At 43.8% G+C, this 288,358-nt stretch overlaps 2 protein-coding genes across 4 annotated transcripts; both read left to right on the top strand.

The window, feature by feature from the left end:
- Positions 1–71,548: 71,548 nt before the first annotated feature.
- On the top strand, positions 71,549–216,628 carry LOC137382900 (seizure 6-like protein). The gene is made up of 17 exons (XM_068055478.1): positions 71,549–71,594; positions 73,139–73,939; positions 76,154–76,287; positions 111,278–111,470; positions 120,093–120,278; positions 123,569–123,737; positions 134,810–134,976; positions 138,257–138,451; positions 140,749–140,887; positions 166,042–166,238; positions 172,807–173,001; positions 177,684–177,875; positions 201,847–202,041; positions 206,028–206,060; positions 213,165–213,279; positions 214,974–215,076; positions 216,599–216,628. The coding sequence occupies exons 1-17, from the start codon at positions 71,549–71,551 to the stop codon at positions 216,626–216,628; spliced, it is 3,090 nt and encodes a 1,029-aa protein (XP_067911579.1).
- Positions 216,629–241,612: 24,984 nt separating this feature from the next.
- Positions 241,613–287,977, top strand: asphd2 (aspartate beta-hydroxylase domain containing 2). Of its 3 annotated transcripts, none has more exons than XM_068054721.1 (4): positions 241,613–241,916; positions 251,547–252,679; positions 276,333–276,446; positions 277,107–287,977. In XM_068054721.1, exons 2-4 carry the CDS (start codon positions 251,794–251,796, stop codon positions 277,214–277,216), a joined length of 1,110 nt encoding a protein of 369 aa, XP_067910822.1. In that variant the 5' UTR covers positions 241,613–241,916; positions 251,547–251,793; the 3' UTR covers positions 277,217–287,977. The 3 variants fall into 3 exon arrangements, with proteins under 3 accessions (XP_067910822.1, XP_067910824.1, XP_067910823.1); XM_068054723.1 differs by having other exon boundaries at positions 241,907–241,991; XM_068054722.1 differs by lacking the exon at positions 241,613–241,916 and adding an exon at positions 248,019–248,103.
- The last annotated feature ends 381 nt before the right edge of the window (positions 287,978–288,358 follow it).

Below are 288,358 nucleotides of genomic sequence, written 5' to 3'. Positions count from 1 at the left end.
TTCATTTTACTAATAATCATTGATATCATTATACAAAATAATCGCACATTTATAGCTCTTGCAAGAAATTATGCTCCTTGTGACATCCAAACTTGAGGATTAGAAATTGAATTTTAAAAAAAACAAAAATTGTTTTACTTGACAAAAAGAAATAACAGGATTCATAATCTGCGATATGAGCATTGAGCTTCTGAAATACAATTCTTTGTAAAAGTATTATCATTATTAACATTGTTTATTTGTAATTCATCCCAGAGACTGATGACAGTGATTTTTATCTTTCTGTCAGGTCATTGACAGTGGGCTCCTTGTTACTATATATAAGACCATACAATCTCAGTTGGATATACTTTTCTAAAGGGAATCATTTGAGGTTGATGAGCAATAGTTCACCAGAGTGTATGTCACTGCTAATGGCTCTTATAAAACAGGCAGCCATTTGTCTTAATCTTTCAATAGCCCCATTTCAATATTGCTCATGCTCTGACTTTGCTGGAGCTATTCATCCCCTTTTGTTTTTAATGTTATTTTTGGTTGCTATTCTTATTTGAGTTTCTGTCTGATTAATATTCCCTCACTGGACTTCAGCTCACGGCCGATTTTCATGTAAAGGTCTGCTCGATGGATTACTCCTCAGCTTCTACAAGCAACTTTGCCACTTTTTGCCATGTCCACGGGATAGGATAGGGGTGGCAGGAGGTGGAGTCATGGCCTGAGCTAGGATGTGTAGCAATTCAATGAAAACCTTTGTCATTTTAAAAACTCATTCCTGCATTTGATAAGGCACACATGTAAGCAGAAACATAATATTCCAGCAATCAGACATTTCGTTTAAAACTAATGTGGAAAAATCTAACCACTCTCGAGTCCACAGGATTAAAGCAAATAAAGACTTTATTTCAAGCATATGCAAGGGAGAAGCTTCTGGTAACCTAAATAAATTCTCAATGATACAGCGTTTACAGCACACATTTATAGGATACAATAGTCATTACTCATTGATCATACTACCCCCGATGCATACCAGGTTTACGACTTGATCAATGAACTGGATCGTATGGCCTCAACAAATATTTCCCACTATTTCAGCCTCCCAACCTTGATACTGCTAGTTCCCATGGTTTATTGTTGCTTATTGAGTCTCTAATTTCCCCTTATCTCTTAGTGAAGCAAGGACAGCATGTTTACACAGGTTGTCTGAGGCAGTTAAGTACTGAGTTATACAATCCCAGAATATTGGTCAAATATCTCATCTGGCCAAAGGGTCCCTCACAACTACAGTGTTTCTTCTATGAACTTTAATGCATTCTAATGCTGAATCTACTAATGTTGACCCTTTGGCTCCACTTCAAACAAAAAATCTAGATTGTCCAATTTAAAACCAGGCAGCTGGTAATCCTAGTTATAAATATCACCCCATGCCTACCCAAGGAGAGTGCCTCCTGCCATGATGCCAGCGGACCTGTGTCATCACTATGCCTGAATGGATTCACTCCGAAGACACAGTGCCCATCTGCCTTTCCATATGTCTGCAGAACATTGTGCCTACAATTGAGTGAAGAAAACAGCCCTATCCAGACTACATGGACAAGGTTTAGTGGTAATTGGAAAAGTAAACATGAGGCAACTTTTAATGCTATGCCAGTAGAACTGTAAACAATGTATTCATTGAAAAAGATTAGTCACCAAGCTGTAGCGAGAACACAAGGTTGAGTGAATGGCACCCCTGTTAATGACACATTTGCATTTGAGTTTCTAATTAAGTTTATAGTGATTTTGACAATTTGATAGCATGCAAAGAAACCATTTGGCCCATCACATCAGTACTTACTCTCTGAAAGGGCTATCTACTTAATCCCACCCCATTGCCCTTTTCCCATAGCTTTTTAAATTTTCAAATATCTATCCACTTCCCTTGATAAAGGCTCTTGTTATCTTTGGTTCCACTGCTGTTTCTCGTAAAGTATTCCATGTCCTGATAACCCTACAATAATTAAATACACTAGAGAGATCCTTAAGTCATTCCATTGCAGGATCAAATTGTTTCTAGATGATTCTAGAGTTGTGATACCAATACTCCATCAGAAAGTTTATTCCACATGTTATAAATCTTCTTTGGATCTCCTGATATCTGTCCTAAAGTATGTTTCTTCAGTTCAACCAGTATCCCTTTGTCCTACTCCTGCTGTTTAATTGTGAATAATATTCCAGATAAATTTTTCTGTAACCTGAAGAAACTTCCATACCTCCTTAAGATTAACCTGATACAGACACCTGACACTGGGGATTAGCTTGTGCATCTTCTCTGCAATGGCCCCAGTGCTTGAATATCTGTCTTGTTTCCTGTCAACCAAAACTGGTTACAGTATTCATGTTCCGCTCTGACAAAAGAAAGACTTGCATTTGTGTAGCCCCTTTTATGATCACAGAAGGTGCCAAAGTGCCTTACAGCCAATGAAGTACTTTTGAAGTGTAGCCACTGTTGTAATGGAGGAAAGACACCAACCAGTTTGCACACAGTCAGCTCCCATAAGCAACAATGTGATAATGGCCAGATAATCTGTATTTGTGGTGCTGACTGAGGAATAAATATTGGCCACCACACCAAGGTAACTCCCCTACTCTTGTTTGAAATAGAGCTATGGGATCTTTTACATCCACTTGACAGGGCAGTTAAGGAAGGATGTAATTGCATTGGAAGCAGTTCAGAGAAGGTTCACTAGACTAATACCTGGAATGGATGGGTTGTCTTATGAGGAAAGGTTGGACAGGCTAGGCTTGTATCCGCTGGAGTTTAGAAGAGTAAGAGGAGACTTGATTGAAACACATAAGATCCTGAGGGGTCGTGACAAGGTGGATGTGGAAAGGATTTTTCCTCTTGTGGGAGAATCTAGAACTAGGGGTCACTGTTTAAAAATAAGGGGTCACCCATTTAAGACAGAGATGAGGAGAATTTTTTCTTTCTGAGGGTCGTGAGTCTTTGGAACTCTCTTCCTCAAAAGACAGTGGAAGCAGAGTCTTTGAATATTTTTAAGGCCGAGGTAGATAGATTCTTGATAAGCAAGGGGGTAGGTGGGAATGTGGAGTTGAGGTTACAATCGGATCAGCCTTGTTGCCCAAGGGGCCAAATGGCCTACTCCTGCTCCTAATTCATATGTATGCCTCAGTTTAACGTCTCATTTGAAAGATGGCACTGCTGACAGTGCAGCATCCCCTCAGTACTGCACTGAGGTGTCAGTATATTTTTTATGCTCAAGTCCTGGAGTCTGAGCAGAACCCAATATTATCAATATTTGTTGGGGGTCCACCACATAGAAAATGTTGAAGATTGCTTTCCTACAGAGATTAAATAAATTGGGTAGAGTCCATTGAAGGTGCACTCCAGACAATCTGGAGAAGGAATTGGCTTAATAGTTAAGTCATCTTTTCTGGTCCGATAGTATTTTCGTAATCTCATTGCTGGAACTGGTGCTTTCATTAGTCTGCTATTTTCTACTGCCATGCATTTTCTGGAAGCTACTGATATGGATTGAATTTATATGTACAGAGGTGCAGGAGATATATTTATACACTATTATGTAGGGCTTTGGTGAGGCCACATCTGAAGTACTGTGTACAGTTTTGTTCTCCTTACCTAAGGAAGGATATACTTGCTTTGGAGGTGGTTTAACCAAAGTTCACTAGATTGACCCCTGGGATGAGAGGGTTGGCCGAATGAAGAAAGATTGAGTAGAATGGACCTGTATTCTCTTTAGTTGAGAGGAATGAGAGGTGATCTCTTGAAACACCCCTACAATTCTTGCAGGGCTTGACAGGGCCGATGCTGAGAGGCTGTTTCCCCTGGATGGAGAGTCTAGAACTAGGGGGCATAGTCTCAGGATAAGGGGTTGGCCATTTAGGACTGAGATGAGGAGAACTTTCTTCACTCAGAGGATTGTAAATCTTTAGATTTCTTTACCAGAGTGCTGTGGATGCTCAGTCAATAAGTATATTCAAGAATGAGATTGGTAGATTTCTGGACGCTAAGGTAAACAATGGAAAGTGAGGTGGATGTAGAGGATCAAAAGGTCATGATTTTACTGGATGTTGGAGCAGGCTTGATGGACTGTTTGACCTAGTTCCACTCCTATTCCTTATTTTCTTACGTCCTTATTTTTACTTGACCATTCACAAACCATCCTATTTACACTTCCTCCTCTCTGCAGCCTCACTATCAAAATCACAGCCTCCCATTCTAACTCAATTAGGGTAATATTAACCTCCAAAAAATGGGAGGGCTGGAGTCAGCTGGGAGGATAAAATGTTAAAAATCTAAAATAGGAATGGAATTCAGCTTGTAACTGCAAACTTCAGGTTGTAACAGAGGCAGGACGGTGGGTGTGGGTGACCAACCCACTCTCTGCTGAAACCTTTTAGGGAGGCTGTGAGCCTCCATTTTTACAAGCTTTCTATATTTAACCCTGGGTTTCCCAGGGCTCAGGAAACACAGAGAAGGGCTGGATTCATAAGATGCCTTTACAGCACTGCTTGTGGGCCAAGAAGAGTGGGAGAGTTGCCTCCAGACATAACAAGCTAAGCTATAAACCCCCGCACCCATCTTCACAATCTCCCCCAATTCCCTCCCCACCTCAATCTCCAAATCTTTCCCCAAACCCCCCCCCCCCACCTTGCCATCTCTCCCCACCCATTCTCCACCACCCCCCCCCCCCAGAAACCCAAGCCCCACACAATCACCAGACCCTGCGATCTTCCACAGACCTCCAACCATGCTTACCCACCAACCTCCCTGGCTGCGATCTCTAATCCAATGACTACTTTTTTGATCCTGAGCTGCTGTCTTCTCTGGAGCCTTCCTCACCTGGCAGGCAGCTAAGCCTGTCAATAAGGCTCACATCCAGAAGGGGAGATTATATAAAACATCTTACAATGCTTACATAAGCTATAATAACGTTTCCACCTCCTGCAACCCACCCCAGTAAATATTACAACCAATCTTTCCCAACATCTCAAAACTGTGCAACTCCTTACCTCATTCACTTACTCTTTCTTCCTACAATGCTTATAAAACCAAATTAGTGCCACCTAATCACGGCTTCCTGATTTAACCTTGCCTTGTATTCTTCCCTTTTCCGTGTTCGTGCTGCCCTGCATTACAAACCGTGGCTCTTCCCTGGGATTTGTCAATTTATACAATGCAGCAAACTACAGATAACTGGCTAGATATTTTTCAAACCCTTGATAATTGAACACCCAATGAGTAATCACAACATAATGGAGCAGTGCCAAGAGTCATGTACAGAGATTCCAGCACCTGCTCTGCTGCCATTGAAAAACATACTGTTAAATAGAAATTGTTCCCCACCATAGATAAAAGCTACTACTTCAAAAAAAACACACACACAACAAATTTAAAATTCCCCTTTCTTGTCACTGCAAGGTTGAATAAGACAGTTTTAGTAACAAGGGAACCAGATGAGGATAGATTTCTCCCAGGAGGATAATAACTGCAGATCGTCTGAGCACAGGGTGGTGACAGGTTCAGGAGTGTCTAACGGTTCAGCTGTCTCCTAAACCAAATTCAGAGTGTCAATCTGTACTGCTTGGTTCCATGAACTAAGAAGGGAATTTTTTTTAAATGCAGTCTCCAAAAAAATTTATGGCTCTGGCTTTTAGGAATTCTGCTGAGGATGAAAATGACATCACAGTAACAGTATAAATGGTGACAAGGTGACGATGGAGTCACAACACAAAGATGTGTCACACGTCGGGAGAATATCATCCCTGACTTGAGCTGACTGATGATTTTCAGCAAAGACGTTGAAGAAGCTGAATTAGACTTGCCCGAGATCTGGGCTGGCTTTGCCTACACAGGCAGAAAAATGCCCCAAATCATTGCAGGACCACACAAATAATAAAGAGGCCAACTAAGTCTGTATTCCACAGATATGTTTTTAAAAATATATAATTAAACCATGACGGTGGATGCAAAAGATTCCATGACATTATTTCGAAGACGAGCAAGAGAGTTCTCTCCACTGTTCTGGCCAGGATTTATCCCTCAACCAGCATCGATAAAAACTGATTATCTGGTCACTATTTCATTGCTGTTTGTGGGAGCTTGTAAATTGGCTGCCACATTTCATCCATTATAACTGTGACTACTACAGTCGCTGTAAAAATACTATAGGACGCCCCAAAGCTGTGAAAATCGCCACATAAATGCAAGTTACTTCTTATCTTTTCTTGTTGTAAAATTGCCCGAAATCAAGGCAGTGCTACAATTTAAGGAGATCTCCGGATAGGTTGAATTGTCAGATGGGCTGAATGGCTTTGCTCATCAGTAATTATTTTCTGGCCTTGTAATTCTTCATCAGATTCTGTGAGAAGGGACTAATTCCACATTGTGCCTTTCAAGACAGCCGTTTTTTTAAATTGAGAAACTTAGGTGGAGGCCCAAAGCCTAAAATCCAAGGCCCAAAGGCCATAGAACAAGACAGCACCAAGGTTGAAAAGTAAGTTCCAAAACTGAAGAAAGTCTGAGAATGGTTCTCTTTATTCAACTCAAACACAAGAGCTAATAAATTATCCAGGTTCATTATTTTTCAAATATTATTCTTAAGGTTTCAGTTGAGAAAGCAATTGCCCTTTTCCTGCTTTTATTTACTTCTGTGAAATAATAATTTTATTAACTAGAGTGTGTAGTACTGGAAATTCCAAAGTGGCAAATAATTACTTTAGTATTACACTCAATATACAGCATTGCTACAGAAAATGTCCATTGCTTTCTGAAGTTAGAAGTGCATTCTTTGAGAATTTCTGATCTGAGCTACAAGGATCCTGCATGAAATGAGTTCATGTGCCGTTTTCATCCAGTTCCAGGTGGATCTGAGCCAACAGATCAAAAGTGCCCTTTATATTTGCACATTTTGGCCTCATTAAATTAAATGAGGTTACAGAATGGTTGGTGCATTGAATAGGATTGGACGCACTTGGTGCTGTAGGGATTTCTCTCTGAGGTTTGATACATCGGGAGAAGGCTTCTGCTGTTTGCGCATGGTAATCAGGCTCCTTCCACACGTGTTTAGAATTTTCCCCATCAATAGCAAACAGTAGAAAACTTTCCCCATTGTTTGCACATTTTGGATGAAATTTTATTCCATATTCGATTACACTATACCTGACTTGGAAAGCCTTGATGCTTACATTGTCAGTGTTGCTCAGTTGATTGCATTCTCACCTCTGTCTTAGATGTTTGTAGGATCAAGCCCCACTCCAGAGCTGGAGTATATAATCCAGACTGACGTGTAAGTGCAGTACTGAGAAAATGCTAGATTGTGGAAGGTGCCATCTTTTGAATCAGACATTAAACATGAGGCCATGTCTGTCTGTCCAGGTGACTATTAAGAATCCCACTGCACTATGTGAAGAAGAGCAGGGATTTCTCTCAATGCCCTGACCAACATTCCTCCCTCAATCAACATGACCAAAATCAGATTAATTGGACAATCGTCTCATTTGTTGTTTATTGGACCTTGCTGCATGAAAATTGACTGCCAGTTCTACCCACAACAGGGGTGGCATTTCAGAAGTTATTCTCTAGACGTGATGGGCCTGTGCTCTCTTTAGCTTAGAAAAATGAGAGGTGATCTCATTGAAATATGAAAAATTCTGAAAAGGATCGATTGGGCAGAAGGCTGTTTCCTCTGGCTGGAGAATCTGGAATTAGGGGGATAAGGGGTCAATCATTTAGGACTGAGAGGAGGAGAAATTTCTTCATTCGAAGGGTTGTGAATCTTGGGAATTCTCTACCCTGGAGAGCTGTGAATGCTCAGTTGTCGAGTATATTCAAGACAGGGATAGATAGATTTTTGGACTCTCGGAGCATCAGGGGATATGGGAATCATGGGGGAAGATGGAGTTGAGACCAAAGATCAGCCATGATCTCATTGAATAATGATGCCAGCTTGAGGTGCCATATGACCTCCTCCCATTTCTTAAGTTCGTATGTGAAACATTTTGAGACCTAATAAGGGTGCAATATAAATTCATGCCATTCTTGGTTAAAATGGAAAGTATTCCTTTCTCCAACAGTGACGTTGCTGAAAGCAAAAAGAGCTCCCTTTTCATGAAAAGTACGTTGAGCAGGTTTTCCATTTGGAGGGTGGAATTGTATGTCATTTTCATCAAGTGAAGATGCTTTTTAACGTGACTTCATAGACTCATACAGCACAGAATGAGGGCATTCGGCCCATTGTGGCTGTGCCAGCATTGCGTCATTCCATCATGCATTTCGAAACAAGTAGTACCATGGTTTGTGAAAAATCAAGATATGACAGTGCAAGAGTGAGGACTTTTATTATAACTAAACGAAAAGAAATCCCCATTAACCAAATAGTAATTTCTAAGAAGCTGATACCCCAGATTACCAAGAATGGTATTTTATTTACTTATTAAAATACTTGAAAACCTCACACCACACAGTCCTTTTTGATGGCGAAATCCTTTGTGGTTAAAAGTCCCAAACTCCTCCCAGTAGCAATGGGATGGATCTCCCGGACCTTTTCAAAAATCAGTGTCCTCTTTGCTCGCTTCACCAAGCACTTCTGACCAGGACATCTGTGAATAAGACGATTCCTGATGATCCAGTGGTTTTCTACTTCTCTGCAAATTTCAACTTTCAAAACAGGTTCAAGCCTTTGCAGCTTTTTGCTGTATCAGTCTTCCAAGAGCGGGTGTTTCCTCTCTCTCGCGAGGCTGTAACCACTGGTTGTCATCCTTACCGCCTGCTTTCAGGCTGCAACCATTGGGTTCCCTTCTTACAGCTTGTCTGCCTTCAGAAAATCTGTTAAATTTATCTGGACTCAGAAGTCAATAGCTTATTTTCCTGTTCCAATATGCAGAGCCACCTGGGCCCTTCATTGTTCCCAGGTGTTAACAGCTGCTTGGTACGTGTGTATCTTAAGTGGCACCAACTCCTTGTTTTACGAATTGAAAGTTTGGGAGGGTGAAACTCATTCTTTTTCAGGTGTTACCCCTGCAGTCTTTCTTTTTCAAAAAAAAGTCTTTGATCTGTCTTGTCCTTTAGTAGTGTGGATGTGAGGTCACCTGAGCTTCTGGACTCCATCTCAAACTTTTAAAAATCAGTTTTTAAAAACATGATCATGTTACAAAGTCCAGTGTTCCTATAACAACTGTCAGTCTTGTATTGCACCATAGCAGAGTCACCAATGAATCCTCGGTGTGAGATTTTTTTAGTCACAGCTTAGCTACGTACCCGAGTTAACACCTTCTGTCAAAATTATTCATAGAAGTGGCAAGTTGTGTCTGTCACAGGCCACAGGGGACCCCTCGTCAACACTTTAATCTGTGCCTGTGTCCAATTACACAGTAGCTGCAAGTCACCAGGACAACTGGTGCAAAAGTGGCACTAATGACAGTTAAAATGTTTGTGTAGCTGTTACGCCTTCTTGTTGTTTTCTGGTTCCCAGATGTTGGAAATAATCACACTTTAAACTTGGTAAGGCTTGAGCTTTTTATTTATTTGTTCAGCCACCATGCTGTCTGTTGTAGGGCTGGTGAGACTGGTTTTATGTTACATATACCATGACTCTCCAGTGCAGTCGTGAATGTGACCCCACTGGAACACTTACACATAACAACTGGTTCCTTGCTAATTAGTTCCTAGCACTTTACAGATAGTATAACAATTTATAACATCCCTCTTTCTTTAAAACGTAATGCCCCATATCAATATAACTGTCAATATCACAAAAGAAGATTATCAACCGACTTTTGGAATTAATCTGAACCCCTTTTTAGAGTCTTTTATAGCGTGTATTCTTTTTCTAAAAAATATTATTCATGGTATCGCTTGGGTGGTAAGATGTTGTGCCTCCATCGTGTAGATTTGGCATTTGTTGCTCTCAGTGGTGAGTTGCCACGCTGTACAGGCGATGTTGTGTCACTTGATGGTGATGTTGTTAATGTTGTCTCACTGGATAGTGATGTTTCCAGTGTTGTTGATGGTCTTTTCTGTTGTTCCAGCTCAGGTGTAGGTCGAATATGGATTCTATTCCTTCTCATTTGGTTACCGGTTTCAGTCTCAATGATTTATGACCTTGGAGTCTCAGCTTCACCAACAACTTTTGCTGGGCTCCAGGTTTCCATGATTGGATCCTGTACATGTACAGTTTGTCCTTTCAACAGCTCAGGTAGAGAATTAGTATATTTGTTGAAGTATTGCTCTCCTCTTACCTGTGCTTCAGTGAGTTGTTGTCTCACTTCCTCCTGGTCACTTGAAGGATGTATTTTGCTTGGCAGAGTTGTTTTATATTTTCTTCCATTTAACAGCTCTGCAGGTGATTTCATGTCAGCCTTGAGAGGTGTGGATCGGAGTGACAATAAGGCCAGGTTTTGAGTAGTAGTCTGTGACTATGAGATACCATTCTTGATTATGTCTGAATAAATCAACTCCTACAGTATGCCATGGTCTGAGTGGTAATTCAGTAGCTATCATCTCCTCTTTTTGCTGTGGGTTTCTGTACTTCTGGCATGCATTGTATGTAGACGCCATATTTTCGATATCTTTGTCTATGCCTATCCAATACACAGCTGATCAGACTCTGAGCTTACACTTCTCCATTCCCATGTGGCCTTCATGTATCTTTTAGAGAAGTTCTTCCTGCATTGTTTTGGGTATGATTATTCTGGATCCGGCCAGCAGAACACCATCTTCTAGTGAGATGTCATCTCTGATAGACCAGTACTGCCATATTGCTGGCTGTGTGTGCTGTATCTTATCAGGCCATCCCTGGATTACTTGCTGAGATAGCATCTGTAACTCCTCATCTTTGCTAGTCTCATTTCTAATTTGACTAAGTTTTGGTGGTGTTACATTCAATAGGAGATGAATCTTTATACCTAGATCTTCTATCTCATGTTTCTCTTGTGGTGACAACTGAGACAGGGTATCTGCCAGCACCATTTCTCTTCCTGGCTTATATTTCAGAGTGAAATTGTATCTCTGAAACCTCAGGAGTAACCTCTGCAGTCTTGTTGGTGCTTTACATAGATTTTTCTTGTAGACCTGCTCTAGTGGACGATGATCACTCTCCACTATCAACTTTCTCCCATAGAGATATGTGGAACTTCGCAGATCCATACATGACTGCTAAAAGCTCTCTTTAAATGTTGGCATATCTTGTCTAAGCTGATGTTAGAGCTTTGGATGTAAATGCTATTGGCTTTCCCTCTTGTACCAGGGCTGCTCCCAGTCCTTTTGTGGAAGCATCTACTTGCAGAGTGACAGGTTTCTTTCTGTTGTAGGACTCCTTGCATACTACCTTTTTGAGTTTATTGAAACTCCTGTCATGTGACTCTGACCACTGGTACTCTACAACATCTTTCATCAGCTCCCGCAGGTTTGCTGTGTGTTCCGACATATGCAGAATAAAGGAGCTCATGTATTGTATCAAACCAAGGAAACTTCTCAACTCTCTCTTATCTCTTGGGGCTTCCATCCCAGAGATGGCTGAGATTCTTTCAGGACTCAGCTTGACTCCACCAGGTGTGTACACCATTCCGAAGAACTGGCATTCTGTCACTTTCATAATGCATTTGTCTGCATTTTAGCTTAATCCCAGCTTTCCTGGTTCTCTCCATGGCTTCATGTAGATGGTTGTCATGATCTTTTCCATCTACACCATTTATCTGGATATCATCAGCTATGCCGACTGCTCCTTTGCATCCCCTGCATGTCTCGTCTACTTTCTGTTGGAAAATCCGGGCTCACTTTGAGGCCAAAGGGTAGATGCAGGAATTTGTACCGTCCAAAGGGTGTGTTGAATGTTGTCAACAGTGAAGATTCTGCGACTAGCTTCATATTCCAGGAGTCATTGCTGGCATCAAGCTTACTGAAAACTTTTGGCCCTGCCAGTGCTGTTGTGATTTCTTCCAATGTTGGAATAGGGTAGTGATCCCTCTTTATTGCTTGGTTTCAGATCTTTGGGATTTGGCTTCTCTTTCACCACGATGGAATTTACCCAATCTGTAGGCTCTGTGACTCTTGCAATCACCTTCTTTTCTTCCATTTCTTGGAACTCTCTTTCAAGCTTTGCTTTTAGTTCTACTGGTACTTTACGTGGGGGATGAATCATTGGTTTCATCACTACTCAAAATCTTCAAAGCATCCAACTATCTCATCGAAACACTCTGGGTACATTTGTACTAGATCTTCTTTGCTTCTGATTGGAGGGCGCTTTTCAATGTGTGTACTATCTTCAACCCTCAGTGTCACCTCCTTCACCTCATGGTTTACTGAGATAATCTGCGGCTCTTCGCAACTGCTCAACCCCAGGATAGCAGGACCATCTGTTTCAGTGATGAAGAACATAAAGTTAATATCTTTTCCTTTGTGTGGCTCTCTGATTTGGGTTCTTCCTAGTTGTGGAATCTCAGTTCCCCCGTATGCTGTTAGCATGACGTTGTTTGGTATCAGAGCACTTTTCCTTGGATAGTTATTTTCCTCCAAATTTTCAGGAAAGATCCCCCGGTATAGTCTGAGCGGGTGATGTTACTCTGCGCTCCAGTATCAATCTTCACCTTCAGATTTATCATTGTGGGCTTATTTCTCACCCTCTTCCTGATCTGAATGGTTGTGTTAATTTCTTTTCTCTGGGATGTCACATCCAGACATTTCATGCAATTCTATGGTTCTTATGTCTGTCATGTTCTCAAACCCATCGTCATCTTCCACTGTATGGATGTTTTGGTTTCTTTCACTATTCCTTCGCCCTGTTACTCTCGCTCTGATGACTCCTCTGCAGATTGATCCATATGTGGGACATTTTTTTCTATCTGTCAATTCGTGTGGTCGTCCGCAGCTCCTGCACGTCTTTCTCTCTGTCTGTTGTACATTCTTTCATTGTTGTTTCAATGCATCAATCCAGCTGCCTTTCTCTTGGCTTAACTGAAAGCTAGTCGTTTGGGTAGTCAGTGTCTTCCTCTATCTGCTCGTGGCTTCATGTGCTCTGGCAGTGTCTGCAGCCTGCAATATTGTGAGCTTGTCCTGTCCAATTAAAGCTTTCTGTACTTCAGGATGTGCAGAACCCCAAATGTACTGATCTATCAGCCGTTCATCTGTGTCCTTAAATTTACATTTTCTGGCTGTATTTTTAAATCATTACAAAACTGTCAATCGGCTCACCTACTTTCTGTCTGAGGCCTTGAAATTCATATCAGTATATCCAATGATTTGATTTTGGCTGGAGATGGATGCTGAATCTTTCAAAAATTTTGTCTGGGTTTCTGCTGCCCTCTTCACTTAGCTCCCAGCTGTTAAATAAATGTAATCCTTTATCTCCAGCCCACAGAAGGATATAGCTGACCCTCTCCTCTTCACTAGTTCCTTTTAGGAAACTACTGAATGTCAATCTGCACTTTTGTTTAAACTTCCCAAATACTTCTATGACATCATTAGCTTCCCAAATCATTATGGGCTGTAGCTGTGCATTCATTCCTGTCCCAGCTGACATTTCGTTTTTCGTTTTCACACGAGTCACTCAGTTTTTCTTTCTCTCTCTCTGGCACTAATTTGGGTCAATTTTCCCAATCTAGTTCTTTTAAAATGTTCTAGATTTACTCACAGACACACACATACCCGAGTTAACACCTTCTGTTAAAATTATTCATAGAAGTGGCAAGTTGTGTCTGTCACAGGCCACAGGGGATCCCTCATCAACACTTTAATCTGTGCCTGTGTCCAATTACTCAGTAGCTGCAAGTCACCAGGACAACTGGTGCAAAGGTGGCACTAATGACAGTTAAAACAGTCGTGCAGTTGTTACGCCTTCTTGTTGTTTTCTGGTTCCCAGATTTTGGAAATAATCACACTTTAAACTTGGAAAGGCTTGAACTTTTTGTTTATTTGTTCAGCCACCATGCTGCCTGCTGTAGGACTGGTGAGACTGGTTTTGTGTTACATATACCATGACTCTCCAGTGCAGCCGTGAATGTGGCCCCACTGGAGCACTTACACATAACAACTAGTTCCTAGCTAATTAGTTCCTAGCACTTTACAGATAGTATAACAATATATAACAGCAGTGCTTAGTGCTCTGTTCACACTTCCATTGCAGCTGCTGCCATTTTGGAAAGGTGTCTGTCGCTGAGCCTGTTTCAGGTGGCAGGCCCCTTTTAAGATACAAGTTGTTACAGGACACCACAAGTGCCACTTTAAAATAGAACCAATGGTGGGACCATGCGCCATGAATTCTCTGATCAGTTCCACACGCGACAGAAGCAAAGGGGACCAGCATAAGTATGGTTGAAATTATTTTTGAAGAGGCCAGGAGCGGAAAGGAGTATTCAAATAACAATCTGGGCAACTGCTGCTCTGTTATGAGATATGGAACTCAGGCAGATAACTGAGATTGAGGGGAGATCAGCCATGATCTAATTGAATGGCAGTACAGGTTCAAGGGGCTGAATGGCCGACTCCTGTTCCTACATAGAGATTTAAAATGCTTAGCGACCCAGATATTTCACAAACCCTAGCTGTCGAAGAAGTAATACAATTTGATTTGAAACATTTGATGCTGGTGGAAGGACAGGAGAGGCCTTGGGGGGGTTGGCAGAAAGATAATTGACAGTGTTTAGAAGGAAATGTTTATAACCTTGGGAAAAGTATCAGTGATACAGGGAAGGAAGATTGAACTGAACGAAATGTGTCAGGAAATGCTGCGTTTAGAACCAAGCTGATTTTATAGTTTGTTAATGGAGCCATTTTCGAAACACCCATTTACTTTTAATGAAATAGACAGTTTCTGTATGACCTGTCAAAAATATCCCTGAAGACAGCACTCTACTCCATGCCATGTAAAAACACCTTTATGAATTATACAGGAGTTTATAATACCTGTGTGTGAGAAATCAGCCTCTTTTACCCATCTTAGATGCTCAGTAACTGATTGCCAGGTTTTCAGTCACCAAAGAAAGCTTGTCCTGCTTGTGGATCAGATCCTTCGCCCTGTTAGGTTTACACTGCACCCAGTTTGCAGCATAAAACTGGTGGAACTGAGGCTGCAAAAGTGCAATGAGCTATATAGTACCAGAGGCAAACTATCTGGCTTAACGTGAATCACATTCTAAGAACTGTCAGTAGCTAATGCATATTTCAGCTTAAATGAGGCAGCATACATGGCTGCAGAGGAAGGGAGAACTACCTTCCAAGATGCTTTTGCTTTCTGCCCTGGCAGAATATCATGGATCAAAACAACAGCTTGCATTTATATAGCATCTTTACATCCCAAGGCGCTTCGCAAGAGCATTATCAAACAAAATTTGACATCGAGCCACATAAAGAGATACTAGAACAAGGGACCAAAAGCTTGCTCCAAGAGGTACGTTTTCAGGAGCTTCTTAAAGGAGGAGAGAGAAAGAGAGACCGAGAGGTTTAAGGAGGTAATTGCAGAGCTTGGGGTTTAATACCACTGTGGGTGTACCTACCACACAAAGATGGCAGCGGCTTGGTGGTGGGGGGGGGGGGGGGGGGGCACGGTTCACCACCATCTTCTTTAGGGCAATCAGGGATGCGCAATAAACGCAGGCCTTGCCAGCAATGCTCACATACCACGATCAAATAAAAAAAAGGGAGCTGAAGGCAGATGTTGGGGCAAATGAATTCACAAATGTAAAAAACATTACCGGAATTTTGCACTGGGGGGGAGGCCCCGCCCACCAGCCAAAAAGTCAGTGTAGTGTAGGGGCACAGAGTGTTAGACAGTACTAGAGATACTAGAGAAGTGAGTACTTCCGTATTAGATGAGAGTGGACTGAGAAGGATTACAAGGAATGCAGAGACAGGATTATATTGCATGCGTGTAAACCCACATAAGGCCTGAAGATTGCTCCAGAGAAGGCCCACCCTAGACCCCGACACCATGAGGGTCTGGCCCAATCTTCAAGGAGGTGGAGTGCCTGCTTAAGAGTGCTCCCCACAGCCCGCAAGGAGGGGGACCTCAGCCGCCTGTCTAGCCGCTGGTAAGATACAAGCGGCGGCAGAAGGAGACCTTTAAGTGGCAGCTAATTGGTTACTTAAGGGCCTTGATTGGCCTGGGGTGGGTGGGCTGCTTCTTGCCACCCCTGCCCCTTGTAAAATTGCAGCGGGTGTGGGATGGCATCGCGAATGGCAGCCCCCACCGCCCACTCAATCTTACGACCTCCCTCCGCCTCCCCCAACCACCAGCCTACTCCTGTGAGGAGTGGGTGGGGCATACAATTCTAGCCAATGGCTTTAAAAAGGCAGCCATTTTCTCTGCCTGACTGCAGGATGAGTTTTAAAATCCCACCTATACAGATCGATGGTGTGGTATCTGAATTTCTGGCCGATACAAATATCTTCCACCGCACCTACCCCCACCATACCTCCTGCCCCACACACCCCACCCCCTTCCTCCCAAACAATGAGGAAGGTCCAAAGCCCAAATCATAATTGCGATCAGGAAGCATTTACAAATCCGATTATTTCAATAGTTGCGCTGATGTTTCTCGGTTGTTGAGTTAGTTTTCTGAATTTCAACTCACAGTGTAAACAGAAGTTACAGCATTGACACTTCTGGGTGTTTCAGAGGTTCATCGTGGAAGCAGGCTATGAATGGCCATTTACATAAGAACATAAGAACTAGGAGCAGGAGTAGGCAATTCATCCCTTCGAGCCTGCTCCGCCATTCAATATGACCTTGGCTAATCTCATCTCGGCCTCAACTCCACTTTCCTGCCCGTTCTCCATAACCCTTCAACCCATTTCTAATTAAAAACCTGTCTATCTCCTCCTTAAATTTACCCAATGTCCCAGCATCCACCGCACTCTGGGGTAGTGAATTCCACAGACTCACGGCCCTTTGAGAGACGTAATTTCCCCTCATCTCTGTTTTCAATCTGCTACCCCTTATCCTAAAGCTATGACCTCTCGTTCTAGATTGCCCCACAAGAGGAAACATCCTCGTTACATCTACTCAATATGTGACAGATGCTCTTGGAGATAAAGTTTTTTTCTGATGCTACTCCATAGCCAACAGTATTCTGAGACTTGGGGCTACTGCAATGAAAGTTTAATGACAACGCTTGAGAGGGAAACATCTGTATTCATACTTGGAAACCAATATCTGGTTAGAAAGAAAACGTATATCTTACCCTGTGGTCTGATCTTCAGCTCAGTGTACTGTGATTCACGTTCTTCTTCAAATTGTATGATGGGATCTTGAACATCTGGCTGAGCAGTCAGACTGGAACTCAGTTGGTCTCATCTTCTGATCATCACCTCCAACACTGTAGCACTCTCTTAGTGCAGCGGAGAAGGGTCAGCAGAGGTTCTGGATTCAAGTACTGGAGTGGGCGTTGAACCCAAAATCTTCTGACTTGGAGATGAGAGTGCTGCCAACTGAGTGAAGCTCACTCCGTGCTTCTCTCTGTGGTTGAATAGCCTGATGGAAAATGAGGAGCAATTTTAACCCCATGAGCCCAGACAGAACAGTGTGGGGGTTAAGGCAGTGATGTTGTGCATCCCACCTTCCCGCCTCCGATCCTCCCCACTTTGTCCCCACTCCAATCCCAGGTACCCTCCCCAAGTTAAAATCTGGGCTAAGCTCAAGAATAATCACTGTTCAGAGCTCTGGGGTGGGCAGCACCCAAGAATCAGCATCCAACAAGTTTAGTTGCCTTGCAAAAGGGGAAGAGGAAGGGGTTCAAAATAGGGAAGGTAACACAAAAAGAAATATCATTGCAGTCAAGGCTGATGGTGGGGGTAGTGTTGAAGTACAGGGGGACAAGGATGAGAGCTGGAGTCTGGGGCACTGCAATCGATTGATGTATGGAAAGCAACCATGGGGAAACCTGCAGGAAAAAGCCGAGAACATGAATTAAAGAGGAGAAATGTTATTAAATTTTAATCCATTTTATTCCAGCTACATACCAAAAAAATTGCACTGATATTTTATGAACTGATGGTTTGCTGTAGCTGTCAAAAATATTTTGGATCCTCCATTCACCATCAAATTAAACATTTTCTACAGTTACTTAGCCTTCCCTCCCCCACCACCACCCCCTCCCCATTTTTGGAGCAATTCTGCACTGTGATCTAATCTCCAGACAAGAGCAAAGGTGGCCATCTTGCTTTCGGTCCCTTGTCAATACCACTTGGTAGCATTTTTTTTTAATTTGACAAAGCTAGCTAAATCTCAAAGCTCAAAGCATGTTGCACTACCAACAGTAAACAGAATGAGCAGAAAGATGAAGTGGTCTGTTAATGGCAGAACTTGGGTTTCGAAAACCTATAGATTATAGGTGATAGGATGATGGTGGAGGTGGGGGGATGCAGGGGAGAGGGACAGGGTAAAGGTTTCCATAGTCTTGAGATCCAGAGAGAGATAGAATAGGAAACAAAGTGATGATTGGATTTGAACACCACCAGAGGAAGGAAGAGTGGGTTGGTACATAGCCTTTCTAACCCTACCTCCGAACCACATTGTACAATAAAATTCTGAGAAGACAGATCATTCAAAAAAAACTTGCATTTATATAGTGCCTTTCATGACCTCTGGACGTCCCAAAGCACTTTGCAACCAATTAAGCACTTTTGCAGTGTAATCACTGTGGTAATGTAGGAAACATGGTAACCAGTTTGTGTACAGCAGGTTCACTCAAACAGTAATGAAATGATAAGCAGCTAATCTGCTCTTTAGCAATGTTGGTTAAGGGATAAATGCTGGCCAGGACACTGGAGAGAACTCCCCTGCTCTTCTTCAAAATAGCACCATGGGATCTTTTACATCCACTTGAGAGGTTTAACATCTTACCTGAAAGATGGCACATCCAACAGTGCAGCATTCCCTCAGTACTGCATGGTTCCCCCATTTTCTGCGTACATGTGAAAACTCTTTGCCTTTCCTACATTACATTTAATTTAGGTTTGTAGTTTGCTGATTATTACATACAATACCAAATTCTGTAATGTCCCAAAATGAACTTATTATAAAATATAATGATTCTACTCCAATAACATAGGAACATAGAGATGCTTTCATTTTCCTTTTTTTTTCATCTGCTCTAAAAGCTGCCAGAAACATTTCAAATATTGATTTTGCTTTTTTAATTTTCTTCAAGATTTCCAGTCATCTGAAGATGAGATGAAGATTGCAGCTTTTCCATTTCACTCTTTTATTTCACTGTACAATATCTTTTAATCTGAAATTTAGTAATTCTTTTCTTTTCCTTTCTGCCTCCGTCAGACATTTCAACACCAAGTAATCTTCTTCGTTGAACTTATTTTAGGGTTCTTAGCAATGCAAGTTTGCATGAAAAGGGAATAGCTGTAATACCTGTGAAGAGATTTGGGACATTTCACTACATTAATAATGCTATATAAATGCAAGTTGATGTTATTAATGTTTAAAACATTATATACAGCATCTTTCAGAAGTTCAACCTTCAACAAGTTCTGTCTTCTGACTCCTGATTTGAACAACCTGCCTCAAATTATTTGCTTAATTATGAGCTACTCATTATTAAGGACTGTTTCCAACTTAGAAACTCAAACTGATATGAAGCATTGCCACTACAGTAAGGGAACACTGAAAAGTGCCCCTACTACCATCTTACTACATTAAAAGTGCTACACGAATGCAAGTTGTTGTACTATAACATTACAACTGCTAAGGCTATCCTGCATATACATGGTCATTAACTAGCTGCCTGGTTAGCCTGTCTGAACCTCAAACATTTACTACCAGCTCTAATCTCCCCACATACAAACTGCCAGCACTATAGTACAATCATACATCTGTGCCTGCACCTAGATTTAGCTTTCAACCATGAGGAAATTAGAACTGGCTACTATTCTGCTGACAATTGTTTTTTTTTACAATTTCAATTTTTATTGATTTCACTATAAATATTTAATAGAGAGATTCAAGTGCTCAACAACTGCACTGTATTATCTGTATGTTTCTCTTTCTCATCCAAAGGATGGCACCACTGACAGTGCTGCACTCCCTCAGTACTGCACTCATGTGCCAGCCTAGACTATATACCCAACTGCCCTGAGTGGAACCTGAACCCACAACCTTCTGACCCAGAGGGGAAAATGCTACCACTGAGCCAAGGCTGGCACTTAACAGCGTTTAAAAAAATCCTCTACCTGAAAATTCTTCCTGAACACTTTCTAATTTTTAAAATATGTGTCCGGTGTTACTTGAACCCTTTAGTGTAGTGAATAATTTTCCCAGATCAATATAGTCACAACCTGTCATCATCGTAAATGGATTCAGGAGGAAATTAGATATGTCGCAGCAGAGAAATTAGGTTAAGGATTGGGTCAGAAAGTGGCTAGGTGAGGCTCATTTATCAAAAAAGAGTGGGCTTGTTGAACGTAAGGGTCTTTTCTTGTGGCTTAAAATTATTTTCTTCTTTAGTTGATAATTAAAATAATCAATTTTGCAGATGTTATCTGACAGAAATTAATACAAATATGAAAAGACACTGTGGAGAATGAGCGCTGCAAGGGTTGTCCTACGCAGTTACTGTGAGCAGAGAAATCTAGGTCATGGAAATGCAAGGCAGCGCTTTAGAACTCTGTATAGTTACAGTCTGCCTCGTGTTACTTCACTTTACTAAATATCTGCTGTGTTGTTTAAAAATCACCACAGAGTGCATATTGTGACTGAGTCATGGTACACAGAGGGTCACATAGCATTTACAGATATTAATGTCCTTTTCCTGTGCTATATGGTTTCAGTTCCCAATCCACCCATCTCTACAACTAGAGTTATCATGGTCTACATTCAGGATTCAGCATTCAGTAACTCATTGCTAGCTTAAAGCACTGGGAGTGATTTTCACATACAACACACGCAGGTGGGCAGGAGGTGCAGTGCCCATCCAATGGCACCAGAAAGAGCACCAAACCATATTCATGGCCAGCTGTGATCTGAATTTGACCTGTGAGCTGCCAGCACTCAACTAGAGTTAACAGGCAGTTCAGGGGAGAGTGGGGAGTGGGGATGGATGGAGGGGATGGGTGGTATGCGGCGTGGTGGAGGAGTGGGAAATCCGGCTATTTCTCTGCAAAGTCAAGCTGGAGGTCAAACCTTAAAGGGGAAGGCAATTCTACAGAGAGGAGCCCCTGAGCAATTGGCAGCAAGTGGAAAGATTTTAGGGGAGCATTTATGCTGTGAATATTGATACCTGACAATTGTTTCGGGGTCCTGCAACCAGCAGAGGAGTCTGATTGAAATATTTTAATAAGGGGCCTGCCTGTTTCGGGTGGGTGCGCTGAACGTCCATTTTAAGGCCCACTCAGAAATTGAGTCGTCCTGACCTCGGGTGGTCAGTGAGCAATAGGTTTTTAAAACAAAACTTCACCTGCCTGTCAAACCATTTTTCAACTTGAGTGGGGCAGTAGACAGATACAAATTGCTTGCAGACTGACTCATTCTAGAGTGGATCTAACCTTAGCTTTAATTGTAACACTGATACATCATTTCCTAATACCAAGAGAAATTCTAATACTCCCACCACTATCAAAACATACAATGAGCTGCGTAGACAATTTGGGCAGCTCGGTGTCACTGCACAAGGACACGAATGGTATAAATATTGGCAGATGGTTGTGGACCTAAGTGGAGGAAGACGTACTCAGGGCTGCTCCAGTTACTGCGTGTGAACAAGAGGAGGGAGGACTTACTGTTGTGGATTGAATTAGTAACATGATGGCAATTTGTTGACTTGCTGTTTACTCTGCGACATTAACCCTTCTGAGTTGCGTGCGTTAATGGGTGGTTAGTGGAGCAAGAGTTGGGGAGAGTAGGTGCATGGGAAGAGGGCCCAAACACTAGGGTCACTTTGCAGTCCTGGAGACAGCTGGTGCTGCTGTGTTGGTTTGTAGCCACAATTCAAATTGATCATGGAGGAAGACTGGGGGTAATTTTAACCCAGCCTGCCTATCAGGAAGCTGACAGGATCAGATGCAATGCTGCTTTTACACCCTGCCTGACTTTACTCTCCATTGAAGCCAACAGAGAGCAACAATAGATGAGATGTAAAACCAATGTTTCACCTGATCCAGTGGGTTTCCTGTGGTTCGCTGGACAAGGGCTCCAAGCAATAAAAGCTAGACCTAAATACAGAATTTTACAAGGAAGGCTGTTAAAGTGATTTCAGACTTTAGAATAACTTGTGATTAGTAATGAGGCAGAAATGGATTAATAAATTGTTATTAAGTATGCGTGTGTGTTTATTTTTAAGTTTAGTTGAAAGTGCAAGACCAACAGTGAAGACACTGTTTAAGAAGAGAGGAAAGCTAAAGATAAGTCAGGAAGTAAAGGTTAAGTGGTGGCCTTTAGATTGTAGAAGACAGGTCCTGCTTTGTGAGGTCAGGAGTTTCACACTGAGGCCCTAGGAAATATGAGTTGGGATAAGAGATGTGCAATGAGGCTAGGCAAGAAAATTCAATGTACTTTCTAGAATTAATAAAATGGAGTGAGGGACAAGAAAGGGTGTGATAGGAAAGGAGAGAGAAAGAAGTTCCACAGTGTTCAGTTTCTAGGAAAGAATGGGCAGCATTTTACCGGCCCCTGGGTGGCGGGCTGGGAAGTGTGGGGTGGCGGGGGGGGTGGGGGAGGGGCGAGGGGCGGGGGGTGCGGGTCCAGTAAAATAACACAGTGCTGTATTGGGACAGCTTCTCGATGCAGTCCCACTGCTGGGGCATTCTCCCAGTGATGGAATCGAATTTCGAGCGGTTGCCCACTCTAAGGAGGCAGGCTGCCAATTTGTATGCTTAAAGACCCTATTAAGAGCCATTCTACAGAGCCGCCAGCATTTTGCACCGCTGTGTGGGGAGGCTGCCGGTTTAATGGCGTCGGCACCCTCGTGGTGGGGGTAGGGGTGGGGAGCCAGAAGCTCCGTGGCCTAAAGAGGCAGCTCTGAAACTCAGAAACCCCCTTTTCTTTTCTTTTTTTTATTATTGCCTGTCAGAAGCTCGAGGTCTCGTGCCTGCCTTAGCAGCGACTCCCTCTCCTGGTCGAATTTCTGAGTTTCAGAGCTGCCAGCCCTGTGATTGGGCCGGCAGTATCAAGAGCCTGCCTACCATCCTTATTCGATAGCCAATTAGGAGGCAACCTGCGGTAAAATCGCTGAGCTGGGCCGGCTGCTGCCACGTGCGGGCTCAGGACTCGCTTTTCACCCTGATGTCGGGGTCCCGATGCCAGCAGTAAAATTCAGCCCAATGAGTTAGTTTAGGAGATGGTATTGATTTGAACAGTCCTGCTGGAAACACTTGCTAACGGGATCTATCTGCTGTGGTTTGCAATTACTTCCAAAAGTCCCGCACTGTCACAGCATACAGCGTAAGGCGTCTTGCAGATCTGTTTGGCAGGTGCTGATTCTGCAAATACCTAGAACATCAAGGGACTTGCTGAAATAATTTATTGTACTTCAGATCAGATTAGTTCATTTACTTTTCACCTCGTAGGGATTCCTACCAGACTGTTGCTAGCTGGCGTCTCACCAGAGTGAGCCGCTGTGAGGGAATGGATTCTGATTCTAATTTAAAATCTGATTGTTACAGAGCGCTGTTATGTGTTTCTTCAGAGATTATGCTTGCATTACAAACAGCTGTTGTGTCCAGATTTCTACAATCCTCATCATTAGTTACGATTAGCTTTCTTGACAACCGCTCCTCGATAGAGGGGGGGTGCGGTGAGATGGATAGACCGTGTATGAAAGATATGAAGAAATAAACAACTCAACATCTGAATATAGAACCCTAGAAAAAGTCACAACTGATCTGTACATCCTGATATAACCAAATCCTTAAAGTTTGCAAAACTATTCCATTTCTGCCCTGTAGATTCTACACTGAGACAATCTTCCAATACAAAGTTGGTTACAAAGCAAGTATTGGTATTTTTCACTCTACCCTAAGGTGTACAAAAATGTTGGATTTGAGAAGTTGATGCAGTGAGTGCTTTTTAAGAGACCATGTGTGGGAACAGAATTTTCGAGAACAGAATAATATGGGGACATTTAAGGTGAAATAATTAATCAATCATGTACTACTAATAAACTAACTTCAGAGCTGCAGGGAGGGGCAGCTTATCAGAAATGACTTCATAGCTTCAGGGCTGCACAGACAGCTTATCAGTAGAAATAGACAAATAAGCTAAAAACTAACAGGACAGCTGCAGCCTGCGGAAGAGTAGCCTATTGTACAACAATCAGCCCAACGTTCCAAGGAGATAGGGGAATAAGAAACTGCTTGAGGAGAGGGTGACAAGGCAGTACCCCAGTCAGGCCCTGACACCAAGAAACTGCAAAGTTTGTAAACCAATTGCGAACAAAAAAGGGGGTGTCACTGATGTGTATGAAGAACTATAAGGAAAAGCTTGTTTTCCCTGCTCAGGCAGGAGAGGGCAGGAGAGAGAAGGAGAGGAGAGAAGAGCCCAGGTGTTGTTGTTGTTTGCTTTGCTGATGATGTAACCAAAGAAGTACTGCAATAAAGTTTCTTAAAGCTACAGTCGGACTCCGTCTCTCTTTGTGTAACTAATGGGATCCAACACCATACATAGGGAAAGTCATGCATTTATATATGTCTGTGTGTCCAAACATAACTGTGATGACAAACTCTTCGCTCTTGCTGTGTTTAAGTCGAAACTCATTTCATTACTTCCTAGCCTATTTCTCAAGCCTCAAAAGGTTTGGAGCTCTTTACCCTCCCTTGGTCTTCCATACTTCCTGCAATCTACAGGTTTTAAAGCATAAAGCTGGCATCACATAGCCACAACTTGAACTGATGGAAATATATTGCTGTTCCTTCATTATTGCTGAGTCAAAGTCCTGAAACTCCAGACCTAACAGCGCTATACTACTAGGACTGCAGCGGTACAAGAGGGCGGCTCACCACCACCTTCTCAAGAGATGGGCAATAAATGCTGGCCTTGCCAACAATGCCCACATCCCATGAGTGAATAAATAAAAGGCTCATACTTTCGTTTCTTTTTCAACCCTACACTGTGGATTTTGGCCCTTCATTGAGCTCTCTTAATCAAAAGTGCTGACAAACAATCGCATTCCACGGCACCTTCAACCAGAATATCAGCTCTGTCTCCTTAAGGTACTTCAGAACCAGATAGTAAATTAAATCCAAAGTTGCTACATAGTTAATTTTAACTCTCCCCACCCCAAGCTGGATGAAACTCGAGTGCTGTGGCAGCCAAGGTCTGAAGCAGGTGATGCTTGCGTGACGCCCTGAATGTTTTTGACAACGTCAGGACCTGATTTTAGTTGTCCCGAGAAAAGAAACTCAACTCTGACCGATAATGGATGAAATAGCTACAACCGCACTTTTTATTTCTATTGAAAGCCAAGAAAAAAAAAACTTCTACCGTAAGCTGTTGAGACAAGGGCTGCAAATGTTGAGGCTGCAAGTGCCAACATTTTAAAGCAGTGACATAGCAGAAGACATGATGCAGCAGTGCTGAAGGCTAAAAGCTCATTTATCATGAGCTTACACTGCTGTGTCAAAACAGATTCATTTGCTTCTTTTCCCCTTACATACGTGCAAATTTTGTGCATGTCAGCATTTCCTAAATTACAATAATATGAACACTTCAAAAGTACTTCTTTGGCTGTAGAGTGCTTTGGGACATCCTGAGGTCATGAAAAGTGCTATATAAATGCAGGTCATTGCATCATGGCTGGATACAGAGTAAAACTCAACTGTGGCCTTGTGACACTATGCTACTTCCTTGCATTAACCACTTGCGTTGACAATGTTTAAGTAAAGATGGTTGGCTTACTCTTGCTCATTATCTGACACTTTGTCAGCTGAAGCCTGGATGTTGTCCAGGTCCTGTTGTAGGTTGACCTGGGCTGCTTCATTGACAGAAGTGTTGTGAATAGAGGTCAACACTGGAATAGTCAGTGAACAGCCCTACCCCTGAACACAGGGAAGGAATGTCCATGATGAAGCAGCTGAAGGTCTTTGGGCAAAATGTTACCCTGAGGAACTCGTGAAATTATGTCATGACCTCTGACAACCACAACCATCTTCCTTTGTGTTGGGGGAGAGGGGGAGTTCCTTTTGACACCTCGCCCCCCCCCCCCCACCCATTGACCTCAGTTTTGATAGGGTTTCTTTGTGTCACAATCAGTCAAATGCTACCTTAATGTTGAGGGCAGCCAAACTCATCTCTCCTTTTGCATTCAGCTCGTGCACCATGTTTTACTCAATGCCATGATGAGGTTTGGAGCCTTGAACTTCTGGTCAAACATTAACTGAACATCAGTGAGCAGGTAATTGTTGAGTAGGTATTGCTTGATGGTACTATTGATGACTCCTTCCATCACTTTACTGATGATTGGAAGGAGGTTGACAGGGTGGTAAATGACCAGATTACATTTCTCATTGTTTTTATGGATAGAACAGACCCAGACAATCTTTCACATTGTTGTCTTGATGCCAGTGTTATAGCTGTATTGGAACAAATTAGCTAAGTGAGTGTTAGCTGCACATGTCTTCAGGACTACAGCCATTATGTTGTTAGGGCCAACAGGCCTTTCTGTGTGCAACTGTGGAATAATGACAATTTAGGGGTTGCTTTATGCTGTGAGCCCATTGAATTGAGACAGTCCTATTCATGTGTCTTATGATAATCATAGTTGGAATCTGTTGATAATTTGGCATAGAAAAGGTTTTGGAGATGTTTTGGAGTGACCAGCAGTGGTCCATTAAGCCACTCAATGGCAGGATACATGGGCCCACCCTCTGCCCATGTATCCCTTAAAATTGCAATTAGGATCCCGACAACATCCAATTTGACAAGCAAGAGGCCTACGACTTGGGCCACCTAAGGGAAGGGCCCACTTAAAATGGTGGCAGCCAGAAAATTGGCATTAACTTGGCTGTAAGTCCACCAACCTCACTTTAAAGGCATTGCTGCCCCGTTAACTGCCAGTTAAAATTGGCCCAATACTGTTTATTTCATAAGAACATAAGAAATGGGAGCAGGAGTAGACCATACAGCCCCTCAAGCCTGCTCCGCCATTCAGTATGATCATGGCTGATCTTCTGCGTCAATTCTACTTTTTCATCCACTCATATCCATTGATACCCTAAGAGATAAAAATCTGTCTATTTCAAATACATGGCAGATGCAGTATAATGTGGATAAATGTGAGGTTATCCACTTTGGCGGCAAAAACAGAAAGGCCGATTATTATCTGAACGGCGATAGATTGGGAAAGGGGGAGGTGCAGCGAGACCTGGGTGTCCTTGTGGACCAATCGCTGAAAGTAAGCATGCAGGTGCAGCAGGCAGTTAAGAAGACAAATGGTATGTTGGCCTTCATAGCGAGAGGATTCGAGTACAGGAGCAAGGATGTCTTGCTGCAATTAAACAAGGCCTTGGTCAGACCACATCTGGAGCATTGTGTGCAGTTTTGGTCTCCTTATCTGAGGAAGGGTGTTTTTGCTATGGAGGGAGTGCAGCGAAGGTTCACCAGACTGATCCCTCGGATGGCAGGACTGACGTATGAAGAGAGATTGGGTCGATTAGGCTTGTATTCGCTAGAGTTTAGAAGAATGAGAGGAGATCTCATAGAAACTTACAAAATTCTAACAGGACTGGACAGACTAGATGCAGGAAGGATGTTCCTGATGGCGGGGGAGTCCAGGACCAGGGGTCACAGTCTAAGGATAGGGGGTAAGCCATTTAGGACTGAGATGAGGAGGGATTTCTTCACCCAAAGAGTGCTGAGCCTGTGGAATTCTCTACCACAGAAAGCAGTTGAGGCCAAGTCATTAAATATATTCAAGAAAGAGTTAGATATAGCTCTTAGGGCTAAAGGAATCAAGGGATATGGGGAGAAAGCGGGAACAGGGTATGGAGTTTGGATGATCAGCCATGATCGTATTGAATGGTGGTGCAGGCTCGAAGGGCGGAATGGCCTACTCCTGCTCCTATTTTTCTATATTTCTAAATATACTAAATGATGGAATATCCACAACCTTCTAGGGTAGACAATTCCAAAGATTCACAACCCTCTGAGTGAAGAAATTTCTCCTCATCTCAGTACTAACTGATTGACCCCTTGTCCTGAGACTGTGTCACCGCGTTCTAGATTCTCCAGCCAGGGGCAACAACCTCTCAGTGTTTACCCTGTCTGTTTGGGATAAAAATGCCGTATCATGTGACCTGTACCATGAGGCACTCACTGCAGGGCAGTTCAAAAAAGGCACAGTACAAACAAGACTGTTGCCCTGTGAGCTCATAATATGGTGTCAGAGTGCAGCTGAGACTGAGTGTTGAAGAGCTGTATAGAAGCACAGCTACTAAAAGAGGAACACAGGAATGTTCAGAGCTGCTGAAAGATGCTAAAAGCCACAGGAAGCCACAGAAAATGTACAAAGAAGCAGACCACAGCCAAAAGCACTTGGTAAGACACAATGGCTGCAAATCTTCCTCCCCAGCCCCAGTCGAAATGAAGGGTGATAAGAAGCAGAACTGGCAGTTTTTCCACTCGCAATGGCAAAATTATGAAATTGCGACTGATTTAATTAACAAACCAGAGCAGCCATGAGTTGCTACACTTTTATCACTGTTGGGGAGAGACTGTTACAAAATGTATATGATGCTAAACTTCGCCAAAGAACAAAAAAAACAAACAGCAGAAATTTTGAAAGCCTTGAAGGCGCGCTTTGATCCCAAAGTGAACGTAACTTATGAACGGTATGTGTTCAATATTAGGGCCCAAGGTGAAAAGGAGTCCATTGATCAATATGTGACTGCATTAACACAGCTCACAGAATTCTGTGAATTTGCGCAACTAAAAGATGATCTAATTAAAGACAGGATTGTATTAGGCATACCAAATCCCACAGTGACAGCATGGCTACTGAGAGAGGACAAACTTACGTTCAAGAAAGCAATCGACATGTGCAGAAGTGCTAAGGTTGTAAATCAGCAGCTAGAGCATATTCATGGCAGAACAGACCAGGCCTTGCAATATGCTGATAGACATTCCAAACCAAAGGGCAGTAAGATCATGGACAAAGGGCAGGAATCTAATACTACAGAAGACATCACAAACAGGAAAGAAGGCATGTCCAGCATGGGGAAGGCAGTGTTTTCACTGCAAGACGCCAAATCATTTTGCACACCAGTGTTTGGCTAGAAGGAAGCACAACAAGCAGGTACAGATGGCCACTGGAGAGATATCAGCCGAAGATTCTGACAAATCACTAACACCATACAACAGGTTGGTTCAGGCAGGTCGATAGGTGATAAATGATTTGTCACTGTTGAAATGATGACTGCGGAAGGAGAATATCAAGTCAACATTAAGTATCAGATAGACACCGGTGCATCATGCAACATCATGACCTTCACAGAAGTGTGTGAAGTGGCTCAACATGGCGATCCAAAAATGAAGCCCTCTGAGTGAAGCGAGAGAGGAAATAGCTGGGGCCTTAACAGATATCTTTGCAGCATCCTTAAACACGGGTGAGGTCCCGGAGGACTGGAGAATTGCTAATGTTGTCCCCTTGTTTAAGAAGGGTAGCAGGGATAATCCAGGTAATTATAGACCGGTGAGCCTGACGTCAGTGGTAGGGAAGCTGCTGGAGAAGATACTGAGGGATAGGATCTATTCCCATTTGGAAGAAAATGGGCTTATCAGTGATAGGCAACATGGTTTTGTGCAGGGAAGGTCATGTCTTACCAACTTAATAGAATTCTTTGAGGAAGTGACAAAGTTGATTGATGAGGGAAGGGCTGTCGATGTCATATACATGGACTTCAGTAAGGCGTTTGATAAGGTTCCCCATGGCAGGCTGATGGAGATAGTGAAGGCGCATGGGGTCCAAGGTGTACTAGCTAGATGGATAAAGAACTGGCTGGGCAACAGGAAACAGAGAGTAGCAGTAGAAGGGAGTTTCTCAAAATGGAGACGTGTGACCAGTGGTGTTCCACAGGGATCCGTGCTGGGACCACTGTTGTTTGTGATATACATTAATGATTTGGAGGAAAGTATAGGTGGACTGATTAGCAAGTTTGCAGACGACACTAAGATTGGTGGAGTAGCAGATAGTGAAGGGGACTGTCAGAGAATACAGCAGAATATAGATAGATTGGAGAGTTGGGCAGAGAAATGGCAGATGGAGTTCAATCACGGCAAATGCGAGGTGATGCATTTTGGAAGATCCAATTCAAGAGTGCAGTAAATGGAAAAGTCCTGGGGAAAATTGATGTCCAGAGAGATTTGGGTGTTCAGGTCCACTGTTCCCTGAAGGTGGCAACGCAAGTAAATAGAGTGGTCAAGAAGGCATACGGCATGCTTTCCTTCATCGGACGGGGTATTGAGTACAAGAGTTGGCAGGTCATGTTACAGTTGTATAGGACTTTGGTTCGGCCACATTTGGAATACTGCGTGCAGTTCTGGTCGCCACATTACCAAAAGGATGTGGATGCTTTGGAGAGGGTGCAGAGGAGGTTCACCAGGATGTTGCCTGGTATGGAGGGCGCTAGCTATGAAGAGAGGTTGAGTAGATTAGGATTATTTTCATTAGAAAGACGGAGGTTGAGGGGGGACCTGATTGAGGTGTACAAAATCATGAGAGGTATAGACAGGGTGGATAGCAAGAGGCTTTTTCCCAGAGTGGGGGATTCAATTACTAGAGGACGCGAGTTCAAAGTGAAAGGGGAAAAGTTTAGGGGGGATATGCGTGGAAAGTTCTTTACGCAGAGGGTGGTGGGTGCCTGGAACGCGTTGCCAGCGGAGGTGGTAGATGCGGGCACGATGGCGTCTTTTAAGATGTATCTAGACAGATACATGAATGGGCAGGAAGAAAAGAGATACAGACCCTTAGAAAATAGGCGACATGTTTAGATAGAGAATCTCGATCGGTGCAGGCTTGGAGGGCCGAAGGGCCTGTTCCTGTGCTGTAATTTTCTTTGTTCTTTGTTCTTTGTTCTTTGAAAGTATGGTTGGGGCTATATGATGGCACCACACTAGTGCCAAGAGGACAAGTTACTCTGAGAGCCCAATGCAATGACAAGAATGAAGATCTGGAGTTCCAGATCAGAGATGGTAAGCAAAAGCCACTTATCTCAGTCAAAGCAAATCTGAAGCTTGGACTGGTAACCCTCAGTGTGCAAAAAGAGATTTACATCATGTCAGAGCACACTAAAACATTGACCATGGAACAGATTCCAGAGGAATACAACGATGTATTTACAGGTTTAGGATGTCTTTCTGGAGAATATCACCTTGAAGTAGATGAGAAGGTAAGACCAATGCAGCATCTGCCGAGGAAAGTTCCAGCTGCTCTCAAGGCCAGCCTGAAAGACAAGATAGAAGAGCTGGAAAAGAAGGGAGTAATCAAGAAAGTGACAACTCCCACAGAATGGATTGGCAGCATGGCAGCAGTGAAACACCCTGGAAAGCTGAGAGTATGCATCAATCCAAAAGACCTAAATAAAGCTCTGAAGAGACCACACTACCCCATGTCAACCATCGAAGGAATTTGGCCACAATTTGCAAAGGTAAAAATCTTCACTACCCTAGATGTGAAGGATGGTTACTGGCAAGTGAAGCTGGATGAAAGCAGCAGCTTTCTAACTACGATCTGGACACTGTTCGGGAGATACAGATGGTTACACAAGCATTTGGCATTTCCACGGCTCCAGAGGAGTATCAGCGCAGACAGCATGAGATGGTTAGTGATCTTCCTGGAGTGGAAGCTATAGTGGATGATCGGCTAGTTTATGGATGCGGAGACACAATGAAAGAAGCTATTTCTGACCACACTCAAAATCTAGTGGGACTGCTAGACAGAGCTCGCCAGATGAACCTGATGTTGAAGAAGAAAATATAGCAATTAAAGATGCCCGAAGTCAAATACATGCCAAGGACATGCAGAGGTGTGGGGCACAGAACAAGAAGCAGCATTCACTAAAATCAAGCAACAAGTGATGGCAATGCCAGTGCTGAAATACTATGAGGTAAAAGATGAAGTTACCCTGCAGTGTAATGTCAGCGAGACAGGACTTGGAGCAACACTAATGCAGCAAGAACAACCGGTTGCATTTGCATCCAGGGTGTTAACACAAACGGAACGATGCTACACTCAGATCGAGAAAGAGTGCCTGCCCATTGTCTATGCCTGTGAACATTTCTATCAATACCTACTTGGAAGAGAAAAAGTGACAGTCGAGTCCGATCACAAGCCACTTCAAAGCATTTTCCTCAAGTCGCTACTCTCTGCTCCAAAGCATCTGCAAAGACTGTTACTCCGGTTACAGAGATATTGACATACAGACAAGGGAAACAGAGATACGTCACTGACATGTTGTCGACCGCAGCACTCCCTATGAAGAAAGTAGAGGATGCTACAACAGAGTGTGAAATCTTCCAGATCCAATGTGAAGCTGCAGCTCAACGTGCTCTGGAAGTCATCAACCCAGCAGAGACATTGAATCTGATAGACAAGCGCCTTCCTCAAATCAAACGAACTACCCAACAAGATGCAACTCTCCAAGTGTTGCAAAAAGAAATGATGAAAGAATGGCCTGAAAGCATCAAGGACACTCCTGTGGTCACAAGAGCATATTGGGCATACAGAGATTAATTGACAGCCCAAGATGGCATCATGTATAAAGGAAATAGTGTCATTATCCCGAAGGAATTGAGAAGAGAGATGTTAAAGCACATCCGTGCAAGCCACCAAGGAATTGAGTTGAGTTTGAGGAAGGCAAGAGAAGTGCTCTCCTGGCCAAACATGAGCAATGAAATCAAGAACCACATCAGCCAGTGCAGTGTGTGTAACAAGTACCAAGCTAAGCAAGCTAAAGAGCCGCTGATGACACATGACATCTGTTATGCAGGCCCCCACCTGCCAAGAATGAGGCATATTAATTTTGCCACATGGACATTAAATTGCAAATTGTTGCTGGGAAGAAGAGAAGGCCTGTTACAAGGGTTTGCCAGGTCCCTGGCTAGAAAGACATTTTTGCATATTAACCAACAGTGTTGGAAGAGAGGAGCTATCCCCTGCTCCAATACAATACGTAACTAACCTGCTGGCCAACTTGGGGAATTTTAAATTGCAGGGACAGTGTTTGAACTGGGAGAAAGCTGAATGCTCCTGGACTGAAGCAGACCTCCTCTCTCCTGTCTGCTCCCATCTCTTTCTCACGGAACTCTAAAAACTGATTGAAGACACATGAACTCCAAGAGAGAAAAGTTTCCTACAGCAAACAAGGTTTAAGAAGAATACTGGGCCCCAACGAAAAGCAAAATCTCCCTTCCATCAAGGACTCTACAGTGAGCTTGAAGAACCATAACAACAACACTTCAGATATTGCCTCAAACCTTTCCACTTTATTTTTCTTCTGCTCTTTTCTGTCTTTATTTGCATGTGTGTATCGCATATGCATGCTTGTGTGGATGCGTCTTGTATCCGTAGGCATTAACTGAATTAGAGTTTAAGTTTAATAAAAATTTCACCTTTCTTCTTTAAACCTAAGAAAGCCTGTTTGTGCTTGATTCTTTGCCTTATAATTAGAAAGCGGTGAACAAAATTCACCAAGGGGAAGCTAAAAACACAATGTGTTTAAAAATAAAACCCTGTTACAGTAAGACCAGGTGAAGGCTGAATGGGAAGCCGAGACCTCTTTTTCACCTGTTTGTAACAACATCCCAGACAGACTATGAATGAAGTTGAGAGCAGACCTCTTCACTCTCGCAGAAATGGATTATTTAGTTACTATAGACTACTATTCTGATTACTAGGAGGTAGAGCAGCTGACCTCAACAACTACCGGTGAGATTGTAGAATGCCTGAAAGCACATTATGGTATTCCAGACATTGTGATGACCAGCAATGGCCCTCAGTTCATAAGTGAAGAATTCAGCTGCTTCATAAAGGATTGGGGAATTCAACGCCATACAAATCATCTCCACACTATTCCCAATCAAATGGAAAGGCTGAGTCAGCAGTGAAAATCACCAAAGGAACCATAAAGAAATCGAGCAAATCTAGTACAGATGTATACAAGGCAATCCTCAAATAGTTACACCTACCGAACGCATAGAAAGCAGTCCAGTGCAAAGACTAATGGCACGCCACACCCAAACTACTCTTCCAATAGCAAAAAAGCTACTGAAGCCAGAAGTAGTAACTGATGTGAGTGGCAAAATCAAGGTGAAACGGCAGAAAGCCAAATTGCAATTTGACAAAACTGCCAAACCGTTGCTAGAATTGAGCGTTGGAGAGCCAGTCAGGGTGCAAAACCTTCAGTGCTCACAACAAGAGTCAGCCCAAGTGGCAACTTGGGACCTGCGTAGAGCAGTTGTCACCTCGATCATACACAATGAAAGCGAACGACCAGATACACCGTCGCAACCACAGACACATACGCACAACTGGAGAAGCTGTTCCTTCACTGCAGGCGGCCAATCAGGAAGATGTGATCTCACCATCTGCACAGACCACAGTTCAACCATCATTCCCAGACATCCAGAGCACCCCAACAACGGAAATGGAACAACAACAGTTACCGCGGTAACAACAAGTGACACGGGAACAACACTCCCCGAAGAAGGAAAATCACCCATGTGAACAGCCAACTACAAAGCGCATGCACACCATTAAGAGACTGGCATGATTTAAAGACTATATGTGTAATGCATATGCAGAGACTGTTGAGGATAACGAACTGCTAACGCATGAGAACAGTTGTGTGCATAGTGGGTAACTTGGGCAACTCACAGTGCAAATGATGATGCATGCAATTTTTTTTTTGTTTTTTGTATGAAAGGAGGATGTTTGGCATAGAAATGCAATACTGTATTAATGTGCCTCCTGGCTTGCCATAGTCATGTGACCTCTACCATGAGGCACTCACTGCAGGCATCCATTAGAGGGCAGTTCAAAAAAGACACAGTACAAGCAAGACTATTGTCCTGTGAGCTCATAACACTGTCAAGTGTTTCAATGCTGCATGAGCTAAAGTGGCTGGCTGGAATCTCCCTGAACTCTCTTAACAGTTTAAAACTTCTGAACAATGGTATTGTTCTAATCTCAGTGAGTATGCTGGCCGGTGGTAAGATGGCAAACATTGACTTCAGCATGGTTATGACAATTCACTGAACACTCATCCCTCCAGTCTTGATATAGGATCATTTCTTCCCTAAGTGCTAAGCAACAGGGCATTAACACAACTTCCTGTCATTAATGGCCAGAGATGTATTGGAGCCAACCACAAATAATCCAACTCAGCACCCTTTATTTTGGAAAGAATCATTACATTCGCCAAAATTTGGTCCCTTATACTGGATCTAGTCACATTTATCCCACTAGCCACTTCCCTCCATCTCATTGGAGACCTAACTAAATCTTGTTGACTAATTCTTAATCAACTAATCTCATTCTGTAATATTTGTCTTTATATTAATTATCTCCTTCACTATTCAAATACAATTAGCTACAGAGCAAAGGGACTTGTTCTGTGAGTTACAACTCAGTCACAAGATTGGTAGCACAAAAAGAGAGTACACCACCCTTGGACTACAATATTTCAGATGATTCTGAGTTGTCATCCTTACTGGAGAATACACCACCATCTCCGTTACAACTAAGGTTGCCAACACTTCAGGATTGTCCTGGAGTCTCCCGGAATTAAGAAGATTAATCTCTAAGACATGACTATGAGCAAACTAGGAGAAAAAAAGTTATAGCGGCGTTAAACAAAATTGTGTGTGTTTCATTTTCGTTAAATACTTTCATTGGTTAGTTGTAAAAATATTGGAGATATTGAGGGTTAGGGAAAGGCTATTTCACGAAGATTAATCCAATTGGATAACAAACAGTTTGTTTCCTTTTCAATTGGCCATTGGGAAAGCATCATGCCCATACATGGACCATTGGTGGGACACTTTGAAGTGCTAGGTCAGGGGTCGGCAATCTTTTTTTACCTGAAGAGCCTGTTTTTAAAAAAATTGCCGAAAATAAAAACTATTGGGAGCCGCAAGATGAAAATTTAACGTTTCTAAACCAAATACTTGGCAAATTGCCAAGCTTCACTGCATATATAATATAGTATATGTGTTGAAATTATGTATCAATAGAAAAAAATTGCAATTAAAATAGACCTTACTCTGAATTATCACTTTTCTTTGACTTTTTTAAATATAATTTGGTCAGTAAAGTCATCTTTAAAACAAACTTCAACTAAGATGTGTAGAATTAAGCCAATTTTTTTGGCTATTGATTCTTATGATAAAAAAGCTTCTACTAGCACATTCTGAATAATTTATTATCTCAGCTGCATTAGAAATAATAATGATCACAATCATAATCCCTGTTCCTCAAACCAAATACATTATCTACAACCATGGTGTAGCTATACCATTCAAACAGGTTTATTTAGAGCTTTTCATTAAAATCCTTTGAAACCGTAAAGTGCAACATAATGATTAACCTTTTATCCCCACAATAAAAACACAACTCTTACTTATTTGACTCAATTTTTTTTTAGGCTTTTTTCATGTTAATGCAATCCAACTGGAAAAGGTTGGGAGCCACAAATGAGATGTTGAAGAGCCACGGGTTGCAGACCCCTGTGCAAGGTCATGTGATGAAACCTTCAAGAATGCAACCCTAGGTACAACTGGGGAGGAATGGCTTCTCTTTGGCATGTTTGCTTGTGTTTTGAGTTCATTAAAAATAATCAACTAAGGTCGTGATTTTAACTCCGGGTGAGTTTTGGGTTCCTCAGGGAAACAATCTTGCCTCAACCATCTTCAGCTACTTCATTGCTGACCTTCCCTCCATCATAAGGCCAGGAGTGAGGCTTTTGCAGGGAATTCCACAGTGTTCAGCTCACAAATATTCCAATACTGCCAGGCCACAGCAGGATCTGGACAACCTTCAAGCTTGGGCTAACAAGTAGCAGTTAACAATCTCACCATGCAAATGCCACATAATGACCTTCTTGAACAAGAGAGATTCCAACCACCTTCTCCACCTTGACCAATACTACCATCTCCGACTCCCGCATCATCAACATTTGGATGTTACCATTGACCAGAAACTTAACTGGTCCAGTTATATCAACACCATGACTACAAGAGCAGGAGAATCATAGAATTATACAGCACAGAAGGAGACCATTCAGCTCATCATGCCTGTGACATCTCTTAGAAAGAGCTATCAGTTAGCCCCACTCCCCTGCCCTTTCCCCAAAGCCCTGCCAATTTTCCCCAATTATCCAATTATCTATCCAGTTCCCTTTTGAAAGTTAATATCGAATTTGCTTCCTCCGCACTTCCAGATCATAACAACTTGCTGCATAAAAAGTTTTCCTTATTTCACATCTGGTTCTTATACCAATTACCTTAAATTCATGATGTCTGGTTACTGACTCTTCTGCCACTAGAAACACCTTCTTCTTATTTAACTCTATTAAATCTCCCCTTAACCTTCTCTGCTTTAAGGAGAAGCACCTTGTGGTGACAAGAGCTCACTTGGTGATCCCTCAAAGCCTCAGCACCATCTACAAGCCTTACATCAGGAATGTGGTGGAATAGGCAACATTATATTCTTGTCATAAATTCACCTGAGGGAGTGACTATCCTAAGCAGTAGTGAAGGCAGCAAACATAAACACCGCCAGCAATTCTTTCTTATGGCCGGCAGACGTGAACTCCATACCCCACCAACCCATCCGCTGAAAACAGGCTGCATTCGACGCCACTGAAAGCTCCAGCAAGGCAGCTGACTAAAATATACAAAATAGGAAATAACTGAGAAAAGATGACAGTGATTAAACAAAATTTGTTTTCTCTTATTTTAATTGTATATCAATCTACGTTTGCACAGCCTCATTGTTAACCAGAATGAAGGGCAGACACCCACACATAGGGTAAAGTAATTGGCATTTGCTTTGCTCAATCCTAAGAGCTAGAGTTGTCATGGTAATCAATAGTATTGAAAAACCGTGATGTTGCATACTATTGATCACGTTGACCTTCAAGGTGATCTCAAACATGGTACAAATGAGGTCAGACAGCAAGAAATTCTCAATAAAGAGTACAGGGACAGTATGCCTCAATTTTTCTTCTCTCCTTTAATCAAGACATAACCCTTGGAATTGCAAGCGTTTGCTTTGTTGAAGCATGAAAGAATATATGTCACGATTCTGCAGGATGTTTGTAACTCCTGAAGGACTCCTTCCTTTTAGTCTTTATTTTACCTTTTAACTCTCTTCCCTCCTCTCCTGAAAGTGCTGAGTTTACTTGAACACAGCCTGCAGTAGGATGTTAAATTTGGCCTCAGCACCCACTAGCCAAAGGGTTGGAGGGGGTGATGAGGTGAGGGGAGGGTAACAAATAGCAGAGTTCCTGACCATGATCACCAACCAATGGCACTATCTTCCCCTATCTTGTTGGGAAGTGCATATCTATGGACACTGTATGAGGGCGGGATGAGGCTCTGCTGTGACGTTTCCCATAGTTGAATAGTTTGTCAACACCACACTCGAGGATTTTATTTGATAAAGGCACTGGAGGGCAGTTGGTACTTCTTGGAGCAATACCAGAGTAGAACCTATAGAAAAGGAAGGCAGAAAATTGGGGGCAGGGGAATATTTAGTGTGTAGAAACATTCCATGACCAAATTTCAGTGAATAAATTACCTCAATAATTCAGATATTGAGGTTTGGATTTGCAAATGTTGTTTCAAAATACATCAGGCTTCTGGCAATAAGCTATTGTTCTGGAGTTGAATGCAGCTTGATATATTCAATGAATGGATACTGAAGGAATTCTTTTGTTACAGACTATTGAAACCAGCTTGAAAGGCTCATGAATTAACAATAATGCATCATAATAAATTGACAACAAGCTTAAAAGTACACCTCCTTTCCATATCTGTAAAATAGCATCATCCAAACATGAACACAGGGGTTGAATACTGAAATCAGTTTTTTTTTTATTCATTCATGGGATGTGGGCGTCGCTGGCCAGGCCAGCATTTATTGCCCATCCCTAATTGCCCTTGGGAAGGTGGTGGTGAGCTGCCTTCTTGAACCGCTGCAGTCCATGTGGGGTAGGTACACCCACAGTGCTATTAGGAAGGGAGTTCCAGGATTTGGGCCCAGCGACAGTGAAGGAACAGCGATATAGTTCCAAGTCAGGATGGTGTGTGACTTGGAGGGGAACTTGCAGGTGGTGGTGTTCCCATGTATGTGCTGCCCTTGTCCTTCTAGTTGGTAGAGGTCGTGGGTTTGGAAAGTGCTGTCTAAGGAGCCTTGGTACATTGCTGCAGTGCATCTTGTAGATGGTACACACTGCTGCCACTGTGCGTCGGTGGTGGAGGGAGTGAATGTTTGTAGATGGGTTGCTAATCAAGCGGGCTGCTTTGTCCTGGATGGTGTCAAGCTTCTTGAGTGTTATTGGAGCTGCACTCATCCAGGCAAGTGGAGAGAATTCCATCATACTCCTGACTTGTGCCAGGAGTACTTGTGCCAGAAATAACTGCAGTTATTTATATTCACTGCAGGTCAAGAGCAGAAATGGTGTATTTTGTGAAGGCTTTCCTGGCACCGTCAAGCATGTTGATGTCTTGCAATTGTCCACCGTAACATGATGAGCTACCTGTAGTTTCCTGCAGTCTTTCTCAGATGGTGCTTTACAGTTTGCAAAGTCAAGCATGTTTCGTTATGTGAAATGTAAATTCAGGCAAGATTGCACCTTGCTCACGCAAGAGTTTCATAATCGTTTGTATTAAACATTTGAAAGGAGTGATCTCCCAGCTGGTGTTTTCTTTGGCCAAGGTATACTCCTGGAGGCGTTAGACCATGCCAAGGCATTTGTTCAACAGGCACTGGTGTTTCTGTGGTGCTTCACTATACGGAGCTGAGACAGTGTGTGTTTGTAAGCTATTCGACCATGGAAAGCTCAGTCCTGTTCTAGACATCATTCACATGCACATGCACACACAGATTTACGCACACACACACACACACACACACACAGGTAACAGACACAGACACAAACACAGGCATACACGCACACACACACATACAAATGCAGACAAAAACATGTGCACTCACACATGCTTTTTGCAGCAGGGGTCACTAGATAGTGATCAGGAGAGTAAGCTCTTGCTGATTTTTTTTTTGCTGACGGATATTGAAGCCAAATCCAACAAACGTCAGATATACCATAACTTACTGGTGTCACTTCACATCAGCACAGTGCCATATTCAGCTGTGCATTTGTCCTCAGAGCCACTAGAGTGAGTTCAAACACTATGTTGAAGTATCTGACCTCAGCTTGGGCAGCAGTCGGGGTTTTCCAATAGCTACCCTGCTAAGAAAGGGGAACAAACCAGGATATCTGCTCCTGCTGGTTATCCAGTGACCTCTGCTGGAAGTTCTGGATGTCAGGCGAAGACAGGAAAGAGGCTCAGCTGTGAAGCTCTCCATGATGACACAGCCAACACTTGCTGGCTGGACTCACACAGGAAGAATGATGAGGTGTTGGTAAACTACTGGCCCATGTGGAACTGTATCCAAACAAGGATCAATGGATCTTCCCCAGCTTTCTTTGCTGCACCGTTGGTGGTCGTGCCTTCAGCTGCCAAGGCCCTAAGCTCTGAAAGTCCCTCCCTAAACCTCTCTGCCTCTATCTCTCCTTCTTTAAGAAGCCTCTTAAAACCTACCTCTCATCTAGTTTATAGTCACCTTTCCTAATATCACCTTATGTGTCAGATTTTGTTGAGAATCACTCCTGTTAAATGCCTTAAGATGTTTCACTATGTTAAATGCACAATACAAAGGTAAGTTGTTGGTTTGGGGGCGGGGGGGATTAAAAAATGGAAAAGAAAAAGGAATTGCATCCTGCTTTTACCTTTAAAAAGGTATTAAAAATGGAAGGTGAAGACTTACATCTCCATCAGTTTACGTGATTATTTTGAAAATTCCAGCGTTAACAGCTGTGGAATTAAAATCCCTTTGGCTTTGGACAGTGATTAATGATATTTTTAACCAATTAGTCATGGATTAAGTTGAAGGTCGCTTGTACAATGAGGTTTCAAACTGATTAGCCTAAATGATGATAAAACGGTGGTGAGAGATGCTGTTATAATCAGAGCTGCTCTGTGCTTTTTGGTGATGGAGATCAGGGCAAGATTCGTACTTGTACTGGAAGCAGAAGTTCAAAACCTGAAGAGTTCTGACTTGATGCTGAGTCTAATCAACGTTTCACTCAATCTTTCAGTCTGTATATTGTGGGCTGGATGTTATGCAGGCAGTGGGGTTCCTGGCGCTGGACCAGAAAGGCCCACCTTGGCTATTTTGGGGACCTCTGGCTGCATTGAACTGCCTGGCACCGGTATTTCCGTCCCTTTAAGAACAGGCATCCCGCCTCCAAGAGCTCCCAGCCAATCAAAGGGCCAGGAGCTCAGTAGTTCCGCTAGTGCCACCAGAAATGGTGGCCACTGCTGGAACTGCAGGAGGCCCCGGACCCAGGAGCAGCCTTGGGGCCCGGAGTGCAGGTAAGTGGAATGGGTTTGACGGGCCCAGTCAGGCAACAGATTGCCCAAGCAGGAGGGCCCCCACTTGCCCACAGGCAGTGGGAAGAGACCCTTAAAAGTGGCCATTAATTGGCTGCTTAACGCCGACAATTGGCCTCTGGGTGGGAATCTTGTCCTCCGTCTTGACAAAATTAAATGGCATCGGGAAAGCAACAGGTACCCCCACCTTCCCTCGCTATTTTATGGGCACCCCCATTTCCCTGCCTGTCCCTAGAAAGCTGATAAAATTCAGCATTATATCTTTCAGTCTATATATTATATCTCTCTTTCAGTCTCTATACTATCTATACTATATCTATTTTTCAACCTATATATTGTATCTTTCAGTCTATTTATTACACTAAACAATACTTTACACCTATCAAATGGGATTTAGAATGTGGTCAAAATTGGCGGATCTTGTCCTCAGACAATTGTAAGAATGTAAGAATGTGTAGGACTGAAAACAGGCCCCTGAGGTTCCAAAAGAATTTTAGAGCCTGGGGAATGTTTTCCTATATGTTTTAGCTGCAATAAAGTTGTAAACTGCCCTTTATAAATTAATTTAAGATTTTTCTACAACTGGCAGACGCAGCCAACCTCTCCTCCATGCTTTCATTCTGCCTCATGATTCTTCCCTTTATTATCTCCTTCTACTTCCTCGTCTTCTTGCATTCCATCTTGTACAACTTTATCTGCTTGCATTTGCTCATTTTGATTTCCCTTTTTCTACTTGAATTGTGCTGCTTTTGATTTATACTTTTATTTACTTCATTAATTTCCTTTTCTTTATTCCTTCTCGGGATGTGACCAGCATTTATCCCTAGTTGCCTTTGACAAGACGTTGGTGAGCCATCTCCATAAACCGCTGCAGTCTGTGCGGTGAAGGTACACCCATGGTGATCTTGACTCAGTGACGATGAAGGAATGGGAGATATGTGTCCCAAGTCAGGATGGTGCATGACTTGGAGGGGAACTTGGAGGTGATGGCATTCTGACACACCTTCTAGCCTCGTCCTTCCATGTGATAGATGTCACAGGTTCGGGAAGTGCTGCCGAAGAAGCTATGGCAAGTTCACTTGTGTAGGTTGGTTCAGGCTCATCTTTGATCTTCACCTTTGTTGAATAGCTTGTTCATGACAGGGCTCACATTTGAAGAATAACCAACTCTGGGGAGGAAAGGGTAATTTGCCCATAGCAAGAGTAAGTACCTTCCGAAGAAGTAAGATTGGCAGGGAAATAATCTATATTTCAGATGCCCCAAGTTCTCTTATGAAAATACTTAATATGCTAAACAAATGATTCCAACATCGGCAACCTGACAAGAAAGAGGATTCAATCTGTTTCGCTGTGTGACGAATGCCTGTGATTTAAGCTAGTTGCTTTATCTCAAATAAGAAATGGTGTGAATTTTGCGCTTGCCTTTGGTGAAGTTATAGAGTAACTGGAAGGATGCCAGGTTGCAGCTGCCAGACTTTTCTTCTGCCTCCTGTAAAATGCTTTATGACTACTAATTAGCAGGGACACATCGTAAAGAAATGAATCTTTGTTCCAACATCAATAAATAAATAACATAGAGCTCAAATCTAGGGGCCATAAATATAAGACAGTCACTAGTAAATCCGATGGGGAATGCAGGAGAAACTTCTTTACCCAGAGAGTAAGGAGAATGTGGAACCCGTTACCACATTGCAGTGGTTAAGGAAAATAGCATAGATGCATTTGAAGAGAACTTGGTAAGTACATGAGGGAGAATGGAATAGAAGGATATGTTGATAGGGTTAGCTGCAGTAAATAGACCGCAAGGGGCCTTGAGAGATGCATAAGCATCACCACAGACCAGTAAGGCTGAATGGTCTGTTTCAGTGCTGTAAATTATGTGTAATAAATAGATGCTAATGCGTTTTTCACTTTCATGCTGATCCAAGTGATTACAAATTAAGCCATTGTAATTTCCCTAATGAGCTTTGGGTGTCCAGGCCTGTGCTGCATCCAGCTCAAGGTCTTCTGTCTGCTGGATGTGTGGGCTCAGTGCGAAATGACCCCCACATTGGCCTTTCTGAAGACAGAGAGAGGAAGCACTCACTGCACCACCATCACGATATAAACTAAGAATAGAGACAATAATGAGAGGATGTATGTCTGAGTGATTCAGTGAGAGAAAGGAAGACAAACTGAAAGATGAAGAGAGAAAGAAACTGAGAAATCTGAGCTGATTATAGGAGGAAAGATGGCATTTTTTATTTTTCCCTGAAAAATACAACAGGAGATCAACAAATTTATATAAAGACTTTGGGCTTGTTTATATGATTTAACATACACTCCATGATGAATTTCATCATTACTGATAAAACTTCACTCCTATTCCATTGAGGAGCAGACCCGGAATCACATTGAGTTGGTTCAGTGAGCTATCTAATGGCACTCAAACAAGAGTGCAAAGTTGTACCTAGGTTTATTAAGGGTATCGCTCAAGTTAACCTGGAATATTACTTTAAAGTAAACTGCAAGACTCGGACAAGGGGACACAAGATCAAACCAGAAAGGGAAAGTTTTTCAAGTTAGGTGCCATTCATCTTCACACAAAAGAGAGCTCAACATGTGGAATTAACTTTCAGAGTAAGTAGTAGGGGCAAAAAAGCTGGAATCATTTAAGTTCCAATGGTGGTAGGGGGTGCGATGGAGGGAGAGTGTTAGTGTCTCTCTAGGTGGATGAATCAAGATGGGTCAAATGGCCCTCCTCATCCATAATTCTCTTGTGAATTGTACATTTTATTTTGCGAAGCATTTGCAATATTGATTCCTTCCAGTAGATGTGAAGATCACCTGGTTTCAATGCAGGATTAGAATGAGAATGGGTGGAAAACCAGAGTGGGAAATAATAGTTTAGAGGTCTAGTCTTCAGATTGGAGGACCTCCTGGGCAGACTGCTCCTTGGCTTGGCCAAGGTAGCCATCAACAGGTCCAGGCAGCAGGTGCTCCAGGGGATCATTTGGCCTACTGCCTGCTGTTCTTCCGCGGCTACATCCATTTTTGGGTGCCCCGGAGAGGGAGCACATGGAGTCTGCTGGTACGCTCGAGGCCTTCCATGACTGCTGGGCTCCAAGGTTTCATGATTGGATCCTGTACGTGTACAGTTTGCCCCTTCAACAGCTCAGGTAGAGAATTAGCATACTTGTTGAAGTGCTGCTCTCCTCTTACCTGTGCGGCAGTGAGTTGTTGTCTGACTTCCACCTGGTCACTTGAAGGATGTATTTTGATTGGCAGTGTTGTCTTATATTTTCTTCCATTCAACAGCTCTGCCAGTGATTTCATGTCAGCCTTGAGAGGTATGGATCGGAGTGACAATAAGGCCAGGTTTGGGTCTTCCTTCATCTCTTGGCATTTCGTAAGGATTCTTTTGACCCTCTGCATGTGCCTTTCTATAAATCCGTGTCCCCATGGGTAGTGTGGTGATGAGGTGATGGTGTTGAACCCATACTGTTCAGCGAATTCCTTAAATTCTCTGGATGTAAATTGGGTGCCATTGTCACATATTAACCTTTCAGGAATCCCTTGCTCAGTGAACAGAACTCGTACTGCTGAGAGGATTATTGTGGCTCTCAAGTCTTTCACCTTCCAGATAAAAGGGAATTTTGAGTAGTAGTCTGTAACGATGAGATACCATTCTTGATTATGTGTGAATAAATCGACTCCTACAGTATGCCATGATCTGGATGGTACTTTGGTCACTATCATCTCCTCTTTTTGCTGTGTGTTTCTGTACTTCTGACATACATTGCATGTAGACACCATATTTTCGATATCTTTGTCTATGCCGATCCAGTACACAGCTGATCTGGCTCTGATCTTACACTTCCCCATTCCCAGATGGCCTTCATGTATCTTTTGGAGAAGTTCTTTCTGCATCGTTTTGGGTCTGATTATTCTGGATCCGGTTAGCAGAACACCATCTTCTAGTGCGATGTCATCTCTGATAGACCAATACTGCCATATTGCTGGCTGTGTGTGCTGTATCTTATCAGGCCATCACTGGATCACTTGCTGAGAGAGCATCTGTAACTCGTCATCTTTGCTAGTCTCATCTCTAATTTGACTAAGTTTTGGTGGTGTTACATTCAATAGGAGATGAATCTTTATACCTAGATCTTCTATCTCGTGATTCTCCTGTGGTGACAACCGAGATAGGGTATCTGCCAGCACCATTTCTCGTCCAGACTTATATTTCAGTGTGAAAGCGTAACTCTGAAGCCTCAAGAGTAACCTCTGCAGTGTTGCTGTTGCTTTACATAGATTTTTCTTGTAGATCTGCTCCAGTGGACAATGATCACTCTGCACTATCAACTTTCTCCCATAGAGATATGTGGAACTTCGCAGATCCATACATGACTGCCAAAAGCTCTCTTTCTATGTTGGCATATCTTGTCTCAGCTGATGTTAGAGCTTTGGATGTAAATGCTATTGGCTTTCCCTCTTGTACCAGGGCTGCTCCCAGTCCTTTTGTGGAAGCATCTACTTGCAGAGTGACAGGTTTCTTTCTGTTGTAGTACAACAGACTTGTCTCCTTGCATACTACCTTTTTGAGTTTATTAAAACTCCTGTCATGTGACTCTGACCACTGGTACTCTACAACTTCTTTCATCAGCGCCCGCAGGTTTGCTGTGTGTTCCGACATGTGCGGAATAAAGGAGCTCATGCATTGTATCAAACCAAGGAAACGTCTCAACTCTCTCTTATCTCTTGGGGCTTCCATCCCCGAGATGGCTGAGATTCTTTCAGGACTCAGCTTGACGGTCAGGTGTGTACACCATTCCGAAGAACTGGCATTCTGTCACTTTCATAATGCATTTGTCTGCGTTTAGCTTAATCCCAGCTTTCCTGATTCTCTCCATGGCTTCATGTAGATGGTTGTCGTGATCTTTTCCATCTACACTATTTATCTGGATATCATCTACTATGCCGACTGCTCCTTTGCATCCCCTGCATGTCTCATCTACTTTCTGTTGAAACATCCTGACTCACTTTGAGGCCAAAAGGTAGACGTAGGAATTTGTACCGTCCAAAGGATGTATTGAATATTGTCAACAGTGAAGATTCTGCGACTAGCTTCATATTCCAGGAGTCATTTCTGGCATCAAGCTTGCTGAAAACCTTTGGCCCTGCCAGTGCTGGTGTGATTTCTTCCAGTATGGGAATAGGGTAGTGATCCCTCTTTATTGCTTCGTTAAGATCTTGACAAATACTTAGCCATCTATTTGGCTTCTTTCTCACCACGATAGAATTTACCCAATCTGTAGGCTCTGCGACTCTCGCAAACACCTTCTTTTCTTCCTTTTCTTGGAGCTTTCTTTCAAGCTTTCCTTTTAGTTCTACTGGTACTTTACATGGGGGATGAATCACTGGTTTCATCGCTGGGTCAATAGTGATGTAATACTCAAAATCTTCAAAGCATCCAACTATCTCATCAAAACATTCTGGGTACATTTGTACTAGATCTTCTTTGCTTCTGATCGAAGGGTCCTTTTAAATGGATGTACTATCTTCAACCTTTAGTGTCGCCTCCTTCACCTCATGGTTTACTGAGATAATCTGCAGCTCTTCACAATTGCTCAACCCCAGGATAGCTGGACCATCTGTTTCAGTGATGAAGAACATAAAGTTAACATCTTTTCCTTTGTGTGGCCCTCTGATTTAGGTTGTTCCTAGTTGTCGAATCTCAGTTCCCCCGTATGCTGTTAGCATGACGTTGTTTGGTTTCAGAGCACTTTTCCTTGGCTAGTCATTTTCCTCCAAATTTTCAGGAAAGATCCCTTGGTATAGTCTGAGCGGGTGATGTTACTCTGCGCTCCAGTATCAATCTTCACCCTCAGATTTATCATTATGGGCTTATTTCTCACCCTCTTCCTGATCTGAATGGTTATGTGAATTCCTTTTCTCTGGGATGTCACATCCAGACATTTCGTGTAATTGTATGGTTCTTATGTCTGTCATGTTCTCAAACCCATCGTCATCTTCCACTGTATGGTTGTTTTGGCTTCTTTCACTATTCCTTCGCCCTGTTACTCTGGCTCTGGTGACTCGTCTACCACCTTCTTGCCTTGTTCTGCACATCTTTTCCCAGTGATTGGTCTTTCTGCAAGCTCTACAGATTGATCCATATGCAGGACATTTCCTATTATCTGTCAATTCATGTGGTCGTCCACAGCTCCTGCACATCTTTCTCTGTCTGGTGTACATTCTTTCATTGTGTTTCACTGCACCAACCCTGATGCTTTCTCTTGGCTTAACTGAAGGCTAGCCCTTTGGATAGTCAGTGTCTTCATCTGTCTGCTCGTGGCTTCATGTGTTCTGGCAGTGTCTACAGCCTGCAATATTGTGAGCTTGCCCTTTTTGACTGGAGCTTTCTGTACTTCAGGATGTGCAGAACCCCAAATGTACTGATCTATCAGCCTTTCATCTGTGTTCTTAAATTTACAGTTTCTGCCAGCATTTTTCAATCTTATTACAAAATTGTCAATGGCTCACCTAGTTCCTGTCTGAAGCCTTGAAATTCGGTATATCCGATGATTTGATTTTGGCTGGAGATGGGTGCTGAATCGTTCAAAAATATTGTCTGGGTTTCTGCTGTCCTCTTCACTTAGCTCCCAGCTGTTAAATAAATGTAATCCTTTATCTCCAGCCCACAGAATGACATAGCTGACCCTCGCCTCTTCACTAGTGCCTTTTAGGAAACTACTGAATGTCAATCTGCACTTTTGTTTAAACTTCTCAAATACTTCTATGACATCATTAGCTTCCCAATTCATTATGGGCTGTAGCTGTGCATTCATTCCTGTTCCGGCTGACATTTCATTTTTCGTTTTCACACGAGTCACTCAGTTTTTCTTTCTCTCTCTCTGGCACTAATTTGGGTCAATTTTCCCAATCTAGTTCTTTTAAAATGTTCTAGATTTACTCACTGCCACCATGTTATGTCTTCTTGTTGTTTCCTGGTTCCCAGATGTTATAAATAATCACACTTTAGACTTGGAATGGCTGGTGCTCTTCGTGTTTAACACAGCTCACCATGCTGCCTGGTAGGGACTGGTTACGTATCACATGACTCTCCAGTGCAGCCGTGAATGTGGCCTCACTGGAACACTTACACATAACAACTAGTTCCTAGCACTTTACAAATAGTGTAACAATAGATAACACTAAGTTTCCGTGAAAGGCTTTGGTTTTTCTTACAGTCTTTTAGCTGTTTCCCTTTCAAAAGTGTCATCCTGTTCCTTTTCATTGACTCAACCATTGAATGAAAAGAGGGAGAAGTCAAGTTAATGATATGAAGGAAAGCCACGTATTTTCTGATCGTCACTTGTCAGATCAGCCTTTGGTGATCCTGTCCTGGAATAGTGCTGTCCCTGGCATTCTCATTTTCCTCTTGTGTGCAGGAGGCAATACCCTAGAAATGTGTGTATTATTAGTAGACAAAAGCTTCACGCTTTTCTGTGGTACTCCATTCTTATTTTAGTGGAGGCACTAATCCATTTAAAACGAATGAGTTAATACCTGTGTTAAAATAGTTGATAAAGGAATGTCATACCAACATGTTAAGCATTCATCCACTAATATCATCAATGCTAATTTTTAACATTCAAGCTATGTACTCGTCAGCAAGGGCACTATGTGCGAATGAAAGAGCCTGATGTCCAATTAAACTGAGGTGGTGGCAGAAATGATGTGCTCAAGAGGCTGCTACCAGTGCCGACGTCCATTATTACAGATGTTGCACAGCATATTATTCACTAGCGAGTCATTACCAAGTAAGAAATCGTGCCATCCGACTCCATAACACAAAAAAATGTAATTTTGATCTAGTCAATATTTAGTGACCAGGGCTCCTATGTTGGTTCTTTAATGGAAAATCTGAGAAATGCTTGTCTTTCTTACAACTAATGACCTGCTAACAAAATTACAGGAAGATAGGCATTTGATAAAGTACCACATATCTGGCTGTTAACAAAATTGAAGCCCATGGGAAAAAAGAGGCAGTAACCGCATAGATAAAAAATTGATTAAGGGATAGAAAACAGAGAGTTGTGGGTGAATGGCTGTTTTTTGGACCGGAGAGAGGTACATAGAGGAGTTCCTCAAGGTTCAGTACTAGGGCCACTGCTATTTTTGATATACATTAATGACTTGGACTTGCGGGTACAGAGCACAATTTCAAAATTTGCAGATGACACAAAACTTGGAAGTGTAGTAAACAGTGAGGAAGACTTCAAGAGGACATTGAGAGGTCGATGGAATGAGGAGACATATGACAGATGAAATTCAATGCAAGAAAGTGTGAAGTGATACAATTTGGTAGGAAGAATGAGGTGAGGAAAAGGAGAGTGCAAGAAGTTGAGTATGCATGCCTAAATCATTAAAGGTGGCAGGACAGGTCAACAAAGCAGTTAGTAAAGCATATGGGATCCTGGGGTTTATAAATAAAGACAATGAGCACAAAAGCCAGGAAATTGTGCTAAACTTATATGAAACACTTGTTCGGACCCAGCTGGAGTAGTGCATCCAATTCTGGACCGCACATTTTAGGAAAGACGTGAAGGCTTTAAAGAGGGTACAGAGAGATTTGCTAGAATGGTCACAGGCAATGTTCCCTCTAAACTCAGCTGGTGGCAGCAACCCGGAGGTTCCCACACAGGCTGTGTACAAATCAGCCCCTTTAAATCACCGCACATGCACGGCCACATAAAAAAACTTAAAGTGGCCGCACACTTTAACAAACTGTTTCCAATGACCGAAGGGTTGATGATGACAGGGCACTGATTTAAGGCGATTCCAAAAGATCCAGAGGCGACATGAGGAAAAATATTTTTACACAAGTGTTTGGAATTTGGAGTTAGAATTTGGAATGCACTGCCTGATAGGGTGAAAGATACAGATTCCATAGTAGCCGTCAAAAGGGAACTGGACAAATACTTGAAGGAGAAGAAATTGCAGGGATATGGGGAAAGAGCCTGGGAGTGGGGTTAGCTAGATAGCTCTTTGAAAGAGCTAGTGAAGATTCAATGGACCAAATGGTCTCCTTCTGTACTATTCTATGATTCTTTGATTGTGTATGGCTTTGAAATGAGCAGTATGACAATGCAACATGCAAACAATCACAGTGTACCTGTATTATAACCTTTGAACATTTCTCAAGCAAATATTGATTCACTTATTGAAGTTCACTTATTCAGGTGTGGAGTATCCAATTTTGGTGATAAGAACTTGCATTTGTAAAGTGCCTTTTATGATCTCAGGTCATCCCAAAGTGTTTTACAGCCAATGAAATGTAGTGTAGTCACTGTTGTCATGTAGAAACACAACAACTAATTTGCAAACAGCAAGGCAATAATGGCCAGATCATCTGTTTTCGTAATGTTGGTTCAGGAATAAACATTGGCCAGGACACTGGGGAGAACTCTGCTGTTCTTCTTATAATAATGCAATGGGATCTTATATGCCCATCTGAAAGGACAGTTTCAATATCTCATCTGAAAGACAGCACCTTTAACAGTGCAACATTCCCTTATCACTACACTGGAGTGTCCATCTGGATTTTGTGCTCAGGTTTCATGGAGTGTCTCAAATGGAAGAATGCTACTCACTGAGCCATGGCTGATATCTAAAATGATTGAACGACAAGTGAACACTCCAGATTTATTGTCAAGGACCTGCATGTATTGGTACTCTCAGAAATGCAGGCACAGGAGTTTATTTTTGATGAAGGTTGGGAGGTAGAGAGTCACAAACAAACAAAGAAGGTGCAAATCTGCTGATACACCACCAACTGATAGATCTCTGCCTCAATATCTTGGGAGACTTGGCTGGAGGTCCGGCAAAAGTTGCCAGGAAGAACAAAAAAGGTCAGTGTGAATATTATGATGTAGTAATGCCACAGAATGTATGTGGATATGAAGCAAAGCAATCATTAAAGATATATGTGGAAATCACTGAGCTGACTTGAATAAATGCAAACAAACTAAATGAATGATGCAAATAAATAAAAGTACGGTTTGGTAAATAAGCAAAAAAGTAGCAAAGTTATGCAAAATTACATTCTGGTTGACTTGACAGTAAAGAGAATGTCCTGTAGGAAGGGTTAAATCCTCACAGAAAGATCAGGAGTAGCAACCCCTGTCACTTTACCCATCCTTTATCCAGAGGTACTGAGGCTTTTTGTGGCACTCCTAGTTCTGAGATCAGCCAACTCAGTCTAGATCTGGGGGAAAAGCATTCCTGATTTTCACAACTCAGCTAACATGCTACCCTAAACATCTCTAAGCCATCAGAGAAGCCCTTCAAAATTGCTTAGTCTGCAAACCTCTGCCTTGCAGGCCATAAAATCATTTTTTTTTTTACTGCTCTGCCAAGCTTGTCAACTCACATTCATTTCTCACCTGTCAGAATGATCTTGTATCTTCCATTTTAAATTACATCCCCCTACTAATATATCTCCATGATGATACATTGCCCACTTGTGTCAGGAGTCATTTTTAATTTGTAAAACCCCAGATTGCTGTTTATCACACATAGCTGGTATGATTTTCACAGTCCCACGGTATGATTTACACAAGGGTAATCCAACACAATTTGACACCAATCCATACGTGGAAGTATTAGGACAAAACACTTGGTCAAAGAGGTAGGTTTTAAGGAGTGATTTATAGAAGAACAGAGAGGTAGAGAGGTGGAGAGGCTTATGGAGGGTATTCCTGAGTTTAGATAATGTTATAGTCCTGGCAATGATCATGACAGTGTAAGCTTTCACAACCCCATGTCTTTACATTGACTTTGCATTCTGGTCCATTGCTCTGGATGGTGAATTGGTAACTGTACATACAATTCCCTCGTGTTTGTCATCCCATTTGTTACCTGATCAATCTTTGCATCTGCAAAGGACAATCCTTCAAAAATTGGCCTGTGGTCAATGTCAACACTAACAGCACGGCTATACACAAACTGACAATCAAATATTATGATAACAGACCTTTGTAGGTCTGTGCATATCCCATCTCTGCATTTGTCAACTAGTTGCAATGATAATATGGAAATTAGGCTTCTATGAAGTAAATAGGACCCCAATTGTTATTTTAGCTCAGAACTGGCCAGAGGCTGCACTGCATATTGCATTTTGCTTTGGCTCGGTGTATCTGGTGTGCTTCAGAAGGCCATGCCTCAGAGGCACAAATTCAGTATTATACAACTGCAAGCCACAAATGGCAGCTGAACGGACAAAACCCATAACCCATGTGAGTCAGCAGCCCAATGCTTCAAACTGTAGACTTGTGGAAAAGTTGTTTCCTCTCGTGGGTGAGTCCAGAACTAGGGAGCACTGTTTTAAAATTAGGGGTCACCTTTTAAGATAGAGATGAGGAGAAATTTCTTCTCTCAGAGGGTTGTACGACTTTGGAAGTCTCTGCCTCAGAAGATGGTGGAGGCGGGATCATTGAATATTTTTAAGGTAGAGGTAGATTGATTCACTTGCCTAACAAGAATCTAAGGTTACCAGGAGTAGATGGGAGTGTGGAATTCGAGACAGAAACAGATCAGCCATGATCTTATTGAATGGTGGAGCAGGCTCAATGGGCCGAATGGCCTACTCCTGCTCTTAATTTGTATGATCGTATGTATGATCATGATGCTTTTGCAGCAGCACAACACTGATCTTACTCACAATGCAACAGCAGAAATTTTTATCGGTCTTTTAGAAGTTTCAAAGCTGGTTCTTGTCCAAACAATCTCCCAAGATTTTCCTCTCCCCATCTATGTGACCTCCTCCAGCCCTACAACCTTCTAAGATCACTGCGCTCCTCTAACTATGATGTCAGCTATGCCTCAGTGGGTAGCACTTTTTCCACTGAGTCTGAAGGTTGTGTGTTCAAGTCTCACTCCAGAGAATTTAGAGTAAAATTTATGCTGGCACGCCAGTGCTACACTGTCAGATGAGATGTTAAACTGAGTCCTGGTCTGCCTCTCAGGTGGTTGTAAAAGATCCCATGCGGCATTTTGAAGAAGAGCAGGGAAATTCTCTCTGGTGTTCTGACCAACATTCACTAAAACAGATTATTACATTGCTTGTCATTACATTGCTGTTTGTGGGAGCTTTCTGTGCACAAATTGGCTGCCGAATTTCCTACATTACAATTGCAATTACACTTCAACACTACTTAGGTGGCTGTAACGCACTTTGGGACATACTGAAGACATGAAAGATGCTACATAAATGCAAGTCCTTTTTCTTTTCTTTAATGCTAGCCTGTTGCTCATTTCTGATTTTCATTGCTCTGCCATAGGCAGCTGCGCTTTCAGATGGCCCAGGCCCTAATCCAATGAAGTACTGTTGTAATGTAGGAAACACAGCAGCCAATCTTCACACATCAAGCTCCCACAAACAGCAAAGTGAAAATGAAGAGGTAATCTGTTTTTGTGATGTTGATTTAGGGATAAATATTGGCCAAGGCACCAGGGATAGCTCCGCTGTTCTTTTTCAAAATAACACCATGGGATCATTTACATCCATCCATCCATAGCTCCCCTGCTCTTCTTCACAACAGTCCATCTGAGAGAGCAGATGGAGCCTTAGTTTAACATCTCACCTGAAAGACAGCACCTCTAACAATGCAGCACTCCTTCAGTATGCACTGGAGTGTCAGCTTTGATTTTTCTGCCCAAGTCTTGGAGTTGGACTCAAACCCACAATCATCTGATTGAGAAGCAAGAAGCAACCATCTGAGCCCCAGCTGACACCCAAAGCTGGTTGGAATCACGACAGCTTTACCCAGTTGGCCAGTTGCAGTGGGCAACCTATTCAGGTTGAAATGCCATTGGGGTCCCAAGTACATCGCAGTGCCCTGATTTGCATTTATTAATGAGGCTCAGGGAGGGAAATTGTGCTGTCGCATTTTTGTTGCTCCCTTGCTTCGGTTCTGCTGAGCGGGAAATGTTACCATGCCTCCAAATTGACTTTTTTGAGACAGATAGGAACTACCTAGTTCTCAAGGGGGTTCATTTTTTCTTATGGATTAAGCTCCTCTACTAAATATTCTCTGCAGTTTAGATGAACCATATGTTCATATCCAATCCCAGTTGGATGTACTCTGTTTATCATCCCCCCGAGCTGTACAGAATGAATGCAATAACAGGGGGAAATATGCAATTACAGGAACTATGCAGTACATGCCAGGGGTGTTGCAGATCTCCTATTTTTAGCAATCCAATAGGCGCTGCATAGAGATGATTTAGGTAGACTCTCACCCTCTCCCAAACACAATTTTTCAACAGGGACCATAATAAAATAATAAACTCACATTTAGGAAATGTTTTTATGTATCAACTGTGGTTGAGTTGGTAGCACACGTACTTCTTGATGCATAAGGCTCTGGGTTCAAGTGTCACTCCAGCACTTAAGCACAAAAATCAAGGCTGACACCTCAGTACTGAGGAAGTGCTGTGCTGTTGGAGGTGCCATCTTTCAGGCCCCATCTGCGTGCTTGGATGGATGAAAAGGATCCCATGGTGTTATTTTGAAAAAGAACAGCAGAGTTATCTTCTATATCCTGGTCAATATTTATCCCTTAATCAAGATCATAAAAACAGATTATCTAGTCATTATCACATTGCTGTTTGTGGGAGCTTGCTGTGTGTAAATTGGCTGCCACGTTTCCTACATTACAACAGTGACTACACTTCAAAGGTACTTCATTGACTATGATGTGCTTTGAGACATCTGGTGGTTGTGAAAAGTACTATATAAGTGCAAGTCCTTCTTTATTCTTTTCTTTCTCAGCATGTTCAAAGCACTTTACAGCCATTGAGTACTTTTTGAAATGTACTCACACAATATAATGTGGGAAAATCTAATGATAGAATTTTACTTTAAGTTTGAAAATTATGTCGTTCAATCCAAAACTAGGAAAGAAAGGAAACTATGAAGGTTTGACAGGCAAGTTGGCTGTAGTGGATTGGGAAACTACATGTAAAAGTATGACGGTAGACAGGCAACAGCATTTAAAGAATTAATATATGGTTTACAACAAATTTGCATTCCAACCATGGCTAGCAAGAGAAGTTAAAGGTTGTATTAGATCAAAGGAAGAGGCTTATAAAGTTGTCAAAAAGGAAGTAAGCCTACGGATTGGAAGCATTTTAGAATTCAGCAAAGGAGGACTAAGAAACTGATAAAGAAAAATAGAATATGAAAGTAAACTAGCAAGAAGCAAAAACACAGACTGTAAAAGCTTCTATTTGTATGCAAAAAGGAAAAGATTAGCAAAGACAAATGTGGGCCCAATACAGGCAAAGACAGGGGAATTTATAATCGGAAATGGCAAACTAAACAAATACTTTGTGTCTGTCTTCACGCAAGGAAGATACAAAAAACCTCCCAGAAATACTAAAGAACCAAACGACTAGCGAAAATGAGGAACTGAAAGAAATTAGTATTAATAAAAAAAGTAGTACTGGAGAAATTAATGGGATTGAAAGTTAATAAATCCACTGGTCTTGATGATCTAAATCCCAGAATGGTGAAGGAGATAGCTGTAGCGATAATGGATGCATTGCTGATCATCTTCCAAAATTCTATAGATTTTGGAGTAGTTCCTGAAGATTGGAAGGTAGCAAATGTAACCACATTATGTAAGAAAGAAGGGAGAGAGAAAACAGGGAACTACAAATCTGTTAACCTGACATCAGTCATAGGGAAAATGCTAGAATCTATTATAAAGGATGTGATAACTGGACACTTCGAAAATAATGGTAGGATTGGACAGAGTCAACAGGGATTTATGAAAGGGAAATCATGTTTGACAAACCTGTTGGAGTTTTTTGAGGATGTAACAAGCAGAATATATAAGGGGGAACCAGTGGATGTGGTGTATTTGGATTTTCAGAAGGCTTTCGATAAAGTCCCACACAGGAAGTTAATGAGCAAAATTAAAGCACATGGGATTGGGGGAAATATACTGGCATGGACTGAGAATTGGTTAATGAACAGAAAGCAGACAGTAGGAATCAATGGGTCATTCTTGCGTTGGCAGGCTGTGACTAGTGGGATTCCACAAGGATCAGTGCTTGGGCCCCAGTGCTCACGATCTATATCAATGATTTGGATGTGGAGACCAAATGTAATATTTCCAAGTTTGCTGATGACACAAAACTAGGTGGGAATGTGAGTTGTGAGGAGGATACAAAGAGGCTTCAAGGGGATTTAGACAGGCTAAGTAAGTGGGCAAGAACATGACAAATGGAATATAATGTGGAAAAATGTGAAGGTATCCACTTTGGTAGAAAAAACAGAAATGCAGAGTGTTTCTTAAATGGTGAGAGATTGGGAAGTGTTGATGTCCAAAGGGACCTGGGTGTCCTTGTTCATAAGTCACTGAAAGCTAACATGCAGGTACAGCAAGCAATTAGAAAGCCAAATGGTATGTTGGCCTTTATTGCAAGAGGATTTGAGTACAGGAGTAAAGAAGTCTTGCTGCAATTGCCTTGGTGAGACCTTACTCTCAGAGGATCATGAATCTCTGGAACTCTCTTCCTCAAAAGCCGGTGGAAGCAGAGTCTTTGAATATTTTTAAGGCAGAGGTAGATAGATTCTTGATAAGCAAGGGGTGTAAGGTTATTGGGTGTAAGCAGGAATGTGGAGTTGAGGTTACAATCAGATCAGCCATGATCTTGTTGAATGGCGGAGCAGGCTCGAGGGGCCAAGTGGCTTGCTTCTGCTCCTATTTCCTTTGTTACTATGTTCCTATAAGCAGCAACCAAATAGTACACAGCAAGGTCCCACAAATAGAAATGTAATAATGATCAGATCATCTGATTTAGTGATGTTCGTTGAGAGATAAATATTTACCAGGACACTAGGGCTAAATCCCACTGATCTTCAAATAATGCCATGTGATCTTTTCGATTCATCCCAGCAGGCAGACAGTATCTTGGTTTAATATCTCATCCAAGCACTGGCACTTTCAACAGCAGACTACTCCCTTGGTACTACACTGAGATGCCAAACTGAATTACTCTAGAGTGGGATTTGAATCCACAGCCTTCTAATTCAGACGTGAGCGGTCTACCACTGAGCTAAGACTGACATTAACAAAGGGGTATTTGTCATAATGAGAAGTTTATAAGGGCTTACTCCCTGTTCAAAGCCAAACAGAGTTATTCAACGCTCAAGAAAAACTGTTAGTTACGTTATGACACATGCACCTTTGTGCTTTTTCAAAGAGAGAAGATTACATGAAGACAATCAAGTGTATGCAGAACAGTAATTAGAGAAACTCTGGGGCAACATGTCGAGAGGAGGCTAGAGCTTTAAAAAGAATAATTATTGTGTGTTATGTGTGACATTGAAGCACTTGTCTTCTTTATTGTGTTTCTTCTTACCTTTCATTCTGTAAACAAATCTGACAGCAGTCTGAATAAATCACCAAAATGTATGGAAATTTGGTAAAATGTCAGATAAAAGGTAGGGAGCAAAGAATTATTGAGCCTCATTCCAGCATTGGAGACATTTCAGAAAACTACCTCTAATGAAAGATATTTGCTGGCCAATTTGAACATACTTAAGACTGCACATGTGGGCGCTTAACAGAGTAAGCTCGCCAACAGTATAATTATTGAGTTTACAGCTGTTCAAACTTTATTTCATTGTTACCTTCAATGAATAGAGCTTATTAACAAACATGGCCAGAACCTCAATTGATGCAACCTTCTAAGGGGCAAAGACTTAGCCTTACCAGATGCCATATAGTGTTAAATGTCTGTGCAGTAGTACCTACCCGCAAGGAAACAGAACACTGTATCTGCTAAGTGGATAACTCCGGAAATGCCACCTGTCCAATTTTGGACCAAATTTTTCAAAGGCTTGTCCTGAAATATCTAAAGAGAAGCTGAACTGCAAAGTAAAAGTCAATTTCAAATGTATGTGACGTATCTCATGATGAAAGCATTGCTAATTCTTAAGGTTTCTGAAGAATTGTCTTCATTACCAATGCCAATCTCAAGTGTCAAACGAACCCAATTCCAAAGAAATTCAGTTTTGAACTTGACAAAAGATGACTACCCCAGAGAGCATGGCTGCTTAATGTGGGGACTGAATAACCACCCCCCCCCCCCACCCCCGCCCCATCCAGCAGTTACACTGCAATTAATGGTTGTGGGAGCAGGCAGGCACCTTTGCTGCACCATAAGAGGCATTTAAATTAAAGGACCTCCTCTTACTAACCCTCAAATGTTGGTGGGGTTAGAGGTGTTACGACTAAGGTGTTGCGGGACATTTTGCTAGTGCTGTTGGGGAGGATTTAAACTAGTTTGGCAGGGGGATGGGGACCTGAGGGTAGACTCAGTTGGGACAAAATCAGAAATGAAAATGGAAGGCAGAAAATTAATGGATGAGTCTGGAAGACAGAGGAAACAAAGGTTAGAAAATAAAGAGTTTGGTAGTGCTCACGGGTATCTATTTCAATGCAAGGAGTATAGCAAATAAAGCAGATGAGTGAGGACACAGATAGACATGTGGCAGTATGATATCATAGCTATTACAGAAACATGGCTTAAGGAGGGACAGGAATGGCAGCTCAATGTTCCTGATTACAGGGTTTTCACTCGCGATAGGGAGGGGGATAAGAAAGGAGGGGGAGTGGCAATTTTGGTCAAAGGAACTATTACAGCTGTGAGGAGGGATGATATGTTGGAAGGTTCATCAAATGAGGCCATATGGATTGAGTAAAAGGCCTGCTCGGGCCTGGAAAAGAAAACCCGACCCCAACCCGACAGAACCACATCAGACCCGAGCCCAACCAGGCCCGAGTCCTTCCATTTTTTCCCGCGCCCGACCCAACCTGACCATAGCGCACTCACTGTACTTACCACTTTTGGATGGATGGAATGGAAGGAAGCTGCAGCATGAGTGCGATGATATCATAGAGACGCTCACTCACTCACTGCACAGACTCAGCATCTGTGGAGTCCGGATGCATGTTTCCCTCCTTGACGTCCCAGACTCCCAGCTCAGGCAGGCTTTTCAAATTATGACGCTTACTTATTCAACTTCCCTTTTCCTCCCAGCAGAGCAACGGGCAGTATTGTGTGTGTCCGACCCGGACCCAGCCCGACTCGGACCCGGCCTGACCCGAGCCCAACACATATTGTCAGGTCCCGTTGGGTTCGGGTCAGGTAGCAAGCCTTTAAATCACACTGCTGGGAGTGTACTATGGACCCCCAAACAGTCAGAGAGAGATAGAAGAGCAGATATGTAAGCAAATCTTTGAGAAGTGCAAGAACAATAGGGCAGTAATAGGAGGGGATTTTAAGTACCCCAATATTAACTGGGATAGTTTTCATGTGAAAAGAATTGAGGGAGCAGAATTCTTGAGGTGCATTCAGGAGAACTTTTTTGGCCAGTATGTAGCAAGTCTAACAAGAGAGGGCGTAGTTTTAGACTTAGTTTTAGGAAATGAAGCTGGCCAGGTGGAAGGAGTGGCAGTGGGAGAGCATTTTGGTAGTAGTGATCATAATTCAGTCAGTTTTAACATAATTATGGAAAAGGACAGAGATAGAACAGGAGTTAGAGTTCTCAATTGGGGCAAGGCCAATTTTACTAAACTGAGGAGTGATTTAGCGAAAGTGGACTGGAAACAGCTACTTGACGTTAAATAAAAAGCAAAATACTGCGGATGCTGGAAATCTGAAATAAAAACAGGAAATGCCGGAAATGCTCAGCAGGTCTGGCAGCATTAGTGGAGAGAGAAGCAGAGTTAATGTTTCAGGTCAGTGACCCTTCTTCAGAACCTGACATTAAATCTGTGTCAGAGCAGTAGGTGGCATTCAAAGGAGAGATTCAAGGGGTTCAGAGTAAACATGTTCCCACAAAAAAAGGGTTAGACGGCCAAATCTAGAGCCCCATGGATGCCAAGGAGCTTACAGGGTAAGATAAAGCAGAAAAGGAAAGCTTATGTCTGACACAGAGAACTTAATACTGCAGAAAGCCAAGAGGAGTATAGAAAGTGGAGGGGTGAAATCAAAAAGGAAATTAGGAAAGCAAAGCGAGGGCATGAAAGAATATTGGCAAGCAAAATCAAGGTGAACACTGAAATGTTTTATCAATACATTAAGAGTAAGAGGATAACTAAGGAGAGAGTAGGATCCATAAAAGACCAAAAAGGTAACCTATGTGTAGGGGCGGAAGATGTTGGTATTGTTCTTAATGAATACTTGCGTCTTTCTTCACAAAAGAGGGGGACAATGCAGATATTATAGTTAAGGAAGAGGGGTGTGAAGTATTGGATGTGATAAACATAGGGAGAGAAGAAGTATTAATGGGATTAGCAGCCTTGAAAGTTGATAGATCACCAGGGACGGATGAAATGTACCCCAGGCTGTTAAAAGAAGCAAGAGAGGAAATAGCAGAAGGTCTGACCATCATTTTCCAGTCCTCACTGGATACAGGTGTGGTGCCGGAGGATTGGAGAACTGCTAATGTTGTACCTCTGTTTAAAAAGGGAGCGAGGGATAGACCAAATAATTACAGGCCAGTCAGTCTAACCTCAGTAGTGGGCAAATTATTGGAATCTATTCTGAGAGACAGAATAATCTGTCACTTAGAAGAGCACAGATTAATCAAGGATAGTCAGCATGGATTTGTTAAGGGAAGATCTTATCTGACCAACTTGATCGAATTTTTTGAAGAAGTAACAAGGAAGATAGATGAGGTTAGAGCAGTTGATGTGGTCTACATGGATTTTAGCAAGGCTTTTAACAAGGTCCCACATGGCAGACTGGTTAAAAAAATAAAATCCCATGGGATCCAGGGAAATGCAGCAAAGTGGATACAAAATTGGCTCAATGACAGGAAAAAAAGGGTAATTGTTGACAGGTGTTTTAGCGATTGGGGGACTGTTTCCAGTGGCGTTCCGCAGGGCTCTGTACTGGATCCCCTGCTTTTTGTGGTATTTCTTTTTTTCTTTTTTCTTTCTTTTCTTTTGGGCCTCCTTATCTCGAGAGACAATGGATACGCGCCTGGAGGTGGTCAGTGGTTTGTGAAGCAGCGCCTGGAGTGGCTATAAAGGCCAATTCTGGAGTGACAGGCTCTTCCACAGGTGCTGCAGAGAAATTTGTTTGTTGGGGCTGTTGCACAGTTGGCTCTCCCCTTGCGCCTCTGTCTTTTTTCCTGCCAACTACTAAGTCTCTTCGACTCGCCACAATTTAGCCCTGTCTTTATGGCTGCCCGCCAGCTCTGGCGAATGCTGGCATATATTTGTGGTATATATTAACGATTTGGACATAAATGTAGGGAGCATGATCAAGAAGTTTGCAGACAACACAAATATTGGCCGTGTGGTAGATAGCGAGGAGGATTGCTGTAGGCTGGAGGAAAATATTGATGGTCTGGTCAGATGGGCAGAAAAGTGGCAAATGGAATTCAACTTGGAGAAGTGTGAGATGATGCATTTGGGGAGGTCAAACAAGGCAAAGGAATACATGATTAATGGAAAAATACTGAGAAGTGTAGAGGGAGTGAATGTCCACAGATCCCTGAAGGTAGCAGGTCGATAAGGTGGTTAAGAAGGCATATGGAATCCTTTCCTTTATTAGCCGAGATATAGAATATAAGATCAGGGAGGTTATGCTGGAACTGTATAATTCATTGGTTAGGCCACAACTTGAATACTGTGTGCAGTTCCGGTCACCTCATTACAGAAAGGATGTAATTGCACAAGAAAGGGTATAGAGGAGATTTACGAGGATGTTGCCAGGAAAAACGTAGCTATGAGGAAAGATTGGATAGGTTGGGGTTGTTCTCCTTGGGACAAAGAAGGCTGAGGAGAGATCTGAATGAAATGTACAACATTTTGAGGGGCATGGATAGAGTGCTGGAAGATGGGATTAGAATGGGTGGATTGTTTTTCAGCCAGCACAGACACAATGGGCCAAGTGGCCTCTTTCTGTGCCTTAAACTTTCTATGACTCTATGATTCTAACACCATAATATGTCCCCCACCTCCTACCACGATCACCCATTCATGGACCGAGAAAGTTCCAGGAATGATCTCCGATTGGCACTTAATTAGCTGATCCCAACTTGGACATTAGGAGGGATACTACACTATATTGCAGGACCCCTGATCCAGATAGGGAAAAAAACAGCCAGTGTTCCCATTCCTGATCATTGTCCAGGAGTCCCTGCTTGTGGTGCTTGTGTGTAGACACTTGGTGAGGATGGAATTGGCCTTGGCTTTGATCTCCTTCAGAGTTGGATAACCTGTCAGCGCTCACTGTTGAGACTGAAATATATGGGTATGATAGCATAGTGGTTATGTTACTCGACTCATATTTCAAGGCCAGGACTAATGATCAGGGCACATGAGCTCCAATCACAATGTTTCAGCTAGGGAATTTAAATTCAATTAATTAAATACAATCTGGCATTAAAAAGCTAGTCCCAGTAATGGTAACTATGAAACTACCAGATTGTCGTAAAAATCCAACTGGTTTATTAATGCCCTTTAGGGAAGGAAATCTGCTACCCTTACCTGGTCTGGCCTACATGTGATTCCAGACCCACAGCAATGTAGTTGTCCATTAACTGCCCTCTGAAATGGTCCAGCAAGCAACTCAGTTGTATTCGATGAGGTGGCTCACCATTGCCTCCTCCTCAAGGGCAGTTAGGGATGGGCAATAAATGCTGGCCTTGCCAACAATGCCCACATCCTTTGCATGAATAAAAACAAGAATTCAAGGCGCTGGAAGCAGCAAGGGCTCCGACTGAGCCAAACATTGGTGGTCCTGAAACAACAGTTATGCTGTCTGGGCAGTTCAGGAGGAGTCCTTAAGTACAGTACAGAGTGAATCTCACTGAGCAAAAAGTGTGCTCCAATGAGAAAGTTGATCCTTTCAGGAGTAGGAGAGGACATTAAAGAGGAAAGAAATTAGTTGCCAGTCCATCTGTCTTCTCAGATGCCCAGAGGGGAGCTAGTAACTGTAAGCCTTTTTTGTTTCCAAGTCTTGGCGTAGTGAAACCATAATGTTCATTTTGATTGGAATGTTTATCATACATCATGCCAAATACCCATCACCCTCTGTTACTGTCACTGATGGGGAGCATTGCTTACATCAGTATCACTCACATGGAACAGAACATTATGATGGATGGCTCGAGTGGTTTATTTGTTTTATCATATGATGTTACTGATGCATGGTACATAAATAAGATTATGCTTCAACTTGGCTTTTTATCACCACGGATACCTAAAAAACACACAATTGGCTGTAAAATACTTGGAAAAGAAATAGTCTTCTCCCCTTACAGATCCTGTCTGGAGGTGACAGAAAAATGTTGCTTTCATTTCCCTGGTTGGGGAGTGAATAACTCACCATGAGTGCCTTTATGTTGGCAGTCAGATTCCAGTTGCTAAGGTTTTTGTTTTCTTTCTGGTCCACTGTCTTGGTCTGGCCTTTGCAGGTATGTTCCCCAAGCCATGAGGGCAGTAGTGGTTCAGCTCCTGGATCTCTGCCAAATACAGCTCTAAAGATGGTACCAGGAGTTAGATGGGAAAGTGCACCCTCTGTTTCAAAACTAGAATGTACAAAAGTAATAGCAAAGAAAATAATGATGTCAAAATATTCATTTATTCCCTGTTCAATTTTTTTCACCTCACCTCATGAAGTTGCTGACTCAATACTAGGATATTGTCCCACAAGTGCCAATTGCCCACTGCTATTTTGCTCAAGAAAGCATTCTTCATGTGTAAGCACGGTAATTGGGTGTCAGAGTATCTCAGCTATGCCTTTCCTGTCTTTTGGTGACTGCACACATGCACATTCCAATAGGAGTCACCGGATACCGACAGGAAGCAGCAGCTGCCTGATTTTATTTCCATCTCCTCCCTAGTATCAGGGCACTGAAGGCAGTTAACATAAGAGATAGGAGCAGGAGTAGACCATACAGCCCCTCGTGCCTGCTCCACCATTTAATAAGACCATGGCTGATTTGCTACCTCAGGTAATCTAATTCTTAAGGAACTTGACAGGGTAGATACTGAGGAAATGTTTCCCTTGTCTGAGAAATCTAGAACATGGGGTCTTAGAATAAGGGGTCAGCCATATAGGACTGAGAAGAGAAATTTCTTGACTCAAAGTGTTGTGAATCTTTGGAATTCTCTACCTTAGAGAGCTGTGGACACTCGGTAGTTGAGTATATTCAAGATAGAGGGTTATAGATGTTGTGTGTTCCTTGAACCTCAATGTTAGTATTGATTTCATACAAAGACTGACCACTCCAGATGGAATCAGTAACGCAATATTGTGGGCTCTTCATTGAGCACTGAGAGAGCAGCCAGCACATCGAGATGATTACTGTACAAGTATTTCTTCAAGACTGCTAAACACTCAGAATCATGTGGGGTGTTACATCACAGCTCTTACATGACTAACGTGACCTTGTAGCCACACCTCTTAAAGGTGTACACACACAACAATAGATTTTGGGGTACTAAGGACTAAGGGAAGTTGAAGATCAACCATGATCCTATTGAATGGTGGAGCAGGCTCAAAGGGCCAAACGGCCTACTCCAGTTTCTATTTCTTATGTGCTTATTTTCTAAAGGCACTTTTGATAGTTAGATGTCCCTTTTAACTGTAGTTGGCTGTAATTGACAGTTGCTGTTAATGTGGTGTGAAAGGAATAATGCCAACTTCATAATTAATTGAGAACACTTTCAGAATTAAAAAGGACTGATACAGGAGAAACAAGCTGCATTTAAACAAAGTAAGAGCAAAGAAACATGTGATGGGCATTGAGGCAACTGTCAAAAATCATTTAAATTGAACAGGGAGGACAGGCAAATAAATATATCCCCGGCATGTCTGTTCATAGTGGGGAAATCAGTATGGACACAAATACCCAGAAAGACATGCATGAGTTGGAGATTGAAGATAGGCAGATATCGGGAGACATGAAAATAGGTAAATCCGATCTCAGGATGTGAGGCATTGATTGCAAGGCTGGGATTTATTGCCCATCTCTGTTGCCCCTGAGAAAGGTGGTGGCGGGCCTTCTGTTTTGTAGCAATTTTGTACAACTGAGCTGCTTTATCGGCCACTTCAGACAGCAGTTAACAGTCAACCCAAGCTGGTGTGGGGTTGGAGTCACTTATAGGCCAACTGAGTAAGGCCCAAAAGTTTCTTTCCCCAAAGAAAATTCACGAACCAGTTGATATAACTTCATGGTCACTATTTCAGATAGCAGCTTTTTGATGTCCAGGTTTTTTAAACTGAATGCAAATTCCCAATTTTCTTGGCATTAGCTGGTTCAGAGGTGAAAATAGTTAAATATGGGAGAAGCCTTAGAGTTGGGTGCTAACACCAGTGCGTCAGTGACCTGGCTTCATAAAGTCAATGCAAAGTGCTCAAATTTGCAGATGACACCAAGCTAGGAAGGGCAATGTAACTGAAGGAGGTCGCTCAGAAATTACTGAATATTCTGGGCAAAAATAACAAGGGCCAGATCAGGGCTTGAACAGAACTCAAATGAGTGTAGCATAGGAGTGAAATGGCTTCCTCTTTCGGAAAGGTTTTGTGTGTTCAGTCAGTTTTCTCACAGGAGATCAGCACAGGTTGTTCGACAAATTCTGTTCATTTACTATCACAACATCGTGGGTTCAGACATGGCAAAAAGCTGAGGCTTGACAGAATGAACATGCTCTCTCATTCACCCTATTTGCTGTGCATGTTCTACTGAACCCTGACCACAGAGATAAATCAGTGGATATAGTGCTAGAGCAAGCAAAGACTGTTGTTGTGACAAATGTGTGTGGGTAGAGAATGGAGAACACCAGAGATGTGTATGTGATTCCATTTATGCAACAACTTTAATTAAATAAGGATACATCTCTTTATGTCTTTGAAATGGAGGTATATTTTTTCTACCCAGGTTTTCACACAATCTAACTCGAAATGTATATACATCTGCTCATAGCATCTGGGAATAGTTCTGCATTGGAAAAAGCTAGAGTTAAAATTTGACTGCACCATAATGGTGATGCAAATGGCATAATGATTTTGATAAAATTGCATTCTGAGGAATTTAACTCGTGTTAACCAGTGTATATCTGTTAATAATATAAGAGCAATACGTGTCCATGTATTTCCTGCCAGTCACACTTAATTATAGGCAAATTTCTTGATTAGCACAAATGCAAAGAGTTACATTTTCATGAAGTATTAAGAAGTGGCAACTAGAAAATTTACATAGAAAACTGACATTTATAGCACTAAAACCCCATACAAAATGAACTAAAACTACATTAAATCCTTGTCAGACATCATACACTTACCTGCAGATGATTCCAAATCCCGGGAAAGCATCTTCCTCCATGTGGCCAACTGTTAGGCCAGCAACCTCATCTTCAATTTGCAGCCATATCCAGCTTTTCCCTGGCTGCTGGAGTGTTTTCCTGCTTGGCCTAAGCCCCAGTTACTCCCCATCCCAGCCCTGAGTCTTTCCCTGGCCTGGACTCAGATCCTAATGTATGTTTTCCCCATAGTTAACTATACTTGCCTCTGAACCAGCTATTGATAAGTAAGTAGTGACAAATCTTCTGCATTAACATAAATAAAGGCAACAAGAAATAACTACTAGAGCATGAAGTGTCAAAAATGCAGGCACTATAAAACAAGTTATTAACAGTAGCACAAAAGAGCCAGCAGGGCACAGATAGAAACTGTAACAAAGACACCAGGAGGTATTCACAGTATATTGTTAATTTTCTGCACTTAAAGGAATACCTCAACTTTAGCGGCATAACATTACATGACACCATGCACTCTTCCAAATTGACTCTAAGAATCTGCCACAGATCTTTTCCAAGTCACTGATCCTGAAAGTGGAGAAGGTATTCCATTCTGAACCATGTGGGATGAAAGTCTCCTCCGTCTGTGAGCTCTCAGGGTCCCATGTGAAATGAGCTTAACTGCTCTCAGTCCCGTTCTAAGTGGATGGGAGCCTACTGCACAAAATTGGCCTTAACTGGCGTCAAGATGGTAATTTCACTCAGAAAATGGCATGTTTCGAGTAAAAGCAATGACATCACATTGGTGCCATAAAGGATCGTCCTCTGAGAACCCATGAAATAAAACAGAATAAGAAATCAGCCATGCTTATCAGTAAACATGAATATTCATGTCGTGTTAATTAATTATAATTCTTTACAAGACTCAGAAGCATACAAGTTTGCAACACAGAAGCAGGCTCTTTGCTGAAGGATTCAAAAATCAATCTCACTGCCCGCGGGCCTCCCTATAACCCCATATTTTCCTCTGTTTCTAATGTTTATCTTTTCCTCCCTTAACCGCTGGAGTAGTCTCTGCCTCAATGATGCCCTGTGGTAATGAACTACTTCATTGGCTGTAAAGCGTTTTGGGATGTCCTGATGTTGTGAAAAGTCCTTTTTTTTCCAAAGCATTCCATGGGGCAGGATGTTGCTGATCCCCGGGTGGCAGGAATGGAGGCGGTGGGAGGAGGAGGATGGGGGTGGGGGGAGTTGGTAAAATAGCAGGGAGCCGCGTTGGGTCAGCTCCCCAATGCAGTCCCGCCGCCAGGGAGGTATCTCAGCAGTGGGCTGTGAGGTGGATCAGCTGCCCGCTGCAAGGAGGTGGGCAGACAATTTGCATAATTAAAGGCCCTATTAAGGGCTATTTTAAGGGCCTGCCAGCAATTTGCGGTAAAATCGCTGAACCACTCCCACTTCCTGCAAGTGTGGGCTCGGGACCCACTTCTCAGCCAACGTCGGGGTCCCAAAGTCTGCAGTTCTTACAACTCTCAGCATAAAAACTTTCTCCTAACATTTCTCTTCACTCTCTTAGTAACAGTTTTGAATTGATGACCCCTTTTCCCTGAATCACTAAGAAGAGTAGTCTTTCCCTAATCACCTTATCAAAACACTTCATAATTTTCAAAGCATTTGAGTAACTCTCCTTTTAGTCCATTGGAATTTGTTCCTGTATCTCAAGTCTCATTTCAAAATAATAATTTTTGGTTCTCTGGTATCACCCAAATGCATCTACACTGTAAACTCTCAGTATTCCTTCACTGATCAATGCTAAATGAATACCAAATCATTTCACCACATAAGTGTTTTCCTAACTAATAAGACAGTGCAGCGTTAAAGTGTAAAACATCGTATTTCCAATAATAGTAATATGAGTAAAAGCATTTTTAACAAGATATATTACGGCTCAAGATGATGCTCTTGGGAGAATGATTATGGCAGTAATTCAGTGACATATCACAAAGCTCTATCTAATGTATATATACTATTGCTAATGCTGTATTTTAAGACCGAGAAGATACATTAGCTCCTCAATCCGTAATCTGTACGTCTGCTTCTTGGTAATTTACAGCTCATGGATCCAAATGGAATACATGCTTAAGTCAAAATGACTTCTGTGTCAGATTATGGAGATGCCTGATATTGCAGTGAGCTGTCCTGCTATGGGGAGCACCCAGGCTGTGCATTCTGTCTGCCGATGCAAGATCTTGTTTGCCCATAGTCTGATCAGCAATGCCATTTCAATGTTGGAACCTTTATTGTCTCCCACCTTACACCCTCTGTAAACTTGTGCTCATCCAAATCTCAGTTGCCTGTATCCTAACTCACACCAAGACCTGTTCACATATTAATGCTGTGCTAGCTGGCCTAAAATTGCTCGGGGTCAGGCAATGTCACGATTTTAAGAAGTTTTATTTTTATTTTGCACATCTTCTATGGCCTCGCCATCCTCCCTGTTTCTGTAACCTCCTGCAGCCCTACAATCCTCCAAGATGTCCGTCATCCTCTAATTCTGGCCTCTTGCCTACCCCCAATTTGCATCACTCCACCATTGGAGGCTGTGCTTCCAGTTGCCTAGGCCCTAAGCTCAGGAATTCCCTCTGTAAACCTCTCTGCCTCTCTCTCCCCTTTTAAGAGGCTGTTTAAAACTTGCCTCTTTGACCAAGCTTTTGATCATCTATCCTAATGCCTCCTTATATGGCTCGTTGCCAAATTTTGTTTAACAATGCTCCTGTGAAATGCCTTGGGACGTTTTACTACATTAAAGATGCTATATAAATACAAGTTGTTGTTGTTTGCACACTTTACTACATCTCAATTGAAACCCCAAACAAGCTTATCCATCAGTCATGAGTGTGGATGCATGTGTGTGTGATTGTGTGCAAACACGCATGCCTACAATATATGCAAGAATTTATTGGCAGGCAAGAGTGGGGTCGTGATATGTGGTAAGGAGCCTAAAGTCCAGGACGTCATAAGTCCAGGACAGGTTCCCAGTTTATGACAACCAGTTACAAAAAAGTGAAGGTAAGGCTTATAGTTCATGAAATTACAGCATATTAAAATAGAGGGACAAGTTTAGTTGCATTGAAATATTTTGGCAGGACAAAGCCTTTTATCAATTAATAACTTGATCAGCTGCGACAAGTTTGCCTTTCCTTCTCCCAGGCACCCTTCCCCGATCCCCTCCCCTCCCGCCCCATGCCCTCCTCATATTAGAAGGGCGGCACAGTGGCGCAGTGGTTAGCACTGCAGCCTCACAGCTGCAGGGACCCGGGTTCGATTCTGGGTACTGCCTGTGTGGAGTTTGCAAGTTCTCCCTGTGTCTGCGTGGGTTTTCTCCGGGTGCTCCGGTTTCCTCCCACAAGCCAAAAGACTTGCAGGTTGGTAGGTAAGTTGGCCATTATAAATAGTCACTAGTATAGGTAGGTGGTAGGGAAATATAGGGACAGGTGGGGATGTTTGGTAGGAATATGGGGTTAGTGTAGGATTAGTATAAATGGGTGGTTGATGGTCGGCACAGACTCCGTGGGCCGAAGGGCCTGTTTCAGTGCTGTATCTCTAATCTAATCTAATCTAAGGATATCCTGCTGTGCAAAATCAGTTCTGATCCCTGGCAGATTGAGATTTAGACACAAATAAAAGAAAAATCAAAGCCAGGCCTGCAAATTAATCTCAGCCCTTGACCTGTACTCTCACTGGGAGAGTGAAGATTTAACAGCAAATGATTTGCGTGCAAGTGAATTATACACTGAGCGAAAGATAAATTGGGTAAAACTCAACCAGTGTCAGTTTTCATACTGAAAGGCTTATTAGATTCTTAGTTGATTGTTTCATTTCAAAGACAAGATAGGAGGCTGTTACAGCTCCAATGATTGGGTAGAGTTTGAATTGCACTTTCAAATAAAGGTCCTTTTGTTGAACGGGAATCCTTTTCTTATTTCATTTTCGATTTCTTCATTTTTTATGCTTCCCTCCTAGTGTCTCCTTGTGCATCATATCAGTCTGTGTGGATGTCTGGGGTTGATTTCAATCTGTAACAACAACAATTTATATTTATATAGTGCCTTTAATGGAATGAAATATCTCAAGGAGCTTCACAGCTGCATTATAAAACAAAGTATGACACCCAGCCACAAAAGGAGATAGTAGGTCAGATGATAAAAAGCTTAGTCAAAGACGTAGGTTTTAAGAGTATCTTAAAGGAGGAAAGTGAGGTGGAGAGGCGGAGGGGTGCAAGGAGGGAATTCCAGAGCTTAGGGCCTAGGCAGCTGAAGGCATGACCACCACTGGTGGAGCGATTAAAATCAGGGATGCACAAGAGGCCAGAATTAAAGGAGCACAGATATCTTAGAGGATTGTGGTGGGGGAGGAAATTACAGAGATAGGGAGGGATGAGGCCATGGAGGAAATTGAAAACAAGAATGGGAATTTTAAAATCTAGACGTTGCTTGATTGGGAGCCAATGTAGGTCAGTGTGCTCAGAGGTAATAGGGGAATGGGACTTGGTGCCCGTTAAAACATGGGCAGCAGAGTTTTGGCTTCCAGTTTCCGGAGGGTAGAATGTGGGAGACCAACCAGGAGTGTGTTGGAATAGTCAAGTCTAGAGGTAACAAAGGCATGAATGAGGGTTTCAGCAGCAGATGAGTTGACTTGGGCGAAGTCAAGCGTTATTACGGAGGTAGAAATCGGTGATCTTAGTGATGGCACAAGTGTGAGGTCAGAAGCTCATCTTGGGGTCAAATGTTTCAGCAAGGTTGCAAACGGATTGGCTTAATCTCAGACTGTTTCCAGGGAGAAGGATGGAGTCGGTAGCTGTAGTGGGTTTTGGGCAGCCATGGCCTAAAACACACTTGCTGGCTTATGTTTGAGGCCTGGGGTATATTCATCAGTTGGGAAGGGTCAAAACCAACACCTCTGTGTCCACTCACTAGTGCTTGCTAAGATGAGCGATGATCACTTTCAACAATGCCAGTTCAGATCAGGATAACGTTTTATCAAATACAATGAGGCACTACAGCAATTTCTTAAAATGCCACACCTATTAAAGGCAACGATTGCCAAATGCTAGTTTATAAAAGTTCTAAACAGTGCAGCAATCAGTTGTGGAATATTACTGAAGTCTTCCGTGGTGTTGTTACTGAATCAGAGTGACTGTTCCACGCAGCCTGTTATCATCAATTTCTTGAATAAGGTTGAATGAAAAAAAGAAAGATTTGCATTTATGTAGCACCTGTCACAATCACTGGATGTCCCAAAGCATTTTGCAGCCAATGAAGTACTTTTGAAGTGCAGTTACTGTTGTAATGGAGGAAACACAGCAGCCAATTTGCACACTGCAAGGTCGCACAAACAGCAATGCAATAATGACCAGGCAATCTATTTTAGTCATGCTGATTGAGGGATAAGCATTTGCCATGATATCAGGTATAACTCCCCTGATCTTCTTCAAAATAGTGCCATGGGATCTTTTACATCCGCTCGAGGGAGCAGACAGGGACTTGGTTTACCATCTTATCAGAACAAATGTCAGCCTTGACTATTGCAGTCAAGTCTCTGGAGTTGGACTTGAACCCACAACCTTCTGACACAGCGTTGAGAGTGTGACCAACTGAGCCGCAGCTAATTGAACATTACTGTAAGGATCAAAATATTAATACTGAAATGGTGTTTGGGTCTATCTATCAGGGCTGTCATGGTCCTGCATTGGGGGATTAAACCGACAACCCTGGGATAAATCCAGTGACTGTGTATAGACTGACTAAAGCAGCATCAGTACGATATTGTATATTCTTACCACTATTGCTTCCTTTCATTATCGTCTTGCTCATACAACCCTTCTTTCATGTCAGGGATAATACTGCACTGCCTTTGAAGGTAGGGTAACCAACCCTCCAGGATTGCACTGGTGTGTCCAGGAATTTAAAATGTGAACAAACCCAGGAGAGCATTAAAAAAGTTATTAGCTTTTTTTCAATTATATCAGTTATAAAAATATTGGAGGTGAGCTAAAGGCTGTTTTACTGGATGGGGTGTGACAGGTGAGAGGTCATGCAATGAAACCTCCAGGAAAACATCCAACCAGAGTTGGTAACACTAGTTAAAAATTGTCTGCTTCATTCTGAATGTAATTCTGTTTCTTTTCTGCTTTAGATGTTGGTCTTCGAGGAGGCCTCGTCACCACAACCGAATCCCAACTGCTGGAGAATGGTCAAGTGGCTCAGGATATCGATGCCAGTGACAGAGAGCAAGAGTCCACTAAACTTCAGAGCACCATCCACACTCAGCTCAACTTTTTCAACGCGGTCATGCAGAAGAAGGACCTCCTCCTGCACCAGGAGGCTGTGCTACTGCCCTCCTCCGTTCCCGTCAGATTAACCATGCAGCCTCTCCCGCAAAGGCGCCAGCTTCCTTCTCCGAGACAGGTAGACTCGCTTCGCAAACGCCTGAGCGCCAAAGGAGTCCCGACAGAAATAGTCGACACGACCCTGGAGACCACAGCCACACCATCATCAAGGGCCCTCACTTCATACTCAACCCCTCGCTCTTCTTCTGCAGTCCCTGAGATGATGACAGATAGGCCAGAAGTTCCGGAAGGTCTGCCGGGCATCAAATTGGAAGCTCATCGCACTGGACTGGCAGCACCGACGGAATCACTGAGCCCCAGTTATTACGGAACAACACAGCAGCCGTCGGTTCAGCTTGGTCCCTACATCACAGATTCACCTGATCTTGTTCAACCTAGTCTGGAGGCAACCCATAGCTCCAGCAAGGACATCTCACCGGATGCTACAGTCATCCCTCCCACTGATCAGCAGACCCCAGCAATGGGAACAGAACATTCTGAGAAAGATTCTGAAATGGGCGGAATGGAAACTGCAACGCACGAAAGCAGAGACACAACCACCACAACCATCGTAACAACTACTGTAATCACCACTTTACAGACAGCAGGTATTATCAGCAGCAAGTTACATTTAGGTAGTGCCTTTAACATAGTAAAACTGCCCCCAAGTTGATTCACAGGAACAATTGTCAAAACAAAATTTGACACTGAGCTACATAAAGAGATATTGGAAAAGGTGACCAAAAGCTTGGTCAAAGTTGTCAGTTTCAAGGAACAACTTAACGGAGGAGAGGTAAAGAGACAGATAGGTTTAGGAGGGAATTCCAAAGCTTGGGGCCCAGGCATAAGAAGGCATGGCCAATGGTGCAGTGAAGGAATATCCACGGTCCTCTAGTGCGATGGTATGGATGCGGAGGCAAAGTGCATTGGAATGATGCTCTAAAAAGAAGAGCCTTTCCTCCTCTGAGATCTGGGTTTGACTGCAGCCCTGCAAAATAGAATGGAAGTCTCCCTTCTCACCTTGGAGAGGGGTGGGCGTGCTGATTTGTGCAAAAGATCCAGGCTTTGATCCAGCCCAGAGAAATGAAACAAAGGTACAATTTCTCTGATGAGGTTTGGGTGTCACCTCCCTTAGGATAGGGTCTTGAATTTAGTTCCTTTGATTCTTTTCAAGTGAAAAGGAGGGACCAAGAGATGTGGACACCCCAGGCCAAGCTGCACCCACTTAATGAGGCCAGCAGCAGAACCATATCAAATTGGTTGGCTGACCTGACCTGATTAGTAAAGTATAATGAGCTGTGAGTGCCAGTCACAGTCCTAGAGGTAGCTCACTGGTCACAGTAAGGTCTAAGGTAAGTCCAGGAGTGTGGGAGGCAGTTGGGAGGCAGGGGTGCAAGCAATGGTCAGCAGTGACCCATAGATTAAATGTGAAGGATGGAGGAGCACTCCATATGAAACCCTGAGGTGGTTTTTTCATTCGGGCCTGTTTTCAGGCTCTGACTGGGCAGAGGGTGACCAAACCTTGAGGCCCGAGGAGAGCCAGGAATTGGTCCTCAGGCCTCATTGACATATTCAATGTGTGTGCCTCCACAGACAGCTTGCCACCACCCATCTCCACCCCCACCCCCTCCCCTCCCCCACCAACCGCTGAAATAAATCAAGTTCAAACTAATTGTCTCATCAGCAGCATCACTCATGTAAGGAAGAAGATCTTGCATTTGTATTGAACCTATCACAACCTCAAGATGTTCCAAAGCACTTTACAGCCGATGACATACTTTTGAAGTGTAGTCACTGTTGTAATGTAAGAAATGCGGCAGCCAATTTGCGCACAGCAAGCTCCCACAAACAGCAATGTGATAAATGACCAGATAATCTGTTTTTAGTGATGTTTGTTGACAAATAAATACTGGCCAGGCCGCCAGGAAGAACACTCCAGCTCTTCTTCAAGATAGTTCCATGGGATCGTTTACATCCACCTGAGAGGGCAGACAGGGCCCCAGTTTAATGTCTTAGCCAACAGATGGACCTTAAACAGCACAGCACTCCCTCAGTACTGCACTTGGTTATCAGTCTAAATGTTTTGCTCAAGACTCAGGAGTGGGACTTGAACCCACAATGTTCTAGTTGAGAGGTAAGAATGCTACCCACTGAACCATGATTGACGCCTAAGCTAAGCTCTAAAGAGGGTTGGTGTAGGCATTGGACAGTGGTGGAGGTGGTGGGGGTGATCACATGTTGGGCTCCAGAGTCTGATGCTGTCAATTGGCATGGGTAAATGAAATGGGTTTGGACAGTTGAAGCCAACCTCAGTCAAAATGACACCCAATTTTACCTCTACAGACTGATGGATTGAAATGAAGTAGAGAGTAATTGGGGTTATTTGCTACTGCAATAGGCTAAGGCTATACAGTGCCAGCAACCTCTGTGCTTGAAACAAAAGATATCAATCACCATAATATTTCACACTTGATATCCAGTTAGGAACAGGAGAATACATTGGACTGTATTGAGTTTGGATAATTAGATAATGCAATGCTGGGTGCTCCGGTTTCCTCCCACATGCCAAAGACTTGCAGGTTGATAGGTAAATTGGCCATTATAAATTGCCCGTAGTATAGGTATATAGGTAGGTGGCAGGGAAATATAGGGACAGGTGGGGATGTGATAGGAATATGGAATTAGTGTAGGATTAGTATAAATGGGTGGTTGATGGTCGGCACAGACTCGGTGGGCCGAAGGGCCTGTTTCAGTGCTGTATCTCTAAATAAATAAATAAGGTGATTTGGAATGTATTTGTTAAAGTAACCTTCTGTTTCCAGTTCCGTGCAGTGTAAGTTTCTCAGACTCAGAAGGGTACATAGACTCCACAGACTTCCTTCCATTATCTGCATACGGCTCTCTACAATGCACCTTCAATGTGACTGTCTTCAATGGATATGGAGTAGAGCTCCAGGTAAGACTTCCAGTTTCATCTCGTTACACTGCCTACATACCAGATTCATGAAAACAATTGTAGTGTTATTGTGCTGTATGAGTGTGTCTGCAAAACGGTTTGATTGTTTGGAGCGTTGGTAAGGTTTGGATTTTCATTCTTTGTACTGGATAGGAGAAATTGATGTCATTAACCTCGGTTATGTGGCAACAGAGAAAGATGTTACCTGGTAAATGTACTGCCATGTATTGAACTGAGCTGTACAGATCGGGCAGCCTCAATCTTCCGTTTGTGCTGAGTTAAAGCCTTTCATGACCTCAGGATGTCACAAAGCGCTTTACAGTCAATAAATTACTTTTGAAGTAAAGTCACTGTTGTGAAGTAGGAGACACAGCAACCAATTTGTGCACAAAAAAAAAACGACAAACAACAATGATATAAATGACTGGATCAACTATTTTTCTTAGTGCCATTGACCAGAACTCCCCTGCTCTTCTTCAAAATAATGGGATCTTTTACATCTTCTTGAGAGGGGCAGATTGTGCCTCAGTTTGCTGTTGCATCCTAAAGACGGCACCTCTGATAGTGCAGCACTCCCTCAGTACTGGGTTGAGGTGTCAGCCTGGATTATGTGCTCAAATCTCTGGAGTGGGATGTGAACCCCACGACCTTCTGACTCAGACCATGGGATCAGGAACAAAATCTGAAGATAGCGCATGGGCCGGCTGCCCCAGGTTTTCCTGCCTCTGAGCAATCTTTCCAGAAGCATGGACACAGCGGTAGAGACTACCCGCCCAGCAATAGTGGGTAGCCAATTTGGAACTCTTTAGGGACTAATGGGGGTCAAGGTGCCCCCACTGTCAGATTCTTCCTGACCATGGATGGGCCTTCCACTGAGGCCAAAGCCAAGTAGGCACCTTAAGGTGGCCTCCTGGTGGCAGGCTGGGATGCCATCAACGCCTCCTCTAAATCCCCCCATCCCAGTGTCACAGAGCCACTGCCATGGCCACAGCATTTCCCCCTTCACAACGATGGCCTCACAGCTGTGGCTATTCTTCATTTTTAAATTTTCATATGCCTTCAGAGTGCACCTCCATTTTGAGGTGCCCTCGCTGTCCTCTACCTGCTTCAGCTGCGCCCTCCCGGTTGGGTTGCAGGCCGTCCACAGCTTCAGAGCCTCTGATTGGGCCGTCCACCTCAGGAACCTGTCCACCATCCTTAATTGGATGGTGAACGTTGAAGTGGCCTCTTAACTGAGCACCACCTATAAGATTGCAATGCAATGTGGCCAGCCGACACTATTAGGGTTGGGACCTGCCTTTTGTCCCGATGGCAGAAATATTTCAGAGGTGGTAAGATTCCCCCTAATGATTCCCGCTGAGCCAAGTGGCAGCTGAGGTACAACCTCTGGCCTTTCAACACCCCTAGCTAGGAATGGGAAAATAAGCCTGTGTTTGATTGCTATCCATTGACTCCTGCTGCAAAATGAGTGTTTATGGATGATGTACCTATGTACCTGTCAACAGTCAAGTCATTGCCTGAGCTCATGCAAGAGAAATGATTCCTTGGGAGCGCATTGGCGGCTTGGACCCAGATCCCAACACAAGTCACTGACGTTAGAAGAAGGAGAAAAAAGATGGAGATATATTGGGATGAAAGTGGGGAAGTACACATCATGGAGAATGGAAAATTATTTCATTGCCAGGTGACTCCAGCTATGTCACTGTGAGGCATGCTGTCTTTTGATAGGGAAAGGGACCAAATTCCTTCATAATAAAGAATGTGGCAGGGTAGAGCACCCATGCAATGGCAGCAGATCAGTATTGTTACTTATTCTTGGCAGGAGGCAGAATGATGCAAAAGCTACGGATTGATTATACACTGAGGTGGCTTGCACCCACTCGACAATGCTGAATTGATGTCAATGGACCAACTCATTGCAATACGAAGCAGTGACACACCCATTAGTATTGGCAAACTCCAACCTCCTCATTACCTGCTGGACACCTGAGATTTTTTTCAACAGCAAGGACAAAGAATCAAATAAAAGCAAAATACTGCGGATGCTGGAAATCTGAAATAAAAACAAGAAATGCTGGAACCACTCAGCAGGTCTGGCAGCATCTGTGAAAAGAGAAGCAGAGTTAATGTTTCGGGTCAGTGACCCTTCTTCGGAACTGACAAATATTAGAAAAGTCACAGGTTATAAGCAAGTGAGGTGAGGGTGGGGCAAGAGATAACAAAGGAGGTCCAGATTGAACCAGGCCACATAGCTGACCAAAAGGTCACGGAGCAAAGGCAAACAATATGTTAATGGTGTGTTGAAAGACAAAGCATTAGTACAGATTAGGTGTTAATACACTGAATATTGAACAGCAGCAAGTGCAAATCTGAAAAAAAAACAGTGGGTAAGCAAACTGAACAAACAAAGATGAAATGAAATAAATGCAAAAAAAAGATTGTAAAAAATGTAAAAAAGAATGTAAAAAAAAAAGAAGAAAAAATAACTAAAAATGAAAGTAAAATGGGGGGCTGTCATGCTCTGAAATTATTGAACTCAATGTTCAGTCCGGCAGGCTGTAGTGTGCCTAATCGGTAAATGAGATGCTGCTCCTCGAGCTTTCGTTGATGTTCACTGGAACACTGCAGCAATCCCAGGACAGAGATGTGAGCATGAGAGCAGGGGGGAGTGTTGAAATGGCAAGCAACCGGAAGCTCAGGATCCTGCTTGCGGACTGAGCGGAGATGTTCCGCAAAGCGGTCACCCAGTCTGCGTTTGGTCTCCCCAATGTAGAGGAGACCACACTGTGAGCAGCGAATACAGTATACTACATTGAAAGAAGTACAAGTAAATCGCTGCTTCACCTGAAAGGAGTGTTTGGGGCCTGGGATAGTGAGGAGAGAGGAGGTAAATGGGCAGGTATTACACCTCCTGCGATTGCAGGGGAAGGTGCCATGGGACGGGGATGAGGTGGTGGGGGTAATGGAGCAGTGGACCAGGGTGTCGCGGAGGGAACGATCCCTTCGGAATGCTGACAGGGGAAGGGAGGGGAAGATGCGACTGGTAGTGGCATCACGCTGGAGGTGGCGGAAATGGCGGAGGATGATCCTTTGGAGATGGAGGCTGATGGGGTGAAAAGTGAGGACAAGGGGAACCCTGTCACGGTTCTGGGAGGGAGGGGAAGGGGTGAGGGTAGGGGTGCGGGGAATGGGCCGGACATGGTTGAGGGCCCTGTCAACCACAGTGGGGGGAAATCCTCGGTTGAGGAAAAAGGTCATATCAGAATCACCGTCATGGAAGATAGCATCATCAGAGCAGATGCGTCGAAGACGGAGAAACTGGAGAATGGAATGGAGTCCTTACAGGAGGCAGGGTGTGAAGAAGTGTAGTCGAGGTAGCTGTGGGAGTCGGTGGGCTTATAATGGATATTAGTAGACAACCTATCCCCAGAGATGGAGACAGAGAAGTCGAGAAAGGGAAGGGAAGTGTCAGAGATGGACCATGTAAAGGTGAGAGAAGGGTGGAAATTGGTAGCAAAGTTGATAAAGTTTTCCAGTTCAGGGTGGGAGCAGGAAACGGCACCGATACAGTCATCAATGTACCGGAAAAAGAGTTGGGGGAGGGGGCCTGAGTAGGACTGGAACAAAGAATGCTCGACATATCCCACAAAAAGACAGGCATAACTAGGACCCATGCGGGTACCCATAGCGACACCTTTTACTTGAAGGAAGTGCGTGGAGTTGAAGGAGAAGTTGTTCAATGTGAGAACAAGTTCAGCCAGGCGGAGGAGGGTGGTGGTGGATGGGGACTGGTTGGGCCTCTGACAAAGAATCAAAGCCAGGCCACTGTCTTTCAGCCAGACAGTTACAGACTGGCAGGGCACAGTAGGTGCATGATAAGTGCTCATCTGTTTGGTGGAGAGAATGATGTGTCACATGATGCAGCAGGAACCTCAAACCAGAAAGACAAACAAAAATGAAACATTGGGACATTTTCAGGTGCCACCCCTATCAGTGTCCAAGAATGTGTACTGAACCATTATCATCATGTCATGTGATTGAACAAAGAAGGCAGTGGTAAAATATCGATGATGATGAACTTCTTGGGATATGTCATGTCTCATGATAGGAGAAGCTGTTAATTTAAAAAAAAACATTCTGTTTCTGTTATGCTGGGGAATTGTCAGGCCAGGGTATCATTTATAAGAAACTTCACAGCAGATTGCCTGGGGCCGAGAGGGGTTGTGGCACAGAATGGTGTGTATGCCACCTGCTTCGCTCTTTTATATCCCTCATTCCAAAGCTATAGTTGCCAACCCTCCAGGATAGTCCTGGAGTCTTCAGGAATTAGCAATTAATCTCCAGAACACTGCTGCAAGCAACCCATAAGAAAAATCATAGGGGCATTAAAAATTATTGTATTTTGTTTTCATTTTCTTTATTGGTCTGGATTTTGTGGTTGTAATGATGGCAAAACTCTGTGAAACTGACATGCATATTTAAATACAGAAATCCAGAAGCTCCTGTCAGTGATTCCCTGCTCCTCACAGGGTACTTTGTTGCAGTCTGTGCAGATGGAACTCAATTAGAAGTCACAAAATTGATGTTAAATTCCACTTTTACGCTATTATTCTCACTGTAAAACCCCTTGTAAAAGTTATGCCCTGTTGCATGAGGTGTAACTAGGCTTTTAATATTATATTAAGTCAGAATTACTGCTGAACAACCTCCCTAGCCCTGAAAAACTAATTTTATATTTGTGGAATATCTCCATTCCGTGATAAAGAAATGCCATAGATATTTTTTTTCACATTTGTTTATGATATTTTATATTCTACCTTAATCCCATGTCTATCTTCCAATCGTTCTTTTGCTTTCTGTAAAATTATAAAAGGTGAATGATAAACCTTGTTTGGTCATTCCTGGTTTGCTGTCTGTGAGAATTCTTCAAGTTGTTTGACTGATAGTCAAGAATAGTCTAATCGAGTAAGAAAGAACCTTTACACTTGGCATGGGGGGGCAATGCATGGCAGACATGGAGCTGTTGGGCAACCAGTGGTGGGAGTGTGGGGCGGGGCATTTGGATGTGGGAGATGATGTGATAAAACCTCTAGGGAATTGTCCAAAAAGAGTGGGCAATACTATGCAGAGTCCTAATTATAACATCATCCATAAACCTTTCTTGGGCAAATGGAATGAATCCTTGCACAACCAAGCATTCAGTCAGTAGAGTTTGAGCAAAAATGCAAAGGGGGAAGAAAAGAAAAATCATATCATTTTCATCCAAGACAAATTGTAAATATTGTCCAGATTTGTTTCCTATGTAGATTCTAATGGGATTTTCCAATAAGGAGCTGTAATATGCACTTTCATTATTAAGTAGCGGTGATTACATTAGAGACATGCTAATGAATATTTTTCAGCTGCCTCAGCAGAAATGTCACTGCTGTGGGTGGATGTTAATAGAAAGATTTCAACTGATAAATCTGTAGCATCTGTCATTTTGCTGACACTTACATTTCTGCAGCACTTCTGTCCCTTGCACTGAGCTTTTTCCTTGCCAAGCTCCTGGGTTAATTGTGACCCAATCATTATCTGCTGAAGTACAGTGCAATGCTACATGGCATAAAGGCAAATGAGTAAAATTTAAACTTGCTCGATGGTGCTCAGTTCATTTTCAGCTTTTAAGTATTTTCAATGAAAACACAAAGACTTTTAGTGTCTTGCAAATGATTCAAAAGCCAATATTTGGCTGCTCAACGCCTTTAACAATTGATACCAATTGTGCCAGCATTACAGAGACATGTGATAGTGATTTTGGGGTGGAAAATGGCTATTCTGATGAAGTGTATACATCCAAGTAATTAATTTCCCTGTTCTCTTTACAGCTGCCAACTCACTTGCTGCGTATTACCAGCATTTTCGGTTTTTATTTCAGATTTCCAGCATTTGCAATCTTATTATTTGGTATTAGAGAAGCAAACTGTGAAAGTTGGGGCTAATGTTGGGGAGGAAAGTGTAAATAAAATGAAAAGAAAATATTTGCATATGTACAACAGTTTGTCGTAATAACAGAATAACTCAAAGCATTTCACACAATTACATTTTTCTGGGCTCTGGGCAAAGATACTGGGGCGGATTTTACAGCCCCCACTACGTCGGGTATCATGGTGGGGGGGCAGGGGGCTGCGGACAATGCCTCCGCTCGAGGCCCACCATGGGAAGGCCCGGCCCGATACTGCCAGCAGCGGCCAGGCCTCGTGGCAGCACCCCCTCTCCTCACCCCCACTGCTCAGTGACGGGAGAATTTACATCTTTAAAGAAATGCAAATTAAAGAATTAATGACTTACCTGCTCCTGTTGTCCGTTCCACTCCAATATTGTTGCTGGTGGCCATCCGGAGATCCAAGGTGTAACACTGGTGGGGAGGGGGGGTGGGGGGTGCAGGTAAGTATTTCAGTGTGGGAGTGGGGGAGCGGAGTCAAACTAATATGATTGGTGTAGGGGATGGTGGGGGGGTTTGTGAAATTGGGGGGGGAAGGTCAGGGTCACAAGGTAAGTATTTTTTGGGGGGAGAGGTCAAGGAATGAATTGTTTGGTTATGGGGGGGATGTGGAAGAGGGGCTAGAAACATTTATTTAATTTTTTTAGGTACATTTTAATGCAATATCTCCTTAAAAAATTTACATTGTAATGTAGGGCTTGAAGCCGTTTAAAAATGGTGTTGGCACCGGATGCCATTGCCAGGGACAGACTGCCCGCCCTCTCCACATCATCGGGGGGGGTGCAGTCCACCCCGGCCATTTAAATGAGTCGCTGCGCTGAATATCGTGGCGGCTCCGTGACAAGCAGTCTACTCGGGCGGACTGCCATTTATCTCGCCGGCGAGCTTATAAATTCCAGCCTGCCGTTTCCATTACTGTTGCTGCCTTTTACATCCAATAGGCTTAGCAAAGATACAGCAGAGGGAACTTATTGTGGACATTATTGATATGATGAGGACTAAATTGGTTAGGGAGGTGGTTATGGACAGTATTGGTTTGACAGGGACAGTATTGATGAAGGGGATAGTTGTGGGCAGTATTCCTGTAATGGGGCCAGTGTTAGTGTGATGAGGGTGGTATTGATTAGTGGGAAGTGAAGGTACTATTAGGGAGCTGGAGAAGGAAACAGCAGACATATTAAGGGAAAAAAACATCAACCGAGGGCAAGATGTGTGAGGGAATGAGTCAGAATATGCTGCAGTCTGATTTTTAACCAGCTGTTATCCACTTGTTAACAGGAGCTAAGAATGTAAGAACTGTCGAGCACAGGAAAAGGGAATTCTGCTAATCAAAACTCATCTGTCTCGATCTCTCATTCCCTCAGCCTAGCATATACCTGCATTTTGAATATCCACTCACGTCTTTGTCTTGGCTACCTTGCCTTGGACATTTTTTAAATGACTAAATAATTCTTGTTACTATCAATGCTAAATATACTTTTAAATAGTTTAAATTTATATAATTTGGTTTTACTGGTCTGACCTAATGAAGTCATATTCTGGTTTCATCTTATTTGTACCAATTAATACTTTATATACTTGAATGAAATCCACCCTTTAGCTGTCTTCTCGCATCCTCCATTGTAGCTTACCCCTTCCCTTGGGCAGGATATTTCTAATGCTACAAAAGGAAAATATTGTGGATGCTGGAAATCTGAGCTAAAATATAGAGTATAGTAGCATAGTGGTTATGTGATTAGACTAGTAACCCTGAGGCCTGGGCTAATGATCAGGAGTTCAAATCCAACCATGGTAGCTGGGGAACATAACATTCAGTTAATTAAATAAATAGATCTGGCTTTAAAAAGTTAGTATCAGTAATGATGACCATGAAACTGCAAGATGGTTATTAAAAACCCATATGGTTCAACTAATGTCCTTTAGCGAAGGAAATCTGCTGTCCTTACCTGGTCTGGCCTACATATGACTCCAGATCCACAGCAATGTGGTTGACTCTGAAGTGCCCTCTGAAATGGCTGAGTAAGTCACTCAATTATATCAAACTGCTAATTAACAGCACTGGGGGTGTACCAGCACCAAATGGACTGCAGAGGTAAAAGAAAGCAACAGGCTGCCACCTTCTAAAAGGCAGTTAGGGATTGGCAACAAATGCTGACCTTGCCAGTCATGCCCACCTCCCATGAATGAATTGAGAAAAAAAACAGAAAATACTGAAATCCTCAGCAGGTCAGGCAGTAACTGGAGAGAGAAACAGTTAATGTTTCAGGTCAATGACCTTTCCCTGCAGACGTTGCCTGACTTGCTGAGCATTTTCAGCATGTTTGGTTTTAATTTATTCTATTGCTATTCTCAGTGTCCTCTGTTACGAGCTCACAGGACACCAGTCTGGTGTGGTAATGAAACTGACTGTAATGGCTGCCTGCAGTCGGAGTGCCTCATGGTAGAGGTCACATGACTACAGCAAGCCAGGAGGCATATTGATACAGTATTGCATTTCTATCCCAAACATCCTCTCCAGTAGTGTAGGTCCTTTTTGAAACATGGGCTGGGAATTCTCAGAGCTGAAGCCCTAACTTCATCATAAGTGCTCTGGTAGCCCACTTCCATTAAAATTAAAGTAGCAGAGTTTGAGCCGTTCCAAGGAAATTTACAGCCATGGTGACCAGAACTGAGCATGGCAGTTCAGCTGTACTCTGACCATAGAACCATATAAGCTCACAGCAAATAAGAAGAAATAATTAAGAACACTCTGCCCATTGTGACTGTGTCAGCTCTTTGCCAGAGCAATCTGAAACCTACGTCACTCCTCTGTTCCCACAGCCCTGTCTTCCAATGCCTTGAACATCAGTGTAACAACATTTCATTTGACCCAGCATTCATATTCCCCTTTGTGTGAGAGTACTTCCTGATTTCACTCCTGAATGGCCTAATTCTAATTTTAGGATTGTGCCCCTTTTTTCTGGAATTCCCCCACCAGAGGAAATTGTTTCTCTGCACCTTCCTATCGAATCCCTTTATCATTTTAAACACCTCAATTAGACTACCCCTCAACCCACCAAAAACTCAAGGAATTACAAGCCAGCTTTATGCAACTAGTTCTCACATCTTAACCCTTTAAGCCCCGCTATCTTTCTAGTGAAATTGCACTGTATCCAGTCCAAGAGCAATATATTCTTTCTGGTGCCCAAAAATGAAGGCATTACAGTACTCCAAATGGTATCTGAAAACGGCTCTGTACAACTGAAGCATAACTTCCTCCCCCATTATGTTCCAGTCCAGTTATATAGCACAGTTCACCCATGTACTTTGAAGTTGACTGTCCAGGGAGATGTTCGATCATGCTCATAATTCATGGTGGTCTCAATCTCAGACGTGACTAAGTGCAAGAATAAGCAAAGGCTTGGTAGCTACTGGTTGGGGTGCGGGTATCAGAAGTGGAGTCCACTCAGGCCATTCTTGCTAACTCCTTGTGGTTGGCAGGAGTGTGGCATTGTCAGCGGCAGAGGGGAGGAAAAATATCTTTACAGCTAGAATGGTGGTGAGGTTACCAATTGGAGCTACAATTAAAAAATCCTATTATTCTCCTCCAAGTCAGCTAACAATGTACCTTCCAGTCAATCCTTTTTGAAGGATCAGTGAGTTCCAGAGGAAACAATGGGGTTGAATTTCCACTCAGATTCTCCCATTTGTCTGCCATTACCCCACGGCAGATCCATGGAACTCTCAGGGAAAAATCGTAAACACCGTTTATGCCATTTCCACAGATCCTCCACTGAAGTTATGGCAGATAATTTTGAGGCTGCCTCACCGCACACAAATTCAATTCTCAAATTCTTGGAACAGTTTTCATTGGATCGAAGGCTGTGGTCAGGGGTTGGTATTGAGATTCAAGGCTGTAGCTGGAAGGAACTGTTTCCACTGGCAGAATGGTCAGTTAACCAGAGAACACAGATTTAAGATAATTGCCAAAAGAACCACAAGTGAGATGAGAAGAATTTTTAATACAGTCAGGTGTTATAATCTGAAATGCACTGCCTGAAAGTGTGGTGAAAGCATATTCAATAACAACTGTTAAAAGGATAGATACGTGAAGGGAAAAAATTTGTAGGGCTATGGGGAAAGTGCACGTGAGCGGGATTAGTTGGATAGTTCCATCAAAAAACGGGTACAAGCATGATGGGCTGACTGGGCTCCTTCTGTGCCTCAGAAATAGAATATTGGCAGCCCCATTCCAAAGGCAGGTATTAACATTTTCTTTTAATGCAGAAATGTCGGCTTGGGCTCCTGAGAGGGCAAAAAGGAGATTATAAAACCAGGCTCACTCCCCGCCCCCTGCTGACTTAACTAATCTCAACCAGGATAGCTGTAGGGCACTGATAATTTAAAAAAATACTGGAAACAAACAAGCAGAGCTGTCAGCGCCTGAAAAGAGGATAAAGGAGAGGTTTAACATTTTGAGTGTCAACATCTCGGCAGAACTCAATTGGCCTCAGTGATCCTGAGTTATGGACAGAAAAATCAGCCCAAGTCAGTCCTCCATGTGGCTTCATAGAATTATAGAATGACAAAGTTCAGGAGGAGGCCATTCAGCCCATTGCATCTGCGCTGGCTGCTTGAAGGAGCTCTCCAATTAGTCCCACCTCCCTGCTCTTTCCCCATTGCCCTGCCAATCTTTTATTTTTTCACATATTTATCCAATTCTTTTTAAATAGTTAATATTGAATCTGTTTCTGCTGGAGAGGCATGTGTTTGGACGTCAGCTGAAGGCAGGATCAGCATGACACTGTGATGATTCCCATGTGGAATGGCCACTCACCTGTGGGCTCCCATATGAAGAATGGCCACTTGCCCAGGAAGAAGGTAGCTGCCAGCACCGGTGCAATTGTACTCTGGAATACGTCAGTGGCTTCAGGAGAGAAAGGGAGAAAATTATGTGTGGGGGCTGGTTAAATAATTCAGCATCAATTCTCCAAGGATAATAGAACTGAACACTGCAGAGGCGTGGTGAAGAATCCTCTCCTTTTGTAGATAAACCTTGAGTGATCTTATAAATAGCAGCCTTTTATTCTGTGAGTGTAACTATTCAGTGAGAATGTAGTCCTGGTTTATTGAATTATAGGGGAAATACTCATGAGTTAAAGCAAAGAGCTTCTCTGGGGCAAAGAATTCAGTCGCCGAAGATGCTATAATTTACTTGCCTGTAAACATTCAATTGATACAAAGAGTAAAAACACTTTCTGTTGCCCAGTGTTCCCATCTATTCATCTTGACAAGTACGTAAAAAAAGGAAATAAATACGCACGACACCGCACAACAAAAAAAGGACATTTGCCTTGGATCCCTGTAGTGGTGACATTTTGAATTTGACACTTAATGTGGCCTGACACCACAGTCTGTCAACTTGCTCTTGTAAAGCTTCCAACTTTCAAAAGATGGTTATCAGACAGTAAAGCCAGTAACATCAGGGAGATTTAGCAGCCCAACGGGGAGGTTTAGCAGTTCATCAGAGGACAATAGCCAAGATGATCCATCAGAGGCAGCCAAATCACAGATATGCATTCAACAACTAGCAACTGTATTTTCAAATATGTTGCAATGTTAACAATAGTCACTGTTATTAAAAGTGTTAGTATTATTATTAAGAATATTAATAATCTTATTATTACCAAGGCTTATGACTGGATTAGTTACATTTTTAGAGTGTCTTTACAATAATTAAATTAAAGACCATCATTATCAAAGATGTATCGCTACAGATGCTGCCTGACCTGCTGCGTATTTCCAGCATTTTCTGTGTTTTATATTATTACCAATGATAATTGTTATTTCCTGGAAAAACAAGCTATATTCACCTACCCCCATGAATAATTGCGAGGGCTTTTTCTAGCTCTGTTTGTGTGGTGCCACGCAATGCACACCCGCTTGACTCTTGGAATCTCTACTTTTGTTCTTCTATTTTCAACTATCTAGCATGCTTCTGTCTCCCGTCTGTCTCATTTCTTTATCTTTCCTTCCCTCCCTCCCTCTCTCTCTCTCTCTCTCTCTCTCTCTATTTGTCTTACAATTTTCTTTCATTGTCCCTGGCCTTTTGCCCATTGAATGGATGGCTCCATTCTGGCTGAATCACCCAGAGTTTGACTTTTGGTTCTGTAATCCACTTGATTTTCTTTTGAATTCTTGGCCCGAGGTGTCTTTTTTTTTATAGTTTCATTTTAATTTGAATTTCTCTACCTGCCTGATTAATTTCAGCCTTTGCTACAGCCCATTTTACTTCTTGTGGTGATATGTCCACCCCAGACTTGAACCAATGCTTGTTTGAAAATTCTCCATTTTTTTTGTCCATTATCTTATGTGCCAGTTTGTTCTTTCAAATTTACCTGGGCTTGCTCCTTTTTTAAAACTCATTAAATTGTTCTTTTTTCAACCAAGTACCTTTATCTCCGAGTGATCGGTCTTGTTTTCAGTTTTATATTAGACCGAATTTAGTTGTCACTATTTTCTAACTTTTTCCCAACCTCTACCACATCACCTTGCTCCACTTAATTCCTAGAACTGGACCCACTACTGTCTCCTTCATTGAGTCATAAAATCATTATGTCACAGGAAGAAGCCATTCAGCCCATCGAGTCCATGCCAGTTCTCTGTAAAGCAATCCACTCAGTCCCATACCCCTGTTCTATTCCTTTGGCCCTGCAAGTTTAGTTCCCTCAAGTGCCCATCCAATTTCCCTTTGAAATCACTGATCATCTCCGCTCCCTCTACCCTCATAGGCAACGAGTTCCAGGTCATTACCACTCGCTACGTAAAAATGTTCTTCTTCACATCCCCCCCCGTACCTCTTTCCTAAAAGCTCATATCATTTTTCCCCTAGTCCTTTATCACCTTCCTTTGAAGACTTCAAGCACTTTGGAGTATAAGGTCCTCTCAGATGAATTGACCTCTTTGGAAAAGGGAATCGGGTGGAGTATAAAAACTAATGTGCTATTGCTCACCTTGTGGTACTGCCCAAGGTGAATTTATATCCTGGACACATTAGATTATGTTTAACTCAGCCTAAATTTGGGTAATTAAAGTCACCCATTATTATCCCCCATTTCTGCTTTTTTTCTTTTATTGTGCACAATTGACCATGGAACTCCTATAAACTGCTGAGCAAGTGGTGGACAGATACCTGATGAAAGCAGGTATTGTGGGATATGATATCACCAAGACACTTGGGCTGGCCAGATGGACCACAGGGGTCTTTTCCAGACTGTACGTTTCTATGTTCCTTTCATTGAATAGTCTGCCTGCCAGTGTCTAGCCTCCCATATTAAGAATGACCACTTTGGTGAGCTACGAGAGATCTCAGGAATTCACGGGACTGTAACCCAGCAAGAGTCGGCACCCTCAGGAAAGAAGAAAAGAAAAAAATGTGTATAGCACCTTTCATGACATCAGGACATCCCAAAGTGCTTTAAAGCCAGATAAAAAATTTTTGAAATGCAGCCACTGTTGTAATGTTCGAAATGTGGCAGCCACTGCTGCACACAACAAGATCCCACAAACAGCAATGCAGTAAATTACCAGATAATCTGTTTTATTGATGTTGGTTGAGGAATAAAATTGCCCAAGACACAGCGAAGAGCTCCTCTTGAAAATAGTGCAGTGGGGTCTTTTGTATCCGCCTGAGAGGGCAGTTGGAGCCTTGGTTTAATGTCTCAACTGAATGACAGCATCTCTGACAGTGCAACACTCCCACGGTGCTGGGCTGTAGAGTCAATTTGGAGAAAAAATTGGAAGGAAAGTAGAAAGCAAAACAGAAAACATAGACAGTTCAGCATTAAAGTTAGAAATAGCCCTGGTATCAGTGTAAGATGGTTTGACAATACTAAATCATTACATTCTTCATCTTGATCCCTGCTGTTCTCTTTCCTGGGAGCCCATTTACTTAAGAATTTAAATGTATGTGTTCTCCTAAAGCACTGGTTGAGTGAGCTGTCACTTTAACTGTTCAGTTTTAAACAGTCTGGAATTAGTTTTCATAAATCAAGATTATCTTGTCAACTTTCATCTACATCTCCATTAATGAAAGTGCTCTTCACTCTCTTCTGTGAAAAACAAATTTGTGATGTCCCTCGGATTTTTTATTTCTTCCTTTCATTTCCCTCTCCCAGGTTAAAAGGGAAAGCTTTTGCATTGCTGTGTGGTCCTCTATATGAGAAACTTGTACATCTGTTGGCAGTTCTTAATCACGTCTAGCTCAATGGTTCACAATTGCTGACGAGAGGTAGGGTATGGAAGACATTTTGTGTGCAATACCCAGTCAGGTGTCATCATACGCTATTCCACATATGTTTATCCTACCTTGAGCCAACCACTTGGTAGGTGCAGGTACAAGATGATTTTACAATGTATCACAAAGTAGTGCATAGAATTATATAGGCTATACAGCACAGAACCAGGCCATTCGGTCCAACTAGTCCATGCTGGTGTTTATACTCCACTAGAGCCTCCTCCTCTCCTTCCTCATCTAATTCTGTTCACAACACAGAAATATTTTCTCCTCTCCCCTCAGTGGCTCCTCCTCCTCCTCTTTGGTGGGCCATTTGGATTGGGAACTCAATAGGAGGGCTTGAACCTGCAATATTGAACTGTGTGGGCCTAGCCTGCCATCCAAATCCTGTTCGGCTGACAGCAGTGGTGGGAGCCATTGGGTAGCTGGCAGATGTGAGTCCTAACTGGTTCTTCTTGCTAATCGAGAGGCTGTTAAGCTTCAGAACTGGACAGTTGCACTTTTCAGTGGTGTGTCGCTGCTGCTCTTTCTTGGAACTCTGAAACATCTGAAAAACAGGCAACAAGGACATCTAAATAAATTTTTAAAATCCTCGCTCTGCATTTGGACAGGAAAGTACCTGCATTCTGCACAGTTCCGACCTTTTGGTTTTGGGATGGTTTGTTGCTTAAAGAGATGGATGCTGTATGAATATATGATACTACTCTGCGCATCGTGTCACAGTGATGAATGGCAAGCAATCAACTACCATCTGTGGTTGGCGTCATAGCAACAGAGGCAGATGTGTGTATTTTATTTTTGTTAAAGGAGAAAAGATCAGCCAAGGATCTCATAGGGATGAGGAGACTACACAGTCAGAGATGTCATAAATTTTGATATTTATGCTATTTCTTTTACTAAGTACAAATATATTTTTTTTTATACCACCTGCAACTAGTCTCTATTAATTAAGAAAAGAGGTTTGTTCTGAATGGTTTGAATTACTGCAGTTTCAGCCCATGTCCATTACTCAAATGGCACAACTATTTATTAACATAATCAGTTAATTCTCTTTGAAGGCAATAATTTCTCTACAGCAATGTGAACCCGTGAAATAGCTAACAAATTTGTGGTTCTGGAGCTTTGTACTTCTATGAACTTGGTTAGTTTTCTTATTTATTGATGGGGAGTGTACATCACCAGCAAGGCCAATCTTTATTGCCCTTGAGAAGATGGTGGTGAGCCACTTTCTTGAACCGCTACAGTCCACTTGGTGAAAGTTGCATAGTGGTTTTTGATACAACTGAGTGGACTGCAAGGTCATTTCAGAGTAAAGGCCTGCTACCTGACCCGAACCCGACGGGACCTGATGACATGTGTCGGGTTCGGGTCGAGTCGGGTCACTCCTCCAGGTCCGGCTTTCGGGCGTGGGTCGGGTCAGGCCGGGCCAGGTGCAGGTCGGGCCAGGTCAGGTCCAGGTCGGGCCGGGTCTGGGTCAGACACACAAAGGAAGTCTTGCATTTTACTCTGCTGGAGTGGAGAGAGTAAAAGTTGAAAAACCTACCTGAGCTGGAATCCGGGATGTCAAGGAGGGAAACTCTAAGTCTGTGCAGTGAGCGCGTGAACGTCTCAATGACGTCATCACTCTCATGCTGCAGCTTCCTTAATCCAGAAGTGGTACAGTGAGTGAGTGCACTATGGAATCAAGGTAGGTAACCATTTCGGTGGTCGGGCCAGGCTCGGATCAGGTCGGGTTCAGGTCAGGTCGGGCGCAGGAAAAAGTGGAAGGACTTTGGCACTCTGGCTCAGGTTGGGCTGAGGTCCGATGTGGTTCTGTCAGGTTTTTATTTCCTGACCTGAGCAGGCCTTTATTTCAGATGGCAGTTAAGATGCAACCACAACCCAGCTGTTTCACTACTAGCTTTGTATTCCAGATTTATTTATTTAATTAACTGAATGTAAATTCCCCAGCTGCCATGGTCAGATTTGAACTCTTGGGCGAAACTCTAAGGGACCTGTGGTGACAGGAAAGGGAGGGGTTGGGGCAGACAAAATGACCTGGGGAGGCATTGGGCGGAGTACCCAATGTTGTCCTGCCCCAATGCCATTTTGTCCACAGCAGTAACCATGGTGAACAGGAGGACCACTGGGCAGTCAATTGAGCCACTTAGTGGCCACTTAAGGGCTGCCTCCTGCCTCCGCTGGCATTTAGCCAAGGTTGGAGGTGCCCGCCAACACATGGAGGCACTGCCAGGTAAAACCTGGCGGCTTTCTAGCAAGCTCAGGGGGTGCCGGGGGTCCTCCTGATCGGGCACCCTGTGGCCCACAGAAGGCCCCACTAGCGACAATGGCCCCCTCGCTGAAAGACACCCACCCTGTCCTCAGTAATGACCCCCCTGCCTCACTAGGGCCTGGCTCCTTGGCCTCGGTGAGCACAACCCCACTCACCTGTCTTTTGGGGCCTTCTCCATCTTCGCTACTCCGAGCCTCCTGCAGTAGCAGCAGTGGCCATCTCTATAGGTCAGTTAGCTTAACATCTGTCATTGGGAAAATGCTAGAATCCATTATTAAGGAAGTTGTAGCAGGACGTTTAGAAAATCACAATACAGTCAACATGGATTTATGAAAGGGAAATCGTATTTAACAAATTTATCGGAGTTCTTTGAAGATGTAACAAGCAGGGTGGATATAGGGGAACCAGTAGATGTAGTGTATTTGGATTGCCAAAATGCATTCAATTAAAGGTTACAACACAAGATAACAGCTCATGATTTTGGGGGTAATATATTAGCATGGATAGAGGATTGGCTAACTAACGGGAAACAAAGAATTGGAGTAAATGGGGCATTTTCAGGTTGGCAAACTAACTAGTGGAGTGCCACAGGGATCAATGCTAGGGCCTCAACAATTTTTAAAATCTATATTAATGACTTGGATAAAGGGACGGAGTGTATTGTAGCCAAATTTGCTGGCAATACAAAGATAGGTACGGAAGCAAGTTGTGAATGTCTGCAATGAGATCTAGATAACAGTTGGGACTGTTTTTCTTGGAGAAGGGAAGGCTGAGGGTTGATTTGATGGAGGTATTCAAAATCATGAAAGGTCTGGACAGAGTAGATTGGGAGAAACTGTTCCCACTCTTGAAAGGATCGAGAACGAGAGGGCACAGATTGAAAGTAATGGAAAAAAGAAGCAAAAGCGACATGAGGAAAAACTTTTTCACGCAGAGAGTGGTTAAGATCTGGAATGTACTGTCTGAGAGTGTGATGGAGGCAGGTTCAATTGAAGAATTCAGAAGGGAATTAGACAGTTATATGAAAAGGAAGAATGCGCAGGGTTACGGGGAGAAGGCGGAGGAATGGAACTGAGTGAATTGCTCTTTCGGAGAGCCGGTGCAGACACGATGGGCTGAATGGCCTCCTTCTGCTCTGTAACAATTCTGTGATTCTGTGAAGTGAATGGGCAAAAATTTGGCAGATGGAACATAATGTGGGAAAATGTGAGGTTGTCCACTTTGGCAGGAAGAATAAAAAAGTAGAATATTATTTATATGGAGAGAGACTGCAGAATACTGTGGTACAGAGGGATCTGGGTGTCCTGGTACATGAAACACAAAAAGTTAACATATGCAGGTACAGCAAGTAATTAGGAAGGCAAATGGAATGTTGGCATTTATTACAAAGGGAATGGAGCATAAAATTAGAGAAGTCTTGCTACCACTGTACAAGGGGTTGGTGAGACCACACCTAGAGTAATGCGTACAGTTTTGGTCTCCTTACTTAAGGAGGGATATACTTGCATTGGAAGAAGTACAGAAAAGGTTCACTAGGCTGATTCCTGGGGTGAAGGGGTTGCCTTATGAGGAAAGATTGAGCAGGTTGGGCTTAAACTTATTGGAGTTTAGAAGAATGAGAGGTGATCTTATAGAAACATTTAAGATTCTGAGGGGGCTTGAAAGAGTAGATGCTGAGAGGATGTTTCCCCTCGGGGGAAACTAGATCTAGCGGACACAGTTTCATAATAAGGGGTTTCCCTTTTAAGACAGAGATGAGGAGGAATTTCTTCTCTCAGAGGGTTGTTGATCTTGGGAATTCTTTACCCCAGAGAGCAGTGGAGGCTGGGTTATTGAGTATATTCAAGGTTGAGGTAGACAGATTTTTGATCTACAAGGGAGTCAAGAGGGGGCAAGCAGGAAAGTGGAGTTAAGGTTACAATCAGATCAGCGAAGGTCTTATTGAATGGGGGAGCAGGCTCAAGGGGCCGAATGGCCTACTCCTGCTCCTATTGCTTATGTTCTTATGTTCCCAGTGGCATTGCTAGGACTGCTGAGTTGCTGGCCCTCTGATTGGCCAGCAGCTCTTGGGGCGGGATCTTGTCCCTTAAAGGCGACAGCGTCCCCGACGGTGGGCAGTTAATTGCCTGCCCGTCATTGCATTCGGCCGGGGATCCAATAAAATGCTGAGGCAGGGTCACCCCTCGCCTTCTGTCCTGTCACCAGGACCCTGCCACCGAAATAAAACGCAGCCCCATGGCTCTGGATCGTGAATCCAGGCCTCTGGATTACTTGACAGTAACATAGCCACTGTACTACCGTACCCAGTAAACATTGATCATTTGATGTTAGATAGGAAGGTGAACAGGCTGAACGATACCAGTTACAGAGATGGTGGGTGAAATTGGTGAGGGGCAGTGTTGAAAAACAAGCAGTATTGCAGTGGTTGCCCAATATTCTCAATAACTCTACAGAACGGTGTATCAGCCATATAGGAAAACGGTCGGCAAGCGTGACGTTGCTTGTTTTGCATCCCCGCCCCTGTTCAATTTCACCCCTATGATGTTCGAGTGGTGCAAGTGCTGCCTGGGGCACCCCAGGGATTGGGATTGGGACCATTATTGAAAGGAAAATTGTGAGAGGTGCCTAACGGGGCATCGTCCACTTTACACTATCACCAAAAGAATATAATCGCACCGATCTGCTCAAACTGTTACATGCTGTATCAATATTTCAATTAGGCATCTGGTTAGATCCAGACTGAAATTGCAGTCAATGTGTCAGATAGAGTTTGGAAGTTGCCAGCTGCTGCTGAATTATGCCGTACATAAAATTGCCTTCAAGTGTAATCAATCTAATTTATTTTTTCTTTATATCTTTCAATTCATTATTGGGGACCCTAAAAGCCATAGGTGATGGTGTTCTTTTTTGATGAAAAATCCAGAAATGGGCGGTGCAGTGGTTAGCACCGCAGCCTTACCGCTCCAGTGACCTGGGTTCGGTTCTGGGTACTGCCTGTGTGTAGTTTGCAAGTTCTCCCTGTGACCATGTGGGTTTCCTCCCACGTGCCAAAGACTTGTGGGCTGATGGGTAAATTGGCCATTGTAAAAAAAAAATTGCCCCTAGTGTAGGTAGATGGTAGGAGAATTGAGGGAAAGGTGGGGATGTGAGAGGGAAATGGGACTGATGTAGGATTAGTGTAAATGGGTGGTTGATGGTCGGTGTGGATTCAGTGGGCCGAAGGGCCTGTTTCGGTGCTGTATCTCTCTCTATGACGCTATGATCTGTCGTGGATCCCTGACCTATCAGCCATTTAGGCAGTGTCAGAATATCAGTCCTGAGAGCCTCCAGGTATGTCAGATGTCAAGCTCTCAAACGAAGAGGACGGTTGTGTGTTGATTTCTACAGCAGCGCGTGCAATGTTGGCAGCTCCTAGATTTGTAAATGTGCCAACTGTCCTTATGATTCGGAGATTGTGGATCTTGTAGCTTTGATTGAAGCTCGGCAAGCATTTATCAATGAAGCCTGCAGGGAATTATTGGAGATGGTGTGGAAATGTTAATTTTTTTCCTTTGTCAAATAATCACCATCCTCCTTTCTGTCATCGTTCACCAAGAGTTAAATACGGATTTGGAAAACAGGTTCCAGGAAACCAAATGCTTTGTCTTGCAGTAGAAAAAGTCTGTTTTCCTTTGACTGCCCCTTGATAATTACCGCAGCAGATAGGCTACACTGTGCAGAAGTAAATTGAATTAGATTACATAGAAATTGAATTTCCCTGCCCTGGGATGGCAATTAATGAAATGACTTTCTTTGGATCATTGAACATGACTTTGAGCTGTGTGCTGTAGTATTGTGACTCAGAAGAAGCCCATGATGTCTAGCAGGAGCTTTATAGCTACATCGAGCTCAGAAAAATATAATTGGTTTCCTTTGTTTGTGTATGCATGTTTGCTCATTAAAGTAAAGAATGACAGTACAGTGAATGGGACCTTCTTTTTGTGCTCTTATCCACTGACAGCATTAAGTACTCCCAGGCCTGGTGTGGTGCAAGATAACATGGGATTAGCTGGAGAGCACAGGTTTCCCAAGATGGCTGCTGGGCTATAAGCTCCCTAGCTGTGCAATTCTATCCATGGCCATCGGCTCCCATTCTTAGTGCTTTCTCCCCCAGTCTACCCTCTTAAACTGTTTAAAAACCCTGGCTCTTTATTCAGTACATTTTAGCCCTAACTACAAGTTTACAGCTAGTTTAATGTTACCTGGGCCCACTGCCCTCTCCCAGCCATACCTGCTCTTTGCTTTCTTCATTGAGCACTGAATTGTGCTCAAATTGACATCCAGTTTTCTGGACGCCTAGGCTACACTTCTCTACCGGACAAAATTGCAAAGTACAGCTGGTGATACTCTGATCGTCTATCCTGTTGTCTGCATCGTCCAGAGCATCCGCGGCCACGGCGAGTGGTAGGTCCAGTGCAGAGAGGAAGGAGCAGCAGAATCCGAGGGTATTAAGACCTAGTACAGAGGGGAAGCATTGAGAAAAACCCCAAACACGTAAAAAGCCACGACCAGGCCCCAGTTGACTCCATCGCGGAACGGCTCCTCGGCCACAACTTCAAAGCGCCCGCGGGAGATGTGCGGCTCATAGCGCATCGGCAGCGCAATGTCGGCGAATTCCTGCTGGTACTGGCGCCCGAGGCTGTTGCCCACCTCCTGGAGGACGCGGATGAGCTTTCCCGGCTTCGATGGTGGGAACTGATGAAATGTTTTATTACCTGCACCCCTTCCTCCCCACCCTGCTTCCCCTTCCCAGCTCCCCTCTCCCAGCTCACCCCCCCCGCACCCTCCTCCCCCCCCATCGCAACCCCTTCCCAGCTCCCCCCTCGCACCATCTTCCGCTTGCACGCCCTTCCCCGACACCCCCCCCTGTCCCCCTACAGCCCCCTTCCCAGCTCCCCCTCGCACCCCCTTCCTTCCACCCCTCCCCCTCGCACCCCCTTCCTTCCACCCCTCCCCCTCGCACCCCCTTCCTTCCACCCCTCCCCCTCGCACCCCCTCCTCCCACCGGCATCCACCTATCCCTGAGCAACCCCACTGCCTTGTGGGCGTCTCGAGAGAGTCCAAGGCTAAGGGAGTAAACCCTAACAGAAAATCCGGAGCGGAACCCAGTAGGCGGTCATGTGTCATCTTTGGCATGTTTCCGGCAGTTGCAGCAGTTCCTGCAGCCATACCGGTGCCAAATGTCGTGCTCTGCACTCCTTTGGACCCCACCAGAAAGGCCGAGAGGGGGGTTTTGACGCTTGGGCAACTCACAACCTCCATACATCCGCCCAGGCATGCGCCATGGAGAGGTCACTCCATAGTCGCCTCACAGCGACCGAAGCAACACGGAAGGCAGCAGTTACGGGTTATAAGTCCAGCTCAATTGGCGTAGAGATTGGGCGCCACGGGTTGCCTTTGTGATGGGAGAGGTCATCGCACCTCACTGGACAGCTACCGCCCACCTCAAACCGGGCAGCCCCCGATCAATAAGGTTCTGTCCCGCCACAGTCCACCTGCTTCAATGGGTGCATGGAGCTCAGGGTCCGAAAAGTGGACTGCAACACCGCACCAAACAGCACTAAAAAAGGAAAGAAGGTACCAGCACTTCGCTTTGCAAGCTGGAACGTCAGAACTATGTGTCCTGGCCTGTCGGAAGACCTTACACAAATCAACGATTCTCGGAAGACTGCCATCATTAACAACGAGCTCAGTAGACTCAATGTGGACATTCAAGCAATTCAGGAGACACGCCTCCCTGCCAGTGGATCGTTAAGAGAGCAAGACTACACCTTCTTCTGGCAGGGTAGGGATCCTGAAGAACCAAGACAGCATGGAGTGGGCTTCGCCATCAGAAACTCTTTGCTCAGCATGATAGAGCCACCTTCAAATGGCTCAGAACGCATACTGTCCATCCGACTGCTCACCGCCTCTGGTCCAGTACACCTACTCAGCATCTATGTTCCATCACTCTGCTCCCCACCTGAAGATAAAGTCCAGTTCTACGAGGAACTCCATAATATCATTAGTAGCATCCCCAATACCGAACATCTGTTCCTGCTGGGGGACTTTAACGCCAGGTTTGGGGCCGACCATGACTCATGGCCCTCTTGCCTTGGGCGCTATGGCATTGGAAGGATGAATGAGAATGGACAGAGACTGCTTGAGTTGTGTACCTATCATAACCTCTGCATCACCAACTTGTTCTTTCACACTAAACCCTGTCACCAGGTTTCTTGGAGGCACCCAAGATCACGTCGTTGGCACCAGCTGGACCTCATGGTCACAAGGCGAGCCTCCTTAAACAGTGTTCAAATCACACGCAGCTTCCACAGTGCGGACTGCGACACCGACCACTCCCTGGTGTGCAGCAAGGTTAGACTCAAACCAAAGAAACTGCATCATTCCAAGCAGAAGGGCCACCCGCGCATCAACACAAGCAGAATCTCTTATCCACAGCTGTTACAAAAATTTCTAAATTCACTTGAAAAAGCCCTTCAAAACACTCCCAAAGGGGATGCAGAGACCAGGTGGGCCCACATAAGAGACGCCATCTATGAGTCAGCTATGACCACCTACGGCAAACACATGAAGCGAAATGCAGACTGGTTTCAATCTCATTTTGAAAAGCTGGAACCTGTCATAGCCGCTAAGCGCATTGCACTGTTGAACTACAAGAAAGCCCCCAGCGAGTTAACATCCTTAGCACTTAAAACAGCCAGAAGCGCTGCACAAAGAACAGCTAGGCGCTGCGCAAAGAACAGCTAGGCGCTGCGCAAATGACTACTGGCAACACCTATGCAGTCATACTCAGCTGGCCTCAGACACCGGAAACATCAGAGGAATGTATGATGGCATTAAGAGAGCCCTTGGGCCAACCATCAAGAAGATCGCCCCCCTCAAATCTAAATCAGGGGAAATAATCACTGGCCAATGCAAGCAAATGGACTACTGGGTTGAGCACTACCTAGAACTGTACTCCTGTTGTCACTGAGACCACCCTCAATGCAGCCCAGCCTCTACCAGTCATGGATAAGCTGGACGTACAGCCAACAAAATTGGAACTCAGTGATGCCATTGATTCTCTAGCCAGCGGAAAAGCCCCTGGGAAGGACAGCATTACCCCTGAAATAATCAAGAGTGCCACGCCTGCTATACTCTCAGCACTCCATGAACTGCCTTGCCTGTGCTGGGACGAGGGAGCAGTACCACAGGACATGCGCGATGCCAATATAATCACCCTCCATAAAAACAAAGGTGACCACGGTGACTGCAACAACTACCGTGGAATCTCCCTGCTCAGCATAGTGGGGAAAGTCTTCACTCGAGTCGCTTTAAACAGGCTCCAGATCTGGCCGAGCGTGTCTACCCTGAGGCACAGTGTGGCTTTCAAGCAGAGAGATCGACCATTGACATGCTGTTCTCCCTTCATCAGCTGCAGGAGAAATGCCGCGAACAACAGATGCCCTTCTATGTTGCTTTCATCGATCTCACCAAAGGCTTTGACCTCGTCAGCAGACGTAGTCTCTTCAGACTACTAGCAAAGATCAGATGTCCACTAAAGCTACTAAGTATCATCACCTCATTCCATGACAATATGAAAGGCACAATTCAGCATAGCGGCGCCTCATAAGACCCCTTCCCTATCCTGAGTGGCGTGAAACAGGGCTGTGTTCTCGCACCTACACTGCTGGGATTTTCTTCTCCCTGCTGCTCTCACATGCGTTCAAGTCTTCAGAAGAAGGAATTTTCCTCCACACAAGATCAGGTGGCAGGTTGTTCAACCTTGCCCGTCTAAGAGCGAAGACCAAAGTACGGAAAGTCCTCATCAGGGAACTCCTCTTTGCTGACGATGCTGCATTAACATCCCACACAGAAGAGTGTCTACAGAGACTCATCGACTGGATTGCGGCTGCCTGCAACAAATTTGGCCGAACCATCAGCCTCAAGGAAACAAACATCATGGGACAGGACGTCAGAAATGCTCCATCCATCAATATCAGCAACCACGCTCTGGAAGTTGTTCAAGAGTTCACCAACCTAGGCTCAACTATCACCAGTAACCTGTTTCTCGATGCAGAAATCAACAAGCGCATGGGAAAGGCGTCTGCTGCTATGTCCAGACTGGCCAAGAGAGTGTGGAAAAATGGTGCACTGAGACGGAACACAAAAGTCCTAGTGTTTCAAGCCTGTGTCCTCAGTACCTTGCTCTACAGCAGCGAGGCCTGGACAACATATGTTAGCCAAGAGCAACGTCTTAACGCATTCCATCATCGCTGTCTCTGGAGAATCCTTGGCATCAGGTGGCAGGACCGTATCTCCAACGCAGAAGTCCTTGAGGTGGCCAACATCCCCAGCATATACACCCTACTGAGCCATGCGGCGCTTGAGTTGGCTTGGCCATGTGAGCCGCATGGAAGATGATAGGATCCCCAAGGACACATTGTACAGCGAGCTCATCACTGGTATCACAGCCACCGGCCGTCCATGTCTCCGCTTTAAAGACGTCTGCAAACATGACATGAAGTCCTGCGACATTGATCACAAGTCGTGGGAGTCAGTTGCCAGCGATCACCAGAGCTGGCGGACAGCCATAAAGGCGGGGCTAAAGAGAGGCGAGTCGAAGAGTCTTAGCAGTTGGCAGGAAAAAAGACAGAAGTGTAAGGAGAGAGCCAACTGTGTAACAGCCCCGACAACCAATCTTATCTGCAGCGCCTGTGGAAGAGTCTGTCACTCTAGAATTGGCCTTTATAGCCACTCCAGGCACTGCTTCACAAACCACTGACCACCTCTAGGTGCTTACCCATTGTCTCTCCTGACAAGGAGGCCAAAGAATATGTGCTGAAATAGATCAGTTACTGAGCTTGTGCGTAAGAACTCGTACTGCAAATTAAACCTTTTCCGTAACAGTTATAATTTCAGAAGATGCAAGATTATTTAGTGTGTAATGATTTCTTTTAAAGCTCCTCATATTGACATTAGTGCTGTAGTTATGTAGCCATCATGGATGAGACACTGCATTAGTTTGATAATTAGCAGAGCAGATAATCTCAAAGCATATGGCAGTACTTAAGCACGAAGACTAAAATGAACTAGACAAGAATTGTCCAAATGTAGTGCAAGCCACTTGCATGCAATAGATTAGTGCCAGGGTTGAAAAATCCTAACTGCCAAAAGCTACTTTTATATTGGTTTCTGCTCCTGGAATGACCAGAATAAAAGGGAAAGGTCTGTGATGGAGTGGAAGGCAGGAGTGATTAAATGACAAAAAGGATGATAGTGCAAGTCAAAAGCAAGTGGTAATTGTACAAGTAAAGAAACAGAAGATGTGTCTAGAGAAGCTGTAAAAGGCATCAGCAGAAGCATTGCCAGCACCTACCGTCCGAAAGAATAGGAGCAGTTATTACAATCTGAACTTATTGAAATCACCGCTGAGTCCGGAAGGTTGTAAAGTGCCAAATCAAAAGATGAGGTTGAGCTTCATTGTAGGAGGCCGAGGACAGAGAGGTCAGAGTAGGAGTGGCACAGAAAATTAAAATGGCAAGCAACCAAAAGCTCAGGGTCGCGCTTGCAGACCGAACAGAAGTCTTACATATGAACATACAAATTAGGAGCAGGAGTAGGCCACTCGGCCCCTCGAGCCTACTCCGTCATTCAATAAGATCATGGCTGATCTGATTGTAACTTCAATTCCACATTCTTGCCTACCCCAGATTACCCAATCTGCGTTTGGTCTCACCAGTGCACAGGAGACTGCCTCGTGAGCAACGAATGCAGTATATTAAATTGAAAGAGGTACAAGTACAAGCTGCTTAACCTGGAAGGAGTGTGTGGGGCTCCAGGTGGTGGGAAGGGAGGAAGTGAAAGAGCGGGCGTTGCATCTCCTGTGCCTGCAAGGTAAGATGCCATGGGAAGGGGACTGGATGCCTTGGTGATGATACTTATATCTACAGCAGAGCACAATTTCCATGTAATATTCCAAGGTAGATAACAGAAAATGAATGTATCTCACTCCTCCAGCTCACTATCAGTGATGGGATACATTCCAATAGAGCATAAATGATTAGACATATTAAGGTAAATGTTCCAAATGTCCATCCCTGGTACAGAGTCTCATTTTTGCCACCCTTCTTGGTGTCCATATCAGGAAATTTGAAGCCCATAATTTTCCATACCATTGGATGTAAAATTTATGGCCTGTACATGTGCAGTCCCAATATATACACTGCCTGGGCAAGGATCCCCAGCATGGATGTGTACTCAGAAATTGGACCTTATGGATCCTTCCATAGTAGAATGTCAGAGAAAATGTGAACAGCAAGTCCACAGTGACTGATCTTCCACGTTCTACCCTCCCCTGGGATCTCCATCCAGACTTGCTTGGTCAGGCAGGAGGACCTCTTCTTGCCGTCACTGGGGAAGAGGAACTCCCACCTTTCACTTGCAGCCTGGAGGAGAATCTCAAGGGAGGCATCACTAAACCGGAAGGTCACCCAATGTCGTCCTTCAGCCATGGTCGCTAGAAACGTAGAAAGAAAACCACCTAGCCACACTTGGGGTTTCATGGGTGTTTGCCATTTGCCATTTATTTTGTCTTATAAAGTTTTTTTTGTTTTTGAAATTAACTTTCATTGTGGAAAATGCTTATTCTATCATGCCTTAGTTGCGAGCTGACTTCCCCCTTCCCCTTTAGTGGCTGCCAATGTAGGCACAGCCCTCATTTGACTAGTGTCCCCTATGGGCCATAGCGCATGGTTACACTGGGACCTAGGCAAGGAAGACCAGTAGAAAGGAGGCGACAGACTACATGATTTTACTCTTGAGAGGTCATCATGGTGGCTGGAAGCAGGTAAGTATGAGACTGTCTCTTACCTCCTTGGTCCATCGCTCAATGTGCCTGGCCTCTGGTGCAAGGAGATCAACATCCTGTGCTGCTTGTTCATCACCCTCCTCAGGATCTTCCTCATCGGTGGAGGAGTATCATTCAATCATGTGGAATATGTTTGGGTGGCGCTAAGAAACAGCAAGGGGCAGCAAATATTGGTAGGAGTTGTTTATTGGCTACCAACAGTCGTGGTAGTGTCGGGCATGGTATTAATCAGGAGATTACAGAAGCATGTGGCATGGGTAATACAGTAATCATTGGTGACTTCCTTCTGCATATAGACTGGGTAAACCTAATGAGCACTAATGATGTGGAGGATGAGTTTCTGGAATGTGTTAGGGATGGTTTTCTCGAGCAGTATGTTGAGGAACCGACTAGAGAACAGGCTATTTTAGATCTAATATTATGTAATGAGAAAGGGCTAATTAATAATGTTGTTTATTTATTTATTTCATTTAGAGATACAGCACTGAAACAGGCCCTTCAGCCCACCGAGTCTGTGCCGACCATCAACCACCCATTTATATTAATCCTACATTAATCCCATATTCCTACCACATCCCCCCTATCTATACTTGGGGCAATTTATAATGGCCAATTTACCTATCAACCTGCAAGTCTTTGGCTGTGGGAGGAAACTGGAGCACCCGGCGAAAACCCACGCAGTCACAGGGAGAACTTACAAACTCCGCACAGACAGTTCCCAGAATTCAACCCGGGTCGCTGGAGCTGTGAGACTGTGGTGCTAACAACTGTGCCACTGTGCTGTGTTGTAAAAGAACCTTTAGGGATGAGTGACCATAATATGATAGAATTTTACATTATGTTTGAAAGTGAGGTAATTCAATCTGAAGCCAAGGTGTTAAATTTGAACAAAGGAAATTATGAAGGTATGAGGGACAAATTGGCTAAGGTGGATTGGGAAAATACATTAAAAGGTATGACAGTACATAGGCAATGGATAGTCTTTAAAGAAATATTCCATAGTTTACAGCAACTATACATTCCTTCGAGGCACAAAAACCCCAAAAGTATAGGCAGTCAATCATGGATAACAAAGGAAGTTAAGGATTGTATAAGGTTAAAAGAAAAGGCCTATAAAGTTGCCAGAAATGGTAGTAAACCTGAGGATTGGGAGGATTTTAGAATACAGCAAAGGAGAACGAAGAAACTAATAAAGAAGGAGAATAGAATATACATGCAAGCTAGAAAAAAATATAAAACGGACTGTAAAAGCTTCTATAGATATGTAAAAATGAAACATTTGGCTAAGACAAATGTGGGTCCTTTACAGGCAGAGTCAGGAGAATTTATAATGGGGAATAGAGAAATGGCAGAGAAGCTAAATGATTACTTTGTGTCTGTCTTCACTGAGGAAGATACAAGAACTGTCCCAGATTAAAGATCCAAGGGATTAGGGAGAATGAGGAATTGAAGGAAATTAGTATTAGTGAGAAGTTTTGTGTTGGGGAAATTAATGGGGCTGAAAGTTGATAAGTCCCCACGACCTGATATTCTACATCCCAGAGTGTTGAACAAGGTAGCTATGGAGATAGTGGATGCATTGGTGATCATCTTCCAAAATTCTGTAGATTCTGGAGCAGTTCCTGCAGATTGGAAGGTCGCAAATGTCACCCCACTATTTAAGAAGGGAGGGAGAGAGAAAACAGGGAATTACAGACCTGTCAGCCTTACATCAGTCGTTGGGGAAATGCTAGAATCTATTCTAAAGGATGTGACAAATGGACAGGGATAATAATGGTCTGATTGGGCAGAGTCAACATGGATTTATGAATGGGAAATCATGTTTGACGATCCTGTTGGAGTTTTTTGAGGATGTTACTAACAGAATTGATAAAGGTGAGTCAGTGGACGTGGTATACTTGGATTTTCAGAAGGCTTTTGATAAAGTCCCCAACAGGAGGTTGGTTAACAAAATTAAAGCACATGGGCTAGGAGGTAATATATGGATTAAGGATTGGTTAACAGGCAGAAAGCAGAGAGTAGGGCCGGAATTTAATGCCACCCCAGCAAGCCAGATGGTGGTGGGAGGGGTGGCGTAAAATTAAGCGGGAGGCTTCGGGAGGCCTTCCCAACCCACTCCTGCCTCCACCACACTTTACATGGGCCGGGGTTGGGGGGGGCTGGTGTGGCGAGAAACAGACCGCCCACCCCAGGCCAATCAAAGCCCTGAAGTGGCCACTTAATAGCCACTAAGGGCCTTCGCCCACCTCCACGGGGATTTTACCCATGGCAAGTGGACATCCGGGAGACGTGAAAGGCCGCCCAGTGGAAACTGGTGGCCTCTCAGCGCACCGGGGATGGGGGGGGAGTGCCCGGACAAACAGGCACAGGATGCCCAATTGAGGGCCACCCCCGCTTCCCCAACCACCCCTAGGACCCAAGACGCCCCCTTTCCCCCCAAACGACCATCCTTGCCTCACTGAGGCCCGACCAATTACCCCGGTGAGGCAACCCTAACTTACCTGCACTCCTGGCTCCGTGACCTTGGCTGGGCTGCAGTGCCAGCAGTGGCCACCGCTCTCGGTGGCGTTGCTGGCCCGATGAGTGGCTGGCAGCTCAATGAGGCCGGACTTCCTCCCTCAAACTGGTGGAAGTCCCGCCTCAAAACAAAACGCAGGATGGATCCCCGGGCCAGGCAGAAGCGGGTTCGCCACCGACTTTTACATAGGTGGCCAACTCCCGTCTGCCCAACGTAAAACCCAGCCCTAGGAATAAACAAGTCATTCTCATGTTGGCAGGCTCTGACTAGTGGGGTACTGCAGGGATCAGTGCTTGGGCCCCAGCTGTTAACAATATATATCAATGATTTGGATGTGCTGTTCACAGCTGCCTACCTATCACGGCACTGAGGCCTCACCTTTCAGCAGTCGGGGATCCGAAGTCACGTTGAGTGCCACCCGTCATCCATTTAATTCCAAACCTCCCCATTGAATCACGATCAATTACATGCTAATGTATTAAGACTAACTGTTCTACAATTTAAATTGCACTCCCGTCGCTTCTGGACAGCAATGCCACCTGGCTGCTTTCCCGCCACTGACTAAATCCGGAACTAACCTTACAATGTTGGATTTCAGGGCAGACTCGTCTGTCGCTGTTCCCCAGCTGTCCCTCCATACCCACTCCAAAGGTGCTCATTGAATTCAGCCCCAAGTCCCATTCACCTATCAACCCCTGTACTCGCTAATCTACATTGGTTCCCAATCAAGCAGCATATTGATTTTAAAATTCTCAACTGTTTTTTTCAAATCCCTCCATGGCCTCCCCCCTCCCTATCTCTGTAATCTCCTCCAGTCCCACGACCCTCCGAAATCTCTGCACTCCTCTAAATCTGATCTCTTAAGCATTCCTGATTTTAATCGCTCCACCATTGGTGACCGAGCCATCAGTTGCCTGGACCTTAAACTCTGGAATACCCTCCCTACACCTCTCCACCTCTCTACCTTCCTCTCCTTCTTTAAGACACTCCTTGAAACCTACCTCTTTGACCAAGCTGTTGATCATCTGACCGAATATCTTCTTATGTGGCTCGGTGTCACATCTTATTGTGTAATGCTCCTATGAAGTGCTTTGGGTCATTTTATTACATTAAAGCTGCTATATAAATATAGGCTGTTGTTAATTCTGAAATGTTTAAATAGTGGAGTGTATATTAATACATCCAGCTGAACAGCAAATCATTTAAATTTTTCAAAGTATCCACTCAAAGTGATTGCATCAAACTTAATTGACCCCATGTAGGATTGCTTGCTGTTGGGAATAATTAAGCGTATTCCAAACAGTGCAATTATTCACTCGCTAATGTCTCTTTCTTTGGGAGTAAAATCCACTCCTGGCAGAAAAGCAATTTTGGACTTATAAATCATTAAAATCAATATGGAAGTATCGTGCTTTTATAATGCTATAAAATGAAGAACAGGAGACACCTGGCAAAGTTGTTTCAACTGCAAATTGGCAAAGAAAAGGAAACATTGAATTCAATACTATCAGGGCTTTAGCAGGTGCGAAAGACCTCAATGGCATTGTTAATTGCTCATTAAATTCCACTCAATCATCTCTATTGATTGCCGTTGCAGTGATTGAAGCCTTCAAAAGGCTTTAAATAAGCATGTTCAAAGTTCCATGAGCAAACTTAAATGGCCTAACATAGAAACATTTCCCATGCATGTTCAGGTCCACAGAAGAGAAAATTGACCTGTTACATCTGAAAGACTTTGGGTGCCAATAAACTATAAGAAGCAGCTTACTATCAATAGTCTATCTGTAAGTAATTAGTTTAGCTTGTGTGGATTGATCTGGCAACGTATTATTTAAGCCCACAATGTACAACTTGGCAATGCAGATTGCAATTCAGTTTTTTAAGAGTTTAGGTCCCAACAAAACAGTTGGATAAATAGTGGTCCCCCATAGCACATCAACTTGAAACGATAAAGGTTTGTTAGAGTGATTCCAATAAACATTCACACGATATTTATATCAGTTCAGCAGGAGTGAGCTGGCAGGAAACTTCTCCTTTGAGGGTGGTAACAAGCTCAACTGACCAATCCCTGGGAATGAAGGTCAGAAGTCAAGGCTTTGGGTTCCTGTCTGGGTAAGAAAAGAGGTCAGACACAGAGGGCAGAATTTTTACAGGCAAGGGGAGGGGGGGGTTGGATATGTGCACAGAGTTAAATCTCCTACAAGTGACACCAGGTCAGGATCCTGACATAATCCTGCCCCCTTCTGAGTTTCACCAAATTTCCTATGAGGCAATTAAGTTCTGTTTTAACGAAAGAATCTGGATTTAACAGGCAGCAGGCCTATTTCCCAAGCTGTGTGGAACTCGCCAGGGTCACTGAAGCGAGTTCACAGCGGGGAGTGCTTCTTCAGTAAAACTGATAGGCTGGGAAGTCTTGGCTCAGTGAAACTGAAGAGCGCTAGTCATAGCCAGGTGAGAGACTGCTGCTTGGAGCACTCCTTCTCAAAAACTGCTTTCAGGTGATTGCCAATTTCTTTGAAGTCACTTTACCTGTCTTGCACTTCACTCACCTTCAGCTGTACTCCCCTGCTTGGGAGCTTGGGAGCAGCTTATGCAGCTCCACTTTGCATCTCCGACGAAGAGCAAGAGAAGCAACAACATCAACGCTGACAGCAACAGCAGGAGCAATAGCAGCTGCCTTCTCCTAAGCCACATGCTGTTCCACAGGGCAGAGGGGATGGACACAGAGATCCCAATGAAAGGAGATGAGACCCAAAACACAGGTTCTACAAGCAGAAGATCAGCGCTCTTAACATGTGTGAGTGTCAGTGCCTCAGGAGGGTCAGGTTTTCACGCCGGGTCGCTGCTGATGTCTGCAGCCTCCTGGCACAAGGAGGCCCCCCACCCCCACCACCAGGTCAATGCCTCTCCCCGAGTTTGTGTGTTCTCTTCTGCAAGGAGAGAAAGCAGAGTTATAAATGTTAGAATTGGCTTGTGTGAGATAGGAGGGAAGGACAACGTTTGTGGAGGCATGAGTGTGAGAAGGAAATAAGATTAGGGTGAGTGTGAGTGTTGGCTGTTCAGATGGGGATGTGAGGTGCCTGGAGAGGGAGGAATGAGTGCAGCTGCAAGGTGTGTTGTTTTGAGGAGTGGTGTGCAGGAGAATGCTGGGCAAGTCAGAGTGAAGCTGGGCACCTGAAAGTGTTGTGTCACTCACCTTTCCCACCCCATGAGGTCCTGGATCCTCCTCTCTCCAGATTGGAGGGATCACACTTCTGCTGCTGACTTTTTCTATCACTTCAATCACACCTGCTTGTTTTTAGAGGTTTTCCTACCATCCTTGGGAAAGATCCCCTCACTGCAGCCCCTCATCTTCCACAACAGGACCTCCAGGTAAGACGGAGAGACTCATGGGGCAGCTCCCAGGTCTCCTTTTCATTCCTGCAGTTGTTGCAACCTCAGAAGTCCATGAGCTGGTGAGCCATTGTAACCCATGTCCCTTTAATTAGAAATGCTTCCTTTGACAGATCCAGTGCTTCATTCTCCCGCCATCCTAGATTGGTTGGGAAACCTGGAAGTGGGATGCTAATGCTGTGTCTCAACAGCAAAGCCTGATGTAGAATCCAATGGGTTCCTGATCCGCTAATGGTCCTGCCATTTCGACAGGGACCAAATTGAGAAAATTCCACCCAGAGAGTGTGATGAAATTTGGTAAGGAAATCAGACACAGGGAGACAGATTTTGAAGGCGAGCTTGGATGCAGGCACAAATCGAAGATCGCGTTCCCGGAAGGTGTCTCTCAATATTGATGCCTCCAGGACAGGCTTCAATATTCAAAGAGAAGGTGGAGCTGAGGGATTTGGGAACCTGCCCACCTCCAATTACCAGCCTGTTGAGCTTCTTGAGGAGCTTGTTAACGGGCTGGGAAGGGTGAGAATGCAATTTTCAATCAGCAAATTGGCGAACTCAAGCACTCTGGTGTAAGTTAGTGCACAGCTGTCGGGCTCAATCCTGGGAGAAGTTGAAGTCTTTTCTTGTAAGGTTAACAATCTCAGGACCTGGAAGATCTTTGCGGCGGATTGTGAACATTACCTCTCATTTGGCCGCATGGCCACTTTCCTGTGCGGTTAGGCTGCTGACTCTCCAAGGGGCTGCCTGCTCTCTTCTGCAAGGCAGCGGCAGGCCCCATCATGGCTGCCATCTGCCTTTGCCACTCATGCTCTGCAGGCAGCTCCCGCCTCCTGGTAACACTCGACGCCACTAATTGGGCGCCCAGATCACCTCCTTCCCCAATAAAGGCATTTACATTTAAAGATGGCGTCACATGAGAGATGCAGCTGTGGCACAGGGCCAGCACCCAAAAATTATCTGGGCATCGGGTTCCTGACTCCAAATTGAAAATCAAGCCCCCGGAGTGAAGGGTCCCTGCTTAATCTTAGTTGACCAGTTTTAGAGAAATTATTGGTTCGGGAGTGTCATTGTCTGCTAACAGCTGAGTTATGTCCAATTGATGATGAACATTGCAAGATAATTTAAAATTTGTTACTCTTCTCATAAGTATAGGTAAACTATAATGTGCCTCCTCTCACTAGAATATTCATCAGTCAACCTTCTGGTGGACAGGAGAAACATACATGGATGCACATGCAAGATTACAGTGTCCAATTCACACCACACAGTGTTTTGTATTGTTGTGACCTCCAGCTCATGCTATTGTCTGACTAGGTATTAGGCAGTAAAGGTAAATTCCTGATCATAAGGGATAAGGAGTCCACTTACAAGAGAGAGCAATAATGCTGAAGCTAAGAATATCCTTGAGCAGACATAACATTTATTGCAGCCACTAAGCTATTAGCAGAACTAATATGCAACTTTCAAAAAAGATACAGAGTAAGACAAATGAAATGCATGAAATGGCTCTCGATTCAAGTTCAGCTAAAAAAAAAAATAAGGTCTGGTAATCTTGTTATAAGTTTTATCTCTGTGGTTTCCGAGCCGCAGAAGGATACATCTAGAAACAAAATAATTGCTTCTCGCACACAGTTGCTGAGCTTTAGTGTTCTCCTTCATTTCAGGTTAAGACTCTGAACCTCTCTGAAGGGGAGCAGCTCGCTATCCGTGGATTGGAAGAGGACCGCTGGATAGTTTTAGCCAACCAAATGCTTCTAGTTGAAGGCCAGGTGATCCGAAGCCCAACCAATACTATTTCAGTGCAATTCCGCTCATTCCAATATGGAGGTATTGGGACATTTCAACTTCATTATCAAGGTAAGCAATAATCATGCAGTTGTAGAAACTGGGAACAAGGAATATGTTGGCCAAAGCAGTAGCTTATGTGAAAAGCACCATGATGTCCTGTAATGGATGTCCAGGGTCCATTCTCTGGAAAGTCAAGAAATTAAGGCGGCACAGTGGCGCAGTGGTTAGCACCGCAGCCTCACAGCTCCAGGGAGCTGGGTTCGATTCTGGGCACTGCCTGTGTGGAGTTTGCAAGTTCTCCCTGTGACTGTGTGGGTTTTCGCCAGGTGCTCTGGTTTCCTCCCACAGCCAAAGACTTGCAGGTTGAGAGGTAAATTGGCCATTGTAAATTGCACCTAGTGTAGGTAGGTGGTAGGGAATATGGGATTACTGTAGGGTTAGTATAAATGGTCGGCACAGACTCGGTGGGCCGAAGGGCCTGTTTCAGTGCTGTATCTCTAATAAAATAAAACTAATAAGGTTCTCATTTTCAAAGGTGAATTGTTTTGCTACATAAGCTAATCAATCTTTCAACTCAATTATTTTAATTTGAATCTTTGGTCTTTCGGACCTAATATGGGAATGAAGGGGAAATTATCCTGTTGACGAAGTTGGTTACAAATTTTGTTTTTCTGCTATTTCTGGATGTACAAAGAAATATTATTTCAATACAAAAGCCGAATACTGCGGATGCTGGAAATCTGGGGGAAAAAACAGAAAATGCTGGAAATACTCAGCAGGGCTGGCAGCATCTGTGGAAAGATAAACAGTTAACGTTTCAGGTCGATGACCTTTCATCGAAACTGGCAAAAGCTAGGAATGTAATAGGTTTTAAGAAAGCGAAAGGGGGGAGGGGGAAGAACAACAAAAGGGAAGGTGTGTGATAGGGTGGAGGGAAGAGGAAATTAAATGTCAAACGGCTTCATGGTGCAGAGCCAAGTGAATATGCTATGTAAATGGCCAAATAGCAGCCATCCAAACACCAAGAAAAGGGATTAAGAATGAAACAAGATGGGGGGACAAACCAGCAAAAAAAACATGAAATTATAAAAAAATGATCTAAAATTATTGAACTCTATGTTGAGTCCAGAAGGCTGTAAAGTGCACAGTCAAAAGATGAGGTGCTGTTCCTTGAGTTTATGTTGAGCTTCATTGGAACACTGTAGCAGGCCGAGGATTGAAAGGTCAGAATGTGAGCAAGGTGGGTAATTGAAATAACAAATGATAGGAAGCTCGGCATCATGCATGCGGACTGAACGGAGGTGTTCTGCGAAGTGATCACCCAGTCTGTGTTTAGTCTCCCCAATGTAGAGAAGACCACATTGTGAGCTGTGAATACAGTATAATAAATTGAAAGAACTACAAGTAAATCGCTGTTTCACTTGGAAGGAGTGTTTGGAGCCTTGAACGGTGGGAAGGGAGGAGGTAAAAGCGCAAGTGTTGCATCTCCTGCACTTGCATGGAAAGATGTCGTAGGAAAGGGGGAGGTGTTGGGGATGATTGAGGAGTGGACCAGCATGTCGAAGAGGGAACGGTCCCTTCAGAATGCTGAAAGGGGAGGGGAGAGGAAGATGTGTTTGGTGGTGGCATCACCCTGGAGGTGGCAGAAATGGTGGAGGATGATCCGTTTAATATGGAGACTGGCGGGGTGGTAGGTGAGGACAAGGGGAACCCTGTCATGGTTCTGGGAGGGAGGGGAAGAGGTAAGAACAGAAGTGCGTGAAATAGTTCGGGCACGGTCGAGGGCCCTGTTAACCCAGTAGTGAGGAATCTTCAGTTGAGGAAAAAGTAAGACATATTGGAAGCACTAGTATGGAAGGTTGTATTGTCCAAACAGATGTGATGGAGACGGAGAAACTGGGAGAATGAAATTGATTCCTTGCAGGAAGTGGGGTGTGAGGAAGTGTAGTCCAGGTAGCTGTGCTTTATCAAGCCCATAAAGATATTGCGCAACAACTTGCCACAACTTTAGGACATAAGTCAAGGTAGAGTTCCATTTTCCCTTTTGTCTTGGTGACCAGAACTAGACACAGTACTCAAGATATCATCTGACCAAAGCACTGAACATGACTTTCTCTGAATTGTACTCCATTGTTTTAGCGATATGCTTCAATATTCTATCACATCATTCATTACTGCTCCACAGTGATTGGCAAGTTGAGCATCAAGTATACTGAAATTCCTGAATCTCTTTCAACTTTTTCCATAGCTATTCCAAAACCATTCCTGGTGTAGCAATGTCACCCACTCCTTCTTCTCATGTGTAGCACTTTATATTTGTACATATTAATTTTCATCTGCCATTTATCTGCTCACTTACATGTTTTTTCTAACTTATTTTGCAATCCCGTTCTGGGATCATCTACAAATTTCCATTGATCCAAACCATTAATGTAAAATTAGAAACAGATGGGGTTCCGGCTCCACACTCAGTACTTGCCTACACCCTCTAACATGAACCCACTACTTCCTACTCTTCAACCAATTTAAATTTATCCCTAAATTCACACTATTTTTATGCTTAAGAAGTAGTCTTGTGCACAACATTTTGGAAGTCAAGTCACACCATGTTGTTGGGTTCTCCACAGTCTACTTGACATGCCACTTCCTCAAAAAGTAACAGAGGTTGGCCAGTCAGTATCTTCCCCTTCTGGCTCCACATTGGTCATTATTTATCGGTTATAATTATACAGGTGGACCCTCAGTGTATATCTGACAATTAATTCCATTATTGTACACAATACTGATGCAAATCTCATCGGTCTTACATTGCCTCAGTTTGTTTATCTCCCTCTTTGACAATGGATAGCATGTTGTCCAATTTCCAATCTATTGGTACATCCCCTGTGCTCATTTCATTCCCTCATAATGACTGGCAATATGCCTCTCAAATTTCCTCCCTTAGCCTTCTTAATACCCTCTCTTAATATCACCCATCCTTGGAGAGTTTTTTTGAGCTTTTTAGTCTGCCAAGGACCTCCATCTCCTTTGTCAGTATAGTTAATTCCACTAAAGGGGTACCAACTAGTACCACTTATGAACTAAACAATCAATACACTCTTTAGTCCCAACCTTCTAATCCTGTCCTCAGTTTGGATAACACACACATCAGCTTGCATTTATGTAGCACTTTTAATGCAGTAAAATGTCCCAAGGCACCTCACAGGAGTGTTTTCAAACAAAATTTGACACTGAGCTATATTACGTGATATTAGAGCAGATGACCAAAGGCCTGGTCAAAGAGGTAGGTTTTAAGGAACATTTTAAAGAAGGAAATAATGATGGAGAAGTTTAAAGAAGGAACTCTAGAGCTTAGGGCCCAGGCAGCTAAAGGCACAACCACCAAAGATGGAGGGATGAAAATCAGGGATGCGTAAGAATTGGAGGATTGCAGTATCTTGAAGGATTGTAGGGCTGGAGGAGAGTACAGAGACAGGGAGGGGCGAGGCCATGAAGGAAATGAAAACAAAGATGAGAATTTTAAAATTGAGACGTTATTCAACCGGGAGCCAATGTGGGTCAGTGAGCACAGGGGTGATGGGTGAATGGAACTTGGTGCGAGTTAAGACATGGGAAGCAGAATATAGGGTGGTGTCAGGTTTACAGAGGGTAGAATATGGGAGTCCAGCCAGAAGTGCATTGGAATAGTCAAGTCTAGAGGCAGAGGATTTATGAATGAGGGTTTCATCAACAAATAAGCGGGGGCAGAGTCAGGAGAAGTTACGGAGGAGGAAGTAGACGGTCTTAGAGATGGTGCAGATATGTTGTCGGAAGCTCATCTCAGGGTCAAATACGACACCAAGATTGCAAACAGTCTGGTTCTGCCCCAGACAGTTGCCAGGGCAAGGGATCGAATTGGTGGCCAGGGAACAGAGTTTGTGGCGGAGACCAAAGACCAAAGACAACGGTCTTCTCAATATCTAATTGGAGGATATACACACACATTATTGCTTAGTTACAGATTTTCTAAGAAATTCAAAAGGACATTTGAAAACAAAAGCATTGACAGCCCTGGATAAATTCAAATTAGTCATTTTCATATTACCTGCCTTAGGCCAGAGCTATGGATTTGCAGACAAATTGGATTAGAGAGTTATCATTTCTGCTTTCCAATATGAATTGATTCTCACTGACAGTGACTGTGCACTGTGATCAGTTCAATCAGTTACATCCATCTTATTGAGTACAGCATCATCTTTTCCAAAAAAAAATCAGTGTCCTTTTTTAAATTATGAAAGCTCAATTATTCTATAAAATGTTGAATTTTCCTTTGATTGCCCCATCACATTTGCTGTTCTCTACAAGACAAAATGGCTCATTTTCCTTTTGCTGTATTCACTTTGGAAGACATCATGATAGTTAACACAAAATTATTGTCACTGATTTTATACTCAAGTGGAGTATAAACACTGGTCCAAGACCAGTTGGTCTGAATGACCTGTTTCGGTGCTGTATATTCTATGTAATTCTTTGTGTTAAAGATATACCAGCACCTGTGGACCTAAACCCAGTGAGAATCATGCCTTTTGGAAAACAATGGAGGATGAGGTGAAATTGGGAGTGGGGAGGAAAGTATTCTGTGGTCAAGGTAAACAATCCAAAAATTGCCAAATCCTCATTTTCATGGCTCACTTTGCAACCTGCACCTCCCGATTAGGAGAGTCTTGGATCTTGACCTCTCTGTTCCTTATTCGCTATATATCTCTGCATTTATTGTTTAAACCTGTTACCAGATGAAGTGATAGGTTAGTTTTCAATGATGATCAATTAGTTACCAACTTAGGTCTTGTCTCCCAAGAGCATGGGAGGATGATTACATAATGTTCAGTACCATTCGCGACTCCTCAGATATTGAAACCCCTAGAAGCACCACCTGCAAGGACAAGGGAAGCAGACGCATCGGAACACCACCACCTGCAATTTGCCCTCCAAGTCACATACTATCCTGACTTGGAACTATATTGCCGTTACTTCACTGTCGCTGGGTCAAAAACCTGGAAGTCCCTTCCTAACAGCACTGTAGGTGTACCTACCCCACATGGACTGGGGCGATTCAAGAAGGCGGCTCACCACCACCTTCTCAAGGGCAACTAGGGATGAGCAACAAATGCTGGCCTTGTCAGCGCTGCCCACATCCGACGAAAGAATAAAAAAAATTATTGGCTGGTCATTACATAACATTCCGGAATTAAAAGTGGAATATTATTCCAACCTTTTGGGTCTTATTTTAGTTTTACGGCAAGCACTAACTTTTACAATGGTAATCTACTGATCCACATTAAAGCTGTAAATTCAAATTACTCATTTTTACGGGAATCTTAACAATGAATCTTCAAAACTTCTGGCTGACTGAATGTACAAGACTGCTTGGGGCATTGTACATGGCTGAGCACACATCCAATCCCATTATAAATTACACTATCTCGTTTCAGTCTGTCACTGCTTAATATAGAGAATTTTTGATGCAAGCTTAATCCCAATGCAGAGTCAATGAGCCCAATTTTAACTCTTGTGCAAGTGGATGGGTATTGAATGAGTTAAAATCTCTCACATTAATATTTTTTCAGAAACTAGTTACAGAATTATTTTAATTTAACTATAGGATTGATATTTTGTCCCCATGCAGCGATACAGGATTTTATCAAAAGACTATTTGGATTGTTGATTATGGCAGCCAAAATGATATAGTGGCACCAGTAGTGGAAATAACTGGGTAGAAACTGGACTTTATTACACCCATTTAATGGTGGCCAATTTATGAGACCAACGTGCTGAGCCCAAAGAACATCTGAAAGATGTCCAACCAAATATTGGGTCAGTTTATTTTTCAGGCATCTGAGTTGGCCACCTAAAACAGGCCCCTTTTCATATGCTAATTAAGGGCCTATTGCATGTTTTAGAACCCCTCTGGGGAAACTGTCTAGCTCAGGTTTTTCAGGCATGGATGCAGCCTAGCAGATGGCCTCCACCAAAGAAGGTGTTTTTTTCTCTAGCTTTGATGTGAAGCCAGGTTTGCTCCTCCCAGCTTCACAGCACTCCCAGGGGTCGCTGCCAGCCTGCAAGGCAAAATGCCAAGCATTGATCTTTGTAAAATGGGTAAGCTGTCTACGGAGGCACGGCAGAAGCGACAGCTTGCTCTTATAATGATGCCCAACCTCGGCCTGTCCTTGGGCTTCCTGCTTAGGCCTCTGTGTGCCTGGCAACTGTTTCAGGCTTGAGAACAGACCTACGGAAATCTCTACCCCAAGAACTCCGATGCAGTCCTGAAGCTGTCTCCGAGAGCTGCATTCTCTAGGCCCGCTGCCAAAATCAGCGGGCTGTATATCACGGAGCCGCCGTGATCCCAAATGTAACAGCTCATTAGCATGCCCGGGTCGGCCGTCCCCCCGTAATGATGTGGTCATGTGAGCCGTCCCTGGTAATGACATCCAGCGCCACTGCACAGGCACCAGCGCCATTTTTAAAGGGTTTAGAGCCCCAAATGACCATTTCAAATCTTAAAGGTAAATTGCATTTAAAAGTCTTAAAAATAATTTTTAAAATCTTTCCACCCCTCTCGCACCCCCACAATAGCCTTACATTTAATTTCTTGTCCACTCACCCCCCCCGCACAAAATACATACCTTGACTACTTGACCTTCCCCCCCCCAACCCACAAAGTTCATAAATTATAACCCCCAACCCCTTCCCACCATTCTCCCAACCAATCCAAAGAATTTGACCCTGATATCCCCCCCCCCCCCCATCACACTGAGAAAAGTACCTCCTCCCCTCCTCTCCACAGGAGTCGCGCCTCGTTTTCCTGGACGGGGATCAGAAGACGTGTCAATGCTGTCTGAATCGCAGCGGCCGCACGTTAATGAATGGTTAGTGCCCATCTGCATACTGTAATGAGGGTCTCATCACCGAGCGGCGGCGGGGGGGGCTGACACGAGGCCTTGCTGCCGCCATCAAGATCGGGACGGGCCTTGCTGGCACAATCCGGAACAATCTTCATGCCCCCCCGCCTCCCACCGCCACCATTCCTGACATCGATGGCTCTACGCCTCAGCTGTCGACCAATGGTCTGAGTGTGTCTTTGAGATGCACCCGCATACAGGATATGAAGATTTCCTCACTGTCGGACTGTTAAGGGCGCTGTGAAATGAGCTGGTTCACAGGGGATGGGAGTGCAATACTCATGCCAAATTGAAATTAATCAAATATCTGACTCAAAAACAGCAATTCTGGAGAGTGTTGGAAACGGTTTTTTTTTCACCAGCCCAGCTAAGTTTTAAAAGTTAAACACAGCTCTAAGAAATTCTGTATTTTCACCACTGAATCTATCCACTTTCCGGTCTTCCCAGTTTTCTTTTCACCTGAAGAATTCCACTGGGTTTGGCCAGGTCTGGTTGACATGACAGATTTCTGTCTGGTCTTAAATGAGAAGATTGGTAAACATCATTTGAGTTGTGAGAAATGAATAGGCAAATTTGCCAAAATTCTCTCTATTTGGGTCAAGACTTTTATTTGGTGAGACTGAATATGAACGGATTGCCTCTCTGCAAGATTAAGTCAGAATTATGCTTATATTGAGCAGATTAGTATCTGAGACCAATTACAGAGATGACCCGTGATGGTCAACAACAACAACTTAAATTATATAGCACCTTTCATGGAGTAAATTGTGCCAAGGTGCTTCACAGGAGCATAATAAAACAAAATTTGACACCCAAGCCACATAAGGAGATATTAGGTCAGATGGTCAATAGTTTGGTCAAAGAGGTAGATTTTAAGGAGAGTCTTAAAGGAGGAAAGCGAGGTAGAGAGGCGGAGAGGTTTAGGAAGGGAATTTCAGAGCTTAGAGCTGAAGGCATGGTTACCATTGGTGGAAGAGACCAGAATTGGAGGAGTGCAGATTTCTCAGAGAAGGGGGGGTTGTAGGGCTGAAGAGGATTACATAGTTCGGGAGAGATGAGGCCAAGGAGGGATTTGAAAACAAGGATGAGACTTTTAAAAGCAGTGCACTGCTCTACTGCGAGTCAATGTCGGTCAGCGAGCACAGGGATGATGAGTGAATGCGACTTGGTGTGAGTTAGGATAGGTCAGTCTCCATCAAATAAAGGTAGTACAAAGCTAATCCCCCATTCTCAGTAGCAAACACCAACGATTATTGCAATGCAGCCAGCTACATTGCTTAGGTCTGGCCCTCTCCACTTTCTGCCAATGGCCAAAGACAGGGCCCTCAGTTTATCCCGCTTAGAATGATGAAAGGCTGTGTAAACACTATCAGGATTTAAACCCAGGAATATGTTGTTCCATTTGGCTTTCAACAATTGAGCTACCTAACCTCTCACCATTGAGCGCAACAAATCTTGAGGTTCTGCAGCCGAAGCATTGCTTGAATTCAGTCTATAATTTTACCACAGACTCTCTGTTTAGACTGTGCTGTGTTGTATAGTTTTCACTTTTTTGTGCCTATTAAACCTACAAAGACATTTCTATAATTTTCCTGGCAACCTCCATTTCACAGTTGATGTTTGTTCACTATCTGTATGTCAACATGTTGCATCCTTTTCTCAATGCAGTGTAGCTAATGCTATTCATATTAATAAGCACCAAGGGCTAATTGAGTATGGATGAAAGGTTTCAGTATGGCTCTGTTTTTTGCAGTATACATGCTGAGCTGCAACTTTCCCCGGAGGCCAGACTATGGAGATGTGTCCGTGCTGGATCTGCATGCTGATGGCACTGCACACTTCCGTTGTAACCCTGGTTACCAGCTGCAGGGACTGCAAATATTGACCTGTATGAATGCATCCAAGCCACACTGGAGTGCCAAGGAGCCAAGCTGTCTCGGTAAAAACCTACCTCGGGATGAAACTAATTCCTTTACATACTTCTCCATTCATTTCTCTTCCCTTTCCTTAATAAAGATTCCCTACCTCTCCATTTTACCTCCCCAGACATGCAATGCTGTGAAACACCTTTTCCTTCCCTATTAAATTTTCTCTTTCCATGTTTCTCATAATGAAAATTCACATGACTTACAGTCATGAATCTTTACGTGGAACGAATCAGTTTCTTAGCCAACTTGCTTCTCCCAAAGAGACTAGAGAAATTGGGGTTGTTCCGCTTAGAGCAGAGGTTAAGTGACAGTTGATAGCTGCATGCAAAATCATGAGGGGTTTTGATAGAGTAAATAAATCCAGTTGCAGAAGGGGAAGCAATCAGAAGACACAGATTTAAGGCAATTGGCAAAACAATCAGAGGTGACATGTGGAAAAAAATTTACGCTGTGAGTTATTACCATCTGGTATGCACTACCTGAAAGAGTGGTGGAAACAGATTTAATAATAACTTTTAAAAGCGAATAGGATAAATGCTTGAAGGGGGAAAGCTTTCAGGGCTATGGGGAAAGATCTGGGTAGCTATTTCAAAGAGCTAGCACAGGCACGATGGGCCAAATTGCCTCCTTCTGTACTGAATCATTCTATGATTCTATGAAAGGTCACTGCATCTAAGTGACCTTTCTCCGTGTGAATGAATGCTGACTGACTATTTTATCATAAAGAAGGGCATCACAAGCAATCCAATTCCTGGTGCTGCAACATCCAGCACACACACAACACACACACACACAACACACACACACACAACACACACACACACAACACACACACAACACACACACACACAACACACACACAACACACACACACACAACACACACACACACAACACACACACAACACACACACAACACACACAACACACACACACACAACACACACACAACACACACACACACAACACACACACACACAACACACACACAACACACACACACACAACACACACACAACACACACACAACACACACACACACAACACACACACACACAACACACACACACACAACACACACACAACACACACACACACAACACACACACACACAACACACACACACACAACACACACACAACACACACACACACAACACACACACACACAACACACACACAACACACACACACACAACACACACACACACAACACACACACACACAACACACACACACACAACACACACACAACACACACACACACAACACACACACACACAACACACACACACACAACACACACACAACACACACACACACAACACACACACAACACACACACACACAACACACACACACACAACACACACACACACAACACACACACACACAACACACACACACACAACACACACACAACACACACACACACAACACACACACACACAACACACACACACACAACACACACAGACATACACTCTGCAGGAAGTATCTCTGGATAGCACAGGAGTGGAAATGCTGGCTTTATTTCCCAGTCTCAATAAAGAACATTGAGGCCAAACACAGTTTCCTTCCTAAAATAAAAGCAAAATACTGCAGATGCTGGAAATCTGAAATAAAAACAGAAAGTGCTGGAAATACTCAGCAGGTCTGGCAGCGTCTGTGGAGAGAGAAGCAGAGTTAACGTTTCAGGTGTGTGACCCTTCATCCAAGTTCTGAGAGCATGAGTAGAGGAAAACACATTTAAAAATATTAATATCTCCTACAAACTATGACAATTTTAATTTTTTCAGAATGCCGTGCTGTGGAGATCCTTTTAAAAATAAAAGGGCTGATTTTAAGTTTCAATGGTGGCATTACACTGAAGCCAATTGTAAGAATAGTCAGACAGAATGAATAATGGTGAACTGATCCGCTAACACCCAGTTACTGCTACTACTGAAAATTAAAATGAGCCTATTTGATAGCTGCAACTCCTACTGCAGTTTAAAAATACATGATGAACTATCTCTCTGAGGAGTTACAATAGAATAACACAATAGACATTCTTGGCAAGACACTGTAGAGCGTAGGTAGAAAATTATCTGTTGTTCTGTTGTCTTCTTTTAAGGGGGAACTCCATTAAATCTGTTCACATAGATTTGTGTGTTCAATATGTTATGAAGTACCCCATTTGAGGGCATTCCATTTCTGTACCACCTGAGCAGGGTGCTTTATTGGCTTCCCCTATGACCCAATGGATAAAGGCACTGCCTGTTGTGTTATTTGAGACCAGGAATGTCCCTCATTCAATTCAATAGTCTATGCCAAGTTAGTTGTACTCAACCAAGGTACAACAATGGGAGGTACCTTTGGCTTCAGTGCCACTGGGTTATGGAAGGGATAACAATTCCTCTTCTTGATTGCTATGCAGTCTTAGTAAGAATGGGGGGGTGGCGTGAGGGGGATAATTTTAACTTTGCACCATCATGTGAAATGGGCAATAGTGAATCTGCAGCCCATTTTAATTCTCTCTCCATTTTTGTTTCCAATGACTCCAATGGACTGTCAACTTTCACCCGTTTTACAACATTGTAAATTGCCCTGTGCCTGTGGTGTTGTGTGAGAGCAGGCTCAGACTTGGCTGTGATGCTCTTCACGGTTAAATAGCCTGCAACGCTCAGACTTAATAAATGGATGCTTAGGTGCTTCTTCCAACTGTGGAACTGCAGCCCTCGCAGACATAGAGTCGTAGAGTTGTACAACACAGAAACAGGCCCTTCGGCCCACCGTGTCCATGCCAGCCATCCAGCATCCGTCCAATCTAATCCCATTTTCCCGCACTTGGCCCGTAGCCTTGTATGCTGTGGCATTTCAAGTGCTCATCTAAATACTTCTTAAATGTTGTGAGGGTTCCTGCCTCTATCACCTCTTCAGGCAGTGTGTTCCAGATTCCAACCACCCTCTGGGTGAAAAAACCTTTCCTCAAATCCTCTCCAGACCTCCTGCCCCTTACCTTAAATCTATGCCCCCCGGTTATTGACACCTCCACTAAGGGAAAAAGTTTCTTCCTATCTACCCTATCTATGCCCCTCATAATTTTGTATACCTCAATCAGGTCCCCCCCTCAGCCTTCTCTGTTCTAAGGAAAATAACCCTAGCCTATCCAGTCTCTCTTCATAGCTGAAATCAGAACATTTGGAAGGGGAGAGGAAAAAACTAGGGGTAAAAAATCTCATTCACTGTTTATGTGACAGATAATAGTCTTCTCATCTAATATACAGTTGTTTTTCTCTCTTGCTCCCTCTCTTTCTTTAGCACCCTGCGGTGGAGCTATATCTAATGCTACCATAGGTAGAGTATTGTCACCCAATTATCCTGCAAACTACAGCAACAACTTAAACTGCACTTGGAAAATCGAAGGCACAAAAGGCCAGAAGTTCCATATGCACTTCGAAAAGGTTTCCCTTGCTGGAAAGGGAGACAGGTAAGGATATATCCTGGAGCATTATTCTTCATTCTTATTACTTTAACCTTCTGGTACCACGCTGCAGGCCACTGAATAAAGTTGGTTCATCAGGTGATGCGCATCAGTGCTACAAATTTAGGCTGACACTCCAAAGCAGTACTGAGGGAGTGCTGCACTGTCGGAGGTGTTGGTTTTCAGGTGAGAGGCTAGACCAAGGCCCTGTCTGGCCTTTCAGGGGGCATAAAGCATCCTATGGCACTACTTTGAAGGAGAGCAGGGGATTTTTCCCTGGTGTCCTGGCACATACTTAACTCTCAACCAACATCCCAAAGTCAGTTTAACTAGTCATGATCTCATTCCTGTTTGTGGGAGCTTGCTGTGCACCGATTGGCTGCCATGTTTCCTACATTACAACAGTGGCTATAATTCAAATATACTTCCTTGGCTGTGAGGCACTTTCAGATGTCCTAAGCTCTTGAAAGTCACTATATAAATGCAAGTCTGTCCATCTTGATAAATAGAAGGAAAAATAATTTACATTGATATATACGAAAAGATAGACTTGCATTTGTATAGCACCTTTCAGAATCTTAGAACTTCCCAGAGTGCTTCACAACCAATAAAGTACTCTGAAAGTGTGATCACTGTTGTAATGCAGGAAACACTGCGGCCAATTTGCATGCAGCAAGTTCCCACAAACACCAATTTAATAAATGACCAGATCATTTGTTTTGGTTGTTGATTGAGGGACAAATTTTGGCAAAGACACCAGGAGAACTCACCTGCTTTTTTCCAAATAGAGTTGTGAAAGCTTTTACGTCTACCTGAGAGGGCAGATAGGTAACATCTCATCAGAAAGACAGCACCTCCAAAAGTGCAGTGCTTTTTTTGTTCGTTTTTTTTCCTTTTTAGCCAATCCCATTTTTTTTTTCTGATAGTCTGACACCCACCTCTCCTCTGTCACCAAGACTGCCTATGTCATATGTCACTGCTGCTGAAACCCACATCTGTCCTACCTTCAGACTGTCTGACTATTCCAATGCTCTCCCTTTGCTTTGACGGGACAGTGTAGAGGGAGCTTTACTCTGTATCTAACCCCGTGCTGTCCCTGTCCTGGGAGTGTTTGATGGGGACAGTGTAGAGGGAGCTTTACTCTGTATCTAACCCCGTTTTTTTTTTCGTTTTTTTTCTTTTTTTTAAGTGCTTGCCAAATTGCCCAGTCAATCCCAGTGCTGTACCTGTCCTGGGAGTGTTTGATGGGGGACAGTGTAGAGGGAGCTTTACTCTGTACCTAACCCCGTGCTGTACCTGCCCTGGGAGTGTTTGATGGGGGACAGTGTAGAGGGAGCTTTACTCTGTATCTAACCCCGTGCTGTACCTGTCCTGGGAGTGTTTGATGGGGGACAGTGTAGAGGGAGCTTTACTCTGTACCTAACCCCGTGCTGTACCTGCCCTGGGAGTGTTTGATGGGGGACAGTGTAGAGGGAGCTTTACTCTGTATCTAACCCTGTTTTTTTTTTTAAGGTGGCCTTTATACTCCAGGCCCCTTTTATGTATTTCATGTCAGGGGGCCTTTATTCCTCAGATCCCCCCTCCCCCCAATATACATTTTATAAAATAACTTTATTAAAATCAAATAAATAAAACAAAAATCAAATTAAAATGCCATTCTTGGCATCAGTGATGCACTCTAGTCCCTGGAATGCCCACCGGCCGCGGAAGGCCTCAAGCGTATCGGCGGACACCACATGCTCCTTCTCCAGGGACACCCGGGTGCGACTGTAACCACGGAAGAGGGGCAGGCAATCAGGGTGGACAGACCCCCCCACCCCTGACGGCCCACAGCCTGGACCTGTGAATTGCCACCTTGGCCAGGCCCAGGAGCAGACCGGCGAGGAGATCCTCCTCCCGGCCCACGCCCCTCCGCACCAGGTGCCCAAAGATCAGGAGCATGTGGCTGAAGTGCAACCAAAACTTGAGGAGCAGTCCCTTTAAATACTCGAGCAAGGGCTGCAACCTCGCACACTCCATAAATACATGGAACAATGACTCATCCAGGCTGCAGAAATTACAGGCAGCCAGGGAGTCCGTGAAACCAGCCTAAAAGTTTGTTGCACGGGACTGCCCTGAGCAGCAGCCTCCACCCCAGGTCCTCAATGTAAAGGGGGAGGACTCCCGGGTAGAGGGACCTCCACTGGGGTTTCCCCTAGCCGCCAGATGGCAACACAGACCACCACGGTGCGTCCGGCTGGCTGACGAGGGTGAGGAAGTGAGGAGTGTGCAGGAACAGCCCTTACAGGAAACCTCGCTGCGCTGTGTGGAATGGCACAGAGGGCATTTCCAAGAGGCGGCTCGGATTGTGCGGGACCGGCTCCCGAGGAAAAGTGCAGTGCTTCCTCAGTGCTCCACTGGAGGTCAACCTACATTATATGCTCAAGTCTATGGATTGGGGTTTACAGACATAACCTTCTGACTCCAAGGTGAGAGTTCAATCACTGAGCCATGGTTGATGCCTAATATAGTTCTTTCCACAAACTCAGAACATCTCAAAGTGATTCACAACCAATGAAATATGGTTAAAGTGCAGTCACTGCAGTAATGTAGGGAAAATAATGTTGAAAAGACAAATCGAGCAGTCTCAGTGCAGTCAAGGTAAAATTCCACCTGCCCTTTCCCAATGATGTGCCTTAACCCCAGCCTCTGACTAACATCTTTATCAGCACCAGTGTCTCATTATTGATTTCCTGCACTTTGTCCTCTGTGTGTAAAATTGCTGAATTGTAACCGTTTTCCACAATGGTCCTCTAGAGCTGAGATGAACCGAACCCTTTGACATAAAGGCCCACGACGATACTGAGGGTAAATTTCTACATTGGAGGAATGGTGGGTGGGGGCAGGGGGGTTTCCCTCACTCCTCCAGTGTAGGTTTGGCAGAAGAGCCACCGAAACAGCGGAATAGAGTCATCAATAACAGTTACGCCATTTTCCCAGGGTTTCAGCAGCTCTCCCACTAAAGTTGTGGTTTAGTTTAGTTTAGTTTAGTTTTTTAGTTTAGAGATACAGCACTGAAACAGGCCCTTCGGCCCACCAAGTCTGTGCCGACCATCAACCACCCATTTATACTAATCCTACACTAATTCCATATTCCTACCACATCCCCACCTGTCCCTATATTTCCCTACCACCTACCTGTACTAGGGGCAATTGCTAATGAACAATTAACCTATCAACCTGCAAGTCTTTGGCATGTGGGAGGAAACCGGAGCACCCGGAGGAAACCCACGCAGACACAGGGAGAACTTGCAAACTCCACACAGGCAGTACCCAGAATTGAACCCGGGTCGCTGGAGCTGTGAGGCTGCGGTGCTAACCACTGCGCCACTGTGCCGCCCCACAGTGCCACGACACTGTGGTGACCCTTAGAAATTCACCCCACAGTTACACATAGAAATACTAAGAAGTTGCAATATGGAAACAGGCCATTCGACCCAACCAATTTCTCTTAAAACCAAATTTGCCCTCCACACAAGCAAATCATTCTGGTCACAATTAGCCAAGCGGTTCAAAGAGTTATTCAGAGATCGCACCATTCATTGTGGCCCCATTATCCACACTGTTGTTTTTAAATAAATATGCATTTCCTTATTAATAATCAGTGCAAATGATCTATGTGTCACAATAAAATTAGCATAGCAGTGTAATGGAATAGCCTTAATTCTCTTTGATCAGTATGCCTTAGTGAGTTCCTTAGTTGGTATCTGACAGTATCATACCAATAGTGTATTGTTGTACAAGAGTATTAAGTGTTACAGAATTAAAATTTTTGTTAATAGACTTAATGACCAGAATTTTTTTTTTTTACTTGGCAGCATTCTAAGCATGTAGGTAATATATTGCAGTTGAATGACTGTGAAATCATGCATGTCGCAAGTGAGATATTAGTCAAGGGAATATGATTTTTTTTGTAGTGAGGGAGATTATACGCTTCACTGAACTCTCCTACTTCACTTTATAAAATTTCCATTAAAACCAACTTAAATATTGGTTTTTAGCTCTGGGGGAGAAAAAGCTTCCTGAGAAAAGTAGCTTAAAATTTTTCAGTTTAATTTGATTGTCAGTAATTTAATGAAATATCAATCACAGACCTGGAAAATCCAAATAACCTACACAACAACAATAATTTGCATTTATGTAGAGCCTTTGACTGAGTAAAACGTCCCAAGTCATTTAACAGGAACTTCATCAAACAAAGTTTGACTCCGAGCCATGGAAGGCAATATTAGGACAGGTTGATCAAAGATGTAGGTTTTAAGGAGCGTCTTAAAGGAGTAGCGATGGGTAGAAAGGTGGAGAGGTTTAGGGAGGAAATTCCAGAGCTTAGGACCTAGGCAGCTGAAGACACGACCACTAATGGTGGTCTGAAGAAAATCAGGGATGTCCAAGAGACCAGAATTGAAGCACCATGGAAATTTCTGAAGTCTTTTATAGCTGGCAGGTCCAGGAAATCTGGTAAAGCAGTTTTAAAGTTTTTTTGAAAATTCTTTCATGGGATGTCAGCATTTGTTGCTCACCCCTAATTGCCCTTGAAGGTGGTGGTGAGTTGCCTTCTTGAACTGCTGCAGTCCATCTGGTGTAGATACAGTTAAAGTGCTGTTAGGAAGGGATCATGAAAAGTAACATGAGAAATATAACAATGGAGCAATTTAAACATCAGAAATAATTTCATTACTGTATCATTAACCTTAAACAGCTTAAAAAAGCACAGAAACAAATGTTTGCATAGGAATAAAGCCATGTAAATCTTTCACTTGTGTTTATCCTGTTGTCTCTTTTCTCCTCCAGACCTTCTTTTTTGTATTTTGTATTTTAACTTCCATTTTATTATTTTTAGAACTAATATATTTGACCGCTTTTCCTGCAGTTTGAAAATTTCAATATTGTTCTCTAGGAACTGGGATCAACAAAATAAAGTCCTCTAGCTAACAACATCTTAAGGGCTTGATGAGGGTGCAGAGGAGATTTGCGATAAGGAAACCAAAGATGAAGGTCTTCAGTTATGTAAAGAGACTAGAGAAGCTGGGGTTGTTCTCCTTAGAGGAGACACAGTTAATGGAAGATTAAATAGAGTTGTTCAAAATTGTGAGGGGTTTTGATAAAGTAAGTAAAAAAAAACTGTTTCTGCTGGTGGGTGGATGAGTGATGAGAGGACACCGATTTAAGATAATTGGCAAAAGGAACAGAGAGGAGATGAGAAATTCCTTTACGTAGCGAGTTGTTGTGATCTGGAATACACTGCCCAAAAGGGTGGTGGAAGTAGATTCAATAATAACTTTCAAAAGGGAATTGAATAAATACTTGGAAAGAAAACATTTGCAGAGCGAAGGGGAAGGAGCAGAAGAGTGGGACTAATTAGATAGCTCTTTCAAAGAGCTAGCACAGGCATGGCAGAGGGAGTGGCCTCCCTCTGTGCTCTATGATACTCTGACTGACAGGAATACGTCATAATTTTGACCCTGTCAATCTAATTTTTCAGGGCCAAATCCAGGAAGAGCTCCTGCCAATGAATATACCGACCACATGCAGCAACTGGCTCATGCTCAGTGAATATTGAACTGTTGCCAGTCTCCGCTTGCATAACATTGCTAAAGATGGTACCAAGCTGTTGGTGCTTGGGAGGTTCCAGTGAATTCTCCTTGTAGTTTTCTCCTGCCCATCTGTGCAGTGTTGTCAGACTGCATTTAAAGGGTGGGTGCGCAGGAATTATCCACTGGGGCTTCAAGCTACAAATAGCTTTGTAATGTACCACAACCAACTACAAGGAAATGTTTGCACTTTGTCAGTTGAAACAGATGCTCTTACCATATAAAGCACTTGAAATTTTCATTTAATTTCACTGTGGATTCTCTCATTCATATCTCATTTATATCTTACTAGCTTGACAATACAAGTTCCGGCAGCATTACACAGTCGGGTCTCTTACACAGCGATCTAATATTCATACTTCTCTGTTAATGAAGAGTTTGGGTTACCGCCAGCCTTACCAATTTAAGAACCTGAACTAACCAATTCCCCCACCTCAGACACATATGCACAAAAATTAAAGGCAGTATCTGGAATGCATCTTTATTCAACATAATTCAGAGGAATGAGAACAGCTGACTAAAACTCCATGAGCTAGTCATTAGACCTTTCACTGAACAAGTCTAACTGTTTTCCCAATATGGCATCCATTCATAGAGATATAGAATTATACAGCACAGAAACAGGCCCTTCGGCCCATTGTGTCCATGCTGGCCATCAAGCACCTATCTATTTGAATCCCATTTTCCAGCACTTGGCCCATAGCCTTGTATGTGATGGCATTTCAAGTGCTCATCTAAATACTTCTTAAATGTTGTGAGGGTTCCTGCCTCTACCACCTCTTCAGGCAGTGTGTTCCAGATTCCAACCACCCTCTGGGTGAAAAATGTTTTCCTCAAATTCCATCTAAACCTCCTGCCCCTTAACTTAAAAATGCCCCTTAGTTATTGACACCTCCGCTAAGGGAAAAAGTTTCTTCCTATCTACCCTATCTATGCGCCTCATAATTTTGTATACCTCAATCAGGTCCCTCCTCAGCCTTCTCTGCTCTAAGGAAAACAACCCTAGCCTAAAATAAAAGCAAAATACTGTAGATGCTGGAAATCTGAAATAAAAACAAGAAATGCTGGAAATACCATACTCAACCCTGAAGAAGGTGCTGAACAAGGGTCACTGACCTGAAACGTTAACTCTGCATCTCTCTCCACAGATGCTGCCAGACCTGCTGAGTATTTCCAGCATTTCTTGTTTTTATTACAACTCTAGCCTATCCAGTCTCTCTTCTTGGCTGAAATGCTCCAGCCCAGGCAACATCCTGGTGAATCTCCTCTGTACCCTCTCTAGTGCAATCACATCCTTCCTATAGTGTGGTGACCAGAACTGTACACAGTACTCCAGCTGTGGCCCAACTTATGTTTTAGACAGCTCCATCATGACTTCCCTGCTCTTATATTCTATGCCTTGGCTAATAAAGGCATGTATCCCATATGCCTTCCTAACCACCTTATCTACCTGTGCTGCTGCCTTCAGTGATCCATGGACCCTCTAACCCTATGTACTTCCTAGGGTCCTACCATCCATTGTATATTCCCTTGCCTTGTTAGTCCTCCCAAAATGCATCACCTCACACTTCTCAGGATTAAATTCCATTTGCCACTGCTCTGCCCATCTTACCAGCCCATCTATATCGTCCTGTAATCTGAGGCTTTCCTCCTCACTATTTACGACACCACCAATTTTCGTGTTATCTGCGAACTTACTGATCATACCTCCTATATTCACGTCTAAATCATTAATGTACAAACAGCAAGGGTCCCAGCTCAGATCCCTGCAGTACACCACTGGTCACAGGCTTCCAATCGCAATAACAGCCCTCGACCATCACCCTCTGTCTCAAGCCAATTTTGGATCCAATTTGCCAAATTGCCCTGGATCCCAGGGGCTCTTACCTTCTTAACCAATCTCCCATGCGGGACCTTATCAAAAGCCTTACTGAAGTCCATATAGACTACATCAACTGCTTTACCCTCATCTACACATCTAGTCACCTCCTCACAAAATTCAATCAAGTTTGTTAGACATGATCTCCCCCTGATAAAGTCATGCTGACGATCCTTGATTAATCCCTGCCTCTCCAACTGGAGATTAATCCTATCTGTCAGAATTTTTTCCAAGTTTCCCTACCACTGATGTTAGACTCACTGGCCTGTAATTACCTGGTTTATCCCTACTACCCTTCTTAAATAATGGTACCACATTCGCTGTCCGCCAGTCCTCTGGCACCTCTCCTGTAGCCTGAGAGGAGTTGAAATTTTGTGTCAGAGCCCCCGCTATCTCCTCCCTTGCCTCACATAACAGCCTGGGATACATCTCATCTGGGCCTGGGGATTTATCCACTTTTAAGCCACTAAAACTGCTAATACCTCCTCCCTTTCAATGCTAATTTGTTCAAGTATATCACAATCTCCCTCCCTGATCTCTACACCTATATCATCCTTCTCCATTCTCCATTCATGTTATTGCTGCCAACATGAATTGTTTGACAAATTTATTCAACTCTCTGGTAGCTGCAGCAGTATAAAAATGGTCTTCAGTATCAATCCCAAGCCAAATGGCCTCCTTCTGTGCCACAAATCTTTCTATGTTTCTTAATCAATACTATTTAAGTTTCTCTGGGCAGACAAGATTGCCAATCTGAGGCTGCCCGGAGGGTGGAGACATAACTGCACAGAGAGCAGACATCCTCTCTTGGGTAATGTTGGGATGATGTGCAGGGCGTCTTCCCTCTGGTCAAGATCTCTACATAGTTGAACTCAATTTGGACTATACTTGGTGTCTTTACATAAAAGCATTCATCACTTTTTTTTTAATATTAAGGCCCACTCACAAAATGGCAAATGTTTGCAATATTTAAACAGGCAATTTCATCTAGCGTGACCTAGTTGGCAGAATTTGGCAAAAATTACACATGATACAACTGTAGCAGTGATCCTTTCACAATTCTTAAGCAGCTAATGAGCCACACAACCAGTTTATAAAAAGTAATGAACACTTTGTGAATCCTCTCTGTGCAGAACGCAATATATTTGCAAGTTGGCTGAACGCCAAGGTAGGAAAGTGCATTTCATGGGCAAGGTTGTCTTTGTCCTAGCAATCTGTGCAATGAAGAAATATCAGGAGCTTATTAACGTGGGAGCATATCCCTGCCCCCAACAAGAGATGGTGTCAAGATGACCAAAGATACACAACAGATGATGTGAACCACAAGTGTCCATCATTCTAAGAGCCTGGTGGAAGGCTTTAAAACAGCACAAAAGTAAGCTGGCTTTTCTACTCAGCTAAGCAATATCAGAAACAACCTGGAGTTCAATACTGGCGTTTGGTTCATATCTCACCCTCCTCCCAGTGTATTTCTGCAGGAGGTTCTTGTGAATGGCCTTTAACTAGGCCCTAACAAACAAAAAAAGCTGTTTTATTCTACTAACTTCCATGATGCAATTTTTTTTTCAATATTAAGCAATTCTCAGAGTAAAGTCAGACATGGATGAATAATCCATTAGTACTTTCTACCTATATTGCACCCTGGTTTATACACAGGTACTTTACACTAAGATTAGGAAACAGAAGAAAATATGGCATTCATTTGGGGGAGTCACATATCTGAGCCTTTCTCCTGCCATTCCATAATACCTTATATTGGGAGCTTCAGTGTATTGCTTGACTGGATGTTACTGAGTGGCTGACTGAGTTGAAATAGTGAAGGGTTCGACAGACACATAAATAACAAAATAAAGATCAAGATAGGGCCACTAAGGAATGCATACAATAAACTCACAGATAATGACAGCAAAATGGCGGAAATATTAAATAATTACTTTGCCTCAGTATTTACCAGAGAAATTAACATCTGGGCATGACATTAGAAGGTGAGATTAAAAAGATATAAAGACATTTAAGATAGAAAGGAAGGAGATAATTGATAAACTAATCAAACTTAGAGAGGATAAAACCCCTGGTGATTACATCCACATCCATTAAAAGAAGTTAGGGAAGAGATAGCAGAAGCACTATTGCATGCATATAAAAATTCATTAGAAAAGGGAATAGTACCAGAGGACTGGTGGACCGCTAATGTGATTCCTATATATAAAATGGGAGCTAGAACAAGCCCACAGAACTATAGACCAATTAGCTTCGCATTGGTGTTAGGAAGGCTAATGGAGTCTTTAATCAAAGATGTCATGGAAAAATATCTAGAAACTGAAAATATAATAAAGAGTAGTCAGCACATTTTCCAAAAGGGAAGGTCATTCTTGACCAACCTTATAGAATTGTTTGATAAAGTAACAGAAGGGTAGATAAGGGTAATGTAGACATAATATATTTGGATTTCTAAAATGCCTTCAGTAACGTACTGCATAGTAGAGTCATGACTATGTAGCAGAATGCATAGCAAGCTGGCTACAAAACAGAAAGCTGAGAGTAGAGGTTTAAAAGTCGTTACTCAGATTGGCAAATGATGGGAGGTGATGTTCCACAAGGGTCAGTGCTGGGACCATTGTTGTTCACCATTCACATAAACGAGTTAGACTCAGGAATCACAAGTACAATTTCAAAGTTTGCAGATGACAGTAAATTGGGGGTAAAGTTAATACAGAGGAGGGCTGTGAGAAAATACAGGAAGACATTTATAAAATTCCAGAATGGGCGTGCAATTGGCAAACGAACTTCAATTTCGATAAATGCGAGGTAACGCTTTTTGGAAGAGGAAGGAGGCCACCGGCTCCTTAGAAAATAGTGTCTGAGTGGGGCAGAGGAACAGAGGGATCTGGGGGTACAGATGCAGAGATCATTAAAAGTAGTGATGCAAATTAATAAGGCCATAAAAAGAGCAAACAAAGCACTGGGGTTCATTTCTAGGTGGTAGAGTTGAAAAGCTGAGAATTGAAAGGCTGTTAAACCTGTTATAGAATCTTGGTTAGACTACACCTGAAGTACTCTGCAGTTCTGGTCTCCATATTATAAAAAAAATAGAGAGGCATTGGAGAAGGTGCAAAAAAGATTTACTAGAATTATACCAAAGCTGAGAGGTTATACCTATCAAAGATTGAACAGAGAAGGTTGAAGGGTGGCCTGATAGAGTTCTTCAAAGTTATGAAATGGTTTGACAGAGTAGATGTAGAGAAGATGTTTCCACTGCAAGCTAGACTGGAACTAAGGGTCATAAATATAAGATAGTCACTAATAAATCCGATAGGGAATTCAGGAGAAACTTCTTTATCCAGGGAGTGTTTAGAATGTGGAACTCGCTACCACTGGGAATAATTGAGATGAATATCATAGATGTATTCAAAGCAAAGCTAGATAAGTACATGAGGGAGAAGGAATAGAGGAGGCTAAGCCTCTTTATGTGGAACATAAACACTGGGAAGGACCTGTTGCGCAGAATGGTCTTTTCTGTGCGGTAAATACTTTGTAACCTTTAATCAATTTTCTCCTTTATTGATTAGACTGATCATCCACAGCGGAGAGGGTGCCTCCTCATCAGCTATATATGATTCTTTAAAGAATGAGTACTTCCCTCTGGAAGGTTTGATCAGCAATAAGCACTTTGTCAGGATTGAATTCACCTCCGATGAAACTAAGACAGCGGGCGGGTTCAACATTCGATATGAAGGTACAAATAACCTTTCCATTTCACACCCTACAGTCATGAGATAGGAAAGGAGTCCAGTGTATGGACAGAATCTTTTTTCCTCCCATTCACTGCAACTGGAAAGAGGGGACAGGAGTAGATGTTCTACCCAGTTTTGTAGCACAAGGGACCAGGATTCAAAGCCAGCCCAGGCATGTCAATGTGAGCATACTCCAGGTGAGGACATTACAATGGTGACACTGCTTCTTCAAGCAATAAAACTAATGCATTTGAAACCAGCCTTCAAGTTGATAGCAGAGGAAATGGTGAGATCCTGTGACAAAGCAAAGAAAATGGAAGTGACGATAAGGATTGATTTTCAGTGGGATCAAGATTGGCTCTTTTAATCTTCTGCTGAGTTACTGTAGATATTTAAACAGTATAATGTAAAAATAAAATTATGCCAGAAATTGTACAAACAAAAGCCCTAGGGTTCATTTCTAGAGGAATAGAACTGAAAACCAGAGATGCCATACTAAACGTGTATAGAACCTTGAACATAGAAACTTAGGCCATTTAGCCCCGTGAGCCTGTTCCACCATTCAATGAGATCATGGCTGATCTACAACCTAACTCCATATACCCGCCTTTGCCCCATATCCCTTAATATGTATGGCTAACAAAAATCTATCAATCTTGGATTTAAAATTAAGAATTGATCTAGCACCAATTGCCATTTGCAGAAGAGATTTCCAAACTTCTACCTCCCTTTGTGTGTCGAAGTGTTTCCTCATTTCACTCCTGAAAGATCTGGTTCTAATTTATTGACTATGCCCCCTCGTCCTAGACTCCCCAACCAGCAGAAATAGTTTCTCCCAATCTGTTCCTCTTAACATCTTGAAAACTTCAATCAAATCACCCCTTAATCTTCTATATTCCAGAGAATACAACCCTAGCTGGTTTAATATCTCTTCGTAGCTTAACCCTTGGAGTCCAGGCATCAATGTAACAAACCTACACTCACTCTCCTCCAAGGCCAATATATCCTTCCTAAGGTGTAGTGCCCAGAACTGCTCATAGTAATCCAGGTGTGGTCTAACCAGGGCTTTATATAGCTGAAACACAAACAAGAAATGATGGAAATACTCAGCAGGTCTGGCAGCAGCTGTGGAGAGAGAGGCAGAGTTAATGTTTCAGGTCAGTGACCCTTCATCAGAAATCACTGACCTGAAACATTAACTCTGCCTCTCTCTCCACAGCTGCTGCCAGACCTGCTGAGTATTTCCATCATTTCTTGTTTGTGTTTCAGATTTCCAGCATCTGCAGTATTTTGCTTTTACTTTATATAGCTGAAGTTGGTTAGACAACATTGGAGCACTGTGTACAGTTCTGGTCTATGTATTACAAAGAGGATATAGAGGCACTGGATAAGGTACAAAAAGATTTACAAAGGGTGATACCAGAACTGAGAGATTATTACTATCAATAAAGTCTGAACAGGCTGGTGTTCTTTTCTCTGGAGAAAAGAGATTGCTAAAGGTTGAATTAATAGAGGTCTTTAAAATTATGAAGGGGTTTGATAGGGTGGACATAAAGAAGATGCTTCCACTTGTGGGTGAGGCCAGAACTAGGCTCCATAAATATAAGACAGTCACTAGTAAATCCAACAACAAATTCAAGAGAAACGTCTTTACCCAAAGGGTGCTTAGAATATGGAACTTGCTACCACATGAAATAATTGAGGCGAATAACATAGATGTATAAAAGGTGAAGTTAGATAAGTCCATGAGGGAGAAAGGAATAGAAGGATATGCAGATAGGGTTAGATGAAGAGGGGTGAGAGGAGGCTTATGTGGAACATAAACACTAGAAGTTACTAGTTGGGCCAAATGGCCTATTTCTCAGCTTTAAATTCTATGCAATTTTTCAATAGTTGAAAAGATAATAGGATAACGTTTGTGACTTAACACTTCCAGAATAGAGCTTCCATTGATTTTAATGGACTGAACATTTTGTAGTCATCAATGAGACATGTTACACTGTGCTCATTACAAAGGTCAGCGCTGGAAAATACCGTATTGCAATTTCAGAAACTGCAATCCTGACTAGTTGCATGCATTGGCAACATCAGCCCTTATACATTTAGATAAAATACAAAGAGTAAATGCTGGAAATACACAGCAACTTGCAAAAAGGGAAAAGACAGGTTCATGTAAACTCTTTGACCGATAAGCGAGTCCCTATAGAGAACTGAATGAAACAAAGAAACAAAGGAAGAAGCAAAAGTGAAGAGTCAGGTATGGCTCTAAAGAGAGACTTGGATGATACAGCACCTTTCATCTCCTCAGCACGTCCCAAGGCACTTTGCAGCCAATGAAGTACTTTTGACATGTATTCAATTTTATAATGTAGGAAACAAGCCACCAGTTTACGCACAGTAAGCTCCCTCAAACAGCAATGTGACAAAGAAAAAAAAAGACTTGTATTTATATAGCATCTTTCATGAGCATGGAACATCCCAAAGCACTTTACAGCCAATAAAATTGTAGTTATTGTTATAACGTAGAAAATTTGGCAGCCAATTTGTGCACAGCAAGCTTCCACCATCAGCAATGAGATGATGACCAGATATTCTGCTTTACTGATGTTGATTGAGGGATAAATATTGGCCAGAACACCAGGGAGAACTCCTCTGCTCTTCTTCAAGACATGGAACCACTTACATGCACTTGAGAGAGCACGGACAGGGCCTCAGTTTAATGTCTCTCCCAAAAGATGGCACCTCTGACTGTGCAGCACTCCTGCACTGGAGCAACATCCTAGATTTTGTACTCAAGTCCTCTGGAGTAGGACTTGAACTCACAACCTTCCTCATTCATAGGCAAGAGTACTACCCACTGAGCGACAGGTGACACAATTTATAGTCATGAGGAAGTAGTAAATAGATCTACCAGCCTGCAAACCAGTTCCCCTTGTCAGATGCTGACGAGCCTGCTGTGTATTTCTAGCTTCGTCTCAGATATCCTGGCTAACATTTATCCCTCAACCAACATCACTAAAAACCTGATTATATGGCGGTCATCTCATTGCTGTTTGTGGGAGCTTGCTGTGCGCAAATTGGCTGTCACATTTCCTACGATTAAACAACGACTTCAGTTCAAAAGTACTTTATTGGCTGTAAAACACTTTGGTACATTCTAACGTCATGAAAGGAGCTATAGAGATGCAAGTTCCTTCGTTTTCTATGCTTTTATTTCAGATTTTCAGTATTTGTTGCTTTCTTTTTTCAACATCAAGTAAGACATCTCTTGCCTCTCCTCAGCCTTTGAGCGTGGACACTGCTTCGAGCCATACATGCAGAACGGGAATTTCACAGCAACCAATCCTTCCTACAGTGTAGGGTCAGTGGTGGAGTTCATATGTGATCCAGGTTACACTATGGAACATGGATCATCTGTTATCGAGTGCATTGACATCAGGGAGCCATACTGGAATGAAACTGAACCACTTTGCAGAGGTAAATAAAACCTTTAGGATGCAGTGATGTGATGAAGAATGGAACACGGTTTAAAGATATTGTTACGACCAGGTGAGAAAGGGGTCCAGGGATTCCCTCTCAGCCTTTGCCTGGTTTAACTGCAACAGTGTTTAATTTTAGAAACACCATGATTTTAGCTTCCCCTCAGTGAATCCTTGTTCACTGTTCTCCAATTGTAAGGCAAAGAAATCAACCAGACAGGTTTGCTTAGATTTAAACAAGAAAGGTGGAAGTTTATTAACCTTAAATTCTAATTCGGTTAATGAATTTGTGGCTCGACTACGCTAGCATGCATACACGATAAACAGACACGCAGACAGAGACAGAAAAGTAGAAAGAAAAAAGGGGAAAAGTTTGAGGCATTAGCTGGGATTTATTTACGGTCCTTTGAGTTTGATGTAAAGTCTTTGATTGCCAGTAAGTCTTGCCGTTTCGTTTGGGCCCTGTGCACGCTTTAAAACATGTTTCGATGTAAGAGCATTTTCTCTTCTGAGGTTTAAGTGACTTCAGTTGAACCGAAGATTTGTGAGAGACAGAGAGCCAGCCAGGAGAGAGGCTCTCTTCTTCCAAGTTCGGTTGCAGTCTCCCAAACTGTACTGTGAGCAGTTCAAACAAAACCTGGGCCAGCAGGTTAGTCGTCTGACTAGCTGTTTTAACAAACTCCTGCGTTTGTGGATTCTCCATCTTAGCAGACACCCTGGAATGCTGGATTTCTTACACATTCAATGTCTGGTGATCAAAATCCATTTGGGTTAATTGGATCAGGGAGCCGTTCTTTTGTCTCCAGACACTGTCTCTTAGTATGCAAATATTTTCCAGCCGCTGCTGATCTCTTTAAACAAGTCATTTCTTCACTCCAGCAACAGTTTAAAATCAATGTTCATATGACAAAATTAATATGCCTCATTCTTGGCAGGTGGGGTCTTCATGACAATATAGTTATTGTCCACATCAGCCAAGCAGTGGGGGTGGTGCTGGGGGTAATGTTATTATAATCCCCAGTGATGGTGCCTTTATAGGCCCCTTGTGTAATTTTAGCAAATTGTATCTTTTGTTATTTTTTCTTTATTTCTTCATATATTTCAATGACTTCTTTTAGTTAAATCATAGTTAATAATACCCTATTTATATAGCACTGTATCACATTAAAACATTTCAAAGTTCTTCACCTTTGGAGTGTAGGAAGTGTTGTTTTGCAGGTTAATGCAGAATGATTCTTGACCAGCAATGAGCTGAATGATTTCGCAATGTGATTTTTGGGGGTGCTGGTTGATAGCAGAATGTTAGTAAAGGCACTAGGAGAATTCACTGCTCTTCTTTGAACAAGGCCATGGGCTCAACATCCACCTGACCAGAGAGAGACAGAGTCTCAGTTAATGCCTCATCCATGAGACAGTATCCCTGACAATGCAGCACTCGCTCAGAACGGCACTGGGGCGTCGGCCTTTATGGCTTTCCATGATCCTAGTGAAATTAATAGTCCTGCAAAAAACCCAGTTGTTGCCGAACTGACCATTTGCCAGACCATTATTTGCATCTCATCTCGGGACGCGCCCTCTGAACATTTAAAAAAAATATAAAAATGGAAAGAAGCCACAGCTGCCAGGCTGTTCTCATTGAGGGGTAACCCCACCCCTCCACAGCATGGCCTGTGGGCTACAGCTGTGACCATTGTGGTATGACAGCTACGGGGTGGGGGGGGGGGGGGGGCGGGGGAGCAGTTTAAAAAGCTCACTGGAGCGCTGGCCTCCCAGTCTACCCGCCAGGAGGCCGCCTCCTCTCACTGGCCGTGTTTCGGCCACGACAGGGGACCCGCCTGCCAACTGGAAAAATAATAACAGGCCCCTTAATTACCTCTATTGGCTAGCAGCCACTTGTGGGCAGGTAGATATTCCGCCCCCAATCCAGACTTTTTGAAAATGGCTGGGGGGTGGAACCGTGCTGGTAAACCTGCACACTGTCAGTGGCAGGAAATTCTGGATCCACCCACCTCTAGTCCTGCCCCCGTCAGGCTTCGAAAATCCAGCCCAATGTTCCAGGTCAAAGACCTTTCATCAGATAGAGAGAAACTGTTTTTATTGGCAGGTGGGTCAGTAATCAAAGGACACGGGTTTACTTATTTCTGAAGTATATTCACTGTTGCTATGGAAGGCACACCTGCAAATTGAGCAAACTTGCCCACAGGCAGGGGTTAAATACCAAAACCCTGTCAACAATTTACTGAGCGTACATGTGTCTTTCAGATCATTGTTTCACTCTGCTCTGCCTTATTTTAGCCGTGTGTGGCGGGGAGCTGTCCAGCCCAGCAGGAGTTATCCTCTCTCCAAACTGGCCTGAACCGTATGATGAAGGAGAGGACTGTATCTGGAGAATTCATGTCGGGGAGGACAAGCGAGTATTCCTTGATGTTCAACTGTGAGTATCTTGCAGCCATGTGCTTATTTATCATTGAGAAAGCAATGTGAAGGGACAAGCCCTGTAGTGCAGGACATCACCAACCATTCAAAATGATAGAAACATAGAAACATAGAAAATAGCAGGAGTAGGCCATTCGGCCCTTCGAGCCTGCTCCGCCATTCATTATGATCATGGCTGATCATCCAACTCAGTAATCTGTTCCCGCTTTTGCCCCACATCCTTTGATCCCTTTCGCCCCAAGAGCTATATCTAACTCCTCCTTGAAAACATACAATGTTTTGGCCTCAACTGCTTTCTGTGGTAGCGAATTCCACAGGCTCACCACTCTCTGGGTGAAGTAATTTCTCCTCATCTCAGTCCTGAAAGGTTTACCCTGTATCCTTAGACTATGATCCCTGGTTCTGGACTCCCCCACCATCGGGAACATCCTTCCTGCATCTACCCTGTTGAGTCCTGTTAGAATTTTATAGGTTTCTATGAGATCCCCCCTCATTCTTCTGAACTCCAGCAAATATAATCCTAACCGACTCAATCTCTCCTCATATGTCAGTCCCACCATCCCAGGAATCAGTCTGGTAAACCTTCGCTGCACTTCCTCTACAGCAAGAACATCCTTCCTCAGATAAGGAGACTAAAACTGCACACAATATTCCAGGTGTGGCCTCACCAAGGCCCTGTATAATTGCAGCAAGACATCCCTGCTCCTGTACTCGAATCCTCTCACTATGAAGGCCAACATACCATTTGCCTTTTTTACTGCCTGTTGCACCTGCATGCTTACCTTCAGCGACTGGTGTATGAGAACACCCAGGTCTCGTTGCATATTCCCCTCTCTTAGTTTATAGCCGTTCAGATAATAATCTGCCTTCCTGTTTTTGCTACCAAAGTGGAGAACCTCACATTTATCCACGTTATACTGCATCTGCCATGCATTAGCCCACTCAGTCAACTTGTCCAAATCACCCTGAAGCCTCTCTGCATTCTCCTCACAACTCACCCTCCCACCCAGTTTTGTGTCATCTGCAAATTTGGAGATATTACATTTAGTTACCTCACCTAAATCATTAATATATATTATGAATAGCTGGGGTCCTAGCACTGATCCCTGCAGTACCCCACTAGTCACTGCCTGCCATTCAGAAAAAGACCCATTTATTCCTACTCTTTGTTTCGTGTCTGCCAACCAATTTTCTAGCCATTGCAATACACTACCCCCAATCCCATGTGCTTTAATTTTACACACTAATCTCTTACATGGGACTTTGTTGAAAGCCTTCTGAAAGTCCAAATAAACCACATCCACTGGCTGTCCCTCATCAACTCTACTAGTTATACCCTCAAAGAATTCTAGTAGATTTGTCAAGCATGATTTCCCTTTCATAAATCCATGCTGACTCTGCCCGATTCTACCACTGTTCTCCAAGTGCTCTGACATAAAATCTTTGATAATGGACTCTAGAATTTTCCCCACTACCGACGTCAGGCTGACTGGTCTATAATTCCCTGTTTTCTCTCTACCTCCCTTTTTAAATAGTGGGGTTACATTAGCTACCCTCCAATCTGTAGGAACTGTTCCAGAGTCAATAGAATCTTGGACGATGACCACCAATGCATCCACTATTTCTAGGGCCATTTCCTTAAGTACTCAGGGATGCATACCATCAGGCCCTGGGGATTTATTGGCCTTCAATCCCATCAATTTCCCCAACACCATTTCTCCACTAACACTGATTTCCTTCAGCTCCTCCCTCTCACTAAACCCTGTGTTCCCCAACATTTCTGGGATGATATTTGTGTCCTCCTTGATGAAGACAGAACCAAAATATGCATTTAGTTGGTCAGCCATTTCTTTGTTCCCCATAATAAATTCCCCTGTTTCTGACTGTAAGGGACCTACATTTGTCTGCACCAATCTTTTTCTCTTCACATACCGATAGAATCTTTTACAGTCAGTTTTTATGTTCCCCGCAAGCTTGCTCTCGTACTCTATTTTCCCCTTCTTAATCAATCCCTTTGCCCTCCTTTGCTGAATTCTAAACTGCTCCCAATCCTCAGGTCTGTTGTTTTTTCTGGCAGATTTATAGGCTTCTTCCTTGGATCTAATGCTATCTCTAATTTCCCTTGTAAGCCATGGTTTGGCTAGCTTTCCTGCTTTACTTTTGCGCAAGACAGGAATAAACAATTGTTGCAGTTCAGCCATGCGCTCTTTGAATGTTTGCCATTGCCTATCCACCGTCATCCCTTTAAGTAACATTACCCAATCCATCATAGCCAACTCGCGCCTCATACCTTCTTAGTTTCCTTTATTAAGATTCAGGACCCTAGTCTCAGCTTGATGACAGATGACAGCTTTTGATAGAGTCCATCGGAAAAACTATTCCCACCAATAGGAGAGTTGGTAATCAGAGGACTGCTTTTATAATTCTTTTATGGGATGTGGGCATTACTGGCAAGGCCAGCATTTGCTGCCCATCGCTAATTGCCCTTGACAACTGAGTGGCTTGCTGGGCCATTTCAGAGGGCAGTTAAGAGTCAACCACATCGCTGTGGGTCTGGAGTCACATGTAGAGAAGACCAGGCAAGGATGGGCAGTTTTCCTTCCCTAAAGGACATTAGTGAACCAGATAGGTTTTTACAACAATCAATTTTAGTTTCATGGCACCATTACTGAGACTAGCTTTTAATTAATTGAATTTAAATTCCACTAGCCACCATGGTGGGATTTGAACCATGGTCCCCAAGGGCATTAGTCTGGGCCACTGGATTACTAGCTGAGTGATATTACCACAATGCCACTGTTGCCATCTGTTGGTAAGAAACGGGCAGTGGGAAGTGGCAGGTAAATGAGAAGAATTTCATTTTTAGTCTAGGCATTTTCAGTTGTTTGTATCTGGAATGCACTGCCTGACTTTCAAAATGGGATCGAATATATGCCTGAGCTGGAGAAATTTACATGGCCATGGGGAATAAGCAAGGGGAATGGAACTAATTGGATATCTCTTTCAAAGAGCCAGCTCAGACAGGATGGTCTGAATGGCCTTCTTCCTTGCAGAATACACGAACAAAACTGGAGTCAATGGGAATCAGGGGGAAAACTCTCCGCTGGTTGGAGTCATACCTAGCACAAAGGAAGATGGATGTGGTTGTAGGAGGTCAATCATCTCAGTCCCAGGACTTCACTGCAGGAGTTCCTCAGGGTAGTGTCCCAGGCCCAACCATCTTTAGCTGCTTCATCAATGACCTTCCCTCCACCATAAGGTCAGAAGTGGGGATGTTCGCTGATGATTGCACAATGTTCAGCACCATTCGCAACTCCTCAGATACTGAAGCAGCCCGTGTCCATATGCAACAAGACCTGCACCACATCCAGACTTGGGCTGATAAGTGACAAGTAACATTCGCAACACGCAAGTGCCAGGCAATGAACATCTCCAACAAGAGAGAATCTAACCATCTCCCCTTGACGTTCAATGGCATTACCATCACAGAATCCCCCACTATCAACATCCTGGGTGTTACCATTGCCCAGAAACTGAACTGGACCAGCCACATAAATACCATGGCTGCAAGAGCAGGTCAGAGGCTAGGAATTCTGCAGCGAGTAACTCACCTCCTGTCTCCCCAATGCCTGCCCACCATCTACAAGGCACAAATCAGGACTGTGATGGAATACTCTCCACTTGCCAGGGTGAGTGCAGCTCCAACACCACTCAAGAAGCTCGACACCATCCAGGACAAAGCAGCCCACTTGATTGGCACTCCATCCACCATCTTCAACATTCACTCCCTTCCCCACTGCGCACAGTGGCAGCAGTGTGTATTATCAACAAGATGCACTGCAGCAACTCACCAAAGCTGCTTTGACAGCACCTTCCAAACCTGCGACCCTTTTTTTATAATTCTTTCATGGGATGTGGGTGTCGCAGGCCAGGCCAGCATTTATTGCCCATCCCTAATTGCCCTTGAACTGAGTGACTTGCTAGGCCATTTCAAGGGCATGTAAGAGTCAACCACATTGCTGTGGATCTGGAGTCACATGTAGGCCAGACCAGGTAAGGACAGCAGATTTCCTTTCCTAAAGGACATTAGTGAACCAGATGGGTTTTTACAACATTCGACAATGGTTTCATGGCTATCATTAGACTAGCTTTAAATTCTACCTCTACCAACTAGAAGGACAAGGGCAGCAGATGTATGGGAACACCACCACCTACAAGTTCCCCTCCAAGCCACACACCATCGTGACTTGGAACTATATTGCCGTTCCTTCACTGTTGCTGGGTTTAAATCACAGAACTCCCTTCCTAACAGCACTGTTGGTGTACAAACGCCACGAGGACTGCAGCAGTTCAAGAAGGTAGCTCACCACCACCTTCTCAAGGCAATTAGGGATGGGCAATAAATGCTGGCCGAGCCAGCGATGCCCACATCCCCCGAACGAATAAAAGAAATTCTATGATTAAAAGAAATACTAGCCTAGAAATTGGATCAGGGACAACTGATCTGTATGCAACTGATCTTGTGCACACCTAAAGAGGCAGCTAAAGCAACAGCAACTTAAATTGGCTGCCAGCCTCTTTTGTATGTAACCAGTGAGCTGCAGGCACTAAGTCATGTCACCAAACGCAAGTCGCTGGGGGTGGGGGCAGCGAAATTGGCTGGTTGGAACATCAGCTGAGGGCATATAATTAGTCCAGGAGCAGTGGGGAGGCAATCAAGAGGGGTTGGGGGGGTGCGGTGGGGGGGGGGGTGGGGAGGCCAGTGTGGACCAGCAGCATCACACAGTTTTAATGTGGGGCTGCACAAACACTCCTGCTCCACATTCAGGGAAGTAAAAAAATTCGAAAATTTACAAAACAAAAGGAGGCCATTCGGCTCATCATGTCCATGCTGGTCGACAAAGAGTTACCAAGCATAATCCCACCTTCCTGCCCTAGTTCCCTAGCCCTGCAGGTCAGGGCTCTTCAAGTAGGCATCCAAGTACTTTTTAAAGGTGATGAGAGTTTCTGCCTTTATCATTCTTTCAGGCAGTGAGTCCTAGGTCCCTATAACCCTCTGGGTGAAAAGGTCTTTCCTCATCTCCCCTCTAATGCTTCCACCAATTAATTTAAATCTATGTCCTGTGGTTTTTTGAACCCTCTGTTAAGGTAAATAGCTCATCTTCATTTGCTCTATCTTGGCCTCTCATAATTTTATACACCTCAATTAAGTTACCCCTTAGCCTCCTCTGTTCCAAGGGAAACAACGCCAGCTTATCCAACTTTTCCTCATTGCTAAAATTTTCCAGTCCTGGCAACATCCTCATAAGTCTCCTCTGCACCCTCACATTTTTCCTGTAATGTGGTGAACAGAACCTTAAGCAGTATTACGCTGTGGTCTAACTACTGTTGTATACAGTTCTAGCATAACCTCCCTGCTCTTATATTCTATGCCTGGGCTAATAAAGGAAAGCATGCCATACGCCTTCTTAACCACCTTATCAACCTATTCTGCTACCTTTAAGGATCAATGAACGTACACTCCAAGGTCCCTCTGTTCCTCCACACAACTCAATATCTCCCCCTTCATTGTTTATTTCCTAGCTTTGTGCACCTCCCAAAATGCATTACCTCGCACTTCTCCAGATTAAATTTCATTTTCCACTTTTCTGTCCAACTGACCAGACCATCTGTATTTTCCTGCAATCTAAAGTTTTCCTCCTCAGTCCCTAGGATTCCCAAGGCTTTTACTTTTTTGACCAGACTGCCATGTGGGACCTTATCAAAAGCCTTGCTAAAATCCACTTAGACCACATCCACCGCACTGCCCTCATCAACCCTACATGTTACCATCTCAAAAAATTCAATCAAGTTAGTCAGACATGACCTTCCCTTAACAAATCCACGCTGACTTTTCTTGATTAAACTATGCTTTTCTAAGTGAATCACAGAATCACAGAATCGTTACAGTGCAGAAGGAGGCCATTTGGCCCATCATGTCTGCACTGGCTCTCTGAAAGAGCAATTCCCTCAGTTCCATTCCCCTGCCTTCTCCCCATAGCCCTGCACATTCTTCCTTTTCATATAACTGTCTAATTCCCTTTTGAATGCTTCAGTTGAACTTGCCTCCATCACGTTCTCAGGCAGTGCATTCCAGACCTTAACTACTCGCTGGGTGAAAAAGATTTTCCTCACGTCACTTTTGTTTCTCTTACCAAATACTTTAAATCTCTTTCCTCTTGTTCTTGATACTTTCATGAGTGGGAACAGTTTCTCTCTATCTACTCTGTCCAGACCCCTCATGATTTTAAATACCTCTGTCAAATCACCTCTCAGCCTTCTCTTCTCCAAGGAAAACATTTCTAACTTCTCTATTCTATCTTCATTACTGAAATTCCTCATCCCTGGAACCATCTTTGTGAATCTTTTCTGTACTATCTCCAATGCCCTCCGATCTTTCCTTAAGTGCAGTGCCCAGAACTGGACGCAATACTCCAGCTGAGACCGAACTAGTGTCTTATACAAGTTCAACATAACTTCCTTGCTCTTGTACTCTATGCCCCTGTGAATAAAGCCCAGGATTCTATATGCTTTATTAACCGCTCTCTCAACCTGCCCTGCCACCTTCAATGACTTATATATATATACAACTAGGTCCCTCTGGCCCTGCTCCCTCTTTAGAATTGTACCCTTTATACTATATTGTCTCTCCATGTTCTTCCTACCAAAATGAATCACCTCACATTTCTCTGCATTGATCTTCATCTGCCACCTGTCTGCCCATTCCACCAACTTGTCTACGTCCTTCTGAAGTTCTACACTATCCTCCGAACAGTTCACAATGCTTCCAAGTTTCATATCATCTGTAAACTTTGGAATTGTGCCCTGTAACCAAGGTCTAGGTCATTAATATATATCAGGAAAAGCAAGGATCCTAACACTGATCCCTGGGGAACTCCACTACAAAACTTCCTCCAGCCTGAAAAACATCCATTAACCACTACTCTTGGTTTCCTGTCACTCAGCCAATTCCGTATCTATGTTGCTACTATCCTTTTTATTCCATGAGCAACAAGTTTGCTCACAAGTCTGTTGTGTGGCACTGTATCAAGGTTTATGAAGCTTTCCACTGCCCCTCAGAATTGATTCCAATAATTTTCCCACAATCGAAGTTAAGCTAACTGACCTTTCATTACTCAGATTATTCCTTCCTCCCTTTTCAAACAATTTTACAATGTTGCCGATCCTCCAATCTTCTGGCAATTTCCTCCCTTCCTTATAACCTGGGATATATTTCATACAGGCCTGATAATCTATCTACTTTCAAAGATGTCAAGCCCTTTAATACTTACTCTCTTACAATGCTTATCCTATCCAATATTTCAAACTCTTCCTCCTTAACTATGAAGTCATCATCAGCCCCCCGCTTTTGTGAAGACAGCCCCAAAATATTCCTTCATGCTCAGATTACTACCTTTGAGGTCCTTCTTCTTAATCTCTTTTCTAATTCCTCAAAATCTACCTGTTGGACCTCAACCCTTTTTCTACCTATGTCATTGATACCCATATAGGTCATGACCTCTGGCTGTTCACCCTCCTCTTCCAGAATGTTCTACAGCTGCTCCTTGATATCCTTCACCCTGGCACCAGGGAGGCAACATACGATCCAGGAATTATGTCTGCTCCCCTAACTATGGAATTCCCTATAACAATCACTCTCTTGACCTTTCTGCACCCTCCCTGTACAGCTGAGCCACACATGGTGCTGTGGTCTTGGCTCTGGCTGTAGTCCCCAGAGGAGCCCTCTCCCCCATCAGTATTCAGAACCAAATACTGGTAGGAGAGCAAGATGCTCTCGGGGTCTCCTGAACTTCCTGCCTGCTCTTTTTTGTTGTGTCTGGCGGTCACCCAGTCTCTCTCTGCACGCTCTTAAGTTATGGGGCGACCACTTCCTGATACGTGCTATCCATGAAACCCTCCTCCTCGCGGACAGACTGCTGCAGTCAGTCACAGTGCAATTTCACAAAGGGACCTGAATTTAGACCCTCCTGATTTTCATAAGCAATGGGCCTAACACCTGCCTCAATTATGAAGTAAACATTCCGCTCCTTTACTCTGAGCATTTATCTCAAATTTTCCATCCAGGGCCGCAGGGTTAACTATTACTCCCAGATTCCATGCAAGGTTTTTTTGTGGGTGAATGCATTGAGGGATGTGAGTGAAAAAAAATATTTCTAGATGAAGGCTATTGTGGCCAGGGTTGGGACAGGGGGCAGGGGGGAGGTGCGGTGGGGTGGGGTAGGGTGGGTGTGACATGAAGTGCCTCACTGTGAACCACATTGCCGGTAATCAATGAAAGCAATTTAACACAGTGGGCCCCCCTAGGGCTGGGAACGGAGGTGGGGGGTCCCATAAAATTGTGTGGGAAGGAAGGGGATGGAGTGTCCATTGCCTTCCCGCACCTTGGAATTTAATCCTTCCCACCCAGAGGCTAATTGAGGCCCTTAAGTGACCAATTAATGGCCACTTAAGGTCCTATTCCCACCGCCACTGGTATTTTACAAGGCGGTAGTGGGGCGGGGTGGGGGGGTGGGTGGTGCAGAAACCTCCTCTGTGGGCAATCTGTGGCTCACAGAGGGCTCATAGCAGCAAAGGATGCCCCTCCCCTCTTTCCCTCAACAACCACCCTCCCACATTTCCCACCCCCCCCCCCCCCCCCCCCCCCCCCCGTTTACCCATCTGCCGGACTGGCCCCAGCGAGCCTGCCACAGTTACCTGAGGATCGGGGCTCCAGTGCTGGGCCTGGTCCTGGGCCTCCTGTATTACCGGCAGCAGCCACTGCTCCCAGTGGCCCTGCTGGTACTACCGAGTGGCTGGCCCTCTGATTGGCTTGGAGGCGGGATCCCCATCCTTAAATGGATGGGGACATCGACGGTGAACGGTTAATTAGCTGCCCACTGTGGAATTCAGCTGGGTGTCCAAAATAAGGCTGAGGCGGGGTCGCCCCATGCCTTCTGGCCCATTGCCAGGGCCCCCACTGTTGGGGTAAAGCTCAGCCCTAACAGTGCATTCTTAGAAGGTGAGGCCAGACTCTCTCACCTTTCCTGATCTGGTAAAGTCTTTCAACTTCTTTCTGTACTGCCTGGCCATGCCTTGTCTGGTTTAGTTGGCACTGATTGCCCTGATTACCTCCTTCGATTCCTCCTATGGAGCTCTCCTTGCGTGCCCGATGCAAAAACAAAGGTTCTCCCTCCTCTGCCTCACCTCCTGCAACTGCATTGCTAATGCTCGATATGTCAACCTGTGGGTATCTCTATCCTGCTTCAAACCTTCTTTACATCTTCTTTCAACTTTGCTGCATAAAAATGGTTATGACGATACCTGCACCTTTAAGCCCCAATTGGCCTTTTAAATCTACTCTCTCCTGCCCGCCCAGCAGGGGAGCTCCTGATTAAAGGTATTTCTGATATCTGGAGCAAGTCCAAGACATTAAACTGAGGCTGACTCCAGAAATTACAGCAGGGTCACTGAGCTGAGCACAAGCCACCCTCCAGTTTGCTTCATCATCCAATCGGAAGGTTCAGCCTTTAAACTGAATCAAAGTGACCGAAAAAGACAAAGGTCACAAAGGTAAAAAGATAGGGAAAGAACAAAAATTGTAAGGAAAATATATTATTTTATTTTGGCATCGCCTCACTTCCTTCACCCCACCATTGCACAAGGCCTGAAGCTCTGAAATTCTCTCTCTAAACCTTTCTGCTCCCCCACTTTTCTCTTTTATTTCAAGATCTTCCTTAAAACCTAGTGCTTTGACTAAGCTTTTAGTCACCCTCCTAATATCTCCTTTGGCTTGATCTGTCTGATAACTACAACAACAACTTAGATTTATGTAGCTCCGTTAACGTAGTAAAACATCCCAAGGTGCTTCACGGGAGCATTATCAAACAAATGTTGGCACTGAGCCACATGAGGACAGGTGACCAAAAACTTAGTCAAAGAGGTAGGTTTTGAGGACGATCTGGAAGAAGGAAAGATAGTTAGATAGACCGTAATGTTTAAGGAGGGAATTCCAGACATTAGGGCCAGCAGCTTAAAGCACAGTCATCACTGGTGCAGTGATGGAAAATAAGATGCACATGAGGCCAGAATTGGAAGAACACAAGGATCTCAGAGGGTTGTGTGGCTGGACGAGGTTACATCGATAGGAAGGGTTAGCGCCACGGCGGGATTTGAAAACAAGGATAAGAATTTTTAGTTTGAAAGCAAAATACTGCAGATGCTGCAAATCTAAAATAAAAACAAAAAGTGCTGGAAATACTCAGCAGGTCTGGCAGCATCTGTGGAGAGAGAAACAGAGTTAATGGGCTGAATTTTATGCCCCCCCCCACCCCGGAGTGCGATGGTGCCGGGGGTGTTGGCGTAAAATGGAGCAGGAGGCTCCGGGGATCCTTCCCAACCCGCTCCCGCCTCCACCAGGTGGCGGCGGCAAGAAACGGCCCACCCGCCCCCAGGCCAGTCAAGGCCCTTAAGTGGTCACCCGCAAAATACGGGTCGGATCGCCAGGCAAGGCGGAAGTGAGTTCGCCACTGACATTTCAGTCGGTGGCTGGCTCCCGTCCGCCCAAGGTTAAATCCCGGCCAATGTTTCAGGTCGATGGCCTTTCATCAGAATGAATGAGTGTTTCCGGCATTTTCTGTATTTTAATTGCTGGACTGGGAGCCAATATAAGTCACTGGTGATGAGTGAACGGGACTTTGTGCGAGCTAGTTTATGGGCAGCAGGGTTTTGGATAAGCTGCAGTTAAGAGAGGATGCAAGGTGAGAGGCTCTCCAGGAGAGTGTTGGAACAGTCCTGTCAAATGCCTTGCGAGGTTTTCCTATGTTGAATGTATTACATGAATAAAAGCTGTTGTTGCTGTTTGATTGCAGAGCAAAGATGTCTACAAATGGATTCATTACAGACAGGCTTCACTGTGAACTGGTGCTCAGAGTGATCCCCACTGTTCATTAATTGATTTGAAATCAAATGAATACTGGTAGATCGATCTGTTCTGGCTTCCTGTTGAACAAAATAACCAGTGAAACGCAACACAGGCCAGTTATCAGAATCATGGAAATTTGTCTTGACAGCTAATGGTTAAACACCTCACTTAACAATTGAAATGGAACACCTGAGGGGAAATAGAATTTTGCCACAATTTATTCTCACATTCCAAGCCAGTGTTGTAAATATTAGAAACTAAAAGCAATACACAGTGGATACCAGAAATTGGAAATAAAAACAGAAACAGGTCAATCAGTGTAGATCTCTAAACTAAAAGCAAAATACTGCAGATGCTGGAAATCTGAAATAAAAACAAGAAATGCTGGAAATACTCAGCAGGTCTGGCAGCATCTGTGGAGAGAGAAACAGAGTTAACGTTTCAGGTCGGTGACCCTTCATCAGAACATCAGATCTCTAAACTGTCAGACTGCTTGTCCAACATCCAGTACTGAATGAGCAGAAATTGTCTCCAATTAAATATTGGGAAGACTGAAGCCGCTGTCTTATGTCCCCACCAAAAACTTTGCTCCTTTGTCACTGATTCCATCCCCCTCCCTGGCAACTGTCTGAGCCAGTCTCTTTGCAACCTCGGTGTCATATTTGACCCTGAGAGAGAGTTATCAAGCACATATCTGCGCTGTCACTAAGACCACCTATTCCACCTCCAAACATCGCCCACCTCCACCCGTGTCTTAGACCTTCTGCTGCTGAAATCCTCATTCATGCCTTTGTTACCTCCAGAATTGACTATTCTAACGTACTCTTGGCTGGTATCAGACATTCTACCCTCTATAAGGTTAAGGTCTTGCAATAGTCTGCTGCTCATGTCCTAACTCACACCAAATGCCCTGTGCTCGCTGTTAAACTACACCTTGATTTTAAAATTCTCATCCTTACTGTTAAATCCCTCCATGGCCTCGCCCCTCACTATCTCTGTAATCTCCTCCAGCCCCACAACCCTCTAAGATATCTGTGCTCCTCTAATTCCAGCCTCTTGAGCGTACCCCATTTTAATCACCCCACCATTGGTGGCCGTGCCTTCAGCTGCCGAGGTCCTAAGCTCTGGAATTCCTTCCCCAAACCTCTCCCTCGCTCTACCTCGCTTTCCTCTTTTAAGGCACAGCTTAAAACCTACCTCTTTGACTAAGCTTTTTGGCATCTGACCTAATGTCTCCCGATGTTGCTCAGTGTCTAAATTTGTTTTCTAATGCCTCTATCAAGCTCCTTAGGACATTTTATTGCATTTAAGGTGTCATATGAATATAAGTTGTTGTTGCTGATTGAGGAAGACAATTAACGTTTTGGGCCCATACTCTACATCAGAACTATAAGGTCTTATTAATAGGATTGGGAAAATGAAGGATAAAAATTTAATCTCCCACGGTGATGCACACGGTGGGGTAGATTTTGACTTTTGGTTGGCCAGCCATTCTGGCAGTGAAGAGGCCCGAGTCGTTTTTAAGGCTCATTTGAATTCAGCAAGTAAGCAGCAGGGTGTCAACAAGGATCCCATAGAATTCATACAGAACAGAAATAGACCATTTGTTAATTGCTGGCTCTTTCAAGAGCCATTCAATTAGTCCCACTCCCCTGCTCTTTCCCCACAAACCATGCAATGTTTTTTTCCCATTTCAAGTATTTATTCAATTCCCTGTTTAAGAGACTGTAAATCGGGCAGGAGTTTCTGCCAGCAAGGTCGGGGCAGGGGTCGCAATCGCAGAGGGTAGGACCCCGGGGAGAGAGGGGTGTCATGGTAACTGTGCGGGTGTACAACAACTGCCCTGGTACCAGCACTGTGCCCTGACTGTGCTGTTAGTGCTACATATGTGGTAAGATCCATCATTAGTGGCACCTTTAATCAGAGTACAGTGCGAAGGGTTAGATGCTCAGTTATTACATTTTAGAGGATATCGAGTGTACTGATATCCAGGGAAGAACAGGGAGAGTGTTACATCATCACTGCCAATTAGATTATTCAACTTCTTGTGGCACTGGGTGTCACTTCCTATGTTAAGTCACCTGTGGGAGGATTCTGAGGTCAGTTTCACCGAAACTGAACACTCCCCTTTATAAATCACTGGTTAGGCCTCAGCTGTTTTTAACATTTTGAGCTGAAATTTATGTTGCACAGCGGCGGATATGAACAATGGCGGTCCGCCTGCGCAGATCCACCGCGATATTAAACGCGGCGGCTCATTTAAATGGCTGGGGTGGACCGCCCCCGCCAATGACGTGGAAGGGGGCGGGCGGTCCGTCCCCGGCAATGGCGTCAGGCGCCACTGCGTAAGCACCGACACCATTTTTAACGAGCTTTGAGCCCTATATTGCAATTTAAAATTTAAAGGAGCATTGTTTTTTAAAAATTAAATAACTTGATCCTGACCCATCTCCCACTACCCCCAATAACCATTGAATTAAGTACCTGTCCTCATCCACGCCCCCACCCCCACCCCGCCAAAACACTTACCTGGTGCACCTAATCGTCCCCCACTAAAGTTCATATAGTTTAAACTTTACCCCTTCCCACCATCCCCAAGACCAATTAAATTACTCTGACGCTGCTCCTCGCCTCCTGCACAGAGAAACTTACCTGCTCCCCCCTCCCCGCCAGTTTTCCGCCTCAGAGCTATGGACGGAGATCCAAAGGCGCGCGAGTGCTGGCCATTGGCACCAATATCGGAGCAGGACAGACGGTAGGAGCAGGTAAGTAATTAATTCATTTATTTGCATTTTTTAAAATATGCAGAGTTTGCTCCTGTCGCCGAGTGGCGGGGAGGGGCCGTCACGAGGCCTCGCCTCCGCCGTCAATATCAGGCCGGGCCTTTCCGGCGTCCAGGCCAGTAGCAGGCCTTTGCCCATTGCATTTTCCACCCCCCACCACCCCCCCCCCCCGCCACAACCCCCAATGTCGGGAAGGCTGTAAAATCCAGCCCTTTAACTTCCCATCCGACCCAATCTACCAGTTTCTAGTGGTTAAAGTTACCCCCAGAGAGTACAAACGCAAGGAAGTTATGCTTTAAAACAAAGAAAAAGGACCTTATCTAGTGCTCAAAACCTCAAGATATCCCAAAGCCTTTTATAGTCACTGTTGTAATGTAGAAAACGTGGCAGCTAATTTGCGCACAGCAAGGTTCCAAAAAACAGCAATGAGAGAATAACCATCTGTTTTTAGTGATGTTGGTTGAGGGATAAATATTGGCTAGGACACTGGAAGAACTCCCCAGCGGGAGGTCTCTGTAATCAGAATGTGGCAGGAAGGGATAGAGTATACAAACTTAAGAGTGCGCCAGCAGATAAGGCTAGAGGTTGTGAACTAAGGGGGTTGTGGGGATGGGCGGGGGGCGGGGGGCAGTGGATGGAGGGGAAGGGTTTGGGTGCGGGGAGATTTAGAAATCCAAAGAGAAAGGTCGATGCATTGGAACAAAATAGCGTTGTGGGTAAAGACAATGGTAAAGCAGAATGGGACCTAAAGGGACAGAGAGTTTAACAAAAATTGTTCATCAGCGAATAAGGTCATTGCAGCGAAAAGAAGTAAAAGAAATGAAATTAAAGGTTCTTTATCTGAATGCACGAAGCATCTGCAATAAGATAGATTAACTAGTGGCACAAATAGAGGGACATGATTTAGATCTAATTGTCATTACAGAGTCATGGTTACATGGTGATCAAGGTTGGGAAATAAATATTCCAGGGTACACAATATTTCATAAAGGCAGACAAAATGGCAAAGGAGGAGGGGTAGTCCTGATAGTAAAGGATGACATAAGGACATTAGTGAGAAAGGATCTGGCCTCAGAAGATCATGAGGTAGAATCAGTATGGGTGGAAATTAGGAATAGCAAGCATCAGAAAACACTGGTGGGAGTAGTTTATAGGCCCCCTAACAGTAGTTGTACCATTGGACAGAGCTTTAAATAAAAAAAATATTGGAGCTTGAAACAAAGCAATGTAATAATTGTGGGGGACTTTCATCTTCATATAGACTGGGACAATGAAATTGGCAGGAGTGGTCTAGAAGATAAGTGTAGAATGTTTTGGGGACAGTTTCTTGGAGCAATGCATTGTGGAACCGACTAAGGATAAAGCTATCTTAGATCTAGTATTGTGTAATGAAGCAGAGTTAATTAGTAATGTCTTAGTAAAATATCCACTGGGAAATAGTGATCATAATACCATTGAATTGCAGGTTAAGTTTGAAAGTGACATGCTCCAATCACAAACAAGAATCTTAAACTTAAACAAAGCTAATTACGTATGTATGAAGGGTGAGCTGGTTAAGGTAAATTGGGTAAATAGATTAAAAGGTATGGCAGTAAATGAAAAGTGGGAAACCTTTAAAGAAACAATTCAAAATGTTCAACAAAAATGCATTCCGTTGACAAACAAAACTCAGCAAGAAAAACCCATCCGTGGCTCACTCAGGAATTTAAGGATAGTATTGGATTAAAAGATGAGGCTTACAATGTTGCAAAAATAGAGTTGCAAGTCTGAGGATTGGGATTTTTTTAGAAACCACCAAAAGGCCCCCAAAAAGTTGATAAAAAAAAGAAAAAATTAGTTTGAGAGTAAACTAGCCAGTAATATAAAAACAGATTGTAAGAGTTTTTATAGGTATATAAAAAGGAAGAGTGTAGCTAAAGTAAATGTTGGTCCCTTAGAAGAAGAGACAGGAGAAATTATCATAGTGAATGAAGAAATGGCAGAAGCTTTGAACAAATATTTTGTGTCTGTCTTCACAGTAGAAGACACAAATTTCATACTAGAAATAGGCAGTAACCTTGGGGCTAAAAAGAGTGAGGATATTAAGTACATTAATAGCAGCAGAGAAAAAATATTGGAGAGGACATAGGAGTCTGCAAAGGGATATAGATAGGTTAGGTGAGTGGGCAAAGATTTGGCAGATGGAGTATAATGTGAGAAAGTGTGAACTTGTCCACTTTGTCTGGTAGAATAGAAAAGCAACATATTACTTAAATGAAGAGAGTTGCAGAACTCTGAGATGCAGAGGGATCTAGGTGTCCTAGTACATGAAACACAAAAAGTTAGTATGCAGGTACAGCAAGTGATTAAGAAGGCAAATGCAATGTTGCCATTTATTGCAAGGGGAATGGAATATAAAAGTAGAGATGTTTTGCTAGAGTTGTACAGGGCATTGGTGAGACCACATCTAGAGTATTGTGAAATAAAAACAGAAAGTGCTGGAAATACTCAGCAGGTCAGGCAGCAACTGTGGAGAGAGAAGCAGAGTTAACATTTCAGGTCTGTGATCTTTCATCAAAACTGGCAATAGTTAGAAAGGAATTAGGTTTTAAGCAAGTGAAGGTGTTTGAGTGGGGGGAAGAAAACAAAAGGGAAGGTGTGTGATAGGGCAGAGGGCAGGAGAGATTAAATAACACAGATGACATGGGACACAGGCCAAGAGAGTGTTAGTGCTAGTGGTGAAAGACAAAGCATTAGACCAGAGAGAGTGTTAATGGCAGAGTAATGAGTAGGTCTGCCAAAAAGCACAAACATGAAAAACAGGCACATTGTTAAAAAATAAAATAAAATAATTTTAAAAAATAGAAAAGGCCAGTCATGTTTTGAAATTGTTGAATTCAATGTTGAGTCCACAAGGCTGTAGAGTGCCTAATCGAAAGATGAGGTGCTGCTCCTCGAGCTTGTGTTGATGTTCATTGGAACACTACAGCAGGCCAAGGACAGAAATGTGGGCATGAGAACAGGGGTGTGTGTTGAAATGGCAAGCAACTGGAAGCTTGGGGTCATGCTTTCGGACTGAGCTCCACTGCAATATATGTTCAAAAGCTTTTTAATAGAAACAGAACATGCTGGAAATATTCAATGAGTCTGGCAGCACCTGTGAAGAGAGAAACAAAGTTAACGTTTCAGGTCAATGACCTTTCATCAGAACTGACGAAAGATTTTCAACTTGACAAAATGTTATCGACCTGAAACATTGGGCTGAATTTTATGCCACCACAAAGAGCGGGATGGTGGCGGGGTGGTGGGGTAAAATGGAGCGGGAAGCTCCGGGAGCCCTTCCTGACCCGCTCCCGCCTCCGCCACCACTTTACGCAGGCCTGTGGCAGCGACAAACGGCCCACCCACCCCAGGCCAATCAAGGCCTTTAAGTGGCCACTTAACAGCGACTCAAGGGCCTTCGCCCGCTTCCACGCGGATTTTACGCATGGCAAGCGGGCATCCTAGACCCGAGAGAAGCCGCCAGGCAAAAACAGGCGGCTCTTGAACGTCCCAGGGTGGCCCTCATGATCGGGCGCCCTGCCTTGCCGGGGCCCAACTGATTATTCCTGGCGAGGCAACCAAAACTTACCTTTGCTCCAGGCTCCCCAACATCTTTTCTTCATATTGAGCTGTAGTCCCAGCAGTGGCCACTGCTCCTGGTGGCGCTGCTGGGACTATGAGCTGCCGGCCCGCTGATTGGCCAGCAGCTCTATTAGGCGGGACTTCCTCCCTCAAGCGGGTGGAAGTCCCGCCTCAGAACAATTGAAGCCTGGCGACCCGCAAAATACGGGTCGGATCCCCAGGCGAGGTGGAAGCAGGTTCGCCACCGACTTTTGAGTCGGTGGCCGCTTCCCGTCCGCCTAGGGTAAAATCCCGGCCATAAATTCTGTTTCTCTCTCCACAGATGCTGCTGGACCTGCTGAGTATTTCCTGCAGTTTCTATTTTTATTTCAAATTTCCAGCATCCACAGTAACTTGCTGTTCTCAAAAGCTTTTGTTGGATGAGACGGTTAATGGGGCAGATTAAATACAAAAGCACGCAAACTCATTAAAATCACAAGGGATGAGGGGGGTTTAATGTCTTTTTTAAAATCTGATTGTGTTTAAAGAAACTACATTTGTATGAATCGCTGTGTAATCCTACCTGTGAGAAAAAGGCTTTGCACATCTTCTCATTCAGACAGATGCCCCTACTTATTGTGTTTAATGTTTGATATTTATAATCTGGTATTGAGGGAAGCAGCACTTTTGTGAGATGTTTGTGCCCTTAAGCTAATTTTGTACATTTGCTACTGTTTAAATTTGGAGCTGATACTTCGAAACATGCCCCTTCACCCCTCCAATTGTCACCACAATTAAGATGCTTTTACCTTGCACTGGTGCTGTTGACTGCTGATGTGCCATTCTCCTGCAATCACTGCTACATGTGCAAGTAAACAACTTGCATTTGCGTAGCGCCTCTAATGCAATAAAATGCTCCAAAGCACTTCACAGCAGCAATTATCAAACAAAATTCGACACCGAGCCACATAAGGAGATACATGAGGAACAGGTGACCAAAGAGGGAGGTTTTAAAGGGAGAGAGTGAAGTAGACTGTGTTAAAGTAAGTTGGTGAAGAATAGAACAGGAGCCAATGCTCACACACTTTTATAAGCCTTTATTTAGAGAGCTATACATCGCAAACATACATAGCATTTGACCGAGTATGGCATCAAGGAGCCCTAGCAAAACTGAGGTCAATGGGAATCAGGGGGAAAACCCTCCGCTGGCTGGAGTCATACCTAGCGCAAAGGAAGATGGTTGTGGTTGTTGGAGGTCAATCGTCTGAGCTCCAGGACATCACTGCAGGAGTTCCTCAGGATAGTGTCCTAGGCCCAACCATCTTCAGCTGCTTCACCAATGACCTTCCTTCAATCATAAGGTCAGACGTGGGGATGTTCGCTGATGATTGCACAATGTTCAGCATCATTCGTGACTCCTCAGATACTGAAGCAGTCCATGTAGAAATGCAGCAAGACCTGGACAATATCCAGGCTTGGGCTGATAAGTGGCAAGTAACATTCGCGCCACACAAGTACCAAGCAATGACCATCTCCAACAAGAGAGAATCTAACCATCTCCCCTTGACGTTCAACAGCATTACCATCACTGAATCCCCCACTATCAACATCCTAGGGACTACCATTGAAACTGAACTGGAGTAGCCATATAAATACCATGGCTACAAGAGCAGGTCAGAGGCTAGGAATCCTGAGGCGAGTAACTCATCTCCTGATTCCCCAAAGCCTGTCCACCATCTACAAGGCACAAGTCAGGAGTGTGATGGAACACTCTCCACTTGCCTGGATGGGTGCAGCTCCAACAACACTCAAGAAGCTCGACACCATCAAGTACAAAGCAGTCTGCTTGATTGGCATCCCATCTACATACATTCACTCCCTCCACCACCGACGCACAGTGGCAGCAGTGTGTACCATCTACAAGATGCACTGCAGCAATGCACCAAGGCTCCTTAGACAGCACCTTCCAAACCAGCGACCTCTACCAACTAGAAGGACAAGGGCAGCAAATACATGGGAACCACCACCACCTGCAAGTTCCCCTTCAAGTCACACACCATCCTGACTTGGAACTATATTCCCGTTCCTTCACTGTTGCTGGGTCAAAATCCTGGAACTCCATTCCTATCAGCACTGTGGGCGTACCTACCTCAAATGGACTGCAGCGGTTCAAGAAGGCAGCTCACCACCACCTTCTCAAGGGCAATTAGGGATGGGCAATAAATGCTGGCCTGGCCAGTGACGCCCACATCCCATGAATGAATTTTTAAAAATACACCTTCTCACCCAACAACCACAGTTTCAGTCTGTCCCTTTTTAAAAGGAGCACAAGTGGATCCCCAGTTCATGCCCCACCGCCTGCATACAATTAATATACAATGAACAGAGAGGTGGAGAAGTTTAAGGAGGGAATGCCAAAGGTTAGAGCCTAGGCCGCTGAAGGCGTGAAGTGATGAAAATTGGGGATGCACAAGATGCCAGAATTGGCCAGAAACCTGATGTCACCTGATGAGAGAAAATATATTTTCATTATGGGTGTGCCACTGTACTAACAATCTTGTCCTCTGTCCTCACGATGACTTCGGTGAGCCAGCATGCCTGTGTTGTGTTGTGGTGTAAAAGCATAGTGATGCAAGCTGCTGACCCATGGGACCAACGCAGAGTCATTTTCTTCAAATCAGGTGCAATAGGCCCAAAGGGAAAAGGCAAGTTTTATTCAGCTAATCATTGATTGATTGTAAAGTCTTATGAGGATAAAATGTCCCGTGTTCCTGCCCCAGCTCTCCTGGACAGGCTTGATTCAGAAGAGTTTACCAAACATACTTCCAATGGGATCTACAAGGAAGCGAATAGAAAGGAAGAAAGACAGACAGACAGACAGAAAGAAAGAAAGAAAGAAAGAAAGAAAGAAAGAAAGAAAGAAAGAAAGTAGGTTTTTTAAAGGGATCGCCAACTACTTTCAAGTTAGTTGCAGATTGATTTCTGCTGGATGTTGCTGTGTTAGTGGAAGTGGTGGTTTGTACTGTTACTTAAAAGTTGCTCAAGTCTACAGAGAGTGCTGTGGCAGGTGCTGAAGGACTTTGTCCTGACTCCAAGGATTCTGCACAGTGCACTTGTTCCCAGACATGGCTGGGCTGCAGTAGTTTGCATTCCCCTTGGCCTGCAGCATGACAGGGAGAATAAGCAGAGCTGACGCAGAGGAAAATAAGCTGCTGGAAGAGGATGGAGAGGGAGAAGGGCTCTCAGTAGGAGGCCATGTCTGCCCAGGGTCTTCAGGGAGTAATTCTTCTGCCCCTTCCTCAGTGAGGAACAATGTGTGAGACATCTGTGCTTCACTGAGGAGGTGCCCAGTTAAATCTGCCACCTGCCGCAGCCACAACTGCAGCCTCAGAGCTGGGCGAGGATAGCATTGCCAGTGACTGCGAAGGTGACAATGACCGTGAACTTTTATGCATCAGCCTCCTTCCAGGCTGGAGCAGACAATGTTTGCAACATCTTCCAGTTCGCCGTCCACTGAAACAAAGAGTCATTTTGCCACAGAAGGCCATTCAGCCCATCGAAACCAAGACGGCTCTCTGTGGAGCAATCCAGTCTGTGCCATTCCCCACTCTATCCCCATTGCCCTGCAAGTTTATTTCTCTCAAATGCCCATCCAATTTCCTTTTGAGATCATTCATCGTCTCCACTTCCACCACCCTCGTGGGCAGCAAGTTCCAGGTCATTCCCACCTGCTGCATAAAGAAGTTCTTTCTCACACCCCTCCTGTATCTTTTGCTGAAACCTTAAATCTGTGTCCTTGTACCATCAGCTAATGGGAACAGCTTTTCTTTGTCTACCTTTTCAAAACCTGCCATAATCTTGAACACCTCAATCAGATCTCTCCGCAACCTCCTTTACTCCAAGGAGATTAACCCCACCTTCTCCAATCTAACCTTGTAGCTAAATTCCCTCATCCCTGGAATCATTCTGATAAATCTCTTTTGAATCCTCACATCCTTCCTGAGTATTGTATCCAGTCCTGGTGACCAGAACTGCCTGCAGTTCTCCAATTGTGGCCTAACCAGAGCTTTATAACGGTTTTCTGCTTTTCTACTCAATACTTCTATTTATGAACCCAAAATCCCACATGCGAAATACTCTCTAAATATGTCCTGCTACCTTCAAAGATCTATGCACCTAAAGGAGATCACTGAGGCTCTGTATTCCAAGAGCACTGAATACACTTCATTCCAGTTCCGATGAAGGGTCACTGACCCGAAACGTTAACTCTGCTTCTCTTTCCACAGATGCTGCCAGACCTGCTGAGTGGTTCCAGCATTTCTTGTTTTTATTTCAGATTTCCAGCATCCGCAGTATTTTGCTTTTATTACACTTCATTCCATCTTGCCAGAGAGAAGCAGGCTAAGTGAGCACATGGCTTCATGAGGTTTGCAGACTTTCCCATGGTGTTGGGTGCCATTGACTGCACACATGCCACTTTGCGGGTGCCGTATGTAAGTTCTGAGATACACCGCAACTGAAAGGGCGTCCAATTCCTCAATGTTCAGTTAGTGTGCAACCATGCTTAGCGCAGGTCAGTGCGTGGTATCCTAGTAGCAGTCCTTATGCCTTCATTCTGTGGCAGTCCGCTGTACCATCTGCATTTCAGCCACGGCGATAAACCAGAGGGTGGCTACTGGGTGACCAGGGCCATCCGCTGAAACCATGGTTCATGATTCTGGTGCATGACCCATGCACACACGAGCTGCATTCATACTCGTGCCCAGTATATCAGCACGTACATTTCCCACCTCTAAGCTATCCTCTAAAGTATGTGCAGTGTCAGTATCTGAGCTGGTGGCTGTAAGTGTGAGAGCGCGGGATGGTGTTTCTTCTTCATCACTGTCTTTCTGTTCTTTCATCTCTTTCTCTTCCATCACTGTCTGACCAAGTTACAGTTCTTGGCTATCTGAAAGGAGAAAGGCACAAAGGTGGGTTGGTGGTATGGGGAGCAGGGGATAGCAAGAGATGCATGCTTACACTGTCTGCAGCTTGTAAATCAGAAAAGATTGTGGGATGAGGGGTAAGTGGGATGCGAGAAGAAGGCTTAGGTATGAGAATACCGTCATCCTCTATGGTTTCAGCTTCACCACTGGCCACAGTCTCAATCATGACCATTCCAGTAATGGACAGCAGCATCTCCTCCATTGGGGTAAGGACATACAGACTTGTCTGTCCCCTGCCAGTTAGGTGCTACTGCCGCCAGATATGTGCTACCTTGTCCTGCAAAAGAGAGGGAAGTGTTTCAGTGAGTGTGGCACTATGTGTTTGGGTGATATGGTTGTCACGGTTGAGTAACTGGCAGTGGGTGCAAGCTGCAAGATGTGGGTGTAAGGACTGTGGCAGTGCTAAGTGTGTGAGGGTGAGGTGAAGCTGTGAATACCCGGTATGAGTCCTGATTGATAGAGATTGTTGGTAGGTGAGTAATGGAAGTGTGGTGAATTGAGCAGTCTCTGAGGTTAGTGGTTCAGTTGGTCAATTATGGCATTTGAAGATTCATTAGTTGACCTTCACCACTCGTGTGAGGTCATTGAACTTCTTCCTGCACTGCATTCAAGTGCTCAGGGCTAGACTGCTGGCATTGACAGTGATGGCTACCTGCTCTCACTGCCTTTAATACCTGTCTGGAGGGCCTCCTGGTGCCCCACCCCACCCCGCGCCCCACAACAGTGGATAGAAGACATTCCTCCTCCTCCCCAGTTCCTGCACTAAGGCTTCCAATACAGCATCTGAGAACCTTGGAGCACGTTTTTTCCCCCTGATATGCCATTGGTCACTCTTCTTGCGGGTCAGACACTCTTCTGCAGCCACTTCCAGCACCTACTCCAACCAAAATGCACCTGCCCTTTAAGAGGTCCAGACCAGCTTTAAGTATTGCTAGCCACTCACAAGCCTTGGCCCCCTACTAAGCCATACAGCCACTCAACAGCATATTTAGCACCAGGCTGCACTCTACAATCATTTAAATCGGCAGGCAGCACAAGGTTTACAGGCTGCCTGCAAGAGACCTGGGTTAACCACGCATCGCTATCCCAGCACACAGAGGTGAGTTTGGTGGTGTTTTCAAAACCAAGGATTTTACATAAAAACTCCTGTAAACAGGGGCAATTTCTTCAGCACTGCAACCTGCCTGAAGCATTCTAAACCCAGCGTCTGACACCACTCTGAACCACACAGCATCAGTAAAGAAGGAAAATCATTTAATGGGTATTCAGTCTCCTAATGTGCAATTCTCATTGGCATGCATGCTGTGCAATTGGTTTTTAATGGGACATTTGCACTTCCAGAACAAGGTGCTGAATAGACTTTAATGAATATTAACGGCAGATTCGCCGTACAGGAAGGAAGGGGTGGGTGGGAGTTGGGCGTGGGTGGAAAGAGGACTTTGGGGAAGCCATATGTGATGTATTAGCAAAGCCTGGGTCCCTACTGGACATAATTTGTTTTCCTATTAACTGTGGCAAAGCAATTAAATCAGATTTCATCTGTTTTAGTTCCTCGGTCTCTGCCCACTTCATTTTATTCACAATTTATTTTCCACTCTATTCCAACCCCTGCTGCATGGAAATCAATATATCATTCTGAAAAATAAAAGCTTTCTTCTGTTTCTCATGATTGAAAACGGGATGCTCGCTTGGTTCGATTAGTAGTCCTCTTGCCTCTGAGTAACAAGGCTGGGAGTTTAAACCTCCGTGCCAAGAGTTTGAGCTTATAGTCTAAACTGGGGGCTGCTGAACTCTGGGAGGTCTCTCCTTGATGCTAAAGCAAGATCCTGTCAGTTGAATCTTGAAGATCTCATTTGAAGAAGCGCATTGCGTTCTGGCGAATGTTCAATGTCCTACCCCCTATGTGTCTCTCTCGACCAAAACCACCAAAAGAAAAACAGAAAAATAAGAGCAAAATACTGCGGCTGCTGGAACTCTGAAATGAGAACTGAAATGCCGGAAATACTTAGCAGGTCAGCAGTTCTAAGAAGGTTCGCAGACCTGAAACGTTAACTCTGTTTCTTGCTCCACAGGTGCTGCCAGACCTGCTGAGTATTTCCGGCACTTTCTGTTCTCATTTCAAAAGAAGAACAGACTTTAGGCCCCTCGACTATGATATTGAGGGGCCTAATGTCTGTTTAAGTACACCTTTTAAAAATTAATTATCGGTGCGGGCGAAGGGCCATTCAGATGCTCAGCCGCCACAATAACCAACTGCAAAAGATCTTAGATTTTTTTTTTTAAGTTAAGTTTTCTGTGGAGCCAAGAGGGGCAGGAGTGCTCCTACAATCTCCACAATCCTGGCAATCAGCTCCCCGCACACCCCTTCACCCACCACCTTCACTCTCCACTCCAAACACCACCACCCCCCCACCCCACAAGAACTTACACAAACGCCACTATTGGCGGTCCAAAATTCATGGAGGCTTGACAGGCACCAGCAGCTGACCCCAAATAGGTAGATGAGGCCCCAAGACCCAGTTTCAGGCCGCATTTGGGCCTTTGTTTCAGGTGAGTGAAATGGCTGTGTGTTTGTGTGTATATATATATATATATATATATATATATCTTTTGGACAGGAACAGGCTCAGTCAATGCCCCTGCTATAATCCATAGTCTCCTGAAATTCACTGTCGAGGTTCATTCATGAAAAACGACAATTGGCCCTGAGGTACTGGAGCTTGGTTCATACCCATGGAGCTGCACCCTAACATGGGGCAGTGACTTCAAGGCTGGAAGAGAGAAAATAGACGAACAAATTGCGAATGTTAATTGTCACTTTCTTTGTCTTCCTCTTGCACAGCCTGAACCTCACTAACAGTGACATCTTATCCCTGTATGATGGAGATGATTTAACCGTGAGGATTCTTGGGCAATACGTTGGAAGCAATGCCCCATTAAAAGTGTATTCCACGACCTCTGACCTTACCGTCAGATTCCATTCAGATCCAGCTGGCTTGATTTTTGGAAAGGGACAAGGATTTATCATGAACTATTGTGGTGAGTAGCATTCTTTTTCTGGAAACAATAATATTTCAGCATTTCAACAATTTTCTATTCACATCGGGAAATGCCCAAGGTACTTCAAAGAGACTTAACTAAAAAAATGGAAACTAAGTCATAAAAGGAGGTATTGAGAGAATGACCAAAAACTTTGTTAAAGAGGTGGGTCTTAAATTAAGAATAGCCAGAAGGGTGAAGGGAGGCAGACTCCGAAGAAAGGAGTGTTCGAGAGAGGGTTCTAGAGCTGAAGGGGGTTACGGAAATAGGAAGGGACAAGGCCAAGTGGGGTAGAGTATAAAAGTAGGGAAGTCTTGCTATAACTATACAGGGCATTGGTGAGACCACACCTAGTGCACTGCATACAGTTTTGGTCTCCATATTTAACTGTCTGTGTTTCAGACAGTTCAGAGAAAGTTCACTAGGCTGATTTCTAGGATGACGGGGTTGTCTTATGAGCAAAGGTTGAGCAGCTTGGGCCTATATTCATGGGAGTTTAGAAGAATGAGAGGTGATCTTACTGAAACATATAAGATTCGGAGGGGGCTTAACAGGGTGGATACTAAGTATGCTTCCCCTCGTGGAGGAATCTAGAACTAGGGGACACAGTTTCAGAACTAGGGGGGGTCTCCCATTTAAGGTGGAGATGAGGAGGGATTTCTTCTTTGGAATTCTGTACCCCAGAGAGCAGTGGAGGCTGGGTCATTGAATATATTCAAGGCTGAGCTAGACAGACTTTTGATCAACAAGGGAGTCAAGAGTTATGGATGGCAGGAAGGAGAGTAGAGTTAAGGTTACAACCAGGTCAGCTATGATGTTATTGAATGGCGGAATAGGCTTGAGAGCCAACTGGCCTACTCCTGCTTCTATTTCTTATGTTCTTATGAAGAGATTTAAACACAAGGATGAGAATACTAAATTCGAGACAGTGGGGGAACCAATGTAGGTCATGAAGTTAATGGACATGTGGGACTTGGTGTTGAATGGGATACAGACAGGAAAAGTTTGGATGAGTTGGCTGAGGAGTGGAATTTGAGAAGCTGGCCAGGAGAGCTTTGGAATAAGTCGTGTCTGGAGGTGACAAAGGCATGGATGAAGGTTTAGTGATGGGCAATCTCTGAGTGTGAGGCATTACCCCTACACATGAGAAAGTGGAGCCTATGCAAGCATCAAAGGTGGCCATTTCAGTGAGATGGAAGCTGAGCTGTGCCTTTGTGGCTCTGGAAAGTTCCACAGCACTTGCTGAGACGCCACATGCTTTCTAAGGAAAAGCAGCACAGTGCTAGCTGTTTTACATTACTTTGCAGGTTGCAATTGGCTGGGAGTGTGAGCAGAAATACATTACTGAATGTGCTGACCTTGAAGCAAAATCTGCTATTAAAAAAAATGTGAGCAGAATCAAAATTTGAAGTATTGTATTATTGACAACCAATGGCTGTAACATTGCAAAGGATAATTGCAGGTCGAGGCAAGCAAATGAAACCCCTGTAAATGGAAATATACTGTAATCATTTCCACTTAAATCCAAAATGAGCATTAAATACTCAAATTAACTGCAATTGGAATATAAAATAAAGATGTTTTCCTTTTGAGGGGACACTCCTGAGATCTCTGGTGGTTCCATTTCTAACCGTGCTCTGGAATTCAACCATGGTGACCCACAGGCTCCCTGGTCTGATCTCAGTCAGTGTAGTAGGAGATGTTCTGGTGGTCCTCAGTGCCCCTTGACTAGGAAAGGGAAAAATCCCCCTCGGTTTCAGCTTCTGATTTCTATCCAATGACTGCTATTGGAAAGTGTGTATCAGAGGGGGTGCCCTCCCACCACCACCCACGACTCCCACACCCACCCATTCCTGCCAAGGGTCCTGCCAATATGAATATCTGGGTTTGCACAAGACAAATGCCACAGAGGTGAGGTACCAGAGTGTGGCCATTGCCAATGGCGCTGACCGTATATCCAACAGAGCAGAACGGCTGATAGAAAAGCATACAAGATCCTTGGCTTTATCAATAAAGCCATAGAGTACAAACAGTGAAAGATAGTTATGCTAAACTTTTATAAATCACTTGTTAAGCCTCAGCTGGAGTATTGTATCCAATTCTGGGCATTATGCTTTAGGAAGGATATCAAGAAGCAGTCCGTGTAGAAATGCAGCAAGACCGGGACAATATCCAGGCTTGGGCTGATAAGTGACAAGTAACATTCACGCCACACAAGTGCCAGACAATGACCATCTCCAACAAGAGAGAATCTAACCATCCCCCCTTGTCATTCAATGGCATGACTATCGCTGAATGCCCCACTATCAACATCCTAGGGGCTACCATTGACCAGAAACTGAACTGGAGTAGCGATATAAATACCGTGGCTACTAGAGCAGGTCAGAGACTGGGAATCTTGCGGTGAGTAACTCACCTCCTGAATCCCCAAAGCCTGTCCACCATCTACAAGGCACAAGTCAGGAGTGTGATGGAATACTCTCCACTTGCCTGGATGGGTGCAGCTCCAACAACACTCAAGAAGCTCGACACCATCCAGGACAAAGCAACCCGCTTAATTGGCACCCCATCCACAAACATTCACTCCCTCCACTACCAACGCACAGTGGCAGCACTGTGTACCATCTACAAGATGCACTGCAGCAACGCATCAAGGCTCCTTAGACAGCACCTTCCTGACCCGCGACTTCTACCAACTAGAAGGACAAGGGCAGCAAAAGCATGGGAACACCACCACCTGCAAGTTCCCCTCCAAGTCACACACCATCCTGACTTGGAACTATATTCCCGTTCCTTCACTGTCGCTGGGTCAAAATCCTGGAACTCTCTTCCTAACAGCACTGTGGGTGTACCTACCTCACATGGACTGCAGCGGTTCAAGAAGGCAGCTCACCACCACCTTCTCAAGGGTAATTAGGGATGGGCAATAAATGCTGGCCTGGCCACCGACACCCACATCCCATGAATTAATTTTAAAAAAGACCTTGGAGGGGGTGCAGAGGAGATTTACCAGAATTATATCAGGGATGAGGGACTTCAGTTATGTGGAGAAACTGGAGAGACTGGGATTGGTCTCCTTAAAGCAGGTAAGGTTAAGGGAAAGTTTAATAGTGGTGTTCAAAATTGAGGGGTTTTGAGTAGATTGGGAGAAACTATTTCCATTGGCAGTGGAGATGGTAACCAGAGGACCCAGATTTAAGATAATTGGTTCAAGACCCAGAGGGGAAATATTATGATCAGGAATGCACTGTCGAGCAGGATAGTGGAAGCACGTTCAGTAACTTTCAAAAGGAAATGGATATATACTTGAAGCAGAAAAAACTGAGGAAAGAGCAACGGAGTGGGACTAATAAGTAGTTTTTTCAAAGAGCCAGCACAGGCACAATGGGCCAAATAGCCTCCTTATGTGCTGCATCATTCTATGAAAGGATAGGAAGAAAATTGATTGGAAAAGAAAGGTGAAAACAAAATTGTCTCTTTGTGTGAAAACCATATTGTGTCACTTGCACATAACATGTGTTTCTCCGAGAGATTTTCACTAGCTGATAATCAGAACTGTCCATTTTCTTGTCAGGTGAGTATGTTAATATATTCACACCCGCCATAATCTAGAAGTAGCATGTAAACACATTCAAAGGCTTCAATTAAACTAAGTCATTAATAGACACTTTTAAACTGTATAATTACAAGACAGTAAATTTGTTGGCAGTGATGTATAGGCAGTAATTCGTTCTTGGCTGGTTTGATATAAACAGAAAAAGTGAAGCTTAAGTGATTTATGAGGATGACTGAAGCCATGGGATTGAATTATTGCTTCAACATCAGAGCCAGACACCTGGTGCTCTCTGCTTTGCTTCATTTCTACTTGGATTTTCTTCCCCAATTACCTCCCTTCCTCTCCCCAAGAAGCTAACTCACGCTGGGGGATAATTCAATAGACAATACAGCTCTCCGCTACCTCATCTAAGCAGCCATATGTCCTGTGTGACCCTACACAGTGAGCTATTCAAACACAGGGTGGCAGCACCAACAAACCTGTCCTTATCTTTAACTGATGTGTAGAAGATCGCCAAATGGTAATCGGAAGTAGAAACACCCAACAGTTGCTTTTTTGTTTCTCTTTCTCCCTAACTGAGGTACCTTGAGAGCAATTTTAGTGTTCTACCAATGCTCTGACTGGGGATCAGTTAACTCAGTGACAACCCCATCATTGAACCCAGAGCCTTTCTGGTCCGTATAGCTTAGTACTACCTAACTTAATTATCCACTGAGCATTGAAGATCACTACAGAACTATTTACATGTTAGTGAGGTTCTGTTGACATTCTTATAGATATTGCATTAATGCATCAATTATATAGTGCCCTTCACAATGTCAGGACATCCCAGAATACTTTACTGCCAGTGAAGTGCTTTTGAAGTGTAGTCACTGTTGTATTGCAGGAAACGCGACAACTAATTTATGCACAGCAAGCTCCCACAAACAGCAATGTGATAATTACCAGATAATCTGTTTTAGTGATGTTGGTTGAGGGATAAATAAATATCTCCACCCAAGACTGAGATCGATAGATTTCTACATATTAAAAACATCAAGGGTTACGGGGATACTGCAAGAAAATGGTGTTGAAATAGAAAATAAACCATAATCTCATTGAATGGCAGAGTGGGCTCGAAGGGCTGAATGGCCTGTTCCTGCTCCTATTTCTTATGTTCTTATGAGAGGGCATTCAGGGCCTCATCTGAAAGACGGCACCTCCGACAGTGCAGCACTCCCTCAGTACTGCAGTGGTGCATCAACCTAGATTTTGCGCTCAGGTGTCTGGAGTGGGACTTCAACCCACAACCTTCTGATTCAGAGGTGAGAGTGCTACTGAGCCACAGCACTCACATTGATTTTTACTGTAATGAGGAGATTCCAAGGAAGGAGGACTGCACTAAAATCTCCTAATTCAGTGAAAAGGTGGGGGGGGGGGGGGGTGGCTTCAAGTGTTGACCAGCCCCCAACTGAAATGCAATAACTCCTCACAAGCTGCTGAACCAGGGACTTTCCTGTCCTCCGTAGCTCATGCCCACAATTGGGGAAATGAGTGTGTTGAAGTAATGGGAGCCCACAAGAGGTTTCTTGATCCAACCTTCTTGACTGTGTTATTGGAAGATAACATTCACTGCAGCTAATTTGATTAGCTTGACAAATGGGAGGAAATAACATTAATTGTGTGATGTGAAGGGATATGGCCATTACACTACCTCATGGCAGATTTAGATTTAGAGATACAGCACTGAAACAGGCCCTTCGGCCCACCGAGTCTGTGCCGAACATCAACCACCCATTTATACTAATCCTACACTAATCCCATATTCCTACCAAACATCCCCACCTGTCCCTATATTTCCCTACCACCTACCTATACTAGTGACAATTTATAATGGCCAATTTACCTATCAACCTGCAAGTCTTTTGGCTTGTGGGAGGAAACCGGAGCACCCGGAGAAAACCCACGCAGACACAGGGAGAACTTGCAAACTCCACACAGGCAGTACCCAGAATCGAACCCAGGTCCCTGGAGCTGTGAGGCTGCGGTGCTAACCACTGCGCCACTGTGCCGCCCAGATCAAGGGCCCAGTCAGCATTCATATTGCCCCTTTCTAATCCATGATGTTTTTACTTCTGCCAGCAACAGACCAAGTTTCCAATCTTCCTTGCTTCATTTGCTTTGATTCATAACTCAATACACTGCTGTGTATCAAACAGACAGAAAAAAAGTCATATTTTCCCTGAAAAGTGTAATTGAGCAGCTTTAATTTTGTTCTTCCATAATTTCTTTCTGCATAAATAAATAATAAGTGAAGAATCAGACTCACAGGACATTGTAAATCTGCCTCAGCCATGAGGTACAGGTTCTGGGCTAGCTCTCACAGTTATTAAAGGGGCACCATATGTTTGTGCTTTTCGACTTCATCTAGGCCCAAGACTTGAGCACCTAATGTTGGCTGGCACTCCAGTGCAGTACCAAGGGATGCCCCACTGTCAGAGGTGCCATCTTTTGGGTGAGACGTTAATCTGAAGCCCTGCCTTCCCTCTCAGGTTGCACCATTTTGAAGTGCACCAGTGCCAATATTTATCTAATCGTTGTGACAGATTATCTGGTCATTATCACATTGCTGTTTGTAGAACCCTGCCGTGAGTAAGGGATAAATATTGGCTGGGACGCCAGGGGAACTCCCTTGCTGTACTTTGAAATGGTGCTGTGAAATCATTTACCTCCATCTGAGAGGGCAAATGGAGCCTTAGTTTAGCATTTCATATGAAAGACTGCAGTCCCAACAGTGCTGCACTCCCTTAGTACTACACTAGAATGTCAGCCTAGATTTTGTGTTCAAGTCTCAGGAGAGCAGCTTAAACCCACAACCTTCTGACTCGAGGTGAGAGTGCTACCAACTGACACTGTGTGTGGGTTAGAACCTTCAAAAGAGGATTAAAGTGGTGTGGGGGATGGAAGGTGATCTGCTCAATGACTCAATATTTGGTTTTTGACTCCTATATTTGTCTTCTCTTCTTCTTGCAGAGGTTTCTAGAAATGACACATGCTCAGATCTTCCAGAGATTCCCAATGGCTGGAAAACCACTTCACACAGAGAAATGGTCCGTGGAACCATGATAACCTATCAGTGTGATCCAGGATACGACATCTTAGGAAGTGACACCCTCACATGCCAGTGGGATCTCACGTGGAGCAATGATCCCCCATTCTGTGAAAAAAGTAAGGGAAGTCCATTGTCCCACATTGCTGCACCAAGCTGGGAGTCAAGGGAATAACTCTAATAATGTACATATATAATTGAAATACAAAAGTGGTTCTGGAGGAGAACTGCTACTTGGATTGATAATGGACTTCTGCTGATCTATAGAGCTGAGTTTTAGCACAGGCTTCAGGACCCTGATGATGGGCTGGAAAGCGAGTTCCGAGCCTGCACTTGCCGACAGCGAGGCCAGCTCAGCGGTTTTACCAAAGGTGGCCTCCTAATCGTCCACCTGTGGGTCTGCTGTCCAATTAAGGATGGCAGGCGGTCTCCCAATGCTGCCGGCCCAATCAGAGAGTGGCAGCTCTAGAGCCTTAAAAACCGCACCAGAAGAAGTGAGCGCTGCTGAGGCAGGCAGAGACCTCGAGGGCTCCTCAAAATGGAGGCAACCTCGAACAGGTTTGTAAAAATTACAATTTAAGGGGCCGAGGGTGGTAAGCACTGTGTAGCAGAAGGGAAAACCCTCCAGGGGAATCGTTGGGGCCATGGGGAGCTGCCTTTCCTCGCCGCAACCCCCTCTTTAGAACATGGAGCCTCCAGCTCTGATCGCCCCCCCGAGCTTTGACAGAGTGGCCGCCTCCATGAAATTGGTGGCCTCCCCACACAGCGGGTGCCACCCTGCCATCAGCTAAATGCCGGCTGCCCCGTAAAATGGCCCATAATCGGGTCCTTCATTATGCAAATCAGCTTCCTGCCTCCGTGGGTCCACCTCACATCTCACCGCTAAGAAATTTCTCCAGTGGCAGGGCAGCGATGGGGAGCTGTCCCAATGTGGCTCCCCAATACTCTACCCCCTCCTCCCGCCTCCGTTACTGCCACCCGGGGGCCGGGTAAAATTCAGCCCATAGAATTGAATGTAACACACAAATTAGGTGCATACTAACACCTCCACCACATTATCAATTCTCATTTTTATAATGTAGTGAAGGTACTATCCAACCTACTGTAAAAATACCACGCACATGTCTCTTTTTGAACCCTACCGCTATAGGGCCCTAATGACTTGTACATCAGTGTTTTTATCACTATGTTGGTGAACAACTTTTTTAGATTTGGATTTACAGTGCTGGAAATCATTTTCCAATGTCAGGCACATAACTAATATTTTATGGATCAAGGGGCTGAGATGCATTCTCAGGGAAATGCTCGGAGGATTTTGACAGCATTATCGTTGCTGATATTGTCTATAACTTCTCTTTGCCTGGCAAGCAAAACTATGACTGATGCGCAGGAGATACTGCACGAGCAATATATCCAGAATGAACTATTGCTTGGGCTCCACAAGCAATCTATCATTTTCCTACAGTGAACTGTGATGTAAACCAGTGATTGATACCACAACAGTGTATTTGAGCAAGACGAAGTCAAGCTGCTTGTAACAGTACTGTGCTCTCAGTTGGCATATATCTGTCTGTCAAAGGACAGGTGATTATCCAAGGAAAGGGTCAAATATGCCCAAACTGGACAGTCAATATTATACAGGCTTGTAAATCTCATTAGCATGTTAGTGAATATGATAGGATGGATTTTCCTGTTCCTGCAACTGGGACTATTGCCTGGGTGCAATGAATATGTTAATGTAATTAATATCGCTGCATTTAGTGACACCATTAACATGATTTGCAGTTGCATTGCCAGAACAATAATCACCCAACACTTCACCTGGAATGTGTAATTTGATGTAGTCAACACTACCGAGGAATGCACAAAGGGTTCAACTCTCAGGGGGGGGGGGAGGGGGGAGGGTCTTCCATTATAATTGTATGGAATGTTAACTGTAACCATGGTACTTACCGACACCTTCAGGAAGAATGGTGAGAAACCCGCTGAAGCAGATTAAGAGCAAAGACAAGTAATGTATAATTTGATGCAGTCAGGCTGTCAACTGACAGGACTGCATTGAACCTCTCTTCTGACATTCCCTACATGGCTAAGTGCAGAACCCAACAATGTAGAGCTCTTGACCACAGCACAGTGCCAACACGCATGCCGGGTTTGAGCAACTGAGTGTCGTCACAAGCCTGCTCAACATCCGCTTGGACTTGCTGCAGTGTTGACTCCGACTTAATATATGAGCATAAATTAATGGATGGAAAATCAGGCAGGCTGCATTAGAGCTCCCATCAGCATTCATTATACCCAGGCAAATTACAAAGCATATTAATGACATCCGGAGATAGACATTATCAAGCCAATTTTCCTTTGCGTTGTTTCCTGGGTGCAAATCAGAGGTAAAAGAGAGGCGTGATGCTGAGCCTCCATCCCCTTTACATTGCACGGGGATTTCTTATGAATCCCCTCCTGTTCTTGTGGCAACAGCATGGGGATCTTATGGAAAGAAAATGCGAGCGACCTAATGGCTCCTACGTTAACATCAGCGGACAACCGTTCGCAGGTTCAGCGAGAACAATCAGGTATTGCTCCTTTGCGCCCGCTCAAATCAAAGGGCATGGAGGGCCCAAAATGATAGATGGCCGTTTTTTTAAGGTCCAGCAGTGAAGCTTCAATAGCCAAATGGCCCTGCAGCTGATGGCCATTGACCTTTTGCAGGCCTCTCAGGCTAGCAGGGATGATTAATTTAGCTTCCCCACTACCAGGCAGTAGACCCTGACAGATCGTGGACTGCATCTGGGGAATATTGGTTTATTAAGATGATGTGAACCCAAAAAACAATTGGGTTCAGGTTCTCCTCGATTTCTTTCAGGAAGTGACAGCCCAAATCAACTGTGTTGAACCCTACGATGATGTATATTTAGAATTGCCAAAGGCTTTTGATAAAGTGCCACATGAAAGGTTATTAAATTAAGCTCAAAGCTGTGGGAATTCAAGGCAAAACATGAGTATGGATAAAAAAATTGGCTGAATGGAAGGGAGAATATGTACTAGTTAAAGGGGTAATGTCAGAGTGGAGAAGTGCTGAGGGATTGTCCCAAGGCCCAGAATTGGGACCACTACTGTTTCTAATTTACATCAATGACTTGGATTCACAATGCACACAAAGCAAATTGCACATAGGCAGGAAAATAGGCAGCATGTGTAATCCATGAATGGTATTGAAATAGCTACAGACAAAATTGAAAGAAACCTGGAGTCCTCATCGACTCAACACTCAAGATATCCAGCCAATGCAGAGTAGCAGTCAACTAAGCCAATAGAATGTTGAGTTACAGCCAATACAGCAGAATATAAGTCAGAGGAGGTTGTGATTAAACTGTACAGGGCTCTGGTTGGACCACATCTTGAACACCATGTACAGTTCTGGTTGCCAAGAAAGGTACAATATAATGGTAGGTGATGGGGGAAAGAAACATGACTCAACCAATGGGGGGCAATGCAGAGAAGAGCCATTAGGCTCATCCTTCATGTCAGGGGTCTGAGTTATGAGGGAAGACTGGAGCATGTTGGGCTCCTAAGGTGGAAAGGAGGTCTTTGAAAGGTAATCTTATAGAGGTATATGATATAGAAAATGGTACAGAAAAGTTTAATCCAGAATACTAACTTTAAAGTAAAGTTTTCATGGGAGTAGGACAGAGGGACATAGGTTCAGACCAGTAAAAGGTAACTTTAAGATCGCATTCTGAGTTGTCCTCTTTCATGTGATGAGAGTTAATAAAAATGCAATGTTGCTGCCTTTCTCAGGTCAGATCCATTACAGAAAGAGATTGTGTTCTGTGGCATTTCAATCACCAACCTTGATAAGAACAATAAAAATCAATAAACACTGGCTCCAAATAAGAAACATTAAATGTATAATTTATCCTTTCTGTTAGTGCCTTTTGAGCAATGATTCTCTTCACGGTTATGCATGAGTTCACTTTCCTATCACCAGCTGAGGATTAATTCGCATCCGTACAATATAGCGGTAGGTGAGGGGGGAAAGAAACATGACACAGGCAGCAGCTACATTTATCAGAGGGGCTCAAGGGCATAGCCGAAATATTGGAACAAAGACAGAGGCAGAAGCAGAAAGATTAAAACCTTGGCAGCACAACTTGGCTCTAAACTCTTCCCCTTCACCTTATCCTCCCAAAATAAGATGCAATAAGTATGGATTTTTCAGAAGCACATTGCCCCTCTGCTCGTTTATTTCCAACACAAACATAATAGGTGAATGTGGATTATGGGTGAGAGGGTGGAGACTGTTACCAGCTTTGATGCGGTTAATGATGATGCCATTAGCAGCTCATACCACAGCTCCAAGGGTGAAGAAAGGAATGTTGTCAGGACGATGAGACACCAGGGTTTTCTAGTAGAAATGTGAGGATGGGTCTTGGTTTGATTATCATTGGTATTCAAGCAGTTTTTACAGAGAACTTTCCCTCAGAAATAGGGTATATTTTGCATATTCTGTGGCAGTTGCAGTGGTTTAATTGATCAAATCGTCTTTTCCCTTTGTTGTTATGTTCCAATAGAATCATATGCTATAAATTATTTGTGAAATTATGCTTTACTCCTGATATGACTAAAGATGCATATAACTCATTTTCTTTTCAGGGTTTGGAATTACACTGTTTGTTGTGTAGCGTAGTGGGGTATATTTCAAATGAAACATCTCTGGTTGAGCTTTTGCTTGCTATGTGCCCACTAGATAGTTGCAGTAAAGGTGTAATCTCTCTGTCTCCCTCTCTCTCTCTTGGTCTAGTTATGTACTGCACTGACCCTGGGGAAGTCAAACACGCCAGTCGCTCCATATCAGATACCAAGCTCCTAGTGGGATCCACAATACAGTTCAGCTGTGACCCAGGCTTTATATTGGATGGAAATGCGCTCGTAACATGCTACAGCCGCGAGACTGGTACCCCCTTGTGGACATCCAGACTTCCACATTGTGCACGTGAGTCAAAGTGAACTGAGACAGAGTTTTAGAAGTATCATTATAATGGCTGTTTGAACTCCTTCAGTGGTTAAGTCAGTAAAAGCAGCACCTGCTTAACTATACAGACCGGAGCGATTCCACGTTCAGTTCTTGCTTTACTGTAAGTTAGTTCATTTCAGCCCAGGGAGGAGAAATTGACCAAGATAGTCCTTTCCCCTGACTCCTCTCCCTCCTCCCTCCTCCCCCACCCTCTCCCCTCTCCCCTCGCTCCTATATTCCAATTTGAGTTCCTAACCCTGTTTTGATTTTTTTTTAAATTAATCAACTATAAAGGCACTCCTTTCAGCTCTTTGTCCAGGAGATCAGATTTTTGAATGGTTCTTTATCACAATGTTGGTGTTGCTGCTCCCTTCGTGGACCAATTGGTAAATATACAGTTCAGTAGAAGACTGAGCCACCCGCTCTCGAAAATGGCCACTTCAGCAATGTGGTGGCAGTGACTGGGGACCCAAGCTCCAGCATGAGTCAGATGGGGAGAAGAATAAGACAAGAACCTTGTAATAGAACAAAATGTACTTGTATGAAATCCTGGAATATTGATTCCATGAAAATCTCATAGCTCATGAATAATTCCGCTTAAAATCAAAATAATTCACTGCAGAACAATGTCATCTCACGGCACTTTAACATGGTCCCTAAGGAGACGTGTGACAGGCCTGTTAATTGCTGTTCAGCCAAGAAGAGGTAGGCCTTATTAATAGTTAAAAAGAAATTGTTCTTCATGAAAATGTCTTGAAAGCAGGAAGGTTCTGATAGTAATTAATGATAATAAATATCAGTGAGGAGTTTCATTGCCATGCGGTGTTGTGTGAAATAAAAGGTAGGTAACGACACTGTGTCCTTGTACATGAATCACAGAAAGTTAACATGCAGCTACAGCAAGCAATTAGGAATGCAAATGGTATATTAGCTTTTGTTACAAAGGGAATGGAGTATAAGATTATAGCGTATAAGATTATAGAAGTCTTACTACAATTATACAGGGCATTGGTGAGGCCACAGCTGGAGCACTGTGTGCAGTTTTGGTCTCCTGACCTAAGGAAGGGCATACTTGCCATAGAGGGAAGGCAACAAAGGTTCACTGGACTGGTTCTTGGATTGAGGGGTTTGTCCTATGAGGAGAGATTGAATAGACTAATCCTATATTCCCTGGAGTTTAGAAGAATGAGAGGTGATCTAACTGAGAGACTTGGTTGAGGGAAGGACAGGATTGGCAGCTAAATGTTCCAGGATTTAGAAGCTTCAGGCAGGATAGAGGGGGATGTAAAAGGGGTGGGGGAGTTGCATTACTTGTTAAGGAGAATATCACAGCTGTACTGCGGGAGGACACCTCGGAGGGGTCGTGCAGCGAGGCAATATGGGTGGAGCTCAGGAATAGGAAGGGTGCAGTCACGATGTTGGGGGTTTTCTACAGGCCTCCCAACAGCCAGCGGGAGGTAGAGGAGCAGATATGTAGACAGATTTTGGAAAGATGTAAAGGTAACAGGGTTGTAGTGGTGGGTAATTTTAACCTCCCCTATATTGACTGGGACTCACTTAGTGCTAGGGGCTTAGATGGGGCAGAATTTGTAAGGAGCATCCAGGAGGGCTTCTTGAAACAATATGTAGATAGTCCAACTAGGGATGGGGCCGTACTGGACCTGGTATTGGGGAATGAGCCCAGCCAGGTGGTCGAAGTTTCAGTAGGGGAGCATTTCGGGTACAGTGACCATAATTCCATAAGTTTTAAGGGACTTGTGGATAAGGATGAGTAGTCCTCGGGTGAAGGTGCTAAATTGGGGGAAGGCTAATTATAACGATATTAGGCAGGAACTGAAGAATTTAGATTGGGGGCGGCTGTTTGAGGGTAGATCAACATCTGACATGTGGGAGTCTTTCAAATGTCAGTTGATTAGAATCCAGGACCAGCATGTTCCTGTGAGGAAGAAGGATAAGTTTGGCAAGTTTCGAGAACCTTGGATAACGCGGGATATTGTGAGCCTAGTCAAAAAGAAAAAGGAAGCATTCGTAAGGGCTGGAAGGCTAGGAACAGACGAATCCCTTGAGGAATATAAAGACAGTATAGAACATAGAACATAGAACATTACAGCGCAGTGCAGGCCCTTTGGCCTTTGATGTTGCGCCGACCTGTGAAACCATCTGACCTACACTATTCCATTTTCATCCATATGTCTATCCAATGACCACTTAAATGCCCTTAAAGTTGGCGAGTCTACTACTGTTGCAGGCAGGGCGTTCCACGCCCCTACTACTCTCTGAGTAAAGAAACTACCTCTGACATCTGTCCTATATCTATCACCCCTCAACTTAAAGCTATGTCCCCTCGTGTTTGCCATCACCATCCGAGGAAAAAGACTCTCACTATCCACCCTATCTAACCCTCTGATTATCTTATATGTCTCTATTAAGTCATCTCTCCTCCTCCTTCCCTCTAACGAAAACAACCTCAAGTCCCTCAGCCTTTCCTCGTAAGACCTTCCCTCCATACCAGGCAACATCCTAGTAAATCTCCTCTGCACCCTTTCCAAAGCTTCCACATCCTTCCTATAATGCGGTGACCAGAACTGCACGTAATACTCCAGGTGCGGCCGCACCAGAGTTTTGTACAGCTGCAGCATGACCTCATGGCTCCGAAACTCGATCCCCCTACTAATAAAAGCTAACACACCATATGCCTTCTTAACAGCCCTATTAACCTGGGTGGCAACTTTCAGGGATTTATGTACCTGGACACCAAGATCTCTCTGCTCATCTACACTACCAAGAATCTTCCCATTAGCCCAGTACTCTGCATTCCTGTTACTCCTTCCAAAGTGAATCACCTCACACTTTTCCGCATTAAACTCCATTTGCCATCTCTCAGCCCGGCTCTGCAGCCTATCTATGTCCCTCTGTAACCTACAACATCCTTCGGCACTATCCACAACTCCACCGACCTTCGTGTCATCCGCAAATTTACTAACCCACCCTTCTACACCCTCATCCAGGTCATTTATAAAAATGACAAACAGCAGTGGCCCCAAAACAGATCCTTGCGGTACACCACTAGTAACTAAACTCCAGGATGAACATTTGCCATCAACCACCACCCTCTGTCTTCTTTCAGCTAGCCAATTTCTGATCCAAAGCACTAAATCACCTTCAATCCCATACTTCCGTATTTTCTGCAATAGCCTACCGTGGGGAACCTTATCAAACGCCTTACTGAAATCCATATACACCACATCCACGGCTTTACCCTCATCCACCTGTTTGGTCACCTTCTCAAAAAACTCAATAAGGTTTGTGAGGCACGACCTACCCTTCACAAAACCGTGCTGACTATCTCTAATGAACTTATTCTTTTCAAGATGATTATAAATCCTATCTCTTATAACCTTTTCCAACATTTTACCCACAACCGAAGTAAGGCTCACAGGTCTATAATTACCAGGGCTGTCTCTACTCCCCTTCTTGAACAAGGGGACAACATTTGCTATCCTCCAGTCTTCCGGCACTATTCCTGTCGACAATGACGACATAAAGATCAAGGTCAAAGGCTCTGCAATCTCCTCCCTGGCTTCCCAGAGAATCCTAGGATAAATCCCATCTGACCCAGGGGATTTATCTATTTTCACACTTTCCAAAATTGCTAACACCTCCTCCTTGTGAACCTCAATCCCATCTAGCCTAGTAGTCTGTATCTCAGTATTCTCCTCGACAACATTTTCTTTCTCTACTGTAAATACTGATGAAAAATATTCATTTAACGCTTCCCCTATCTCCTCTGATTCCACACACAACTTCCCACTACTATCCTTGATTGGCCCTAATCTAACTCTAGTCATTCTTTTATTCCTGATATACCTATAGAAAGCCTTAGGGTTTTCCTTGATCCTATCCGCCAATGACTTCTCGTGTCCTCTCCTCGCTCTTCTTAGCTCTCCCTTTAGATCCTTCCTGGCTAGCTTGTAACTCTCAAGCGCCCTAACTGAGCCTTCACGTCTCATCCTAACATAAGCCTTCTTCTTCCTCTTGACAAGCGCTTCAACTTCTTTAGTAAACCATGGCTCCCTCGCTCGACAACTTCCTCCCTGCCTGACAGGTACATACTTATCAAGGACACGCAGTAGCTGCTCCCTGAATAAGCTCCACATTTCGATTGTGCCCATCCCCTGCAGTTTCCTTCCCCATCCTACGCATCCTAAATCTTGCCTAATCGCATCATAATTTCCTTTCCCCCAGCTATAATTCTTGCCCTGCGGTATATACCTGTCCCTGCCCATCGCTAAGGTAAACCTAACCGAATTGTGATCACTATCACCAAAGTGCTCACCTACATCTAAATCTAACACCTGGCTGGGTTCATTTCCCAGTACCAAATCCAATGTGGCATCGCCCCTGGTTGGCCTGTCTACATACTGTGTCAGAAAACCCTCCTGCACACACTGGACAAAAACTGACCCATCTAAAGTACTCGAACTATAGTATTTCCAGTCAATATTTGGAAAGTTAAAGTCCCCCATAACAACTACCCTGTTACTCTCGCTCCTGTCGAGAATCATCTTCGCTATCCTTTCCTCTACATCTCTGGAACTATTCGGAGGTCTATATAAAACACCCAACAGGGTGACCTCTCCTCTCCTGTTTCTAACCTCGGCCCATACTACCTCAGTAGACGAGTCCTCAAACCTCCTTTCTGCCACCGTAATACTCTCCTTGATTAACAATGCCACACCCCCTCCTCTTTTACCATCTTCTCTGTTCTTACTGAAACATCTAAATCCCAGAACCTGCAACATCCATTCCTGTCCCTGCTCTACCCATGTCTCCGAAATGGCCACAACATCGAGATCCCAGGTACCAACCCATGCTGCAAGCTCACCAACCTTATTCCGGATGCTCCTGGCGTTGAAGTAGACACACTTTAAACCAAGTTCTTGCTTGACAGTGCCCTCTTGCGTCCTTGTAACCTTATCCCTGACCTCACTACTCTCAACATCCTGTACACTGGAACTACAATTTAGGTTCCCATCCCCCTGCTGAATTAGTTTAAACCCCCCCGAAGAGCACTAGCAAATCTCCCCCCCAGGATATTGGTACCCCTCTGGTTCAGGTGAAGACCATCCTGTTTGTAGAGGTCCCACCTACCCCAGAAAGAGCCCCAATTATCCAGGAAACCAAAACCCTACCTCCTACACCATCCCTGCAGCCACGTGTTCAACCCCTCTCTCTCCCTATTCCTCGCTTCGCTAGCACGTGGCACGGGCAACAACCCAGAGATAACAACTCTGTTTGTTCTCGCTCTAAGCTTCCACCCTAGCTCCCTGAATTTCTGCCTTAAATCCCCATCTCTCTTCCTACCTATGTCGTTGGTGCCTATGTGGACCACGACTTGGGGCTGCTCCCCCTCCCCCTTAAGGATCCCAAAAACACGATCCGAGACATCACGAACCCTGGCACCTGGGAGGCAACACACCAACCGTGAGTCTCTCTCGTTCCCATAGAACCTCCTATCTGTTCCCCTAACTATGGAGTCCCCAATGACTAATCTTCCCCCTTCCCTTCTGAGCAAAAGGGACAGACTCTGTGCCAGAGACCTGTACCCCATTGCTTACCCCCGGTAAGTCGTCCCCCCCAACAGTATCCAAAACGGTATACCTGTTGTTGAGGGAAACGGCCACAGGGGATCCCTGCACTGCCTGCTGGTTCCCTCTCCTTCCCCTGACGGTAACCCATCTACCTACTTCTTTTACCTGAGGTGTGACTACCTCCCTATAACTCCTCTCAATAACCCCCTCCGCCTCCCGAATGATCCGAAGTTCATCCAGCTCCAGCTCCAGTTCCCCAACGTGGTTCTCGAGGACACTCTTGGCGACCCTTACCTCCCACATTCTGCAGGAGGAACATTCAACTGCCTTAACCTCTATTCCCACTATTCTAAATAGAAACGAACTTAAGCAAGGAGAGATGAGGGCTAAAAGGAGTCATGAAAAGTCATTGGCAAACAGGATTAAGGATAATCCCAAGGCTTTTTATACGTATATAAAGAGCAAGAGGGTAACTAGGGAAAGGGTTGGCCCGCTCAAGGACAGAGAAGGGAATCTATGTGTGGAGCCAGAGGAAATGGGCGAGGTACTAAATGAGTACTCTGCATCAGTATTCACCAAAGAAAAGGACTTGGTGGATGATGAGCCTAGGGAAGGGAGTGTAGATAGTCTCAGTCATCTCATTATCAAAAAGGAGGAGGTGTTGGCTGTCTTGCAAAGCATTAAGGTAGATAAGTCCCCAGGGCCTGATGGGATCTACCCCAGAATACTAAGGGAGGCAAGGGAAGAAATTGCTGGGGCCTTGACAGAAATCTTTGCATCCTCATTGGCTACAGGGTGAGGTCCCAGAGGACTGGAGAATAGCCAATGTTGTTACTTTGTTTAAGAAGGGTTGCAAGGATAATCCAGGAAATTATAGGCCGGTGAGCCTTACATCAGTGGTAGGGAAATTATTAGAGAGGATTCTTCGAGACAGGATTTACTCCCATTTGGAAACAAACAAGCTTATTAGCGAGAGGCAGCATGGTTTTGTGAAGGAGAGGTCGTGTCTCACTAATTTGATTGAGTTTTTTGAGGAAGTGACAAAGATGATTGATGAAGGAAGGGCAGTGGATGTTATCTACATGGACTTCAGTAAAGCCTTTGACAAGGTCCCTCATGGCAAACTGGTACAAAAGGTGAAGTCACACGGGATCAGAGGTGAGCTGGCAAGATGGATACAGAACTGGCTTGGTCATAGAAGACAGAGGGTAGCAGCGGAAGGGTGCTTTTCTGAATGGAGGGATGTGACTAGTGGTGTTCCGCAGGGATCAGTGCTGGGATCTTTGCTCTTTGTAGTATATATAAATGATTTGGAGGAAAATGTCGCGGGTCTGATTAGTAACTTTGCGAACGACACAAAGGTTGCTGGAGTTGTGGATAGTGGTGAGGATTGTCAGAGGATACAGCAGGATATAGATCGGTTGGAGACTTGGGCGGAGAAATGGCAGATGGAGTTTAATCCGGACAAATGTGAGGTAATGCATTTTGGAAGGTCTAATGCAGGTGGGAAGTATACAGTAAATGGCAGAACCCTTAGGAGTATTGACAGGCAGAGAGATCTGGGCGTGCAGGTCCACAGGTCACTGAAAGTGGCAATGCAGGTGGATAAGGTAGTCAAGAAGGCATACGGCATGCTTGCCTTCATCGGTCGGGGCATAGAGTATAAAAATTGGCAAGTCATGCTGCAGCTGTACAGAACTTTAGTTAGGCCACATTTAGAATATTGCGTGCAATTCTGGTCGCCACACTACCAGAAGGACGTGGAGGCTTTGGAGAGGGTACAGAAGAGGTTTACCAGGATGTTGCCTGATCTGGAGGGCATTAGTTATGAGGAGAGGTTGGAAAAACTCGGATTCTCTTCACTGGAACGACGGAGGTGGAGGATGGGAATAAAGGGATCCGGTCCCCGGAAGTGCAGAAGGTGTTAGTTTAGGCAGCCATCAAGATCGGCGCAGGGTTGGAGGGCCGAATGGCCTGTTCCTGTGCTGTACTGTTCTTTGTTCTTTGTTGTTGAAACATAAATTTTCTTAAGAAGCTTGACAAGGCAGAAGGTGAGAAAATTTTGCCCCTGGCTGGGAATTTAAAATATAGAGTCACATGGCTAAATGTTATGATCACGCTGCCAGGAACGGCGGCAGGGGTGCAAAAAGGGTGACATGAGCAGCCGTGCCACCGCAATTACGCGGCAGGCAAGCATTTTACATAATGGCACTGGCCGTCCCGTTCCCCCCCCCCCCCCCCCCCCTCACGTGGCAGGGCGGCAATAGGGACACCGTTCATGACATCACCTGATGTTCCCTCCATTCACACACATGCCTCATGGACACTCAGCACAGCAGCACTGGTTGCTGTAGACCCCACTTCCCCTACACTACTATGGTTAGGTTGCCTTCCCTTTTGCAGCACCGAGGACTCTTGCCTCGGTGGCGTCAGCTTTTCAATGTTGCAAAACTGAAGGCACATGAGTGCGGCACGTCAGTCACAAAATTGAGGAACCTTTGTTGGATATGCAGTGAATCAGATTCAAATTTTATTTAAAGCAGCATTTCAAAAATTTAAATGACGATGCTGTCACATCATGGTATCGGTTCGGCCACAGTACTTCCCCATCTCTCAGAATCGACAGACTGCGGTTTCGTAGAGGACAGTTCCGTGGAGATTCTCCGCCACCCATGCCACCAAACCCGTCTCCAACAAGAGAACTAAATTCAGCCAACAGTCCATTTAGGACTGAGATGAGGAGAAATGTCTTCACTCAGAGTGTGTGAATCTTTGGAATTCTCTATGCCAGATAGCTGGGGATGCTCCGTCGTTGAGTATATTCAAGACAGAGGTCAATAGATTTGGGATACGAAGGGAATTAAGGAATGTGAGGATAGGGCGGGAAGGTAGAGTTGGGAAGAAGATCAGCCATATTCTTGTTGAATGGCGGAGCAGGTTCAAAAGGCCAAACGGCCAACTCCTCCTATTTCTTATGTTCTTATGACACTGTATTTGCCTGTATCGCACTTTGGGACATCAAAGTTGTGAGCTCATCCTGACACATGAACAGCAATCAAGGGCCCGTGGATTTTTGGCTTTGAAATATTTATCCATCTTCTTTTTGAATTGGAGTTAATTGTTACTGTGTCAACTGCTTTTTCTGTTGAAAGTCAAATCCCTCCATGGCCTCACCCCTCCCTATCTCTGTAATCTCCTCCAGCGCTACACCTCTCCAAGATCTCTGCGCTTCTCCAGTTCCGGCTTCTTGAGCACCTCCGATATTAAACACTCCACCATTGGCAGCTGTGCTCTGGAATTCCCTCCCTGAACCTATCCAAATCTCATCCTCTCTCTCCTCCTTTAAGATGCTCCTTAAAATTCTTTGAACACGTTTTTGACCATCTGCCCTAATATTGTTCTACATGACTCATTAATTTTGCTTTTTAATGCTCCTGGGACGCACCTTGAGACGTTTTATTACATTAAAGGTGCTATATAAATATAAGTTGCTGCTTTATGTCTCACATAATCCCCGATTCTGTGGGGAAGCAAGTTACTTCGAGTGTTGCCCATTTAAAACCTGTATCCTTTTGTAGATGGACTCACAGTCAACGTCAGACAGACTGCTTGCACACACCTTGTCTAGCGAGCCTATTTGCACTCAACACCTACCCCAGATTATTAGTCACTATATTAGCTCACTATGCTCTGCGGGAGACTGCAGTGCAGGCTACTGCAACCATCTATCAACAACAGAGTTAGTTACAATGCACACGACTGTTTTAATAGCCTCCCCCCCGAGACAGCAAGTTCATAAATCTTTGAAGCCTTTATTCAAATGATGTGACAAATATAGTACAGAATTTCTTAGAGCAGCATATTTCGAGCAGCAATTATTAATATGTTGTGTAATTAAGAAACACTTCCAGGGACAGTTAATTTGGTGCATTCAGTTATTGCATTGGTCTGGAACCGAGGTTCAATTCAAACTGAGGCACGTTGCATCAAGCAGTTTGCTGTCTGCCAGCGCCAGTGTGCACTCTGTGAAATGACTATCGGCAGTCCCACATCGACTTGCTGCAGTCATTAAAAGAAAGAAAGACAGCCTCGGGACTGAATTTTCCTGGCCCGCTAAGAGGGATGCAGAAGGGCTTGCAATATGACGGGGAGCCCAATGTCTTCCCACTGCCATGGCACATTGCCAGTGATGGGTACCTTAGCGGCACAGCCGCCCACTGGGTGGCCAAGTATGTTGTGTGATTGCCTTTTAAGAGTAATGTCCCTTTAGTATGCTAATGAGCTGAGGACCAGGATGCAGTCATGTGATCGCATGCCAGTCTCACTCAGTAACTGTAACACCAAGAGGCAAGCCCTGTAAATAGTTAGCTCTGCACTGTATATGCTTGTTAGCTGCTAATGAACCTGTTTGAGATCTTCAATCAACTGAACTCCACACATCTCATTTATGTTGTATCAGACAACATAAAAAGCTTCTCAATACATGGTGTTGGCGGTGCCAAGTGGCCAATTAAGGGCCACCTCCCACCCTCATGGGTATTTTTCCCGCATTGGGAGGCCCCATCACTGCGTGTGGAGACTGTCAGGTAAACCCTAGTGGCCTCTCAGTGGGTTCTTTGCGGTGGTCGGCGGGGCTTCCCTCCTTGATGCCAGTGCACCATGCACTCCACCACCCCTGACCTCCAATCACTGGGGCCTGCCTGTCTGGCCCTGGCTTCCCCCAGCCAAAGTCACCACTCTTCAAGGGTGCCCCACCATTGAGGCGGCCTCATCCTGAAGCTGCAGCCTCAGCACTGCCTACCACTAGTGGTGGTGCTGCCAAGGCTGCAGAATTGCCAGCCTTCTCATTGGTCAGCAGCTCTTGAGGGCGGGCCGCCGTCCTTAACTGGACAGCCGTCGGCAATATGCTGCCCCAGAGTCCCACCATCCACCAAAGCAGGATCGTCTCCCATTTTCATCCCCGGAGGCAGGTAAGCCGAAAAGTTCAGCCCTTGCATTTATATGATCCCTTTCGCTACCTCAGGAAATCCCAAAGCCCTTTACAGCACTTTTAAAGTATAGTGGCTGTTGTAATGTGGGAAACACAGAAGCCAATATGTGCACAGCAAGCTCCCGCGAAAGAAATGTGATAATTACATAGACTTACAATGCAGAAACAGGCCATTCGGCCCAACTGGTCAGTACCAGTGTTTGTCTTCCACACAAGTCTCCTCCCATCCTACTTTATCTCACCCTATCAGCATAGCCTTCTTTTCCTTTCTCCCTCGTGCAATTATCTAGCTTCCCTTGAAATGTATAATGACCAGATCATCTGTTTTTGTGATTTTGATTCAGTTGTAAATGTTGACCAGGGCACCAGGGAGAACTCACCTGCTCTTCTCCGAAATAGTGTCGTGGGATCTTTTACATCCATCTGAGAGGGCAGTCTTGTTTTATGTTTCATCCAAAAGGCAGCACCTCTGACAGTGCAGCACTCCCTCAGTATTGGAGTATCAGCCTAGATTCTGTACACAGGTCTCTGGAGCGAGATTTGAACCCACAACTTTCTGACTTCAAGGTGAAAGTGCTACTCACTGAGCCACAGCTTAAATTAACCCAGCGTGCAAGTCTACGTTTGAAACCAGCTGATGAATATGATCGAGTTTCCCAAAAACATCTCCATTCTTGACTTTATCTGACTTGTGGTAAAGTTTGAGCGTGCAGAGGTCAGATAAACCGGAGTTATACTGTTCCTCTACCACGGTGAGTCTTCTCTGCTCTGAAAGCTGTTGCTTGCTCACCAAACATATGCAGAACCTGGGAGGAGTGAGATCAGGCTGGGTACTGTGCTAATGCTTGCACTCCAGAGGTTGTAGGAAGCGTTCCTGAACATACAACTACTGGGCAAAGCAATTGGTCTCAATCTATGTCATTGCTGTGATACATTGTTTGGTGAAAACAGATTAAAAAAGCAGTAACATTTCCTGGCTTACGACACACGTCAGGCAAATTGGAGTTATAGCGCTCAGCTAGAAGGTTTGATGACACCAGATGTTGACAGTTGTTACAAGCCTCCTGCTGCAATGCAATCGGAAGTCGGATTAGCAACTAAACTACTTTTGGAGGAGAAAGCAGAAAGATAAACAGAGGCTGAGCTACTGGGGAAGCGGTAAACATAAATTTAGAGTATTTCTTTTCCTTTACCTGACTCCTGACTCCCACTGTCCACTTGGAGAAGCAATCAAATACCCCCTCCCCCACCCCCCCCACCTCATGCTACCCATCCCCCGCCACCCTCCCCCCCCCACCCCCCAACAAAAATTGCCTTTCTCTGAGCTACAAAAGCTTGTTTTCAGTCAATCATTTGCCAAAGACTTGATCGCAAAATCTAGGCTGATACTCCAGTGCAGTACTGAGGGCGTGCTGCACTGTTGGAGACACCATCTTTTGGATGACATTAAACCGAGGCCACATCTGTCCTCTCAGGTGGACGTAAAAGATCCCATGACACTATTATAAAGAAAACCAGGGGAGTTCTCCCGGCTGTCCAGGCCAATATTTATCCCTCAACCAACAGCGCTAATGAACAGATTGTCTGGTCATCATTACATTGCTATTTGTGGGAGCTTGCTGTGTGCAAATTAGCTGGCCCTTTTCCTGCAGTGCAACAGTGATTACACTTCAAATCGTACTTCACTGACGCTGTGGGATATCCTGAGGTCATGAAGAGCTCTGAATCAATGCAAGTCTTTCTTTTTGTGTTTTACGAGGGGGCACAAGGAGAGCAGGAGATTGAGAGGAGATTTGGGAGAGGGTGAGTAGGTGAGCGATCAAAAAGATTCAGGCTTATTGGTTCTTATGGTCCTTTCCTGCTGCTTTAAATGGTTGTGGTTTGTGTGCAGAAGAGCAATAACAATGACTTGCATTTATCTAGCACCTTTAATGTTAATTATAAAACGTCCCAAGGTGTTTCACTGGAGTGTTATCAAACAAAACTTGACCCCGAGCAACATGAGATATTAGGGCAGATGACCAAAGGCTTGGTCAGAGGTAAATTTTAAGGAGCATCTTAAAGGAGGAGAGGGAGGTGCTGGGGTTTAGGGAGCGAATTCCAGAGCTCGGGGCCTCGACAGCTGAAGGCATGACCGCAAATGGTGGAGCGATTAAAATCAGGGGTGCTCAAGGGGCCAGAATTAGATGAGAGCAAAGATCTTGGAGGGTTGTGGGGCTGCAAGAGATTACAGAGATAGGGAGTGGCGAGGCCGTGGAGGGATTTGAAAACAAGGATGAGAATTTTAAAATCGCGGCATTGCCGACCGAGAGCCTATGTAGGTCAGTAAGCACAGGGGTAAGAGGTGAATGGGACTCGGATATGAGCAGCGGAGTTTTGGGTGATCTCAAGTTTACAGATGGTGGGAGATGAGAGGCCAGCCAGGAGAGCATTGGAAATCAGGTGCAGAGGCAACAAAGGCATTTACGAAGGTTTCAGCAGCAGATGAGCTGAGGCAGGGGCAGAGTCAATAGATAATTTTAGTAGAGTTACCACTGTTTAAAATGAATGCAATGCCTCGGCTTCAGTCACTGTTCATTAAGTCTGCGCCTTCCTACCACAGAATGGCCCAGAGTGTTTCAATAAAAAGGTTTCTGCTGCCATCTCCTGGCGATCCAAAGGAATTGAACCTTAAAAATGGAAGCGGAGGTTAATTAAGCTGTTTGTGCTTCAGCAATTTTAATACCTTTTACTTATCATTTGCTTATCTCAAGCATCATCTTTTTATAGCAGCGGTGACAAGTCACACATAAAAGGGCACTGTCTTCAATCAAGAAAATGGGCTTGGCAAATATACAATACAATAGTGTCTAAACACATTACAGCACAGAAACAGGCCATCTAGCCCAACTAGTCTACGCTTGTGTTTCTGCTCCACGTGAGCTTACTCCCACCCCACTTCATCTAATACCATCAACATATCCTTTCATCCCTTTCTCCTTCATGTGTTTCTCTGGCTTCCTCTTAAATGTATCTATACTATTCACCTCGACCCACTCCACATGTTAGTGAGCTCTACATTCTCACCACTCTCTGGGTAAAGTAGTTTCTCCTGAATTCCCTATTGGATTTACAGGAAATCATTTGCTCACACATGATGATCTGACAGAACTGACACAACTCTTTTAGCTCTTCTCACTCACTAAACAACAACTTATATTTATATAGCACCTTTAAAGTAATAAAATGTCCCAGGGCACTTCACAGGAGCATTATAAAACAAAATATGACACCGAGCCACAAAATGACATATTCAGTCAGATGACCAAAAGTTTGGTCAAAGAGGTAATTTTTAAGGAGCGTCTTAAAGGAGGAAAACGAGATAGAGAGGCGGAAAGATGTAGAGAGGGATTTCCGAGGCAACTGAAGGCACAGCCACCAATGGTGGAGTGATTAAAATCAGATTTGCACAAGAGGCCAGAATTGGAGGAGCGCAGATATCTTGGAGGGTTGTGGGGCAGGAGGGTATCACAGAGACAGGGAGGGGCGAGGCCATGGAGGGATTTGAAAACAAGGATAAGAATTTTTAAATCAAGACTTTGCTTGACCAGGAGCCAATGTAGGTCAACGAACACAGGGTGAACAGTGAAGTAAGTGAGTGCCCCATTAAACATGCGTGCTAGAGATACAGAACGCCCTCTGTCACTAGCATTTCCAATGTCCACCATTTAATTGATGAATCGCTGATTTGCACTTTTGTTTTAAATGTCCATGACGCACATGGAGAAGAAGGAAGACTTAAGTGATGAAAATGCAGCCAGAAGCACTTCAATAATAGATGAGCACACCTGTGTTTTATAAAGTTAGCACATAAAATTGGTTAACTGCAGGATTAGTTCCATGGCCCTTTGTTCGATCCAGTGCTGAATGGCATTCACAGGGAAGTTCTGGAGAGGCTGAGATAGGGGTGGAACCACGTAGGCCTGATTCTCTGACCTGGGCTACCCGGGACTGTGGGATAGCAGAGTTGGCCATTGTATGCAAGAAAGGAAGAATTCTTATTTATAAAACATCTTCGGGACATTCCAAAATGCTTTACCTCCAGTGGATTACTAATTGGGTTTCTGACTGTGTGGCTGTGAATCACTTCTACTTACATATAAAATGTTAATATTCTCATCTTTGTCCTTCCCATCCTCCCATAGCCCCACCTCTCCCTATCTCTGTAACCTCCTCTAGCCCTACAACCCTCCGAGATATCTGCATTCCTCCAATTCTGGCCTCCTGCGCATCCCCGAGTTTTCACCGCTCCACCATTTGTGGCTGGGCTTTCAGCTGCCTAGGCCCGAAACTCTAGAGTTCCCTCCCAAACCTCTCCATTTCTCCACCTTTCTCTTCTCCTTTTAGATGCTTCTTAAAAGCAACCTCTTTAATCAAGCTTTTGGTCGCCTGTCGTAACATCTCCTTATGTGGCTGGGCATCTTATCTTGTTTGATAACAGCCCTGTGAAAGTGCCCTGGGACATTTTACTGCGTTTTAAGCTGCTGTGTATCAACGCAAGTTGTTTTTGCAAACTCCATGCTACTGCTAATAATGAAAATAACCTGATGCAGCTCCTGGACAGAAAATTATAGGCTGCACGTTTATCGTACTGCTCCATGCTGGGAAACATCGATGATAGAATCATTCAGGGAAGAGAAATGCCAGCGTGACCCAAAATCCACAGGTCTTACTGAATTTATCTTTTAAAAATACTTTTCCTTTGGAGTGTAGTCTTTCTCCGCTTTATACATCAAAGGAGCCATATGCCAATGTGTAATATCAGAGTGTGGAAGTCGGTCACGACAAGGCCATTTCGCAATCTCTGCGACCATAAGCCAAGTCTTCAATTACACAAAACCCCTTTCCCCCTCACACTTTGATTAAAGCCGCTGTATAGGCCATTTAACTGGACAAAGGTACAGAGGCCAAAGGTCACTGTTCCAACCCACTGTTCATGCCAGTTAATGCGCTCCATCATGCCAAGTGTTGACAAGGCAGCCGTGCCAGCCAGATGGCAGTGGGTTTGGAGTCCCATGGCTGCCTGTCATTCAGATTTAGCTTCCATAGTTGTGACCTGTTTCTCCAGATGGCGAAGCGGATGGCAGCACCTTAGAGAGCAGGAAAGAAAATGAGACTCCTGTCACATCCTGTCATTCTTTGTGACTGATTGTGCGAAACGTTGGCATCAGGCATGAGAGAGCCTGTGGCCTTATTCACCTTGCTGTCACCACAGCATCCCTCAAACGCAAGAGGGAAAATATACAGCGAGCACGTGAATGAACAAGATTATAAATCGGAAGAAAATAGCCTTGTTTTAAAGGGACATCTAACGGTGTTTGCCTAGAACTTAAGAGAGCCAGCTTTCACAATGCCTGGTGTTAAAGGGACTACCCAGTGCAGTGCTGAGCAATACAACAGCTGGTTGTATTTACAAAGCACCCATAAGATAGTAAGTGTCCCACGGTTTTGAACAGCCCTTTAAGGGAGGGGAGAGAAAAGAGCAAAGCGGAGGGGTTTAGGCACAGGGTTAGAGCCGAGGCAACAAAGGTGGAGCAGTGGCGGGATGGAGTGGGGGAGTATGTACTGGAGGCCAGAATCATAGAACACAAGGTCACAGGCTGGGACAGAGGGCTGGAGGAGGCTACAGGCATAGGATGGAGTGAAGCCATGGATGGACTGAGAGAAGGAATGAGAATTCTGATGTATTGGGGAATTGAAAGCCAATGGAGATTGGTACTTTTTTTTTATTCATTCATGGGATGTGGGTGTCACTGGCCAGGCCAGCATTTATTGCCCATCCCGAATTGCCCTTGAGAAGGTGGTGGTGAGCTGCATTCTTGAACCGCTGCAGTCCATGTGGGGTATGTACACCCACTGTGCTGTTAGGAAGGGAGTTCCAGGATTTTGACCCAGCGACAGTGAAGGAACGGTGATATAGTTCCAAGTCAGGATGGTGTGTGACTTGGAGGGAAACTTGCAGTTGGTGACGTCCCATACATTTTCTGCCCTTGTCCTTCTGGTTGGTAGAGGTCGCAGTTTGGAAGGTGCTGTCGAAGGAGCCTCGGTGTGTTGCTGCAGTGCATCTTGTAGATGGTACACACTGCTGCCACTGTGCGTCAGTGGTGGAGGGAGTGAATGTTTGTGGATGGGGTGCCAATTAAGTGGGCTGCTTTGTGCTGCATGGTGTTGATCTTCTTGAGTGTTGTTGGAGCTGCACCCATCCAGGCAAGTGGAGAGTATTCCATCACACTCCTGACTTGTGCCTTGTAGATTGTGGACAGGCTTTGGGGAGTCAGGAGGTGAGTTACTCGCCACAGGATTCCTAGCCTCTGATCTGCTCTTGTAGCCACGGTATTTATATGGCTACTCCAGTACAGTTTATGGTCAATGGTAGCCCCTAGGATGTTGATAGTCGGGGATTCAGCGATTGTAATGCTGTCAAATGTCAAGGGGAGATGTTTAGATTCTCTCTTGTTGGAGATGGTCATTGCCTGGCATTTGTGTGGTGCGAATGTTACTTGCCACTTATCAGCCCAAGCTGGATATTGTCCAGGTCTTGCTGCATTTCTACACGGACTGCTTCAGTATTCGAGGAGTCGCAAATGGTGCTGAACATTGTGCAATCATCAGCGAACATCCCCACTTCTGACCTTCTGATTGAAGGAAGGTCATTGATGAAGCAGCTGAAGATGGTTGGGTCTAGGACACTACCCTGAGGAACTCATGCAGCTGAGATGATTGAGCTCCAACAACCACAAGCATCTTCCTTTGTGCTAGGTATGACTCCAACCAACAAAGAATTTTCCCCCTGATTCCCATTGACTTCAGTTTTGCTAGGGCTCCTTGATGCCATACTCGGTCAAATGATGCCTTGATGTCAAGGGCAGTCACTCTTGAGTTCAGTTCTTTTGTCCATGTTTGAACCAAGGCTGTAATGAGGTCAGGAGCTGAGTGGCTCTGTCGTAACCCAAACTGAGCGTCACTGAGCAGATTATTGCTAAGCAAGTGCCGCTTGATGGCACTGTCGATGACACCTTTCATCACTTTACTGATGATTGAGAGTAGACTGATGGGGCGATAATTGGCCGGGTTGGACTTGTCCTGCTTTTTGTGTACAGGATATACCTGGGCAATTTTCCACATTGCCGGGTAGATGCCAGTGTTGTAGCTGTACTGGAACAGCTTGGCTAGGGGCGCTGCAAGTTCTGGAGCACAGGTCTTCAGTATTATTGCCGGAATATTGTCAGAGCCCATAGCCTTTGGAGTATCCAGTGCCTTCAGTCATTTCTTGATCTCATGTGGAGTGAATCGAATTGGCTGTAATCTGGCACCTGTGATGCTGGGGACCTCAGAAAGAGGCAGAGGTGGATCATCTACTTGGCACTTCTGGCTGAAGATTGTTGCAAATGCTTCAGCCTTATCTTTCGCACTGATGTGCTGGGCTCCCCCACCATTGTGGAGCCACCTCCTCCAGTTAGTTGGTTAATTATCCACCACCGTTCACGGCTGGATGTGGCATGACTGCAGAGCTTAGATCTGATCCATTGGTTATGGGATTGCCCAGTTTTGCATTGCTAGATCAGTTCGAAATCTATGCCATTTAGCACAATGGTAGTGCCACACAACACGATGGAAGGTATCCTCAATGTGAAGGCGGGACTTCGTCTCCACAACAACTGTGTGGTGGTCACTCCTACCAATACTGTCATGGACAGATGCATCTGTGGCAGGCATTGTGGTGAGTACGAGGTCAAGTACGTTTTTCCCTCTTTTTGGTTCCCTCACCACCTGACGCAGATGCAGTCTAGCAGCTATGTCCTTTAGGACTCGGCCAGCTCGGTCAGTAGTGCTGCTACCGAGCCACTCTTGGTGATGGACATTGAAATCCCCCAATTAGAGTACATTCTGCGCCCTCGCCACCCTCAGTGCTTCCTCCAAGTGGTGATCAACATGGAGGAGTACTGATTCATCAGCTGAGGGAGGGCGGTAGGTGGTAATCAGCAGGAGGTTTCCTTGCCCATGTTTGACCTGATGCCATGAGACTTCATGGGGTCTGGAGTTGATGTTGAGGACTCCAGGGCAACTCCATCCCGACTGTATACCACTGTGCCACCACCTCTGCCCTGCCAGTGGGATAGTGGTATAGCCGGGGATGGTGATGGCAGTGTCTGGGATATTGTCTGTAATGTATGATTCGGTGAGTATGACTATGTTAGGCTGTTGCTTGACTAGTCTGTGGGACAGCTCTCCCAACTTTGGCAGAAGCCCCCAGATGTTAGTAAGGAAGATTTTGCAGGGTCGACAGGGCTGGGTTTGCCATTGTCGTTTCAGGTGCCTAGGTCGATGCCGGATGGTCTGTCTGGTTTCATTCTGTTTTATTGACTGCGTAGTGGTAGGTACAACTGAGTGGCTTGCTCGGCCATTTCAGAGGGTATTTAAGAGTCAACCACATTGCTGTGGGTCTGGAGTCACATGTAGGCCAGACCAGGTACGGACAGCAGATTTCATTCCCTAAAGGGCATTAGTGAACCAGATGGGTTTTTACAACAATCGACAATGGTTTCATGGCCATCATTAGACTAGCTTTTTATTCCAGATTTTATTAATTGAATTCAAATTCCACCTTCTGCTGTGGTGGGATTCAAACCCATGTCCCCAGAGAAATACCCTGGGTCTCTAGGTTACTAGTCCAGTGACGATACCACTACACCACCGTCTCCCATGTGGGTGAGTAGAGCTTCGTGTGGGATGGGATGTGAACAACAGAGTTTTGGATGAATTCGAGTGCATATAGGCCGATGTGCTTGAAGCTAGTGAGGGTGCCATTGGAGTAGTGGTCTGGAGGTAACAAAAGCTTGAGTAACGGTTCATCAGTATGTGCTGAGGTAGGGACAAGTGATGTTGAGAATAAGTGGTCTTGGCGATGGATAGCATAATGGGTGTGTGGCACAGCTCAGGGTCAAATAGAACACCAAGGTTGCACAACTTCTGGTTCAGCCTCAGCAAATGGATAGGGAGAAGGATGGAGTTACGAGTCACTAAGGAAAATTAAGGGGCCATGGATTGGGAACTGAGGTAACCATTTCAGGCAGAAGGAGAAGCTATTGCTGGGGATGTGCTAGCCAAGTTGAGACAGCTAGGAATAAGAAAGACTTGCATTTATATGGTGCCTTTCATGACTTCAGGGAATCCCAAATCAACTTGCAACCACAGAAGTACTTTTGAAGTGTAGTCACTGTTGTAGGAAATGCATCAGCCAATTTGCACACAGCAAGCTCCCACAAACAGTAATGAGACATTGACCAGATAACCTGCTTTGGTGATGTTGGTTGAGGGATAAATATTGACCAGGGCATAGGGAATAACTCCCCTGCTCTTTTTCGAAATCATAGAATCATAGAATGGTTACAGCACAGAAGGAGGCCATTCAGCCCATGGTGTCAGTGCTGGTTCTCTGCAAGAGCAACTCAGCTAGTCTAACTCGTCCCCCTTTTCCCTGTAGCCCTGCATTTTATTTTCTATTCGAATAATTATCTAATTCCCTTTTGAATGCCGCAATTGAATCTGCCTCCACCACACCCTCAGGCAGTGCATTCCAGATCCTAACCACTCACTGTATACAAAAGGTTTTTCTCATGTCACCTTTGGTGACCTCTGATTCTCGACCCTTCCACCAATGGGAACAGTTTCTCCCTATCTACTCTATCCAGCACCGTCATGATTTTAAACACGTCTATCAAATCTCCTCTCAACCTTCTCTAAGGAGAATAACCCCAGCTTCTCCAACCTATCCACATAACTGAAGTCCCTCATCCCTGGAACCATTCTCGAAAATGTTTTCTGCACCCTCTCTAATGCCTTCACATCCTTCCTAAAGCATCATGCCCAGAATCAGACACAATACTCCAGTTGAGGCTGAACCAGTGTTTTCTAATGGTTTACTATAACTTCCTTGCTTTTGTGCTCTATGCCTCTACTTATAAATGCCTTATTAACCACTTTCTCAATCTGCTCTGCCATCTTCAACAATTTGTGCACATATACCCCCAGGTCCCTCTGCTCCTGTACTCACTTTAGAATTGTACCCTTTAATTTTTATTGCCTCTCCATGCTTTTCCCACCAAAATGTATCACTTCACACTTCTCTGCATTAAATTTCGTCTGCAACTTGTCTACCCATTCCACCAGTCTGTCTACGTCCTCTTGAAGTCTATCATTATCCTCTTCACAGTCCACAATACTTCCAAATTTTGTGTCATCTGTAAATTTTGAAATTGTGTCCTGTACACCCAAGTCTAGGTCATTAATATATATCAGGAAAAGCAGTGGTCCTAACACTGACTCCTTGGGTACCCCACGGGATACCTTCCCCAAGTCCGAAAAACAACCATTCACAACTACTCTCTGTTTCCTGTCACTCAGCCAACTTCATATCCATGCTGCCACTGTCCCTTTTATTCCATGGGCTTTAATTTTACTGACAAGCCTGTTATGTGGCACTTTATCAAACGCCTTTTGTAAGTTGATGTTCACCACATCAACCACATTACCCTCATCAACCCTCTCTGTTACCTCATCAAAAAACCTCAAGCAAGTTAGTTAAACACAATTTTCCCTTAACAAATCCTTGCTGGCTTTCCTTAGTGAATCCACATTTTTCCAAGTGACTGTTAATTTTGTGCTGGCTTATCATTTCTAAAAAGCTTTCCCACAACCGAAGTTAAACTAGCCTATAGTTGCTGGATTTATCCTTACACCCTCTTTTGAACAAGGGTGTAACATTTGCAATTCTCCAGTCCTCTGGCATCACTCCTGTATCTGAGGAGGATTGGAAAATTATGGCCAATGCCTCCGCAATTTCCATCCTTAACTTCCCTCAATATCCTTGGATGCGTCTGATCTGGTCCTGGTGACTTATCAACTTTAAGTACAGCCAGCCTATCTAATACCTCCTCTTAAACAATTTTTAGCCTATCCAGTGTCTCAACTACCTCCTCTTTCACTATGACTCTGGCAGCAACTTCTTCCTTGGTAAAGACACATGCAAAGTACTCAATTAGGACCACAGCCATGCCCTCTGCCTCCATGCGTAAATTCCATTTTTGGTCCCTAATCATCCCGACTCCTCCTTTTACCATCTTTTTACTATTTGTGTGCCCTTCCCTTTTAAGTTAGCTGCCAGTCTCTTTTCATACTCTCTCTTTGCTTCTCATTTCTTTTTTCACTTCCCTTCGGAACCTTCTATATTCAGCCTGGTTCTCAATTCTTTACCCCCTTGTGGAAATGTACCTCGACTGCACCCGACCTATCTGCTCTTTATAGGCAACCAATGGTTCTGTTACAGTTTTGTCTGCCAATCTTTGATTCCAACTTACCTGGACCAGATCCGTTCTCAGCCCAATTAATTATTTTTACTGTTGATTGCTCTTTGTTTTATTTATGATGCTATAATCACTGTCCCCTAAATGTTCCCCTAGTGACACTTGATCCACTTGACCTACCTTATTCCCCAAAATCAGATCGAGCAATGCCTCCTTCCTTGTTAGGCCAGAAACATACTGATCGAGAAAATTCTCCTGAACATACTTCATAAACTCTTCTCCCTCTCTGCCCTTTACACTATTACTATCCCAGTTTATATTAGGATAATTAAAATCCCCCATTATAATATACTGTTCAACAGTGCTGTGGGATCTTTAACATCCACCTGAGAGGACAGACTCTAGATACAAGTGAGGGTGATCATACAGAAGGGATCTCTGAAAGATTAGGCGGGCCTTGGATTTAATTCCTAGTCTGCGTTCAGATAGCTAATTCCAGCCAGTGTCATGATAGACCCTCTTCAACTAGCCTCAGCCTCTTGGTTGAGATGGGAAAATTGGGCAGGCTTTGCCCTATGTTTCCAACCACCCCCCACACCACCCACTACCCGCGCCACCACCCCCCCCCCCCCAACCTGCATGGACATTATGAGGGAATAAGATGGTCCACAGTCGAGATATCCTGCTGACACATCAGGGCCCACATCTGAAATATGGACATGTGAATGAGGTACTGGAAGTTACCTGCCACTGATGGAACTAAGGGGTAAATTGAGCAACCTTGCGCTCTCGGCTTGACTGAAGGACAGGAGATAAGGCTACAATACGCACAAATTTCATTTGGTTCCAAAGGACTAGGAAGCAGCTGCCCAATGAGTAGCTTTGATCACGTGACCCTCGACTTTAAATAATCTCCCTTCCTCTATTCCTCTTTTGGAACACTGACCATCTTGAAGTTTCTCAGACACCGGGCACCCTCCAATACCTTCCCCAACTGGGTGTCCCTGTGTGGTCAGGAGCATTGGAGCCAAATCCAAACTTGTCTTATCCACATAAACGATGAACAAAGGGCAGGAGAGAAGAATGGGAACGCAGGTTAATTTCTTTCTCTCCAGAGTCCATGCCCACCAGTTTGTAAGATTATGTTGCAAACCCTGAGATAGGTTAAATTAGCTCAGATGGCCAATCAAGCGTCGTCCATACAGCTCAGCTCATCACTAGTGTTGTCGCTTTACCAACTGAGTCCTTGGGAACCATGAGCATAATTCACATTAGCAGCTCGGTACTTGCAGTGTTTGTCCATGCAAGTGTGCAACCTTCTCCCATTGTAATTCCAACCAGCAGAACTGCCCAAAATGATACTGGTGGAGATCCAGCATAGACCAGTTTGGTTGGGTCCCTGCCCTTTCTTTGGGATTTCCACTACCGCTCTTCCATTGGAATAATGGTAGGAGACCAGGAGACACTCCAGCAGAATTTCAGGGCCCTTCTCTGGACCCAAACATCACTGGGAAAATCAAAATGAAAAATTGTGGATGGAATTTTATCTTTAGGACAATTGCACTTTGTAAAGACGAATACCAGTTCCAAAATGGGGAGGCATTGCAGATGCAGGTGAGAAATACAGTCTGTATTTTGGGTGAGACATTAAACCAAGACTCCAGCTGCCCTCTCAGGTGAATGTAAAAGATCATACTGCACTATTTGAAGAAGAGCAAGCGAGTTCTCCTGAGTGTCCTGGGCAATATTTATCCCTCAACCAACATCACTAAAAAACAGATTGTCTGGTCATTATCACATTGCTGTTTGTGGGAGCTTGCTATGCGCAAATTGGCTGCCATGTTTCCTACATTATAACAGTGACTACACTTCAAAATTTCATTCATTAACTGTAAAGTGCTTTGAAGTGTCCTGCGTCATGAAAGACGCTATATAACTGAAAGTCTTTCTTTATTTCTGACTTGTCCCTCTTGCTTCTGATATCCCTTTGCCAACCATCTGAAATATTTTATCCCTTTTTGTTCCAGCTGAGGAGTCCGTAGCATGCGAGAACCCTGGACTACCAGAAAATGGTTACCAGATTCTGTATAAGCGGTTGTATCTGCCGGGAGAGACGTTGACCTTTATGTGTTATGAAGGGTTCGAGCTGGTTGGGGAGGTCACCATCAGATGCATCATAGCTCAACCATCTCACTGGAGCGGGCCACTGCCTTTATGTAGAGGTAAGGCCTCATGACATATGACCCTCAGAGGTTTCTGTGCTGGCACCGGATCCCCAGTATTGGTGGCAAAACTCCCAACTGCCCGGTGTAGCCAGAGCAATGGAGCAGTTGGATTGGGAGATTTGTCTGTAACTTCCAGAGTCCAAGCTTTGCACAGAGAATTGACAATAGATCAAGAGATTTGTATGGTATAGTGTAAAATAAGGCTTGGGCAGTGGATTGGGTGGGGGGGAGGTGGGGAAGGGTTAAGTTTGAGTGCTTTTCGGCTGGGCAATGGGTGGGCTTTGCAATGTGCCCATAAAAAGAAGGAGTCGGTGTGGGCAGCACATCAATTTGCTAAGCTACCTTAAAAGTGTTCTGTGTTCCTTAAAAATCAGCTCGCCGATCTGGAGGGGGGAAATCCACCAACTTGGCCAATTTTGAAGGGCCTGCAGCAGAACCTCAAAGGAGATCAGTGAAAGCATCAGGAGTGAAAGGAAGCATTAGTTTTGAGCCCCAGTCAATATTTTTGCAGCTACCTACAGGGACAAGGACACTAAATGTGGAAGTAGTTCAGCCTCAAAAACAATGAGATTTTTTTTAGATATATCTTACATGACGACATAGAACAAAGCAAAAGAAATCTTTCATAAATAGCTGGCTCATCTCACAAAAAGGTGAAAACTAATAACAGCTTTGAACATAAGCCAATGACATATTAAAACAAATAATTACACTGAAAGTGCAACAGAACATGCTTTTGTAAATTAAGCCACAGTTATAGCTAACATTCCTTCGGTAATATTGCTGATAATAAACCATAAGTATACTACAAGTATGAAAGACCATGCAGGTGATAAATATACTGGATTTATTGTGTGAGTTTTCTGGGAGCACAATTTCTCCCTCTTAACCCACCAACCCTCCATCCCTGGAAACTATATCAGGGGGTTGTCCAGGATTTTAGAAACTCCAATGAATTGCACTGTTAAACAACCAACTTATAATTATATTGTGCACCTAACATAGTGGAATGTTACGAGGTGCTTCAAATATGAGGATGGTCTGGCATTTAGACACCAAGCAGGAAAGGAGAAAAGGAGTTAGGGAGGTGACTGAAGAGACCAACAAAGAAAAGGTTTTTGAGGAGGATTTTGAAGGCGAAGGAAGTTAATAAGAGAGAAGAGTTCAGAGAGAAATTGTGCAATTGTGCAATGCACAGTGGTGAAGCATCCCCTGACTATTTAGCAATGGAAGCAAGGATCAGTGAAACATCCGATAGAGGACTGAAGGAGATCTGGATCTGGATCTGGATCTGGATCTGGATCTGGATCTGGATCTGGATCTGGATCTCATTTCTTTCTCTTTTCTGTACCAAATGACCTTTGCACTTCAGCCAGGTTTCTCAATTTTGAAAAAAAAAGAACCAGTCAACTCATCTCTCTCTGTCCTACAACCAACCACAGCATTCATTATTTTATCTTTAATAGTACAGATATATTCAACTCGCTCTTCGTTCATGTCCTAGCTGGGTGTAACCTGACAATGTTGAAATGGATTGCTGCCCAGCCCTGAAAATATTAGCAAGATCAAAGTCTTCAGCTCCATCATTTTCGATTAATCATTCCACATAATTGGAGTTGGGTTTTTTTTTCTGTATGTTTGGAAAGGTTTGGGAGTCACTGACAGAAATAGTTATGAATCAAGTATTTACAATCAGTAAAATAGCAGATTATTGGGAACTCTATTGCCCAAAACATGGTATGATGGCTATTCTATAGAGATTTACTTACAGTGCAAGATGTCTTTACACACTCTGATTATTTTCTATTGCTATCAATTCTTCAGTATCAGGACAATAGTGGGTGACCAAAATTAACCTCAGCCAGGATAGAAAAAGAGACCACTGAGGTTCACACTCATGATCACTATCCAGTAACACTAGCTAGAAAGTGTGGCTCCATGAGCACCGAGTGAGGACTCCAAATAATGCTCTTATTTTAGATTCTTTGCAATCCAAAATTGAAATGAAAAAGAAATAACTTTTTCATGCTTTGAAAACATTAAAGTCAACATCACTTAGCAGTTCAGCCTTGTTAGCAAGCTTTACCTTCAGTCTTCCTCGCTAGGGCCGCTCATCTCCAATCAGTTGTCTAATTGATGCCCCACTAACTATAAATTCCAGGGTTCAGTAGACTAGTGCAAAAGCAAAATACTGCAGGTGCTGGAGATCTGAAATAAAAACAGACAATGCTGGAAACACTCACACAGCATCTGTGGAGAGAGAAACAGGGCGGCACAGTGGCGCAGTGGTTAGCACCGCAGCCTCACAGCTCCAGGGACCCGGGTTCGATTCCGGGTACTGCCTGTGTGGAGTTTGCAAGTTCTCCCTGTGTCTGCGTGGGTTTTCTCCGGGTGCTCCGGTTTCCTCCCACAAGCCAAAAGACTTGCAGGTTGATAGGTAAATTGGCCATTATAAATTGTCACTAGTATAGGTAGGTGGTAGGGAAATATAGGGACAGGTGGGGATGTTTGGTAGGAATATGGGATTAGTGTAGGATTAGTATAAATGGGTGGTTGATGTTTGGCACAGACTCGGTGGGCCGAAGGGCCTGTTTCAGTGCTGTATCTCTAATCTAAACATTTTAAGTCAATGACCTTTCAGAAGAAGTCAGTGATTTAACATTTTATAAGCCTGGGAAAAGGGGGAGGAGGGAGGGGAAGAAAGGAAAGAACAAAGGGGAAGGTCCGTGATGGGGTGGAAGGCAGGAGTGATAAAATGACAAAAGGGATGATGGTGTAAGGCCTCTGATGCTGCCTGACCTGTTGAGTGTTTCCAGTATTTTCTTTTTATATTACAGTAGACTAGCAGTCATGCTATTGGCCTACCAGCCCTACCTAATCTGGCCTATGTTGACTCCAGTCCCACATTATATACTTGACTCAATGCCCTCAGGGCAATTAGGGATGGACAATAGATACTGCATTGAAAGTGTTGTCCACTTGTCAAGGACAAAAAAATGTTAGCTACTGAAATGAAGCATGGAACTAAGTGAACATCCATAAATGCTGATAGTGTATCACTGCACCCCACAGCCGAAAAGCCTGCCATTATTCACTGACCAGACTCTCGTGTGAAGCATAGTGACTTAGGTGAGGTATCACAGTGCTGCTACAGTCGAAGGAAACACAGCCCGATTAGGAAAAGCTTTCAAGAAAGTGAAAAAATGTAGGGGTGTGGGGACAATCGAGGGATGTATGTGTGGCACACAGAAAGAAAGACTTGCATTTATATATCACCTTTCACAACCTCAAGATGTCCCAAAGTGCTTTACAGCCAATGCAGTAATTTAGAAGTGTAATCACTGTTGTAATACAGGAAATACAACAGCAATTTGTGAACAGCAAGCTCCCACAAACAGGAATATGATAATGACCAGGTAATCAGTTTTAGTGATGTTGACTGAGGGTTAAATAGTAGCCAGAACACTGGCTAACTCCCCTGCTCTTCTTTGAAATAGTGCCAGGGGATCTTTTATCCCAACTTAAGAGAGCAAATGGAGCCTCAGTTTAATGTCTCATCCAGAAGATAGCACCTCCAGCAGTACAACTTCCCTCAGTTTTGCACTGGAGTGTCAGCCTAGATTTTCTACACTCAAGTCTCCAGAGTGGGACTTAAACCTACAACTTCTGGTCTCAGATACAAGAGTGCTACCAACTGAGCCACTTTGAGTGTGGGCCACTAAACTTTCAGCAACACAATTTACAATCATCCATGGTAGGACAAGTGATTTGTTTTTGCTCAGATCTACTCAGGCACCTTGATTGGGTTTTGTTAAGTAAAACTGAGGTATTTAGGCAGCAAATAGTCTTAATTGCATGATGTTGTGCTGTAACATCTACTTACGGGATTGGCCTGGTGAGCTAGTATCCTTAAAAAGAATTACACAACCTATTCAGGGATTTTCATTTAAAAAAGAAAACTATTTCTTGTTTTTTATTTTCAGCTGCTCAGTATGGCTTTGAACACTCGTTGGAAGGTAAGTTGATAACAGGGCTTTAATTGTCACTGTGGGCTGATTACAAGAAGGGTAATTAACTGGCTGAGCATTAATGTAGCTTTAGTGATTACGATTAAATTGTAAAAACTACAATAACATTATTTTTTAAGCTGTTCCTGGAAGATTTTTTGAAAAATGTTTTGGCCTGCATATTTTGTGGAATAATTTCTGAGTCATGGGGAATAGATTTTTCTTTCATTTTTGCCACCCAGTACTAGCATTAAGCTCTCCCATGCCAGGTATAGCTCTATCGGATGCAGAGTAAAGTTCCCTCAATACTATCAAATCAAATTCTCGCAGGTCACTTAGTGTGGGTTGGACACAGAGTAAAACTCTCTCTACAATGTCTCATCAATCACTTCCAGGTCAGGAACAGCATGTGTTCAATGCAGAATACATTTTCCTCTATATTACTAACTTGCAGGCCAGGTACAGCATGGGTTAGATATAGAGTAAATCACCATCTATACTGTCCTATCAAATTCTCAAAGATCAGACATAGCATGGGCTGGATGTAAAGTTCCATTTATGCTGTCCTTTCAAACTCTCATAGGTCAGATATAGCATGGATTGGATGTAGAATATAGCATCATCTAGCCTGTCCCACCAAACTCTCCGAGGTCGGATGTAACAGGCTTTGAATGTAGAGTAAAACACCATTTACGCTGTCCTATGAAACGACTCCCAGATCAGATATAGCATGGGTTAGTTGTAAAGTTCCATCTACACTGTCTGATCTAGTTCTCCCAGGTCTGATATAGTATAGGCTAGATGCAGAGTAATAATCTTTCAAACGTACCTAACTACCTGACTTATTGCCAACCCCAGAATCACACCTCCTTCTGCATCAGTGAGAGCATTTATTTTGTTCCCTACACCACCCTTGTGGACTTCAACAGTGAGCCTGTCCATTTTGTTCTGATGTGTGAGCCGTTTCATGCTGTGGACTCACACCCATGTGGGCAGTAACTCTCCCTTCCACACCATCACTTCTTCCTCTTTCACGCAAAACAGTTATACCAGCTCAAATGCCACGCTGAGGAGCTGATGTCTAAGCAAGGCAGCAGAACTCAGATGTGGATGTGTATGCTGACCTAGATTACAGGCCACAATGCAAACAGGACAGTAATATTGCTCAGCATTGGCAGTCAGTGGTCAACAGGCATAATGGAAACCAGGAAAGGCAAGTTGGAGCATGGTTCAGTTAGAATTTGCCTGATGGTTTATTGGGTAAATACATTTCTGGGTGTTCTGCTGAGCATTGCCAAGGAACGTCCATATCTACCCTGCATTGACTCTATTTGGGGTAATGGCAGGGGGATGGAAACCAGCAGATAGAAGTAGAAAAGAGGAATAAGGTGCATAAAGGAATGAGAGTACTGGATAGTACTAGAGAAGGATGTTGTACCATATTAGATGGCAGCTGACTAAGAAGGACTATGAGGAATGCATAGACAGGTTATGAATACATGTATATAAATGCACAAGGTGTGCTGAACAAGGTTGGCAATCTACAAGCACAAATAGCCATCTGGGAGTATCAGGTAGTGGCATTAACGGAAACATGGTTTAAAAATGGTGAGGACTGGGCACTTATTATTCACAAATACAAAGTGTTCAGAACAGATAGGGAAGGAAAAAAGGTAGGTGGGTGGCAGTACTGATTAGGGAAGACATTGTTGGAAGAGAGGATGTCCTTGAGGGGGCACGGACAAAATCCATTTGGTTAGAGTTGAGAAGCAAAAAGGGTATGATCACGTTACTGAGGGTATTCTATAAGCCTCCAAAGAGTGACAGAGCGATACAGGAGCAAATCTGCAGGGAAATCACAGAGGTGTGCAATAATTATAGAATGGTGATTTTGGACTTTAATCAGCCAAATATCGATTGGGATAATGTTAGAGTAAAGGGAAAGGAGTGGAGGAATTTATGAAGTGTGTTCAGAGGAACATCCCTGACCGAGTATGTTCTCGGCCAACTAGCAAGGAGGCAATGCTGGATCTGGTGCTGGGAAATGAGGTGGGCCAAGTGGACCAAGTGTCTGTGGGGGAACACTTGGGTAAGAGTAATCATCGTATCATAAGGTTTAGATTAGTAATGGAGAAGAGCAAGGAACAATCTAAAGTAGAACTTCTAAACTGGAAGAGGACTAACTTCAATGGGATGAGAAGACATCTAGTCAGGGTACTGGGGAACCAAAGACTGACAGGAAAAACTGTCACAGAGCAATGGGTGAGTTTAAGGAGGAGATGTTTCAGGTGCAGGCTAGGTTCATTCCAACAATGACGAAAGATAGCGGAACAAAAGCCAGGGCTCCTTGGAATTACGAGGGAGATAGGGAGCATGATGAAACAAAAAAAAAACGAACATACATACGAACATATGAATTATAAGCAGGAGTAAGCCACTCGGCTCCTCAAGCTTGCTTTGTCATTCAACAAGATCATGGCTGATCTGATTGTAACCTCAACTCCACATTCCCGCTTACCCCGATAACCTTTCACCTCCTTGCTTATGATGAATCTATCTACCTCTGCCTTAAAAATATTGAAAAACTCGGCTTTCACTGCCTTTTGAGGAAGAGAATTCCTAAGACTCACGACTCTCTGAAAGAAAAAATTTCTCCTCATCTCTGTCTTAAGTGGGCGGCCCCTTATTTTTAAACAGTGATCCCTAGTTCTAGATTCTCCCACGAAAGGAAACATCCTTTCTACATTCACCCTGTCAAGACCCCTCAGGATCTTATATGTTTCAATCAAGTTGCCTCTTACTCTTCTAAACTCCAACGGATACAAGCCTAGTCCGTCCAACCTTTCCTCATAAGACAACCCGCCCATTCCAGGTATTAGTCTAGTAAACCTTCTCTGAACTGCTTCCAACGCATCTACATCCTTCCTTAAATAAGGAGACCAACACTGTACACAGTACTCCAGGTGTGGTCTCACCAATGCCCTGTATAACTGTAGCATATCCTCCCTACTTTTGTATTCAATTCCTCTCACAATAAATGATAACATTCTATTAGCTTTTCTAATTACTTGCTGTACCTGCATACTAACCTTTTGCGATTCATGCACTAAAATACCCAGATCCCTCTGCATCTCAGGGCTCCGCAATCTCTCACCATTTAGATAATAGTCTTCATTTTTATTCTTCCTGCCAAAATGGACAATTTGACATTTTCCCACATTATACTCCATTTGCCAGATCTTTGCCCACTCACTTAACCTATCTATAGCCCTTTGCAGCCTCCATATGTTCTCTTCACAACTTACTTTCCTACCTAACTTTGTGTCATCAGCAAATTTAGCAACCATACCTTCGGTCCCTTCATCCAAGTCATTTCTATAAATTGTAAAAAGTTGAGGCCCCAGCACTGATCCCTGTGTCACACCACTCATTACATCTTGCCAACCAGAAAATGACCCATTTATGCCTACTCTCTGTTTCCTGTTAGCTAGCCAATCTTCTGTCCATGCCAATATGTAACCCACTACACCATGAGCTTTTATTTTGTGCAATAACCTTTGATGTGGCACCTTATCAAATACCTTCTGGAAATGTAAGTACACTACATCCACTGGTTCCCCTTTATCCACAGCACATGTTAGTTCTTCAAAGAATTCTAATAAATTGGTTAAACATGATTTCCCTTTCATAAAACCATATTGACACTGCCTGATTACCTTGAATTTTTCTAAGTGCCCAGCTAGCTTCTGACATTTTCCCTATGACGGATGTTAAGCTAACTGGCCTGTAGTTTCCTGCTTTCTGTCTTCCTCCCTTTTTGAATAATGGAGTTACATTCGCTATTTTTCAATCTAATGGAACCTTCCCCAAATCTAGAGAATTTTGGAAAATTAAGAACCAACGCATCAACTATCTCACTAGCCACTTCTTTTAAGACCCTAGGATGAAGTCCATCAGGACCCGGGGACTGGTCGGCCCGCAGCTCCAACAATTTGCTCGGTATCACTTCCCTGGCGATTGTAATTTTCTTGAGTTCCTCCCTCCCTTCCATTTCCTGATTTATAGCTATTTCTGGGGTGTTGCTTGTATAGTGAAGACCGATGCAAAATACTTGTTCAATTCACCTACCATCTCCTTATTTTCCATTATTAATTCCCCAGACTCACTTCCTATAGGACCAATGCTTGCTTTGTTAACTCTTTTCTATATCTATAGAAACTTGTACTATCTGCCTTTATATTTCTTGCCAGGTTTCTCGTGCCGGGCTTCCCATGCGGCAACAGAGCTGCCCGCCGCAAGGCTAATTGTGGCTGCAGGGGGGAAGAAGCCCTTAATTAGGGGTTCATTGCCCAGTTAAGGGCCTGAATTGGCAGCGGGGCGGGAAGGTCGTTCACAGGCCTTCCCACCCAGGACTAAATTTCGGTCCGTCACCGCCACCATCCCACCCGATTTTATGCTCTCCCGGCCTCAAAACCTGCCGCGGGGGACAGCAGAAAATTGCACCCAATAAGTTGAGAAGGGAAGTGAAGAGGGAAATAAGACCAGCAAAGAGAGAATAGAATGGTAGTTAACATAAAAGGGAACCCAAAAGTCTTATACTGGCATATAAATAGTAAGTGGGTAGTAAGAGAATGGGTGGGGGCTATTAGAGGTACAGAGCAAGGCTAAAATGCATAATGAGTGCATTGTATCAGTGTTTACAAAGGAAGAGGATGCTGACAAAACATCGGTAGAAGTGGAGAAGACAGAGGTAATGGATGGGGTGAAAATTGATAGGAAAGATATACTGGAAAGGCTGGCTATACATAGAGTGGATTAGTCACCTGGTCCGGATGTCTTGCATCTCACCTTGAAAAAGGAAGTGGGATGGAGATAGCAGAAGGGCTTGCCATAATCTTTTGATTTTCTCTAGATATAGGGGAGATGTCAGAGGATTGGAAAGTGGCAAACCCTTATTCAAGAAAGGGTGTAAGGATATTACTAGCATCTGTAGGGCAGTTAGTTTAACCCCGGGCCGAGCAATAAAATCAGAATGTGACCCTCCGCCCAAAAAGGTTGGACAACCCTGGGCTAGCAGAATGGGTGGACAGGTGGCAGATGGAATTTAATACAGAGAAGTATGAGGTGATGCCTTTTGGCCTAAGGAATAGGGAGAGGTAATGTATATTTAATGACACAGTTCCACAGAGTGTCCTGGAACAGAGGGACCTGGGGGTTCACATCCATAGATCTTTGAAGGTGGCAGGACCTATTGAGAGAGTAATTAGCAATGCATATGGGATCTTGGGCTTTGTAAATCAAGGTATTGAATACAAAGGCAGAGAAGTTATGCTGAACCTTTATAATGCTCTGTTTAGGCCACAACTAGAATATTGCATGCAGTTTTGGTCACCACACTACAGGAAAGATGTGGGGGTCCTTGAGAGGGTGCAGAGGATATTTACCAGAATGATTCCAGGGATGAGGGATTTTAGCTACAAGGTTAGTTTGGAGAAGCTGTAGTTGTTCTCCCTGGAGCAAAGGAGATTGGGGGGAGATTTGCCAGGGGTGTACAAGATTATGATAGGTTTAGATATAGTAGACAAAGAAAAGCTGTTCCCATAGCTAATGCTAAAAAGACTAGGGGGCACAAATTCAAGGCTTTGAGTAAGAGATTCAGAGGGAATGTGAGGAGGAACTTTTTTACACAGCGTGTGGTAATGACCTGGAACTTGCTGCTTACGAGGGTGGTGGAAGTGGAGGCAATCAATGATTTCAAAAGAAAATTGAATGGCCACTTGAAGGAAATAAATTTTCAAGGCTATGGAGATAAAGCAGGCAAATGGGACTGACTGGATTGCTCTACAGAGAGCTGGCATGGACTTGATGGGCTGAATGACCTCCCTCTGTGCTATATTGATACTATGGGCTGAATTTTACACTGCCCCAGCGGGTCGGATGGTGGCATGGGGGTGGATAGGAGCGACGTAAAATTAAGCGGGAGACGCCGGGAGGCCTTCCCGCCCTGCTCCCGCTTCCGGCCAACTTTACGGCGGTTGGGCCGGGGGGTGGAGAACGGCCTGCCTGCCCCAGGCCATTCAAGGCCCTTAAGCGGCCACTTAAGGGCCCTCGCCCGCCTCCATGGGTATTTTGCCCGTGGCAAGCGGGCGTGCTGGGGACATGAAAGGCTGCCCAGCGATAGCTGCCGGCCTTTCCGCGCGCTGAGGCGGTGCCATGGCTGTCGGGCACAGGATGCCTGATTGAGGGCCGCCCCCACCTCCCAACCCAACCCCTGGACCCAAGACGCCCACCCTCCCCCCAAACGCCCACCCTAGCCTCACCAGGGCACGACCGATAGCCCTGGTGAGGCATGCCCAACTTACCTTCACTCCTGGCTCCATGTCATCGGCTGGGCTGCAGTCCCAGCAGTGGCCACCGTTCCTTCTGGCACTGCTAGGGCTAAGAGCTGCCGGCCCGCTGATTGGCCAGCAGCTCACTGAGGCGGTACCTCCTCCTTCAAGCGGGTGGAAGTCCCGCCTCGGGGCAATTAAAGCCCGGGGACCCATAAAATAAGGGACGGATCCCCAGGCTAGGCGGAAGTGGGTTCGCCTAAGGTAAAATCCAGCCCTATGACTCTATGACTACATACACCCTCAGAACCCATACAAGGGTGGAAAACGATATGCTATTTGTATCTGATATAATACTTCTACCAAATTCTTCTCCCTTGAAGTCAATGAAAAGCAAAATCAGGCATGGTGTATAATGGCTGGCCTATCTGCTAACACTTATTTTGTACTACCATCTAAAGTTAAAATTAGCCCTTTTGTGTTAAAATAGCAAAGGATTCTCAAGGGAAATATATTATTACTGCTAAAATAATTTCAAAACCATTTCCTTTAAGTGAGAAGTGTTATACCCACTATATCTCACTCACAAAGAATGGGCACTTACCCAAAGTACTAGGCCATGGGAACAACTCCCAACAGAACCATGCTCCAGCAGGAGTCCGTGCTTTCAGGGAAAGGTGGGAGAAAAATTGAGAGGGTAAAGGGAGGAGATGAATTGAAAATGGTTAAGTGAGTGAGAGAGCTTTGCAATAATAAAGTCACTTCTCAGTTGCTTCCCCTCCAGTAGCAGAGACAGCTGTGGAGACATCGATGGAAGGTGGGAATATGGCTCTGGCGATATTCATTCCCATCCTCATCATCTCCATACTGCTGGGAAGCGCCTACATTTACGTCACCAGGTAAGCGAGCAATAATCCTTTGGACTCCTTTGAATACTGTAGTACTTGTCAGTAGATTAGCACAGTGCAAACTCACCAAGGCTTTGTCAGCAGCACCTTTCAAAACCACGGCCTCCACCACACAGAAGGACAAGGGCAACAGGTACATGGGAACACACACACCACCCAACCCCGCCCCCATCACCTCCTCCAAATTCCCCTCCATGTCACACATTGTCCCGACTTGGACATATAATTGCCATTCGTTCAACCTGACAGCACTTTGGAAGCACCTTCACCACATGGACTGCAGCGGTTCAAGAAGGCAGCTCACCACCACCTTCTCAAGGGCAACTAGGGATGGGTAATAAATACTGTCCTTGCCAGTGATGCCCACATCCCGAGAATGAATTTTTTTTTTCAAAAGAGCTTTTAACTACACCTAATTTTACTAATAATCTACTTGTCCTTTTTGGATACAATTATAACTCTATGTGTGTTTCTTTGTGCTAAACAAGGTGAGACAGATTTTCTAATCTGTGATGTCTGTGCCAGTTATCAGGTATGCACAAGGTATGGCATGGGTTAGATGTAACTCTGTATAATACTAACAACTGGATTGAAATTGTGCTGTTGGATATTAATAGCGAATATGTTGACTGATCATATGAAATTTTAACAAAGCCCCTAACTGCATGGGCCAAATAGCAGACAAGTGAATTTCATGTGAGCCCATCAGTGGGATTTCAACCCTAATATGTCTTAACTCCTCCTTTCTCACAACACCATGACATTTTTCCAATCTCCACATGAGCCTGTTTGAGACAAAGCTATTAGTTACAGATAGAATTGAGTTGTTGGATGACATTGATTTTTTGTTCTGGTTTTGGTGTTGGCATTTATATTCATACAAAAGCAAGGGCAAGACACATAAGGCAGGACTGAAGGAAGGGAATTGGATGGGGATAGCAACGATGGTAGCGACAACAGCTGGTGTATTGAGATGGAGGGGACGGCTCACATGAAGGATGAGCTGCTCTCCGAGTGCTTTGGCAGCGAGGCACACAGATGGTCAATATTGTTCCTGCTTGCCCTCCTCCTTCGCCTCCTCCTGCATTTCTAGCTTCCCAGGTGGTGGTAAATGCTGGTCCTTCATGTTGGCAAAGTTATGCAACGTGCAACAGATGACCCCAAATCTAAATAACCGGTCAGGGTTGTACTGCAAAGCTCCTGCCGAATAGTCCGGGCAGCAGAAACATTGTTTGAGCACATTGATGATTTGTTCAATCGCCTTTCTTGTGGCAGGATGGCTCTTGTTGTGCCTGGGTACTTGACAGGAGTCATGAGCCAAGTCTGAAGGGGTAGCCCTTGCCAGCCTGTAACCTGATGGCCTAGTTGGAATAGAGGTGGCACAGAACACTGGTGGAGGATGAGTACATCATAACTGCTGCCAGTAAACTGGGCACAGATCCACTCTGTCTTTTCTCACAAACCAGATGGATATTGAGGGAGTAGAACCTCTTTCTATTGAGAAAGATGCCAGGATAGCAATGGGTAGCATGCGAGGCAATCTATGTGCAGCCTGTGGTACCTTGAACCCTGGGGAAGCCTGAAAAGTGGGTAAAGCTTCGTGCTTAACAGGTCAGCAAAAGCCTTGGATACGATTGTTTACCATCGTCTCTTATTCAATATTTCTCCCTGTTTCTCTATTCCAGATGCCGATATCACTCAAACCTGCGCCTGCCTCTCATGTCCTCTCACCCATACAGTCAAATCACCGTGGAAACTGCCTTCGACAATCCCATCTATGAAACAGGCGTACGTTACTGGTTTTCTTTCACTTGTGTAGAAGAGGGTTTAGTTTAGGCATCTCTCTGGGCCTATGTTCTTAAAGGTGTGGGGGAGGTAACAGTTAGAGATAGCAGAACATTTCTTGGTCCTGGAGAAGCCGATTGCAACCATTGTCACTGAATGTCGTGCAAATGTGGAAATGGTGCGAAACAACAAGAATGGCACATTTATGTCCTTGTGTTCCAAGATGGCATTACATGGTGCATGATGGCATCTGGTTATGTGTTGATAAGCAAAACTCAAAAGGTTCTTCCTAGCAACTTTATGGAGGCAGTAGATGGAAGCATAGATTCATTCAGGAGGCAGTATTGTAAATATGAACCATTTGCTCACTTGTCCACCAGTATATCATTAGGAATTAAAATGAGATTTGATGTATTTTTATTTGGTGGGATGGTGGGGACAGAATTTTATGCTCATTGAGGTGAAGGATGACAATGTTGGAGAATGGAATTCATAATACTTTTACTCTTCCAGTGTCGTGGCAAGTAGTTTGGTACCAAATTGTAAAGCCTAACAAAGTCCCAGTGCAATCCCTGCTCTGAGTTAGTTGAGGCAGCCAGAAGAACTACAGCAATTGAACATAGTATTCCTGGACTAGAGACAGGTGGACAAATCAGCCAGATTTCCAGCTCCTGATCACTGTAGAAGCCGCCACACTGGACAGCATATGCATAGCAGACATTGGCGGAACAGGATTGTGGCCAATCATGATAGACCTCAAATTGAATAGCCCCTCAAACTCTCAGGGATTAGGTTCACACATGAAGAATTCTACTTGGTCAATTACTTTTTTTTTATTCATTTCATGGGATGTGGACATCCCCAATTGCCCCTGACAACTAAGTGGCTTGCTAGGCCATTTCAGAGGGCAGTTAAAAGTCAACCACATTGCTGTTGGTCTGGAGTCACATGTCGGCCAGACCAGGTAAGGGCGGCAGATTTCCTTCCCTAAAGTGCATTACTGAACCAGATGGGTTTTTACGACAATTGATAGTTTCATGACACCATTACTGAGACTAGCTTTCACTTCCAAACATTGTCACGGCCCTGCTTCAATGTTCGGCTTCAGTACCTGTAAAGGCCAAAACATGACAACACAGTAAGATGTCCTTCATTGATAACTTAGAATCACAGAAGCCATTCAATTCATTGTGCCTGTACTGGCTCTTTGAAAGAGCTTTCCATTATGTCCCATTCCCTTTCCTTTCCCTCATAGCCCTGCAAATTTGTCCCCTACAAGTATTCCCTTAGATAGTTACAATTGAATCTGCTTCTACCACCCTTTCAGGCAGTGCATTCCACATCGTAAAACCTTGCTGCATTGAAAAAAGATTCTCCTCATCACGCCTCATGTTCTTTTGCTAGTTACTTTAATGGTGGTTACCTTGACGGTTTGAGATTGGTTTAACTCTTTTGTCATCATGACTGAGGCAGATAAAGAAAAACAATCTTATTGCTCTGTCTTTAATCCTCTGCTTGATTTCAGGACACGAGGGAATACGAAGTTTCCATATGAATAAACCCATGGAAGAGGCAGAATAGTGAGATTCCTGCAAACAGCCAGAATCTTTCCAGTGCTCTACGCAGAGAATGATGCTCCTCTGTCCTTTCGAATCCAGTATAGAAATTACTGACATTCCAGACCCAGCGCACCCTCTAAATGTATTGCAACCCAGCTGTGTTCCCCTGAAAATGGATCTTTGCAGCTCAACGTGGGGAAAAGCCTCCTCAAATTCACCAAAAATACATTTGGGTTGAACAGTTTAGGTAAAATAAAAATAAAAGTCATTCAGAGGCAAAACTGAGTATTTAAATGAAGACCAAAAGAGAATTTAAAACAAAACTATGGAGATTCATTTTTGGTCAAAGCAATTCCCCAATGTCTACCTATTAAAAAAGAAGTACATTACTTGTTTTATAAAAATATTCCTTGCGGCTCCCGTGAACTTGCTGACCGGGAAGAGCTCTCCTCGGTCTCAGAGTAGCTCTGTTGATCTTAATAGAAGGTGGTGGCAAGAGTCACTATTCAAACCAGCCCCTTGGAAGATACATCATCAGCCTGACACACTACACATGTGGAGGCAGACACTCTCCAGCATTAGCATCACCAGAGTGGGCTGGAGGGAAGAGGATCCAAAATGGCAGTATCTCCATTGGGTGGGAATTTAAGAAATCTCACTTTTAAAAGAAAACACCTCAAGGAATATTTTTACAAGTCTTTTTTGACATTGGTTCAGCACTTTGAACAAAAAGTATTGTATCTCTTTTGTGTCTCAGAAAAGGACATACATATATTTGCCTTTTGATGGGTGACTTTCTTGACAAATATTTTCTAAATGTCCCCTTTTTGCCTAACTGTACATAATCTGTGTACGCACTTTCCCTGAGTATATATGTATATGCTGGCACATACATGTGTATACATGCATGTACCGTACGTCTGTAAACTAAACAGCATATGTGTGTGATGTGCATCTGTGCATGTATATCCTTAATGTACATCTGCAGAATTCATGCATACCTGTGCTAACATACAGATTTTGTATTAGTGCGTCTGTTTACATATATTCTCCATATATAAGCAAAGCACATTACACCAGCACACCTGTATTGTGCAGCATTTTCTGCATTTACCTCATTGCTACTTGTTTATGAAGAGTTTTATTCTGCTGGTAAAGTTACACACAGGAGAATTCTGTTCTAGTTGCACTCGTCATTGTGATCAGTCACAACATCAGTATTACTATTTCTCCTCTTGCCCCCAGCTCTATATTATTCAATGACAAGCGCAGTTTAGCTCCTCCCAACGACAAAGCAAGTTTACCCAGTGAGTATCTGAGTGCTTTGGATCAGGAAGGTTTGGTTTTGATTCTCAGTTTGTGCTGTGCTAGCTGATCTTAGCCTCATTGCCCTGTAATTTAGGAAGTGGAGAGGGGAACAACCAGCTCAGCTTCTCATTTTTAATCACTGTCCACAATCCCAGGCATGTGATTACAGGAACAAGCTGAGCTGAGATGCTCACCCAACAGAACAACCTGTCAATGTTCTTTCGGGGCTCAAGGGATAGGGAGGGCGGCACAGTGGCGCAGTGGTTAGCACCGCAGCCTCACAGCTCCAGGGACCCGGGTTCGATTCCGGGTACTGCCTGTGTGGAGTTTGCAAGTTCTCCCTGTGTCTGCGTGGGTTTTCTCCGGGTGCTCCGGTTTCCTCCCACAAGCCAAAAGACTTGCAGGTTGATAGGTAAATTGGCCATTATAAATTGTCACTAGTGTAGGTGGTAGGGAAATATAGGGACAGGTGGGGATGTTTGGTAGGAATATGGGATTAGTGTAGGATTAGTATAAATCCTGGGTGGTTGATGTTCGGCACAGACTCGGTGGGCCGAAGGGCCTGTTTCAGTGCTGTATCTCTAATCTAATCTAATCTAATATACTAAATGGCACAGTTCTAAAGAGTGTGCAAGGACAGAGGGACCTGGGGGTTCATGTGCATTGATCACAGATTCTAGCTGTGACGTTTTAAGATGTATTTTGTTCATCTTAGGTTCAAAAAGATTTAACTGGTGCTTTTTTCCATTCTGGATCCAGGGAGACTAGTGTACATCAGCCAACTCCTGAAACGTTAACTCTGCTTCTCTCTCCACAGATGCTGCCAGACCTACTGAGTATTTCCAGCACTTCCTGCTTTTATTTCAGATTTCCAGCTTCTGCAGTATTTTGCCTTTAAGAAAACATACAGTTGTTTTGATTTTTCCCAATTATTTTCTTAATTCTTGCAGCATTACCCTGGAGATTATCCTTTAATGCCTGGTGATTCTAGGACAATCCTGGAAGGTTAACAACCCTGTACAATTCCCAGATTAGATCCCCAGATGAGCTCAGACAGGCCTGTACTTTGGGGGCGACAATTATAGCATACATGAATTTGAGCAGGAGGAAATAATCCAGGACTCCTGCTTCTGATCACAGCACAGTGGATGCTGAGTAAGGACAGAGTTAGGTGCAGCTGAGATGCCACTACAGTCTGAAGGCTTCCCCACACTCACTTGTCAAAGCTATATATGAATAGAAGCTACCATGATGAGGTATAAGGATGCAGTGAGGAGGAGTCAATACTTTCAGAAGTGGTGGGAGAAAATAGAAGGGAAAAGGCTTGACAGAGCAGAAAAATAAAAAGAAATAGCTTGATGGGTAAATGTGATGCAAGGTTTATTCTACCGAGAACTCCTGCCTGGCTTCAAACCATGATCTTCGCCAAGCTGGTATTAAGGGTTCTACAACTGGCCTTAGTATCCACAGATGAGGGACAAGTCATATGTCTCTGCTTATGAATACTGCCCAATGAACCCTGTTTGAAAGTGTGGATTGAACTCGATTGATATGTTCCCACTGACACTCAAGGAATGCTTGTGCAGCTGACAGAAACCAGAGGGGTGGGCAGTTAAAATCGCTCCGATGCCTAACCTGCTGATGGCCCACTCACTTCCCGCGGTCTTCAGTTTTAACCAGCTCTTCTGAGCAGCTGAGAAGGACATCCGCCAGAAACTGGCAGGGCTCCTTCTTTAATATGCGCAAATTGGACTCCCATTATGTCATTCAAGGCCCGACTGCTATTTCACCCATGGGCCTGAGTGGTGAAGCTATTGTGGTCAACCTAGCGGAAAGAGGAGCTGAGGGGAGAAGTTCAACAGGTCAGTCTCAATAGCTGTCTTTTTATTTTGCTTTTGTGGGGCCAGGAAGAGCAGGAATGTTTACTGGAGTGCCAAACTTCCTACTGCCCGGCATTGGGCCTCTGCCCGCTAGCCAGCTGCTACTTCCCACCAGTCACGAGCAGGAAAGAGGAGGTAAGGTCCGGGAATTAAAATAGCCAGACCTCACACAGCTGAGGTCAGGAGCACGTAGCCTCCGCCTTGGCCCCTGCCTGAAAAATGGGTACCTGGGTGAATCATCAAACGTCATACCGAGGCCAGTAATTGTGGACAAATACTGATTGCTACTACTATGAGGCAAGGAGAATTCCCATAGGTGTAAATATATGTCAAAAAGAAGGATCATTGTACTTCCCCACATAACATCTCTACTCCTTTAACTTTTGAGGGTTTTAATACAATCCTGTTGTGTGAGGACAGGGTCAGGACACTTGGCAAAAATAAAATGAGTTGCTTACAATTAGGTTTGCAAAAACAGGAATGACTTCATTGTTATTGTGTAAATCAGGATTAAACCGGGAGCTGGTGACAATTTGCAATGAACAGTATTTTATGTACAATGGAATCTATCCGGTTCAATAGGTCTAGAGTGTCATAACATTTCATAGAATTAAATTTGTGCACAAGGGAATTTGGTACATAGAGACGAGAAGATGGTTGTATCTACGTGACTGTAATGGGGGTTGGACGATATAATAAGTTATGAGTTCAAACCTCAAATGGGTTTTAAGCATCTTTGATGTCTTCAGGATGTGTTACAGCTTTGTGTACACTGCCGGCCCTTTGATGTTCCTTATAATATTTGTAGTCTTGTAGTTGATGTTCATACATTCTGCTAATGCTACCATCTTTGTCCTTAACATAGCCGAGAGACATTATGGACGGCAAGTTTTTTAATGTGGCTTTGCATCACATGACAGAAAAAAGGACCATTTATAAGATTCTGATGACTGACTTTTTTTTAACTGGACAATAAATTGTATGATCTTCTGACCTGAGAGAGTGTTTTAGTGGAAGGTAATACAGCCTTTATTGCTGTGTGCAGTGTATAAGCTATTATAAAATAAGATGGGATCAGATTGGGACTGCAATTTCTATATAATTATGATTCTTTATTTTTTGAGTTTGACGACATGCAATATTCAGATTCCCATTTCTAACATTAGATTTTTATTACCTGTCTCAATGTGTGTATTGTTTAAATCCTGAGGTGTTTATTCTTAGACTATCTTAATCCCTGGACATGTCACAGCGATGGTTTCTCAGCATGTGGTATGGATGAGCAAATAACCAATTGAATTGAACCATGCATCATCTCAATATAATTTTTAGGAATAGGAGAAGGCTGCTCGACCAAGCAGACCAATGCTTTTTTCAACAGATTTCAGCCCACCTATCTATCTTCTCAACATCTCCCTCAATCCCTGTCTCTCAACTCAACTAACTGAATTCCATGCTCTCAACATGCCTTTCCTGGGAACACGCATCACAGCTGTTTGTCTGATGTCTGATATTTGAACCTTTTGCCACAGTGGACAATTTGCCTTGCTCAATTCTGTCACAAGGTGATGTACAAAATGGGGCAGGATTTTCCTGCGGGCTTTAGGACCCTGATGTCGGGAATAATGGGATCCTGAGCCCATGCTTGCTGGGAGCAAGACCGGCAGAGAAATTTTTCCAGAGGCAGCCTCCTAATTGGCCAGCTCTGCACTCACTGTCCTATTAAGGATGGCATGTGGGCTCCCAGTGCTGCCAGCAGCTCTAGAGTCAAGAGAAGTGGGCTTTGCTGAAGCAGATAGGAGACTGCAAGGTCCCATCACCATGGATGCACCCTTGGAGGCGTAAATATAAAGAATTCAGAGGGACCAAGCCAGTCGGCTGCTCGGAGGGGAGAGGAAACCCCACAATGGCAGCATTTGGACTGCGGGTGCGGCAATTCCCGACAGTGGCCCCTTCTTTGGGGCATGGAAACTCCAGTTCCGATGGGCCCCCCCAGACTACCACAAGGAGGCAGCCTCTGTGAAGCTGGTGTCCTCCACACGCAGCGGGGGACCACACCGCCATTGGCAAAATGCCAGCAGTGCCACAAAATCGCCCCTAATTGGGGCCTTAAGGATGTAAATTGGCTGGCCGCCTCCATGCAGCGGGCAGCTGATCCGTGTGCCAGGGCACCCCAGGAAACATCCCAGGTGGCAGAAATACATGTCCCGATGCAGCTCCCCCCTATTTTCCCAACACCCCCCATCCTCCAGGCCCACCAACATGGGGCCGGGAAAATTCAGCCTCATGCATCAGGTTCCATATTGATTTGGCCCATCAAACCCAGCTATGAGCTACCATCCAAGGGTGACCGAAAACATGGAATAAGTCCCATAAGTCATCCAGGGTAATGCTGAACATGCGATAAGAGCACAAAACTGAAAATAATAAAAGCCCATCAATCATCCAGAGTAATGTAAAAGATGCGATGGACTCTATCGAAGGCAGGTCTTAAAAATGGAGGGATTTCTATAAATCCTATGTATAGTAGTAGATTCTTTAATCTTGGTGATTTTGTTGGTTGAGAGGGTATATCAATATATGGTAAAAGCCCATTTTCTGAAGATGAGCTGGATTGACATAGCCCAGTAACTGTGTCACTATCAGTTGGCTGTGGATAAAAGCAGATGAGATGGGATACAACCTGACTGATTTATAGAAATCTCGCAATTTCTAAAGCCTGCCTTCCACAGAGTCCATTGCATGTCGTACATCGCTCTGGATGACTGTTTGGGATAAGAGCATAAAAACCAAAACAATAGTAGCCCATCAGTTCTGTCATCGTGTCCCTTTTGCTCACTTCAACAACTTGAGGAAAGTATATCTTAATCTTTAAGATTTAGACACTTTTGAGATTGGTAGCATTATAATGCAGATCTTAGACTGGAGTAGTCAAAAACTTTGCCACTACAATGCAAGACCTGTAATATAACTGTGGCATTACTCTCAGTATTAGTGCAATGGCCAGTTTTTAAATTATTATTATTTAAGTGAATGGCGATTGTACTATTAGCCACTCATTGCTTTGTTCGTATTATGGATGTCTGGATATATTTGCAAGTTAGCAATTTAATTTAAATTTAGATTTGTAATTTTTTTAAATGCAGTGTCAGAATTGTGATATTAAATTAGTACAAGTGGCATTCTATTTTAGATATTAATATCTTATTGTGCAGATCTCAGTATAGGATTTAAATGATACTGTGATATTGCCAATACATATGCCTAATAAATACAAAATAGGTAGCTCAATGGGAGGAAATTACAAGGCTAGGAAACCATCAATAAATTCAGAGCACAACTCACACAGCTTATATATGGCATATATCTGAATCCTGACATTACCTTGCTGAATGTGCTGCTCCATCCACCTACCTAGGGGTTTTGCCTGTGGACGATGTATTTTCCGGTTGACTTTTTATGAGCGCAGAGTTTTTTTGTGTGGATTTAATGTATGCTATGTCTGGAAAGTGAACAGGACTAACCTGTCTGTCAGTTGAAATGGTAGCAAGCAGAACGTGAATTGTAGCTTCCTTCTCTGACTGGAAAGCACAGAAAAGAAAAACTCACCTGGCCATGGATGACATGCAGTTCTCCTATCCACTGGTTCTCAATAGGAATGCGTACTTGGATGTGTTACTGTTCTATTGCCCTTCTCTCTCAGTGAAACTCAACTTGAAGGGCTAGTAACCTTTACTTCCATCAGGGCTGTCTATGGCTATGGGATCACCTCTTCAAGGCATTGGCCAAAATATATAGGGTGAGGTCAATAAGTCCTCCATCTCTTTATGAATCCTCCAGTTGGTCAATGGGTAATATAAACAATTTTATGCTATGTTTATTGCATTTTAGCCTATTATGTTCCAAATTCTATTCCAAGGGCATGACAAAGTAGATTAAAACTGTAACTTTCTCATTACCCATTCGCTACCTATCTCTGAATCAAGAAACAATGTTCTGTGGTCAAATTATTGTACAATTTGGAAATAAAGCTGTCAATTTGTGGAAATGTTGCACATGATCCTGTTGTTTGTGGTGTAAATAGTGATTCTGTGCATGACCCTATTTGTGTTGCATCTAATGTGAAAAACAATCAACTGATGGGATTTGAATAGAGCTGAGACAAAATGTCATCTTTCACAGCTTTACTTTTTCCTGGGATAATGATTAGACAGCCCTGTGTGCAACCTCGTGCCGCCCTGTCTCTCAGAATTTCATCCTGACAGAGTGATCAGCCGGAGGTTCTCCTTTATTTCTCACACAGCAGCAAATATTCTCCTCATGAAGCTTGTCCTTGAGGACCATGTGATGACTAAGAAGGATGCTACAAAGATGTTACTTCATAACGCGTCTCTTATTATTTGATATCCAGTAGCAGCAATGTCTGTTTTGTCCAACAATGATATAGTGAATAAGTTCTATGGGAGGATGATAGGCAGCTGGCTGAATATCTTGAGTACTCTACTAGTACTACTACTACTACTAGTACTACTACTGCTGAATATCTTGAGTACTCTACTAGTACTACTACTACTACTAGTACTACTACTGCTGAATATCTTGAGTACTCTACTAGTACTACTACTACTACTAGTACTACTACTGCTGAATATCTTGAGTACTCTACTAGTACTACTACTACTACTAGTACTACTACTGCTTAATATCTTGAGTACTCTACTAGTACTACTACTATTAGTACTACTACTACTACTACTACTACTACTACTACTGCGGAATATCTTGAGTATTCTACTAGTCAGTGCTGCTGGGACTAATTTCTCTGCAACAACTTTTGGTTGACCTATAGTTGTGCACACCATTTAAAACAATCTATTTATTTTCCATACATTTGATCTTAAATCACATTAAAGTGGGATTAAATATTATACAATAAATCAAGTAACCTTGAAGACATTTGTGGGTTACATGTGTCCAAGCATCTTATGGGAAGGTGTTCAGTAAACCTGTTGGTTATTGTAGAAGATGGTCTTTAATTAGCAGTCTCAAAAGATTTAACCAATTATGTTGTGATCAAATCCCTGAAATTAACACAGTATGAAACTAACTTTATCATTCCAATTTCTCTCTCCCATTTTCTGTTCCATTAATATTTACATGGGTACTCTCCTGAAGTTATTAACTCCTTCTCTGGCTGCCGGATACTCTCCAGTAACTCACCCAAGTAGTGACTATTAATGTGTGATCTTGACTGTCAATACCAACAGGCTATTCCACTGTGGAGGACTTCACACCTGAGCCCTGCCCTATCCTCTCTCAGTCTCCGCATTTCTAATTAGGCAATGCAAAGCAGGATGTCCTGCATGACTTTTGTTCGGTTACATAATTCAGTGGTGTTGAAGTTTATTGCAGTGCTCTTCCCACCAATCTGGCTGGGATCAGCGAATAGAACACGGCCCGGGCATCAAACTTGAGCCCAGTTGGGTCTACGTGGCTCAAAGAGACTTTAACCTCAGAGCCATCAGGAGGTGCATGAGGCCAACTTCATAGCTACTTAAAAAGGCACCAAAGAGCTTTGTCCTTTTAAATAAATTACTTAGCTCTCCCAATGTCCAATGGGTAAATCACGAATCCATCAGGTACTAATCATCTGTGGTACTAAATCATGGGTCTGAGCCCCAGCCTGTGGTCAGTTATTTAGTCCTAACTGGAGCAGCAATTGGGGTGTTATGATTTCCCGAAGTGTTCATGTGCTAGAAAAGGGGCAAAAGAGAGAGAAAAAAAACACTTCTAATTGCTAGCCAGTGATGGCTGTTGGAAAATGTGTGTGTCTGGATGACAGATAGGAATCTGCTTGCACTGTAATGCCTCCTGTACTACAAGAGCCTATTGTAGGCTCACAGCAGAGGTGCATGCATTTAGACATGGTACTGGAACACAATTGATGCCTGTGAATCCATGCACCCCAGCACTCAGTCAGAACCTCAAGATAGGAGAGAAGAAAATGGAAGGGCAAGGGGAAAAGATGATATTTAAAATTAGGGCAGCACAGTGGCGCAGTGGTTAGCACCACAGCCTCACAGCTCCAGGGACCCAGGTTCAATTCTGGGTACTGCCTGTGTGGAGTTTGCAAGTTCTCCCTGTGTCTGCGTGGGTTTCCTCCGGGTGCTCCGGTTTCCTCCCACATGCCAAAGACTTGCAGGTTGATAGGTAAATTGGCCAGTATAAATTGCCCCTAGTATAGGTAGGTGGTAGGGAAATATAGGGACAAGTGGGGATGTGGTAGGAATATGGAATTAGTGTAGGATTAGTATAAATGGGTGGTTGATGGTCGGCACAGAGTCGGTGAGCCGAAGGGCCTGTTTCAGTGCTGTATCTCTAAACTAAACTAAACTCAATATTGTGTGAGAGCTGATTAATCAAATATAAGGTAATGTGTCAAAAGAAATCATTTGAAACCAATTTAACAGCAAAAGCATGCAAAAGACTAACTTGTCCATCAAATAACTTGATCTGTTAAAATGAGCATTTAAATAGCTAGACGTAAAATAGACTTTACATGCAAATTGGATACCTGATCTGTATGGTGCAAAATGATTTGGCAGTATATTTTCCTGTATGTGTGTATAAAGTTAAATCAAAACATATTTTATTAAACTGTCATTAGAAACCAATGATATTTAGTGGCCCAACCCTTTGTTAAATTGACACGCAAAACAAAATCTTTCCCATAACATGAGACTATTTAGCAGTCAGTGTCTCTGTGGTGCTAATACCTTCATTGATATGGAGAGTGAATGCAACCAAAGAGGTTAAAGGATTTGCTGGTTTAGGTGGTGTGTGACTCAGCCCTATTCTGTTATTGTGGTTCCATCAGGAAAATGTTGCCTTGCTGCACAATTCATTTTTAATTTTAAGCTGCCACAAAGACATTTTTCTTGTAGTTTCATTCATTGTCATTACTTTGATGTGAATAACAAAAGCTCAATTGCCAACAACAATGTTTGATTTATTTTTAAAAAGATATGAATCACCATAGAATAAATATACTGTGATGTTTACTCTGTATCAACTGATGTATATGTTTTTAACAACTGTTAGATGCTAAAATGGAAAGATAATTTTTTCCCCATTAATAAAAGTAACAAGGATTTAGAGCTTTCAATTTTGCTTGTTGGATTGTGTCTTGGAATTTGTGTTTGACATAACATAGATATCATAACAGAACTTACAGCACGAAACAGGCCACTCGGCCCAACTGGTCTGTGCTGGTGTTTATGCTCCACACGAGCCACTTCTCACCCAACTTCAGCTTACCCCATCAGCATATCCTTCTATTCATTTCTCCCTCATGTACTTATCAAGCTTCCCCTTAAATATATCCATGCTATTTACCTCAACTACTCCTTGTGGTAGCGGGTTCCACATTCCAATCACTCTCTGGGTAAAGATGTTTCTCCTAAATTACTTTATTAGATATAGATAGTGACTGTCTTATATTTATGACATTGCATCAAATTTTTCTCAACCCTTCACTTTCTTTATGTTTGTTGCCAATGGTATGGACAATGCTGGAAAGGATGCATTTATTGCCCATTTCTAGTGCACTTGAGAAATCATTGAAAACTTACAACACAGAAGCAGGCCATTCAGCACATCGTGACTATGCCATTTGGAAAAGAGCTACCCAGCCTAATCCCACCTTCCTGCACTAGCTCTGTAGACCTGCTGGTTACAGCTCTTCATGTAGGTATCCAAGTACTTTTTAAATGTGGTGAGAGTTTCGCCTTTGTCAGCCTTTCAGGCAGTGAGTTCCAGGTCCCTACTGCCCTCTGGGTGAAAAAATGTTTCCTCATTTCCCTCTAATCCTTCTACCAATTACTTTAAATCTATGCCACGTTGTTTTTGAACCCTCTTCTAAGGTAATTAAGTTGTCCCTATTTAATCTAGACCGCTCATAATTTTATACACCTCAATTAAGTTACCCCTTAGCCTCCTCTGTTCCAAGGAAAACAACCCCAGTCTATCCAATCGTTCCTCATAGCTAAAATTTCCAGTCCTGATAACATCGTTGTAAATCTCCTCTGCACCCTCTCCAGTAAAATCACATCTTTCCTGTAATGTGGTGACCAGAACTGTATGTAGTGCTCGGGCTGTGGTTTAATTAGTATTGTCTACAGTTCTAGCATAACCTCCCTGCTCTTATATTCTGTGCCTCAGCTAATAAAGGGAAGCATGTCATACACTTTCTTAATCACCTTATCGACCGATCTTGCTACTTTTAAGGATCTGTGGATGTACACTCCAAGGTCCCTCTGTTCCTACATATTTATTGTATACTCCGTTTCTTTATTGCACCTCCCAAAACGCATTACCTCACACTTCTCCAGATTGAATTCCATTTTCCACTTTTCTGCCCAACTAACCAGGCCATCTAGATCTTCCTGCCATCTAAAGCTTTCCTCCCCATTGTCAACCTCACAGCCACTTTTGTATCATCTTCTATCTTCTTTAAAATGCCCCATACATTTGAGTCTAAATCATTAATATAAACTACAAAAGGCAAGGGGCCGAACACTGAGCCCTGCGAAACCCCACTGATAACAGAAACTGCCTTCATGAACCACAACGGGCCATATGGAGAAACAAAGGGAATGGAGAGATTTACTCAGATTGTTCTGTGTAGTTACATCATAAATATGCGAGTGAAGGTTTCATGTAACATGGCACATTTACAAATTCACTGGAACGACTGATCAGAGGAAATCTTCCAAAATATATTTTACAGCATTGCTATAGCTAGTGACTGGAGGAATTCTTATTCCAATATACGTCACATCTTTTGGTTGTTTCCTGGTTCCCAGATGTTAGAAATAACCACACTTTAAACTTGGAAAGGCTGGAGTCTTTGTTTAATCATTCAGCCAACGTGCTGCCTGGTGCAGGACTGCTTGAGACTGGTTTCCTGCTACATGTCATATGACTCTCCAGTGCAACCGTGAATGTGGCCCCACTGGAACACCGACACATAGCAAGTAGTTCCTAGCTAATTAGTTCCTAGCACTTTACAGATAGTATAGCAATATATAACAATATGAATAAGTGGAGGAGGGAAACTTTCTGCTTTTAAATAGACAAACAGCAAATAACATAGAACTTACAGCACGAAACAGGCCACTCGGCCCAACTGGTCTGTGCTGGTGTTTATGCTCCACACAAGCCACTTCTCACCCAACTTCAGCTTACCCCATCAGCATATCCTTCTATTCATTTCTCCCTCATGTACTTATCAAGCTTCCCCTTAAATACATCCATGCTATTTACTGCAACTACTCCTTGTGGTAGCGAGTTCCACATTCTAACCACTCTCTGGTTAAAGATATTTCTCCTAAATTACTTATTGGATATAGATGGGTAGTGACTGTCTTATATTTATGACCACTAGTTTTGGAATCCCCCACAAGTGAAAACATCTTCTCTACCTTTACTCTATAAAACCCCTTCATGCTTTTAAAGACTTCTATCAGGTCACCCTTCAGCTCTCTCTTTTCTAGAGAAAATGCCCCAGCTTGTTCAGGCTTTTCTGATAGTTATAACCTCTCACTTCTTGTATCATTTTTGTAAATATGTTTTGCGCCTTCTCCAGTGACTCCATATCCAATTACTTTCAAAGTGTAATCACTGTCCTTCGTAGACGATACAACAGCCAATTTGCACACAGAAAGGCCATAAAGAGTAAGGAAATAATAACCAGATAATCTGTTGTTAGTGCTGTTGGTTGAAAGGGTGCATCTTGGCTAGGATAAAGAAGAAGAAAATGGGAGAGTTTTAAAACGTTTAATATGTTTTTCATTGAGTTGCATAGAAATTACATCAAAGAAGCAGGTTTCTTTGGCGCACCCAGTCTGTGTTGGTGTTGGCTTTCACACGAGTAGCTGTACTCATGCCACATACTAGTTCTGTTCCCATATCCCTCTATCCCTTCGACCACCTGTTTAACCTATTCAGGAATGTTGACATGATCGCTGCTTCAATCATTAATTCCAGTTAAAGGCCGGCTACGCGACCCGAACCCAATGGGACCCGATGACGTGTCGGGTTTAGGTTCAGGTCGGGTTGCATTTCCGGGTCTGGCATTCAGGCTCGGGGTGTGTCAGGCCGGGTTGGACAAGCTCCATCACAACCTCAGGTAAGTGGCTCCACCGTTAATTTACTTTTTGGGCGTGAAAGGTTGTTTCGTTACAGTTATTTTAAGCTTGTGCAGATCAGCAACAAAGCAAAAAATGGAAGGTAGGTTAACTGATGGTCGGGTCAGGTCGGGCGCAGGAAAAAATGGAAGGACTTGGGCCGGGCTCGGGGTTGGATGTGGTTCTGTCAGGCTCGGATCGGGTTTAATTTGTAGACCCGAGCCGGTCTTTAATTCCAGTACTGTGTTACTGACAGAAAACGTGCTTGAATGCGTGACCTTAATGACCTCTGAACAGCTGCTATTTTGAATTACATGTACATTGAGTAGACAAAAACTGGAACCTACACTAGGAGTTGAAGAGCTTGTGACATCTGCAAATCCTCGAAGGTTACATTATTGTCCTCTCCAGGAGTTCTGAGCCCAATTTTTAATTAACCTTCATCATAATTAAAAAGTAAATGGTTCTCACTTTTAACATCCTACAGGAGAATAATTAAATATTGATTGAGAGGGCTTAAACCTGGGTTTCAGTTTAATGTTTTTTAATTTAATTTTATGAAGCATTTCATCTGCCTTCCCCAGCAAAACTGCACAAACCCTTAGGGACCCCAGTGCAGTATCTCTGCCTTGGCAGACTTCACTGGTAATGAAATATGTAAGAGTTAACGTGTCAGCCTAATCATGCTATTAGGCTTAAAAATGTCCACAATACAAATCTAAGGACAATATTGTGCCAATTCTGTACACACTGATGGACCCCAACATTATGGGGTAGGGTTTCCACCTTGGGTGCAATCAGGAAATTACACACAAAATGCTTGATTAGATTAAAGTTCACGTTGCTGCTAAAATTTCTTTGCACAATCACAGACTTAAAATCTGCCACAAACCAGCACAATTGAGCAGTGTAACGGAATGTAACCGCTTATTTCTTTCCATTCCAAAGTATGCCCTGATGTATTTAAGAGTTTCAAAAACTTTTCTGAACCATTTAATAGTTTCATTGGTGTCCACTAGTCAGATTCTTAGTAAATGAGAGTTTTTGATATGAAAAGCTTTAAAACCGTATCTACTAGTGGCGGTGCACCTAAAGACATGAGCACATTTTGAACAGCGTTCCCGAACCTGTGCAATTGGCAGAATCTAGCAATTTCGAATGGCAAGATGAGTTTTGTGGGGGGCTCTCTGAAACGGGTGAATTGAATCTTGAACCAACTTAAAAGATCACAGAAAACATGAGTGTAAGTGGCCATGATGGTGCCCTTTTCTCTTAAAGGGACAACTTGGAGGAAAGTTGTAGCTTTCAGGCAGTTCAGACGGACTCTGTCTCAACGCCAAATGGACATTATTACATTTTTTGTGCATAATTATAACAATCCCAGTCGACCTGTTGATTCCCTTCCAGTTTCAATACCAAGCTAATAGCACTATTATAATAAAAGCAAAATACTATAGATGCTAGAAATCTGAAATAAAAACATAAAGTTCTGGAAATGCTCAGCAGGTCTGGCAGCATCTGTGGAGAGAGAAGCAGAGTTAATGTTTCAGGTCTGTGACCTTTCATCAGAACTCTCACCAGAATAACACTCCAGTCCTTGCTTAATTAGGATTCTGCCCATTTTTTCTCTGATTACTTGAGTTCTCTCAATGGTTCATTTCGTAAGTATATTACCCAGTATGGAACTGAGCCATACAGACCAAGAAGGTTCCAGGTTTTGCTCCAAGGCTTGTGCTGAATTAGTTGGTGTCAGCCAGGGACACTGTACGAATTTTACATTAGCTATTTTATCTCTGCACTACGGAAGAGAAATATCAGCCAAGATTTCCGTCCCTGATTGCTATCCATGAAGGTGCAGGTGGAAGGACATCCATACAGTGATGTGTAGGGTTTGGCTGTGATGCATCTCACAGTCGAAGAGCATGCCAACAGTTCCTAGGTTGTAACATGAATGATCAATCGGGCTAGATTCTGGAAGGTGGCCAGTACCTGTGAAACTGTATGTTAGCTTGTACTGGCAAATTCAGAAAAGACAGGAAGCGAATCACAGGAATCCAAAAACTTTCCCCACCTGCACTTAAAGGCAGTTAGCTCCAGAATGGTAGAATTTAAATCCAATAGTGCAACAAAATGCTTTCAGCTTTAACAATCCATTATACCCATTTCAAAAGAAAGGACCCATAATATACAAGCCATCCTGCTCACTTTTATTATTGAGGACAGCTCGGTAATCTGCATTCAGGATTTTTAATTATCTACTGGCAAAGCATCACCTGGGGAATGCATATGATGGGGTATGCAGTTTATAGGAAAGCAAATTTAACGAAGGAATTCTTCAATATCAGAGAATAGAGACAGCTTGCAATATCATCAATATCACGTATGCAGATGTCGAAAAAATTATTTAACATTTCAAGGAAGGGGCTGAACATTCTTGGATCTAACACAAGTTCCTATTTTTATATGAATTACCTGTGGCATTGCACAAAAAGGAACAGTATCAAATTTAGTCTTCAGGTAAAGTGAAGTTAGAGGGCAGGGGATAAGTACAGCAGAGTATGCAGGCATAAATTTAAGTCCTACTTTTTTTTCGTCATTTGTTCTTGGGATGTGAGCACTGCTGGCAAGGCCAGCATTTATTGTCCATCACTCATTGCCCTCGGGCAGGTAGCGGTCAGCCATCTACAATTGAGTGGTTTGCTCCTGTAAGGACTCCATTCCATTCTCCCAGTTTCTCCGTCTCCGACGCATCTGCTCTAATGATGCTCCTTCCATGTCAGCGCTTCTGATATGTCTTCCTTTTTCCTCAACCGAGGATTCCCCCCCACTGTGGTTGACAGGGCCCTCAACCGTGTCCGGCCCATTTCCCGCACCTCTACCCTCACCCCTTTCCCTCCATGAACTGTGACAGGGTTCCCCTTGTCCTCACTTTCCACCCTATTAGCCTCCATATCCAAAGGATCATCCTCCGCCATTTCTGCCACCTCCAGCGTGATGCCACTACCAAACGCATCTTCCACTCCCTTCCCCTGTCAGCATTCCGAAGGGATCGCTCCCTCCGTGACACCCTGGTCCACTCCTCCATTACCCCCACCACCTCGTCCCCTTCCCATGGCACCTTCCGCTGCAATCGCAGGAGGTGTAATACCTGTCCATTTACCTCCTAACTCCTCACTATCCCAGGCCCCGAACACTCCTTTCAGGTGAAGCAGCGATTTACTTGGTCACAATGTGGTCTCCTCTACATTGGGGAAACCAAACGCAGACTGGGTGACCGCCTTGCGAAACACCTCTGCTCAGTCCGCAAGCATGACCCCGAGCTTCTGGTTGCTTGCCATTTCAAAACTGCCCCCTGGTCTCATGCTCACATCTCTGTCCTGGGATTGCTGCAGTGTTCCAGTGAACATCAACGCAAGCTCGAGGAACAGCATCTCATTTACCGATTAGGCACACTACAGCCTGCCGGACTGAACATTGAGTTCAATAATTTCAGAGCATGACGGGCTCCATTTTACTTTTATTTTCAGTTATTTTTTTATTTTTCCTTTTAAAAAAAAATTTTTTATGTGTTTATTTTATTTCATCTTCGTTTGTTCAATTTGCTTACCCACTGTTTTTTTTTCATGTTTGTACTTGCGGCTGGTCAATTTCCAGTCCATTAACACCCTATCTGCACTAATGCTTTGTCTTTCAACACACCATTAACATATTGTTTGCCTTTGCTCCACGACCTTCTGGTCAGCTATTCTGTGACCTTGTCCTATTTACACCTTCTCCTTTGTTATCTCTTGCCCCACCCCACTTTACTTGCTTATAACCTTTTACATTTCTAAAATTTGCTAGTTCTGAAGAAGGGTCACTGACCTGAAACGTTAACTCTGCTTCTCTCTCCACAGATGCTGCCAGACCTGCTGTGTATTTCCAGCATTTCTTTTTTTAATTTCAGATTGCCAGCATCCGCAGTATTTTGCTTTTATTTACTCCTTTGTATCCTTATCTATAAAAAAACTAGCAGCCGCAGTCCTGAAAATTTCAATTGATCCAGCATCCACAGTCTTTAGCGACAGAGAGTTCCACATTGAATAATGCGGGATATTGTGAGCCTAGTCAAAAAGAAAAAGGAAGCATTCGTAAGGGCTGGAAGGCGAGGAACAGATGAATCCCTTGAGGAATATAAAGACAGTAGGAAGGAACTTAAGCAAGGAATCAGGAGGGCTAAAAGGGGTCACGAAAAGTCATTGGCAAACAGGATTAAGGAAAATCCCAAGGCTTTGTATACGTATATAAAGAGCAAGAGGGTAACTAGGGAAAGGGTTGGCCCACTCAAGGGCAGAGAAGGGAATCTATGTGTGGAGCCAGAGGAAATGGGCGAGGTACTAAATGAGTACTTTGCATCAGTATTCACCAAAGAGAAGGACTTGGTGGATGATGAGCCTAGGGAAAGGAGTGTAGATAGTCTCAGTCATCTCATTATGAAAAAGGAGGAGGTGTTGGATGTCTTGCAAAGCATTAAGGTAGATAAGTCCCCAGGGCCTGATGGGATCTACCCCAGAATACTGAGGGAGGCAAGGGAAGAAATTGCTGGGGCCTTGACAGAAATCTTTGCATCCTCATTGGCTACAGGTGAGGTCCCAGAGGACTGGAGAATAGCCAATGTTGTTCCTTTGTTTAAGAAGGGTAGCAAGGATAATCCAGGAAATTATAGGCCGGTGAGCCTTATGTCAGTGGCAGGGAAATTATTAGAGAGGATTCTTCAGGACAGGATTTACTCCCATTTGGAAACAAATGAGCTTATTAGCGAGAGGCAGCATGGTTTTGTGAAGGGGAGGTCATGTCTCACTTGATTGAGTTTTTTGAGGAAATGACAAAGATGATTGATGAAGGAAGGGCAGTGGATGTTATCTATATGGACTTCAGTAAAGCCTTTGACAAGGTCCCTCATGGCAGACTGGTACAAAAGGTGAAGTCACACGGGATCAGAGGTGAGCTGGCAAGATGGATACAGAACTGGATCAGTCATAGAAGACAGAGGGTAGCAGTGGAAGGGTACTTTTCTGAATGGAGGGATGTGACTAGTGGTGTTCCGCAGGGATCAGTGCTGGGACCTTTGCTCTTTGTAGTATATATAAATGATTTGGAGGAAAATGTAGCTGGTCTGATTAGTAAGTTTGCGGACGACACAAAGGTTGGTGGAGTTGCGGATAGTGATGAGGATTGTCAGAGGATACAGCAGGATATAGATCATTTATTTTTTATTTATTTAGAGATACAGCACTGAAACAGGCCCTTTGGCCTACCGAGTCTGTGCCGACCAACAACCACCCATTTTTATACTAACCCTACAGTAATCTCATATTCCCTACCACCTACCTACACTAGGGGCAATTTACAACAGCCAATTTACCTATCACCTGCAAGTCTTTGGCGGTGGGAGGAAACCGGAGCACCCGGCGAAAACCCACACGGTCACAGGGAGATCTTGCAAACTCCGCACAGGCCGTATCCAGAATCGAACCCGGGTCCCTGGAGCTGTGAGGCTGCAGTGCTAACCACTGCACCACTGTGCCGCACTTGGAGACTTGGGCGGAGAAATGGCAGATGGAGTTTAATCCGGACAAATGTGAGGTAATGCATTTTGGAAGATCTAATACAGGTGGGAAGTATACAGTAAATGGCAGAACCCTTAGGAGTATTGACAGGCAGAGAGATCTGGGCGTACAGGTCCACAGGTCACTGAAAGTGGCAACGCAGGTGGATAAGGTAGTCAAGAAGACATACGGCATGCTTGCCTTCATCGGTCGGGGCATAGAGTATAAAAATTGGCAAGTCATGCTGCAGCTGTACAGAACTTTAGTTAGGCCACACTTAGAATATTGCGTGCAATTCTGGTCGCCACACTACCAGAAGGACGTGGAGGCTTTGGAGTGGGTACAGAAGAGGTTTACCAGGATGTTGCCTGGTCTGGAGGGCATTAGCTATGAGGAGAGGTTGGATAAACACGGATTGTTTTCACTGGAACAACAGAGGTGGAGGGGCGACATGTTAGAGGTTTACAAAGTTATGAGCGGCATGGACAGAGTGGATAGTCAGAAGCTTTTTCCCAAGGTGGAAGAGTCAGTTACTAGGGGGCATAGGTTTAAGGTGCGAGGGGCAAAGTTTGGAGGGCTTGTGCGAGGCAAGTTCTTTACACAGAGGGTGGTGAGTGCCTGGAACTTGCTGCCAGGGGAGATGGTGGAAGCATGTACGATAGCTACGTTTAAGAGACATCTTGACAAATACACGAATAGGATGGGAATAGAGGGATACGGTCCCCGGAAGTGCAGAAAGTTTTAGTTTAGGCAGGCATCAAGATCGCCGCAGGCTTGGAGGGCCAAATGGCCTGTTCCTGTGCTGTACCGTTCTTTGTTATTTCCACTAGCCTTTCGTTTGTAAAGGTGCTTTCTGAGTTCACCTCTAAATGGCCTAACTTTAATTTTAGGATTGTGCCCCCTTATTCTGGATTCTCTTTCTTCCTAAATAATAGTGTGACATTTGCACCTTTCCAATCCAAAGACACAATCCACAAATCTAGAAATCAGTGAAAAAGTATAACTAACACAATTTCCTCACCTATTTCTTTTAATACCCTCGGGTGGAATTGCGTCTAATGCAGATGCAATTTCCTGATCTATTTCTTATAATATTTTGATTTTACATTATTATTTCTAGTTAAATAACAACCCTTGCAGCAATTCAGGAGGTAGAGAAAGACATTGGAACATTGGAGTTTCACTGTGATGTCGGTGAAGGAGTGGGAGACACAAAATTTTGAAACTATGGCGCCATCACTGGTGGGAGTATGTAATTATAGTATGAAAAGTTTACCGAGGCAGTTCCCATTTGAAATGTGGTCATAAGACTGCATAATGAAAAGGTGTGACAAAATGTGAGATGTGAAAATGCGATATTGTGTGCAGACTTAAAGAGAATAGATATTGGACTCGAAGCTGTTACTAGCACTACACAGTGTCATTTTAACCCAATAAAGACTAATGACTGCAATCGTGATTTTACAACTCTGCATTGCTGGGTAGGAAGCCTCACTCACCAGCAGTGCATACTAGTAATTTGAGGCAAACTGGCCATAATTTTCCTACTATTTCAAATGGTGTGAGCATTTAGACTGTCATGTGTTTTCCTTTATTCAATCATGGGATGTGGACATTGTTGGCAAGGCCAGCATTTATTGCCCTTCCTAATTTCCCTTAAGAGGTGGTGGTGAGCTACCTTCTTGAACTGCTACAGTCCATGTGATGTAGGTACAGTCATAGTGCTATTAGGGAGGGTGTTCCAGCATTTTGACCAAGTGATCACAAAAGAACGGTGATATATTTCCAAGCCAGGATGGTTTGTGACTTGGCGGAGAACTTGCAGGCGGTGGTGTTCCCATACATCTGCTACCCTTGTTCTTCTAGGTGGTAGAGGTCGTGGGTTTCGGAGGTTCTGTCGATGAAGCCTTGGCAAGTTGCTGCAGTGCATCTTGTCGAGAGTCGACACTACAGCCACGGTGTGCGGTCGGCAGAGTGAGTAAATTTTGAAGTTGGTGAATGGTATCCATCAAGGAGGCTACTTTGTCCTGGATGGTCAAGCTTTTTGAGTGTTGTTGGAGCTGCACTCATCCAGGCAAGTGGACAGTGTGCCATCATACTCCTGACTTGTGCTTTGTAGACGGTGGAACGGCTTTGGGGAGTCAGGAATGATTCACTCCACAGAATATGCAGCTTCTCACCCGCTCTTGCAGCCACAGTATCTATGTGGCTGGTCCAGTTAGGTTTCTGGTCAATGCTGACCAGGAGATTGATGGTGGAGGATTTGATGATGCTAACATTTTCTCTTGTTGGAAATAGTCATTGCCTAGTACTTATGTGACATGAATGTTACTTGTCACTTATCAGCTCAAGACTGAATGTTGATGCATGCGGGCATGGACTGCTTCATTGTCTGAGGAGTTGCGAATGGAACTTTTCACGAGAGGCCACTTTACAATTTTGTCCTATATAGGGGGCCAGTGAGCAAATTTCGGAAAGATAAAGGCATTAAAAATTTATTTTACTATTAATCAAAACAACAAACTATATACACTTTTGGGAACAAGTTTTAAATTAGTAGATTATTAATGAATTTACGATGTTGAAAACTGAAGTGGTGAGATACCTGGCATTGTTTTTGCTTGCACAAGTAGTCAGTGTCTACCCGCACACTTGATGTAGCAATGCAGAATATTCCAGATAGATGTCCACCTGTCGAGAGTGATCATTATCGCTCTCTCTCTCCCACTCTCTGGGCTGAATTTTACCAGCCCCTCGACGCCGCGGGCACACATCATTCCCACAGAGAAAAGGACACACATGTCGGTGAGGAACATTTAGTGAAAGACGTACTTACATTGCTGTGACATCCATGCATTCCCATTTGTGTCAATGTGTTCTCTATAAACCTCTGTAATACCTTTTATGGTCTATTTAAGTCTTGGAATTTGCACAATTAAGATTATTCACCCAGGTGCAGCACGCCTACAAGAAGGAATGTTACACTTGAGTGGGAGAAGAGGATCGCAACTTCACAGGACACTGGGACACAGCAGGGTAAGTATATGGCAGCAAAGCGGAAAGTGCTGGGGTAACTCAGCAGGTCAGGCAGCATCTGTGGAGAGAGAAGCAGAGTTAACTTTCAGGTCTGTGAACTTGGACAAGTTAACTCTGCTTCGCTCTCCACAGATGCTGCCTGACCTGCTGGATTTCTGCAGCACTTTCTGCTTTGCTGCCAGACAGTAGCCCCACTCTTCAGCAGTCAGGTAAGTATTGTTTGACAGCTGTCAGGAAGCAGGTGCTGCGGCGCATAAAATAGGGCGTAATATGGGGAGGGTGGCTCGGCGCCGTGATTCTAATGAGCCCCTGCAATTAATATCGCGGGGACTCGGCAGCGGCCGGCGAATGTGGGCACCCCGTCGAGTTCTAAGGGCGCCGCCACGGATGGCGGTGCCCCAATAAAATTCAGCTCTCTGTCTCTCTCCCTCTCTGTGTCTGTCTCTCTTTCCCGCTCTCTGTTTCTGTCTCTCTCTCCCTCTCTGTGTCTGTCTCTCTCTCCCGCTCTCTGTGTCTGTCTCTCTTTCCCGCTCTGTGTCTCTCTCTCTCCCTCTCTGTGTCTGTCTCTCTCTTCCGCTCTCTGTGTCTGTCTCTCTCTTCTGCTCTCTGTGTCTGTCTCTCTCTCCCTCTGTGTCTGTCTCTCTCTTCCGCTCTCTGTTTCTGTCTGTCTCTCCCTCTTTGTGTCTGTCTCTCTCTTTCCCACTCTGTGTCTGTCTCTCTTTCCCGCTCTCTGTGTCTGTCTCTCTTTCCCGCTCTCTGTGTCTGTCTCTCTCTTCCGCTCTCTGTGTCTGTCTCTCTCTCCCTCTCTGTGTGTCTCTCTCTCTCCCGCTCTCTGTGTCTGTCTCTCTCTCCCGCTCTGTGTGTCTCTCTCTCTCTCTGTCTCTCTTCCGCTCTCTGTGTCTGTCTCTCTCTTCTGCTCTCTGTGTCTGTCTCTCTCTCCCTCTGTGTCTGTCTCTCTCTTCCGCTCTCTGTTTCTGTCTGTCTCTCCCACTCTCTGTGTCTGTCTCTCTCTCCCGCTCTGTGTGTCTGTCTCTCTCTCCCGCTCTGTGTGTCTCTCTCTCTCTCTGTCTCTCTTTCCCGCTCTCTGTGTCTGTCTCTCTTTCCCGCTCTCTGTGTCTGTCTCTCTCTTCCGCTCTCTGTTTCTGTCTCTCTCTCCCTCTCTGTGTCTCTCTCTCTCTCCCACTCTCTGTGTCTGTCTCTCTCTCCCGCTCTGTGTGTCTCTCTCTCTCTGTGTCTGTCTCTCTCTTCCGCTCTCTGTGTCTGTCTCTCTCTCCCTCTCTGTGTCTGTCTCTCTCTCCCGCTCTGTGTCTCTCTCTCTCTCCGTGCCTGTCTCTCTTCCGCTCTCTGTTTCTGTCTCTCTCTCCCTCTCTGTGTCTCTCTCTCTCTCCCGCTCTCTGTCTGTCTCTCTCTCCCGCTCTGTGTGTCTCTCTCTCTCCGTGTCTGTGTCTCTCTCCGTGTCTGTCTCTCTCTCCCGCTCTCTGTGTCTGTCTCTCTCTCCCGCTCTCTGTGTCTGTCTCTCTCTCCCTCTCTGTGTCTGTCTCTCTCTCCCGCTCTCTGTGTCTGTCTCTCTCTCCCTCTCTGTGTCTGTCTCTCTCTCCCGCTCTCTGTGTCTGTCTCTCTCTCCCGCTCTCTGTGTCTGTCTCTCTCTTCCGCTCTGTGTCTGTCTCCCTCCCGCTCTCTGTGTCTGTCTCTCCCTCCCCCTCGCTGTGTCTGTCTCTCTCTCTCTCCTGCTCTCTGTGTCTGTCTCTCTCTCTAGGCCTTGTCTGTTGTCTCATGAGTAGGAGCATATGCCTTGATGACAGTTTCTTGTTAGGGTGAGCTAGGTGAGCTTATCCCACAGAGGGAGTTGCTGAGGCGCCAGTCAAACTCGTTTTTGATGGCGAAGCCCACCCCATGGTGACATCGCTCCTCTTCTGGGAGACCCTTCCAATTTAAAACAAAAGTACTTCTTCTTCTTTGGCCTCCTTGTCTCGAGAGACAATGGATACGCGCCTAGAGGTGGTCAGTGGTTAGTGAAGCAGCGCCTGGAGTGGCTATAAAGGCCAATTCTAGAGTGACAAACTATTCCACAGGCGCTGCAGACAAAATTGGTTGTCGGGGCTGTTACACAGTTGGCTCTCCCCTTGTAATTCTGTCTTTTTTCTTGCCAACAGCTAAGTCTCTTCGACTCGCCACTCTTTAGCCCCGCCTTTATGGCTGTCCACAAGCTCTGGCGATCACTGGCAACTGACTCCCACGACTTGTCATCAATGTCACAGGATTTCATGTCACGTTTGCAGACGTCTTTAAAGCGGAGACATGGACAGCCAGTGGATCTGATACCAGTGGCGAGCTCGCTGTACAATGTGTCCTTGGGGATCCTGCCATCTTCCATGCGGCTCACATGACCAAGCCATCTCAAGCACCGCTGACTCAGTAGTGTGTACAAGCTGGGGATGTTGGCCACCTCGAGGACTTCTGTGTTGGAGATACGGTCCTGCCACCTGATGCCATGGATTCTCCGGAGGCAGCAAAGGTGGAATGAATTGAGACGTCGCTCTTGGCTGACATACGTTGTCTAGGCCTCGCTGCCATAGAGCAAGGTACTGAGGACACAGGCTTGATACACTCGGACTTTTGTGTTCCGTGACAGTGCGCCATTTTCCCACACTCTCTTGGCCAGTCTGGACATAGCAGCGGACACCTTTCCCATGCGCTTGTTGATTTCTGCATCTAGAGACAGGTTGTTGGTGATAGTTGAGCCTAGGTAAGTGAACTCTTGAACCATTTCCAGAGCGTGGTCGCCGATATTAATGGATGGAGCATTTCTGACGTCCTGTCCCATGATGTTCGAAAGTACTTCAATGGCTGTGAAATGCCATGGAATGTCCTGAGGTAGTGGAATAGAAGTGCAAGTCGGTGCTTTCCTTCAGGTGGCGCAATAGTGGGAGGCCCCTTGTTTTGCGGCAGAGGAAAATCCGTCTAACGCGCCTGCGTAGTGCGTCGCCGCCGCCGGGAGTTGTAGTCTTGGTTACCGTTGCCGCGAACGGTTCCTTGTCCCGTTTACGTCGCGACGGCCGAAAGTGATCTTAACAGGCCGCGAAATGTAAAGGCAATGTCGCGAGTGGGGAGAACTCCGAAAGGCGGAGCAGAAAGAGTTGGCGGGGAAGTTTAAGCGAGGCTGGAGGCGGGACTGCGCCTGGCAGGCCGCCGGGGGGGGGGGGGGAAGCGGGGAGATGACGTCACGAGGACTGTCTGGCTGGAGGAAGCTGCCGATTAATGAATCGCCTCGGTGGCATCATTCAGGTGGGCACTGAGTCTTTGCAATGGCTAGGGAAGGTGGGCATGCAAATGCAATTATAATCATTGCTTGGCATAATGGTAAGACGTTGGCACAATTGCATTTGCAGCCAGGCAGCGACTGAGCTTTCATTCATATATGTATATTCCCTCTTGTATTTTGTTTTTCTCTTTCCCCCCCCCTTCCAGCCACTGCTGGGTTTGTGTCACGTTAATGCAGGGTCGAGTAGAGACTGCAAGCTCAGGGCTGTCACCGTCTCTCTCTGATCGGTCACCTCGCCTACAAAAGGGGGATGAGCATGAAGTGTGGCTTCATACTTTAAACTCTGTGACATGTCTGTAGATAGGTGACACAGGTGGTTTTCTTTTTTTCTGTCAGCGCTCGTTTTGTAGCAGATTAGACTGCAAATGCAAGATCCGCTACTGGTGCAGGTGCAATGCACATGCAATGCTGATAGCAGACGAGCTGTCTCACGACCCGCAGTGCTGACTTGCTAGTGTGTATTTGAATAAATGTTAATTTACTTGCTGAAAAAAATGTTAGATGCTGGTGACTTCATTCTTTCAAATTAGTAATAGTTTTGCAACAGTGTTTGGTTCACCTGTAGTGCAAGGGACTAATGCGTTTTGCTGTTCCACTAAGGAGAGGTTTCAAGATGTCAATAATAAACATTAGTGTAATGTTGATTTGCCATTAGTATAGTATATATATGTTAGATCTAGCAACTCATATTTACAAAAGATGCATGCTCTGGCATTCAGACTGATTCGTCAAAATTTGACTCGCAAAAGGAGGAAAATTACTGGGGTAAATAAAAACAGATTTCAGATTTCCAGCATCTGCAGTATTTTGCTTTTAAAATTACTGGGGTTCCTGCATATTTTTAATTAATGATCCCTGAAGAACATTGGGCTTTGTTGTAACATTGGGTTTTGTTGGGGGGAATTACTGGGGTTCTAGTGTGGAAAGAGGGTTGGTTAACAGACAGGAAAGCAAGAGTAGGGATAAATGGGGCATTTTCAAGTTGGCATGCTGTGAATAGTTGGGTGCTGCAAGGATCAGTGCTGGGGCCTCAGCTATTTACACTATATTAATGACTTGGATGAAGAGACAGAGAGTAATGTATCTAAGTTCGCTGATGATACAAAGCTCAGTGGAAAGGTAAGCAGCAGAGAGGACATAGGCTGCAAAGAGATATAGACAGGTTAAGTGAGTGGGCAACAAGATTGCAAATGGAGTATAATGTAGGGAAGTGTGAAGTTGTTCACTTTGGTCGTAAAAATGGAAAAGCAGAATATTTTCTCAAAGGTGTGAAACTGGTAAGTGTTGATATTCAGAGAGACTTGGGAGTATTTGTACAAGGAACATGGAAAGTTAACGTGCAGGTGCAGCAGGCTATTAGGAAGGCAAATGGCATGTTTGCCTTTATTGCAAGGGGATTGGAGTACAGGAATAAAGTCTTACTAAAATTGTACAGGGCTTTGGTGAGACCGCACCTGGAATACCGTGTGCAGTTTTGGTCTCCACATTTAAGAAAGGATATACATGATGCACTGGAGGCAGTGTAGCAAAGATTTACTAGATTGGTCCCTGGGATTGAAGTGGTTGTGCTATGATGAGAGGCTGAGTAAATTTGGCCTGTATTCTCTGGAGTTTAGAAGAATGAGAGGCGATCGAATTGGGACATACAAGATTCTGAAAGCTAGAAGCTGAGAGATTGTTCCCGCTGGTCAGGGAATATGGAACACGGGGACACAGTCTCAGGATAAAGGGTCAATCATTCAGGACCGAGATGAGGGGAAGTTGCTTCACTGAAAGGGTTGTGAATCTTTGGAATGCTCTACCTCAGAGGGTTGTGGTTGCTCCATCATTAAATACATTTAAGGCTGGGTTGGATAAATTTTTGGTCTCACGGAATCAAGGGAATGGGGAGCAGGCAGGAAAGTGGAATTGAAGTCCAAGATCAGCCATGATCGTATTGAATGGCAGAGCAGGCTTGATGGTCCATATGGTCTACTTCTGCTCCTATTTCTTGTGTTCTTGTAATATAAATGTTTGAACCCCCCCCCCCCCTCCCCCTGTCCCCCACTTACTCCATGTTTGAATAATCTATCAATGTTCATTGTATAGGCTTCTCCATGAACAATGACCTCTTGGGCAAGGTCCCAGTGAGACCATATCCAGTATGAATCAGTGTTAAGGGGGTTGGGGGGAGAGAGAGAGAGAGAAATTGAAGAAATGGGATGGAAGGAATGGGCACAAGAAAATTAGGTCTATGAGTGTCATACAGTATTTTTTAAACTTGTTATGGCTATAGCACTGTTGTTTTACTAGAATTTGGATTCAGAATGGTTTAAAAGTCTTTTCACTCTTCTTGTTGTAAGAGTCATGAATGAAATATGTGCCACTGACGCGGTAGGTATGGGTCCACGTAGCAATTCAATGCACGGATTGGAGAGGCTGTAAGATTACCTGGTATGTGTAATGAAAACATCACACTAGTACAATAAATGGTACTTATTTGAGAGGTTTACTGTGGATCTAACCAATATTGTATATAATTTTGTGTGCTAGATGCATGTAGTAGGTCAAAAGATAGAAAGCTGCTACTTATTATTTTAATTTTCTGCCACTTTTATTGAAGATTGTGCATTCAAGTTCCACTCCAAGACTTGAGCATAAAATCCAGGCTGACACTCCAGTGTGGTACTGAGGGAGTACAGTATGGTTGGAGGTGCTGTCTTTCAGATGAGACAATAAACTGAGGCCTCATCTGCCCTCTCAGTTGAACATAAAAGATCCTGAGGCATGATTTTGAAGAAGTGCAGGGGAGTTACCTCAGTGTCCTGACCATTGTTTATCTCTCAATTAACATCACAAAAACAGATGTTATTACCGTGTTGCTGTTTCCTATAAGTTGGTTGTTGCATTTCCTCCATTACAGCAGTGACTACACTTCAAAAGCACTTCTGTGGCTGTCAGATACTTTGGAACGTCCTGTGTTCATGAAAGGCACTATATAAATGCAAATCTTTCTTTTCTTTCCCTCCTGACGTCATTGTTGTGGTACAGTTTTATGGTGGCCAATCACCCTCTGGTCTCTAGCCCAAGTGGTATTCTTCATGTGAGTTCTTATGGAGAATGTCACCAAGTTTTTTTAAAAAACCACATGGAGGGTCACAGCTGAGCCCAATCCTGTCTTCGTCTGCCACCCTCACGTGCATTTCCAGTTGGAATTGCTGGATCATGGTTGATTTTTCACTTTCTTAATTCAGCACTGCTCTGCAAGTTATACCCTAACATTGTCCCAATATAGATCTGCTAACTCAGCATCCACTGAGGAGTGAACCTTGGACCCTTCTGTTGTGTATGGTCCACATGTGACCATCAAAGCTGGAAAGAGGTAGGAAAGAACAGATAAGTTAGAAAGTAATAGTTAGGCATTACCAAGCTTGGGATTTGAAAAACTGTACATTGTAGCAGGATGCACTAAGGGGTCTGAGAGGAATTCACATTTTTGAGCTGGGAAAGAATGAGTTAAGAGTTGGAGACAGTACTTAATAGGACACTATTGGAATTTTTTTTCTGTTGTCATTCCTCCATTTCCCAACATTTATTAAAATGAATGAGAGTGGCCAAGTCTGAACTTCCCTCTTGCCTTTATTTTCTCCTTTTTCTGTTTTATATTCTGGGGCAGCACTGAACCTTCACCTCCCCTTGACTAACCAAGTTGTCCGATATGGCTCAGTTTGTAACACTCTTGCTTCTCTGTCAGGTAATTGTGGATTCTAGTCCCACTACAGAGACTTGAGCACAAAATCTAAACTGACACTGCCAAGGGCAGTACTGAGAGAGTGCTGCACTCTCAGACATGCTGTCTTTCAGATCAGACTTAAACCGAGGCCCAGTCTGTCCTCTCAGGTGGACATAAAAGATTGCATGTCACTATTTTGAAGTAAAGCAGGGAGTTCTCCCCGGTGTCCTGGCCAATATTTATCCCTCGACCAATCGACTATCTGGTCATTATCATTGCTGTTTGTCGTGCATTGTGCAAATTGTCTGACCTGTTTTCAGACATCAACATTAGTTGTTGAGATTTGGGATGCCCTGTGGTCATGAAAGGCACCATATAAATGCTAGTCTTTCATGAACGATTCCTTGCTACGTGGTGAGTTATGTATGCACGTTTTCACGAGGCCACTGTGTTGATAATCTTTCATTAAAACACGCATTTTCCATTGCTTTCTGTAATTCTCTTGACTGTACATCAGCAATCCTGACGCAGAATCATGATTCTGAGACTAAATTAAACAGTGCATCTGTAGTGGATTATGTAATCCTGTTCACTGAATATGCAGTTAAAGGCTATTCTACTTACAATCTGTTTTTAAAATCTCCATTATGAAAGTGTATCACTATTACAAATAGTACATAATATATGTATGTTTGAGCATCAACAGGGATGCTCCTAATTCAGAGGCTTAATCAAAATATGTTTGTATTCTCAGGATCTAGTATTCTCTTGAACCTCTGATGTTCAATGACTTTTGCTTTACTCTTTTCTGTTCTCGTATGAACAATTATTGACCAGTCAGCATTCTCTATCTTGCAGAGTTTAACGCTGAAGAATCTTTTGTTTTTTTGACCTTCACAGACTGTGCACTGCTTGCATCACTACAGGGTGCTGCATGACAAATCCGAACAGCACAACCTCCACATTCATTTGTAGCGTGACAACTTAATTAATGTTTTTTTTAAAGCAAGCAGACAGTGTTCTGGTCTTCTAAATGTCGTCCTTTTGTTAAATAACGTGAAGAAGGCTTTCATTGTATTCAAGGCTTATTAGTAATTGTCAAAACACCATCTTTTGAGGGGTAGAGGAGAGATTAGCGCTGTGCCTCATTTTGTATGGCAGCCCGGAGTCCAATTCAGTCTCGGGAATCAAGTTTCCAAATCGGCCTTTTCTGGTATCCTTATGTTTACAGTTTCTCATCAGGTCATCTACAGTGCTGATAACCTGTGTCTGTGATGTGTCAAAAACTGAAAATGCTACAACCTTCAGTCAGTTGGTGTCTGTGGAGAGAACAGATGAGTGAACATCTCTGGTCAAGTGCAGAAGTGGATGAAATTTCAGATAGTGTTTTTAAAAAATGAACATAATAAAGAAAAGAGGGAGGGAATGACATACACATACCTGCACACGCAAATACACACACAAAAGTGAGGTTGAATGGTGCTTAAGTGAAAAGCAGGAGATGGTTAAATGGCTGGAGCGATACCAACATGAGACAATAGAAAGCAAATTGTAGAAATTGAAGACACTTGGGAAACAATCCTGGTCTCACCTGACATCCACCCATATCCAGTTTCCAGTGGGTACTTGGTTCCCAAACAGTGATGTGTATCCTACTTTATTATTCTCTTCTCTTTCCTCTTCCACAACTACAAGAACGGTTAACTCAGTGGGGATAGATAATTGAATAAAGGAATAATCATACGTAGAATCTACTGCACAAAAACAGGCCATTCAGCCCAACTTGACTATGCAGCTATTAATTCTCCAGACAAGCCTTTTCGCACTCTAGTTACCTCTTTTTACATTGCGCCCACATCCCTCTATTCCCTTCTCTTTTAAATATTTGTTTCTAAGCCTTTGACATCAGCAGTTGCATCTGCTTGTTATTTCATAGGGAATAGCAGAAGTAAGCCAGCATATATGTGGTTATGTCACTTTCATAACGTGTAGGATAATGTAACAATTCACATGCAAACATGTTATTGATGTAATGTTGATCACTTCTGAACAGTTTTTATAAAATGCTATAAACTAAACAATAAGCCTTTTGTAACATAATTCACAAGCATTCCAAAAGGTGAACATAGGGGCCTGGAGTTTCTGTGAATTGCATTGGTTTTTCTCAGCACAATTTGCCCAATATCCGCTTAACAGGTGAAATAGGTCACAGGTCTTTGAGTGCAGATCATGTTCAGCATAGCTCGAGTTTCCGTGATCTTTTGAGCTAGTTTTAAAAACATTGTACTGGACCCAGGCCCCACCCACATACAAAACTAGGCACATGCCCAGGGTGAATTAATCACCATTGGGAGTTTCTGCTTATTGCGCTTGTTTGCGGGCCTTTGAGGAGGCTGCAAAAATTAAACTGGATCTTTTGGGTGCAAGGACGCTAACGGGTATGTTTTGAATCAAATTGTTTTTAAAATTTACAAAGGAACTGACTACCGTACCTCAATCTAAGTAGAATATAGGTTTGTATATTTTTTTAAAGTAATTTTTAGTCATTTGAAATCTGGTTACTCAAAGGTGCTGGATTGACAGTGTGGTTTAAAAGATTTATTTTTGTGATAAACTCACTTTCAGCTGTATTACTCAACTATACTACATTACCACTCTTAAATATATCTAGAAATATTTTTGAAGCAAATTTTTTTTTTAAATTGCATTTTAAAACACTGCCCAATTGCATTGGTTCATGGCAGCTTTTCCATTTGTCAGTGTGCAAATGGATTTGAGTGGAAACTTGGGGGGTGGGGTGTTGGGGAGAAACACTTTTCAAAACGGGCACTATCTTGGACATAATATGTGCCAAAATCGCTAATTATGCCTAAACCAGAACCTCTGTCCATATGATTTTAAACCCAGTCAGTGTCTAAATTGAATGATGATCTGCATAGCTCTGTGCCTTACTTGCTGGTGCAACTTAGTCAGTAAATTACATTTTTCTAAAGAGCTTTAAGATTTTGTTTTTTTTTTCAAAACGGTTTGGTTGTTCAGCTTGGCATTAAGTTGATAAAGAAGATCTTTGGTTTGATCAACAGTCTCTGCCAAATTAGCTTATTTCAGCTGGAGGGAGAGAGGTGGAAGTGAGATGATGGGAATCAACAGTTGCACTCAGCATTTCTTGAGCAAGAAGGGGCAAATGAGCCAGTCTGTGCTGATTGTTTCTACTGGCCCCTGCTGGAAGTATGCATATGTGCTTTACTCTAATAATAACAACTTGCATTTATTTATTTAGTGCCTTTAATATAGTAAAATGTCCCAAGGCACTTCACAGGAGCATTATCAAAAACATTTGACACAGAGCCTTAAAGAGATATTAGGACCAGTGTCTAAACATTTGGTCAAAGAAGTAGGTTTTAAGGAGTATCTTAATGGAACAGAGAGGTAGAAAGCCAGAGAGGTTTAGGGAGGGAATTCCAGAGCTTAGGGCCCAGGCAACACAAAGCACCACCGCCAGTGGTGGAGCAAAGAAAATCATGGATACTTCGACATTCACTGGCTAGGCTGATGTATAGGACATTGAATAGCAATAGTGTTCTCCTGATTGTGCACCGTAACGTCGACAGAAAACCAGAGAAATCGTTATTTCTTTGGAATTTTCTTGAATCTTTCACAGAAGTTACAGCGGATGATTGGGAGAACACCATGTGCAAATTCAACCTGATAAATCGTGACCATTGATTATGGTACCAGTGGTCAATGCCTAATGCTGCTGGCCTGCTAAATGTTCCACTATTTTCTGTTCTTGGCACAGTGTACCTGATGGGTTGTTAATATACTCAGGAGCAGAAGGGAGAAAATTGCCAATGTAAATCAAGATGGTCAAATTGATCCTTGTTTAACTAAACCAAATAAAAGCTAATTATGAATAGTATGTAAGAGGTACATGGCCAAATAGGGCCTTTTACAATGTAGACCAGGCCTTTGGATACTCATGCCACTCTAGTGATAGTTTCCTCTTTTCAAATCACACTGCTGGTTGCTCTATGAGATAACAGAAAAGGGGAACCACATGTATATGCTGGCCACGATATTTTGTGCAGCTTGCCTTCGTAGACAATGTGTCGTGTTGTCACCAAGGTGCCGTGCTGCAAAGCACTGCAAGCTTACCACCTGATTTAGACTTTCAGAAGCCATCACGTTCCAGTAAAAATGTTGGTAAGCTTACCACCATATAGAACTGTACAGCACAGAAGGAGACCGTTCAGCCTATCATGCCTGTGCTGGGTCTCTGAAAAACATACCAATTAGTCCCACTCTGCTGCACTTTCCCCAAAGTCTTGCAAAATTTTCCTTTTTGAACAGACATCCAATTCCTTTTTGAAAGTTACTATTGAATCTGCTTCCTTTCAGGCAGTGCATTCCAGATCATCATAACTCACTAAGTAAAAAAAAAAAAGTCTTGTCCCCTGCCAGTGTTTTCTTCCAATTATCTTAAATCTGTGTCCACTGGTTACTAGCCCTCCTGCCAGTGGAAACAGTTTCTCCCCATGTACACATAATTTTGAACACCTCTATTAGATCTTCCCTTAATCTCCTCTGTTCTAAGGAAAGCAATTCTCTAGTCTCTCAGGATAACTGAAACTGTTCTGGCTACAGGCTATGATGGAGGTGCAGGGTGGATGGGTTGAGGTGGGACTGTGCAGTAGGAACTGGCAACCAAAGAGCATTATGAAAGCACTATAATACGTTGGTGCTTTTCTTTACCATCTTGTCAATTAAATGACCCTTTAATGGGGATGTTTATAAAACTGCATTCATGGTACAGTGAACCTGTTGCTTTACAACATTACAAATTTAAATAGCACAGGGCACATTGGATTTGCAACGGTAAGGGCATTTTCTCCCAAATTTCCTACTCCCCTTTGGGGCATGCTTACTTTATTATATAAAATCTGCAGAAACAGGCTACGCCCATGTTTATACTCCACATGAGCCTCCTCTTAGTTCAATTACTGCTTCCCACCTTACCCCTTTTACTCCCTAATCCTTTCTCCCTCATGTATTCGTCAAGCTTCCCCTTGATTACATCAATGCTATCTTCAGCTACTCCATATGGCATATGGGGTCCTACATTCTCACTACACTCTGTGTAAAGAAATTCCTCCTAAATTTATTTGATCTGTTAATGGCTATATTGTACTTGTGCCCCCTTGTTCTGGGCTCACCCACAATCGGAAACAGTTTCTTGAAACCCGACCTATCAAGCCCCTCATAATTTTAAAAACCTCTATTGTGTGTCCAAGAGCCAAAGCCTGCTAAATCTTTCCTGATAGTTAACCCACTGGTGTTATGTTTTGTGCATGTACATGTATATGTGTGTGCTGTTGGAATAGGAGTTATACAGGAATATTACTGAAAAGTAACTTTTCATCGTTTTAGTGCTTGTAGCTACTTATGATTCACGGAACTCATCCTTACACTAATAGTCTTTCAAATTGCCCTCTTGTGTATAATGGGGATAATTTAAGTTGACAGTTTTTAGCTGGATTCACAGAACACCAAATGCATCTGGTAATTGTTCACCTGCCCACTAGTTTAGCCAGCCCTGCATCCTTCCCTAATGCTGTAACTTCAAGGTTTTATAGTGTTAAATTGTTATAAAATGCTGTTTAACAGATAGATTTTTATTTTGCTGGAATATTGTGTAATTTATCAACTGCACAGCTCTCCATTTTTTAAATCATTCTTGCCTTTAACAGAAGTGTAATGTCAGAGGTTGACTTAAAACTATGTTTAAATGTCAAAAAAATCGTATGTAATATTCTTTGAATCCAGTTTATTTCAGAACTAATTGTGTGTGTGTAAATGTCTGTCTCTATGCTCTTATTTGTAGGAACCTGGGGCTTTTAGCGATGCTGATTTATAACCAGATGCTCTATAAAACAACAATCTAAATCGAGGCTCGCTGGTTTCTCCCCTATGCAGCAGAAAGATCGTGGTAATGTGTGTGTTCTGTGAGACGTGCAGACAGACTAAATGTTTCCTGGCTGCTGACACAGTGCTCAGGAGCCAAAATGCCATCCATGCCTGTCAATTAGACCACGGCTGCTATTTTCCACTTAAAAAATTACAAACGCTGCATGGTGTGGGTGCCTGTGCCAAAGTCGAGGACTGACAGCGTTGCCTTGCTACACCGATCTAACCGGAACCTTGGGAACATGTTATTAGAGTGGTTTACAGACTGGGACCTGACACTGGACCAAATGAAAGGCTTGGTCTCAGTGAGCCTGCAGGCAGTGAGAGAGTGCGACGTCACTGCAGTGACCACCTTTGCTTGTATCCTGGCGCTTTTTGTGTGGTATTGTTACCATGTAGGCAGCGAGCAGCCCCGTAGCTACACGCCGGTGAATGCCATGATGCAGAGCGCCGATGTAAATGGTTTGCAGAATGGTTACACGTACTGCCAGTCTGCGGATTGTGTAAGGTGCACCCATAATGAGGGACGCAATCAGAAACTTTATCACAATCTGCAGGAGTACGCCAAGCACTACTCGTGGTCAGGAATGGGACGGATCCATAAAGGGATCCGGGAACAGAGCCGGTATTTGAACAACAGGCCGTCCATTCAGAAACCAGAAGTTTTCTTCCTGCCCGACTTGCCTACAACTCCTTATTTCTCACGTGATGCCCAGAAGCACGACGTAGAGCTGCTGGAGCGGAACTACCAAGTCATCCTGGCCGAGTTTGAAGTGATCTTCAAGGCGTTCTCAAACTGCAGCCTTCCGCAAGGCTGGAAGGTTAACAGCACCCCTCGAGGCGACTGGTTCACCTTCTATCTGGTTAACCAGGGTATCTGCGTTCCCAGTAATTGCAGAAGGTGCCCTCGGACGTACCGGTTGCTAGGCAGTCTTCGCACTTTCATCAGTAACAATGCCTTTGGGAATGCCTGTTTCTCCATAATGAGCCCAGAAACATTCATTACTGAACACTATGGACCCACAAATGTTCGGCTCCGCTGTCATTTAGGTTCGTGAGTATTTCTTAACTTTTCACTGACCATAATAATGTGTGTTCTATGTGTGGCATGAAGGTACTGCTTGATGTCTCTTACAGGTTTTTAAATGTTGCCTTTTTGCAATTAAGCGGGCACTCATGGATATCATATGAGATCTCGTGACAATGATCCAATCTTAGGCTCAGATGATATGTTGCACTAACCAGCCTTTATCTGAGTAATTATAGCAATCTCCTGGACTCCATTAGATTGTACTATTACTGTGTTTTTTCCCCTTTTTAAAAAAAATTTTGTGCTCATGCAGGTGAGTAGGTGCTGAGATTTCGTCATTTCAGTCAAGTGACTTCCAGGTCTCAATTCCTCCCAACCTCAGTTATGTAGAATTACATGTAGAAATTACAACACAGAAACAGACTGTTTGGCCTACCCGGTCCATGAAGATAGTTATTTTCTATATGAGCTGTAGTCCTAATTCCATACGCCTGCCAAGTTCCCATATCCCTTTTTACCCATTTTCTTCAACAACCTATCGAACCTATTCTTAAATGCTTCTGTCTGGTAATACATTCCACAACCTCATAAACCACTGTACAGTTTTTTTTTTTAAAAAAAGCATTTTCTCTGTGCTCTGTCCTACATCTTTTACATTTAATATTATATCTATGTCCCTCAACCACTGGAAGTAATCTGTCCCCACCTTCAGGAAAGAGGGATAAAGGGTTATGGAACAGGCAGATAAACATGATTATGATTGTTTGGTCACATGGAGGGTAAACTCCAAAACAGACGGGATGGACTAAATGGCCTGTTTCTGTGGTGTAACGCCTATGTATTTCTGTGTAACTATCTCCATCAAGCACACGTCCTACTCCATCAATGTGCTATTTTTCATTTTCCAATCACACTGCCTGCCTAAGTGAGATTATCAGTTAGTATCTAAAGTGTTATTAGTTTACCAAATAGTTATTTTTGCTTATAGCTTTTATGCTACAGCCAAGTGACCTGCTCTCAGGCTTGCAGCTGTGGTGCAGTGCATTGACTGGTTTTGACTATCATTCCAATATTCCTTCCTTATTTTCAGCAAGGTACCTGACCTCCACTTGATGTTTCCCCATAGTGATGTGGCAGAGATTCGGAACTCATTTGGGGGAAATCATGGTTAGAATTTAAAAAAATACAATTTTATAATGCCTTCTCACATAAAAGCTCCTTGAGCACTTCTTCCTAACTTGTTTTTGTTGGTGAAGATTGTCACTATTTTGCATGTGATTTTTTTTCTCAAAAACATAAATGAGCAGTTAATCGTTTTTTGGTGGGATTACTTGAGTGGGGAATATTGGCTGGATGGAGAACTCCTTTTTATTCTCCAGTGTCAGCCATGGCTCAGTTGGTAGCACACACTGCTCTGAGTCAAAAGGTTGTGGGTTCAAGTCCACTCCAAAATGTTAGCTGACGCTTCAGGGCAGTACAGAGAGAAGGCTGCATTATCAGAGGTGCTATCCGTCAGATGACCTGTCTGCCCCCTCAGGTGGACATAATTGTTCAAGAACTCTAGTTCTCAAAGAAGAACAGGGGATTCCGCCCCCCCCCCCCCCCCCCCCCCCCCAGTGTCCTGGCTAATATTTGTTCCTCAATCAATGACACTAAAACAGATTGTCTGGTCAATCTTGTATTGCTGTTCATGAGAGCTTGCTGTATGCAAATTAGCTGCTGTGTTTCCTACATTTCAGTGGCTACACATCAAAAGTACTTCATTGGCTGTAAAGTGCTTTGGGACATCCTGAGGACATGAAAACTGCTTTATAGATGCAAGTTTTTCTTCCTTTGAGTAAATCACAGAACTGTTACAGTGCAGAAGGAGGCCATTTGGCCCATCGTGTCTGCACCGGCTCTCTGAAAGAGCAATTCACTCAGTTCCATTCCCTCGCCTTCCTTTTCAATAACTGTCTAATTCTCTTTTGAATGCTTGAATTGAACCTGCCTGCACCACACTCTCAGGCAGTGCATTCCAGACCTTAACCACTCGTTACGTGAAAAGGTTTTTCCTCATGTCACTTTTGCTTCTCTTACCAAACACTTTAAATCTCTGTCCTCTCGTTCTCGATCCTTTCACGAGTGGGAGAGCGACACTGTTCTTCATACTTCTCCGAGCTACTGGAATGTATATTGTTTAAGGTCTAGTGAAGCTCCTTCTGGCTGCCCTATTGAAGGCGTTATATAAATACTTCAATGTAAAAGCAAGTTCTTTCTTTAGTTCTTTTGGAAAATATCAGCCAGGATTTTCTATACAGTTGTATGGTAACACCTACACTGATGAATTAATGGATCTGATGTAATTGTCACTAGTGTATTGAGTGATACTCTAGAAGTTGATTACCAGCGAGTAGCACCATCAGTAGATATATTCTACAGGAAATCATAGGTGAGAGTGTTTACAAGTATCTCACTAAGTGGTTGAAATATTGCCATGAAGCCATGAGAGCAGATTTTGAGAGATTTATCATAGTAACATTAGGCTGAGATTAGTGTCATCATTATTTTGATGTGTATTCCGTAGGTGTTTTGGCTCACAGAGTAAATGCACTGTATAGTGCAAACAGACCAGGAAGTCTCTGTGTTAGATTGAGGGTGGAGAAAATTCAGCCAAGATTTTCACTGGAAAGGGCATGTCTGGATGTCAGATCAGACAGGGTTGGGTTTGGCAGTGATACTGTTGAAAAGCATATGGACAAAGGAACATAGGAGTAGGAGTAGGCCATTCATCCCATCAAGCGTGCCCCACCATTCAATAAGATCATGGCTGATCATCCACTTCAATGCCTTTTTCCCACACTATCCTCCTATCCCCTTATGTCATTTGTATTTAGAAATCTGTCAACCTCTGCTTTAAAAATACTCAGTGACTGAGCTTCCATAGCCCTCTGGGGGAGAGAATTCCAAAGATTCATAAGCCTCTGAGTAAAGTAATTTCTCCTTATCTCTGTCCTAAGTGGCTTCCCCCTTATTTTGAAATTGTGTTGCCTGGTTCAAGACTTCACAACCATGGGAAACATCTTAGCTGCATTTACCCTGTCTATCCCTTTAAACATTTTGTAGGTTTCAATGAGATCACCTCTCATTCTTCGAAATTCTAGAGATTACAGGCCCAGTTTCCCCAATCCCTCTTCATAGGACAGTCCCACCATCCCGGGAACAAGTCTGGTGAATGTTCGTTGCACTCCCTCTACGGCAATAATATCCTTCCTAAGGTAAGGGGACTAAAACTGCACACAGTACTCCAAGTGTGGTCTAACCAAGGTTCTATGCAATTGAAGCAAGACTTCACTACTCCTGTACTCAAATCCTCGTGATAAAAGCTAACATACCATTAGCCTTCCTAATTGCTTGCTGCACCTGCATGTTAGCTTTCAGTGACTTATTGACGAGGACACCTAGGTCCCTTTGTACATCTACACTTTCTAATCTCTTACCATTTAAGAAATACTCTGCATAACTGTTCCTCCTATCAAAGTGGATAACCTCACATTTTTCCACACTATATTCTATCTGCCACGTTCTTGGCCAAATCCCCTTGAAGCTGCTTTGCATCTTCCTCACAACACACATTCCCACCTAGTTTTGTGTAATCCACTAACTTGGAAATACTACATTTGGTCCCCACATCCAAATCATTGATATATATAGTGAACAGCTGGGGCCCAGGCACTGATCCCTGTGGTACCCCACTAGTCACAGCCTGCCAATGCGAGAATGACCCGTTTATTCCTACTCTCTGCTTTCTGCCTGTTAACGAATCCTTAATGCATGCCAGTATATTACCTCCTATCCCATGTGCTTTAATCTTGCTAACCAATCTCCTGTGGGGGATTTTATCAAAAGCCTTCTGAAAATCCAAGTATACCACGTCCACTGACTCACCTTTATCAATTCTGTTAGTAACATCCTTAAAAAAACTCCCAACAGGTTCGTCAAACGTGATTTCCCATTCATAAATCCATTTTGACTATGCCCAGTCAGCTCATTATTATCCAAGTGTCCATTTATCAAATCCTTTAGAATAGATTCTAGCATTTTCCCAATGACTAATTTAAGGCTAACAGGTCTGTAATTCCCTGTTTTCTCTCTTCCTCCCTTCTTAAATAGTGGAGTGACATTTGCGACCTTCCAATCTGCAGGTACTGCTCCAGATCTATAGAATTTTGGAAGATGATCACCAATGCATCCACTATCTCCATAGCTACTTCTTTCAACACTCTGGGATGCCAAATATCAGGTCCTGAGGACTTATCAACCTTCAGCCCCATTAATTTCTCCAATACAACCTTCTTACTAATACTAATTTCCTTCAATTCCTCATTCTCCCTAATCCCTTGGATCTCTAGTTCTGGGAGATTTCTTGTATCTTCCTCAGTGAAGACAGACACAAAGTAATCATTTAGCTACTCTGCCATTTCTCTATTCCCCATTATACATTCTCCTGATTCTGCCTGTAATGGACCCACATTTGTCTTAGCCAAACGTTTCCTTTTTACGTACCTGTAGAAGCTTTTACAATCCGTTTTTATATTTTTTGCTAGCTTGCATTCATATTCTATTCTCCCTTTCTTTATCAGTTTCTTTGTCCTCCTTTGCTGTATTCTAAAATCCTCCCAATCCTCAGGTTTACTACTATTTCTGGCAAGTTTATAGGCCTTTTCTTTTAATCTTATACAATCCTTAACTTCCTTTGTTGACTGCCTTTAATTTTGGGGTTCTTGTGCCTTGAAGGAATGTATAATTGCTGTAAACTATGTAATATTTCTTTAAAGGCTATCCATTGCCTATGTACTGTCAGACCTTTTAATGTATTTTCCCAAACCACCTCAGCTAATTTGCCCCTCATACCTTCATAATTTCCTTTGTTCAAACTTAACACCCTGACTTCAGATTGAACTACCTCAATTTCAAACATAATGTAAAATTCTATCATATTATGGTCATTCATCCCTAAAGTTTTTTTTCCAACAAGATTATTAATTAGCCCTTTCTCATTACATAATACTAGATCTAAAATAGCCTGTTCTCTAGTCAATTCCTCAACACACTCCAGAAACTCATCCTCCACATCATTAGTGCTCATTAGGTTTACCCAGTCTATATACAGATTGAAGTCACCCATGATTACTGTATTAAAGGCCTGCTACCCAACCTGACGGAACCCGACGACATGTCTCGGGGTTGGGTTGGGTTGGGTTGCACTTCCGGGTCTGGCATTCGGGCTCGGGTCGGGCCGAGTCGGACACGCACTATCATAGGTAAGTGGCTCCAATGTTAATTTAGTTTTTGGACTAGAAAGGTGGTTTTGTTACAGTTATTTGTTACAGTTATTACAGACCAGCAACAAAGTGAAAAGCAGAAGGTGAGTTAACTGATGGTCGGGTCGGGTGCAGAAAAAAATGGAAGAACCCGGGCCGGGCTTGGGTCGGATGTGGTTCTGTCGGGCTCAGATCGGATATTGTTTTTGCAGACCCGAGCAGGCCTTTATCCTGTATTACCTATGCCACATGCTTCTTTAATCTCCTGATTAATACCATGCCCCACACTACTAAAACTCACCGTCAAGCCTCGTGTGAGGTATGGTCACCTGGGTGAAGTACCAAAAGACAGTTCCTGTCACACAAGTAAGCACTTGAGAAAGAGAGGAAACTATATTGTCTAAAAAAAAAAGTTCTAGTTTTTTGGCAGCAATCCTACCAGTGTTGCAATGAGGCAGGAGAACACCGCAGTTGATCCTGTGGTGAAAATGCTGCTCACAGAAAGAACCTGCAGCAGAGCCCAATTTTCTGACTCCTTCTTGGAGAGCTGCCTTTGGGGAATGCATTTTGCAGTGGCTGCCGCCCACCTCACTCGTGCAAAGAGGAATGACCTGAAACTGGTACTCGTCCCCTGTTAATGCCGCCGGGATACCGGTACACTCGTCCAATCATCCCTTGCTGGGTTTCCCAGAGACCAAAATCAACCCCTGTGTATGTATCCCTCACTGTCTTCACTGCTGCCAACACCATCCCCCACGCACCACCCCCCCCATCTTTTGTATGTCTTTTTCTTTCTCCCCTCCTCCTATTTTGTACATCTAATGCTCTAAGACCTCTCTCTATTTTACCCTCTTTGTACATATGTCTCTCCTTTTCCAAAACGACCTTTGCCTCTCAATCTCTTTTTCCCTCTCTCTTTCCCACCTCCACATATGTACATTCTCCATGTGCTCCATCTCCCTGCTTTGCACACACTGTCATGCTGCGTATTCTGACTCTTGTGGACATTTTCTATTTCTATTTTTTCATACTGTTTGTGTGTGTCTCCCCTCTGCCCTATCTGTGTACTTGCCTCTCTCCCTTGCCCTTTTTGCCTTTTGTACTCTATTCACTTGGCTTTTTTGTTCCCCCTTTGTCTCAATGTCTCTCCTTTACCACCATTGCAGGTGAGTTTTTTTTTCACTCTTTCCACCCACCATACAACCTCTCCACCATTTCCTCTTTGTGGGTGTGCTTCTCTCACGTTCTGTTTTTCTGTGTCTTTATTTTCTGTTTTAGTAATATAGGAACAGGAATAGGTCATTTAGCCCGTCGAGACTGTTCAGTGCCATCATAGCTTATCTGTGACCTAACTCCATATGCTTAATGCCTTTGGTTAGCAGACATCTGTGAAATCCAGACTTAAATTTAACAATTGACACAGCATCAACTGCCATTTGCAAAAGAGAATCCAACTTTCTACCTCCCTTTGCCTGTTTCCTAACCACTCCTGAAAGGCCTGCCTCTAATTTTTAGGCTATGTCCCCTAGTCCTAGATACCCCAACCAGCAGAAATAGTTTATCTCTATCTATCCTACCTTTGTTTTCTGTTTGTCTATTTCTTTGGCTTTGGTTTATGTCTCTTCTTACCCCATCTTTCTTCTCATGCCCATTGTGTGTCTTTGCCCCCATGTTCCATCTCTCCCACTTACATATTCTCTTCTTTTCTCCTCTGCTTTTGCTTCTTTCCTCTTTTCTCATTTTTCTCTGTTGTGTGTGTGTATCTTTAATAGTCCAAATTAGCTTAGCCATTCTACAATAAACAACTCATTGGCCATGACTTATTGGCACTAGTTCAACAACTTGTCACTCCAATTGGTCATGAGGATAAATTCAGAATATTGGTTCCCATGGAAATCATAAATGGGCCTGGTGATCTGTTAAAAAGGCATGAGATGAGGTTTGACCGATGAGAAACACATGCTGGTGAATAACTGTTCACTTGTAATGTGCAGAATACTTTTAAGCATTAGATTATTTATGATTAATTTGCATATTTTAAAAGCTCAGTGTTTGCAGCACTGATAGAATTGTGTCTACTACAGACTACTTCACTGTTTTCAGTACACTCTTCAGGCCACCCACAACCATGCATGTGCTTGAACCCTTTATGTTTGCTGATACAACAGTACAACCCATGGTTTTACATTGGAATGTATGAACAGGAGTAGGCCATTCAGTTAGATCATAGCTGATCTGCATATTAACCTTGGTTCCATAGCCCTTAATACCCTTGCCTAACAAAAATCTATCAATCTTGGTTTTGGAATTTTCAATTGCCCTGTTTTTTTGGTGATGTGTGTTCCAGATTTCCACGACACTTCATGTGAAGAAGTGCATGGGACATCATCCCTGAATGGCTTAGCTCTAACTTTAAGACTGTACATTTTTGTTCTGGATTCTCCCACCAGAGGAAATAGCTTCTCTCTATCCACCCTATCACATCCTTTAATCATGTTCAACACTTCAGTTAGATCACCCGTTAATCTTCTATACTCCTGGGAATACAAGCCTATTCAGGCGAGCTGTTATCATAATTTAACCCTTTTGGTCCTTATATCGTTCTTGGTTAAGCTCATCTGTACCCCCTCCATGGTCAGTATATCGTTCTTGTGGTGCAGTGCCCAGAACGTCATGCATACGTCAGATGGGGTCTAACCAGAGCTGTAACATAATTTCCACCCCTTTGTATTCCAGCCCTCTTGAGATAAAGGCCAACATTTCATTAGTCTTTTTAATTTTTTTGTACCTGTCCATTAGCTTTTAGTGATTTGTGTCCTTGGATCCCTAAATATCTCTGCTCATCCACAGTACCTTGCTTTTCGCCTTTAGAAAATACTTTGATCTATTTTTCTTGGGTTCAAAATGAATGAGTGTCCAGTTGGATAAAAGTTTGCTTTAAGGACAGAAAACAGCGAGTCATGGTAAATGTTTTTTTTAGACTGGAGGATAGTAGACAAGGGTCAGTGCTAGGACCATTGCTTTTTTGTACTATATATAAATAACTTAGATCTTGGAATACAGAGTAGAATTTCAAAATTTGCCAATTACACCGAATTTGGAGTGGCAAACAGTGAAGATGATATGAATCGTCTGCAACAGGACATAGGCTAGCAGAATGGGTAGACCAGTTGCAGATGGAATTTAATACAGACAAGTGTGAGGTGATGCATTTTGGCAGGAGGGATAGGGTGAAGCAATATAGATTTAATGGCGCAGTTCTAAAGAGCATGCAGGACAGAGGGACCTGGGGATGCATGTGCATAGATCTTTCAAGGTGACAGGACATATTGAGAGAATAGTTAGCAAAGCATATGGGATCTTGGGCTTCATAAATACAGGCATAGAGTACAAAAGCAGGGAAGTTATGCTGAACCTTTATTCTTCTTTGGCCTCCTTGTCTTGAGAAACAATGGGTAAGTGCCTGGAGGTGGTCAGTGGTTTGTGAAGCAGCGCCCGGAGTGGCTATAAAGGCCAATTCTAGAGTGACAGACTCTTCCACGGGTGCTGCAGATAAAATTGGTTGTCGGGGCTGTTACACAGTTAGCTCTCCCCTTGCGCTTCTGTCTTTTTTCTTGCCAACTGCTAAGTCTCTTCGACTCGCCACACTTTAGCCCCTGAACTTTTATAAAGCTCTGGTTAGACCCCAATTAGAGTATTGTTTCCAGTTCTGGTCACTGCACTTTAAAAAAGATGTGAGGGTGCAGAGGAGATTTGCCAGAATGATTCCAGGGATTGGGGATTTTAGTGACAAGGTTAGGTTGGAAAAACTGGGGTTTGAGGAGATTGAGGGGGATTTAATAGAAGTGGACAAGATTATGACAGGCTTAGATAAGATAGACAAGGAAGAACTGTTCCCATTAACTGATGGTGCAAGGATTAGGGAACACCGATTGAATTGGGCAAGAGATGTGGGGGTATGTGAAGAAGAACTTTTTTACGCAGTGAGTTGTAATGTCCTGAAACTCACTGCCCATGAGGATGATGGAAGCTGAGAAAATCAATGAATTCAAAAGGAAATTGGATGGGCACTAGAAGGAAATAAACTTGCAGGGCTACAGGGATTGAGCGGGAGAGTGAGATTGACCGGATTGCTCCGCAGAGAGCCAGCATGGACTTGATGGGCCAAATGGCCGCCTCCTATGCTGTAAATGACTCTGACTTTCCAACATTGAATTCCATCTGCCAGTTTTGCTCACTCACCTAATTCTTCAGTGTCCCTTTCCAGCTTTCTGCTCATCCTCCCTATTTATTGTTGACTCTAGTGTCCTCAGCAAACTTAGATATATGGCTGTCTATTCTTGCACCCAAGTTATTGATAAATATAGTGATAAGTTGCGGACCCAGTTGAAATCCCTGGGGCACATCAGTGGTCACGTCTTGTCAACTGGAGTGCATACCTATTATTCACAATCTCTGTCTCCTACCTCTTAACCAATTCCCTATTCAAACCAATAGATTGCCTCCAATTCCATGTGCACTAATTTTGCAGTTCGAGCTTTATTTTCACTGCTTCAGTGGAAGACCCGCAGAACAGTATCTTTTATCTTTTAACCTAGTTTTCTGCCAGTTTTGTTCATGCATTTTGTGATGGTGCTTGCTCTTGCTGATGATTTATGGTTCTGAAGGTGCTAGTAGTTCTCCAGTGTCTCTCCCAAGTATCAATTCTTGATGTGTGAATCTAGATGATGAATGTTACTAAGTGGATTTTCCCCTCATTGGCCCAGAGATGCTGTAACCAATTGCCTTGATAACACCAAGGCAAACAAAGGGATCTGTAGTGATGGATGTGGCGCAGGTGGACATCAAGAGAGACATCATGGTCCCGTGGGGTGCCAGGAGACCCACAAGGACCACCTTCAGAAGCGAGTGGGAGCAGGTGGCCTGGAAGATCAACTTTTTAAAAATTTCTTTCATGGAATGTGGGCAACTCTGGCAAGGCCAGCATTTGTTGTCCATCCCTAATTGCCCTTGACAACTGAGTGGCTTGCTAGGCCATTTCAGAGGGCAGTTAAGAGTCAGGCACATTGCTGTGTGTCTGGAGTCACATGTGGGCCAGACCAGGTAGAGATGGCAGATTTCCTTCCCTAAAAGACATTAGTGAACCAGATGGGTTTTTACAACAATCGACAATGGTTTCTTGGTTGCCAGTAGACTAGCTTTTTAATTCCAGATTTATTAATTGAATTCAAATTCCACCATCTGCCGTGGTGGGGTTTGAACCCATGTCCCCAGAGCATTAGCCTGGGTCTCTGGGTTACTAGTCTAATGACATTGCCACTACGCCACCACCTCCCCATAGACTCATTTTGTCACTCCAATATAGAGGAGACATAATACAGTGTACTAAATTGAAAGCAATCCAAGTAAATCACCGATTCACCTAGAAGGAATGTTTAGGGCCTTGGATGGTGAGAAGGGAGGAGGTAAAAGGGCAGGTGTTGCATCTCCTGCGTTTGCCTGGGAAGGGGAGGTGGTGTTGGGGGTGACTGAGGACTGGACCAGGGTGTCGCGGAGAGAGTGGTCCTTAGTATACCCTTCTTGGTATTGTACATTCTTGTATGGTGCGGCAGATTGCTCCTTGTCTGACTTGGTCTGATTATGGCACTGAATAGCTATGTGGGGCATCATGAGCCATCGGCTTCCTATTTGCTTAGTCAGTTCCCTTTGCCGTCTCACGCAGTGACTTTCTTTTCATCTGGATTTGTGCCCGCAATGCTTCAGTAAAGCCTCTGAAAGTTTTGAGCTCTACAGTCATTTTATTACTGGAAATCCTGATTGCAGGAATTAGAAAATGCTCCTACCTGGCCCCCTAAGCTGCTGCAGACATTTAAAGCCACCAGAACCATACCATTTTCACCTCCCCACTAGGATGCTTGCAATTTGAGTGACAATACCACCAATTATATAAATGAAGGTGATCATGGCAAATTAGTGCCAGGTCTTGCAAGTGCTTGCCACATCGGTCTGAATGTTAATCACTGGCTTGTCTCATTCATTGAGAATTCCTAGTTTAATAAGGTACCAGAAGACATCATTGCAAGTGTAACCCACTAGGGTGTTCGCACCTTTTGCGAGAGGGGGAGCAGAGGTGAGAAAAAGGAGGGAAAGTCATCTTGTCTGGAAACAGATGCAAGTGAGTCACAAAGTTCTTTCAGACAAAACCCCCCCATGTGGTTATGCTTAACCTTTAACTGCCTATGCTTATATAATTAAAAGGGGTTACTTGAGTAACATTGTATACACTTCTGTAGATTAGAGTCCACAATTTTGCCAGTAAATATCTAGTTCTGAAAAGTATGAGAATAGACTATGAATCTAATATTTTATTGTAATTGTGACCTAAACATGTTCTCAAGCATGAATTAATTCTTGACATCTACCAATCTGTGGTGCTGACTTTGTGTTCGTGCTGCGTTGGTGGATCTCAACTGGGGCTACAGTTGGCCATTGCTGCTCTGGATAAGAGTGGAGAAGAATCAGCCAGTGTTCCTGTCCCTGTTTTCTGCTTGTTGGACCTGCCCCTGATCACTGTCCATTGACCCCTGCTGGAAAGTGTGTGTGTGTATCAAATTGGGTGAGAATAGAATTGTGTTTGGTTGGGATGCCCCTCACAGTGAAAAAGCCTCCTGACGTTCACTGCACCCATGAAAATAGACATTTTCAGCTAGGTACGGGGAGGGGAAGGGTTGAAGGGGGGGCTGCCACCATCTGTTGATCTGTACCCATTCAGGAGAAAACGGAGGAAATTGGCAAAGCGAGAGTTTAAAACTTTAAAAGAGTATTCCAGGGTAAAACGATAAACTGGCATTAATCTTGAGTTTTCAGAACAAAATTATTTCAATGTATTTTTTCTTTGTTTCTTGAAGATAGTGAATGTTTCTGGGATTTGATCCCATGCTGCCCTCTAGCACTTTGTTTTCTACATTTGTCCTATTGTACACTGAGTGTTGCTAGGACCCAGTGGATCAGCACAATTGCATCTGATTCTGACCTCACAAGTACGTACAAACTCACATGACGTTGCATGGGTCTTCTGAATAGTAAGCACGAACACTGGCGGTTATTACCTGCTCATGCAAGGGTCACGAGTTGATTGTAATGCCCTCAACAGTGCACTGAATATGGTCATATTATTCAGAATAAACCAGGGTTTGAATCTGGCAGAATGTGCTGAGCCACAAAGTGAGTCCCTGATTATTTGGTTAACAGAATAATTTTGAAAGCCCCTTATTTGCAAAGTTTTTCACTATGATGCAATTTGTGTATGGACTATTTTTGTCAAATGTCCAGAAAATCTTTGTGGAAAATTAACTGAAAATAAATTATACAAACATTTGTGCTATTCAGGGTGAAACCTGTCAGTGCTATGGAATAGAATACCTTCCTTTCTTTATACCCACTGTCCATACCAGCATTTCAGGCCAAGTATAGCAGGAGTTAAATGCTAAGTAAACATGGTTTTAATGTACTCTATAGGTGCCTTAACCACATTCTCAGAGCATCTTCTGCAGCACCATTGTGAGATTTCCAATTCCCAACCACCTTCCTTGCAGCTTGTGTGTGCATGTACTAGACCATTTCTGCTTTGTTTTTTTATTTTTTTTTATTTTTAGAGATACAGCACTGAAACAGGCCCTTCGGCCCACCGAGTCTGTGCCGACCAACAACTACCCATTTATACTAACCCTACAGTAATCCCATATTCCCTACCACCTACCTACACTAGGGGCAATTTACAACGGCCAATTTACCTATCACCCGCAAGTCTTTGGCTGTGGGAGGAAACCGGAGCACCCGGCGAAAACCCACACAGTCACAGGGAGAGCTTGCAAACTCCGCACAGGCAGTACCCAGAATCGAACCCGGGTCCCTGGAGCTGTGAGGCTGCGGTGCTAACCACTGCACCACTGTGCCGCCCACTGTTGCTAACAGTTTTGTATTGTGCATTCATGCTCACAATATCACGCACTTTTCTCCTGTCCTGGGGCACTGACTATTACTTGTGTACAGATCCACTGACACTTTCTTTGGGAGTTTTTGTGTCATGGGGAAATAGGAATAGGCTATTCAGCCCCTTGCGCCTGTTCCATCATTCAGTTAGATCATGGGCGCTGCGTACCTCAACTCCATTTTTTGCCTTTATTCCATATATCATGATACCCTTAACTAAAAAACATCTCTCGATCTTGATATGAAATTTTCAACTGACTCAACATCGACAGCCTTTTAGAACAGAAGAATAAACCAAATAACTGTAGACCAGTTAGTCTAATTTCAGAAGTAATGCTAAATGAAGGTGAGAGAGAACTGTAAAAATGACACATTCTCTACTGCAGATCCTTTTTCTAAAGCATTGTCAAAGTGGCCACTTTTCATATGTGAGCCTTAGCAGTCCACAGCCTTAGTGTTGACAGGCTGTTTCACGATTGAAGACATCACAGCTGAGGCCAGTTCTTTCCTCAGCTGATACCCATATGTGCATTTTCCATTAGATAGCTATCAAACATGAAAATGCTTCCTTACACCTGCCGCCCCCGCCCCCCACCCAACACACTCAACTCCCACCAGTCCAAGGGGCACTAAGACCAATCACAGTGCTATAAACTGCTGCCCTGGGCAAGATGACTAACTACAATGCATTGGAATCTGGATCTTCCTGGTCTGTAGAAAATTCTTCCATATGATGCATTCATCCACTAAGTAAGCTGCTTCTGTTTTCAAATGGAAATATTGTGTTGCCACCATTATTTCAGGGAGATGTGCTTAAGTCCTAGGAAAGTTACTTCTTAACAAAAATCTCCACTGCAATAACGCTTTCAACTTGTCTGCAGTAACCAGCAGTATAATTTTAAACTGCTACAAGGAAAATTGTTGCAGTGCCACTGTTTGGCTCTCAGCTTCAGTATTTTTAATGACATTTACTTTGTAAATATTTCAGTAAAGTGAGGGATATCAGTACTGCGAAATGAAACACTTTCCACTTCGACTGCTAGTGTCTGCATCAAGCACTCCCCGATCAGGAGTAGCACATCTTGTGTGAACTAAAACATCCTCCACTCTGCTCAGTGTCCGCCCTCCCACCCCACAACTTTAGCATAGTGCATCCTACTGCAAGAATGCGGCAATTTTCCATTTCTCGCACAAGCAAGCCATCCTAGGGCTTCTCTCTGAAATTTCTAATTGGTGCTCAATTAGGACAGTTTGGGAAGAAATCCCTCCCCACTATAAACAGGTTGGACACTGCTCAAACTCATTTTAAGTCACATTTACAACCAGAGGAGACTCGCACCTGTCAGTCTGGGGTGGATTCAAATCCAAATCGCACAGTGAAACTCCAGTATCGAAGCTGACCATTCCTGCTTTTCTATATTCTTAAAAAATTTGCACTACCAGACTCCAGATTCACTTGTCATTGCACTTTCCTTGGTGTGTAAACCTGGTGGTGTTAACTCTGCCACTTTTTGAAAGAACTTGCTGTTTATCTGTTTTTGTATGCTATCGCTAGAAGTCTTGATGACCTTTGATATTGCTGTACTGTGCTGGAACCAACAATCAGCTGACATATGAAGTAGTCAGGAATCCTCCTGGATTGTATCATAAATTGCAAAATGGACAAATAATTGTGAATGGTTCCATTAGCTTCATAATTAGAAGTTGCAACTTAAATGTGGAATGATCTGCTTCCACATCTTAAGTATAACTGATCTTAGATTCTACCCTGTCCATCTAATCTCTTGAGGAAAATTTCTGTATAAATACTGTCAGGTCGCCAAAGATAATCAAGTTAAGCTCCAAACTATTGCAGCATTCGCCCATCTCTGCTATTCAAACCTGGCATACTGTCCTCCTGCAGTATTTCATCATTTCAATTAAGGTTATTCCAGTAATTACCAATCCCATTCCCAACCAATTACCCAGCTCCTTAAAGGAGGCAATTGCACCTTTGATAATACCCATACTGTTATGAGGTAAAAGTGAAGAGAGGTACCCTGTAGATGACGCTGGCCTGGAATTTACGCACAAGTTCTCCAACCGGAGATCGATGGAACCTGTGAAGAAATGGGGTAAATGGCTAAAAACAGTTTCTGCGATGTTAGACCATCAAGAGAACCCTGTGGAAATTCGCCCCCACAAGGTCCACTATTTGGTTATATTTAACTATAAATTTAACTAAATGATTTTCAGGAGATAATAGAACAAGATGGGCTTAAGACTGCCTGTTGCATTTTTACTTACTTGGCTCTGTTTGTTTTAGATGTTAGGTGCTAAATATATCACAGTTGACATTCTTTATTGGTGTGACGTTTGTAATATAAGTGCTGAAAATCATACTGTTCTGTAAATAAATAGCTTTGAAGCCAATGTTTTAACATCAGGCTTCACTCCAATGCTTTTTAGGGATAATTTGTGAATTTCAGTTTCATTAAGTTATAGAGCACACAGGAGGTCATTTAGCCTATTGTGTCAGTGCTGGCTCTCTGAAAGACTATCCAATTAGCTCTACTCTCTTGCTCTTTCCCCATTGCCCTGCAAATGTTTCCTTTTCAGGTATATATCCAAACCTTTTCGAAAATTACGATTGAATCTGCTTCCACCACTTTTTCAGGTTGTGTATTCCGGATCATTACAACTCGCTGAGTTTTTAAAAATGCTCCTCACCTCCCTGCTGGCATTTTTGCCCACTATTTTAAATCCGTGTCCTCTAGATGCTGATCCTTTTTCATTCTTGGGATGTGAGTCTCGCTGGCATGGCCAGCATTTATTGCCCATCCCAAATTACCCTTGAGCAAATGATGATGATCTGCCTTCTTGAATGATTGCCGTCCATGTGGTGTAGGTACACCCACAGTTCTGTTAGGGAGGGAGTTTCAGGATTTTGACCCAGTAACAGTGAAGGAACGGCAATATAGCTCCAAGTCAGGATGGTGTGTGACTTGGAGGGAAACTTGCTGGTGGTGGTGTTCCCATGCCTTTGTCCTTCTAGGTGGTACAGGTCGTGGGTGTGGAAGGTTACTGTTGAAGGAGCCTTGGAGAGCTGCTGCAGTGCATCTTGTAGATGGTACACACTGCTACTGCTGTGCGCCGGTGATGGAGGGAGAGAATGTTTAAGGTGGTGGATGGGACACTGATGAAGCAGGCTGCTTTGTCTTGAATGGTGTCAAGCTTCTAGAGTGTTATTGGAGCCACGCTCATCCAGGCAAGTGGAGAGTATTCCATCACACTCCTGACTTGTGCCTTGTAGGTGGTGGACAGGCTTTGGGGAGTCAGAAAATGAGTTACTCGTCACAGAATTCCCAGCCTCTGAACTGCTGTTGTCGCCACAGTATTTATATGGCTGATTCAGTTAAGTTTCTGGTCAATGATAACCTCTCCAGGATGTTGATAGTGGGGGATTCAGTGATGGTAATGTTGTTGAATGTTAAGGGGAGATGGCTAGGTTTTCTCTTATTGGTGATGGTCATTGCCTGGCACTTGTGATGTGAATGTTACTCGCCACTTATCAGTCCAAACCTGAATGTTATCCAGGTCTGGCTGCACGTGGGCATGGACAGCTTCAGTATCTGAGGAGTTGCGAATGGTACTGAACACTGTGTAATCAACAGTGAACATCCCCACTTCTGACCTTACGTAGGAAGGAAGATCATTGATGAAGCAGCTGAAGATCATTGGGCGTAGGACACTACCCTGAGGAACTCCTGCAGCAGTGTCTTAAGGCAGAGATGTTTGGCCTTCAACAACGACAACCATCTTCCTTTGTGTTATGTATGATTCCAACCAGCAGAGAGTTTTCCCCTATTCCCGTTGACATCAATTTTGCTAAGGCTCCTTGATATCACACTCCGTCAAATGCTGCCTTGATGCCAAGGGCAGTAAGTCTCACCTCACCTCTGGTATTCAGCTCTTTGGTCCATGCTTGGACTAAGGCTTCAGTGATGTCTGAAGCTGAGTGGTTCTGGCGAAACCCAAACTGAGCATCAGTGAGCAGGTTGTTGTTGTGTAAGTGTCACTTGATAGCATTGTTGGCGACACCTTCCATCACTTTGCTGTTTGTGTTTGTCCTGCTTTTTGTGGACAGGATATACCTGGGTAATTTTCCACATTTTTTTTTATTCGTTTATGGGGATGTGGGTGTCACTGGCCTGGCCCGCATTTATTGCCTGTCCATAATTGCCCTTGAGAAGGTGATGGTGAGATGCCTTCTTGAACCGCTGTAGTCCATGTAGGGTAGGCACACCCACAGTGCTGTTAGGAAGGGTGTCCCAGGATTTTGACCCAGCGACAGTGAAGGAATGACGATATAGTTCCAAGTCAGGATGGTGTGTGGCTTGGAGGGAAACTTGCAGGTAGTGGTGTTCCCATGCATCTGCTGCCCTTGCCCTGCTAGGTGGTAGAGGTTGCAGGTTTGGAAGGTGCTTTCTAAGGAGCCTTGGTGCGTTGCTGCAGTGCATCTTGTAGATGGTACACACTGACACTGTGCATCGGTGGTGGAGGGAGTGAATGTTCGTGGATGGGGTGCCAGTCAAGCGGGCTGCTTTGTTCTGGATGGTGTCGAGCTTCTTGACTGTTGTTGGAGCTGCACCCATTCAGGCAAGTGGAGAGTATTCCATCACACTCCTGACTTGTGCCTTGTATATGGTGGACAGGCTCTGGGGATTCAGGAGGTGAGGTACTCACCGCAAGATTCCTAGTCTCTGACCTGCTCTAGTAGCCATGGTATTTATATCACTACTCCAGTTCAATTTCTGGTCAATGGTAACCCCCAGGATGTTGATAGTGGGGGAAGTCAGCGATCACAATGCCATTGAATTTCAAGTGAAGATGGTTGGATTCTCTGTCATTGGAGATGGTCATTGCCCGGCACTTGTGTGGTGCGAATGTTACTTGCCACCTATCAGCCCAACCCTGGATGTTGTCCAGGTCTTGTTACATATGGACACGGACTGCTTCAGTATCTGAGGAATCGCAAATGGTGCTGAACTTTGTGCAATCATCAGCGAACATCCCCACTTCTGACGTTATGATTGAAGGAATGTCATTGATGAAGCAGCTGAAGATGGTTAGGCCTAGGACACTACCCTGAGGAACTCCTGCAGTGATGTCCTGGAGCTGAGATGATTGACCTCCAACAACCACAGCCATCTTCCTTTGCGCTAGTACGACTCCAACCAGCGGAGAGTTTTCCCCCGATTCCCACTGACTGCAGTTTTGCTCGGGCTCGTTGATGCCTTGATGTCAAAGGCATTCACTCTCACCTCACTGTTTGTGTTCAGCTGTTTTGCCCATGTTTGAGCCAAGGCTGTAATGAGGTCAGGGGCTGAGTGGCCCTGGTGGAACCCAAACTGAGTGTCAGTAAGCAGGTTAATGCTAAGCGAGTGCTACTTGATAACACTGTTGACGACACCTTCCATCACTTTACTGATGATCGAGAGTGGACTGATGGGGCGGTAATTAGCCAGCTTGGATTTGTCCTGCTTTTTGTGTACAGGGCATACCTGGGCAATTTTCCACATTGCCGGGTAGATGCCAGTGTTGTAGCTGTACTGGAACAGCTTGGCTAAGGACTAAGCTAGTTCTGAAGGAGGCCGAGATGGACCATCCACTCAGCATTTCTGACTGAAGATGGTTGCAAATGCTTCAGCCTTGTCTTTTGCACTGACCTACAGATCTCCCCCATCATCAAGGATGGACATGTTTGTGGACCCTCCTCCTCCAGTTAGTTATTTAATTGTCCACCAGCATTCATTACCTGATGTGACAGGACTGCAGAGCTTTGATCTCATCTGACGGTTGTGGGATCGCTGAGCTCTGTCTACTGCATATTGCTTCCACTGTTCAGCATGCATGTTTTCCTGTGTTGTTTCACCAGGTTGGCTGCTCATTTTTAGGTACACCTGGTGCTGCCCCTGGCATGCTCTCCTACTCTCCTCATTGAATCAGGGTTGGTCCTCTGGCTTGATGGTAATGGTAGCATGAGGGATATGCCGGGCCAAGAGGTTAACAGATGGTGGTTGAAGACAATTCTGCTGCTGATGGCCCACAGCGCCCCAATGGGTTCCCAGTTTTGAGCTGCTACATCTGTTCTAAATCTATTCCATTTAGCCCAGTGGTAGTGCCACACACTACAATGGGGGGTATCCTCAGTGTGAAGATGGGACTTCAAAAGGACTGTATCATGGACAGATGCATCTGCAACAGTTAGTTTGGTAAGGATGAGGTCAAGCGGGTTTTTCCCTCCTGATTCTCTCTCCACCTGCCACAGGCCCAGTCTGGGAGACATGTCCTTCAGGGCTCAGTCAGTAGCAGTGCTACCAAGCCACTCTTGGTGATGCTCATTGAAGTCCCTCACCCAGAGAATGTTACATGCCCTTGCTACCCTCAGCGGTGTTCAACATGGAGGAGTGCTGATTCATCAGCTGAGGGAGGGCAGTAAATAGTAATCAGCAGGAAGTTTCCTTGCCTGTGTTTAACTTGATGCCATGAGACTTCAAGGGGTCTGGAATCAATGTTGAGGACTCCCAGGGCCCCTCCTTCCTGACTACATACCACTGTGCTGCCGTCTCTGGTGAGTCTGTCCTGCCGGTGGGACAGGACATACCCAGGGATGGTGATGGAGTCTGGAACGTTGGCTGTAAGCTATGATTCAGTGAGTATGACAACATCATGCTGTTGCTTAACTAGCCGGTAGAGCAGCTCTTCTAATTTTTGCACAAGTCTTCCGAAGTTCGTGAGGAGGACTTTGCAAGGCTGACTGGGCAGGGTGTGCCTTTATTGTTTTCAGTGCCCAGGTCGATGCCGGGTGGTCTGTCCGTTTTTTTTATTCTTCAGCTGATACAACTGAGTGGCTTGCTAAGCCATTTCAGAGAGTAGTTAAGAATCAGCAACCTTGCCAATGGAAACAATATTTCTCTACCTATCAAAACTCCTTATGAACGTCTGTGAAATCTCCCCTTAATCTTCTCTTCTCTAAGGAAAGCAATCCCAGCTTCACTAGGCTCTCCACATAACTGAAAGTAGATATAGTACTCTAGCTAAGGTCTAACCAGTAATTTAGAAAGATAAAAATTGGCACTTACTTTATTGTAACTTTTTTTCTATGCTTCCCTAACACATTGGCATCATTAAAAGTGGGATGCAGCTGTCACTGCGTTTTTCTCTCTCTCTCTCTCTCTCCAGCAATGGGTGGCAGAAGCACTTCGGTAAATTTTATGTCAGCCTCCAGCTATCTTCCATTGCAAACTTAGGCATGCAGTTTAAAGGCTTGCTACCTGACCCAAACCCGACAGGACCCGACGGCATAAGAACATAAGAGATAGGAGCAGGAGTAGGCCATTCAGCCCCTCAAGCCTGCCCCGCCATTCAATAAGATCATGGCTGATCTGTCCCAGGCCTCAACTCCTCTTAAGGGCCTGCTCCACATACCCCATGACTCCCCGAGATTTCAAAACTTTATCTCCCTCCTCCTTAAATACATTTAGTGACCTAGCCTCCACAACTCTCTGAGGTAGAGAATTCCAGAGATTCACCACTCTCTGAGAGAAGAAATTCCTTCATATCTCAGTTTTAAATGTGTGTCCCCTTATTCTGTAACTGTGTCCCCTAGTTTGAGATTCCCCCACCAGTGGAAACATATTCTCAACATCTACCCTGTCAAGCCCCCTTAAAATCTTATATGTTTCAATCAGATCACCTCTCATTCTTCTAAACTCCAGTGAATAAAGGCCTAACCTGTTTAGCCGTTCTTGATAAGACAACCCCTTCATCCCACGAATCAGCCTAGTGAACCTTTTCTGAACTGCCTCCAATGCTAGTATATCCTTCCTTAAATACAGGGACCAAATTGTACACAGTGTTCCAGGTGTGGCCTCACCAACACCCTGAACAGTTGTAACAAGACTTCCCTATTTTTAAATTCTAACCCCTGAGCAATAAAGGCCAAAATTTCATTTGCCTTCCTAATTACTTGCTGTATCTGCATGCTAACTTTTTGTGTTTCCTGTACAAGAACACCCAGGTCCCTCTGTACTGTAATATTTTGTAGTCTTTCTCCATCTAAACAATAATCTGCCTTTTTATTCTTCCTACCAAAGTGGATGGCCTCACGCTTTCCCACATTGAACTCCATCTGCCAAGTTTTTGCACACTCACTTAACCTATCTGTATCCCTTTGCAGATTCTTTGTGTCCTCATCACAACATGCCTTCCCACCTATTTTTGTATCGTCAACAAATTTGGATACACCTACATTCTGTTCCTTCCTCTAAGTCATTGATATAGATAGTAAATAGTTGAGGCCCTAGGACCGATCCTTGTGGCACTCCACTATTCGTGGCTTTCCTACCTGAAAAACACCCATTGATCCCGACTCTCTGCCTTCTGCGTGTTAGCCAATCTTCAATCCATGCCAACATATTACACCTAAAACCCTGAGCTTTTATTTTGTGCAGTAACCTTTTATGTGGCACCTTATCGAACGCCTTCTGAAAATCCAAATACACTACATCTACCTGTTCCCCTTTATCCATTCTGCTTGTTATATCCTCAAAGAGCTCTGACAAATTTGTCAAACATGATTTCCCTTTCATAAAACTATGTTGTCTCTGTAAGATTGCATTATGTTTTTCTAAATGCAATGTGTCTGGTTCGGGTCGGGTCGCACTTCCGGGTCCGGTATTCGGGCTCGGGTCTGGTCGGGCTGGATCGGACAAGCTCTATCACCACCTCAGGTAAGTGACTCTCATGTTAATTTACTTTTTGGACTTTAAAGGTGGTTTTGTTAGTTATTTTAAGCTTGTGCAGGTAAGGAACAAAGTGAAAAACAGAAGGTAAGCTAACTAATGGTTGGGTTGGGTGCGGGAAAAAATGGAAGGACTCGGGCTGGGTCGGATGGGGTTCTGTCGGGCTCAGGTCGGGTCTCATTTGCAGTTATCCATCAGTTCTCAGCAGAATTAAGAGTCAGCTAGCTTGGATCTATATCAGTTGAAAATGAGGGCTGGATTTTACTGACCCCCCCCCCACAACACCGGGAGGACCCGGCCCGATATTACTGGCGGCGGCAAGTCCTCATGGCGGCCCCCTCACCGCTTGGCGACAGGACCCCAATATGAATGTTTAAATAAATTAAAATTATTGATTGATTTAATTAAGCTCACGTCACTGTCTAATATCCTGCTGCGATCTTCGGCCAGCGGCTGGCACTCCCGCACCTTTGGATCCTCGTCTGGGGTAATGGGGGGTGCGGAGTCGGGGTCAAATTAACGTCATGGGTGTAGGGAATGATGGGAAGGGTTGCAGTTGAAATTTTGACGGTCAGATAGTAAAGCTAAGTGTTTTGGGGGGGGAGGGCAAATAATTTATTTGTTATGGGGGGTTGGGAGAGAGGCAAAAGAGATGTATTTATTTATTTTAATTCAATTTACCTTTTAATATTTCAATTAGCTGGTAGGGCTGACAGCCCTTTAAAAATGGACAGCCCACCCTCTTCACATGTTTGGGGGAGAGGGCACAGCCTGCCCTGAGGATGCAAATGAGCAGCTGCATGGAAGATTTTGGTGGCACTATGGCATGCGGCCCGCATGGGTCTGCCGCCGTTTTTTCATCTCGGCGGCGAGATTATAAAATCCAGCCCTGAGTTTCTACCTCAAAATGCCAATAAAGTTTGTGTTTTTAGGAGAGGAATAGATCATGCAGTCCCTCGAGCCTGTTTATGTTGCTTCTGTGGAATGAGGAGTGGGTGGATTTGACACATTTTGCTGTGAAAACTGTGTATTATGTTGGTGCATGTATTTTATTTAAAATAAACCAGTTTGTTGGCTTACACTCTTTTACCTTCACCTTCTTTAAATATAGGAGAATGCTCATGGCAGCACTTAGGAGATTACAGGAGCCAGTACACGAGTTCTGTGTTATAACCCCCAGTTTATGCTACTGTTCAACTAGATATTGGATGGCAGAATGCATTCAGGATCATGAGAAATACGTGGCCCGCTTATGGGAGTGACCTGTGGTGCTGAACGTGGGAGGATCTCTAGCATAAGATTCACAGAATAGTAATAAATGGATTGGTGTCAATGACAATATGGGCATTTTTATGACATCCTATTTGTTTTTACTGTATAACTGTTAATTATATTCTAACTATGGTTGTGGTGAGGGAATTTTTTTGCTAGTCTAGACCCAGAAATTCTAGTACAGTACTGGTCAGCAAATGGTCAGAATGATGCTTTTTCACATTTGATTCTGTTTTGCTTTCCACTGTCTGTACCGCTAATGTTGGTCCACAATATGGTGTCCGAATGTTTATTGTCATTATGATCTCCTGCTATTGCAGGTTTAAAGGTTCCCAGCAGCTGTGAACTGGTGGTAGGCGGGGAGCCACAATGCTGGGCGGAAGGGCGCTGTTTGCTGTTTGACGATTCCTTCCTACACACCGCATTTCACGGAGGCAAGTATGCTCAGTGATGTCAGTGATTATTTAACCTCTCATCCTTAAATTCTCATTCTTGTGTTCAAATCCCTCTGTGGCCTCACTTCTCCCTATCTCTGTAATCTCCTTCAGCTTTACAACCCCCTGAGTGTTCTGCATTCCTCCAATTCCAGCTCTTGGCTTCCTTTGCCCCACCATTGGTGGTCATGACTTCCCTTGTCTAGGCCCTAAGCTCTGGAATTCCCTCCCTAAACCTCTGCATCTCTCTACATTTCCTCCTTTAAGACGCACCTTAAAACCTACCTCTTTGACCAAGCTTTTGGTCATTTGTTCTAACATTTCCTTGTGACTTGTCAGATTTTGTCTGGTAATGCTACTTTGAAGCATCTGGGATATTTCACTGTGCTGTACATGTGTCCCTGTTACTAGTTTTGATCTAATTATGATACTCTCAGACGGTGAGTGTTTCTAGGCTGTTTGACCCTGCAGGGCATCACAGTTGAGCCTAGCTTTTCCTTGCTCCACATGTGTGCACACTCTGTCTCTCACTATCATACCTTCCAGCAGATGTTACTGAGTAATGAATAAACGTGGGATCCCTGGTATTGTAATTCAGACGGGCCCACTTTGTTTTTCTTTGGTAAGCCAGTTACCAATTTTTGTTTCTTGTGATTGCAGGTCCAAGTGAAGAAGGTCCACGGGTTGTCTTCATGATTGATTTGTGGCACCCGAATGTTGCTGCCACTGAGCGCCAGGCTCTAGACTTCATCTTTTCTCCGGGTCGCTGACCCCTTTTGATCTTTTATTTTTCCTCTGGAGTGACCAATTTCAGAAGGATCGGAACAAGGGCTCTGGGATCATCGGACCTGCTCCCCTTCTTTCATTCATCAAAAAGGAATAAGTGGGCACACTAAAGAAAATCTAAGTTTTATTTGCTGAAAATGCACGAAATGTCGTGTTAATGGTTAGGTGGAGAAAAGAGTCCAAGATTTATTTATTTATCTATTGCTTCTGATTTATTTTTTTAACAAAATAGGTCAGGCTCAACTTCCTTTTGTTCCCACGAGTCAGTGGAGTGGCCACTGCTGTCTATCTAATTTTTCTCTAGCTAAGCTGCAGTCAGTGAGACAATTTTCTGTAATGCCGTGAGCTGTAAAGACTTTCAGTCAAAACCATCTCTTCTGCGAGAGCTAATCCAGTTGAGACACTGTGAAGGTTTTGTAGGCCGCCTCATCTGGTAGTCAAAGTTCATTTTTGGGGAGGGATGGGGTGGGGGGGCCGAAATCTGGTTCCTGTGCAAGAATTTTCCAAAGGAATTCCTGGGATCTGGTGTCCATGTACAGGTGAGTGGAGCTGGATCCCAATTGAGCATGTTTTTTAAAAAAAAAAGTGTATTCTGCCTGGGGCAAAATTTCTGGATCAGATGGTGATTTCCACAGACTGCTTATTGACTCGCTTGTGTACCTCAGCGGTTTTAATGTATTTTGCAGTGGAATCAAAATTAAAATGACACTTAAAATATATTCACTTAAAAAGGAATAGTTTTGCAAAAAGAAATGAATGGGGTAAAAGGCAAGTTATACGCAAAACCTGCTCTGCTGTCATCAGGGAAAATTGAGACAATGGATTGACCATACAGAGCATGCTAGATGTAAAGAAGGAAACTAACACTGGAAAGTTATGCTGTGATTAGAACTATTATTTTTGGAATGCAGATTCTACATAATAAATAAGGTGTATATCTCAACATCCCATTTAATGGGAATGAATGGTAAGTTATTTGATCCATTGGATATCCATATAATGGAAGTGAATGAGAAGTTATCTTCGTTGAATTTCACTATTTAAACAGGTTTACATTTATTTTTAATCTCTTGGATCAATACAATAAAAAATACTCTTATTTGAAATTAAAGGTACTTAACTTTGGGTCATTAATTTAATTCTTTAATGGATGTACTTCAGGATTAAAACTGTGGAATTATTTTTTATTTCTTTTGTATTTATCAAAGTGGCAGGATGATTAACAGATCTTGAAGGTTTTTTATCCCTCTTGTGTGCAATGTGAAGCATTTCAGGCTCGGTTGTAGAATAGTGCAGTGCAGGTTTAGGTATAAATTCCACAATGCTACAACAAAATGCATGAGCCGCACCTAAGAGGAAAAGAAGGGAACCACCAGTTGCTTCCCTTCAACTCTTTTTTTTTTTTCCCCTTATCCCATCTTTTATGTCTTAAATAACTAGTTCTGGCACTGTCTATCCCCATGAGATTGTCCTATCAAAATGATAAGGAGGTCAACCACTGTATTGAAGTTTTGGCAGTTTTGTACAGCCTGAACTGATTTCATTTAAAACTCTAAACGGCCATCAGAGAAGGAGAGACTACCATCCTGTATCAGTGTTCAAGCCCAGGTTCTTGTGCCATTGTGTACTTGACTTTTAGTGCTACATTTGTCTGCTCAGATTGCAAATGTGGTATTGTTATTTTTGTTTGTGCCACCAGTGAATTAGCATTATGTGAATTCTAGTCTGAGAAGCTAACACAATACCACAGATTTCAGTCTAACATCAGTACTCTTCCTGATGCGGTGTTATGCTTGCCTACTACTGTGAGTCTCCATTTGATAGATTATATTTTCATAGGCACATTTACCTCTGTTGGCCTGGTAATTTTGGTTGCACAACCTGGCCACTGGCTTCCCTCAAATCTAGGGGTGAACTACTTCTATTGATGCACTTTACTATATATGATAGCCAGCGTGTGTTGCATGTGTACATGTGGAGTTTTGCTGGTGCAAGATTTGAAGAAATAAACTGCACATTCTAATTTCGCTGTGTTTTTCTTTTAATTGATGCTTACCTTATTCATCCCAAAGTTAATATGCTCCTGTATCCCATTTACTCAGGGCAGAAATTTACACCTGCTATGCCATTTTGTGTTGGCCAGTAGAGTATCTACCATCATGGATAAGCACCAAACAGTTGAGAAATCCACATCAGTAGTTTCCACTTGCTTGACAACAAGTGTTCTGTTTCTTTCATTATGAGCACGCACATCTATCTAAAGCCACAGAATTTAAATTCAGGTTGGCAGGAGCTAAATCTGGGTTGGGGGTCCTGCTGAAGTTTAGCTAGTGAAATCTGCACAGCTACCCAGAACAGGCATATTTCCTGCTGCTTCTCCAGGCAAGATCACTCTACCCATTGAGACTATACCTTATAAGGTTATTTGGAGCTCCAGGAAAAGTTCTAGGCCCCAGTGACTATTCTCACCCTCCAGAATCTCATCACTATGCCAGGTTGGCTGGTCAGCTATCACTCCACTGGACCTGCCTGGTTCAGTTCTAAGTTTTCCTGCTGAACACTGAGAGGAATTTTAAACCCCCCCCCCCCCACCCCAAAAAAAAGGCAGTTTGGATTGGTTGGGCAGGTTATTAAAGTCTTAAAAGTCAGAATCCTGACTCAAAGCCGCCTTCAACTTGCCCACTTCCGGCTTTAAATGAGGCCAATAGGTGGGTGGTTGACCAAGCCACTCTAAGGAGGCGAGTTGGCTTTAAATATGATGATGAGGCTGTGACCCTCATTGTTGTTCACTTTTTCGAATTTAACTCTGGACGTCGGAGTTTCCCAAGCCTCGGGAAATCCGCTGGCCGCATACAGGCGAGGTCTACTGGGTCCAGGAGGTGAGTGCCTTTACAATTACCTTGCTGGATTCCGCATGCCTGCTCGGGCAACCCTCACAACCAGGCCCCTGACTTCCCCTGCCTCAGGCCGATCAACTCCACCCTCTCCAGACGTAAACTTACCTTGTTCTGTGACCTCCACTAACCTGTTCCCTGTCCAACTGGAACTTGCCAATCGGGCTGGCTTCAGGGTGGGGAACTGACCGATGATGTCACTCGCACACTGTCCACATGCGGAGGGAATCCCGACCTTTGGGTTCTCTGTGCATTACGAACAACGGTGGGTCCGGTAAATTGAAATCCAGGCCATTAACTCTATTCCAATTTCCAATCATTAAGTGTGATATCTTGGAATCAATGAGGCCCCACTTACCTTCTTTGCTTCCACCTCCTGTTCCCCTGAGGATAGTACCTAACTGATCATTGGATAACTTAAGTGCATATCCAACCCTTTCCTAGGAGGAGAGCAGGTACCACGGCCAACTCCCTTGCAGTATTGTGAACAGCACAACTCGCCGTAAAATCTCTGAGTAGACTGTTAACATCATCGTAACTACAAAATATATACACCATACTCTATGTATCATTTGGAGGTGCGAATTTTCAGTGGCAATTGCTTGCTGCACTACAATCCATTCAAGATTTTCAGGCATAGGGCTGCTTTCATTAGAACAGAAGAGATCAATGGGTGATTTTATAGCTAACTTATGATGGTTCGAATAGAGTAGATAGAAACAGACTGTTTCCAGTGATATAGAACAAGGGCACCTAGATACAAGATTAAATGCAAGAGGTTTAGGGCAGAGAGCAGGAGAGACTTTTTCCCCTCCAGTCAGTTGTGAGGTTGTGGAATACATTACCAAGAGTTAGTGATTGAAGCAGAGACCATGTTTTCTATGCATGTGTGCAATGTAATGGCCTTGTTTTGATAACTGCATTTCAATCTGACCAATTGAGCAGTTAAAGCTACTGACTTGATATCAGACAAACTAAAGCACTTCTTTATGTTTAGTGGATGAGAAGCAGAGCCAAGGAATCTGGCAGCAGCTGATAAGAAAAAGCAGAATGATGAAGATTAGGTCATTTATACTTATGTGGAGTTAACGCTGGTTGTGTTCTAACATAACTGCATCTCAATCACCTGTCCTATTATCTCCTCTTTTTGGCTTGGTGTCAATTTTTGTCTGATTATGCTCCTGTGAAGCACCTTGGGACATTTTACTATGTTAAAAGCACTATACAAATGCAGAGTTGTTAATATTGCTTTCACCCATGTTAAATAGTCCACTATTCAAAATCTAGGCAGTCTTCATATTCCTTAATGTGGCACTTTTAAATTGCCTTATTTCCAGTAATACCTCAATTGCATTGTATTCAGGTACCATATCTGTCTGATCTAGTTTAGTCTTGCTTGCATCAGGATTTTTTTTTTTCATTTTAGTTCGTACATCTGGCTCTACAAAAAAAAGTTGTACAGTTCTGAATTATAATTGGTTTGTAGTTGCATTTCAGCTGGATGCTGAAATTTGTTTCTGTTCTTTTGGCTTGAATTTGTCCAGTTTTCAGCAAAGACTTGGTTATCCTGAACATTGGGAATTGGATTTTCTCCAATTTGGAGCCATGCTTGTTTTCAAAGTGCAGTAAGATCAACTATTAAGGATGCTCCTTTGCTTTTGATAAGAATTGCTAGAAATGTGTGAAAAAAACCTTGTTAAGGGTGGGGGAGGAATAGGGATGGAAAAGATTGCAGCAAAACACAACTGGAAAACTAAAACTGGTATTTGCTGTGAGATTGAGAATCTTTCACATTTCCTTACTCCTCAGAAAGAGATGGAAGTGTATTTCATTGGAAAGTAATATATGTTTAGTCCCAAGCATTTCCCCCTCCTCTTCTGAAAGCAATGACTCTTGCTTGGATGCAGATCCATGGGTGCAATCCTGACGCCTCTTTAATGCTTCGCCAAAGTTACTGTTGTTCACGTGTATGCCTAGATGGCAAGTTTCCGCAGGACATTCAACCATTAAAAGCATCACAATAAAATTACCAGATGTCCTTTTCTTTCCAACGGTAAATGGGTCATTTTGCAATAAGTGTCACTATGTGGCAATCTGACGGAAATTGTGGTTGCTACCCTCCACCCAACCATCTCCCTAACTCTGATCTGTTAACTGAAGTACTGATTGTAATCAAACCTTGTACGGCTTAGCGCAACACCAGGTGGCACTTTTACCTGTTAGGCTATATCAGGGGATCTGATAAGTGTACACTAAGTTCAAAATTCCCGAGTGGCACATGGGGAGGTTTAAAAAAAAAAGCAACCTGGAAATTTGGGTTTAAGGTGCATTGACTCACACAGTTAGAAAAACCCAAGTGGTCTTAACATTCTGCCTGTGATTTCCCTCTTCTGTGATCCCCAACCTCCTTCATCCCCCATTCACTTTAATGGATGGAAGATCTTGGGGCAAGGAATACAGAAATAGAAAACCTCCCCTTTTTGAATGGCCTGTTTCTGTTGTGTACATGCTATGTTGATTATTGTAGAGTTGACTTTGTTTAATCAAATGTTTGAGGTCTGAATAAGGGCTAAATGTAAATATTTTTAAAACTAAATTAAACAGAGGATCCTCTGAAACCATAGGCATTGTCCTTTTCCACTTAGCGACAGAACTATGATGCTTGCAATCTTTGCCTAGAACTGTGTGGCTCAGGAGTGATCCTCAGCCAGATTTGAAATGCGTAAAACAATTACATTACAGACTGTACAGGATTACTTTTTCAAAGAAGACATAAAATCTCAAACACTGATCAATTTGGAAAACTCTGCACTTCCTGCAAAAAGAAATTTCTGTTGAAGTTCCTTAAGTTCTTAACAAAAAAGATGATCAGCGTATGATTGCTTCTTTGGAGTCATGGCACCGTTGTACTTCTGTAGCTGGCCTATGTTCTAGTCACGGCACTGAAATTGCCCCGGTCATAGTCACAAAATATATCCTATTTCCATGGTGTCTTGTTGCTCAGCTCCCTTGTCCTCTCTGCAACCTTTTATTATAATTGGCGATTCCATCCTCTAATCTGTGACCCATCTCTGTGCTGTGACAGATCTACAGCCCAAAGTGTGAACAGTGTAAAATCTGAAATGCAGACAATGCTGGAAACGCAGAAAAGAATGAGTGATTAAGCCTTTTTTGAGTTGTGTACTTAAGGCTGCCATCTGAAGCATTAACCTTTTGTTCACTTTCAAACATTGAGGAACCTGCAGTGACTTTCCAGCATTTTTATCTTTATTTCAGGCTTTTGCATTTGTGGTTTGGTTTTTATCTCCAAGAATTAAAATCTTTCTGTTGGGAGATCAGAGCATGGCCCTTGTGGATCATTAATATAACGGTCTTCAAACATTAGGAAATGAAAGGGATAATATTCACAGAATAAATATTTTGGGAAATGTCGAAGCCAGACACAAGTCCTAGATTTGATCCATGATCTATGCTGAGTTAACTGATCACAACCAGGACTGCAATTGTGGAGTGATCTGGATACCCTAGGATGGTAGGGGAGGGGAAAAAAGTCCATGGTAAACATCACCAAAACAGATGATCTGGTCATTATCACATTGCTGTTTGTGAGAGCTTGCTGTGGGCGATTAGCTGCCTAACCTTCAAGAGAGGAAGTGGAGGGGAATCTTGGCATTAGTTTTTTTTTAAATCATGCTAGTAGCTAGGAATTCATGCTGATCTAATTAAAATTATTGAATATATTTAATCCACAACTTTGAGATGGCGCCAGTTTTGGTATGAATAGGCACACTGTTCCATAGTAAGAAACGTGTTGCAGGTTATTGCTGTGTGTGTGGTTTTATGGGGTGGCTGCAATGTCTGAGATGCACCTGAACATCTCACTATGGCGTATGAGGTGCCTGAATATTTGCCTCAATCAAAAATAAATAAATGTATGAAATCTGGAACGGGTGGCGCAGTGGTTAGCACCGCAGCCTCACAGCTCCAGCGACCCGGGTTCAATTCTGGGTACTGCCTGTGTGGAGTTTGCAAGTTCTCCCTGTGTCTGCGTGGGTTTCCTCCGGGTGCTCCGGTTTCCTCCCACATGCCAAAAGACTTGCAGGTTGATAGGTTAATTGGCCATTATAAATTGTCCCTAGTATAGGTAGGTGGTAGGGAAATATAGGGACAGGTGGGGATGTGGTAGGAATATGGAATTAGTGTAGGATTAGTATAAATGGGTGGTTGATGGTCGGCACAGACTCGGTGGGCCGAAGGGCCCATTTAAGTGCTGTATCTCTAAAACTAAAAAAAAAAATCATTTTAAAACACTAGTCAATGGTACTCTACAAAAAGCAGTTGTGCAGAGTTACTGCAGAATGTACTGTGCCTGGTGTTATGCATTCCTCTTTTATTGTTTTTGCCTAAGATGTGGGCGATAAATGTTTTTCACATATCTTAGGAGAGATGACTTGAAAATATATAAATATAATCTATTTTTCTGATGTAGAGAGAGGGATTGTGGCCAGTGAATTTCTGACATGCAAGTTAGAAATGTACTTGGTTAAAATGAATGTTATTTCAGGGTGAGGTTTATGCAGCAGGTTTTAATTATATTTTTGAATTGTTTCAATGATACAACCTTCACCGAGGATCTTGTATATTACTGTGGCTATCATTATCTGGGGTAATTAATCATTCTTTGATATAGAATTTGAAAAGAACATGCACTGTTTACTGTTCATTTTGAAATATGTATTTTAAAGTGAATTTGCATTGATTGGAATATTGCCGTGAAATACTTTTAATGCTGAAATAACAACCTGTCCAATTACAGAGATTTCTGTTTCTAATTTTTCTCCCTTTCTATTTTACGGTTCACTGGTTTCCCCTGCACACTTGCCCATGAGGGTAGGTCCACTGATCTCATAGAAGGTACCCATCAGCACTACTGAAAAACCAGTCATGACAAAGAAGATGATTAATCCTGTGATTGAACTCTCCAGCCCCGTAGGAAGGTCTCTGGCCTATATTTCACTTCCCCCAAAGGTGATGTAACTGAAATTAGGATCTCAGCAGAGCAAAACAAAGGATTTGTATTTATGCAGCATCCTTTATGACTTCAGGACCTCCCAAATTGCTTTACAGCCAATGAAATAGTTATTGAAGTGCAGTCACTTTTTTTTCAAAAAATATACTTTATTCATAACATTTGTTAAAGTGCTTTGCATAACAGTTCAAATTTGACATTACATAAAGTGCAATTTATTTCAATACAGTATGTGGCACTCTGAGGTACCTCACTACACTTGCAGTTACAGGTTATATTTACAATATGCATTTCATGTCGAACATTCTCTGGTGCACACAGCCTGAGGGGCTTTATACTGGGTCCAGCCCCTCAGTGTACAATGGCAGGAGGGCCTTAGACTGTGGCCTTTCTCCATTGAGCCTTTGCAGCGACGGCCCCAAGCTTTCATGTGTCCTTGAGCAAGTAGTCCTGGACCTTGAAATGTGTCAGTCTGCAACACTCGGTCATGGACAGCTGTTTACACTAAGACCCGACAAGTTTCGGGCAAGCCGAAGTATGACTTTCATCGAGTTGAAGCATAGTCACCTTCTTTCCAAAAATATACTTTATTTATAAAATTTGTAAAAAAAAAAGTACATTACAAAACAATTCATAGTGGACATTCCAGAAAGTGTGAAAAAGATAAGTTTCTTTCGATACTGAATGTGAGGTACCTCACAACTCTTGCCATTCCATTTTATATACAATGTACATTTGCATTAGATAGAAAAAACATTTTCTGGTGCATACAGCCCGAGGGGTTTTACACGGGTTCCAACCTTTTGGCATACTATGGCAGGCGGACCTTACACTGTGGTCTTTCCCCATTGAGCCTTTGCAATGGCTGCCCCAAGCTTTAGTGCATCCCTCAGCACGTAGTCCTGGACCTAGGAATGTGTCTGCAACACTCGGTCATGGACAACTCTTTGCACTGGTACACCAACAGGTTTTGGGCAGAGCAAAGAGCTTCTTTCACTGAATTGATGGTCCTCCAGCAGCAGTTGATGTTTATCTCAGTGTGCGTCCCAGGGAACAGCCCTTATAGCACAGAGGGCTGTATAACGGAGCAGCTCAGGGTGAACCACAACAAAAACCACTGCATCTCTTTCTAGACCTGCTTCGCAGAGGCACATTCCAGAAGGAGGTCTCTTCCCCACCGCAGCCACCTCGAGGGCAGCATGTGGAGGCGGTGAGACTCCAGGCGTGCAGGAAGGATCTGATGGGGAGGGCCCTTCTCGCTGCCAGGCAAGCTATGTCTTGCTATAAAGAAAAGAAATGCTGGAAATACTCAGCAGGTCTTGACAGCATCTGTGGAGAGAGAAGCAGAGTTAACGTTTCAGGTCAGTGACCCTTCGAAGGGTCATTAACTCTGCTGCTCTCTCCACAGATGTTGCCAGACCTGCTGAGTATTTCCAGCATTTCTTGTTTTTATTTCAGATTTCCAGCATCTGCAGTATTTTGCTTTTATTTAAGCAATTTGGCTTGTTTATTATTTAAGCTTGTTTGAAAGTTCAGGCGATGAGGCATTCTGCCAAATGAGTTTGACAGTCTGCTCGGGGAGCCAAGTGACAGGATCCACCATCTCCTTTTCCAGCAGGGTCTCCAGGACGTTACGTGCGGACCACTGACAGACTTGTGGTCAAAGGTGTTTTCTGTACAAACTTTTCCACGAAAGATTGGTGCCATGGCATGGTCCAACTCAATGGAGCATTCTGTGACAATGTGGCCAGACCCAACTTTGTAACACTGGACCCGCAGCACATTATGACACTTGGCGTTTGCATACCGTGCGTTTCCTACACACAGTTTGATGCAGCCACAGACTCAGGTAGCATTCAGGATGAGGGCGAAGTTGAGTATGTTTTTTTCCCCTTTATCTGGAGGTTTGAACATCGTGTCCCTGCAGACATGGTCCATTTTCGATCTCCAGACAAAGCAGAAATGGCTGAGGTGACCGCGATGGTGCAGGAGTGGGGTGTAGGTCAGACCTGCGCCACATACAGGAACACTGAAAGCACCCCGCACCTGATGACCAGGCTATTTCCCGCAGTGGAGAGGGAGCGTTGCTCCCACATGACCAGTTTCTGTTTCACCATGGCTACTCACTCCTTCCAGTTTTTGGTGCACACCCCAGCCCCTATTCTATTGCAGGGAAACGCAGCAGTTTGCATATAGTAAGGTCCCACAAACAGCAATGGGACAATGAGAAGATCATCTGTTTTTGTGATCGTGGTTGAGGGATAAATATTGCCTAGGACACCAAGGAGAGCTCACCTGTTCTTCAAATATTGCCATAGGATCTTTCCTGGCCAACTGAGAATGTATAGAGGGCCATACATTGCCAGCACATTTACTGTTCATTAGATATAGACCAAAGGCCAGGTGCAAGTCTCTGGCTCTGTCCTTCCATTCCCCCTCACCCACTTCCCTGGCCACCTTACTGAAGTGAGTGTGGAAGGTAATTAAATAAGGAAGGAATGACATAAATGTTAAAACATCAGGTTGTTAGCAAAGCCATAGCATTTGCAGATCTATGTCGAGTTAGGCAATTGACCTGAGTAGTCTTGGGTTACGGAGAAGGAAAACAAACTACTGCTCCAGTGAGCGTTACTGAAAAGTTTACATGTGTAAATTTGGCAGAGACAGGATTAAACTTGGGTTTGATGCTCCCAAACTTTAATGTCCTGGCAATGCTTACTAATAGGCTCACACTTGTGGAATAGCCACTTGGCTAAGGTACTGCAGGTGACCAGGAGCCCAGCAAGGGGTCGGTACCATCAAGGAAAAAATTTGGCAGGAAGTTGGGGTGGGTGGGTGGGTGGGGGGGGGGGTTGCGGGTGGTGGTTATATTGGGATGTAATCCATGTGCTCAGCCTCTGCAGTTAGATGAGTGAAGATGTGGAATTATAAACTGTTAATAGGAGATGTCTGTGGTAGTCAGGAGGCCATTCAGGAGCTTCACAGCTTTTAAAGGTTAAAGAGTTTGAATATAGGAGCTGGTACTCGAGTAAAGTACTTTAGTTTGGTTTTCTCTAGGTCATTCCAATATGGAAATAATCCAAGTTTGTCCTGAATATTCTCACTCCTGCCACGTGTGTGCCTTTCATTTAGTTAGAGGTTGACAAGCAGAATAAATAACATTCAAAGTGATTTCCATGTATGTTCATCCAGTTGATTCCCAG

The sequence above is a fragment of the Heterodontus francisci genome, chromosome 23 (assembly GCF_036365525.1).
Source record: "Heterodontus francisci isolate sHetFra1 chromosome 23, sHetFra1.hap1, whole genome shotgun sequence".
Taxonomy (NCBI): domain Eukaryota; kingdom Metazoa; phylum Chordata; class Chondrichthyes; order Heterodontiformes; family Heterodontidae; genus Heterodontus; species Heterodontus francisci.
The sequence above is the reverse complement of the archived record's forward strand: the minus strand, read 5'-3'. Positions and strand labels throughout refer to the sequence as shown.

Coding starts and splice junctions, on each gene's coding strand:
- asphd2 (XM_068054721.1), top strand. CDS start 251,794: ATGGTGTGGGTGCCTGTGCCAAAGTCGAGGACTGACAGCGTTGCCTTG. Junction 252,680..276,332: donor TCGGCTCCGCTGTCATTTAG/GTTCGTGAGTAT, acceptor CTGCTATTGCAG/GTTTAAAGGTTCCCAGCAGC. Junction 276,447..277,106: donor ACACACCGCATTTCACGGAG/GCAAGTATGCTC, acceptor TTGTGATTGCAG/GTCCAAGTGAAGAAGGTCCA.
- LOC137382900 (XM_068055478.1), top strand. CDS start 71,549: ATGTGGGAGACCAACCAGGAGTGTGTTGGAATAGTCAAGTCTAGAG. Junction 138,452..140,748: donor AACTGAACCACTTTGCAGAG/GTAAATAAAACC, acceptor GCCTTATTTTAG/CCGTGTGTGGCGGGGAGCTG. Junction 140,888..166,041: donor GTATTCCTTGATGTTCAACT/GTGAGTATCTTG, acceptor CCTCTTGCACAG/CCTGAACCTCACTAACAGTG.